Source organism: Erythrolamprus reginae, chromosome 1, assembly GCF_031021105.1.
Source record: "Erythrolamprus reginae isolate rEryReg1 chromosome 1, rEryReg1.hap1, whole genome shotgun sequence".
NCBI lineage: Eukaryota > Metazoa > Chordata > Lepidosauria > Squamata > Dipsadidae > Erythrolamprus > Erythrolamprus reginae.
The window spans coordinates 149,522,745-149,811,102 of record NC_091950.1 but is presented as its reverse complement, the minus strand read 5'-3'; the positions used below and the strand labels follow the sequence as shown (position 1 = coordinate 149,811,102).

The 288,358-nt window shown below is 41.8% G+C and overlaps 5 protein-coding genes across 13 annotated transcripts in view; 3 read left to right on the top strand and 2 right to left on the bottom strand.

Annotated features, from left to right (window-relative positions):
- The window catches only part of LOC139154636 (protein lifeguard 3-like), a 70,902-nt gene extending 22,456 nt beyond the window's left edge, over positions 1-48,446 (bottom strand). The window contains exon 1 of the mRNA XM_070729478.1: positions 48,126-48,446. The gene's annotated coding sequence lies outside the window, so the exon portion shown is untranslated. The remainder of the gene's footprint in view (positions 1-48,125) is intronic.
- Positions 48,447-61,007: 12,561 nt separating this feature from the next.
- Positions 61,008-66,232, top strand: LOC139159453 (CD59B glycoprotein-like). The gene is made up of 4 exons (XM_070736774.1): positions 61,008-61,113; positions 64,023-64,093; positions 64,417-64,527; positions 65,947-66,232. The coding sequence occupies exons 2-4, from the start codon at positions 64,045-64,047 to the stop codon at positions 66,060-66,062; spliced, it is 276 nt and encodes a 91-aa protein (XP_070592875.1). The 5' UTR covers positions 61,008-61,113; positions 64,023-64,044; the 3' UTR covers positions 66,063-66,232.
- A 34,371-nt stretch (positions 66,233-100,603) lies between these two features.
- LOC139154631 (probable hydrolase PNKD) lies at positions 100,604-147,445 on the bottom strand. Its single transcript, XM_070729464.1, has 9 exons — positions 147,221-147,445; positions 124,556-124,671; positions 121,986-122,098; positions 111,528-111,586; positions 110,591-110,683; positions 110,145-110,308; positions 108,113-108,199; positions 107,058-107,173; positions 100,604-104,351 (listed from the first exon to the last, which is right to left on the bottom strand). Exons 1-9 carry the CDS (start codon positions 147,379-147,381, stop codon positions 104,175-104,177), a joined length of 1,086 nt encoding a protein of 361 aa, XP_070585565.1. The 5' UTR covers positions 147,382-147,445; the 3' UTR covers positions 100,604-104,174.
- A 109-nt stretch (positions 147,446-147,554) lies between these two features.
- On the top strand, positions 147,555-191,875 carry CATIP (ciliogenesis associated TTC17 interacting protein). 9 transcript variants are annotated; one of them, XM_070736739.1, is made up of 11 exons: positions 147,555-147,708; positions 161,933-162,052; positions 164,894-165,057; positions 170,318-170,518; positions 172,330-172,385; positions 174,352-174,438; positions 177,815-177,985; positions 180,185-180,309; positions 183,714-183,790; positions 184,053-184,141; positions 191,405-191,875. In XM_070736739.1, exons 3-11 carry the CDS (start codon positions 164,961-164,963, stop codon positions 191,615-191,617), a joined length of 1,116 nt encoding a protein of 371 aa, XP_070592840.1. In that variant the 5' UTR covers positions 147,555-147,708; positions 161,933-162,052; positions 164,894-164,960; the 3' UTR covers positions 191,618-191,875. The 9 variants fall into 9 exon arrangements, with proteins under 9 accessions (XP_070592840.1, XP_070592849.1, XP_070592855.1 ...); XM_070736729.1 differs by lacking the exon at positions 147,555-147,708 and adding an exon at positions 159,916-160,115; XM_070736733.1 differs by lacking the exon at positions 147,555-147,708 and adding an exon at positions 161,152-161,181.
- A 21,238-nt stretch (positions 191,876-213,113) lies between these two features.
- Positions 213,114-284,550, top strand: SLC11A1 (solute carrier family 11 member 1). The gene is made up of 15 exons (XM_070729594.1): positions 213,114-213,216; positions 224,015-224,136; positions 227,126-227,248; positions 228,210-228,329; positions 232,121-232,227; positions 236,036-236,106; positions 238,690-238,757; positions 244,529-244,684; positions 252,137-252,295; positions 254,357-254,455; positions 260,162-260,281; positions 273,092-273,241; positions 277,592-277,665; positions 278,180-278,333; positions 281,806-284,550. The coding sequence occupies exons 1-15, from the start codon at positions 213,198-213,200 to the stop codon at positions 281,884-281,886; spliced, it is 1,623 nt and encodes a 540-aa protein (XP_070585695.1). The 5' UTR covers positions 213,114-213,197; the 3' UTR covers positions 281,887-284,550.
- Positions 284,551-288,358: the final 3,808 nt, after the last annotated feature.

Below are 288,358 nucleotides of genomic sequence, written 5' to 3'. Positions count from 1 at the left end.
AGCAGCATGAGAAAATATTATTTTACTGAAAGAGTAGTAGATGCTTGGAACAAACTTCCAGCAGACGTGGTTGGTAAATCCACAGTAACTGAATTTAAACATGCCTGGGATAAACATAGATCCATCCTAAGATAAAATACAAAAAATAGTATAAGGGCAGACTAGATGGACCATGAGATCTTTTTCTGCTGTCAATCTTCTATGTTTCTATGAGATCATATATATAAGAAGAATTAAGTTTGGAGGTGAATTTGGAGGTGTTTTTTTCTTTCTTTCTAAAATGCGTAATGTAATCGCTGATTATTATGATGATGATGATTAAAATTCATTCATTCATTCATTCATTCATTCATTCATTCATTCATTCATTCATTCATTCATTCATTCATTCTATGGATTTCTAGGCCACCCTTCTCCATAGACTCGGGGTGGCTTACAAAACAAAGGGAAACACAATATAAAACATGTTAGAAACCCAACATTAAAAACTAATCTAAACCCCCTGTTATTAAAGCAATCATCCATATTCATTCATCACAGCTAGACATTTGGCTGGGGCAGATTGCCAGTGCTCAAGAACCCTAAGCCTGCCAGCAAAGGTGAATTTTAAAAAAACTTGCAAAAGGCCGGAAGAGTAGGAGCTGTATGAATCTCTGGAGGGATTTGATTCTGAAGGGCTGGGGCTGCCACAGAGAAGGCTCTACCCCATGTCCCGCCAACCAACATTGTTTAACTGACGGGACCTGGAACAGACCAACTCTGTGAGACCTGACCGGCCACTGGGATACATGAGACAAGAGACAGTCCAGTAAGTAACCTGGTCCTAAGCCATAAGGGCTTTATTGGTTAAGACCAACATTTTAAATTGCTTTGGAGACCAATGCAGCTCTCATAATGTACCACAATATATGTGATGCTCAAGTCCAACAGTTCTGGGTGGTTGCAAATAAAAAAATGTTTCCCAAAAAATGCAATGATAGACAAAATAAAGAGTTAAGGAACATGGAAAACTAAAGGCGGAAAAAGACCCAGTGGTCCATTAAGTCTGCCCTTTCAAGTCTGCCCTTTTTTCTTTTCAATTAATTAACTAATCAATTAATTAGATGGAAATTTAAATAATGGCAAGGAAGACAAAAACAAAACTACAGATAGGGACAGAAAAAATTAACCCACAATCCGAAGAGGGTTTTATTCACCCTCATCAAAGATTCTGCAATATTTAGGGCACTTTTTATGTTCTTCCCTTGATTTATGATCAAAGCTTTCAATTTCATTGACACAGCTGTTAGTTCTTTGTGGCCTTGATAACAGTGTACCCACCAACTGTTGCTGGAATATCTTACTAGGATTTTTTAATTTTCACTAGATGAATGAATATTTGTAAGGTGCAAGGTTTGTTTGTTTGACAGAGGATGCTGCAACACAATTGGTGTGTCTCTTGCTTCTTTTGTGCCTGGATTATTGTAATAATGTCCTACTGTCCGTTGAATGACATTCAAGCTATTCTGGATCATTTCCATTGTTTTCATGTCTCAATGCAGACAATGCAGTGTCTATTTTAAATTGCTGGTATAACTATAATTCGGGCCCTCCACACAATTCTTTAATTTCTTCTGAGTGGTGACCTTTTTAGATGTATTATTTTATTTATATCCAGCCTTTATTATTATTTTTACAAATAACAAGGTGAGCATATCCAATATCTCTTCCTCCTCCTATTTTCCCCACAACGGCAACTCTGTGAGGTAAGTTGGGCTAAGACAAACTGACTGGACCGAGGTCACGCTGGCTTCCATGGCTAAGGCGGAAATTGAACTCACAGCCTTCTGCTTTCTAGATTCGTGCCTTAATCACTAGACCAAACTGGATTCCTTGCTCTAGCATCAGGTTGTCCAGAATCTGAGCTTTAGAGACATGGCCACACAATCTTAGAAGCAATTCCTTTCATATCTGGAAATGTCATTTGGGATTTGAAAAAGGTTAGATACCTTTTTTTAAAATTAATTTGTAAGTGCAGGATCTGGTGGTTGGCTACTCATGTTTGGCTGACAGTATCAAGTTACTATCTGTTTTAAATAATCATAGATATAAATTCTGTTTTAAATTTTAAAATCCTGTTTTAAATTCACTATTGTATTGAATTGGTCACTTGGTGCCAGGCTAACTTTCTTTGATTGATTTGGGGAGGAGGAGGGGGAGGAGGAGGAGGAGGGAGGAAAAGACCAATTTGAATGTAGCTTGGATTGATTACAAGAAGGCAGTTGACTCCCTACTGTAGAATAGAATAGAATTTTTATTGGCCAAGTGTGATTGGACACACAAGGAATTTGTCTTGGTGCATATGCTCTCAGCGTACATAAAATAAAATATACATTTGTCAAGAATCATGTGGTACAACACTTAATGATTGTCATAGGGGTCAAATAAGCAATGAAGAAGCAATATTAATAAAAATCTTAGGATATAAGCAACAAGTTACAGTCATACAGTCAACATGGGAGGAAATGGGTGAAAGGAATGATGAGAAAAACTAGTAGAATAGAAGTGCAGATTTAGTAGAAATTCTGACAGTGTTGAGGGAATTATTTGTTTAGTAGAGTGATGGCGTTTGGATAATTAGGTGCTGAGAAATAAGAGAAGTCAGTAGAAAAAATAGACCTTTGTACAAAGATTAACAGCTCAATGGAAGTCTTTTTTATTTTTAGCCAAACATTCAGCAGTGAGTTTCTAATATAATGGTTTGTGAAATATCTATGCGTTTTAAATCTCTCTTCCCACAAAAAGGAATGCCATCCAGATTGTAAATCATGGCTTTCTAAGTCTAATAACCTGGCATTATCTAATTGGATCCAATCTTTAATCCATGTTAAAACAGATGCATTATACGACTCTTTCCAATCTGGTAGGCCAAGACCACCATCATCTTTTGCTTCTTGTAGATATTTAAGCCGGATTCTGGGTTTTTTATGCTGCCATATAAATTTGCTAACTAGACTGTTCAAATTTATAAAGTGTTCTTGTTTTAATTTTATGGGTATAGTTTCAAATAAGAAATTTTTTTTTAGGTAATATATTTATTTTAATTGTTGTGATTCTTCCCATAAGAGAGAGTTGAGGTTTCCCCCACTTGTCTAAATATTTTTTAATTTTTTAATTTAATTTATCATAATTATCAGTTTTCAATGTTATACACCTTACTCTTAAATTAATCCCTAAATATTTTATTCTATTTCTCAATGGTGATGGATCAGGAGAGGCTAATATCAAGACAAGAATCTCTCAAGGAGATTCATTCCCACAACTACTATTCATTATTGCATTGATTTTTCTGTCAATAATACTGAACAATTCAGGCCATTGCTATCAAACTTCAAAAACATTTGCCAAGCTATCACATTTATTTATTGGATTTATATGCCACCCCTCTCTGAGGACATCTATCTCCTTTTCATCAAACTCAAGACTCGTGGGCCACATCATAAATCTGACCCATGGGCCACCCTGGAAATAGAAAAGGACCAGCTGGCCAATGGAGCCTGGGAGGGTCATGAACTCCATTTTCACTGGTAGAGGGCTGCAGGAAGATCCCTGCACTCCATGCCCGGGCCACCATAGGTGCCTGCAACACAAGTGATGTCGAGCTGGCCACACCCACCCCAGCCATGCCCACCTTGGCCATGCCCACCCCAGCCACCACTATCCCAGCCACCCTGAGATTAGACACAACCCTGATGTGATCCTCAATGAAATTGAGTTTGACACCTATGGCATCGATGTTATGTATGAAAAAAACACAATCCATAATAGAATAGCTGCTCAAATATTGTTGACATATATAGCCAAGATATCACAAAAGGGTTTGGAGTAGAAAAATGTGCCACCCTTACAATTAACAAGGAAAAATAGCAAAAGCCGCCCTGAGTCTTTAGAGGGGCAGCATATAAATCCAATTAAATATATGTATATATATATTGTTGTTGCAAAAACATGTGATACAGATAGATAGATAGATAGATAGATAGATAGATAGATAGATAGATAGATAGATAGATAAAAACTGAAAGAATCAAGATTCCTTATGGAAATACCATCAAGAACCCTGAACAAAATCACCACAAATACTTGGGGCATCCTTCAAAGTGACAGCATCAAGCACACTGAACTTAAGAAGAAGGTTAGAAGTTCAGTTAACACAAAGTGGGCATTTCCAGTCATTAGATGCAGCTGGAACCGTGAACAGGATTCAAGCAGAACTAAAAGTCCTGTGTAAGAAAAGCAGAACAATCATGACAATGAGGAACTGAAACTAGTACATCACGAATGTTGACCTGATTTCTTGAAAACCAAACTGAACTACAAGAAAGATCAAATGACAGTTCCTGACTGTTAGAACAATTAACCAGTGGAACAGCTTGCCTCCCAGAAGTTGTGACTACTCCAATATCAGAAGTTTTTATGATGTTGGATTATTTGTCTAAGTAGTGTAGGGTTTCCTGCTGAAGAAGAGGTTTGGACTAGAAGAACTCCAAGGTCCCTTCCAACTCTGTTGTTGTTGTTGTTGTTGTTGTTGTTGTTGTTGTTGTTGTTGTTGTTGTGGTGATTATTATTATTATTATTATTATTATTATTATTATTATTATTATTATATGAAGCATAGAAAACAGACAAAGCAAAACAAAATATCACCTGGCCAGTACATTTTTAAAAAATAGGCAAACAAATAACAAAACCTAGCAATGAACAAGAGCAAGAAAATTGAAGAAAGCTGGGGACGGGTAACTCTGGCTGCAAAAGGCCAAGCCTTAAGAACAAACATACAAACCCAAAATTTAGAAGAGCAACAGAACAACAAGTGAAGAAGCAATGCACCAGCAGCTAGCTACCCGACGATTGCACAGACTATAAACCACAGCATGGCAAAGTAGCAACAACGATGCTTTGGAATTTATCTGCAAGCAAGAACTGGTAGGGCCACAAAATAGACAAAGTCATTGAAAATGAAGAAGCTCCAAGTAGTCTGGGATTTAGAGTTCAATCCTACAGGCACCTGCCACATAACACCCCTAACTTAACAATTGTTGATTAAAAAAAACAAAATATGGACAGTTGATGTTGCAGTTATTTGGAGACAGCAAAATAGAAGAGAAATAACAGGGGATTAATTTTAAAATACAAAGACCTGCAAAGACTGGTAGAAATACAACAGCTGTGGGAAACTAAAGTAAAAATAATACCAATGGTAATCAGTGCCTTGGGTGCAACTCCAAAGCATCTGGAGCACCATTTGAGCATCATCCGCATTGACAATTATCAGTCAATGGCAAAAGGTAGCTTTACTTGGAACAGGTTACATCTTGCAATGATACCATCAAACAACAATTTGCCTATCCCAGATCCATGATAAGAACTCGATTGACAAAACTGCCAAACATCTAAACATCTGTCTCACTGTGCAACCAACAAAAATAAATAATATGGTAGAAAATTTATAAATCCCTGGGGGGGGGGGGAAAGGAGCAAGGATTAAAGGAAGATACAAGATAGGTTTTTTAAAAAAATGAGGAACGTAGGTGTGGCTGATTTCAGGTGGCTTTCTTCTTGCTTAGTTGAAGGGCTGATTAAGCTAGATTTTTATCATTTTGTTATTGTTCAGACATCATTTTGAATGCCGGGAATGGGTGGAAGTTTATTCTTCCTTAAAGTGAATGTTATTAATGTGTTTATGCATGAACACACAAACACCATACAACCTGACAGAAAAGATGCATTTTGCTTTTATTGTATTATTAAATGCAGAAAACAATCAACATTCCTAAAAAAAGAAAATGTTTTTCTGTAGTCGCAGAAAGGTTCAGGAATGTCCCTTAAATAAATGTTATTTTTCTTTTCATAATTAAACCTTTATCCTAATATTTTGGAAAGTTAAATGAAAACAAAAGGATGTCAGAAAAGCTCATTTTCACTGTTCCTATAGAGGCATCCTAGACTAATACATCTTATTCAATTATTTGAAATATGGCGCCTCTGGAAATAAAAAGACTTCAAGAAGTTATTTTACTGCCACACTGATTTGACCCAACTGGCTACGCAGTGGCAGTTCATCTGAGCAGGGACATTCCACAGGAACAGCAGTAAAAACTGTAATTCCCCATCACCATTGCAACAGACCTAATGTGGCAGTTCCTCTTTTGATTACACACACTTGTGTGATTGGCCAAAACGTTAAACAGTCCTCTTTCAACATGTCTAGGGCAAGGGAGGATTACCTTCACTACCAGTTCGCATTTCAACTTTTTGCACACGTATGAACACTTAATTTGCACATTTATTCATTTATTTATTATTTTATTTATTTATTAAATTTGTGTGCCGCCTCTCTCCGAAAACTCATGCAATTTGGCTTCCGCGCATGCTCGGTAGCTGCAATTGCCCGAAACACTGTTGAGCAGTTGAGCAGCTGTGCTTGGGGTGTAGGAACAAAGGTCAGTTTAAACTCGGAGCTGGTGGGAGGGCCCTTTTTCAAGCAGAACAGGAAAAACCTTCAAAACAGTAAAAAAAAAAAATTGTACTACAGTGATCCCCCGGGTATTGCGATCCCGATCATTGCGAAACGGCTATATGGCGATTTTTGAACCCGGAAGTAAAAACACCATCTGCGCATGCGCGCCCTTTTTTCTATGGGCACGCATGCGTAGATGGCGCCGGGCAGATCAGCTGCTGGGCGGCTTCCCTGGGTCTTCCCCCTCTTGCTGGTGGGAGGGTGAGCGGCGGGCATCAGCGAGGAGTTTCCCCACCGCCCACGCAAACTCCTCGCTGCCGCTCGCCCGCCCTTCGCCTGCCCACGCCGTTCGCTCGCTTCAGGACTCACTCAGCTGGGAAGCGGCGCGAGCGAGCGGTGCGAGCGAACGGCTTGTCCGCCGCCTGCCTGCCCACGCGCCCGCCGCTCGCCCGCCCTTCGCCCGCCCACACCGTTCGCTCGCTTCAGGACTCACTCAGCTGGGAAGCGGCGCGAGCGAGCGGCACGAACGAACGGCTTGTCCGCCGCCTGCCTGCCCGCGCGCCCGCCCTTCGCCCGCCCACGCCGTTCGCTCGCTTCAGGACTCACTCAGCTGGGAAGCGGCGCGAGCGGCGCAAGCAAACGGCTTGTCCGCCGCCTGCCTGCCCGCTCGCCGCTCGCCTGCCCTTCGCCCGCCCACGCCGTTCGCTCGCGCCGCTTCCCAGCTGAGTCCTGAAGCGAGCGAACGGCGTGGGCGGGCGAAGGGTGGGCGAGCGGCAGCGAGGAGTTTGCATGGGCGGTGGGGAAACCCCAATCTTCGGCTCCTCGCTGCTGCGGCGGAAGTAAAAACACCATCTGCGCATGCGCAGATGGTGTTTTTACTTCCACAGCGCTACTTCGCGAAAAACCAATCATTGCGAGGGGTCCTGGAACGGAACCCTCGCAATGATCGGGGGATCACTGTATTTAAAAAAAAAGATGGCGACGCCCACAGACCGGCACCAGCTGATCACCAGCAGGTCACTACCGGTTCGGGAGATCTGGTCTGAACTGGGAGGAACCCACCCCTGGTCTGGGCTGCAACGCAGAAAAAGCAGTCTTCCTCAGAAGATTTGCTATGAGAAATTGCACTGCTACTGTAACACAATTGAGACATTTGTAAGTGGTGGCAGTTAGGAATTCTTATCTAAGGCAGAGGGATAGAAACACGTCACAGTTCCTGGGTGAATTGAGAAAACAGGTAAATTCTTCTTGTCAGCATATCTCATATCTAGCCCTTTGGCAGTCGTTTATCTAAACATATGTCTCATGTTATCCCTGTTCTTTTAAACAAACCTATACAACATAGGTCCAACAGCTATTCATGCCTGGAATAGACGCACATATGTATTTATTTAATGAACTGGGATGCCATCGTTCAGGGAAAGTCCAACAGGCACTCTTCAGTGATCATGGAACATTGTGTGACCAGAGCAAAGAGAAGCCCGGTGACAAATTGTAATGGAATGTATGAAGGACATTGGGAAAAGAGGGGAAGAGTCGCTGCCTGGGAAACAATTGGACCAGAGAGGCAGGAGCTCTGTAATGTAATCATTTAATGGCCAGAGGAAGAAACCTAGGAAAGACCCACACTAAGGGATAAAACCGTTGAAAGTGGAGCCAGGAAATGTGTGCCTTCAGACTTTGTTAAGGTAGCCTTACGATTAAATAGAATTACAGTGGCACTTCTACCTAAGAACGCCTCTACTTAAGAACTTTTCTAGATAAGAACCGGGTGTTCAAGATTTTTTTCCCTCTACTTAAAAACCTGAACCCGGAAAAATTTCACAGGAAATTTGAGAGTGGCATGAAGGCCCGCCCAGTTTCCTGCTATTCCCCTTGGGTTTCTCTCTCTGGCGTAATGTATGGGAGGCAGCCTCTCACCGGATGTATTGGAGGCACATGCTTCTCCTCGCCGCCTCAGAGTCCATCTTTTTTTTTTAAGCCTTAAAGTTTTGGATTTTTTTGATTCTCCTCACCTCACCTTTTTCCTTCGGCAGCGACTGTCCTCCTCCTCTTCTTCTTCCTCCTCCTCCTCCCACCCAAATTCCGAGCTTTTATTTCTTTCCTAATAGGTTTGCACACACATTATTTGCTTTTACATTGATTCCTATGGGAAAAATTGCTTCTTCTTCTACTTAAGATCCAGAGAATATTTCATTCATTCAGATCTAGGATGTGTTCTTTTGAGTGCTCCCTTTATTTTTTTTTTGAGCTGTATATTATCTAGAATGCTGTCATTCCCAAGTTATGTGCAATGGTTTTCCTGGAAACTGAATCACCTCAATTGGACGAAATTTTTAAGCTGAATTGGGGAATGGGGAGAGCTAGTTCTTCTCCTTCTCTCTGCTGCTTCTGGGCAAGAGCATTGGTAAGTTATTCAGTGTCTAAACCACTAACTATTTTTTTTCAGTCTAGTTTTACATTTACATGAATTTAGAACAGTGTTTCCCAACCTTGGCAACTTGACGATATCTGGACTTCAACTCCCAGAATCCCCCAGCCAGCATTCGCTGACTGGGGAATTCTGGGAGTTGAAGTCCAGATATCGTCAAGTTGCCACGGTTGGGAAACACTGATTTAGAGCATATTTATGGACACTTACCCAAAATGTCTGCCACGGGAAGTTCAGTTATCTGCAACAGGCTGATCATGCCCATAAAGCAGCTTCTCCTACTCCTACTTATCTCACTTCTCTCTCTCAACCGATCCTTTTATTTATTTATTTATTTTTCTGGCAGAGGGTAACTTCTTAACAGACCATTTCTAAAGCGTAACTAACGGCATTCTTGTAAATGAAGTGATGCCGGTTATTGGGGCTTTGCCACATTCTCGTGTCCTCCTTTTTAAAATTAAAATAAATTATAAAACAATAAAGTGAGAAGATAGGAGAATGGCAGGTACATATTTGCTTGTAGATATCCTGTGGAACACCCCCAGACTTAAACATACACATAGAAAACATTCACAAGCTCAATTGTTATTTTTAAAAATGTCTTTTCTAAATTGGAAAAATCAACAAACATTTTTCCTCGGAAAAGAAACTCTTGCATTTATGCCTTAAGTTTATGTTAGATTGTTAGAGAAAAACAGTTAATGAGTAAATTTACTGGAGTTACACACTTCACGATTAATAAATTTAGGTATCAGAGATTCAAGAAACAAATACAGTACTAGGCACTGCTTAAAATTCATCTAAGTGGCTATAGCAGCTCCTGCTTCACCTTAGGGGGAAAAACAAAACTCATTTCATCAGTGATACCTTCTTCTTTAACCAGGATATCCCAAATTTATTTATTTTAGTTTATTTATTTATTTATTTTATCCAATACACAATGAGGGTTTTGTGGGTGGGTATATATATATATATATATATATATATATATATATATATATATACACATACACACACACACACACACACACACACACACACATATATATATATATACATACACACACACACACACAGTAAAATACATGATGAAGGTTATAGAGGATATACTCATAGTAAAATATATCTAAGAAAATAGAAGAGAAGATATAGGAATAGAAGAAAGGTATAGGAGAGCAATAGGACAGGGGACGGAAGGCACTCTAGCAGTGTTCCCTCTGATTTTTTTGGGAGGTGGGCGGAAAAGTATAGTGTCTGAGCGGCAGTCCCTTCGGGACTGGGCGGCACAGAAATAATAAACAAACAAACAAACAAACAAACAAATAAAAAACCCACCCTGTTTTGCCTCAGAGAATTTCAAAATAAAATACTGTACTGTGTGTCTATAACAGTGAGCTCATAATAGGGCAACTCTATCAATATCAAAATGCCACTTAAATAGTTGAGCTAGTTTCAAACTAGATTTTGATTTTCTTTCTCTCTTCCTTACTCCCATTCTTTTTCTTTTCCTTCCTCTCTTTTTTCTATCTGTTTCTCTCTCTTCCTCTCTCTCTCCTTCCCTCTCACTCTTTCCCTCTTGGCTTCTGGGCAGGTTTGGAAAACTCTGAGTTGATGATGATTTTTAAGTGAGCGATTGCTCACTGCTCAGCTTAGAGGGAACTATGCACTCTAGTGCACTTGTACTGAACTCTTAGGAATCTGGATAGGTCAACTGTAGATGATCTAAGGGTAAAATGTTGGGGGTTTGGGGATGACACTATGGAGTCCGGTATTGAGTTCCACGCTTCGACAACTCGGTTACTGAAGTCATATTTTTTACAGTCAAGTTTGGAGCGGTTAATATTAAGTTTAAATCTGTTGTGTGCTCTTGTGTTGTTGTGGTTGAAGCTGAAGTAGTCGCCGACAGGCAGGACATTGCAGCATATAATCTTGTGGGCAATACTTAGATCTTGTTTAAGGCGTCTTAGTTCTAAGCTTTATAGGCCCAAGATCTGTAAGCCCCTAGTTCTAAGCTTTCTACATCCCCAAGGTCTGTAAGACCCTTGAGGATGTTAAGACATGAGTTCAGAGAAAGTTTTATTTATTTATTTATTTATTTATTTATTTATTTATTTATTCAATCAATTATAGGATGGTAATTTGTACAAATAAACATTAGATGGTAATGATAAAAATAATGATAGAAGACAATAGAACATTAGGACAGGGATGGTAGGCAGGATGGTGTGCTTATGCACGCCCCTTACAAACCTCTTAGAAAGGGGGAGAGGTCAATTGTAGATAGATAGTCTAAGGTTAAAGGTTTTGGGGTTGGGAGTAGAAACTACAGAGTCAGGTAGAGCATTCCAGGCGTTGGTTACTCTGTTGCTGAAGTCGTATTTTTTGCAATCTAGTTTGGAGCGGTTGACATTTAGTTTGAATCTATTACGTGCTCGTGTGTTGTTGTGGTTGAAGGTCTAAAGATTTTTTTAAATTTTTTATGTCTTTATTAAAAAAACAAATAAAAGTTTCATTATATTGTTTTCACTGTTCATGTGTGTGTTCATTCTGATGTCTGGAATTGAGAATAAGTGTAAAGATTATGCTAAAAGAAAGCATGGTGGCAGAAAGTTTAAGGAACTCTGCTTTAAAACGGAAGCATATCTGAAGAAAGTTGGCATTGCTGAGCCCAGCCAAGAGCACCTTGTAAAGAGGATGTACATTTCTTCAGAGGAAGCAACTACAGGAAAGAGCCTTGATATCTTCCGAGCTACGTCATCCTTCCATAGGCATCAATAGAAGGAAACAAGGTGTGGGGGGGTGTAACACACAGCATGACATCTCAACGTAAACTCTGCCTCTGATTTATTTATTATTATTTATTTATTATTTAGATTTGTATTTGCATATGATGTTGCAACATGAGCATGGGAAAAAAACCCATGCTTGCACTGTGATAAAATGCACTTTGGCATCCTTGTGATTAGGAAGTGACATCTAGCCATCCTTCTTCTCTCTTCTAACAGAAAGGAGAACTTAAGGTCTTCCACTCCAAGCAGGAGATCCTGTATCATTCCAGACAAACAGTTATCCAATCTCTTTTTAAAAACCTCCAACTCACAACCATAGTTCCCTCTAAGCTGAGCAGTGAGCTATGGCTCACTTAAAAATCATCATCAACTCAGAGTTTTTCAAACCTGCCCAGAAGCCGAGAGGGAAAGAGTGAGAGGGAAGGAGAGAGAGAGGAAGAGAGAGAAACAGATAGAAAAAAGAGAGGAAGGAAAAGAGAAAGAAAAAGAATGGGAGTAAGGAAGAGAGAAAGAAAATCAAAATCTAGTTTGAAACTAGCTCAACTATTTAAGTGGCATTTTGATATTGATAGAGTTGCCCTATTATGAGCTCACTGTTATAGACACACAAATTCTCTGAGGCAAAACAGGGTGGGTTTTTTTTTATTTGTTTGTTTGTTTGTTTGTTTATTTATTTATTTATTATTTCTGTGCCGCCCAATCCCGAAGGGACTGCCGCTCAGACACTATTCTTTTCCACCCACCCACCCACCCAAAAAAAATTAGAGGGAACACTGCTCACAACTTCTGGTGGCAAGCCTTTCCAATGATTAATTGTTCTTAGTGTCAAGGAGTTTTATATTGGATCTCCCCTTCCTAAGCTTCCATCTGTTGCTGCACACAGGTGCTTTGGAGACTATGTTGACCCACTTTTCTCTGTGACAGCCCCTCAAATATGGGACGATGGCTACTATGTCACCCGTAATCCTCCTCTTCATTAAACTAGATACCTAGTTCTGTTTCAAGAACATGGGCTTATTGCAAAGGGGAAACAACTAGCAATAGCAATAACATTTAGACTTATATACCGCTTCACAGTGCTTTACAGCCCTCTCTAAGCAGTTTACAGAGAGTAAGCATATTGTCCCCAACAATCTGGGTCCTCATTTTACTGAACCTGGAAGGATAGAAGGCTGAGTTTGAGCCTACTAAGATTTGATCTGCCAAACTGCTGGCAGCTGGTGATCAGCAGAAGTAGCTTGTAGTATTGCACCACCGATGCTCCTAGTATACATGCAAAGTATTTCATAGCTCTTTCCCCCCAACAAACTAGTTAATTGTGAGTAGGGATTTTTGGTCACAAGTTGAACCAAGAGTTACTTCAGATGGAAATATGGATCCAGATAAGGAAAATAATATGGAGAAATCTGGCACAAGCCTTTGTGTGTGTGTGTGTTTGTGTGTGTGTGTGTGTATTTTGTGTGTGTGTATAAAACATAAAGGGGAAAGGCAGAGAATGATAATTGGAAAGTAATAACCAGTAGCATCATAAAATAAACGTTTCCAGTGGAAAGTTTATCAGAATGATTCCAAGGTGAGGCTGCATTGATGCTGCCTTTAACGTCTACCCAGAATTGGTTTATGATTCCAAGGTCAGGCTGCATTGATGCTGCCTTTAACTTCCACCCAGAATTGGATTATATATTTGATTTTCCTCATTTGTGGAAGAGACTTTGGCACCACAAAAGATAATCATTCAGAAAACTAAAGAAAAAAGAACAAGGAAGTCAGACCAGAAAAAGATCACTTATCTATCATTACAGTGAATGAAAAATGGCCTTTTTAGCTTAGCTTATCTATTGTGTAAATAAAGCATAAAGCACCCATGAATACTGCAAGCACATTTGTGGACTGTTTAGCATGACTAAGGGCTGATATTTAAAAAGAGGTAAAAGGTTCTTACATATTGTGTACATATAGGCAGTCACCAACTTACAACTGCAGTTGAGCCCAAAATTTCTGTTGTGAGACATTTATAAGTGTTTCATAAGTGAGACATTTGTTAAGTGAGTTTTGCAAGATTTTACGACCTTTTTTGCCACAGCTGTTAAGTGAATCACTGTAGTTAATAAGTTAGCACCCACAGCTGTTAAGTGAATCTGGCTTCCCCATTGATTTTGCTTGTTAAATGGTTGCAAAAAGTGATCACATGACCTTTGGGAGGCACAGCAATGATCATGCGTATGAACCCGTTGCCTGGCATCTGAATTTTGATCACGTGATCATGGGGATGCTACAAAGGTTGTAACTGTGGAAAATGGTCATCAATCACTTTTTTCAATAACTTTGAAGGTCACTAAATGAACTGTTGTAAGTCAAGAACTATCCGTATTATATAAGTACAGTGGTACCTCTATCTAAGAACGCCTCTACTTACAAACTTTTCTAGGTAAGAACCGGGTGTTCAAGATTTTTTTGCCTCTTGTTAAGAACCATTTTCCACTTACAAACCTGAGCCTCTGAAACTGTAACCGGAAAAGGCAGGGAGAAGCCTCTGTGAGGCCTCTCTAGGAATCTCCTGGGAGGAAGCAGGCTCAGAAAGGGCGGGGAGAAGTCTCTGTGGGGCCTCTCTAGAAATCTCCTGGGAGGAAACAGGGCCGGAAAAGACGAAGAGAAGCCTCCGTGGGGCCTCTGTAGGAATCTCCTGGGAGGAATCAGGGCGGGAAAAGGTGAAGAGAAGCCTCTGTGGGGCCTCTATAGGAATCTCCTGGGAGGAAACAGGGCTGGAAAAGGCGGGGAGAAGCTTCCATGGGGCCTCTCTAGGAATCTCCTGGGAGGAAACAGGGCCTCCACCCTCCCTGTGGTTTCCCCAATCGCATGCATTATTAATTAATTAATTAATTAATTCATTCATTAATTCATTCATTCATTCATTCATACAATTTTTTTTTAATGCCACCCTTCTCCTTAGACTCAGGGTGGCTTACAACATGTTAGCAATAGCACTTTTTAACAGAGCCAGCATATTGCCCCGGCAATCCGGGTCCTCATTTTACTCACCTCGGAAGGATGGAAGACTGAGTCAACCTTGAGCCAGTGATGAGATTTGAACCACTGACCTGCAGATCTAACAGTCAGCTTTAGTGGCCTGCAGAACTGCACTCTACCCATTGTGCCACCTCGGCTACATATTATTTACTTTTACATTGATTCCTATGGGAAAAATTGCTTCTTCTTACAAACTTTTCTACTTAAGAACCTGGTCACAGAACGAATTAAGTTCTTTAGTAGAGGTATATGAAAGTTCTCCCCCCTGAACCTCAGGCTCCGGAGCCCAAGGTAATGTAACTTTCATAATCTGCCTGCTCTTGGAGCTAATGGAAGATAAGACAGAAATGGGTTGCTAGCCAATACGGGCCAAACTCCGTACCAGTAGTGAAAATGGAGCTTTGTATGCGGCTGTATGTCGCCGGCTTGCATGTGCGTCCCAGGAAGCAAAATCTTGTGAGAGGACATTTACATGTGCGATTTTGGGGAATTTTTTTTTTGCTTCCACCCATGCACAAAAGTTAACAATTGCTGAAACCTCATGCACATCCTTAATTGCCATCATAAATCGAGTACTATCTGTATTCATGCTTTGCTACTAATGCTTGGAGCAGAAAGCTAGCAATCTGTAACAGACGAGTAGAATAAAGAAAGAAGCCTTATTGCTACTTGTGTTACTCTCAGAGCAGGCTCGGCTCTCTTTAGCTCCCCGATGTCTTTGATTTGCAGGCAACCAGCTGTTGTGAGAGGCACCCCTGGCAAAGACTCTGGGAAGAAGTAGCCATAAGTAGTAGCAGGTGAGCCTCACTTCACCTCTCCTTTAGAAAGCCTTATCAAAAACACTAGTGGGAAGGAAAGGTTTAATTTAATTTAATTTAATTTATATGCCGCCCAATTCCGTAGGACTCAGGGTGCCTTACAACAATAAAAAATAATACAATACAGTGGCACCTCTACTTAAGAACTTAATTCATTCTGTGACCAGGTTGTTAAGTAGAAACATTCTTAAGTAGAAGCAATTTTTCTCATAGGAATCAATGTAAAAGCAAATAATGCGTGCAAACCCATTAGGAAAGAAATAAAAGCTCAGAATTTGGGTGGGAGGAGGAGGAGGAAAAAGAAGAGGAGGAGGACAGTCGCTGCTGAAGGAAGAAGGTGACGGGAGGGGAATCAAAAAAATCCAAAACTTTAAGGCTTTAAAAAAAAAAGAGGGACACTGAGGCAGCGCCCAGAGAAAGGAAAATGCTCCGTTCACTCTGGGCTGCCAAAGCCTCCTTAAGCGCCACTGAAAGGCTCCTCTGGCAGCCCAGAAAAGCCTAAAATGGCCGGGATTAAAGGGCAAATGGCAGAAAACTGGGCGGGCCTTCATGCCGCTCTCAAATTTCCTGGGAAATTTTTCCGGGCTCGGGTTCTTAAGTAGAAAATGTCTCTTCAGTAGAAGCAAAAAAATCTTGAACACCCGGTTCTTATCTAGAAAAGTTCTTAAGTAGAGGCTTCTTAAGTAGAGGTACCACTGTATTACAATAATAAAAAGAAGTAGATTAAAACCCCATTATAACCCTAACGAACCCCTTATGAAACCCCCCAAAAATCAATCTAACAAGTATACATCCAGCCAAAAATAATTTGGACACGTCTGATGTTAGAGTTCACGGCCCCCAGGCCTGTCGACAAAGCCAGGTCTTAACAGCTTTTCAAAAAGCCAGTAGAGTGGGATGGAGGAGAAATGAATGAGTGGTACAGTATATGCTGCAGAGAATGCTCTGTGTATAAAAATATGCAAGCAGAGTGTGTGGGCTCATACCGACTGTGCAATCGCTCACATGGAAGCATGTGCTATTCTAAGCCATCTATTTCCATCTGTACTGTAATGTCAGTGATTCATAAAACTCGCATGTTCACTGCCTAAGAGAGTTTCGCATTCTGACACACCTTACTTTATCAGTTATAAAAACAGCTTCCTTACCGGTTCACATAGAAACCATGAGTAAAAAAATAAAATAAATCTCTGCGCTAGAGACTTCTGGGAGATGTTTATAGTCCCAGATTCTAAAATGAAAGCAATTAAGTTATTGAGATCTCTGGGACTTTCTCTAAAGATCGTGTTAAAGAAAACTTGGAGAGAAATTTGCTTTCTGTTGGTTTCTGGGAGCTATTCAAAATGTAGCATTTCCCTGAACTAACATTACAGAGAAGAAAGGCGTGGCCTTTAGAACACATTGAGTGCGGGTTAGAATTTTTGAGCATAAATCAGGCAAATTACGAACGTCCAGGCCAGGAAGATATTTATGTCCAATAGTGTGTCTTTCAATGTTTACTTTCTGTCTTTGTCTTTCAGTCTTTGTCAACATAGGAAGTATTACAAAACATGAACAAAACATGAAAATAGGAGGAGGAAGGAATATTAGGTAGGTTAGCCATCTTGAGTAATATAACAAAATAAGAATAAACCAACAAATAAACCCACAAATGGAAAGAAACCCTGTGACTGATGAAAAAGTATGTATTCTGAAGCACGTTTATGTCCTCTCCCAAATACCAGCAACAAAATAGAATTTGGTATAGTTCTTATCTAATAGAGTAGCAAAAATATTCAACCCCTAGAGCAGTGGTTCTCAACCTTGGGGTCGGGACCCCTTTGGGGGTCAAATGACCATTTCACATGAGTTGCCTAAGACCATGGGAAAAGACAAATTTCCAATGGTGTTAGCAACTAAAGCTTCTATTCTGGCATCTTGGAACATATTTTTACAATCCAACCAATCAGGCATTTACAGGGGAGTGTCCCTCTGACCTCTTGCCAATCAGCTTAAAGATCTGTTGGAATAATTGGCGCTAAACTTATAGTTGGGGGTCACCACAAGATGAGGAACTGTATTAAGGGGTTGCGGCATTAGAAAGGTTGAGAACCACTACCCTAGAGTCATAAATCTAGTGTATAATCAGAGCTCAGAATATCAGAGGAAGGGCGACAAGGATGCCAGTTTAACAAAACTGGAAAATTCCTACGTTATATAAGACAAGCTCAAACATTTGTTAAAGGAAAGGGGATGGTAAACTCTATTTACATTTAGAAGTATACCAGAAATTCAGCTTCTATGCCTGCTTAAAAGTTCCCATGATACAGATTTTATTTTTGCAATAATCTATTCTTATGTTGGTGGACCCGTCTGGAGGCTGATAGAGGAGCGGAATCTCAGTTCCTAAGCCCACCAGAAATATGTTTTCCAGTGGTCTTAGGCAACCAATCCCTGTGAAAGGGTCTGGATGCTAAAACATGTGAAGAACAGTTGCAGGAACTGGGTATGTCTAGTTTAATGAAAAGAAGGATCAGGGGAGACATGACAGCAGTGTTCCAATATCTCAGGGGTTGCCACAAAGAAGAGGGAGTCAACCTATCCTCTAAAGCACCTGAGGGTAGAACAAGAAGCAATGGGTGGAAACTAATCAAGGAGAGAAGCAACTTAGAACTAAGGAGAAATTTCCTGACAAGTTAGAACAATTAAACTCCTTAAAACCCACCTCTGCCATCAGGCATGGGGGAATTGAAACATCTCCCCTTTGCCCATGTTGTTTTGGTGTATGATTGATTGTGTGCTTTTTTTATATATATATTGGGGTTGCTTTTATGGACTTCTTAACCTAAAACTGTAATTTAGATTGCTAAATATTAGATTTGTTACTATGTACTGTTTTTGCCATTGTTGTGAGCCGCCCCGAGTCTGCGGAGTGGGGCGCTATATAAATCCAATAAATCTAATCTAATCTAATCAGTGGAACAGCTTGCCTCCAGAAGTTGTGAATGCTCCAAGATGGAAGTTTTTAAGAAGATGTTGGATAACCATTTGTCTGAAGTGGTGTAGGGTTTCCTGCCTACACCACTTCAGGGGGTTGGACTAAAAGACCTCCAAGGTCCCTTCCAACTCTGTTATTCTATATTCTATTCTCCATCATTCAGTCAGAACTGAAGAAGCTTCCTGAATGAGAAGTGAAATGTTTTCAAGGAAAAGAAACCAAGAAAAGTCCAATTGTATTTTGGAAAAGCACCTTTGGTAGAACTTTATTACTAAACTTTACTAAGTTGGTAGTTCTAACTTATGACCATTTCTTTAGCAACCATTCAACGTTACAACAGCATTGGAAAAAAAGTGACTTGTAACCAATCCTTGCAGTTATGACTATAATCACCTCACTCAGAGATAGATGTTCCAGTCCAAATTGTGGTTGTAAATCAAAGTCTACCTATAAAGTATTACCAATCCAGTGGAGTAAAGGAGTGACTGTTTCAAGATTTTGTGAGAGACCAATGGTGATGTGTTGGAGATTGCAGATCTAAAACACAAACTGAATAAAAGGGACAACCCTCAGAATTCCAAGTCTAACCAGGCCTTATAGCAGGGGTCCCCAAACTAGGCAACTTTAAGACTTGTGGACTTAAATTCCCTGGCTGGAGAATTCTGGGAGTTGAAGTCCATAAGTCTTAAAGTTGTCAAGTTTGGATACCTCTGCCTTATAGCAATAACACTTAGACTTATATACTGGTTCACAGTGCTTTACAGCCCTCTCTAAGCAGTTTACAGAGTCAGCATATTGCCCTCAATGATCTGAGTCCTCATTTTACCCACCTCGGAAGGATGGAAAGCTGAGTCAACCTTGAACCTGGTGAGATTTGAACTGCCAAATTGCAGGCAGCTAGCAGTCAGCAGAAGTAGCCTGAAGTACAGTACGGCCCTCTAACCATTGTGTGATGACCCAGGATACGGCACAGAGATAAGACAAACAGCTGGCAGTTCAAACCTGCCCATTTAGTGCTCCATATCTCCCCCAAACAAACTTCAAACAGCCTCTGGTCACAATTAGTCCAGCCCAGCAGTGTCTCCAAGGCAATAAATCCCAAATTTGTCTAGCAAAACAAGAACAAAGCAAGGAGTTCAGGGGGAAAAGATCCAGATAATCAATCCCGAAAGCCACACAGGCATGAAAGGATTCTTGCCAAGTTCAAACGTGGACACACAACACTCCAGAAACTCAGCATATTCCCCCTGACTGCTGGCCTTGCTAATTCCAAATAGCCTTGCCTGGACTGTCTTTCCCCAATTTCCACCAAGGCCAATGGAGCTACCCTCTCACTCATTGTCGGTTCTTGTTCCAGCTCATCTTCTGTCACAGAATCAAACTCCAATGGGGAACATAACACTTTGCACCACTGTGGCTTATTCCATATATTGTGTTTGTTCTTTGAGGTACTACGGTGTTCCCCCCAAAATAAGACCCTGTCTTATATTTTCTTGAATCCTGAAATAAGCACGTACCCTTATTGCTCATGCACTCAAAAGTTCGATCTGGGAGAGGGTTTATACTTGGTTAAATAAAAAAATGTTTAATGAATTATATATTATGCCCTTCATGGCATTGGACCAGAATATCTCCGAGACCGCCTTCTGCCGCACGAATCCCAGCGACCGATTAGGTCCCACAGAGTGGGCCTTCTCCGGGTCCCGTCAACTAAACAATGTCGGTTGGCGGGCCCCAGGGGAAGAGCCTTCTCTGTGGCGGCCCCAACTCTCTGGAACCAACTCCCCCCGGAAATTAGAACTGCCCCTACTCTCCCTGCCTTCCGTAAACTCCTTAAAACTCACCTTTGCCGTCAGGCATGGGGGAACTGAAACACCTCCCTCGGGCATGTACAATTTATGCATGGTATGTTTGTGTGTGTGCTTGTTAGTAAATGGGGTTCTTTTTAAAACTTTTAAAAATATTTTAAATTTATTTGGATTTGTTACGATTGTTATATTTTGCTGTGAGCCGCCCCGAGTCCGCGGAGAGGGGCGGCATACAAATCTAAATAATAAATAAATAAATAAATATTATATATATGTTCAAATTTATTATTAGATTTGTCTACAAACAGAGAAATGTAACAGGTATTTTTTATAATTCTCTGAATTGATCTAAACAACAATAAGTTTTTCCTTTTTGTATTATATATAATATCTCCGGGATCGCCTTCTGTCGCACGAATCCCACGACCAATTAGGTCCCACAGAGTTGGCCTTCTCCGGGTCCCGTCAACTAAACAATGTCGTCTGGCGGGACCCAGGGGAAGAGCCTTCTCTGTGATGGCCCGACCCTCTGGAACCAGCTCCCCCAGGATAATAGGATTGCCCTCACCCTCCTTGCCTTTCGCAAATTTCTTAAAACCCACCTCTGCCGTCAGGCATGGGGGAACCGAGATAGCTTCCCCAGGCCTATATTGTTTATGTATGGTATGTTGTGTGCATGTTTTTTAAATTATGGGGTTTTAGTTTTTAAATATTAGATTTGTATTGTATATTGTTTTGTATTACTACTGTGAACTGCCCCAAGTCTATGGAGAGGGGCGGCATACAAATTTAATAAATAATAATAATAATAATAATAATAATAATAATAATAAAGACTTCTATTTTGAGCAGAGCGATTGTAGCTCTTTTTTATGTTATGTGTTTTGTTTGTGATGTTTGTCTTTTGAATAATAATAAAAATATTTTTTTTAAAAGTCCGATTGGGCTTATTATTGTGGAGGAAACAGGGCAAGAAGTAACACAAAGAGGACCAAGGCAAGATAAGTACCAAAAATATTTTAACAATGAGGTAACTCCCAAGGCAGCATCCAAAGTAAACTTTTTACTTCATTAACAATGAAGCAATAACTACATCTCAACGAAATGATGCCTTCACTTATGACAGAGTTTCCCAACCTTATCCACATGAACAGGTAGATTCAGGGGTCAGAATTGAAATCCACACTTCTTCAATGGCCAATTTGGGGAAACATTGACTTAAAACCTTCTCATTGATCCAGGAATTGAATTTCAACGCCTAAAACAACGAATAGGGAGATGCAATGATGGGTGGATAATCTTCCCAAAATATTTTTACAGAAACCATACTTTTAGGCTGTGTTTTCTTACTCAGCAAGAGCTGGATGATTCCACAATGACTTTTTTACCATCCTGACCTACCCGAAAATATTTAGCAGAGGGAGGAAAATAAATGCTTATTTTTATATCCACTCCCTTGAAAACTGGACAAATAAGGTAAAACAATCATTGCCATAGATCTAAAAGCCCTTAAGAAAAATAAATAAATCTAGAATTCTTTTGAGTTTACTTTGGATGCTGCCTTGGGAGTTACCTCAGAAATGATCTATGAGGAGGGGGGAAATGTTAATGGAAAGCATTCAGTTTCTCTAAAGATTTTTCCCATTCCAAATAAAAATTCACTGTTAATTCTGGGAAATTTGAAATACCACAGATATTTCTGCTGATGTATTCCCGCCCTTTTTATTTGCCATTTCTATATTCTTTGCCTAACAGCACTTGTTGATCATTGCCTTGGAAGAGAGATGATAATTTTTAAAAATAATGTACATGCCATCTTTCAGTAATGAAAGTTTTTTCAGATAGTTTACAATCCTAAAAAATACGTAAGGGCAGATTTGTTCTTGTTATATATTTTTGTCCTGCAAGTAGATATAAGGCAGGGGTGGGTTCTGGATTTTGTTATTTCTGATTTGCTCAGGGATGTGCTGCTCACACGCACGCATACTAAAAAAAGAATTATGTGCATGCGCACAAGCAAAAAATAAGATGGCGGTGCCTAGGGCGTCACCTAGAGAATCACCGAATCCAGCAACCCATGCCGCTGGGTTACTAATGGTTCTATAGGAACCCACCTCTGATACGAGGATTACCGTATTTTTCGGAGTATAAGACGACCAGAATATAAGACACAGCTTAGTTTTGGGGGAGGAAAATAGGGGAAAGAATCTGCTTACCAGGTATTCATCTGGCTAGCATCCTTAGTCTGGTCAGCTTATTTTATCCCCTGGTTAAGGGCCTTAAAAATTTATTCAGAGAGAGTAACAATGAAAGAGCTTGCAAACCAGTAAGAGCTGGGAACATCATTAGCACCTGGAAATAAACAGTCTGAGCAAGTAGAGCAATGGAAAAAACCCTGCAAAGACTTAGGGCTTGGAAAACATTCTTCTTTGCAGAGAGTAACAATGAAAGAGCTTGCAAGAGGGTAAGAGCTGGGAACATCGTTAGCACCTGGTTAGGGCTGGAAAGAAACTTACTCACAGCAAGTTAGAGCAATGAAAAAAAACCTGCAAAGACCTAGGGCTTGGAAAATATTCTTCGCAGAGAGAAACAGTGAAAGAGCCTGCAAGGTAAAAGCTGGGAAGATTGTTAGCAGCTTAGTTAGGGCTGAAAAAAAGCTACATGCAGAGTATAAGACGCACCCTAATTATCAGCCTCTTTTAGGGAGGAAAAAGGTGCATCTCATACACTGAAAAATACGGTATATTTGTGTCCTCACCAAACCTTTTTATTCAATATATAGTTGCAGTCAGTTATAATTAGGAACAAAGCATTCTGGCATTTGAGCCTCTAAGCGTATACTTTGGGATGATTAACTCTGTACCGGATACAACCCAGCACACAATGACATTATTAGTTCCACAGAATGATGGGGGGAGGAGGTTGAGGCCCTAAAACCATTGAGCACATTGCTGCTGCTATGTAGACTGGTTACCAAACGCACTACTGTTGTCTCTTCCTATACAGTTTGTTCTATTCTTGGCTTCCTTACCCAGGGGCCCGCCTCTCTGAGTCAGGCTTAAAGCATTTGGCTGCTTGAACAAAGGGAGTGGCCTCCAACACACAGAGCACAGAGGGAGAAAATGCTCAGATGAGGACAGCAGTAGTAGCAGCAACTATAACGCGGAACACAATGGAGATCATGATGTTCGGAGGCCTTCTTATATCTCCGCAGCTGCTATTTCAGGTAGCTCCAGGTTAACATTCGTTAGCCAGAAGCTCATTAGCCTGCTGAAAACAAACTCTCTTGGCTTCTCTGACGAAAGGACATTTAATTATTTAAATTAATATTTAATTTAAAATATTTACTGACCCCTCGCATCCTGGACACAAACTGTTTCAACTCCTACCCTCAAAATGTCACTACAGAGCACTGCACACCAAGACAACTAGACACAAGAACATTTTTTCCCCGAACGCCATCACTCTACTAAACAAATAATTCCCTCAACACTGTCAGACTTTTTACTAAATCTGCACTTCTATTTCTACTAATTTTTCTCATCATCCTTTTCCTCCCACTTAGGACTGTATGACTGTAACCTGTTGCTTGTAGCCTAAGATTTTTATTAAATTGATTGTTTCTTCATGCTCTTTAATCTTTCCTGCTACAACTTGAGGACTGAAAATGGATGCAAGTTTCTTTTCCAAGCAGTGAATCCATCTTGAAATATATTTAACTCAAATATATTTTCATCCTTCTTTTGGTTCAAGCTCCGAAAGAGGAAAAACAGTCATTTGAGGCAAGTGTGGCAGGGCACTTATTTCCTACCTTTGTATCTTCCCCAGGGAGCTTTTTTTTCCCCAGTGCCAGAACATGGTGTTGTTGTTATTTTAAATAATGTTCTCACATTAAAAAAGCAATGACACACTTTAACAAAGCATATAATGAACATATAGGACTGTGAAGATTCATATGGTTCTAAAAACAAAGATGTACAATTTTTGCTTTGAGAAAACTAGGAAGGAGTTCCTTCCAAGTTGCATTTGAGAAGTAGGAAATTATTACATTATATGCGGAATAATCATATTAATTTATTTTAATTGCTTGTACTTCTACTCTGGAAGAGCGTTCGGAAACTTCAGTTAGTCCAGAACGCAGCCGCATGAGTCATCATGGGTGTACCTAGATACATCCATGTAATTCCAACACTAGGACCAGATAACAGGACCATCTTCTGACTCACACATCCCAACAATCGATCAGATCCTACAGAGAGGGCCTCCTCCGGGTCCCATCAGCCAAACAATCCTGGCTGGCAGGACCATGGGGGAGGGCCTTCTCTGTGGTGGCTCCAGCACTCTGGAACCAGCTCCCTCTGGAGATTTACACCACCCCACTCTCCTGGCCTTCCAAAAGGCCCTAAAAACACGGCTTTGTCAGCAGGCCTGGGAGGGCTGTTGAGCACCAACACCTTTCTCCAGCCTAATTATTGAATGATTGATGGATGAATGTTTTTTATTATGGGGTTTTAACTTTTGTATCTTATTTATTGTTGTTCACTGCCCTGAGTCCGCGAGGAGATGGGCGGCATATAAATGTAAATAGTAAATAAACAAACGAACCAACCAACCAACCAATGAACGAATGAATGAATGAAAATCTATATGTATTTCAATAGGCAATCCACAATCTAAAAGCTAAACTCAGGGATTTGTCTCTGACTTATAATAGTGGCTACTGTTGTCCAGAGTCCCCAAAAGATCCATACTTTTGCTTTAAAAAAACATTTAAAAAGAGAGAGAGAGAATTGCTCAGGTTATCTGTAGATGTAGGAAGAAGAAAATGCTGCATTGAAAATAAAGGCACTGGATTGTAGCACTAAAGAAGTGTTGTCAGCTGTAAAACCATCCACTGTCACGTTCATTGCAAATGATCTTGGCCTACTCAATATTTTATCTCAGAACTGCATACTCATTCTAGCAGTAGCTGTGTTAATCATGTCACAACAGTTCCCCAGGCACATCGTGAAGTTTTGAAAAAGGACCAAACAATTAATAGCTCTCTGTGGCAGAAATAAGGGTGGAGGTGGGGAGGAAGGCCAGGGTGCAACCACATTCCCAAAAGTGAGTGAGTATAGCAACCAAACCTGCCATTCCCACCTTCATGCCTTTCTTTGTACTGCAGCTCTCAGCAATGAGTACGTTAGCTGGGGCATTCTGAGCACTGAAGTCTGCCCCTATGTGTTGTGGTCTGTCAGCTGCCCGCCCTTCCAGAAATTGAACCAGAGGAGGAGGTCTGGGTCAGCATCAAGACAACCTGAGCGCTCCAAGGGGAAGAGGGAATGGGGCTAGAAGAGAGAGGGGGGAGGGAGGGAGGGAGAGAGGTGGAACCTGGCCCTCCACCAGCCCTCATATGTTCTGCCGGGCTCTCTGGTATGAGCCTCCCGAAAATTCAAGGGTACAAATTTCAGACACACACACACTTGAAAGTTCAAAAACAATGTTCTTTATTACAAAATTCAAAAGAAAACAAAGCACCCTTTTTGTATTGCAAAGAGCACTCATCCCAATTGTAGGCTGTACAATTCCCTTAATCAGTCCTTAAGTACTTAGCTAGCAGCTGTGAAGAAACGTCACAGCCCTCCTTCTTCCAACGAAGTCAGACACACACACACTTTGCTCTGCTTTGGTTTCAAAGGCGTCTGGAAAACAGAAAAGCACGGTCCTGAAGAACTGCGATCAGATAATCTTCCACAACGGCCAAACCAACACGCTGCTATTTGTATCAGCAGCTCTAATTACTAGAGCCCCACCCAAACACAGGCGACCTCTCTTATCTCCTGTAATATGTCCCCAATTGATCTCTTCTATGCATAACTCTGCGCCTGCGTGGGTCCAAGACCTCCGCATCCGAATTGACTGAAGATAATGGAGATTGGCTTCCTGGGCTGTGGGCAAAGCCCCCCTCTTCCAAGTCACACCTTCTTCTTCATCCAAGGAAACTGCACTACCTGCCTCTGTCGGCAATAAAATAGGCCTATGATATGTTGATGTTTCCCCTGCATCCACCTCCACATTCCTTGGGGCAGGAGCTGGGCCAGAGCCAACCACAACAAGATGGGGAGTCAACAGCCTCCAGGTCTGGAGGTGGCTGATGAAAAGAAGAGGAATAGCTGGGTCCAGTGCCTGATGTACGGATGCGCAGAAGGCAGAAGAGAGGAGAGTAATGGAAATCTGTGGGAAGGGAGAACCACCACTGCTAGCGAAGGCCCACTCTAACTCTGAGGATAAAAGGCAGGCGGCAGAGATGAATAGATGTGGCAGCTATTCACCTCCTTGCCGGATGGACTTGTTAGCCTGCGCTGAGAGAGAAACCTTATGCCAGGCTGCTGGTGCTCCTAATAAATGAATCTTTGAGTTCACTTCAGAGGGTTTGCCATGTCTGTTGTAGCTGGGTCAGAACACACTGCTCCATCTTACTCTGAATTCCTTTTGTGTAACTTGGTGCATTTCATGTTACTACTTCATGACATTATATTGTTGAAGTCCTAAGTAAACATAGCTGAGACCAGTGAGGCCAAAATGTTTACTGCCACACTGTGGGCGTGGCTTATTTTGTGGGTGTGGCTTAATGGTCATGTGACCGGGCAGGAGTGACTTACTGGGCATGTGACCAGGTGGGAGTGGCTTGACAATCATGTGACCAGGGGGGAGGCTTAAAGGTCATGTGACTGGGTAGGAGTGGCTTACTGACTAAGTTTTCAAGTAGGTGCTTGGACTCTTTTTCAGTTGATTAAGTCACATTATTTGAATAGCCACAAAAAGAACAAATGATAGACAGCCTTATTTGTTGAGGAGCACAGTAACATTTGAAGGTTTTGTACTGAATCCACGAGGTTCAGTAATCATACAATTACTGAACAATTAGGCAAGTAGCTCAATTTTCTTTAATTGCTATAAAAGTTCAGTTCTAGATAATGATTAAAATGATTAAATTGTTTATGGGTAAAAACATACTATTTAATTATTTCCTATTTTAAAAGTAATTAAGGATCATACTAAGGTACTAGAGAAGGAAAGACAATAAAAAAACTATTTATTAAGCATAAACTTACTATGCCCACTGCATGTCCACCCCCCTGTGGGGGCAGCAGCCCATTACTGGCTGTGACCCAATTTGGCACAGTGGTGAAACCAGGGGACTGTGAGTTCTAGTCCTGCCTTAGGCATGAAAGCCAATTAGTTGACTTCGGGTCCCTCCCTTTCTCTCAGGCCAATCCACCTCACAGGCTTGTTGTGCTGAGGAAAATAGGAAGAGAAAGGAGTATTGTGCATTTTCACCATCTTGAGTTATTTATAAAAATTATAACTGTGGGATAACAACCTCCAAAACACTAAGCTTCACTAGGGTTGAGCCCGGTGTGATTCCTTCTGCCTTCCTTTCCTGCAACGCCATCCCTTTCCAAAGCTCAGTTGTACATTACAGGTTAGTCTATTACAAGCCGTCCTTTCTCTTCCTCTTGAGACAACCATTGTTTCCAGAAACAAAGCATGGTTTCAACTCAAAGTCATGCTTCTGGAAGAAAATAACAGAGCACTTGTTAGGGTGAAACAAAGCAAAATGCCACCTCTACATCTCTGTGTAGCATCTCTCTCCTTCTGTACTCCAGACTGCGTTCAAATCACTATTATTTCTGAGGCTCCTAATCAACAATTGTTTACTTTTCAAGAATTATGTCAACAGGCTCTGAATTCAGAGAAAGGTTCTGTTAACACTTTAGCACAAGCGTTACAAAGCTGAAAACCAAAGTGCTTTTAGAGTAACCTCTCCATATGCAACAATCAATCTTTCCAGATCAATCAATGATGCCGTGGAATTATGGCAAATGTCGACCAGCCCATCACGAGAGTATAGTATTGGAGAAGATTGCATTGAATTGCAATGCCTATCATCTCAAATCAATAATCTTGTAGATTTAGTATTTAGTGCAAAACATCTGAAGGGTGCTAATTTTAAGAAGCCTTACTCAGAGCAACTTTAATCTGATGGGCAATATTTACTGGCTCTTCAGCACAGCTGCTCTTTGCTTGTCATAGCTGGATTTTGAAGCCTGTTCTATGTTGATGCCAGTGTAACTAAGAGCCCAGGTGGCGCAGTAGGTAGAGTGCAGTACTGCAGGCTACTAAAGCTGACTGTAGATCTGCAGGTCAGCGGTTCAAATCTCATCACCAGCTCAAGGTTGACTCAGCCTTCCGAGGTGGGTAAAATGAGGACACGGATTGTGGGGGCAATATGCTGGCTCTATTTAAAAAGTGCTATTGCTAACATGTTGTAAGCTGCCCTGAGTCTAAGGAGAAGGGCGGCAATAAATAAATAAATAAATAAACAAACAAACAAACAAATAAATAAATTAAAATAAATTAAAATAAATTAAAATAAAATAAAATAAAATAAAATAAATAACTAAACACCTGCTCTTTGCCCAAATTTTTTTATTCTTTTTAGCTCATGCCTCTTATAATTGTAAAGCTTTTTAAAAATAATAACATTAATATTTTAGCTATGTTGTACACTGCCCAGTTGTTTCTGAGCTGGGGTGAGAGTATAAATGTGATGTTGCACAGAGAATCAGTTCAGAGAAAGCAAAACCAAAAAACCCCAAAACTGTAAATAAATAATGTGCCAAAGATTTTGCTTTGTTTCTCCAGCCACTTCTAGTTTAGAAATACATAACTCTCCCTGAGTCTTAACAACCTGGCAAATTGATTATCCTAACCAACTTACTTTGTTCATGGTAAAAGTTAAATTTTGAACTCCCTGTATTGAGCAAAACAACTTGGCTTAAGTATAGATAGACAATGAGAATATTGCATCCCAGTTCAAAAACAGCATCCCAGAATGCAGGCTGATTATTGTGTTTGTTGAAGCACTCATTACAAAAGCTACTTGTAGCAACAGGAATGACTGAGTCTGGAATGACCAATGACCGTGGGCAATCAGTCACAGCTGAAAGTCCTTGGTTAACCAATAAACTAATTCACCCATTGAGTCCTAGGATGCAGGGAACAGGAAGCTAACAGCTACCTTAATCCTATGCAAATAATTATTGCCAATAGATTCAAGTCAATTGAATTTTAATTAGGTAAAATGCATACTGTACCATCAAACATCTGATTGTGCTATTTGTTGAATATACAGTTGTTTTAAATTATTTATCATGCGTGGCCACATTCTACCACAATAGCTGGTTCATCTGTCCTCCAGTAAATAAAACCATGCTAGTTAAATGTGATGCATGCATGTACATACTACCTACTTACTACTAAATACATGGGGGAGGGGGAGATGAACAGAAACTAAGTCTAGAAACAAAAGTAAAGCAGGAAAAATGTTGATAAGAAACCATTTAGAAAATATTTCTTATAACTCTCCTCTAGTTTCATATGTCAGCTGGTTTCCTTATCAAGATGGAAATAAATTATGTTTCAGGCTATGAAATGGACACAATAACAAAGAAGTTAACTATTGCTAACAGTTGGTGTTGATGCCTAGAAACTGAATAATTCTTAAACAAAGGTGGGGCATTGAACTCAATGAAAGTTGTCATTTTTTCCAAGTCATGGGATTCCATTGCCGATCAGTTTCCGGTCACAATTCAAAGTGTTGGTTATGACCTATAAAGCCCTTCATGGCACAGGACCAGGATATCTGCGAGACCGCCTTCTGCCGCACGAATCCCAGTGGCCGGTTAGGTCCCACAGAGCTGGTCCTGGTCCCGTCAACTAAACAATGTCGGCTGGCGGAACCATCCAAATATAATAAGCCAAGAACAAAAAATAACCTACGAAGTCCTATTAAACACTAAAGGAAGTCTTAAAACTAGAGAAAGACTTAAAGAGGAAGGCATAATAATAGATTGGCTTCCATATTACCAAATTCAAAGCAGATATAAAAGGGACTTGGTAAAATTCGGAATATGTAATAAACAAAATGAAATAGACAAAATATTGACAGGATCTGACAAAAAATTTATAACCAAAATGTATATTTATGTATTAAACTATGAAAACATCGAAGAAATTGTTAAACCTAACATGATATCTTGGATGACTAACTTTGGATATGCAATTCAGCTAGAAGACTGGGAAAAACTATGGTCAGTTAATTATAAGATGACTTTGTCAACACCATATAAAGAAAATCTTTATAAAATGTTCTTCCGATGGCATTATGCGCCAGCGCGCCTAGCCAAAATGAATGTAAACATTAGTAACAAATGTTGGAAGTGTAAAAAAGAAGTGGGAACATACTACCACATATGGTGGCAATGTAATGAAGCAAAAAAAAAATGGATTCAAATTAGGGCATGGATGGAAGAAATATTGGGCTATAAAATTGAAATAAAACCGGAAATGTATTTATTAGGCATAATTAGAGGCAAACATAGCAAAGAAAATTACTACTTAATAAATCACGTACTTACTGCTGCAAGATTAGCATATGCACAAGTCTGGAAACAAGATAAGATTCCAAACAAAGAAACGGTAATTTTAAAAATATTAGACTGCGCCAAATTTAGCAAATTAACATACGAAATTCAAAACCAACAAAATAAGGACTATTACAAAGTGTGGGAAAAAATTTACAACTGGGTGGAAATTTTAAAAAAGGTATAGTAAATAGAATTGTTAAAAAATAAATCTTGTAAATATATCAAGTGTAAATGTTTAATGTTGTATTGTTTGATGTGTAAATGTTTGTAAGTCATATAATATATATATATATATATATATATATATATATATGTTTTTCTTAAGTCGGATCACCCTGGTATAACATATATATATATATATATATATATATATATATATATATATATATATAAAGGATTGCCCCCACCCTCCTTGCCTTTCGTAAACTTCTTAAAACCCACCTCTGCCATCAGGCAACGGGGAACTGAGACATCTCCCCCTTGCCCATGTAGTTTTTGTGTATGATATGATTGTGTGTATGTTTTTATATATTGGGGTTTTTTAGATTTTTTAATGTAAAATTGTTATTTTTAGATTTTAAATATTAGATTTGTTACCTTGTATTGTTTTTTTTTAATCACTGTTGTGAGCCGCCCCGAGTCTACGGAGAGGGGTGGCATATAAATCTAATAAATAATAATAATAATAAAAATAAAAATAATAATAATAATAATAACAACAACAACAATAATAACAACAACAACAATAATAATAATAATAATAAAACCAAATACTATTCCAAAACAAAGGAGAAAAAAAGAATATCTACACAACATTAGTGTCTTTTACAAAGATTTCATGTGCTCAGCATACATGTTTAAGTATTAGTCATTCTCTTATTTACACAATTAAAAAAACAACAGCTACTCATTAGAGCAGGGATGGGCAGTTAATTTTCCCAAGAAACCACATGAGAAACTGGGAGTGTTGTGGAAGGCCACCGACACTGCCTTGCCCCTGCCAACACAGTGCCCCCACCAATGCCCCAAGATCCATGTCGACAATCCACCCATCACTGTGGGCCAGAGAGGGACAGCTGAAGAGCTGGACATGGCCCATGGACTATAAAATGTCCAGGTTTGCCTTAGAAGAATCCCATGGACTGCAGATGGACAGCATTTTAGAAGAGAATTCATCCAATTGTGGTCACCACAATATATATATATTTTTTAAGATGCTAAGGCTCTTTAAAGATGCAGAGAAGAACAAAAAAAATGATAAGGGATCTGAAGGCTAAATTGCATGAAGAAAGGCTGTGGGAACTAGATATGTTTAGCCTAATGAAGAGAAGGGAGTGACCTGAGAAGGGGGAGACCTGAGATCTGTCTTCTAATATTTAAAGGGCTGACACAGAGAAGAGGGCATCAATGTATTCTCCATAGCACCTGAGGGCAGGTTATGAAGTAGTGCAGTGGTTCCCAAACTTGGCAACTTTTAAGACTTGTGGACTTCAACTCCCAGAATTCTCCAGCCAGCTATGCTATGTATAGATATGCTATGCTGGCTGGAGAATTCTGGGAATTGGAGTCCACAAGTCTTTAAGTTGCCAAGTTTGGGAACCACTGAAGTAGTGGATGGAAACTTGTCAGAGGGCATTCCAATCTGGGAATAAGGAGGAATTTCCCGACAGAGAAAATGATTATCAATGCAACAGCTTGCCTCCCAGAATTGCAGCTGTTCCATTGCTCGAAGTTTTCAAGGGAAGATTGGAAGCCATTTATCCTCCAAGGTCCCTTCCAGCCCTATGATTCTATGATTCTAGAGGGAACCCACAAAATAGCCCATTGACAACTTAGCATATAAAGAAGCCACAACATTGATTGCTGTTGATAGACTCCTGAATAACTTCATTCCATACTGCAACCTTTTGTTGCAAGCCCTTCCGTTAATACCACCTTTCTTTTATTACACAATTCTATACACAGGGCCCTTCATGGAACCAGACCAGGATATCTGCGAGACCGCCTTCTGCCGCACAAATCCCAGCGACCGGTTAGGTCCCACAGAGTTGGCCTTCTCCGGGTCCCGTCTACTAAACATTGTCGTCTGGCGGGACCCAGGGGAAGAGCCTTCTCTGTGGCGGCTCCGACTCTCTGGAATCAACTCCCCCCAGAGATTAGGACTGCCCCCACCTTCCTTGCCTTTCGTAAACTCTTTAAAACCCACCACTGTCATCAGGCTTGGGGGAACTGAGACATCCCCCCCCTTGCCTATGTAATTTTGTGCATGATATGACTGGGTGTATGTCTTTTATATATTGGTTTTTTTTCTTTTTAGACTTTTTAATGTAAAGCTGTTATTTTAGATTTTAATTATTAGATTTCTTACTATGTATTGTTTTTATCACTGATGTGAGCTGCCCCGAGTCTACGGAGAGGGGCGGCATACAAATCTAATAAATAATAATAATAATAACAACAACAACAACAACAACAATGATAATAATATACTCAGAAGTAGGCCCTACTGAATCCATTGGGGCTTACTTGAAAGTAGGTGACCCATGGTATTCTCTAGGGCAGTGATAGCGAACCTATGGCACGGGTGGCACACAAAGCCATATCTGCTGGCACGTGAACCCTTGCCCTAGCTTAGCTACAGCGAATGTGTGTGCGCCGGCTAGCTGATTTTTGGCTTGCACAGAGGCTCTGGGAGGGCACTTTTGGCTTCCAAAGAGCCTCTGGGGGTATGGGGGATAGCGTTTTTACCTTCCCCCAGCTCCAGGGAAGTCTTTGGGGCCTGTGGAGGGAGAAAAACGAGCCTACTGGGCCCACCAGAAGTTGGGAAACAGGCTGTTTCCAGCCTCCAAAGGGCCTCCAGGGGGGCGGGGGAAGCTGTTTTTGCCCTTCCCAGGCATTGAATTATGGGTGTGGTCATTCACACATGCATGATAGCATACACCCACACTTTTTCAGCACCTGAGGAAAAAAAGGTTCGCCATCACTGCTCTAGGGCCTAGGCATCTGTACCTGCCCCATTTTATTGGTGTCATTTATTTGTTCAGTCTCCTGAGATTCCTTTTTCTACTGAATATCATAGGTGTATAAGCCAAGTCATCCAACTCACAGGTATCTGAGCTTAAGATAACATGTCCACAAGCAATCATTACATAACAAATCCAGATGTCGCTGAATGAGGTCATTGTTGGCCATTCTGCAGCCACATTTGTTCTACTTCTCTCTATAAAGAGTAAGGTTGCACATTGTGAGAGAGAGCTGTGATATTTCCTTCTGGGTTTTATTTTCCTTTCGCTTTAGCTTTGGCAATAGAAAATGGTCTAAATCCAACCGCTCCTTAATTCCAGTGACCTTTCTCTACCTACCCCCAATTTAGCACCGAATGGTTAGTTTGAATAGATTCTTGTGTATAGGCTTGAGCAATAAATTTTCTTCACTGCAACCCAATGTATGATCTTAATTCTTTGCACCTGACAGTTCCATTGCTAGACTCCAATCACATTTTTAAAAAATGAGAATGCCATTTGAAAACCAATGGTAGAACAGGAACAACAGGATTAGTAACAGGAAAGATCTCTCAATTCTATGTTCCTAACATTCCTAGCAGGGGACTCCAGTGCTATTGCATATCAGTTCCACTATTCAGTCATTACAAATGCTAGTTTGTGAATTGTTCTAGAAGTGATAGAACAATTGAAAATTGAAATTGGAAAAAAAATGCCCACTGAAACAGCAGATAGCAATCTGTAAAATAAGATTCAGCTTGCAAGCCTTTTATAGGCTACATGTCTCATTTTTCCCCATCCATTTTTTAGGTTTAGGAAAGTCTAGATCTATTTCTATTATTTTAGCTTTCTCAGTTTGAGGACATTACAGTGTTCCCTCGATTTTCGCGGGGGATGCGTTCCAAGACCGCCCACGAAAGTCGAATTTCCGCGAAGTAGAGATGCGGAAGTAAATACACTATTTTTGGCTATGAACAGTATCACAAGCCTTCCCTTAACACTTTAAACCCCTAAATTGCAATTTCCCATTCCCTTAGCAACCATTTAGATTATTACTCACCATGTTTATTTATTAAAGTTTATTAAAAAAATATTTATTAAAGGCAGACGAAAGTTTGGCGATGACATATGACATCATCAGGTGGGGAAAACCATGGTATAGGGAAAAAACCCACTAAGTATAATTAATATTTTTGAAAAAACGTGGTATAGACTTTTCGCAAAGTTCGAACCCACAAAAATCGAGGGAATACTGTATATACAACCCGTTTGGGTTCTGTGATCAATAGAGAATCCAGTATAATATTCAATTTTCAAAATGAATGTATTTCTTATAACTATGCTAGACTGATTTTCATTAAAAGTGGTTCCAATAATTATCCAAAGGTTACCTCTAATATTTAAGAATGGAAGGAACCTTATTTGGAGTTACTTATGTAACAAATAGCTCTTTGAACTTTTAAAGAAAGCCAGGAGCACTGGACTACAGTCTCCATCATCCCCAGCCAGTACGGTATAAAATGCTGAGCGTTGTTATCCAATACCCTGCACTTGGAAAGCAACAGACCGTGGAAGAAAAGATCCATGCCAATTCTGTGTCATTTATGAAATAAGGGATATGGCTAAGGAGAAATTAGGCAAAGAATGTTGAACTGCTAAATTAGCTCGACTCAGATTATTTCCACCATGGAAATTGCAGGAAGAGTTGGACTACAATTCCCACTCAAACTAGCTGAGATTGACAGGATTTATCATCATAGAAACATAGAAACATAGAAGTCTGACGGCAGAAAAAGACCTCCTGGTCCATCTAGTCTGCCCTTATACTATTTTCTGTATTTTATCTTAGGATGGATATATGTTTATCCCAGGCATGTTTAAATTCAGTTACAGTACTGTGGATTTATCTACCACATCTGCTGGAAGTTTGTTCCAAGGATCTACTACTCTTTCAGTAAAATATTTTCTCATGTTGCTTTTGATCTTTCCCCCAACTAACTTCAGATTGTATCCCCTTGTTCTTGTGTTCACTTTCCTTTTAAAAACACTTCCCTCCAGGACCTTATTTAACCCTTTAATATATTTAAATGTTTCGATCATGTCCCCCCTTTTCCTTCTGTCCTCCAGACTATACAGATTGAGTTCATTAAGTCTTTCCTGATACGTTTTATGCTTAAGACCTTCCACCATTCTTGTAGCCCGTCTTTGGACCCGTTCAATTTTGTCAATATCTTTTTGTAGGTGAGGTCGTCCATCATATTGTGGATCTTTCCATGGGGGGAAAGTGCCCCAAGCTAAGCTTCACATCTGTATGACCTAAAACAGTGGCTTCCAACCTTTTGGGTACCAGGGACCGGTTCCATGGAGAAAGGTTTTCCAAAGAACAGATGCATATTGCCTGCATCCCACAGATGGGATTTCGGTTGTTTCTTTGGGCCAGTTGCTGGCATGCTGCGGACTGGTGCCAGTCCCCAGACAAGGGGTTGGGACCTAAAAGACAAGATATGAACTGGAATCCCAATTCTTCTTTCCCCAGGCAAACCTCTGTGACTTTTTTTAAGAGATGAAATTCAAGAAGGAAAACTACACAGCATTTTGGAGACATTCTGGCCCAAGAGCTGTGGCACATGATACCAAGATCCCTCCTAGCTCTTGCTATTCTATGTTCTGACTTGTAGGCAGCTACTCAAATTAAATAATTGCAAGGATTGTTGAAATGCATCTACATGTGATGGCCATGTAGCGTTTATTTATCCCAAACAAATCCATGCAAAATTAGGCTGTTTCATAACGGAGAAGATTTTTTTTATCCATCTTTAAGTTTGTGCATAGCGTAAAATTTTTTTTAGCTATGCACTTTTTTGTGCATAGCTAAAAAAATTGATGGATAATCTTCAGCTGTGTTCTGCTGCTCTATCTGGAAGCCACACCATGCAAAATGTTTTTCCCCCAAAGAAGGCCAAACCTTCTTATGTAACTACAAGGAATCTGCAGTTCTTTTGAGTCATATATAAACAACTGAATGTTTACAGACTCAGTGAATGAATCCAATTCATCTGCTTTGAAATAGCCACAAACTGGTTTATAATTGGTAGCTATTTAACCAGCTATTAAAATTCACAAGGTTGTATGTATTCCCCTTAAAACATCTTAAGGTACGATCATCATGTCCAATCAGCTAAAAAAAGAAAAAGGATTCCAAAATGCTGACATAATTTTTTTTAAATGGCTTTCTGCCCTAAGAAATGCTCTTATAAGAATTTGTCCGAAAGAAAAGTCTTTTTACTGAATCTCAACATGGTTTTCTGCTCTGACATGGCATCTTCCCAATAGTGAATGTTATTCACTCCAACCTCCACACGTGTTGTGGCTGAAACAATCGAGCATTCTTAAAATAAAGCTTTGGAGTTGCATATCTTCACGAGTTCCTGTTTCAAGACTCTTATCTGAGAACAGCAGGAGAAGAGAGATGTCTGAAAACAAGGTGTGCTTGCAAATTCGTATTGTACATGATTAGCTATAAAAGTAGCATGCACTTTAAAATGTACCTCATGGAAAACATGAAATAGGTATCAGAAACAGCTAAAAGCTGGGCTCTTATTGATTCATTCCACTCTCACTAAGCCTTGGTCCTTTGAATTTCACTCCTCATTCATTCAGCCACCTGCTTCTTATCATTTTCAAATATGGAGCAACATGTGGTATAACCAAAGGTGGGTTGTGGATCATTTTGGTGCCCGTTTGCTCAGGGTCGTGCCTGTCACACACACACACACCCGCAACAATCAAAAAATAGCTTCTGTGTGTTCTGTTGGGCTCTCTGGTTGACTCCTCCCAACAAGTCACAGGTACAAATTTCAGACACACACGTTTGAAAATTCAAAACAATGTTCACATGAAAATTCACTTAAACCAAGCCATCTTTTGGTATAGCAAAGAGCACTTGTCTCCAAACAAACTGGTAATTTGTACAAGTCCCTTATCAGTTCTGTGATACTTAGCTTGCAGCTGTGAGGCAATTCACAGTCCTTCTTCTTTCACAAAGTGAAACACACTTTGCTCTGGTTTAGTTTCAAAGCGGGGAAAAATCAGCACACAAACGGTCAAAGTCAGTAAAGCAGTCACGAAACACCATGATCAGATAATCCTCCACAATGGCCAAACCCACAGGCTGCTCTTTATAGCAGCCTCACTAATTACCACAGCCCCACCCAACCACAGGTGGCCTCATTTTCTCTGATAATAATCTCTCAGTTGTTGTTGCCTATGCATCGCTCTCCGCATGCGTGGCTGTATCATTAACTCTTGTTCTGAATCCAAGGAGGCGCTAGATAATTGATCTCCTTCTGAGCTGTCTGCCACACTCTCCTCCTCCCTGTCACTCATGTCTTCTTGGTCAGAGGAGCCTTCATCAGCAGATTCCACCAGGGGGTGGGCAAAACAGGCCTGCAGCATGTGGATGTCTCCCGCACATCCACAGTCCTTGGGGCAGGAGCAGGGCCAGAGCTAACCACAACACTGTGCATGCACAGAAGTAAAATCCAGCACAAAGGACAGGCTTGACACAACTGGCTCCATGATGTCATCACCGCTTTACTAATGGTTCTAAAGAACCGGTTAGAACCAGTATGAACCCACCTCTGGGTATAACTATATTCTTTTTAAATAATTAATTTTAAAAACTGTGCGTGACTGAGAGGTAGGGTAGTGGGCCCCTCCACTGTTCCGTCTGAATAGCTTCCTCTCATGTACACCCAAACCAGTGGATGCAAAACCTTATTTAGATGCAGCTCATGGCCTATTATTATATACTTGTGTTCGTATGTTTATTTCCATCTACATTCATTAAATCCATGTGAATTTATAAAATGCTGATTTCCTCTCCCCTTGCTTATTGCTGCTGAAAGTCATGTCTGATCAGCATTGTGTTTAGTCATAAAATTATTATTATTATTATTATTATTATTATTATTATTATTATTATTATTTATTGGATTTGTATGCCGCCTCTCTCCGTAGACTCGGGGCGGCTAACAACAGTGGTAAAACAACATGAACAATCCAATTAATAAAAACAACTAAAAAACCCTTATTATAAAAAACCAAACATACACACAAACATACCATGCATAACTTGTAACAGCCTAGGGGGAAAGGATAACTTAACTCTCCCATGCCTGGCAACAAAGGTGGGTCTTAAGTAATTTGCGAAAGACAAGGAGGGTGGAGGCTGTTCTAATCTCTGGGGGGAGTTGGTTCCAGAGGGCCGGGGCCGCCACAGAGAAGGCTCTTCCCCTGGGGCCCGCCAAACGACATTGTTTGGTCGACGGGACCCGGAGAAGACCAACTCTGTGGGACCTTATCGGCCTCTGGGATTCGTGCGGTAGAAGGCGGTTCCGGATGTACAGTGTTCCCTCGATTTCCGCGGGGGATGCGTTCCGAGACCGCCCACGAAAGTCGAATTTCCGCGAAGTAAATACACCATTTTTGGCTATGGACAGTATCACAAGCCTTCCCTTAACACTTTAAACCCCTAAATTACCATTTCCCATTCCCTTAACAACCATTTACTCTCCATTATTACTGGTACTCACCATTGAATAAGACACTTAGTGATCCTGATATTTATAAACATAATTATTTATTAACAATAATTATATTTTTTGTTATTTATTTGCAAAAATTATTATTTTGGTGATGACATATGACGTCATTGGGTGGGAAAAACCATGATATAGGAAAAAAACCACGAAGTATTTTTTAATTAATATTTTTTGAAAAACCGTGGTATAGGCTATTCGCGAAGTTCGAACCCGTGAAAATCGAGGGAACACTGTATTCTGGCCCAATGCCATGTAGGGCTTTAAAGGTCATTACCAACACTTTGAATTGTGACTGGAAACTGATCGGCAGCCAGTGCAGGCCGCGGAGTGTTGGAGAAACATGGGCGAATCTAGGAAGCCCCACGATGGCTCTCGTGGCCGCATTCTGCACGATCTGAAGTTTGCGAACACTTTTCAAAGGTAGCCCCATGTAGAGAGCGTTGCAGTAATCGAACCTCGAGGTGATGAGGGCATGAGTGACTGTGAGCAGTGACTCCCTGTCCAAATAGGGCCGCAACTGGTGCACCAGGCGAACCTGGGCAATACTTTTAAAATTCTGACTGAACACGTTGCATAAACCAGCTTAGCAGACTAGGACTTTAGCTGACATGTGAAATTGACCAAATGTTCATCTCCCACAGAGAAAGAAACAGAAATGTCAATTCCTCTGCCCTTTAAAACCTTAATAAAAAAAGTAGGGGATGGTTAAATTCTGGCCTTTTTAATAATAATAATCTTGGGACTAGGGTTTCAATTAGGAACAAAATTCTCATTAAAAGGGCCAGCATTTGATCATTCCCTGCCTTTCTTTTTAAATGAAGATTTATAAAAATCAAGCAAGTCAATGCTTGAAGTGGTGAAGGAAAACTTCTGCATAAGGTGTGGCTCCACATTGACTCTTTCAGGAGCAAGAAATAATAACACACCTCCTGCTTTTAAGTGCGGCATGGATATGGCATTCTTCCACAAACAGGGAGAGTTACCGTCATTGTTTCCCATGTTCCCTTCTGAAGATCTTTCCTGAAACAGGAAAGCATTCAGTCCTTCTGCCCTGCTCCATAGCAGAGTTTAATTACAAAGCCCATGGAGGGAAACCAGTATTCTGATTGCCAGGCAAAGTGGAGTAAATCAGAATGGAAAAGTCTGGTCATATTTCCGCCTTTCTTATTTTGCTTCCTTTTTTCTTATTCAGGAGGTGGACAGAGAGATGGGAACACATATAAAGAAGCACCACTTCCATGAAGGCATTCTGGGGTATAGAAATTTCTTATCTCAAAAAGGCTGGTCCAATCTGATCATGTGAAAATATTTAAAATGTGAAAATATTTACAGACCCATCACATCCTGGTCATTCAACTCCTACCCTTAAAATGATGCTACAGAGCACTGCACACCAAGACAACTAGACACAAGAACAGTTTTTTCCGAATGCTATCACTCTGCTAAATAAATAATTCCCTCAACAGTGTCAAACTATTTACTAAGTCTGCACTTCTATTACTGTAACTTTCGGAGTATAAGACACACCTTTTTCCTCCCTAAAAGAGGCTCAAAATTTGGGTGTCTTATACTCTGAATGTAGCTTTTTCCAGCCCTAACATGATGCTAATTGTCTTCCCAACTCTTATCTTACAGGTTCTTTCATTGTTAGTCTGTCTGAAGAATTCCAGCCCTAAGTCTTTGCAGGCTTTTTAAATTTGCTGTATTTGCTCCGAATAAATTTATTTCCAGCCCAAATGAGCTGCTAACTTGCTGACTCTTTCATTGTTACTCTTTCCGAAGAAGGTTTTTTTAAGCCCTAAGCAGGGTATAAAATAATGGGCTGAAGCTGACCAGACTAAGGATGTTAGCCAAATGAATACCCAGTAGGCAGAGCCCCCCCCCTATTTTCCTCTCCAAAAACTAAGGTACGTTTTATACTCTGAAAAATACAGTAATCTTCTCATTGTTCTTATCACCCATCTCCCATTTAGGACTGTATAACTTGTATTCTCACGATTTATACTGATTGTTTCCTAATATGGTTTGATTGCTTATTTGTATCCTATGACAAGTGTTGGACACCCTTCACAAATGTATCTTTTCTTTTATGCACACTGAGAGCATATGCACCAAAGACAAATTCTTTGTGTGTCCAACCACCCTTGGCCAATTAAAAATTCTATTCTGTTCTGTTCTGTTCTATTCCCTCGCAGGCTTCAAAGTGAGAAGGTGGCCAACTGGGCTTTGTATTAAAATCATATCATGTATTTTGCACTGTGTTTTGACTTCTTTCAATGATGTTGTCATAATACATTCACAAAGGAAGATAATTGTCTGGGTCCCTCCCAGTCAGGTTTCAAGTCTGAACACAGACCTGAGCCAGCAGTGATTATGCTTGGGGGTGATTTATTGCAAGATAGCCCACAAGGATGGATTCTATCCTGGCCCTCCTTAATTACTTGGGGACTTTTAAAAATCATCAGTCACAGTATTCTTTTGCTCAGGTGATGGAAACTGAAGGCATGGTGGTGTAGTGATCAATTCCAAGCTCCAGGACTGGTTCCAGTCATATTGGAGGCAGAGAGATGTGGGGTAACACAGGATAGCAATAGCAATATCACTTAAAACTTATATGCCACTTTACAGTGCTTTATAGCCCTTTCTAAGCAGTTTACAGAATCAGCATATATTGCCCCCAACAATCCGGGTCCTCATTTTACCCACCTTGGAAGGATGGAAAACTGAGTCAACCTTGAGCCTGGTGAGACCCAAACTGCCAAACTTCTGGCAGCCAGCAGTCAGCAGAAGTAGCCTGCAGTACCGCACTCTAACCACTGTGCCATCTCAGCTCATGTCTTATGTCTTTGTAAAGTGCTCCAGACTTGCTTTTCCACTTAACATCTGCTTGGAGATGCTGAGTAGAATCAAAGCTGGGTGAGTCATTACAGTACATTCCTGTAGTAGGAGATGCGAGTGCACAAATGATGCTCCCTAACTTAAGCTACAAACATCGTTGTAAGCAAAGGTTGTTTATCTAAATCTCAACTTTTAGGGCAGGAAGCATAGTCTGAAGCTGGTGCTGAATTGCCAATTCCTTATTCAAATTTATAAAAGTGATCTGCACAGGTAGGTGACAGAAAACAAGCTGAGATATGCACAAGTTTGGCAAGCATTGCATATCCTCTCTCTCCATTGGGGAGGGAAAGGGCATTGCAATTTCATTAATGAAAATAGTCTGAAAAAATGAAGGGCTCCAGCTTATTGATAGAGCCTTTTTATTCAAGGGGACTGTTGTCACTCAGTAGAGAAGATGATATGAAGTTAAAGGAGACTTGGTGTCAAGGTTCCAGTAACATCCGAACTAAATCAGAGTCAGTACTCCTCAAAGTTCCAATTCATTTCTGGAGCCATCCTGAAACCTATACAGGGAAACCCGGATATGAGTTTCCCACTCAAACTTGTCACGTTGGCCACTCAGATTGTGCCAGCGTGGCCAATCCTTTCTTCGCTTCTGCCTTGGTGGGTGGGCATAGAATGTCCTCGAACCATTCAAAAGAATGCATCTGTTCCCTCTTGAAAATTACCTCTCCCAAGTTCCCATAAACATCAGGTCTTCTATAGATAGTGTTGCAAGCCGTTAATTTATCACCAACTTCTGCACCAGCTTGACACTTGGAATAACTTGGGATTCTGGGACTTGTAGATAAACTTATCTAGACAATGTTAGATCAGAAAGACTAGAGTAACTCTTAATCTAAAACAGTTGCATCATGCAGGTCGTATTTTTTTAAACCCACTGATTATGAAAGAGCTAAAGCCCACTTACTTTAATTGGCGTTTAGACAAAAATAGTTGGAGCTAAGAAGGGGCACATAAAAAAAGAAATAATCATATGCTTCAGAGATGGGGTGAGCACATTTTCAAATTCTTTTCCCCCCAAAGAGATTTGTTATTTCTGTATTATTTTTTTGGCTATGCCTGCACTTTCAATAGCAATTTTGTTTGCAGACATTAGCAAATGAGACAGGTGTGATCTGAAACTACAATTTGTAATCTGAAGCACTATGGAATTAAAATGCTACTTATCCAGCTACATTTTCTTTCCAGGATATTTTCCCCTCCTCTGCCCCTAATTTTCTGCCATCTGGGAATTTTTTTAGGGCACAGCGTTAGCCACAATCAAGGGATTACGTTGGGAGGGAAGGTCTAGAGCAGTGTTTCCCAACCTTGGCAACTTGAAGATATCTGGACTTCAACTCCCAGAATTCCCCAGCCAGCATTTGCTGGCTGGGGACTTCTGGGAGTTGAAGTCCAAATATCTTCAAGTTGCCAAGGTTGGGAAACACTGGTCTAGAGGTCAAATGGGTATAAATAGTATTAGAAGAAGCCAAATGCTTTATGTAGGGGACTGACCAGGGCATCAATGTTCTCAGTATTGCCAATAACTCTGATAGTTTCTTAAAATCCATGATAAAGCAACTTCAGCCTCAAAACATTATAGGTAGTCCTCAATTTACAACCCACAAATGGGCCTGGGATGTTGTCACTAAGTCCTTGCATTGCCCCTAATTTTATGACTTATTTTTCCCTGCTAAAATTTTGATCATGTGATTGCAGGCACACAGCAACAGTTTTAAGTGGACCCATTGCAAGTCATTTTTCCCCCACTGCCACCATAACTTAGATGTCATTAAACAAAAGTTCTTAAGTTGAGAACTACTTGTAGTTCCATGTTTCCCTAGACATTTTTGGCTGGTTTCATAACTTCCAGCTACGCTGTTGTGTAACACGCTGAAAAAGAAATCCAAAGTTATCAAGTTTAGGACCAGGTTGAATAAGTCAGAAATCTCACTGCTCTTGCTGGTGTGTCACACGATTAAGGATTAGGCAATGCCGGCTAATAAAAGTCAGATAATACCCTGTTTCACCCATTACATCATTCTTGATCACCAACTTTGGGGCAGCTTCCTCTATCACTAATTACTAGTTTCTGAGAAATTCAGGCATCAGCTTAGGCTAGTTTGGAAGCCTCCAAGAGCCATGGTGGTGCAGTGGTTAGAGTGCAGTACTGCAGGCTACTTCTGCTGACTGCCAGCTATTGGGGTTCAGCAGTTCAATTCTCACCAGCTCAAGGTTGATTCAGCTTTCCATCCTTCCAAGGTAAAATGAGGATCCAGATTATTGGGGGCAATACACTGACCCTAAACCACTTAGAAAGAGCTGTAAAGCACTGTGAAGCAGTATATAAGTCTAAGGGCTATTGCTGCTATTGTTTCTTCAGCTTTCCATAGAGGAAATGCCGATTCCTTCTCTCTCCGTTTTCCAATCAACACCTCTTGCTGCATAAAGGAGCCTTCCCTCTGACTGGAAAACCCAAGGATGTTATTATAAGCCAGGGGTCTTCAAACTTGGCAACTTTAAGTCTTGTGGAATTCAATTCCCAGAATCCTGGAAGCTGAAGTCCACATGTCTTAAAGTTGCCAGGTTTGAAGACCTCTGTAAGATTTCCATCATGCCCTCGGGCCACACTGACTCAGGATGAAAGTTCCAGGCTGGAGAAGTCAGGTGCAAGGTGCCCATGTCCCTGACTTGAAGAACTGATACCCGCCTTCGATACATTATTTGGGCAGCTATCAACATTAGAACCTCCACATATAAATACTAATACTAATACTAATAATACTAATAATACTAATAATACTAATAATACTAATAATAATTTATTAGATTTGTATGCCGCCCCTCTCTGAAGACTCGGGGCGGCTCACAACATAACAGCAATACAATATAAATACAAATGTAATGTTTAAAAAAATAAAAAACTAATTTAAAATACATTCTTATAAAAAACTTATCTGCTACACAATCATGCACACTCAGTCCAACTGAACATAAGCATAATAAAGTTCACAAGCTGATTTAAAACATGCAAGTTAAAGAGTAGGAATAACAACAACAACAACAACAACAACAACAATAATAATAATAATAATAACTGGTTGCCGATCAGTTTCCGGTCACAATTCAAAGTGTTGGTTATGACCTCTAAAGCTCTTCATGGCACCGGACCAGGACATCTGCGAGACCACCTTCTGCCGCACGAATCCCAGCGGCCGGTTAGGTCCCACAGAGTTGGTCTTCTCCGGGTCCCGCTTACTAAACAATGTCGTCTGGCGGGACCCAGGGGAAGAGCCTTCTCTGTGGCGGCTCCGACCCTCTGGAATCAACACCCCCAGAGAATAGGATTGCCCCCACCCTCCTTGCCTTTCGTAAACTCCTTAAAACCCACCTCTGTCGTCAGGCTTGGGGGAACTGAGGCATCCCCCCCTTGCCTATGTAGTTTTGTGCATGATATGACTGTGTGTATGTATTTTATCTATTGGGTTTTTTTCTTTTTAGACTTTTTAATGTAAAATTGTTATTTTAGATTTTAATTATTAGATTTGTGACCATGTATTGTTTTTATCACTGTTGTGAGCCGCCCCGAGTCTACGGAGAGGGGCGGCATACAAATCTAATAAATAATAATTAATAATAATAATTAATAATAATAATAATAATAATAATTTATTAGATTTGTATGCCGCCCCTCTCTGAGGATTCGGAGCGGCTCACAACAGCATTAGTAATACAGTAGAATACAAATCCAATATAAAACTATATTAAAAACCCATTATTATTAAAAACTAGCAGTTCTAAAACAGTCACACCAATCTCATATGCCTAAATCAGAAAAGTGGGGGAGAAGTTAATCCCCCCATGTGTTGTTCCAGGTATGCATGTGTCGTCCTACTCTGTTAGTTGCCTTTGGAATTTATACCGAATTTACAAAGCAAGAATAAAAGTCAGGCAATTAGACAATCGAGCCCCTAAGTAGAAACGTTTTCCACTGGGCCCAAGACAATATCGCAATAGGAAGCAGGTGAATTTCCCCAGGGACAGCATTGTGGTTAGAATTTCTGCCTCTCTCCTCCAGCCATACCCTGGATCCTTGTGATTAATGCTGACTGACTAAAGGCCACAGGGAGGCAGGCCTTGATATAGCCACCACACCCATCATAAAGAACGCCAGAGAAAGCCAAATTGAAATAAAGAGAGAAAGCCAAATTAAAATAAAGAAAGAAAACCAAATCAAAATGAAGAGAGAAATTAAAATAAAGCAACTGACCAACATCTCAAACAGACCATGAAACATTTCCATAGCAGCAAAAGCAACCAGGGAACCTCCCATTCCTATTAACAGCTACAGTCTCTTATACCGGAGATCATTGAAGTCATTTAGGCCAGTGGTTCTCAAATTGTGGTCTATGGACTCCTGGGGAGCCCCCATGATGTTGTTATAATATTATGATTTAAATCTTAAAAAGTCCTGATGGTCCTAGGGCCACAAAATGTATTTAAAGTGAGGAAAAGTTTGACAACCCCTGAGCCACGCTTATTCTGGACAAAAGCCTGTGCAAACAAGTCACAGAATCTCATAATTATGTCGACTAAACAGTAACCACCACAGAGTCTCTGAGCATATTCAGAAGGCTTGTCAGCAGAAGTAATCAGGCTCACGCCTTGCTTCCTCATATCAATCTAGTATAGAAGTACAGGTAATCCTCGACTTACAACCATTCAATTAGTGACCATTTCAAATTACAAAGCCTGGGAAAAAAGTGACTGATGGCCATTTTTTTACACTTACAAACTTCATAGCATCCTTCATGATCATGCAATCGATATTTGGACCCTTAGCAATGGGCTTGTAATTATGAGTCGCAGGACCCCTTTTGTGACCTCTTGACCAGCAAAATCAATGGGGAAGTCAAGTTTACTCAACAACTGGGTTCCTAACCACATCAGCTAGAGTGATTCACAGAACGATTTGGCAAGCAAGGTTGCAAAATGGAGCAAAACTCCCCTGAACACATCTGGCTGAACTCCAGAAATTTTGGCCTCCCTGACGGTCATAAATCGAGGACTACCTGATATTGCATTTTAGAAGAGCTCCTACGTAGGATAGTCAACAAAGAGGTTGACCTGTCTCTGTTGTATTTATGTACAGTTTACTTATCTTATCTTTTCTTTTCTTTCTTTTCTTCTTCCTCTCTTTCTTCTTCTTTTCTTTAACTCTTTCCCTTTTCCCTTTTTATTTTATTAATGTGTTGTATTGCTCTCTCCTTTTCATTCAACTACTTATTATGATAGAGGTTTAATGTAAAAACCATATATTTGTATGTTTTTTATGTCCTCCCTGCTCAAATTTCTCTTTTGTGATTTGTACATGTAGACACACACACATATTGTGGTGGTGTTGTTCTTTCTTCAATAAAGAAAATAGAAGAGCTCCTACGTCACATCTGTTGAAATAAGTCTAGATTCCCATCAGACAAGTCAAAGCTCCGGGCTTTGGGCCACCTGCTTAAACGCCAGCTTTATTTTGGTTTTTTGCCCGTGGATTTCGGAACGGAAAGCAAACAAACACCAACGGGCACAAAAAACCCCTTTCCAAAAGAAAAAAACTGGGCTCCTTTTAAGGTTTGTCATCCGGATGAAAGCGAAACGCCCTGGGAAGTTTTCTGCAGGGCGCGACTGAAGCCAGGACGAAAAGAAAAACAAGACCAATAAATCAATCAATCCGAAAGCCCCTAAGACTCGGTCCCAGCGGACTCAACGACCCCGATAAAAAGCCCACCGGCCACTCTAAAGCGTTTTTTTTCCAGACTTACCTCCGCAACCTGCTGGCGGTTTCGCCCTACCGAAGAACTTTCCGCGTCCGCTCCCAGCCCTCCCCGCTCGCGTCGAAGTTCCCGACGGTCTGTGACGGTCCCTAGGAGAAGGAGGCGGACCGAGGAAAAAGGGAGAGGCGGCCCCGGACTACGTCCTCCTCGCCGGCCTGAAGTAACTTACGGAGGACGAGCCGCGCACGGAGGGCTCCCCCAAGAGGCGTGGTCGGGACGGTGCTAGACGGAAAGTTTGTTTGTTTTTAACGGGATGGAGGCGCTGGGAATTGCAACCGGAAGGTCCTTTGGAAGCGGAAGTGTCCGCCCCGACGGCCTGAAACTGGGCAGTGTTTGTGTTATGGCGCAGAAAATGTAAACTAGGGCTGCCGGAGTGGTGGGGGCCTACATTGCCTACCCCTTGGTATACTGGCTGGGGAGGCTGTTAAGCTGTAACCCACCCAGAGAGCACCAGGAAAAGGAGGGGTGTTTTGGTCGCCAAAAATGGTATAGGCATAGGGCTGCGTGAGTATGGGGTTAGATTAGATGTCCAATTTTGTTACTCCTATTCTATTCTATTCTACTCTACTCTGCATGTTGGCATAGCCATAGGATTGCTTGAGGGGGTTGGACTAGATGAGCTACAAGGTACCATCCAACTTTGTTACTCTACTCTACTCTACTCTACACTACACAACTCTACTCTATCTGTTAGTAGAGGCATAGGGTTGCTTGAGTAGGGGGTTGGACTAGGTGACCTACAATGTACCATACGACTTTGTTACTCTACTCTACTCTACACTACACAACTCTACCTGTTGGTATAGGCATAGGATTGCTTGAGTAGGGGGTTGGACTAGATGACCTACAAGGTCCCATCCAACTTTGTTACTCTACTCTACACTACACAACTCTACTCTGTTGATATAGGCATAGGGTTGCCTGACTAGGGGGTTGGACTAGATGACCTACAAGACCCCATCCAATTTTGTTACACTACTCTATCTGGGCAGCAACTTATACTGGAAATAAATTAAGAAGAACTGAACTGAATTGAAGAATTGACGAACTCAACGGGGACCTTAGCGTTGCATTCCTTGTTATTATGTTTCAGAATAAGATATTATGAAGTCTGGCAATGCATAGTTGTATTTTTTTTTTTCAAAAATGTTACTTACACGAGTGTCCATCAGAATTTTGCTTTGAACTGGGGGGAAAACAGTGTAAGATGTGGTTATAAATTGTGCAACTGTGTTACTTTACTCTACTTTGCTACAGCATAGCTGTCTTTTTCCTGGCTTTGAGTAGCAACATATGGAACTGGTTTGTATTGGCTTGGACTGTGTATTACATAGTAACTGACTTGCATCACATTATAACTACTCTACTGGGTTTCAGACCAGAGACTTTCCCAACACTAACTGGAGAGGCTGGGGCCTAAATTAGGAAACCTGCAGGCAAAGCTGATGTTCCACTCCTGAGCTACACCCCTTCACTTTGACATGGGTCTCATTTGCTCACCTTGTGCTTGCCATCACGAATACACCCCATCAATGCTCCATGTCATCTTTAACTTATTCTTAGCCCAACACCAAGGCAGGATCTGTGTTTTTTTGCTCCACTTCAGAAGCTGGGTTCTGGAGGGTTTCCCAGCAGAAGCTGCTACTATCTTGTCTATCTCATAGGTACTCCATAATGACATAAGACGTGGGGGCCTGGCTTTCACCCATTGGCTACCTGAGGTGGGTGCAGAAGCATGCTTTCTTGGTTCCTAGTGGATGTTCAAGGCTCTTTGCATTTTGACAGGAGGAGAAACAAGACTCTCCCACAATGCCAGAAAGCCATCAATTCTACTTCTCTTGCCAACTCCCAGGTGGCAAACAAAATAAGGAGACCAGGATGAGAAGTGAATATTTTGACACCCGTATTTTCCAGCACCAAAATATCCTGAATTCTATACCATAGAAAACAATAGAAAGTTGGTCTCCTATGTCACTTTCTGATGCTATCTTGATGCTAGTAGTGAAGGAGCTGCTCTCCTTCATTTATCTCTTCCTATGTGTTGTGGTTAGCTCTGGCCCAGCTCCTGCCCCAAGGACTGTGGATGTGGGGGAGACATCCATATGCTGCAGGCCTGTTTTGCTCCCGGTGGAATCTGCTGATGAAGGCTCCTCTGACCAAGAAGACATGAGTGACAGGGAGGAGGAGAGTGTGGCAGACAGCTCAGAAGGAGATCAATTATCTAGCTCCTCCTTGGATTCAGAACAAGAGTTAATGATAACAGCCACGCATGTGGAGAGCGATGCATAGGCAACAACAACTGAGAGATTGTTATCAAAGAAAATGAGGCCACCTGTGGTTGGGTGGGGCTGTGGTAATTAGTGAGGCTGCTATAAATAGAAGCCTGTGGGTTTGGCCATTGTGGAGGATTATCTGATCATTGTGTTTCGTGACTGCTTTACTGACTTTGACTTTTTGTGTGCTGATTTTTCCCCGCTTTGAAACTAAACCAGAGCAAAGTGTGTGTCACTTTGTGAAAGAAGAAGGACTGTGAATTGCCTCACAGCTGCAAGCTAGGTATCACAGAACTGATAAGGGATTTGTACAAATTACCAGTTTGTTTGGAGATGAGTGCTCTTGGCTATATCAAAAGAGGGCTTGGTTTAAGTGAATTTTCATTATAAAGAACATTGTTTTGAATTTTCAAACGTGTGTGTGTCTGAAATTTGTACCTGTGAATTTTTGGGAGGATTCTACCAGACAGCCCGACAGAACACTATGAAAAACAGTAAGATGGGGAGAACAGCTCTTTTGGTATGTGTCTTTTTAAAAAAAGAAAATCAAATAAAATTAAATTAATAATAGTATATAATGGTATGTGTCTTTTATTCCAGTCTCAGAGGAATAACCTTTGTAGGAGGGCAGAAAGAAAGGGATATACAGATGGCTCAGTGAACACTATGAGCCATGGTGGCGCAGTGGTTAGAGTGCAGTACTGTAATAATAATAATAATAATTAATAATAATTTAATAATAATTTATTAGATTTGTATGCCGCCCCTCTCTGCAGACTCGGGGCAGTAAACTGCTTCTGCTGACTGCTGGCTGTCGTTCACCAGTTCAAATCTCAGTAGACTCAATGTTGACTCAGCCTTCCATCCTTCCGAGGACCCAGATATGTTGATTCTGTAAGTCACTTAGAGAGGGCTGTAAAGCACTGTGAAGTGGTATATAAATCTAAGTGCTATTGCTATGACTCGCTAGTGCCATGTAACAGAGGGAGCTCCCATTGCTTGTCCCAGCTTCTGCCAACCTAGCAATTTTGCAAGTAGAAAAATATTTATCAAATTTCTAGGCCGTCCTTCTCCCTCTGGTGGGAAGGTAATAACGTTCTGTGCACCTTTGGAGTTTAGTCATGCCAGCCACATGACTACAAGGACATCTTCGGACAGTACTGGCTCCTCGGCTTTTAAACAGAGATGAACACCACCCCTAGAGCCAGGAACAGCATATATGCAAGGGGGACCTTTACCTTTAAGTGATCTCCAGACCCTCTTTTGAATTGTTGATCACTCATTTTTAATCAGATGACCTAACGAAAGTTTTGTACTTCTTGGACAGAGAGTTGGATGAATGGCATTGAAACAAAATGCACCAGAACTTTCTTGATACTGGTAAATAATTTGATATTATAGGGTTCTGTCTGGTATAGTTTGGTTAAGACACCCAGCTAGAAATCAGGAGACTGTGAGCATTGGCGCTTTCTCAACCCTAGGAAAGAAACCGTGATGAACCACTTTGGAAAATGCTACCAAGAAAACTAGAGAATAGTCCATGCAGTTGCCAAGAGTCAATGTTGACTCAAAGCATCAAAAAATGGTTGTCGGAAGAAATGTCCATCTGGGCTCAGTTCCAAGTGGGAGAAAGACACTGGAAACATGGAGGCTGATTGGAAGGATGGTTTTAATGGTGAAGCAGAATCACCAAGCACACGAGGGATTCTGTGTAGGTCCCCCATAGAAGAGAGGGAGATTGATTGATTGATTGATTGATTGATTGATTTTTTATTTATTTATTGGATTTATATACCGCCCCTCTCCAAAGACTCGGGGCGGCTAACAGCAATCATAAAACAGCGCACAATAATAATCCAATACTAAAAACGATTAAAAACCCATTAATATAAAAAACCAAACATACATACAGACATACCATGCATAGAATTGTAAAGGCCTAGGGGGAAAGGGAATCTCAATTCCCCCATGCCTGGCGGCAGAGGTGGGTTTTAAGTAGCTTAAGAAAGGCAAGGAGGGTGGGGGCAATTCTAATCTCTGGGGGGAGTTGGTTCCAGAGGGCCGGGGCCACCACAGAGAAAGCTCTTCCCCTGGGTCCCGCCAAGTGGCATTGTTTAGTTGACAGGACCCAGAGAAGACCCACTCTGTGGGACCTAACTGGTCGTTGGGATTCATGCAGCAGAAGGCGGTCCCTGAGATAATCTGGTCCGGTGCCATGAAGGGCTTTATAGGTCATAACCAACACTTTGAATTGTGACCGGAAACTTATCAGCAACCAATGCAGACTGCAGAGTGTTGGTGTAACATGGGCATATTTGGGAAAGCCCATGATTGCTCTCGCAGCTGCATTCTGCACGATCCCCTCTCTTGGGCTTTGCCCTTATTTGATTGGTTGTCAGACTCCCAGGGGGCTATTCAGCAGGTTCTGATCAGTTCAGGAGAACTGGTAGCAGAAATTTTGAGTAGTTTGGAGAACCGGCAAATACCACCTCTGGCTGGCCCCAGAGTGGGTAGGGAATGGAGATCTTGCAATATTCTTCCCCCCGGGAGTGGGGAGGGAATGGGAATTTTGCAGTATCCTTTCCCTGCCACTCCCATCAAGCCATGCCCACAGAACTGGTAGGGAAAATTGCCGGGGGAACTTTGTAGACTGTCTCGAGTCCCAGCCTTGGTTGAACCTTGCTGGGTGATGCAATCTCCCCAGGTGCCATGTGGTGAGTTGTGCTGCTAGATAGATAAAGATCTACTCCTATTATGTCCCAAGAGTGAAGGTCTTTTCTTTTAGATAAGATGGCCCAGTCTTTTGCCTTGTAGATAGCAAAAATATCACCCGGGAGCTGGGGTTGAGTTTCTGTTTTAAGATTTCTGTTTCCCTTTTTAGGGGAAATATTCTGCCTTTTTAATATTTCCTAGAATTTTTCATTCTTCTAGAAGAGGGGTGGGTGGTAACTTCCTACATCATGTTAAAGTCTGATGTTTTAATTTGAAGAAATATATCTTCCTATTTCATTATTTTAATGCAAAAATAGTCTTTACAAAGCCAGATAGGGCAGGAAATCTGTAATCATGTTACGTAATTCCTATTCTACAAAATTTAGTTGCTGGATCCTGCCAGCTTCTGACATATTTTCACACACCAAGTAAGGTAGTTCCCCAAAACTTCTTTTTATTTTGCCTCATATTGTAGAAAAACTTGAACTAATAGTTTTCTTAAGGTTGCAACTAGCAAAAGGTATTGCCAGAGGGAGCCATTGAGCTAAATGAGAATACTTTCAAAACTTCTACAGGTAAGATCAAACTAATCATTATATATCAGTTCTATAAATAGACCTTCAGCATTTTTTGCTGAAGATTAAAACAGTGAAGAGACATCCGAATTAAAGCAAGGTTATAGATTGGAAGGGATGTAATCTTTTATTTCCTATTCTGTATTCAGTTTGGGGGGGGCAGCGAACATGGCGAGGAGTGGTCGTTAACAGGTAGAGGATGTTATGGTAGATAATCTTATGTGCTAAACTAAGTCAGAATGTACACGGTGTAGTTCAAGGTTATCCAGGCTTGCCGTCTTAATGCACAAGATTATCTACCATTAATGTCCTATGTGTTAACAACTACAGTATTTTAAATTCAACTGCAATAAGGTATAAGGTATAAGGAATTTTATTGTGAGCAGAGGAATTGAGTACTCTTCTTGTCAAATACTGTACCTCTGGACCCTCACTAATGTATCAATGTCCGAAATACAGTGTGGGTTCCAGGCAGGTGAACAGTATTCAAGGATAGATCTGGCAAAGATTTGTATATGCCTTATTCAGCAGTATAGCATTACCAGAGATAAAACTAAAATAAGGTTAACAACTCTTAATGTCTATTTGGCAATGTTGTTATAGTGAGCTCTGAGGCTTAGATCTTTTGAAATGAGTACTCCTAGGTCCTTGACAGAGTATGGGACATCTTTTAGATCATTTCCTCCCAGCTGGTATTTAATGTTCTGATTTTTATTGGCAATGTGTAGGACTGAGCAATTGTTAGCAGAGTTAATTAGAGTTGCCAATTGTTTGACCATTATCTATCATAGATAACCTAGATAGATAATCTAGGTCATTTTGTAGGGTAGTAGAATTGTCTGTGGTGTTAAATAGTTTTACATGGTCAGCAAAGAGGATGTAGCTGCTTATAATATACCATAAAGACCGTTTAGATAAAGCAGAAAGAGTTTTGGTGTTAGAACACTGCCTTGGGGAACACCACTGTTAACTGGTACAGGATTAAATATAGCATTTCCAATTTTGACTATCATGTTTTCTGAAAGTACGACCCTGTCTTATATTTTTTTGGACCCTGAAATAAGTGCTTGGCCTTATTGCCATGCACTCAAAAGCCCGATTGGGCTTATTATCAGAGGATGTCTTATTTTGGGGAAAACAGGGTACTGGTTGCCTGTTTTATAGGAATGCAGCTATCCACTTGTGCAAAGATCCAGAAATGTTGTAAATTCCACCCAACATGCTTTTCTTGTTTTGGCCAGACACAGCTAATGAGTACACTGACGGGAATGAGAGGAGGAATAATAATCAAATCCATTTAGAATATCAAACTACATATTTGACAATGCAGAATTGGAGAAGGTATATTTATTTATTTACAGTTCACAGTTTTGAACCTCACTGTCAAAGAGGGATTCTGGACGGTGCACAATAAATGTTCCAGATGATACAATTGTTTAAAAACTTTTAGAAAGCATAAAAAATTGGGTTTATTATAAAAAGTATTTAACATTATATATAGTTAAAATAAAATCATATAAATAAATAAAATAAGATGCAAAATGAATAGATTGTCTTGTCACTTCAACAACATTCTCTTTGTTCCTGTCACAAGATCCAGTTCTGGTTTGTAGAGGTAAAATAAAGGCTTGGCTTTTTAGCATGGTTTTTATGACCTTAGCTGACGCAGAATTTCTCAACCTAAGCAACATTAAGGTGTTGGAATTCTGGGAGTCGAAATATAAATTTTATAGCATACTACTTCGGCCCAGAAGTGATGATTGTTTTTTATTATTTTATTGGGATTTTAACTGTTGTGTATGTGTGTATATATATATATATCACATGTTTTTTTGCTGAATTTGAAAATTAAGGGAGACTAGGATAGATCTATTTCGGCCTTATTTTGGCCTCATCAGCTAGCCATACCCACTGGGACTTGAACCTGCAACCTTTGCCTTGTAAGGCAGAGAATTATCCTCTAGGCTACAGTATCCAATCCCTTTAGCTCTGCACCAGGGAAGGGTTACATATTTTTGTGTCGAATCACCCTGGTGTATTGAAGGAACATCACAGCTCCTTATTTGCCTCTCGGCCCAACCCAGGGCCATTTCCAAGGCAGTTAATTTTATATATATCAATCATCACTTCTGGGCCAGAATAGTATGCTGTAGTTCAATGGCCCTAGGCCTACTGGCACAGCCATGTTTTTAAGGCCTTCAGGAAGGCCAGGACAGTGGCAGTGGTACAGACCTCAAAGCCCAGGATCTGATTTTATTCCTGCTAAAATCTTTAAAAAAAATAAATTTTATTGAGTTATTTACATTCAAAACAAAACATAAAGAAAATGTGGACCTGCCCAGAAATTAGAAAATGTTGGAATAAAATACAGTACATAATTGGATAGGAGAAATAACCAAAATTCAAATCAACAAAACCCCCGAAATATTTTTATTAGGTATTCTGGATCAAAAGATGGGAAAGAAACAATACTATTCTTGACAGCGGCTAGAATTTCTATTGCACAATATTGGAAGCATAAAGATCTCCCAAATGACTCTTTAATAGTTAAAAAAATCATGGACTGTGCCGAGGTAGACATGATGACGTATAAAATAAATATTTTAGGTTACAAACAGGTGGGTGTGCCGCTACCATTACTACCAATGTACACAGCTTGAGGTTTCTGGCACACGTGCGTCCCAGGAAGAATTGGCTTCTGAACATGCGCAAAATCTCATGAGGGGAAGGAAGTGCACGCACACGAGATTTCAGCAATCTTGGTGTGGCTTGGTGAATGTGGCAAGGGAAGGATACTGCAAAATCCCTATTTCCTCCCAATCAGCTGGGACTCAGGAGGCAAAAAATAGATGGGGCAGGGCCAGTCAGAGGTGATTTACCTGCTTCGGTTATCTGAAGCAGAACAACTATAATTCTGTAATAGCTTTGTACCCTATAGCAGTGTTTCCCAACCTTGGCAACTTGAAGATATTTGGACTTCAACTCCCAGAATTCCCCAGCCAGCAAATGCTGGCTGGGGAATTCTGGGAGTTGAAGTCCAGATATCTTCAAGTTGCCAAGGTTGGGAAACACTGCCCTATAGTATCAACAGTAATGGGCAGCCAAAATTTTTACTGCCATGCTGTGGGTGTGGCTTATTTTGTGGGTGTGGCTTGATGGTCATGTTCCTGGGTAGGAGTGGCTTGCCAGCCATGTGACCAGGTGGGAGTGACTTGAACAATCATCATCGTTCAAGTGAAATGTTAAGTCTCGATTTACAACCTCTCCAGGATCGCTCGCTGGGGTGACAATTTGCTTCCCGCGCTCTCCTTCCTGGGTCCCCACCACCTGCCTCAGGCTGGGTAGCTAGGCAAACAGCTGTTGATCAGTTGTTGAGAAAAGAGAAGGGAGGAAAAGTGCCCCCCCGGCAACTCCTGCCAGTGCTGGTCTCCCTGCCGCTTTCCGAGGAGGAGGAGGAGGATGGGAAGGGGGATTTAAAAATATCAGAAAGCCAAGGGAGAGTTGCAAGGTTATTATTGCCGCACGATGCCTCAGCTGCGGGTGGAGTGAGGGCTTTGCTAGGGGAAAAGACTGCAGCCTAGAACGCTTTGTGCATCTCAGCTCTCCTTTTTCCCTGCTGCTGCTGCTGCGTGCTCCTCACTTTTTTCCTCTTTCCTCCTTCCTGGCCTCGGGAGGTGGTTGCTTGAGGCTGGAGGGGAGCTGGGCAGGAGAGAGGGAAGTTCGTCCGAGGCCAGGAAGGAGGAAAGAGGAAAACAATGAGGAGCGCGGACACAGCAGCATCAGCAGCAGGGGAAAAAGAAGAGCTGAGCCGAGACCAGTAATCCAGGAAGTAACTGCCGCCAGTCAGCTGGAGTTGCACATGCAGCTTCATTTCCACTGGTGGAACTGCGTTCCATCCCATCCTGTTTGCTGCCCACGCTTGAGTATCAACCTTATTGGTTCTCAAGACTCTTTTTTTTTTTTTGCTATGTACTCAAAATAGACTGTGATTAATATATATTCTGTGTTTGTGTGCATGCGTACTTGTCTTTGTGTGTGTATGTATGTTTGTGTATATCATTTATATATAAATATCATATGTATAAGTGTGTGTAAGTATGGGTATACAGTGGTATCTCTACCTAAGAACGCCTGTACTTACGAACTTTTCTAGATAAGAACCGGTTGTTCAAGATTTTTTTGCCTCTTCTCAAGAATCATTTTCCACTTAGTAACCCGAACCTCGGAAACTGTAACCGGAAAAGGCAGGGAGAAGCCTTTGTGGGGCCTCTCTAGGAATCTCCTGGGAGGAAACCCTCCCTGTGGTTTCCCCAATCACACACATCATTTGCTTTTACTTTGGTTCCTATGGGAAAAATTGCTTTTTCTTACAAACTTTTCTACTTAAGAACCTGGTCACGGAACAAATTAAGTTCATAAGTAGAGGTACCACTGTATATGTATTTTCTTTTGAAAGCAGGCATGAGAATTTCGTTTTTAATGTGTACTAGTATCACAGAAAAAAGTGACAATAAAGATTATCTTTACTGTATACTTCTTTAAAAGTATTGTGCTTTGTAAATAGTAAAAGGTTAATCATTTACCATTATCAGATGCAAACATATTTTCTATATGTTTTATGGACTCTAGTCTGTGAAATAACAAATTAGCTTTTAGCTTTGTAAACAAGACCCAGTTTTTCTGCAAAACACCCATTCAGTTGCCCATTGTTGAAACTTAGCCAAGTACAATATTTCTTTTTGCCATTGTTTTAAAAAGTAATAAAATAATACATTTAACAAAAATTCCACATATTTCATGAAGAATAGGTGGATGGTAGGCAATTCTCAAAATTTTGTATAATGCATTTTATTTTTAATTGGAAGAAAAAAGAAAACAATACCAACAAAATATAACTTGAGCCAGAGTTGTGCAAGAATAAACCAAAAATGAAATCCAGACAGTTGTGAGGAAAGGAGAATTATTTTAATCCCCAAAGCAAAGAGGTTTGCCTATCGGAGTAGATACATACAGGTTTAAAATGGGGTACAGAAGGATGGTTTTATGGGGGGGAGCTTGTCCTGGGTGTGGAAGTGTGTGCATAATGATTCTAGGATGGCACTTGAGGCATGGACATATGTATGTGTTCAGCCGGAGAAAAGGTTGATTAAATTAAGTGATTTGGGTTGAGTCTGTTCATTTGAGCTGTGAGCATTAGAATTACATTTACATTGTCTTAATTGAGTTTTATTGTTTGCTTGCATATATTTATAACTTGAAATAAGTGTTTAATTCTTATTTATGTTTGTGTTTAAAGAATTCCAGAGGTTGTTTATATGTTGTCCTGGGTTGGTTAACGTTTTGTTGCTGTTAGTTGCAAAGCTGTGTCCAATGCACCGCGCCCCCATGGACAACATACCTCCAGGCCTTCCTGCCCTCTATCATCTTCTGGAGTCTATTTAAGCTCATGCCTACTGCCTCAGTGACTCCACCCAGCCACCTCATTCTCTGTCATCCCCTTCGTCCTTTGCCTTCAATATTTCCCAGCATTAGGCTCTTCTCCAGTGAGTCCTTCCTTCTCATTAGGTGGCCAAAATATTTGAGTTTCATCTTCAGGATCTGGACTTCTAAAGAGCAGTCAGGGTTGATCTCCTCTAAGACTGACCAATTTGATCTCCTTGCAGTCCAAGGGACTCGCAGGAGTCTTCTCCAGCACCCGAGTTCAAAGGCCTCAATTTTTTGGCGCCCAGCCTTCCTTATGGTCCAACATTCAGAGCCATACTTTGCAACTGGGAAAACCATAACCTTGACTACACACACTTTTGTTGACAGAATAATGTGTCTTCTTTTTATTATGGTATCTAGATTTGCCATAGCTTTCCTCCACAAGAGAAAGTGTCTTTTAATTTTTTGGCTGCAGTCCCCATCTGCGGTGACTTTGGAGCTCTGGAAAATAAAATTTGTCACTACCTACATTTCTTCCCTATCTATTTGCCAGGAATTGAGAGGACCAAGTGCCATGATCTTAGTTTTCTTAATGTTGAGTTTCAGGCCAGGTTTTGCACTCTCCTTCTTTGGTTGCATCAAGCATGTTGTAAGCTGCCCTGAGTCTCAGGAGAAGGGTGGAACAGAAATCAAATAAATTAATGAATTAATTACTTAATTAATTAATAAGCAGCTCTTTCGTTCCTCTTCACTTTCTGCCATTAGAGTGGTATCATCTGCATAAACAAACAATAAATATCTGAGGTTGTTGATACTTCTCCTGGAATTAAATTATCCTGGAATTAAATCTTAATTCCAATTTTTGATTCATGTAGCCCTGCCTTTCTCATTATGTGCTCTGCATATTATTATTATTATTATTATTATTATTATTATTATTATTATTATGTCAATACAACACAGCAAACAAGATCACTATGCTGGATTTCGTATTTCATCACCAGTCAGGCGCTTCCCAAGCACCTAGGACTGCGTGATGTAGCGGCGAATTATGTTTGCCGATCCCAGTAAAGCGGCCTTTTGCAATTGACAGATGGAGATTTTGTCAATTCTGAAGGTTTTCAAATGTCCGCTGAGATCCTTTGGCACTGCGCCCAGTGTGCCAAGTACCACTTTCGTTGCAGCTCGATTTTTAGATCTTCGTATTTCACTAATTTCTCTATTATTATTATTATTATTATTATTATTATTATTATTATTATTGTTGTTGTTGTTGATGATGTTGTTGTTGTTGTAGTAGTAGTTGTGTTGTTGTTGTTGTTGTTATTATTATTATATTTGTATGCCGCCCTTCTCTGAAAACTCAGGGTGGGCTCACAGAATAAATATAGAAACAAAGCGTACAAAACAAATCTAATACTGTACATTTAAAAACTACAGGAAAACCCCCTATATATTACTCAATCAGACAATCTAATCACACCATGCATCACATAAGTTAAATAGTTAATATATGATTCCTTATAGATTTCTACAAATCATACAAATTTATAAATTCTTCCCACAGTATATATTTAACAGGAGAACAAAATATATATTTAACAAGAGAACAAATATTTAGAGTACTTTAGTGGGGCGAATGGAAGACATATTTTCCTTTTGTGCAATCATGGACAAAGTATCAGCAGTGATCTTGCCATGTCAGTTTGTCAGCTTACTCCATAAATAAACAAACAGCGTACACTGTGCTTTCCAAGTCCAGGACATATTGTCTTTCTTACAAAGTTATTTACCCATTGAGTAAGAAATGGATTTCCCTTTCTGTTAAAAACTCCTTATTGCAAAATAAGGGATTTTAGAGTAAGAATTTCCCAAAAATTATCCCAAATTAGAGAAAAAGGGAGGAGAGGAGAAAGCACCTCTCTATATATACTTGCAGTTGTACCATCAGGTATCAAACCATAGCTCGATTTTACCTCAGCGGTATCAAAGGTAAGATTCAGCTTTTCTCACACATATTTTTAATTCATTATGTGCCTATTTATACAATAAATATACAGGGGGAAAAACTTACTTATATATCTTATATTCTAAATTAGTCACTTAAGCTTATTATGCCCAAAACCCCAAGGTTTTAATTGTATTGCTGTGCTGCAACTATTATGATTATTAGTATTATTTTGAATTATTTCACATTCCTTAGCATGAATATATGAGAGAAAAATATTATAGAAAGAATAAGGGAAGGCAGTTGCAATGTTCCGGATGATAGTGGACCACATGTTCCAGCATCTATTAACACTGGCTAGGCTGGAGGCTTACCCTGTTTCCCCGGAAATAAGTCACCCGGGAAAGTAAGACATAGAAGAGGTTTCGTAGAATTGCGTAATATAAGGCATCTCCCGAAAGTAAGACATGGGAGACGTTTCATTTCACAGCATTCCCGAACAGAACATATGTAACATATATTTGAAGAAAGTATAACTGTTGTACATGGAAATAATGGTATGGTAGTAGTAAGAAATTCTTGATAGGATTCACATTTTGTCTGGTTATGCTGGTTTATGATGAAAACTACTGTACAGTATATAATAAATGTTCTTTTTTTTGTTCAGCAATAAATGTGAATTCTTCATTAAAAAATATAAGACATCCCCTGAAAATAAGACATAGCACATCTTTGGGAGCAAAAATTAATAGAAGATGCTGTCTTATTTTTGGAAAAACAGAGTATACTTCCTACCATTCATATATAAAAAAGGATCTTTTTATGAAGAGCATTTCCCATTATAAATATAGAGAATTCTTAACATATAATATAGTATCTGTCATAGAATGCCTTCTTCTCCATTTCTTAAAAGATGTCATGAATAACAACAACGTAATTTTTAAACAGCCAGGCAGGAAAGTTGTGAATGTACAATTCTGATTTCAATCTGTGTTTTCCCCCTCTCCTCGTCAACATATTTGGCACATACACTTGTGTGTATGTATAAATTGCCTCTCTGGCCTCTATGCAAATATTGTGTGACATGTAACCTGGGGTGGGCTACTGCCCGGATGGGAGGGGGGGAAGCAGTGGAGTAGTGAAAATGGAGCTCCACCCCAGAGCACCCAGTTTGCATTGAAACATATTGAAAGAAAATTCAGGGCATCCTGCATAAGCCATGCCCACAATGTGGTAGTAAAAATTTTGGTAGCCCTTCACTGCATGTAACATATTCAGAAGAATGTATAACGAAAGAGAATATAAATTGTGTTTTTTAATTGTGAAATTCCCAAAGAGAAGCTTCATATCTGAAATCTCTAATAGTAATTTTATCAAAATTTATACTTTCAAATAATAATATAATGTCAGAAGGAAACACAACAGATGATCCCATCTTCACATATCCTACCTCACACATTCTATCTATATAGATAGAAACTTTTAAAATTAACTTTTATTTTTATTTGCTTGTTTTGTCAAATATGTACAAGATAGGAGGCATAGATGTAAACATAAACATAAGCAAAGTCAGTAGAGATAAATAAGGACAATAGGACAGTAGGACAGTGGCGGTAGGCAAGATGGTGCCACCATACAGAACTTTTAGATATGGGGTGAGGTCGATAGTAGACAGTCTATGGTTAAAGCTTTTGGGGTTTAGGAGAGAAACTTCAAAGTCAGTTTTCTTCTTTCTTCTGGGTCCGTTGTTCCAAAATATCCTTCAACATATTCAATATTAAAATATTTTACTCAATACTGAAAAAGCAAGTCAAATTTGAGCATTCTTCTCTTTAATTTTAATCTTTAAAATAGAGTGGAATTCTTTATTGGCCAAGTGTGATTAAATACACAAGGAATTTGTCATTAGTGCATATGCTCCCAGTGTACATGAAAGAAAAGATTTGTCAGGAATCGTAAGGTACAACATTTAATGATTGTCATAGGGTACAAATAAGCAATAAGGAAGCAATATAAATATAAATCTTAAGGATACAAGCAACAAAGTTACACTTTATTCTACTTATCCTTACCACCCAATCTTCAAATTCCTAGCCTATCATTTAAAAATCAAAACAATCCAAAGCAAAGGCATTTTCCCACAGGAACAATTCTTACAATTAATTCCAAAATCTTATTTCGAATCAATAATCAAAATCTTATTTCAAATCTCCAGGTTCCTAAGAGGCCAGTAAGGGGCGTACATAAGTGCACTAGTGTGCCTTTCGTCCCCTGTCCAATTGTCTTTCCTTTATCTCATATCTCATATATATTTTCTTCCTTTTTATCTTCTCTTCTATTTTTACATATTATCTTTATATATATTACTTCATGTCTATTCTCTTCCATATGTATTGTGTATTGGACAAATGAATAAATAAAATAAAATAAATAAGTAAATATGGACTTTTATTTCATTTATAAGTTTCCAAATCAAAATTGCAATAATCCTTTTGCTACAGATGTGTGGGCATGCTTAACTCTCCCCCCCCCTTCTTCTTTTGGTGTTTATAACTCCATCTTCCTTTCCCCAAAACTTTTTATTTCCTTTTTAAAAATAATGCTTGCCCAATTCTACCTTCAATTGTCCCTCTCTCCTCAATGTTACCCCCTTCTTTTTTTAATTGTTTCATTTGATGCCAATATTTTCTCCCCATTTTCTTTGTTTATTGTAAAGTCCAGTAAAATCATCATGAACTGCAATATAATTATCAATTTGTTCATTTAAAATTTGCTTTTTTTATCATTAAATCATTCATTCTTTTCTAAGTACCAAACTATTCAATGACCATTTCAATTTTAATAAAGTTCCAAATTCTCAGACCTTGGGCATCAATTCGGTTTCAGCTCTTTTTTCCCCAACCCAAAATATTCTGAACAGCTAGTGACTCTGATTTCCAACTCTTGATTGCAGGCAATCGGTTTCCAGAAAAACAATGAGAAAAATAATCTTGTGCCTTCTTGCTGTAATGCTTTGGTCACAAGGTAAGTTAACAGTCATCATCACTCAACACTGACCATTCTTCTTTCCCAGACCTGGTCCCTTCCTCTTAAAATTCAATAGTCCTAGAGAGGCCTTTCTCTCTCTCTTTCTCTCTCTCTCTCTCCACCTCGTTTTCTCCCCCCCTCTCTGTCTCTCTATTTCTTTCTCTCTCCTTCTTTCTCTCCCTTCCTATATCTTTCTCTCTCCTTTCTCTCTTTCTCTCTCCTCTCCCACTCCTTTCTCTCTCTGTCTGTCTGTCTCTCATTCTGGAACATTCCAAATAATTTTTGGAAATTGAGTTGCTATTTTGCCTCCTCTCTTTCAGCTGTGGATGCTCTGGAATGTTATCATTGTCCCAGGGGAGGAAGATGTTTTAACACAGCTACCTGCACTGGTAATGATGACCAGTGTATGAGCATATTCTTTCCAGCAGTTGGTAAGTATAATAATGTGGAAAAAAATATTATATTTAGTCCTTTAGGGGGTTTTTTTGGGGGGAGGGGGTTCAATGAGTTTTTAAAATGCTATGGAGAATCATTAATGGATGCAATCAGGTTGGGAGAAAATTCCAGGTCTCCAAATTGCACAAACCTTACAAAAGACACAGCTCTATGAAGGATACACTGGAGTGTCTAAATGCCTCTTTCTAAAGCAACCCTATTTAGTAATAGATGGTGGAATACATGTAGACACCTGCTGGATGTTCCCATAGATAGATGAGTCAAATAAATGAACTTCAAACATGGAACATTAGAACCGTTGGCTTGAATTTGAAAATTTACATAACCAGGAAGAATCGGAATTCTATAATATTTGGCAGGTGGTATATATCTGGTGGGATAAAAAAAATGTATAAGGAAGTTGAAATATTAAGTCAAAAAGTTAAATGTACTTGAAACATTAAGTTAGATAGTGATGTTTCATAATAGAAAGTATTTGTTTGATTTGATTTAACTTATATTCAGGATTTTTAAAAAAAGAAAATATATATAGTTCAATATATCATTAGATTTGTTTTCAAATAGCGAATTGTAATAGGTGTTTCTATAATTCTCTGAATTGATCTAAACAATAATATGTTTTTTCTTACATATTATTGTACATTCATTGTACATACGTACAATGGAGACTTATATTTTGAGCAGAGCGAATGTAGCTCCTTTTTATGTTATGTGTTATGTCTGTAATGTCTGTCTTTTGAAAAATAATAAAAATATTTTTTTTTTAAACAAAATTTACATTATTGTCTCCATTATCCAAAAAATCAGAACTAAATATTGCTCAAGAAGAACAACAAGAGACAATTCTTTATCAACATTTTTATGCAGTGTTACTCATTACTTCAAGTTCAGGCTCCTCTACAAGACTTTGACTATGGTGCAAGCAAAATGCTTAATAATGGGATTGCCACTGCATTACCAGGCAGCCTGCTTGGTTTTTTTGGATACCAGGGTTGTTTTCAGGAGAGCAGGTTGGTCACTTTCAGAGCTAACCACCTTGCCCCAATCTTAGTCTTGCTGTTTATGTGAAACATGCTTTTCAAATGAAAAAAAAACCAAGAATTTTGAATAATGTGCCTGGCCCAGCTTCCAAAATGAAGAAAGAGTAATCTACAGCAGTGTTTCCCAACCTTGGCAACTTGAAGATATCTGGACTTCAACTCCCAGAATTCCCCAGCCAGCATTCGCTGGCTGGGGAATTCTGGGAGATGAAGTCCAGATATCTTCAAGTTGCCAAGGTTGGGAAACACTGGTCTACAGTATCTAGGAGCTTCAATTGTTAACAAAGGACAATATTGGTCAAGTGGAAGAATTTTTCCATACTCAACCACAAGGTCTTTTTTTTTCCCCTGTAGGTTTCCAGCCACCAAAGTATGCCAAAAGATGCGGCTCTCTGTATCAGTGTCAAGTTCTGAATTCAGCGGCAGGAGTTCGTGCTGTATGTTGTGGCTATGACAGATGCAACCGTTAGTGTTCACTTTCAACTGAAGACCTTCTCAATGGCATCATTGGACTCCACGAATTGCACTGGAAGGGATTTGTCTAAAATGGAAGAGTGGTTTGTAATGTGCTGCCCAATAATATTCTTAATCCATCCTATATGAATTGGGGGGGAAATAAAACACGACATCTTGCATTGTGTACTGTGAATTGTTTTTGTCTATTTTGTATCTACACCAAATCAGTGTTTTGGGAGTTTCCTCAGGTACTGATAATGTTGCAAAAAAGTTACCACAACTTATGCCAGAACATCACAACACTATGCTAGTTGTCAAAGTCCAGATGTAAAGGAAAAGAAGGGCCTTAACACTATCTCACAGCAATGTACACACGCATATCTTCATTATTTTTCTTAATGTTTGTAGTTTCAAACTTCAACAGTTGTTTAGCAGATTTTTGGGAGGCCCTTAAAGATGATAGAAACATAGAAGACTGACGGCAGAAAAAGACCCCATGGTCCATCTAGTCTGCCCTTATACTATTTTTTGTATTTTATCTTAGGATGGATATATGTTTATCCCAGGCATGTTTAAATTCAGTTGCTGTGGATTTACCAACCACGTCTGCTGGAAGTTTGTTCCAAGGATCTACTACTCTTTCAGTGAAATAATATTTTCTCACGTTGCCTTTGATCTTTCCCCCAACTAACTTCAGATTGTGTCCCCTTGTTCTTGTGTTCAGCTTCCTATTAAAAACATTTCCCTCCTGGACCTTATTTAACCCTTTAACATATTTAAATGTTTTGATCATGTCCCCCCCCTTTCCCTTTTATCCTCCAGACTATACAGATTGAGTTCATTAAGTCTTTCCTGACACGTTTTATGCTTAAGACCTTCCACCATTCTTGTAGCCCGTCTTTGGACCCGTTCAATTTTGTCAATGATATCTTCAAGTGCCAATTCAGTCTACCATAAATTGTCTTTCACCACCCATTTTAGTGAGGATGAGGAGCCAACCTGGCATGTAAAACCAATCACTGGCTGGGCCCAGAAGGGGATGTTCCTTTCTCAAATCTGTTCCCTTCTAGAAACTGAGTTTGGGATAATTTAAATATTCAAAGAAATATTTAAATTGCCCATTGTCATCAGTGAGTCATTGACGGTTCTCAGAGATGTCCCTCCTCAGATAACTGGATATTAAATCCTATATATAAAGTTGTACCTTTAAACATAGGCAACAATTAGCATTATCTCTTGTGTACTGCCTTCCTTGCTGCTCTCCATTATCTGTGGCTGACCTGATAGATTCAGTGACTTAATTTGCAGAGATTTCTAGTTCCTGTTCTGTCTGGATCCCCCCAGACGTCAACACCAACCAAAAAGAGTAGCCAGACACACTAGTAAAAAGCAAAGGCAGTTTATATAATTGAAAGCAAACACAGGTAACAAAAACTGTTCTTACAGACAGGAACACTATGAAGCTTCACAGAGGTTTCACGAAGGCCAGGCAATAAAACAGGATTCTTGCTGGCAAAAACAACGCTGGAGATAATAAACCCCACGCCTCCCACAAGTTTTCCAGACTTCTAGGCCACAAGCCAAGATCAGAGACGCCAAGAATCAAAGCAAGGTCACAGGACTCCCAGTTGATAACTCTCCACAAGACTGTAAGGGCGGACCTGCCTTTTCAACCCTGCTGAGGAGAACCACACCCAAACCCAGCTGTGGCCAATTCAGGGATGGAAATACCTTTCTAATTGGCCCCGTCTTTGAGCTGCACGTCGCTGCCTCATGTCTATTATAGCCTGTGTGTCTTCATCCAATGAATCCAGGCTACTAGCTGGGGAGAGCCCCCCCCCCCGGGGGTCTCAAGCTGCTCTCCCTCCTCCTCTTCCTGACGTTCCTCTCCCCCGTCTGCCTGGTCCTCCCCCTCCTGGTCACTCTCCTCCTCCTCTGGGCATGGATCCGGCAGAGCTCCAGCCGGTCCCTGAGGAGCCTCAGGCTGAATCACAACAGTTCCTGTTCGACAACATTGAATCAAAGGCCAGCTCAGAGATCGATCAACTGTAGACCTATCCCAAATCCCTGAGAACCTAATACATAGCAGGGATCACCTTCTAGATCTGTTTCCCTCCCCCCACATTTGGGGCAGTTACAACATGACTTGGCATTGGAACGTCATCAGTCATTGCTGTGGATTCGCTTGTACACAGTTCGGCAGAGTCCTTTGCTGCGGCCTGGAATACAGCAGCGGCAGGGGCTCTAGACCGGATTGCGCCTTTGCGACCTCTCTGCGGTAGTAGACCCTGGAGGTCTCCTTGGTTGGCTGAGGAACTCCAGGTGATGAAGCGCCAGAAGAGATATCTAGAGAAGCATTGGAAGAAAAGTAAATCTGAATCTGACCGAACATTTGTAAGAGCTCATATTGAGACTTATAAAGTGGCTCTCACTTATACTTTTATATCTATACTTTACACCTAAACTTTTATACTGTATCTTCTTTTCTTTACTTATATTATTACATATTTTTCTCTTCAATGTGTATTATGTATTGGACAAAATAAATAAATAAATAAATAAAAATAAATAAGATGCACGTATAATGTTGCCTTGATTACATCTGCGGAATCCCACCCAGCTGCCCTGTTTAGGGTAACTCGCTCCCTCCTTAATCGGGGTGGGGGGGGGTTGACAAACCTTTGCAGGGTAGTACTCAGGATTTTAATAGGTTTTTCACAGATAAAATCACCCAGATCCATACTGACTTTGACTCCAACTGGAAAGAAGTGTCAGTTGACGAATCAGTTGAGGTGACGGGCTCATCTTAGTCCTGTTGTGTGGGAGTAGTTTGAACTGATAAGAGCCGATGAAGTGGACAAGGCCATGGGAGCTGTGAGCTCCACCATCTGTTTATTGGACCCGTGTCCCTCCTGGCTAGTTTCGGCCAGCAGGGAGGTGACACGGAGCTGGGTTCAGGAGATTGTCAATGCTTCTTTGAGGGAGGGGTCCTTTCTGGCTCTCTACAAGGAGGCAGTTGTGCACCCCTTCATCAAAAAGACTTCCCTAGATCCATCTGTATTTAACTACTATCATCCTGTCTCCAACCTTCTCTTTATAGGGAAGGTTGTTGAGAAGGTGATGTCGCTCCAACTCCAATGGACCTTGGATGAAGCTGATTATCTGGGCCCTCAATAGTCAGGATTCAGGCCCATGGTCAGCTATGAAATCACCATTACCCTGACAGATCTTTTACCGTATTTTATTTATATCATCTACGTTTTGCATAGTTTTATCTTTTACTGTTGTAAGATGCTCTGAGTTACCCTTAGGATAAGATGGATCACCAATAAAGTTTGCAAATTAATAAATACACACATAAGCAAATAAATTGAGTTTTGAATGATTTAAATATTCAGTGGATGGGTGGCCATGGATCTCTTCCAATTCATTGAGATCCTAAGCTGTAGATGGTATTAGAAGATGTTGTGGTTGGCTCTGGCCCAGCTCCTGCCCCAAGGAATGTGAAAGTGGATGCAGGGGAAACCTCAACATGTCATAGGCCTGTTTTATTGCCGACAGAGTCAGGTAGTGAAGTTTCCTCAGAAGAAGAAGGTGGGGGTGACTTGGAAGAGGGGGACATGGCAGACAGCCCAGGAAGCCAATCTTCATTATCTTCGGCAGATTCGGATGATGAATTGCTAGACCCACACATGCGTAGAGTTATGCATAGGAGAGAACAACTGAAGAAATATTACAGGCGATAGAGAATCCACCTGTGGTTGGGTGGGGCTCACGTAATTATAGCAGCTGTTAAATTGGCAGCATGCGGGATTAGCAGCGTGGAGATTATCTGATCGTAGTCGATGGGAGTCACAGAGTTTGAGAAAAGAAATCCTTGTAAGCTTTTGCCACGTCTGGAACCAACAGTATTTGTGCCGAACTTCACAGTACTGGTTTATTGCTGATTTATTGCTTGCCTTGTTACCAGACTGTAATCTATTACTGCCTCGTGTATAGCAGAAATCCCTTTGAAATCTAAAAGGGAGTTTTGCTTCTCTTTTGTTGAGATAAAAAACATTTACTGGACTTCTACTGCATGTGTGTGTCTGTTTTGAACCAGTTTCCTTTTCATTGAAGGCTTGTTCTAGAAGCCAGCAGAACAGAAGACCCATTAAGTTTCTTTACAGGGTTATTTGAACCACATGCTCCTTCATCTTATTACCCGAAACACACACACCAAAAGCAGTGGCCCCATAATCCAGATCTAAGTCTGTCTACAAGCCGTGGTTCTTAAACTACCTCACTGCTAATCTTTGTTTAACCAGGACGGGGAATTAGAAACTGTGCCGTTGCCTTGTACAGCCCTCCAGTTACAGCTTATTGAATAGTTCTTTTTATTATTTTTATCAAGTATGTATAGGTAATATACATCAGTGTTTTTCAACCAGTGTGCCGTGGCACACTAGTGTGCCGCGAGACATGGTCAGGTGTGCCGCGAAGCTCAGAGAGAGAAAGAAAGCAAGAGAGAGAGAAAAAAAGAGAACGAAAGCAAGAGAGGGAGAAAGAAAGCAAGAGAGAGAAAGCAAGCAAGAGAGAGAAAGAGCGAGTGAGCGAGAAAGAGAATAAGAGAGAGAGAAAGAAAGCAAGAGAGAGAGAAAGAGAACAAGAGAAAGAAAGCAAGAGAAAGAAAGAGGGAGGGAAGGAGAGAGAAAAAGACATAGAGGGAGGTAAGGAGGGAGAGAAAGAGCAAAAAAGAGAGGAAGGAAGGAAAAGAAAGAGGGAGAGAGAAAGAGGAAGGAAGGGAGAGAGAGAGAATTTTTTTCTCCAAACTTTTTTTAGCGCCCCCCCCCCCCGGCTCAATGTGCCCCAGGGTTTCGTAAATGTAAAAAATGTGCCGCGGCTCAAAAAAGGTTGAAAATCACTGATATACATAGATATACATAAGATGGGTACTGATAAGAGGAAACATTAGGACAGGGAGGGTAGGCATGCTGGTATGCTTATGCACGCTCCTTACTGACCTCTTAGGAATCGGTTGAGGTCAAATAGATTCCAGTTAAATAAAGCATAGCTTTATCTGCACATGAATGAAATCTAAAGAGAATATTTCAGAGGGGCGGATGGAGGAAATATTTTCATTTTAAGCAATTGGGAAAAAGCGAAGAATCAGCACTAAGAAACTTATCATGTACTTATCTTATTAGCCGAGCTCCATCAATTAGCAAAGCCACTCGGCTGCAGCATGGATATGCTTTGAAGTCCAAAACTTTCCATTGTGATCCATACAAAGTTATTTACCCATTGAATAAGAAATGATTAGAATAAATGGTGGTATTCCCCCACCCCCTTAAAAAAGGGAGGAAGTAAGAAAGCACAAGTATATATCTGCAGCTATTCAAGGGGTTAGCAAATCATAGTTTGGTTTTATCGCAGCAGTACCAAAGGTAAGATTCAGCTTTGCTCGGGTGCAGATTTAATTGGTGATGTGCTTATTTATACCATAAATATACAGAAGAAAATGAGAGAGTAAACTTATATTCTAAATTAGAGGGGGAAATGTAAGCTGTTTTTTTTATGTCATTTCTGTATTATAACTATTTATTTATTTGGTTGGATTTCTATGCTGCCCTTCTCCGCAGACTCAGGGCGGCTTACAACAATAACAATAAAATACTACAATATGACGAGTGAAACCCAACCTAACACTAAAACTAGTAATTAAAACCCCCATAATATAAAAAAGCATTCATTCAACAACAGTCACACAATCATATCTATGGCTGGAGCAAGATGTTAAGCTCAATGGCCCCAGCCTGCCGACAAAGGTAAGTTTTTAAATCCTTACAAAAGGCCTGGAGGGTTATAATTTTTACAATTGTTATTCATTTGAATTGATATTCATTTGCCTGAATATATTAGAGAAAAATACTAGAACAAGAATTTAGAAACATAGAAGACTGACGGCAGAAAAAGACCTCATGATCCATCTAGTCTGCCCTTATACTATTTTTTGTATTTTATCTTAGGATGGATATATGTTTATCCCAGGCATGTTTAAATTCAGTTACTGTGGATTTACCAACCACGTCTGCTGGAAGTTTGTTCCAAGGATCTACTACTCTTTCAGTAAAATAATATTTTCTTATGTTGCTTTTGATCTTTCCCCCAACTAACGTCAGATTGTGTCCCCTTGTTCTTGTGTTCACTTTCCTATTAAAAACACTTCCCTCCTGAACCTTATTTAACCCTTTGACATATTTAAATGTTTCGATCATGTCCCCCCTTTTCCTTCTGTCCTCCAGACTATACAGATTGAGTTCATTAAGTCTTTCCTGATACGTTGTATGCTTAAGACCTTCCACCATTCTTGTAGCCCGTCTTTGGACCTGTTCCATTTTGTCAATATCTTTTTGTAGGTGAGGTCTCCAGAACTGAATTTGGGAGTGCAGTTGCGGTGTTTCCAGATAATAGTGGACCACACGTTCCAGGATCTATGAACACTGGCTTGGCTTAAACTTTCCTACCTTTCATGGGGAAAAAATTGCTTTTTTTAAATGAGGAGCATTTCCCATTATAAATATAGGATATTCTTTAAAAAATAATGTCACAAAGAGTTTAAAGAACCGTTAAGATAATAGTATTGCTAGGGTAGAGGTACATTTCAATTGATCTTAACATATCGAATAACTCGGCATATGAAATAATGTTATGTACTCAGGTGGGTCTTCCAGGTACATCAGACATGGAATCTTTTGTGAAAAATCAAAAGAAAAGATATTCTGAACGGCTAATGACTCTGATTTCCAACTCTTCATTGCAGGCAATCGGTTTCCAGAAAAACAATGAGAAAAATAATCCTGTGCGTTCTTGCTGTATTGCTTTGGTCACAAGGTAAGTTATCAGTCATGATCACTCAACACTGATTATTCTTCTTTGGTCCCTTCCTCTTAAAATTCAGAAGTCCTAGAAAGGTCTTTCTCTCTCTCAACTCTCTCTCTCCACTTCGTTCTTTCTCTCTCCCCCCCACTCTCTGTCTCTCTATTTATTTCTCTCCCTTTCCCTCCTCCTTCTCTCTTTCTCTTCCCCCCTTCTCTCTCTCTGTCTCTTTCTTTCTTTCTTTCTTTCTCTGTCTCTCATATCACTCCCCACTCTTTCTCCCTTCTCTCTCTCTCTCTCTGACATCTCCCCCCCTCTGCCTTTCTCTCTCTTCCCCTATCTTTCTCTCCCCTCCGTTCTCTCTTTCTCTCCTCTTTCATCTCTCTCTCTCATATCTCCTGCCCTTTCTCTTTCTTTATTCTCTCTCACCCCATCTCATTCTTTCCCTCTCTCATCTCTCTTTCTGCCTCTCTCATCTTTCCTTCTCTTTGACCTCTCTCTCTCCCCCTCTATCTTTCTCTCTCTCCTCCTGCTCTCTCATCTTTCTCATTCCCTCCCTCTGTCTTTCTCTCTCATCTTTCTTTCTCTATCACATCTTGCTCTTTCACATCTCTCTCTTTTTCTCTCTCTTCCCTCTATCTTTTTCTGCCCCTCCCTCTGTCTTTCTCTCTCATCTCTTTCTCTCTTTGACATCTCTCTCCCACTCATTTCTCTATCTGTCTGTCTGTCTATCTGTCTGCCTGTCTCTCATTCTGATTCTCTGGCACTCTCTGGGTCTTGCGGGCACTCCTTCGGCATTTGTTGGTGCTGGATGCATCTCAGTCACTTGGGGTGATGCATGACCTGGATGTAGTTGAGGTTGTATTTAAACCTATTTTTAAAAGTTCACTAGGGATAGAAGGAGGGTCGGCTGGTGTTTTTAGACTCGTTGATCCCAAAATTCCAAACAGCTGAAAAGCAGTTAACAAACAACTGCGCTGTAGACCACCAAAATTTCCGTAGACCCCTAGTTGGTTACCTGTGGTTTAAATAATAATAAAAGCAAAAGCATTGTCCTGCAGGAACAATTCTTATCATTAATTTCAACCACTTATTTCAAATCCATGTGGATTTTTATTCCATTTATAAGTTTCTTAATCAAGATTCTAATCATCCTTTTTTCTGTGTATTAATTTTTTTAAAAAAATATTCTTAAACCTGTATTTAAAAGGATAGAAGGAGGCTCTGCTGGTGTTTTTAGACTTGTTGACCCCAAACTTCCAAACAGCTGAAAAGTTTGAGCAAGATGGCTATTTTCTCTCTTCCCATAGTCATAAACCTGCCAGAGAACACTGTTTTGTAGTTCTCTTGTAAGGAGCAATTGTCTGAAGAACTTCTGGGTAATCTAAAGTCCTCTTCTTTTCTGGAGTGAAACTACAAGCAGCCATCCACTCACCGGTTTTTCATTCTGCCAGGATCAACAGTTCCATTTTTAGTGGAGTTGTGTTCCATTTGCCATGTTTCCCAGAGGTCTGAATTCTCAAACCTTATTGAATTTGAAATTGAGCCATAGAACTGGAACTTTCCAAAATCTTTGATGCAAATAATTTTGGGAGATTGAGTTGCTATTTTTCCTCTTCTCTTTCAGCTGTGGATGCTCTGGTATGTTATTATTGTCCCTATGGAGGAGGTTGTACCAGCACAACTACCTGTACTGGAAATGACGACCAATGTATGACCATATTGTTTGAAGGATTTGGTAAGTATAATAGTGTGAAAAAATAATTACCGGTATATTTAGTTCTTTAAGGGATTTTTTTTTGGGGGTGGGGGGGGAGGTTCAATGAGTTTTTAAAATGCTATGGAGAATCAGTTGGGAGAAAATTCCAAGCCTCAATTCAACTCAATCCAATGTCATTTCTGAACATAAATTCAATCTCAAATGTAAACTAATCAATGCAAGAAGTATAATCAACAAGTTGTCTGAATTCCTCCTCCTACTTGACACCAGCATATTTGACATAATCTTTGTTTGTGAAACATGGCTGAATACATCCTATCCTGACTCCATCATCACACTAAGTAACTACCTTGTTTTCCGGTCTGACCGTGAACCCCGCAGAGGAGGTGGTGTAGCTATATTAGATTAGATTAGATTAGATTTATTGGATTTATATGCCGCCCCTCTCCGCAAACTCGGGGCGGCTCACAACAATAATAAAACAATAGTACATAATAAAAATCCAATGCCCACCAATCTAATTACAATTTAAAATTAGTAATTTCCTAAAACAATCCCAATATATATAAAAAAACAGGCACACAGTCAATCAATCAACAACACAACATGGGCAAGGGGGAGGTGTTTCAGTTCCCCCATGCCTGATGGCAGAGGTGGGTCTTAAGGAGTTTACGAAAGGCAGGGAGGGTGGGGGCAATCCTTATCTCAGGGGGGAGCTGGTTCCAGAGGGTCGGGGCCCCCACAGAGAAGGCTCTTCCCCTGGGTCCCGCCAGACGACATTGTTTAGTCAACAGGACCCGAAGAAGGCCGACTCTGTGGGACCTAACCGGTCGCTGGGATTCATGCGGCAGGAGGCGGTCCTATAAAAATTCACTCAATCTAAAAAACATCCAATTTGCACATGATCTTATCCTTCCTGAAACCATTATATGTGATCTTTCCCTCAATACCACACTCCGCTTCCTACTTTGCTACAGAGCTCCAGACTATGACATTACGCATGCAACAAAATTAACCTCCCTACTAACATGGGTAACCTCCTGCCCCTACCCCATTATCTTCCTTGGCAACCTCAACCTACCACACATCAACTGGACCTTAAACGAATGCTCCACAGAACCTATACATACTGCCCTTTACAACGACGTTACCAGCTTGGGACTTGACCAATTAGTATCAAACAATACCAGACTCAACAGCTGTCTTGACCTCATATTCTGTAATAGCAAAAGCGCTATCTATGGACTGCATATAAAAGAACCCTTCTCCAACAGCGATCATAGTATGATTAACTTCAACCTCAATCTACACCATCCTGACACTCACCTGAATAACATGACACCTAAGTACAATTTTAGGAAAGCCAACAATGAACTCATAGATGCCAATCTCTCAATTCTTAACTGGCAACCTTTGCTCTCTAACTGCAACACCATTGATGATCTCTACAACCCGTTCTTACTCCAAATTAAAAGACTTATCGGACTACCTGTACCACTCACTTCATCCAGAGTTAAAAGAAAAAATAACTTACCTGTCTTGATAAAGAAACTGCAAACCAAAACAAGATCTCTCTGGTGTAAAAGCAAAAAAGGCCAAGTAACCAACTTCAAAAGCCGCTACAAAAGCATATGCACTGGAGTTGCTAAACACCTCTTTCTAAGGCAACCTTGGTGGAATACATGTAGTCACCTGCTGGATGTTCCCACAAATAGATGAGTCAAATAAACGACCTTCAAACATGGAACATTAGGACCGTTGGCTTGAATTTGAAATGAACTCAGTATGTTAACCAATTTCACAAATTAAAAAGAAAAAAAAATCATCAATATGATGATTGAATTTTCACCCAGGAGTGGTTGCAGAATACATTGTTTTCTGAGTCCTGATCGTTACTAACTCTAAGACATATCTAAGACATAGCCTTCACCTCAAGAGGCCCAGGAGTCCTGGGATGGATTTTATTTCTCTCTGAACCCAGGTCAGTGATGGTGAACCTTTTTTCCCCTTAAGTGCCAAAAGTGTGTGTGCACACACTATTGCACTTGTGCAAATGCACACACCCATAATTCAATGCCTGGGGAGGGTGAAAATTGTCTCTCCTGCCCACCCGTAGGCCCTCTGAAATGGCTTGTTTCCCAACTTCTGGTGGGCCCGGTAGGCCCATTTTTCACCCTCCCCAGGCTCACCCTCCCTGGAGCCTGGCAAAGGTAAAAATGCTAGGGCAACAGCTTGCGTGCCGACAGATATGGCTCTGCATGCCACCTATGGCACCCGTGCTATAGGTTTGCCATCACTGACCTAGGCAATAGGTTATTATCATTGTTATTGAGGCAGCCATGGCCCAGGGATTGTTTGGACCAGGATGAACTTTTCAGGACTGAAAGAATCCTAGGATATGTACTGTAGTTTCCACTGTTCATCAAAATGTACATTATTGTCTCAAGTATCCAAACAAACAGAACTGGCTAGATTAATCTGGACCCTGGAACAAAGGCAAACCAACCGACATTGTTTCGTTGACAGGACCCGGAGAAGGCCCACTCTGTGGGACCTAACTGGTCGCTGAGATTTGTGCGGCAGAAGGCGGTCCCGTAGATATTCTGGTCCGATGCCATGAAGGGCTTTATAGGTCATAACCAACACTTTGAATTGTGACCAGAAACTGATCGGCAACCAATGCAGACTGCGGAGTGTTGGTGTAACATAGGCATACCTAGGGAAGCCCATGATTGCTCTCGCAGCTGCATTCTGCACAATTTGAAGTTTCCGAACACTCTTCAAAGGTAGCCCCATGTAGAGAGCGTTACAGTAGTCGAGCCTCGAGGTGATGAGGGCATGACTGACTGTGAGCAGTGACTCCCGGTCCAGATAGGGCTGCAACTGGTGCACCAGGCAAACCTGGGCAAACGCCCCCCTCGTCACAGCTGAAAAATGTTTCTCTAATGTGAGCTGTGGATCGAGGAGGATGCCCAAGTTGCGGACCCACTCTGAGGGGGTCAATGACTCCCCCCCCCCAGGGTGATGGACGGACAGATAGAATTGTCCCTGGGAGGCAAAACCCACAGCCACTCTGTCTTATCAGGGTTGAGTTTGAGTCTGTTGACACCCATCCAGACTCCAACAGCCTCCAGGCACCGGCACATCACATCCACTGCTTGGTTGACTGGACAAGGGGTGGAGATGTAAAGCTGGGTATCATCTGTATATTGATGATACCTCACTCCATGCCCTTGGATGATCTCACCCAACGGTTTCATGTAGATATTAAATAGCAGGGGGGAGAGGGCCGACCCCTGAGGCACTCCACAAGGGAGAAACCTAGAGGTCGACTTCTGACCCCCTACTAACACCAACTGCGACCGACCAGAGAGGTAGGAGGAGAACCACTGAAGAACAGTGCCTCCCACTCCCAACCCCTCCAGCCAGCGCAGAAGGATACCATGGTTGATACCTAAATATTGCTGAAGAACAACGAGGGACAATTCTTTATCAACATTTTTATACAGTGTTACTCATTACTTCAAGTTCCGGGTCCTCTACAAGACTTTGATTATGGAGCAAGCAAAATGCTTAAAAATGGGATTGCCATCACATTACCAGACAATCTGCTTGACTTTTTGGATACTAGAGTTGTTTTCAGGGGAGCAGGTTGGTCACTTTCAGATCTCACCACCTTGCCCCAATCTCAGTCTTGCCGTTTATGTGAAACATGTTTTTAACATGAAAAAGAAAAAACAAGAATTTTGAATAATGTGGATGTGCTGCATGCCTGGCCCAGCTTCCAAAATGAAAAAAGGGTAATCTACAGCAGTGTTTCCCAACCTTGGCAACTTGAAGATATTTGGACTTCAACTCCCAGAATTCCCCAGCCAGCATTTGCTGGCTGGGGAATTCTGGGAGTTGAAGTCCAGATATCTTCAAGTTGCCAAGATTGGGAAACACTGATCTACAGTATCTAGGAGCTTCAATTGTTACCAAAGGACAATATTGGTCAAGTGGAAGAATTTTTCCATACTCAACCACAAGGTCTTTTTTTTTCTCCCTGTAGGTTTCCAGCCAGCAAGCTATGCCCAAAGATGCGGCTCTCTGTATCAGTGTGAACTTCTGAATTCAGTGGAAGGAGTTACTGCCGCATGTTGTGACTATGACAGCTGCAACAATTAGTGTTCACTTTCAACTGAGGACTTATCTGTGGCATCATTGGCCTCCACTGATTGCACTGGATATGATTTGTCTGAAATTGAAGATTGATTTGTAATGTGCTACCCAATAATATTCTTAATCCGTCCTATATGAATCAAAAAATAAATAAAACACGATATCTTGCATTATGTACTGTGAATTGTCTCTGTCTATCCCGTGTCTATTCCAAATCAGTGTTTTGGGAGTTTTCTCAGGTACTGATAATGTTGCCAAAAAGTTACCACAAGTGTATATATTTATTTATTTATTCATTCATTCATTTGTCCAATACACAATACATATGGAAGAGAATAAACATGAAGTAATATATATAAAGATAATATGTAAAAATAGAGGAGAAGATATATATGAAGGGAAGAAAATATATATAATATATGAGATAAAGGAAAGACAATTGGACAGGGGACGAAAGGCACACTAGTGCACTTATGTACGCCCCTTACTGGCCTCTTAGGAACCTGGAGAGGTCAATCGTGGAGAGTCTAAAGGAGAAATGTTGGGGGTTAGGGGTTGACACTATTGAGTCCGTTAATGAGTTCCACACTTTGACAACTCGATTGTTAAAGTCATATTTTTTTACAGTCAAGTTTGGAGCGGTTAATATTAATATTATCTGTTGCGTGCCCTTGTGTTGTTGCGGTTGAAGCTGAAGTAGTCATTGACCGGTAGGACGTTGCAGCATATGATCTTGTGGGCAATACTTAAATTGTGTTTTAGGCACCGTAGTTCTAAGCTTTCTAGACCCAGGATTGTGCGTCTGTTTTCGTAGGGTATTTTGTTTCGATATGCCAGAACATCACAACACTATGCCAGTTGTCAACGTCCAGATGTAAAGGAAAAGAAGGGCCTTAACACTATTTCACAGCAATGTACACACGCTTATCTTCATTATTTTTCTTAATGTTTGTTGTTTCAAACTTCAACAGTTAGTTAGCAGATTTTTGGGAGGCCCTTTTAGATGATATCTTCAAGTGCCAATTCAGTCTACCATAAATTGTCTTTCACTTACCATTTTAGTGAGGATGCGGAGCCAACCTGGCGTGTAAAACCAATCACTGGCTGGGCCCAGAAGGGGATGTTCCTTTCTCAAATCTGTTCCCTTCTAGAAACTGAGTTTGGGATAATTTAAATATTCAATGGAATATTTAAATTGCCCATTGTCATCAGTGAGTCATTGATGGTTCTCGGAGACGCCACTCCTCAGATAACTGGATATTAAATCCTATATATAAAGTTGTACCTTTAAACATAGGCAACAATTAGCATTATCTCTTGTGTACTGCCTTCCTTGCTGCTCTCCATTATCTGTGGCTGACCTGATAGATTCCATGACTGTTAATTTATGGAGATTTCTAGTTCTTGTTAGGCAACTTTGAATCAAAGGCCAGCTCAGAGATCGATCAACTATAAACCTATCCATGAAGGGCAGCAAAAAAATTTATTACCACACTGTGGGCGTGGCTTATTTTGTGGCTGTGGCTTGCCGGCCTGTAACTGGATAGGTAGGAGTGGCTTGAAGGTCATGTGACTGAATGGTCATGTGACTGAGTGGGCATTGCCAACTTGACATCAGTTATGCACACTCAGTCACATGACCTCCCATTTTCAACAGTGGTGAAACATTTTGAATCTCTGATGGAAGAGTGGGGGAGAGGGGGAAAACTGTAAAAAATAGATCACCGGAAGATTTAGGCTGTGGAAAAGCCATAAATTTCCCAGAAGGAATTGAATCATTCAACTCCCGCGATTGCTTTGGGAGGGAAAATTGAGGAGCATCTCCCCCTCCCCTCCTTGGGCGACTGGAGCCTTGGAGCAACTTCTGGTCTTTATGAAGTAAAGAAAAACTTGTGAGTGCAAGGCAATTACATTCTTGCACTGATGTGCAGATTTTGGGGAGTTGCTCCAAGGCTGCAATCGCCCAGGGAGGCTGCATTTGTATGGACACACTGGGCAAACCACCACTTTTCCTAGCAGCAACTCCACACCTGATCCCTCTTCCCCTTATCAGTTCTCACTGGCAGCGCCACTCCACAGGGTGCACAATCCACCCCACCCCACCTTCCTATCCCTTCTTGTTCTTCTTCTTTACCAGTCGCTAGCACTAAAAACATTCTGTCTTAAGCAAAACCACCACAACGGAGGGAAGTCACAAGGGTAAGGCTCCCAGCAGCTCTTGGGCAGCTCTTGGGTGAAAAGGCAAAAACAACAACAACAACAACACAGTGTTCCACCACATCCCCCCAGCTGCCCACCCAGATTTCTAGTTCCTGTTCAGCAACATTGAATCAAAGGCCAGTTCAGAGATTGATCACCATATTGTCATCCCCAAACCCCCAACACTTTACCCTTAGATTATCCACGGTTGACCTATCCAGATTCCTAAGAGGTCAGTAAGGGGCGAGTACAAGTGCACTAGAGTGCCTTCTGTCCCCTGTCCTATTGCTCTCCTATATCTCCTATTCCTTTCTTCTATTCCTATATCTCTTCTTCTATTCTTCCATTGATATGTCCTATTACTATATCTTCTCTTCTATTCTTTCTTGGATATATTTTACTATGAGTATCTCCTCTATAACCTTCATCATGTATTTTACTATGTGTATATAGATATATACCCACTGAAACCCTCATTGTGTATTGGAAAAAATAAATAAATAAATGAATGAAATAAATAAATAAATAAATGAACGAACGAACAAATAATAATAATAATAAAATTAGCAGGGATCACCTAGATCTGTTCCCCCCCCACACTTGGGGCACTTACAACATGACTTGGCATTGGAGGAAAGTATCATCAGTTATGGCTATGGATTTGCTTGTCCACAGTTCGGCAGAGTCCTTTGCTGCGGCCTGGAATACGGCAGCGGCCAGGGCTCTAGACCGGATTGCACCTTTGCAACCTCTCTGTGGCAGTAGACCCTGGAGATCTTCTTGGTTCACTGAAGACCTCCAGGGGATGAAACACCAGAAGAGATGTCTAGAGAAGGGTTGGAGGAAAAGTAAATCTGAATCTGACGGAACACTTGTAACAGCTCATATTGAGACTTCTAAATGACGCTCAGGATGACAAGATGCGCGTATCATGTTGCCTTGATTGCATCTGCGGAATCCCGCCCAGCTGGCCTGTATAGGGTGACTTGCTCCCTCCTTAATTGGGGTGGTGGTGATGAGCCCTTGCAGGGTAGTGCTGAGGATTTTAGTAAGTTTTTCACGGATATAATCACCCAGATCCGGAATGATCTTGACTCCAACTGGAACACAGTGTCAGCTGACAACGAGTCAGTCGAGGTGACAGGGGCTCATCTTAGTCCTGTTGTGTGGGAGGAGTTAGACCTGATAATGCCTGATGAAGTGGAGCTGTGAGCTCCGCCACTTGTTTATTGGACCCATGTCCCTCCTGGCTAGTTTCAGCCAGCAGGGAGGTGACATGGAGCTGGGTTCAGGAGATTGTCAATGCTTCTTTGAGGGAGGGGTCCTTTCTGGCTCTCTACAAGGAGGCGCTCCCTCCTCAAAAAGCCTTCCCTGGATCCAGCTGTATTTAACTACTATCATGCTGTCTCCAACCTTCTCTTTGTAGGGAAGGTTGTTGAGAAGGTGGTGTCACTCCAACTCCAACGGTCCTTGGATGAAGCCATTTATCTGGGCCCTCTACAGTCAGGATTCAGGCCCGTTAGTTTTTCTCATTTAGCCAAGAAACTACTAAACCTCCTCCCATTATGCTGCATGGAAGCCATGTTGCCTGCTTTCAATCACCATCCACTAACAACCATGATGCACAACTCTTCTGACTCTGGAGCAAGCTCTCACTGGGTATCTCTCCTCTCTGGTTTCTCAAGTCTCTCTAGCCATCTCTCTGCACTGGGTCCATGACCTATTAGAGTGCAAACGGTGTGACTATTTTGAGACAACCCAGCAGCAAAAAAACGGTAAACAGAGGTTTGTCTTTCAAACACTGGTTTATATACAAGGAATATATACAAAGGCAAAGTCAGGCAATCAGTCATCCACTATTGCATGGAAGCACCCATGGAGAGAGAGATATGCCCTAACAAGGTCTCTCTTATATTACAGCCTCTTAAACTGGTAGCAGTCAAATAAATCTGTTGCCTGGGCATAGCTAGGGAAGCCCATGATTGCTCTCGCAGCTGCATTCTGCACGATCTGAAGTTTCCGAACACTCTTCAAAGGTAGCCCCATGTAGAGAGCATTACAGTAGTCGAACCTCGAGGTGATGAGGGCATGAGTGACTGTGAGCAGTGACTCCCGGTCCAAATAGGGCCGCAACTGGTGCACCAGGCGACCCTGGGCAAACACCCTCCTTGCCACAGCTGAAAGATGGTGCTCTAATGTTAGCTGTGGATCGAGGAGGATGCCCAAGTTGCGGACCCTCTCTGAGGGGGTCAATAATCCCCCCCCCAGGGTAATGGATGGACAGATGGAATTGTCCTTGGGAGGCAAAACCCTGACTGGACAGGGGGTGGAGATGCATAACTGGGTATCATCATGCCCTTGGATGATCTCACCCAGTGGTTTCATGTAGATATTAAATAGTAGGGGGGAGAGGATCGACCCCTGAGGTACCCCACAAGGGAGAGACCTAGAAGTCGACCTCTGACCCACTACTAATACCGACTGCGACCGACTGGAGAGGTAGGAGGAGAACCACTGAAGAACAGTGCCTCTCACTCCCAACCCCTCCAGCCGACGCAGAAGAATACCATGGTCGATGGTATCGAAAGTCGCTGAGAGGTCAAGAAGCACCAGGACAGGGGAGAAGCCCCTGTCCCGGGCCCGCCAGATATCATCCATCAGTGTGACCAAAGAAGTTTCCGTGCTGTAACCAGGCCTGAATCCTGACTGCTGAGGGCCTAGATAATTGGCTTCTTCCAAGGACCACTGGAGCTGGAGCAACACCACCTTCTCAACAACCTTCCCCATAAAGAAAAGGTTGGAGACTGGATGATAGTTATTAAGCACGGCTGGGTCCATGGAAGACTTCTTGAGGAGGGGATGCACAAGTGTCTCCTTGTAGTGAGCTAGGAAGCCCCCCCCCCTCAAAGAAGCATTGACAATCTCCTGGACCCAGCTCCGTGTCACCTCTCTGCTGGCCGAAACCAACCAAGAGGGACACGGATCCAGTAAATAGGTGGCGGAACTCACAGCTCCAATGACCTTGTCCACTTCATCAGGTGTCACCAGGTCAAACTCCTCCCAGACAGATGGACAAAGATGGGCCCCAGTCACCTCGACTGACTTGTTGTCAGCTGACACTGCAGTCCAATCGGAGTCAAGGTCCGCCCGGATCTGAGCGACTTTATCAGCGAAAAACGAGTTAAATTCCTTGTCACTTCTCTGCAAGGGCTCCCCAGCCCCTCCCTGATTAAGAAGGGAACAGGTCACCCTGAACAGAGCGGCTGGGAGGGATTCCACTGATGCAATCAAGGCGGCATGATACTCGCATCTTGCCACCTTGAGCGCCACTTTGTAAGTCTTAATATGAGCTCTTACAAGTGTTCAATCGCTTCTCTAGATGTCTCTTCTGGAGTTTGAACACCCAGAGTTCCTCAGTAAACCAAGGAGCCCTCTGGGGTCTAGTGCCAGAGAGAGGTCGCAACGGCACAATCCGGTCAAGAGTCTCTGTCGCAGCCTTGTTCCAGGCCACGGCAAGAGACTCTGCTGAACTGTGTACGAGAGAATCTGGTAAACCCCCAAGCACCCTCTGAAAGCCCTGTGGGTCTACCAGGCATCTGGGATGGAACCACCTAGTCGGTTCCACCTCCCTGCGGGGAAGGATTGGAGCCTCGTAGTCAAGCCGTATAACATTGTTTATATACATAAGATGGGTACTGATACATTAGGACAGGGATGGTAGGCACGCTGGTGTGGTTATGCACGCCCCTTAGTGACTTCTTAGGAATCAGATGAGGTCAAATAGATCCTAGTTAAATAAAGCACAGCTTTATGTGTTTGCACATGAATTATATCTAAAGAGGAAATGGCCATAGGATATATATTTAACAGGTTGTCAAATATTTAGAATATTTCAGAGGGGCAGATGGAGGAAATAGTTTCATTTTAAGCAACTGGGAACAAGCAAAGAATCAGCAGTAAGGAACTTATCATATACTTATCAGCTGAGCTCCATCAATAAACAAAGCCACTTGGCTGCATCATGGATACGTTTTAAAGTCCAAAGCCTTGCATTGTGATCCATGTAAAGTTATTTACCCTTTGAATAAGAAATGTTTATATCTTTCTATTATCACTCCTACAACAGAATTATTGCAGAATAAGTGGTGGTATTCCCTGCCCCCTTAAAAAAGGGAGGAAGTAAGAAAGCACATATATATATATATATATTCGCAGCTATACAAAGGGCTAGCAAATGATAGCTCGGTTTTATCTCAGCCGTATCAGAGGTAAGATCCAGCTTTTCTCGGGTGTAGCTTTAATTGATGATGTGCTTATTTATATACCATAAATACATAGAAGAAAATTCTTATTGAGAGGGGATCTTATATTCTAAATTAGAGGGGGAAATACAATCTTAGTAAGCCCAAGAAAACAATGTTTTTTATGTTCTTTCTGTATTATAAATATTACAATTGTTATTAATTTGAATTTATATTTATACATTCAAATTAATTAATTAATTAATTAATTCATTCACTCATTAATTCAAATGTATATTTATAATACTGGCTAGGCTTAAACTTTCCTCCCTTTCATGTAGAAAAAGAGGGTCTTTTTATGAGGAGCATTTCCCATTATAAATATAGGGAATTCTTAAAACATAATGTGACAAAGAGTTTAAAGCACTGTTAAGATAGTAGTATTGCTAGGATAGAGATACATTTTAATTGATATTAATATATCAAATATCTCGGCATATGAAATAATGTTATGTACTTAGGTGGGTCTTCCAGGTTCATCGGACATGGGATCTTTTGTGAAAAATCAAAAGAAAAGATATTCTGAATGGCTAATGACTCTGATTTCCAACTCTTCATTGCAGGCAATCGGTTTCCAGAAAAACAATGAGAAAAATAATCTTGTGCGTTCTTGCTGTAATACTTTGGTCACAAGGTAAGTTATCAGTCATGATCACTCAACATTGATTATTCTTCTTTCCCAGACGTGGTCCCTTCCTCTTAAAACTCAGAGGTCCTAGAGGGATCTTTCTCTCTCTCTTTCTCTCATCTCTCCCTCTGGGGAGAGAGGTCTTTCTCTCTCTCCCCCACTCTGTCACTCTATTTCTTTCTCTTCCTCCCTCCATCTTTCTCTCTCCTCTCTTTCTTTCTCTCTCTTCCATCTCTCTCCTCACTCTCCCTCCCTTTCTCTCCCATCTGTTTCTCTCTCTCTGACATCTCTCTCCCCTCTGTCTTTCTCTCTCTCCCCCCTCTCTCATCTCTCTTTCCCATCTCACCCTCCCTTTGCCTCTCTCTCTTTCTCTCATCTTTCTCTTTCTCTGACCTCTTTTTCTCTCTCCTCCCTCTCTCTCATCTCTCTCCCCCTGCCTTTCTCTCTTATCTCTTTCTCTCGATGACATCTCTCTCCCTCCCTTTCTCTTTCTTTTTCTCACCTCTCTCTCCCCCTCTCTCATTCTTTCCCTCTCTCATCTCTCTTTCTGTGTCTCTCTCTCATCTTCCTCTTTGACATCTCTCTTTCTCTCTCCCTCCCCTATATTTTTCTCTCCTTTGTCTCTCTTCTCTGTTTTTTCTCTCATCTCTTTCTGACATCTCTCTCCCACTCCTTTCTCTGTCTGTCTGTCTGTCTCTAATTCTGATTCTTTGGAGCTCTCTAGGTCTTGTGACCACTCCTTCGGCCTTTTTTGGTGCTGGCGCATCTCAGTCACTTGGGGAGATGCATGACCTGGTATCCGTCCCGACACTCACCTGATCCAATGCTTCACATTGTAAAAGGCTCCAAGAGGAGAATGGGATGCCGTCTCCTCCATTGTGAAACAAACTAAATTTAACTGCACTGAAAAGCAGTGGGCAGCCCATCCAGGGGCCAACAGCAGTGACAGAGAGAAACAGCCAGGTCGGGGCAATGTCTCAGGGCTGAAAATAAACCACATGTCTCCCTGAGAGATCAAGGTGCACAGGCCTGGAAGAAATGCCTGTGAGACCCAGCAAGAGATGAAGCTTCACTCCCGCTCTGGAATTTGGAGCAAATCTCCATCTCTCGCCCTTCCCTTCTCAGGCCTGGTGAGGAGTGGGAGGGGAGGGCAAGGGGTGGGCCAGTCCCTGGTGTGTTCAGGAAGTCACAGCAGGGGGAGAAACAAGCCACAGGTTGCTAAGATCTGTTGCTTCGGCCTGCCAGTACCGCCCCCCCAACCCTCTTGCACCATTACTTCCTTCTGGCCAGTGAGGGCTATGCTGCAAAGTTGCAATTTTCACATAGCTCCCTCTAGGGTGGAAATTTCCAACCCCAACGTGAGTTGCCTGGCCAATCCCATATTCTCGAACTCTAGTTGGCAAGCCAAAGTCTCTATCTTGCCATCCTCTAGGCACCTAGCCAAGTTGTTCCTTAAGCACATTTACAGATTACATGGAGTCCCAAGGAGAATCATCTCTGATCGGGGGTGTACAGTTCAGTGCAAAGTTCTAGAGGGAGTTTCTGTGGGCCATTGTATCCACACAGGGACTTAGCTCAGCTTGCCATCCTCGCAGTAATGGAGCAGTAGAGAAAGCCAATGCTACAGTGGAATTGTACCTCAGATACTATGTGTTTATTGGAATGCTGATACTAGTCACAGGACTGGCCATTAGTCATCCCAGAACAGCAACTCCACCTGGATGCGCTGCAGACCACCAAAATTTTCTCAAAGGCCACCAGTGGTCCGTAGACCTCTAGTTGGCTACCTGTGGTTTAAATAACAATAAAAGCAAAAGCATTGTCATGCAGGCACAATTCTTATCATTAATTTCAATCACTTATTTCAAATCCATGTGGATTTTTATTCCATTTATAAGTTTCTTAATCAAAATTCTAATCATCCTTCTTGCTGTGTATTAATAATTTTTTTTTAAAAAAAATTCTTAAACCTGTATTTAAAAGGATAGAAGGAGGCTCGGCTGGTGTTTTTAGACTTGTTGACCCCAAACCTCCAAACAGCTGAAAAGCAGTTAACATGATTTGAAATGGGTGTGTGCAAACCCAGTATTCTAACAGTTTGAGCAAGATGGCTATTTTCTCTTCTCCCATAGTTATAAACTTGCCAGAGAACACTGTTTTGTAGTCTTCTTGTAAGGAGCAATTGTCTGAAGCACGTCTGGGTAATCTAAAGTCCTCTTCTTTTCTGGAATGAAACTACAAGCCATCCACTCACCCGCTATTCATTCTGCTATGGTCAACAGTTCCATATTTAGCGGAGTTGTGTTCCATTTGCTCTGTTTCCCAGAGGTCTGAATTCTCAAATCTTACTGAATTTGAAATTGAGACACAGAGCTGGAACTTTCCAAAATCTTTGATGCAAATAATTTTGGGAGATTGAGTTGCTATTTTGCCTCCTCTCTTTCAGCTGTGGATGCTCTGGTATGTTATCATTGTCCCAAGGGAGGAAGTTGTTCCAGCACAGCAACCTGTGCTGTTAATGACAACCAATGTATGACCGTACTTTTTAAAGGATTTGGTAAGTATAATAGTGTGGAAAAAATAATTATAGGTATTTAGTTCTTTAGGTTTTTTGGGGGGTGTTTTATCGGCGCATGAATGAAAGTCTGCCGTCAGGAGGTGATTTGCAGGAAGGCACTCCTGAGCTATCCGTGTGCATCCCTTTTATTCCCTTACACATTCATTGATCATTATAGATAAGTACACATTCTGCCATTGGCTTCCAGCATGTATGCACTGTACCTGCAAGGAGCGTGATCAGTTTGTGGCATCCTCATGCTTAGACCAGTGTTTCCCAACCTTGGCAACTTGAAGCTATTTGGACTGGCTGGGGAATTCTGGGAATTGAAGTCCAAATAGCTTCAAGTTGCCAAGGCTGGGAAACACTGGCTTAGACAATGGCTGCCTATGTGACTTTGTCAGTAGCCGAATGAACAACTGATAAGGAAGTGTATTAGGAGGAAGTGTTTGTCGGCACATAGCTCAGCCAGCTGCTGAGGTGGAACTTTTGTGTCTACATCTCCTCCTTTCTTTTATTCTTTGTTTTTTAAGTAATTTATAAGCGTACAAAACCTCCTTACGAGGTGGACACCGGTGGGGCTGATACATAGAAACCAAATTGGGCAAGCATTGAATACAGCAACAGATTAAACGAACAATAACAGCAAAAGCTATCGGAACAAGTTGTTTGACACATGACAAGCCTGGGAGTCATGGCCAGAGACATTCCTAAGGAAGAGGCACAGAACTAGAAGTTATTGGATTGTTAGCCACCATTTGTCCAATTGTATGAGTCAAATTTGCTTTGAAATCAGAAATGTAAACACAACAATGCGAATGCAAAAGGCACATGCAAATCCAGCATTCAGTAACATTTAACATCATAGACAAATTTTGAACATCTGTGATCAAGGTGTTTGTACTCCATAGTCCTTGTTCAGTAACAACTAAACAAAATATACATGAAATAGCAACAACTAGACAAAATATACATGAAAATAAGATACGAAACAAAATAGTAAAGGAATTAGCAATTAAACAAGAGAAAGCAGCTAATAAAAAGTTCTCCAGAATTTTCTCCAAGCCCTGTTGTTGAGCCTTCATCTCAAGAGGCCCAGAAGTCCTGGGGTGGGTTTTATTTCTACTTTTCTCTGTACCTAGGCAATAAGTTGTTATCATTGTTATTGAGCCAGTCATTGCCCAGGGATCATTTGGCCCAGGATGCATCTATCAGGACTGAAAGAATCTTAGAGGATGCTTAGCTTCCACTCTCCATCAAAATTTACATTGTTGTCTCAGGTATCCAAACAAAGTCTGCATTGGTTGCCGATCAGTTTCCAGTCAGAATTCAAAGTGTTGGTTATGACCTATAAAGCCCTTCATGGCACCGGACCAGATTATCTCAGGGACCATCTTCTGCTGCACGAATCCCAGCGACCAGTTAGGTCCCACAGAGTGGGTCTTCTCCGGGTCCCGTCAACTAAACAATGTCGCTTGGCGGGACCCAGGGGAAGAGCCTTCTCTGTGGTGGCCCCGGCCCTCTGGAACCAACTCCCCCCAGAGATTAGAATTGCCCCCACCCTCCTTGCCTTTCGTAAGCTTCTTAAAACCCACCTCGGCTGCCAGGCATGGGGGAACTGAGATACTCTTTCCCCCTAGGCCTTTACAATTTTATGCATGGTATGTCTGTATGTATGTTTGGTTTTATAATAAGGGTTTTTAACTGTTTTAATATTGGATTGTTATATGCTGTTTTTATTACTGTTGTTAGCCACCCCGAGTCTACGGAGAGGGGCGGCATACAAATCCAATAAATCAAATCAAATCAAATCAAACAGAACAGACTAGATTAATCTGGACCCTGGAACAAAGGCCCGAGTTGCCCTAAATATTGCTCAAGAAGAACAACGAGAGACAATTCTTTATCAACATTTTTATGCAGTGTTACTCATTACTTCAAGTTCAGGCTCCTCTACAAGACTTTGACTATGGTGCAAGCAAAATGCTTAATAATGGGATTGCCACTGCATTACCAGGCAGCCTGCTTGGTTTTTTTGGATACCAGGGTTGTTTTCAGGAGAGCAGGTTGGTCACTTCCAGAGCTCACCACCTTGCCCCAATCTCAGTCTTGCCGTTCATGTGAAAAAAAATGTTCACATGAAAGAAACAAGAATTTTGAATAATGTGGATGTGCCCCCGAGTCTTCGGAGAGGGGCGGCACACAAATCTAATAAATTGAATTGAATTGAATTGAATTGAATTGCATGCCTGGACCAGCTTCCAAAATGAAAAAAGGGTAATCTATCTAGGAGCTTCCATTGTTTACAAAGGACAATATTGGTCAAGTGGAAAATTAGATTTGTTTTTTTTCCATAAACAACCACAAGGTCTTTTTCCCCCTCCCTGTAGGTTCCCTGCCACCAAGGGTTACCAGAAGATGCGGCTCTGTGTATCAGTGTCAAGTTCTGAATTCAGCGCCAGATTCAAGAATTAGTGCCATATGTTGCGGCTATGACAGATGCAACCGTTAGTGTTCACTTTGAATTGAAGACCTTCTCAGTGGCATCATTGGCCTGCACTGATTGCCCTGGATGGGAATTGCCTGAAATTGAAGAGTGATTTGTAATGTGCTGCCCAATAATATTCTTAACCTGTCCTATATGAATCAATCAATCAATAAAACACGGCATCTTGCATTGCGTACTGTGAATTGCTGTTGTCTATGGAATGGGGCTTTTCGCCTCCTCCTGTTGGCCACACCTGTTTGGTCTCCAGACTTTAGCCTCCGACTATTGGGCGTTGTCTTTTCTCCTTCACTGAAAGGGCCCTAGCTGTTTGGCCCAGCCCTTCCATCACAGCCACTCCCGTCAAAGCCACTTAGTCACAGGCCTTTCTCCAAATGGGCACAACCCCATTCACCCCGGGCTTTTGGATGCAAGGGCCACTTTGCTGCCACCCAGAGAGGAGCAAGCAATGCCTTCCCTTCCTTCCTTCCTTCATTCCTTCCTTCCTTCCTTCCTTCCTTCCTTCCTTCCTTCCTTCCTCCCTCCCTCCCTCCCTCCCTCCCTCCCTCCCTCACTTACTTACTTATTTATTAAATTTGTATGCCGTCCCTCTCCGTAGACTCGGGGAGGCTCACAACAACAATAAAACAATTCAAGACAAATCTAATAATTTGAAAACATTAAAAGAAAAACCCCGTTATTAAAGCAGACATACACACAAACAAACATACCATACATAAATTGTATAGGCCCGGGGGAGATGTCTCAATTCCCCCATGGCTGATGGCAGAGGTGGGTTTTAAGGAGCTTACGAAAGGCAAGGAGGGTGGGGGCAGTTCTAATCTCTGGGGGGAGCTGATTCCAGAGAGTCAGGGCCGCCACAGAGAAGGCTCTTCCCCTGGGACCCGCCAAACAACATAGTTTATGCAACGTTACTCATTTCTTCAAGTTCTGGTTCCTCTACATTACTTTTTTATTTATTTTTTATTTATTTATTTATTTTGTCCAATACACAATGAGGGTTTTAGTGGGTATACACACACACACACACACGTGTGTGTGTGTGTGTGTTTTCGTAGATTTTCACGGGTACAGGTATGACGGTCTTGGTATATTCGGGTTCGCCTTAGAACAAGGACAGAGACACCAGCCTGAAGATGACGAGTGGGACCTCATCGAAACGTTGCCAGAAATTTCCAAATCCTACACGGGAAGAAACCCGAATATACCAAGACCGTCATATATATATATATATATATATATATATATATATATATATATATATATATATATATATATATATATATATATATATACACACATAGTAAAATACATGATGAAGGTTATAGAGGAGATACTCATAGTAAAATATATCTAAGAAAGAATACAAAAGAAGATACAGTGGTCCCCCGATTATCGCGAGGGTTCCGTTCCAGGACCCCTCGCAATGATCTGTTTTTCGCGAAGTAGCGGTGCGGAAGTAAAAACACCATCTGCGCATGCGCAGATGGTGTTTTTACTTCCGCCGCAGCAGCGAGGAGCCGAAGATTGGGGATTCCCCGCTGCCCACGCAAACTCCTCGATGCTGCCGCGCCCGCCGCTTGTCTTGTCCACCCGCCACTTGTCCGCCGCCTGCCTGCCCGCGCGCCCGCCGCTCGCCCGCCCTTCGCCCGCCCACGCCGTTCGCTCGTGCCGCTTCCCAGCTGAGTCCTGAAGCCAGAAGGCAAAGGCGAACTTCCGCGTTTGGCTTCGGGACTCAGCTGGGAAGCGGCGCTGGGGTTTCCCCACCGCCCACACAAACTCCTCGCTGCCGCTCGCCCGCCCTTCGCCCTCCCACGCCGTTCGCTCGCGCCGCTTCCCAGCTGAGTCCTGAAGCCAAACGCGGAAGTTCGCTTCAGGACTCAGCTGGGAAGCGGCGTGAGCGAACGGCGTGGGCGGGCGAAGGGCGGGCGAAGGGCGGGGCGAGCGGCAGCGAGGAGTTTGCGTGGGTGGTGGGGAAACCCCAGCACCGCTTCCCAGCTGAGTCCCGAAGCCAAACGCGGAAGTTCGCCTTTGCCTTCTGGCTTCAGGACTCAGCTGGGAAGCGGCGTGAGCGAACGGCGTGGGCGGGGCGAAGGGCGGGCGAGCGGCGGGCGCACGGGCAGGCAGGCGGCGGACAAGCATCGGGCGGACAAGACAAGCGGCGGGCGCGGCAGCAGCGAGGAGTTTGCGTGGGCGGTGGGGAAACTCCTCGCTGATGCCCGCCGCTTGCCCTCCCGCCAGCAAGAGGGGGAAGACCCAGGGAAGCCACCCAGCAGCTGATCTGCCCGGCGCCATCTACGCATGCGTGGCCATAGAAAAAAGGGCGCGCATGCGCAGATGGTGTTTTGACTTCCGGGTTGAAAAATCGCGATATAGCCTTTCGCAATGATCGGGATCACGAAACGCGGGGGATCACTGTATAGTAATAGAGCATATCAATGAAAGAACAGAAGAAGAGATATAGGAATAGAAGAAAGGTATAGGAGATATAGGAGAGCAATAGGACAGGGGACGGAAGGCACTCTAGTGCACTTGTACTCGCCCCTTACTGATCTCTTAGGAATCTGGATAGGTCAAACATAGATAATCTAAGGGTAAATTGTTGGGGGTTTGGGGATGACACTATGGAGTCCGGTAATGAGTTCCACGCTTCGACAACTCGGTTACTGAAGTCATATTTTTTACAGTCAAGTTTGGAGCGGTTAATATTAAGTTTAAATCTGTTGTGTGCTCTTGTGTTGTTGTGGTTGAAGCTGAAGTAGTCGCCGACAGGCAGGACGTTGCAGCATATGATCTTGTGGGCAATACCTAGATCTTGCTTAAGGCGTCTTCGTTCTAGGCTTGTGGTCCAGAGAGCCGCACTGGTATGAACCTACTGATTTTTGGTGATTTTTTTCCTGGTGTGTCCGTGTCAGAAGAAGCCCCCCCACCCCCATCCTCGTCTTAATGCTGACCTTTATTCTTTGTGCAAAGCACAGCTGAGGGCTTCTTCCACACGGAGACTCTGGGGGAAAAATTGCCAAAAATCAGTGGGTTCATACTTGTGGGACTATTCCAGGCCACACCAGTATGAACCCACCGGAAGTGTGTTTTCCGGTTTGTCCATTGGGGATTTTTTTTGCCTCAGAGAAACTTCCCTGAAGCGTCCAGAGGACGAAACTGCCTTTCCAAAGGTCGAAAATCAGCTGGAGCTAAAACACAGAAAAGTCTTGTGGGCACTCCCATGTGGTTCCGTGTGCCACTTTGGCACATGTGCCATAGGTTTGCCATCATGAGCTTAATCTGTTTGTATGAACTAGAACTAAAGGGGAAGCTGATATTTATGTATTTTAAAAGGAGAGCAAATGTTCAACGTTTAAAACATTTCATCCATCCAAAGCCAATACAGTTCATCCATCCAAGGATTAATGAAAACCATTCATGGGAAGAGAGCCCTAACTTAAGTGAGCAAAATTTTGCCAAGTTGGGACATTAAGGTACGGCTTTATTCTTGAATAATTGCTCTGTGAGCATCTGGTTCCCATAAAAAAATTTAACCACTTCACTGCGGTGGATATTGTGCTTCATACACCCGAACACAGCAACAATATCCCCAGGAAATATTTGTTTAGACCAGCGGTGGGTTGCTCCTGGTTCGGCCTAGTCCTAAGAACCGATAGCGCAGGTGACAGGAGGCTCCGCCCACTCTCCCCAGATGCTGCACAGAAATACCACACACACACACGCGCAAACCAGTAGTAAAGGTTTTATAACCCACTACTGGTTTAGACCCTATGGACCAAAACTTCTAGATGGAACTCAAGGCCTCCCTGAGAATCTGGAGAGGAATTTAGACGAAGTCTTGATCATAGCCTCGATTTGTTATGTGGCATCTTTCTCTGCACACTAATTCTGATATTTACTTTGGTTTAGCAAAGTATACATGTATTTGTTATTCCTGACTCAAACACTTGACTGGACTGTCATGCTCTGATTCCCAGAATTTAATAGACACAGTGATACCTCGTCTTACGAACTTAATTCGTTCCGTGACCAGGTTTGTAAGATGAAAATTTTGTAAGACGAAGCAATTTTCCCCATAGGAATCACTGTAAAAGCAAATAATGCATGCAACCCCCATCCCAACCCCCTTTGCCTTGCGCCGCTGGGAATCCCCGCCTCGGACTTCCGTTGCCAGCCAAAGCGCTGGGATTCCCGAGGCTCCCCTCACTGGGATTCAAAGCAGTGCCGGCAAAAATGAACGAATTAAGGCTGGAATTAGATTTGAATGAAGAATTCTGAAGTCAGCTTTACATAATGTGCTTAGCCCTAGACTATAGGATTAGTAGACTTATATACCGCTTTACAGCCCTCTCTAAGTGGTTTACAGAATTAGCACACTGCCCCCAACAATCTGGGTCCTCATTTCAGCATCTTGAATAGCTCCAGCCAATTGTGGTTTATTGAATAACTCCAATTGAATAAATTGAATAACTTATTGCTTAAGAGTGTTTGTGTGAATCAAATCCAAAGAGGAAGTCCACATATTTAAGATGGTGGTTGGCTATTAATCTTAAATTAGTTCATGACAGTTACAGGGAGTCTTGCCCTTACATTTCAAGGGCATTTATACAGTAAAATGTATAAACTACCTTTTGTGAAACTTTAAAAGCTTGGCATGTACCTGAGTCTTAGAATGTATTAAGAACCCTGGATCTTCCATTTACTGTTAGTTGATTAACTATTCTGGCTGCTGTACAGTACATATTTATTGTGATGATATTTTACTATTTTTAATTGTTTTCACTATTTTATAGTTTTAGAATTGTAAGCAGCTCAGAGTGACCTAACTGTGAAGGTAGCTATAGAAATTGAATAAATAAATGTTATTTCTGGAATTAGCCTGACTTCAATACGGAAACCATTAGGCAATTTGTATTTGCATATATATTTTTTTTGCATAAAATGATGCCTTTATATTAGGGGTCCTTCACCTGGTCCATTTGCTGGAAAAGCAGGACATTTGGTCATGTTTATTTTGTGCCTTTGCAAAATAAATATAGGTTGCTTTTCTGCCCTTGTCTGGTTAATTGAGACAGCCGCTGGGCAATGAACTTTTATCTTTTTGTGACAAAATAGCAATCCATCTGACGCACTAAAGTAAGGAATAACCTTGCTGGTACATCTGGCAATTTCTTATCAGAAGGGTTTTTCCCAAAGATTTGGTCTTCAGCAATAGTGATAATATAATTGTAATTCCAACAAAAGGCCTCTGGTGTAGGTAGTCTGGTGTATGCTATTCTGGTCAGAGTTCTAGGCAATCAAAAATAGCTGCATTGCAGGAAGTCCTTCAGTTTTGTTTTTACTTTTGGTGATTCTAAAAGAACCTTCAGAAGGTTCATTTGTCCACGATAAATTATTCTATCTTTGTGAATTTATAGTCTGTTAAGTCAGATCAAATGGACTATGTATATTTGTGGATTAATACTCCATGATAAATGTTGTGGTTAGCTCTGGCCCAGCTCCTGCCCCAAGGAATGTGCAGGTGGATGTGGGGGAGACATCCACATGCCGCAGGCCTGTTTTGCTCCCGATGGAATCTGCCGATGAAGCCTCCTCTGACCAAGGCAGCATGAGTGACAGGGAAGAGGGGAGTTTGGCAGACAGCCCAGGAGGAGATCAATCATCTGTATCATCTTTGGATTCTGAACAAGAATTAATAACACATCCATGCATGTGTAGAGTGATGCATAGGAGACAACAACTAAAGGATTATTACAAGAAAAAATGAGGCCACCTGTGGTTGGGTGGGGCTTCAGTAATTAGGGCTGCTGCTATAAATAGCAGCGTGTGGGTTTGGCCATTGTGAAAGAGTATCTGATAGCAGTTCTTCAGGAATTGTGTGTTGCTGTTTTCTGGACTTCGTTGATTTTTCCACACCTTTGAAACCAAAGCAGAGCAATACGTGTGTGTGTGTGTGTGTGTGTGTGTGTGTCTCACTTTGTTTGAAGACGAAGGGGTGTGAAGTTTCTTCACAGCTGCTAGCTAAGTACTTAATGACTGTTTAAGGGAAATTTTACAGACTTCCCAGTTGTTTTGGGACAAGTGCTATTTGCAAGACAAAAAGAGTGCTTAGTTTATTTTGAATTTTGTGATAAAGAACATTGTTTTGAATTTTCAAACGTGTGTGTGTGTGTGTGTGTGTGTGTGTGTGTGTCTCTGCAATTTGTACCCTTGAATTTTCGGGAGGCTCCTACCAGAGAGCCCGGCAGAACACTAAATATGTATAATCCATTTTTAAAAATCGCATCCAAATCCTGTGCCTTTGTTTTTTCAGCCTCTTCTTGTTTTCCAAATTCATCACTTGATATTTGTTTACTCTCTATACTTCTCACCTCGTGTGTGATCTACAGTCAATTTGTGCTTGAGAAGATAATTCTTCACTTTTTAAAATATAAATCTTCCATAGAATCTAAATCTTCTTTGATTTATGACCACCATCCCTTTCTATTTATCCTAGCAAAATGGAATCTTTCTTTTATTTTTCTTTCTTTTAAAATATGTCAGAAAGACATAGGTTTTTTTCCCTCAAGCTTCTGACAGGAATTTTTTTCAGGGTAATTATACCTACATGATCAATCTTAGTTTGGTTTTTAAATGGCAATCCAGAACTTGATCTTTTATTATTCTCTCTATAAAATGAATCAATGAATCTCTTGGGACTTTTCTAATCACAGCCTAGCAGAGTTTTATTCTATAAATTTTGTCCATTTTGCCATTTTTCTTTTCTTCCTGACAATTCAGTAGTTGCACCAAACTCAAACCATCTTTATATTTTTCCAGCATCTTCTTGAATAACATGAAACCATAACTGCAATTCGTTTTCTGTTCCTTCAAGGCAAAATTGGATCTTCCATTAGTTAGTTGATTAACTATTCTGGCTGCTGTACAGTACATATTTATTGTGATGATATTTTATTGTTTTTAATTGTTTTCACTATTTTATAGAATTGTAAGCAGCTCAGAGTGACCTGACTGTGAAGGTAGCTATAGAAATTGAATAAATAAATGTTATTTCTGGAATTATCCATATCACCTTCATACTATATATCTCTGTGTCCATTATATGTTCAAGAAAGCCCACTTTCTTATCTGTCAGATTTCTTGCATCATTTGATGTAATCTCTTTACAAAGTTGTTGGGTTATATTTTCCATTTTTGTCTTCACTGCTTGTATTGTTTTAGCTGAATGTTCTTCCAACATAGTTTTCATAAAATTTAATTCACCAGATTTTCGTTGTTCCTGCAGTTTTTCTCTTGCCAGTCTAAGACTTCATTTTTATTAAAGGTAATAGTTTTTATGCCCATTTTTTTTAAAAAAAAGTATTATTTTATATTAACTTGGATTTAAAAAAAATCAGTATTTTGTTTATTTAGTATTCTCCTTTATTTGAACAGTCTGATAGTCTTTGGCTTCCTCCAATAAAAAAATAACAAATCAGTACTATTGCCTTTGGGTCCCTCTTGTGGAAAAACAATAATTCTATTAAATTCACAAACCTTCTATTAAAACTTCTGTTAAAAGTTAATTGCTTTTTCTTGTGGCTAATATTGAAATAATACTTAAATACAATGCAGCAAAGACAAATCAGGTATTTGCTGATAATTACTCAGCTGACAAAAAAGAAAAAAACATAGTACAGCCATAAATTTGTAATTAATCTTGAAAAGGATGTCTAAATGTCCTCATTTATTTATCAAAAAGCATTTTATTGGAATATATGTTGGAATGTATTATGTGCAAGAACTACAATAGTATTCAGCCAATAGATGACAGTGTTTGTAAATTTGCTAGATATAATCTATGGTCCTTTTGTTCTGAGCATTTCAACATAATCCTGCTGTTTATGATTCATCATTACCTTTATTGAAACTACTTTGGATTTTAGGTGCCTTGATTCAATAATTGTTATAAAAATTGTAGACCTTTGGCTAATATTTCTTTACAGATAAAGAAATGTTTAGAGTTTGGAACATTTATTTCATCTAAAGCCAATAAAATTCATCCACCCCAGAAGAAATAAAATGTATTCATGGAAAGAGAGTCGTACTTTAAGTGAGCAAGACTTTGCCAAGATAGGACATTAAGATATTGCTTCATCCTTGGCCCCTTATCATCTGGTCTTCATAAAGAATTTTAACCATTTCATTGCGGTGAATATTAGATTTATACAACTGAACATTGCAACACTATTCCTAGGAAATACGTGTTTATGAAGATCAGAGAGCATAAATAAAATCCACAAGAACCTTACATAAAATAACAAAATGAAGTTGCATTCCATTTTAGCTGCACAAAAGATATTCAGATGTTGTGTAGCGTAAGATTGATGAACAAATTATTTCCCTTTCCATATAACCAGGTATTAACAGTTAATAGTGCTTGGATCAGAAATGCACTTTTATAAATTAGAGCAGTGATGGTGAACGTTGCCCTCCCCCGTACACACACGCCCCACCCACACAGCCAATGTGCATGCGCACTCCCCTGCAGCACACACACACAGGCCTCACAACTGATAAAATAAATAAAATACAGTGGTACCTCTACTTAAGTCCTCAGAGAGGGGAGGCATACAAATCTAATTATTATTATTATTATTATTATTATTATTATTATTATTATTATTATTATTATGTTAATGTGTTCTGTGACCAGGTTAAGTAGAAACATTCTTAATTAGAAGCAATTTTTCCCATAGGAATCAATGTAAAAGCAAATAATGCGTGCAAACCCATTAGGAAAGAAATAAAAGCTCGGAATTTGGGTGGGAGGAGGAGGAGGAAGAAGAGTACGAGGAGGACAGTCGATGTGAAAGGAAGAAGGGGAGGGGAGGGGAATCAAAAAAATCCAAAACTTTTAAGGCTTAAAAAAAAGAGGGACTCTGAGCCGTATTGATCCGGCTGGGGCGAAGCACCCCATTTTGCCTTTCCATGCCCAGAAGCTCCGGGAGGCAACCTTACACCGGGTGTATGGGAGGCAGCGCAAAGGAGTCACCACAGCGAAGTGGTTTATTCCCTCTCCAAGTGCCCAGAGAAAGGAAAATGCTTTGTTCGCTCTGGGCTGCCAAAGCCTCCTTAAGCACCACTGAAAGGCTCCTCTGGCAGCCCAGGAAAAGCTCGAGATGGCCGGGATTAAAGGGGGAATGGCAGGAAACTGGCCGGGCCATCATGCCACTCTCAAATTTCCTGGGAAATTTTTCCGGGTTCAGGTTCTTAAGTAGAAAATGGTTTTTAAGTAGAAGCAAAAAAATCTTGAACACCCGGTTCTTATTTAGAAAATTTCTTAAGTAGAGTTACCACTGTATGTCTTTTCTATTTTTTCCCCATATCCATCTTATTTGACAGGTATTTCCAGTTAGCTCCAACTACTACATGATTCAAGAAACAAGGTCCACATTTATCTTCCAGTAATCAAGACTAGATAATCCCACATCCCCTTTTAATTGAAGATTTGCAACAGTTGGAAAGAAAAAAAATATAATTATAGTTTATAATTAAAGGATACTAAGAGTCTTCCCCACTTGAACATTTTTCCTTGTAAAGGATATTAAATGAGCAAAATTAAATAAGAGGGAATCCAAAATCACCACCGTAATCATTTATTATTGTAAATATAGTGTTTTTATCTTTCAGAAACAATTACTATTCACAATAGTAGTAACTTACAACAGCACAAAAGCAATCACACATATTTTGACTCATTTTGCTAAGTAACACTACTTTCTATTAGGGGAGGAAGAGGAAGACTGGTTTTATTAAAGACTTTCTTTTCAAGCTAGACTTTCTTTCCCCTGCAATGACTTTTTTTTAGGTGGTTTCCCACTGACATTTGCAACAGCAGAAATGCATACATTGCAACTTTATTGACTCAACAGGGCCCTTTAATGGTGTGATCGCTGCTTGTGCTCATCTAGTCTATATGTTAAATTGTCCCAGACAACTATGGCTTCAAAACGGTAATAGCTGAGTTTGCAAATTACATTAAACCAAAACCCAAGGAAACCTATTACTCAACTAAATGCACAATATATGAACTCAGCAAAAATATTGTTCCTCAGCCAGGGAAGGAAGACTAGTACTTGAATTCTCAATTAGTCCATATTATGAAACATATTTACTCGCACTGCGATTTATTTTATTTTCAAAAAATATTAAGAAGCTCATTCTTTAATGACAGAATAAACATAAAAATCAATTTTATACATCAAAATAAATATTCTAGAGCCAAAAAGCAGTGATTATTTAGTGTGGTTCCAGATTTCATTTTTTATAATTTGGTTAAAAAAAAGAATCTTGATAGTCAAATCTACCTGTACATGAGAAAATATCCATTTTAATCAGACTGAACAACTTTCTTCCAATGTTGTGCCTCCCAGACTTAGAAGAGGCACAACATTGGAAGAAAGTTGTTCAGCCCAATTAAAATGGATATTTTCTCATGTACAGGTAGATTTGACTATCAAGATTCTTTTTTTTAAACCAAATTATAAAAAACAGGGGTGTCAAACTCAAGGCCCATGAGCCGGATGTGGCCCATAGGATGCTTAAATCTGCCCCACGGGGCTGGCCTGGAAATATCAAAGGACCAGCCCATGGTGCCTCTGTTGACCAAAATTGGACTATGTGGCCTCTATTCGGCCCATTTTTGGCAGGCAGAGTGCTGCTGGAGGCCAAAAATGAGGAGTGAGGAGTGTGCATGCCCCCCCATGCCCCATTTTGGCTGGCAGGGAACTGTAGGAGCCATCTATCCCATCTCCGTCCCCCCCCCCCAGCCCACAGTGAATTACAATGCTGATCCGGTCCTTGAAGAAATCCAATTTGACACTCCTAGTCTAGAAACAAGATCTGAAGATAACAGTTCATATTTCCATGGCTGCTCTCCAACAGTTGATTTTCTAAAACAAATTGCTTCTGACTCTAAAGATTTATATCAGGGCTGTCAAACCCCCAGCCCGTAAGCTGGATGTGTCACTCGCTGGCCACTCCCACGCCCAATTTACTGAAGGGAGAAAAAGTCCTGATACGTCATGTGACACTGCTGTGATGACTTGAATTTGATATTCTTGATCTACATCATTTGTGACCAGTAGCCATAGATTTGCTTTCACCATCTCTTAGTCACCATCTCTTCTAACAGACACACGTTATGTGTATTTATTATACACAGGGTGAATAGGAAGATTCCCCTTCTGTTCTGGTAATATAAGAGGGTAAACACTGGAGATAAAGCTACTACTGCAAATATGTATGTAGTATGGCAGCCTGAAAGCAACAGTGTAGAGAAGTGACTTTGCCGTGACTTTATTTCCAACATATAACTTCCACAGGTTAATCTTCAGCCCCTCTGACGTTATTTCCTTGTTGACAAAGTTGCGAAGATTCAAATTTCACAATAAGATTGCTTTAAAAATCATTGTTCAATTTTGAAGGACTCTAAAAATACTTTCCCTGAGATTCAGCAGACAAGATACACCATTGTAAATTTCATTTTAGTGGCATCGCAAAATGTCAACATTTGGCAAACATTTCTCAGTAGTACATACAAATCGAAAGTGTCCCAGGATGCAATTTCATAGACTCTGAGAAAGAAGGCCAAACTGAACCATACAGCTGACCAATCTCTTACGCCAAACAAAATAGAATCTCAAATGGGGTAAGATTATTTCCTATTTCATTCAAGATTTTTTTAAAAAAAAAACCAATCTGATAAAGTCTTTGTGCTGTAATTAGTAAGAGACTAAATGGAATTAAATTATACTTGGCTGTGCAAAGCGTTCACAGAAGGTAATCTACAGGTGCAAAAATCGAATGTGTAGATTTAGCTACTTGGCTAAATCTCCACATTCTTGGCTCAAAACAGCTGCACAAACTTGGAAAAAGACGGCATGCTTTGTTGCATGTTACAAAGCATCTCTTTCAAACCCTTTGCTCAGTTTAATTGTAGATAAAAGTCACTATAATAATAACTTACAGTAACACAAGTACTAAGTTCAAGACAATGGTCCTGAGACACTTGAGTTAAATATCACAAAAGTTGCCCTACACAATCTTCTGGAAGGAACTTGCATGGGATCTGTGGGAGGCAGGCTGAAAGACCTCTAGTATCTTCCAAATAAGCTTCTACTTCCATTCTCCTGATCCTCTCTCAAGAATTTAAGCTATTTTTGGCCTGGGGTTTTATGAAGAGTGAGAGCTGACATTAACACTGGCATGCTTGATCTGAGCCTGGACATTTCAAGATATCTGTGCCTGGTGTAGTGACGGATGTTATTCCAATCTTCTCAGTTCTATTGAGAGAGGGGAAAGTGGAACAAAAATATATACAGTGGGACCTCTAGATACGAGCTGCTCCACATGCGAGTATTCCAAGTTACGAGCCGCGACGCGAGCGAAATTTCTGTTCGACACCCGAGCTCAAATTCGGGATACGAGCCGAGCTTCCACTAGGTGGCGCAAGAATCTCCTTGCTTCTAGTTATCTCGGCACGAAAAACAAAGTCTAAAGGCATTCGTTCGAGATACGAGTTGATCGACTTACGAGCTCGGGTCTGGAACGAATTAAACTCGTATGTCGAGGTACCACTGTAGTAACAAACTTCCGTGAACATACACGGTTGCAAGTTGCAAGATCATTTGGTTCTTAAGAAAAGGTTTGGCAGAGGGAGGGAGGTGGAGAGGCCAAACGTCCTTCTCAAGTGCCAGCCAACAATTGGAAGACAAAAAAAATAAATAACCTCAGTTTCCACACGTGGATTAGTCGCTAATGGAAACAAGAGAAGTTGCCCTTGTAGTGAATTCGAAGAGACTTTGCTTAAACTCACAAACACTCTTTCAGCATAACTGAAAGACAGCATGTAGGAATTGGGGGATGCATGTTGGGTTTTCAAAAATAAATAAATAAATCTGCTCTGTCCTCCATGAGTTGAAACTTTTCCTGCGAGGCTGCAATCCCACTTATCTCAGTGAATGGATAAAGGAGCACTGGGATCAAGAGTTTCGGAAGGAAAAGACCAAGTAAAGACAGCCGTTCCCATCCTGTCGTGGTGTAAAAACCAGTAATCCAAGTTGGGACGTTTCTCCATAGGACAAAATCCATTTTGTGCCTGCATTGCTTCAAGTCCGATTCAGCCCTCTGCGCTGCACTGGACTCTCTGCTTAAAGGTTTGCTTTGTAGGCATCCTTTCGTAGTCGCACTCCCTTCAGTACCCGCGCCCGGAAAGTGTCCCAGTCCTCATCTCTTTGACGCTGGAGACCCATGGATTCCTGAATCTCCTGGCAGTGAGTCCGTAAGAAAGGATTATACCGCTTTTCTTCCCCAATGGTAGAAGGACACTGTGGGGGACAGAGAATGAGTGGGTTACTTACCCTGAATTGGGGTGGGGGTGATCAGTAGCAGATACTTTGCAGAAGGTAAGGAAGATAACCATGATAGAAACATGCAAGAATTATTATCTAAACAAAAGGGAATTTTTTAAAAGACATATCTCCATGATTCATTGGAATATAAGAAGGAAAGGGGGGTACAGCAGACCTGGTCATTTTATAGCCGACGGGCCACAATCTCAACTCAAAGGCTGTTCCTGTCTAGTCCATAATTTTGGCGGGGCCTAAGGGAAGAGCCTTCTCTGTGGGGGGCCCAGCCCTCTGGAATCAGCTACCCCTGGAGATTCGCACTGCTCCCACCCTCCCTGCCTTCCGTAAGAGTCTGAAGACTCACCTATGTCACCAGGCCTGGGGCAATTAGGTCTCAGCCCCCAGCCAATGAAATGAGATATATGTTGTATGATTGAACTGGTATTACTATTTTTAAATACTGGATTGTTAGATTGTAATTTTAAATTTAATTAGATTTGCAGTTGTACTGTATTGTTATATTATATGCTGTGAGTCGCCCCGAGTCCTCAGAGAAAGGCGGCATACAAATCTAATACATAAATAAAAAGTGGTGAATAGCAGAACGTCGGCATCCGAACAGTGAAGGGCTGCCTGTTGCCGGCACTCCTGGTGATGGGCACATCCGGTGTGCATGCACTTGCATATCGGCATGAGATTTGGCTTCTACGCATATGCAGGAAGCTAAATCCCGCGTGAGGATGCTCGTGCATGAGATATTTCACTGATTTTAGGCAATTTCTTTGCTTCCCTGCATGCACAGAAGCAGAATCTCGCACGCATGCGCACATGTGCGCACTGAAGTCATGCAGCTGCGTGCGCATCGTGATATTCACTAACACATTATAGTGTGGCCCGTACTGGGTGCAGTTCACTACTCCATCAGAAGCAGTGGCATCAAGGGTGGAAAAGACTTCGCTGCCCATAATGGTCCCCGTTTCCCATGTGGCTCTTTGGAATAATTAATTGCCTGGAGTAACAGCATAACTAGACATGCAACATTCAGCTGATAAAATGGTAAATAATAAATAATAAAACATGACTTTTTCAAAGCTGCTCTGAACTGATGACTGTGTTGCCTCTAATCTATTAAATGGTCCTATTAAGGACTGCTCTGTTTAGTGACCATTCAAAGTTACAAAGCCACTGAAAAGCTTTCTTTCTTTCTTCCTTCCTTCCTTCCTTTTCTATGGCGCCGTTCTCGAAGTGACTCAGGGCAGCGTACAACATTGTAAATACTGCAATATATATGAGAAATCTAATTATTTAAAAACATAGGCAAAATTAGTAAAAATCAAAAAAGACCTTATACAATCATCCACATTCATTCAATTTAGTCATTCATGTTGGCCGGGGACAATCTTGTAACTCATGGTCCCCATGCCCGCTGGCAGAGGTAGGTCTTCAAAGCTTTACGAAAGACCAGGAGGGAGGGGGCAGGATATCTCTGGAGGAAGTTCATTACAGAGGGCTGGGGCCGCCACCGAGAAGGCTCTTCCCCTAGCCCCGCCAGTTGACATTGTCTGGGAAGGCCAACTCTGTGGGACCTAACTGGCCACTGGGCTGCATAAGGCAGAAGATTGATTATTGATTGATGAATTATCATCAATTCTCATGTGTAGGACTACGGTAGTGTCTCCACAGTTACAGGATCAAAGAATTGGACACTTCGCAAACGGTGGGTGTTTCTGACCAACGCATGCCGTGATCATATGAACGCAGTACGATCATATGATTCAGTTTTCAATAAGTAGAGTCAGCCAGCAGTGAAACTGCAAGTGTGGAGTATATGTGTGTCAGATGATGTCTCGCTTAATGACGGTCACCTACTTAACAGTCCAAGTGGGAGTGATGTGATATAAGCCTGTCATGCTGATCTACAGTTTAATGATCTGAGTTGCTTGTCCCAACTGTGTTCTTTAAATGAGGATTATCTGAGTGTACGAATCCCAGCGTCCGGTTAGGTCTCACAGAGTCGCCCTTCTCCAGGTCCCGTCAACTAGACAAGCTCACTTGGTGGGCCCTAGAGGAAGAGCCTTCTCTGTGGGGACCCCGGCCCTCTGGAATCAACTCCCCCCCAGAGATTTGTACTACCCCAACCCTCCTTGCCATTCATAAGAATTTGAAAATGTATTTATGCCACCAGGCTTGGGGTCATTAATCCCCAGTCTCTGGCCAGTGAATGTATAAGATGTTGTAGCGTGTATTTGAATATTTGATTTTTAAATGTTTTAGCTTTTAAAAATATTTTAAATTAATTATTTATGTTAATTGGATTTGGATGTGTTTTATATATTGTGTTTTTTACTGAAATGTTGTGAGCCGCCCCAAGTCCATGGAGAGGGGTGGCAAATGAATGAATGTATTAATGAACGAACGAACGAACGAACGAACGAACTAACTAACTAACTAACTAACTAACTAACTAACTAAGTAACTAACTAACTAACTAACTAACTAACTAACTAACTAAAGGGGGAAAAGGGAAAACATACACACACATGCTGGAAGTTTTTCATTCTTAAAGAAATTATGAACCGCAATGGCTTCCCACCTTCCTCCACCCCAGGTTTTCTTTGGGGTGACGGATGGATTCCCTGCCACAAGAGAAACCACCCCATGCATGCAAATAGAGCCGTTCCTTACCGTGCTTCTCTTTTCAAGACGCTGTTGGTTCACCCACTGGAGCTTCTGTTTCAGACAGGGGTTTTCTGCCTCCAGAAGGCTTGCAAACATTAAGCATTCAAGCGAATACTCATGCCCTAAAGAAAGAGGACGAACAGTCAAATACAGTGTAATCATCCAGGGCCTCCCAACATCTTTGCTACTTCTGTATTTTAAGCTGCTTAATTTCTTGATTCCCAAACAGCGTTTTTTTCTTTGAGAATCACACAGACCGCTAGTAGAATCCTCGGGACAACCTCAAGTGGTCCAATCTCATTTCAGAAACATCACTAGATCAATGATGAAGTGAAATTTCACGCAAGGATGCTTGTGCGCGCAGGTTTTTCCCTATTTTCGGTGGTTTTTTGCTTCTGCGCAAAAAATCTCACCCGATATTTTGCTTGCGGCGCATGTGTAGAAGCTGAATCTTGCACCGATGCGGCACGCCCGCAATGGTCTCGGAGAGTGCACTGAAAGCACCAAAGAGATTTTTTGCGCAGAAGCAAAAAAACACCTAAAGTAGGCAAAACCTCTCGCGCGCAAGTGTCCTTACGCAAGATTTTGCGGAAATCTTGTGTCGCATGCGCAGAAGCAGAATCTCACACAGGGGTGCGCGTGCACACACATCAGGGATGTGAATCTGCGTGCACATCCTGAGTTTTACTACCATACTACTGTGTGGCCCTGTATTGGGTGCAGCCCAACACTGACTCCAAAGGGGATTAAGAAACATAGTAACATAGAAGACTGACGGCAGAAAAAGACCATCTAGCCTGCCCTGATACTATTTCCTGTATTTTTATCTTAGGGTGGATATATGTTTATCCCAGGCATGTTTAAATTCAGTTACTGTGGATTTACCAACCATGTCTGCTGGAAGTTTGTTCCAAGCATCTACTCATGTTGCTTTTGATCTTTCCCCCAACTAATTAAGAATGTAGTTTTTTATTTTAAGTTTAGAAAATGGAAAAAAACAGGAAGGAAGTTGAAACACACACACACACACACACACACACACAAAGTGAGGCATGGTCTACCTGGCCAAAGCAGGGTATCTTCAGCCAACTCAGCTGCTATGTCCAATGAAGCCAGCATTGTTTCTGGTGTGCCTTCAAAAATCCGACCTAGAGAGCACAAGGAACAAATTCATTCAATGAAGGAGTAGATGAGAGCCACTTCGCTGCCTATATTTCCAATGTGCACGGTTGGTTTCCTCTTTAAATACTGTATCTACTGATGCCTTTCCTCCCCTTAAATTTGTTCCCACCTTCAAACAAAGCCGCTACATAACTTCAGATAGGAGAGTCCATTGTTCCATATTTTAGGCATTGAGAAGCTATTGTAGATACTTGCAGAGGTGTCTGCTGCCCTCCAATGGCTTACAGAGGCAATATTCCCACTGGGGAAGCAATGGCAATAGCACTTAGACCAGTGGTCCCCAAACTACGGCCCACGGGCCGCATGCGGCCCACTGAGGACATTTAACCAGCCCACGGGTGAGTGACAGGAGCACAGGTACATACTTTTCTTTTAATTAAATTCTCTCCTTAATGTTCCTTCAAAAAGTACAACACCAATTATATTTCTAACTTATTAATCATTATGCCAAAGTGCTTCCTTCTTTCTTTATACATTTTTCTATAAACCAATCAGATGTTAACAAAAGAAAATTTAAAACCAAACATAAACATATATGAATTTCAGATTTCTTCCCCCCCCCTCTAAATAGTACGTTCCCATTTTGTTTTTTACTTTAAAATAAGGTATGTGCAGTGTGCATAGGGATTTGTTCATAGTTTTTTTTTAATAGTCCGCCCCTACAACAGTTCGAGGGACAATGAACTGGCCCCCTGTGTAAAAAGTTTGGGGACGCCTGACTTAGACTTATCGTATTTTTCAGAGTATAAGATGCACCTTTTTACCCTCCAAAAGAGGGTGAAAACTTGGGTATGTCTTATACACTGAATGAAGCATCACCCAGCCACCCCCACCCTTTGGCCTCTGCCTCCCAGCAATTTACCTCTTTGCAGCAAACACAACAGAGCTTATTAAGCTAAGCAACTCATTATCAGCTTCCGGACTCTCAGCTGATTTGAGGCTGGGCCACCTGCTAAACTGAAAGTGAAACTAGCTGCAAGGAGGCAAATTGCTGGGAGAGAGAGGCAGATTTTTATTTTCTGCTGAACTGGATGCAATGAGGTAAGTCAATAGTTTATAAATGTTTGTAGAATGCTCAAATTATTAGACTTATTTTTAAAGACTGCTTTATTATTGTTTTAGACAACAAAATGAAGATGCTTTTTAAAATAAATGCTTGATCTCAAGAGGCTCAGTCGTATTGTATCTTCTTTTAAATAGCAGAGAATAATTATACTTCCAAAAAGCCGCATCCATTTTAAAGATCTGTAAAGGTATAATCTGAAATGTAACAGTGTCCTGTTTTAGTATTAAGATAAGGCAGCTGAGCTAAACCGTGACTTAGTCATGTTTGGAGTAGATCTATTTAAATAATTGGGACGAGTTAGTATGACTATATTTAAGAAAACATTCTGGCATTAATATAGTGCCATAATATACATTTATCCAATTCTTTGCTATTTCTATGGGCCAGGCACACATTCACAGAAATACACAGCAAATGGTGTATATCATCTGTACTCTTTGCTGTTTGCTGGGAGGCAAATTGCTGGAAGGCAGAGGCAGATTTTTTTCCCCTTGTTTTCCCCAAAACTAAGGTATGTCTTATACTTCGGTGCATATTATACTCCAAAAAATACGGTATATACTGCTTTACAGGGCTTTATAGCCCTCTCTAAGTGATGTCCAGAATCAGCATATTGCCACAAACAATTTGGGTCCTCATTTTACCAACCTTGGAAGGATGAAGGGCTGAGTCAACCTTGAGCCTGGTGAAATTTGAACTGCCAGATTGCAGGCAGTCAGCAGAAATAGCCTGCAGTACTGCACTCTAACCACTGTACCACAACAGCTCATAATTCATGAGGAAAGAATTCATGAGGCTGAGCCTGCAATACGAAGAGGCCAAGTTGGTTTCCTCCTTCAACTTACCACAGCCAGAGAGGAAGAGGAGGTCTCCCGAGAAAAGAGAGCTGGGACCTTCAAATGGCTCCCCATCCAAGACATAGACCATGTGCCCTACAGTGTGACCTGGAGTAAAGAGGGCCTTGAAGTTCAGGCGCCCAATCACTATAGTCTCCTTATCCGTGAGGGGACTGAAAAGGAAAAGCATGTTTATGGTCACAAGCTGAAAGGGACATCGGAGAGCCAATGCCGAGTCATCTTATAATATTTGGATGGACACAAAACAATAAGGTGAGTCGTCTTATAATATTTAGACGAACAGGAGAGGAGGGCCATCATTCTCCATCACTCTATTATCTCTCTAATGCAATCTCCAAAATATTTCTGAGAAGGGGATTTGTCTTCACACTTTAAATCCAACATGTTTCATACCCACCTTCACCAAAGGGGAGCAGAAATCAAAGATCACTTACTCTGTCAGTTCGGGAATGTCATCAAAGCTGCTTCCGAAGACTCTGCAGGAGCCATACCATCGTCGCAGGGTTGTGTTGCCTCCGCTGTGATCCCTAACAGAGCAGACACATTTAACTATGGAAGCACCAAATGCCCATCTTAATACTCACTTCCATCGTGATTGCAATAATAATAATAATAATAATAATAATAATAATAATAATAATAATTATTATTATTATTATTATTATTATTATTTTCTTCTTCTTCTTCTTCTTCTTCTTATTATTATTATTATTATTATTATTATTATTATTATTATCATTATTTATTAGATTTGTATGTCACCCCTCTCCGAGGACTTGGAGCAATGCCACGTCAACAGGCATATTCTCCAATAAAACCTGCTAGACTGCAGGAGTGTCAAACTCAATATTACTGGGGGGTCACATCAAGGTTGTTTGACCTGGGGGGAGGGAGGGAGGGAGGGAGGGAGGGAAGGGGCGTGGCCAGCTTGATGTCATTTGTGCCTGTGGTGGCCCGAGTGCTCTGCTAGCAAAATCGGGTTCCCAATCTCCATTTTCGACTGGGAGGGGCTCTTGCCACCCTCTGCCAATGAAAATGGATCTCGGGAGATGTGTGTGCGGCCCTCCCGAACTCCATTTTTGTGGCAGAGGCATCCCGGGTCATCCTTTGCTGTTCCCATGGTGGCCCTGCGGGTCAGATCTAAGCACCCCGCAGGCCAGATTCGACCCACGGGCCTTGAGCTTGACACCTTGTCTTCCAAGCCAAAGGTTAATTTTTTCACATGCACACATTTGTCCTAATCCCACTTAACTGATAGGCAACAACACTTTTCTGCTAAGATTTTACTCAGTATGCCCACATTTCAAAGGTTTCCCGATATTCCCCCTTGTCTGCAACCCATCAAGAAAAGGGGAAAAAGAAATCCCTTACCAATGTTTGTGAGTACACAGGATAGCTTCCAGTGTCACTTTCTCTTCCCGAATCACTCTCTGTGTGGCAGAAACAAACAACAAAAAAGGAATTCAAGCACTGTTCTGATGCGACTATATACATATATTTTTTCCTGGCTTGAATGTAGATCTAGGTAAAGCATCTAACAAAGCAGGTGCATGGTGGGAGTTTGCTCCAGGGGGACTCCCACATCATCATCTTTTAAAGAAGATGAAGAGGGAAAAAAGGATTGCATTATTTTACAGATGAAATAGCACACCTTTTGCGTTCTTGGGGCCACGCAGTTTCCTTTTATGGACATGGGCCATTGAAGGGTGAGAGATACGCTAACTGCAAGCGACCTTAACAAACATGGTAGGATTTTTCATTGTTAAATGATTTTCTCCATTACAGAAAGTAAATATAATTGTAAAATTACAGGGTTCCAACTAATTCCCATATATTGCCAATACTACTAATAATACTAATACTAAATACTTTTGAAAGGCTTTAAAAACACGGCTTTGCCAGCAGGCGTGGGTCCATTGAGCAACAGCACTCTGCCAGTAGTAACGAATGAGTGATGCCAGTAGTAATGTGTGAGGGATGGATGAATGTTTTTTATTTGCGGTTTAAAATTTTGTATCTCTGTTTTATTTCCATCTCCATCTGGAGAAGGGCAGCCTATAAATTTAAGTAATAAACAAACAAATAAATAATATTCTTCATCATCATCATTTTCTTAGAACAATGATTGGAGAAGGTTTGAGACAAAAAATAAATAAATGGAGAAGTCTTCTATCCATTCTTCTCTGAGGATTATTTTCAGAGTATTTATGTTTTCAGGAGAAAAGGCGGATTAGGAAAAAAAGGGAGAAGGTACAGAGAGAGCTTGATGTCCACATTGACAGGGCAGAACGAAGCTACAAGAAATGATCCCTACGAGAAGGCCACCATAAAGAAGAGACATACGGTGGGATCCTTGGTGCTTGGTCTCCCAGCTTTGTTGTTCTCCTGCAGATAATCCATTGTCCTGAACTGATGTTACTCACTTTAGATAATGAAATATCTGGAAAGAAACATATAAGCACAGAGAGCACCAAAGGACTCCTCATTTCAATTTTAAGCTACAAATATGTTCCTCTATCAGAATAGAGGTCTATCTCTTACCATGTTGCAGGAGAGAATCAGGGCAAACGAGCAACATACAGGGGGGTGGACAACAAAATGGAAACACTTGACATTTTGGCATCGTAATGTTTGAACATGTTCAAATCAATCAAAACTTGACATTTAAAAAAAAATCTGTTATTTGATATGGTTTTTTTAAAACTATCTCTTTTTTTACAGAAATTTAAGGAAATTGGTTATAACCTTCTAGAAATGGCAGACCTCTCAGACTTTCAAAGAGGCCAAATTGTTGGTGCTTGAATGGCAGGCGCTAGTGTAACAGAAAGTGCCCGAATATTTGGCGTTTCAAGAGGTAGTGTCTCAAAAGTAAGGACTGCTTTTGAAAGAGAAGGGAAAACATCCTCAGCCAAGCACAGGTATGGTCGAAAGTCGAAGTTGTCTGAGAGAGACCATCGGACTCTAAAGTGAATTGTTAGAGCGGATCGCAAGACCACAGCTTCTAAAATCACTGCAGAGCTCAATAGACTCGTACAGAACCCAGTTTCCACAAAAACTGTTGGAAGGGAGCTTCACAAATCTGGATTCCACGGAAGAGCTGCAAGGTGTTTCCATTTTCTTGTCCACCTCTGTATATCACAAGGGATCCAGAGTTTTGCTCTCTCTCTCTTTCTCCGCTTCTGCTTTTGTAAAAAAACCAGAGTGACGGAGCTAGAAAGGGGGGGAGTGTTTAGTGGTGCCGGAGAGGTTTTATATTCAAATTGCAGTTCCACAGCTATTTTCAGATCTGTATCCTTCCTCTGACAGTTGATAAAAGTAATGGTGGTGGGGAAGAGGAAGATGTGGTTTTCATCCAAAAGCAGTCAAGAGGAAAAGGTCAAAGCAGCCTTAGGTCCAATGCTTTGTGGTGGATTGTCCATGTTCATGCACGCGCGCACAGCCTATATTTATGTCGGGAAAGGAAAAAGTTGAGAAGTGAACCACTTAAGATTGCCCACATTCTGCTGCGTTGTGTAAAGAGGGCCTAAGGTGGGGGAAGAAGAGAAAGGGGTGGAGGGGGGAAGCAAGAGCCTTTTGGACAGGGATATGGTGGTCAGGACAGTAAATTCATATAAACGCGATTGCTCCACCTGCACAAGATCACACTTGACTGCTGTTTAATTGCCCCTGCCAAATATTACCAGTTGTTGAAGTTTCTGATTTAGCAGGCTAATTTCCTTGCCTACTGGTCCTAGAACAGTGGGAACTGAGACATCTTCCCCAGGCCTATATAGTTTATGTATGGTATGTTGTGTGTGTGTGTCTTTTTAAATTATGTGTTTTTAGATTTTTAAATATTAGATTTGTATTGTACACTGTTTTTTACTATTGTTGTGAGCCGCCCCGAGTCTACGGAGAGGGGCGGCATACAAATTTAATAAATAATAATAAAATAATAATTATTATACTTTTAACATTAATCTCATAAGGAATGTTATTGATTTCTGTGCCAGAAACCATTACAAAAATGCCCTAAGATGACCTTCTGGTTTGATTTAATAGCATTTATTTTTTAACACATAAGAGTAATTAACTGCCCTTATTACACTAGGCAGTTACTTCATCTTCATGTCTGAAAACTATTCACTTTACTTAGATATCGCCTTTCCTTTTTAAAGAACCAGAGCAGTGTAGTAAACACTGCCTCACAGTACAGCAGCTAAACCTTCTAAATATCTGAATGAGCAGATGTTTTTTTTCCTGTTATCTACATGAGAACGACCAGCATTTTAGAGGGAGCGGATTGCATATTGTGCTGTGCTGCTGAGAACACCCTATCACAAATCTACAGACACTGCATCAATTCAGTCATGCAAGTATTATCCTGAGTTCAATAAGCTATGTTCTTTTAGTCTAGGAAAACATGGATTCAAGCTAAAACCTTGACATGATGGGCACCCTTGGGAGTGGGATCGAATAAAGGAAGCTCTTGTGAAATAATAATAGCAACAGAGTTGGAAGGGACCTTGGAGGTCTTCTAGTCCAACCTCCTGCTTAGGCAGGAAACCCTACACTACTTCAGACAGATGGTTATCCAACATCTTCTTAAAAACTTGGAGCATTCACAACTTCTGGAGGCAAGCTGTTCCACTGATTAATTGTTCTAACTGTCAGGAAATTGCTCCTTAGTTCTAAGTTGCTTCTCTCCTTACTCAGCTTCCACCCATTGCTTCTTGTTCTACCCTCAAGTGCTCTGGAGAATAGGTTGACTCCCTCTTTGTGGCAACCCTTGAGATATTGGAACACTGCTATCATGTCTCTTCTGGTCCTTCTTTTCATTAAACTAGCCAATCCCCAGTTCTTGCAACCGTTCTTCATATGTTTTAGCCTCTAATCCCCTAATCATCTTTGTCGCTCTTCTCTGCCCCTTTTCTAAAGTCTCGACATCTTTTTTGCATTGTGAGACCAAAACTAAATGCAGTATTCCAAGTGTGACCTTACCAAGGCATTATATAGTGGTATTAACATTTCACGTACAAATATACAAATATGAACCCACTCTTTCAAAAGGAAGGGATTTCAATTTATTTATTTATTTATTGGATTTGTATGCCGCCCCTCTCCGCAGACTCGGGGCGGCTAACAACAGTAATAAAACAGCATATAATAATAATAATCCAATACTAAAAACAGTTAAAAACCCTTATTATAAAATCAAACATACATACAGGCATACCATGCATAAAATTGTAAAGGTCTAGGGGGAAAGAGTATCTCAGTTCCCCCATGCCTGGCAGCAGAGGTGGGTTTTAAGCAGCTTACGAAAGGCAAGGAGGGTGGGGGCAATTCTAATCTCTGGGGGGAGTTGGTTCCAGAGGGCCGGGGCCGCCACAGAGAAAGCTCTTCCCTTGGGTCCCGCCAAGCAACATTGTTTAGTTGACGGGACCCGGAGAAGACCCACTCTGTGGGACCTAACTGGTCGCTGGGATTCGTGCAGCAGAAGGCGGTCCCTGAGATAATCTGGTCCGGTGCCATGAAGGGCTTTATAGGTTGTCTGGTTCTCATCCAGCAATCAATACTTCCAGGTAGCTGCTCAGCACCTGCTCACTAAGCAAAATCACAACAGCTCTGTCCCCAGATGACCACCACTAAATATACAACCTGGGTAACTCCCAGCCAGCTGGGAGCTCTGATTGGAGATGTCTGCCTGGAACAAGCTGGCTTTGGTAGAACCCCAGGGAGAGGAGAATTCCAAGGGGATTGGAGGCAAAAATCATTTATAGCATCCTCTCACCGTCCCATTCTTGACTCTCGATACCTGATCTTTCTTGCTTAAGCTCTCCCCCTGGCCTCTCATTCAGCTACACTTGGCATTTTATTCCAACCACATCTGAACCAAAATAAAGAGCTGGTCCTTGAGAATAACAGGTGCTTCTGAAGAAGAGAAACCCCAAGCAGGAAGGAAGGGATTTTGATCATATAATCTTGCTGCTGCTCTTACTGCTCTAACTTTGGACTTCTAACTTCAGAGCCATGAGTCCTTTTGCTAATAGGATGGTATCGTCCATGCTAAACAGTGGAGGAAGACAGAAGCCAATTGACTTATGTTCCCCTAAAGATTTTTGCAGATTACAAATTATTATTATTATTATTAATTAGATTTGTATGCTGCCCCTCTCCGAAGACTCGGAGCGGCTCACAACGAGAAACAATACAAATCCAATACATTAAAACAATTAAAAACCCTTAATTTAAAAAACAATCATACATAGATTAGATTTATTGGATTTATATGCCGCCCCTCTCCGCAAACTCGGGGCGGCTCACAACAATGGTAAAAAAAATACATAATAACAAATCCAATACTCACCAATCCAATTACAATTTTAAGCTAAAAAATTCATAATAAACAACCACAGAATATTAAAAAACAAGCACACAATCAATCTAACACCAAAACAACATGGGCAAGGGGGAGATGTTTCAGTTCCCCCATGCCTGACGGCAGAGGTGGGTTTTAAGGAGTTTGCGAAAGGCAAGGAGGGTGGGGGCAATCCTAATCTCAGGGGGGAGCTGGTTCCAGAGGGTCGGAGCCGCCACAGAGAAGGCTCTTCCCCTGGGTCCCGCCAGACGACATTGTTAGTCGACGGGACCCGGAGAAGGCCAACTCTGTGGAACCGAACCGGTTGCTGGGATTCGTGCGGCAGAAGGCGGTCCCGAAGGTATTCTGGTCCGGTGCCATGAAGGGCTTTATAGGTCATAACCAACACTCATACAGATGTCAAAGTCAAAGGAGAATCAAGCAAAAGTGTTTCAGGCATTTGTCTGTTTAATTCTAGGGTTAGAATTCTAGCAAGACAGCCAGTCTAACATGCTTGAGTTGGGCAACTACCGTGCTTACTAAATTAGAAAAGGCCTTCTCTTATTTAGCTTCCAGGCTAGGGATACACTCCTTATAAGGAGATGCATTTGAGTCCTGCTCTCTCACTATTTACAATATTTTTTGGAGGATAAGACACACCTTCCCTCTCCCCCCCAAAGAGGCTGAAAATTTGGGTGTGTCTTATACTCCAAATGTAGGTTTTTCAAAGCTTCCCCCCCCCCAGCCCTAACAAGGTGCTAATGAACTTTTGGCTTGCAGGCTTCTTTCCATTGTTACTCATTGTTAGTTTTTTCCCCAGCCCTGTATCTTTGCAGGATGGTTTTCATTGCTATTCCCACCCAAAAACTTTTTTTCCAGCCCTAACAACATGTTATTGATCATGCCTGCCTGCAGGGTTTTTTTCATTGCTATTCCCTCCGAAAAATGGTTTTTTTTCCAGCCCTAACCAGGGGATAAAATGATGTGCAGAAGCTGAGTAGACTAAGGATGCTAGCTAGATGAATACCTGGTAGATATACGTTCCATCCCTATTTTCCTCCCCAAAAACTAAGGTGTATCTCATACTCCAATAAACACAGTAAGAAAACGCATTTCATTTACCAAACATTTCAGGTAAATTCTTTTAATGACTGCATTTAATTTTGGCTTTGGATTTAGCCAATTTTTAAAAAGTCTTACACTCTTTATATTTCATTGTTGTAAGCGGTTGGGAGTAGATACAAACCTGGGGTATAATAAAGACAGTAAGAATAAATATGTTATCTTCTTCTGATTTCTACAGTGATTTGTAAGGATAATGAACTTAGATCAGGTACTTTCCCCACACTGTGAATTACAGCTGAGAGGCTTGTTTGAGATTGCTTAATGAGACAAAATTTGAATCCAGGAACTTCCTGATTTGTAATTCAATACTATGAAAAGTAAATTGCACCAGGTCTCAGTTTAATGACAGCCTGGCACCTCAATGTTTTATGACTGCCAATTCCCAGAATTTCCATGCTGGCTAAGAATTGCAATCCAAATAAAAAGGAGAGTACCAGGTTTGAGAAGGTTGGAAATACAGTGATACCTCATCTTACGAACCCCTCTGTGCTGTCCCCAGAGACAGAGATAGTTGGACTGTATTTTGGCATGTTTCTTTAAGATATTACATTAGGGGAAATGTAGTGAAATTGTACTCTGGGTAATGTAGTTTTACATGTGACCACATTTGTGTATTCCTATTGGCTCTGACTCAGGATGAGGGGCAATTGGAGAGAACATTCCAGTGGGTCTTTTGTCTTCACTCACCAAGCCAGCCAGCATGTAGATGCTACACCCAGAGCTGGGGTCAATTCAATCTCCTTTTACCTGCACAATGGGAAAAATTATACTGCAGAAGAATCGCATTATAACTGTGAGTTATTGTAAGAATGCCTGTAATAAAATGATCTGTGATACCTCATTGTGGCGAGTTATCTGACTGGGAAATGTTGATTTGTACCAGAACACCCTCTTCATACGAACTTTCCGTGATACGAATCCGGTGCTTAAGATTTTTTTGCCTCTTCTTCCGAACTATTTTCACCTTACAAACCCGAGCCGCCGCCGCTGGGATGCCCTGCCTCCGGACTTCCGTTGCCAGCCGAAGCGCTGGGATTCCCCTGAGGCTCCCCTCGCTGGGATTCAAAGCAGCGTCGGCAAAAATGAAGGGAATCCCTTCATTTTTGCCGGCGCTGTTTTGAATCCCAGCAACGAGAGCCTCAGGGAGATCCCAGCGCTTCGGCTGGCAACGGAAGTCCGGAGGCAGGGAATCCCAGCAGCGCAAGGCAAAAGGGGTGACTTTTGGGATGCAGTTGCAGGCATTATTTGTTTTTACCTTGGTTCCTATGGGGAAAATTGCTTCATCTTACGTACTTTTCATCTTACGAATCTGGTCACGGAATGAATTAAGTTCGTAAGATGAGGTATTACTGTACTTTGAAGAACTGGAATTTGGTGAAATTCCTTATAGTGTAGTAGTTTCTTATAAGTTTCTTTCTTACACTGAGCCTTGGTGGCGCAGTGGTTACAGTGCAGTACTGCAGGTTACTTCTGCTGACTGCCGACTGCCTGTAATTTGGCAGTTTGAATCTCACCAGGCTCAAGGTTGACTCAGGCTTCCATCCAATGGATATGGGTAAAATGATGGCCCACATTGTTGGGAACAATAGGCTGACTCTGTAAACTGCTTACAGAGGGCTGTAAAGCCCTTTGAAGCAGTATGTAAGTCTAAGTGCTATTGATATTGGTATAGCCTTCAAGACCGCCTCTGCCGCACGAATCCCAGCGACTGATTAGGTCCCACAGAGTTGGCCTTCTCCAGGTTCCAACAAAACAATGTCGTTTAGCGGGACCCAGGGGAAGAGCCTTCTCTGTGGCGGCCCCAGCGTTCTGGAACCAACTCCCCCCAGAGATTAGGACCGCCCCTACCCTCCTTGCCTTCCATAAAATACTGAAAACCCACCTATGTCGCCAGGCATGGGAAAACTGATTCCCCCTTTATGGTATGTTGCATTGTGTGATGGTTCTTAATAAGGGTTTCTTAATTGTTCTGTTTTTAACATTGGATTTGTAGACTGTATTGTATTGTTTGCTGGGAGCCGCTCCAACTCCTCGGAGAGGGGCGGCATACAAATCTAATTAATAATAATAATAATAATAATAATAATAATAATAATAGCCCACTATCCTCCTATGACCATAGCTAGAGTTCCCAGGTTCTACATAGATACTGTAGACCTTGCTTCATTCAATAAGCATTTGAAGTTATAACAGTGCTCACAAAAATAAGTTTACAAGCAGTGTCTGTTTTTATGACATTTGCAATGTCCCTCACTGAAGTGACCATCATTACATTCAGTATGTATTGTCCTGTACCAGAGCAGAGTTTTTTATTCGTTTCCCCCTTTCTACTACCAGTCTGTGGGTGTGGCTTGGTGGGCGTGGCAGGGGAAGGATAACCACTCCAGGGAAAGGTTACTGCAAAATCTCAATTTCCTCGATCAACTGGGACTCGGGAGACAGAGAACAAATGGGGGCAGGACCAGTCAGAGGTGTTATTTACAGGTTCTACAAACTACTCAAAATTTCCACTACCGGTTCTCCAGAACTGGTCAGAACCAAAACTTTTCCTTTCCTAGCAATCAGGTTTGGGATCAATTCTTGAGAAATGTTTCCAAAAATATGATAAGACGCTATTTCCTTTTGGCCACTTGCCTAATTCATCCAAGGGACTTTTTTATTTCCCCTTTTTACAATTCATGCTTGATTAATATCTCTATGAACTTATAGCAGGTCATGGCAACTTGTCATTCTCCAGCTGGTTTTGATTAAAAAAAATACAACCTCCAAAAGCCACAGCCAAGGCAGACAATTTCTCAATTGTATGGGCCATTGCCTGGATATTAAATATGTTTGCATCAATGCAAGAGATCAGCCCAACTGATTACCAAGTCCTTCTTCTTAACAAGACAGCTTGCTTCCATTTAAAAACATTGGTAAGAATGGCAATTTCCCTTTCTGGATTTCAAACATCCATATTTAAGATGCTTTACACAGCAGCAGAGGCAAAAACAAAACAGAACGTATTACTAGATTCTGGGGTGATTTGCAATAGATCTGAAAATATCTGATTGCTAATTGCTAAACAGAAATAGTAACAAAATAATTGATGTTCCCACCATGACTGACTTAAGTAACTGAGATGAAAAAAGAAAAACAAAAGCAAATTAAGAACAGCACTGGATATTTATATGATCAGACTTAAGTCAATTCTGACATCCAAACCTATTATTGTATCTCAGCCACATGCACAGAAATATCCTAATCAGGGCTTAGTTCCTACCAGTGTGGGAGCTCCAGTTGCAGCCCATTGATGATGCAATTTAAGTGTGACAGCTCCGTCTTTCCCCGTCCGTGCGCGTGCCAACTTTTTTGCTACTGGTGTGCATGCCCGGAAGTAGAATTGGTACTTTTCCCCTGGTTTGTGTTAGTACAGGGTACATGGTTGTTAGGGATTGCCATTGTAAACTGCATATTGTACACTTGTACCAAACTTGTACTTAAAGAGTTAATGTGCACTCAAAGGGTTAACTTGTACTTTAAGAGTTAATATTCAAGGTTGTTTCGTCACTTCCTCATTGAAGCTATAAAAGCTCATTATTTTGCTCGGTCACTTCCTTTTACTTTTGCCTGAGAGATGGGGGAGTCGTGTTTAAGCTTCGTGCTTGTATAAGCTTTGTGCTTTTATCTAAATTGTATTTTAGCTTCATGCTTATTATCTATATTGTGTTTTGCTTTGTCCTAATCTTGTAATTGCTCAGTGCGTATTATTCTGTATTTGCTTTGTGCTTATTCTGGATTGTTTATATTTTGTTTATATGTAAATAATACTTATTTAACTAAGTCTGTGTCTTGGCCTTATCACACATCCACGCTCTGTTAAAATTCTCTGCTCGGTATTGTCGAAGGTTTCATAGCCTAGCTAACCGAGACAAGCCAACAGTTTGGATGGCTTCTCAGCTGTGTTTTGGCTTGAAATTTACTTCTGCGCATGCGCAGAAGTAGAATCACGCAGTGGGACACAAAACTTCCCGATGGGCACTTGCAGCAAAAGGAAAGTGGAACCTACCGCAGATCCTATTCCGTAATTCTGCTAAGAGTATTTATGCGCTTTAAAACGAGATTTTATACCCAACACCATTTGATTGCTTCTAAAATTCACAACAGGAGTGGGGAACTGGAAGAACTTGGTTATTGCTGAAAATCGGTGTTCTGTAATCCTGAACAATAGGCCCAATTTTGAGGGAAGTAATGGAAGGAAATTTAGCAATTTCTAGGGAGCTCATGAGATCCTGGTTAAGATGGAAAAAGTAGACACCCCACCCCAGTCCTGAAATCTTCCTATCTTCAGTTCTGGAAGAGAGGTATAACATCTGGTTTCTCACCTGCACAGCCAAAGGATCAGAAGGGTCCACAACCACTGCACTGTTGGAGCCAGTGTCAATCACAAGATAGCTGTAATTATCAGACAGGACAGGGATGGGAAGGATCTTCAAACCTGGGAAAACAGACAGAAAGCAAAGGAGGAAGAAAAGCAGGATAATGAATCCTCCATTCAACTTGCAATATCTGTATTGGTACAGTGATCCCTCGATTTTCGCGGTCTCGATTTTCGCGAAATGCTATACCACGGTTTTTCAAAAAATATTAATTAAAAAATACACCACGGTTTTTTTGCTATACCACGGTTTTTCCCACCCGATGACATCATACGTCATCACCAAGAGTCACTTCTCTGTCTCTTTCTCTTTCTTTCCTGTCATTCTCTGCTTCAATCATTTTCTCATTTCTCTTTTTTTCTCCCCTTTTTTCTATCATTTCTCTCTCTCTTCCTTCCACTCTTCTCGCTCTCTTTCTTCCTCTCTCTCACTCTCTTCCTTCCTTTCTCATCTTTCTTTCTCTCTCTCTTGCTTCTTCCTCTCTCACACTCTCTTCCTCCCTCTCTCATCTCTTTCTTTCTTTCCTTCTCTCTCTTTTTCTATCTCTCCCCCTCTTGCTCTCGAGCGGCCGGGCGAAGGGCGGGTGGCCGGGCGAAGGGCGGGTGAAGGGCGGGCGAGCGGCGGGTGGCTGGGCGAGCAGCGAGCAAGCGGCGGGTGGCCGGGCGAGCAGCGAGGGAGCGAACGGGCGAGCGAACGGGTGAGCGGCAAGCGAGCGGCCGGGCGAGCGAACGGGCGAGCGGCAAGAGAGAGAGCGGCCAGGCGAGCGGCGAACGGCGGGTGAGCGGGTGCTGGGGGGGCAGGGGCAGCTGACATTCAAAGCAATCTTTGTCGGCTTCCACACTTTCGTCGCTCCCCGCCTCCACCATCTGCGCATGCGTGGCCATGGAAAAAGGGCGCGCATGCGCAGATGGTGTTTTTACTTCCGCACCACTATATCGCGGATAATCGATTTTCGCGGGAGGTCTTGGAACGTAACCCCCGCGAAAATCGAGGGATCACTGTATTCCGACTTATATTTTGTTGGCCAACTTGAATAATTGTTTAAAACATATTTTTTAAAAAAAAGATGAGACATCCCAATCAAAAGAAACAAGAATTATTTTTAAAAATTGGCCTATGCAGGCCGCATTCGACCCTTGGGGTGCTTAGATCTGGGTCTCAAGACTGCCCTGGAATCAGCCGACCGGCCCATGATGCCTCTGCCAGTAAAAATGGAGCTCAGGAAGGCTGCATGTAGCCGTGTGCACTCCCCAGGCATCAGTTTTCGCTGGCAGAGGGCTGTAGGATTCCGTTGCAGCCAAAAACGGAGTGAGTGATGTCAAGCTGGCCACACCCACCCTGGCCATGCCCCCTTTCCGAGATCAAACACTACTCTGATGAGGCCTCTCAATGAAACTGAGTTTGACACCCTTGTCTCAGAGAGATGTAATTTCCTTGAATATCCTTGTCAAGTTAGCAATAGAGAAAAATGCCCAGTAATTTCAAGCAGGGTGCTGGGAGCACAGAAGTTCAAGTACAGCAATCTTACTGTATTTTCCATCAAATGTGCTGCAATCTCAGCTGATCTCAAAGATCAAATTGTGAAATGGGTCGGCATTCTTTCCAAGTTTTCTGACGAAGTCAGTTTGTAGAAATTTGCACATATATAAAAAGCCTTCTTGGTACAAATTGTTTGCCCAATTCAGGAGCATTAGCATACGAGTACGGTTGAATTGCAAACATATAGACTTAATTTGACTCGTTAATTCACTCTGGGCCATCTCAAGAAGTTAGTTACTTACTTAGTTAAATATTTATTTATTTATTTGTTTGTTTGTTTGTTTGTTTGTTTGTTCATTTATCATTGCCGCCTATTTGCACTTGGTGACTGAAGTCGGCTTACAGAATATAAAATCTCATACAAAAACAATAAAACTAATACAGTGGTACCTCTACTTACAAACTTAATTTGTTCCGACGGGTTCTTAAGTAGAAAAGTTTGTAAGAAGAAGCAATTTTTCCAATAGGAATCAATGTAAAAGCAAATAATGTGTGCGATTGGGGAGACCATAGGGAGGGTGGAGGCCCTGTTTCCTCTCCCAGGAGATTCCTAAAGAGGCCCCACAGAGGCTTCTCCCTGCCTTTCCCGGTTACAGTTTCGGAGGCTCAGGTTTATAAGTGGAAAATGGTTCTTGAGAAGAGGCAAAAAAGTCTTGAACACCCGGTTCTTATCTAGAAAAGTTTGTAAGTAGAGGCGTTCTTAGGTAGAGGTACCACTGTAATAATAATAATAAGAGGGCTGTAAAGCACTGTGAAGTGGTATATAAGTCTAAGTGCTATTGCTATTGCTATTAATAAAATCACCCCCCCAGCCCGGGGTTAGAAAAGTTAGTTTTCATGACGGGATTTCTTCACTATCCAGAATCCAGTTACTGCTTCCCAAAATTCATTGTCCAGAAGTTAAATCAATTTGTTCAATCAAAACAAGGCAGTGGGTACATCTATTCAAAATGCAATGGATATAGCCAAGTTCTCACCATTGAACTCCACAGGCTGGGGAATAGAATGTCCTTGGGGATAACGCTGTCGTGCCTTCTTTACCTGCCGTTTATATAAGAGGTAGCCCAGCCGGGTGTGGGCATAGAGATTATACCTGAGGAACCGGAAAAGCAAATAGAGAGGCAAGTCAGAACAGGTTCACAAACAAAGAGTCTGGTACAATACATTCCTGTGAATGATACTTAACAAAGCAGAGAGAGATTAATAGCCACACCACTAGAGTTACTGAACCATCCAGACAACTGAAAGCTGAGGTACACGTAATTAAAAGTGACACACATATCATCTAGATATAGTATGGTATTCTAGGAATAAATATGCACCCTCTAGCTGTTAAACTACCCAAAGGTGCCAGAAAACTCAAATTATAGAAGTGTACGCCCAACCTATTTTTCTTTCTTTGACTGATGTTTATTTTGTCTTGTAATTAAATTTAAAAAGACTGAGAACTGCAATTAAGTCTTTTACGGTGCTCTAGTAAAAATGCATCTACGAACTGTTAACACAGCTAGTATAAAAGCTGGTTTAAAAGAGTGCCTACTGAACGCATGCTTTTCTGATTTTTTATTTTTTATTATTAAAGTGGAATTGGAAAAAGCTATTAGGTTTTGACCCTTAGACAGAAAATGCTGGGAAAAGAATGTGCAACATCTAAATTCAGAACAAATCAAAAAGGTCTAGAGAGAGTTTTTCAGGCCAATTGCAGCCAAGACATCCCTGCAATTCAATATACCCCTCTAGAGGATTCTTGATGGAGAGATGAACCCTTACTTGTGCCTCGCACATTACTGTATCATCCCAAAATCCCAAACTCTTGGCAACTGATTCATAGAAACATAGAAGACTGACGTCAGAAAAAGACCTCATGGTCCATCTAGTCTGCCCTTATACTATTTCCTGTATTTTATCTTAGGATGGATATATGTTTATCCCAGGCATGTTTAAATTCAGTTACTGTGGATTGATCCACCACGTCTGCTGGAAGTTTGTTCCAAGCATCTACTACTCTTTCAGTAAAATAATATTTTCTCATGTTGCTTTTGATCTTTCCCCCAACTAACTTCAGATTGTGTCCCCTTGTTCTTGTGTTCACTTTCCTATTAAAAACACTTCCCTCCTGAACCTTATTTAACCTTTTAACATATTTAAATGTTTCGATCATGTCCTCCCTTTTCCTTCTGTCCTCCAGACTATACAGATTGAGTTCATTAAGTCTTTCCTGGTAAGTTTTATGCTTAAGACCTTCCACCATTCTTTTAGTCCGTCTTTGGACCCGTTCAATTTTGTCAATATCTTTTTGTAGGTGAGGTCTCCAGAACTGAACACAGTATTCCAAATGTGGTCTCACCAGCACTCTATATTCACATTCTCATTTAATGACAATTCACTGAGTAACTGTCCAAACCTTATGAAGGCACTGACAAATGGTATGACAAGATCAGTTCTTATCACTGTGGTCAATAGAGTGTCCTTTTGTCGTCATGGGATGATAATCCAGGCACTCAATGACAAGCTCACAATTATGACGTTGCAGTTTACTGTGGTCACAACATCACCCATTTGTGACTTTCACTGCTGCTTTCTGATAAGCAAAATCCATGGGGAAGCCAGCAGAATGTCAGAAATACCAAAGATATGACATTTCACTTAATAACGGTGTGGCATTCACTTAACAACAGCAGCCAGAAATGCCAGGACTTCTGTTGCTAGGCACTGTAATCATATGGTTTCGCATTTCACAATTGTTATCACTTACCAACGGAAATGCTACCCTGTTTCCCCGAAAATAAATCACCCCCGAAAGTAAGACATAGGGGAGGTTTTGTAGAATTGCCTAATATAAGGCATCCCCAGAAAGTAAGACATAGGAGATGTTTCGTTTTGGAGCATTCCCGAACAGAACATATATAACACCGCTGTCCATAAATTGCATCCCAAAACGTTGCATCAATCAGATCACATCCAACACGCATTCAACATGCAGCTGCGTGTTTGGATGCATTTTTGCTGCAGCAGGATCGCACCCTACCATATACCATAGTTTTAAATACAGTAGGGGGTCTGCTGCGTCTTTCGGATCAAAAATTGACATCTCAATTCTTAGAACGGATCAGAAAGATGCATACGGTATAAAACACGCATTGGCGACACTGTTCCCTCTAAGCTGCATTTTTTCTTAATTTAAAAAAAAATAAGATATCCCCTTAAAATAAGACGTAGCACATCTTTGGGAGCAAAAATTAATATAAGACATTTATATTAATTTCGGGGAAACAGGGTGGTACTAATGGATGTTGCTACCCAAGGCCCAATTACACGTACGTCTCATTTCTTAAAGCTCCACATCAGTGAAGGACTACTGTCTTCGGCGCTACCGGTGTGCCCTCCAAGGCCGTTGTGGACACACACATTGGCGCGAGATTTGGCTTCTGCACATGCACAGCAAGCAGCAAGCAAAATCTTGCATGAGCAAGATTTCAGAGATTTTCGCTGATATTTTTTGTTTCCACGCATGAGCAGCAGCAGAAAATTGGCGAAAATCACCAAAATCTCATTCACATGAGCATCTTCACACAAAATTTTGCTTGCTGCGCATGAGCAGAAGCCAAATTTTGCACGGGTGCGCATCCCAAAAATCGCTACAGGAACGTAGCACCTTACCATTCCGGTAGCAAGCCATCACTGCTCCTCATCAATCCACAAACCTCTGGAGAAAAAGATGAAATCACCATCAAGCCAAGATTTTATGTTAGCAATTTATGGTGGGAGCTGCCAAAGTTGGGGATTCCAGTGAGAATAGGGGGAAAGAAATAAGCTCAGAGAAGCTCCAGGAGAGAAGACAGGAAATACAGAGGAGAAATGAAAAGTGATCGGGAAACTGTAGCTTGTTGACATGAAAGTAGATCCTGTTTAGAATAAAATTCCACAGCTTGCACAAAGCAGCTATACCAGGCCAATAAACACAGAACCCACAAGCCGCCTGTCAGACCTACATGCATCATTCAGCACAGATCACAAAACACCACACTTAAAATGTTTGTTTGAAAACATTAGTATGTTTTTACTTGAAAAACGTCAATAACAACCATTTAAAAAATGCAAGGGACACCAAGCTAGCCCATGCTCAGTGTGGATGATAGGTTGTAACCCAATTCTTCTAGAGTCTTGCAACACAACAATGGGTCTGCTCATATTAAAAGTGGCTGGGGAGATTTCAAGAAAGTTTGAAAGTGAGCCAGCTTTTATCCCAAGGAGCCATTTCCTGGAAGACTGAGCAGCCTCTTAACTAAATCCACAATAACTTCCTTCAACAGAGCAGCATCTGAGAATCCAGTTTCCCGGTGTTATCAGCTGCATCATACGCCTGGTTGAGCTCCCAGATTAAACTTGCAGTGAAAACTTATCCAGAGGGTTGTTGTTGTTGTTTTAAAGTTTTCCTGGGGCAATAGGCCCACAAAAACTCAGAATGGGACACGTACTTTTTATTTATTTATTACAGACTTATTATTATTACTATTTATTGGATTTGTATGCCGCCCCTCTCCGCAGACTCGGGGCGGCTAACAACAGTAACAAAACAGTATAATCCAATACTAAAAACAGTTAAAACCCATTATATAAAAACCAATCATACATACAGACATACCATGCATAAAATTTTAAAGGCCTAGGAGGAGAGTGTATCTCAGACAAAGCATAAACATTAATATGAATATATAAGAAGTATAAGCATGATTTTGAGTATATGATATTTTTACAAATACAATGGGGACTTTAGGACAGGGACGATAGGCACACTGGTGCACTTATGCACGCCCCTTACAGACCTCTTAGGAATGGGGTGAGGTCAACAGTGGATAGTCTAAGGGTAAGGTTTTGGGAATTTGGGGAAGAAACCACAGAGTCAAGTAATGTATTCCAGGCATTGACCACTCTGTTGCTGAAATCACATTTTTTGCAACCAAGTGTGAAGCGGTTTACATTAAGTTTGTATCTATTACGAGCTCATGTGTTGTTGCGGTTGAAGCTGAAGTAGTCAATCACAGGTAGGACATTGTGGCATTTAATTTTGTGTGCTACACTTAGGTGAGATCGAAGGCAGCGGAGTTCTAAATTTTCTAGGCCCAAAATTTCAAGTCTGGTGGCATAAGGTATTCTGTTGGGAAGGGAGGAGTGTAGTACTCATCTCGTGAAATATCTCTGGACATTCTCAATTATGTTAATGTCTGATATGTACCGTGTGTTCCAGACAGATGAAGTGTATATAGCAAATGCTTTATATGCTCTGGTTAGAATATCTCCGGGACCGCCTTCTGCCGCACGAATCCCAGCGACCAGTTAGGTCCCACAGAGTGGGCCTTCTCCGGGTCCCGTCGACTAAACAATGTCATCTGGCAGGACCCGGGGAAGAGCCTTCTCTGTGGTGGCTCCGACCCTCTGGAACCAGCTCCCCCCAGAGATTAGGATTGCTCCCACCTTCCTTGCCTTTCGGAAACTCCTTAAAACCCACCTCTGCCATCAGGCATGGGGGAATTGAAACATCTCCCGCTTGCCCATGTAGTTTCTGTGTATGATTCGACTGTGTGCTTGTTTTTTTATACATTGGGGTTTATTTTGGATTTTTTAACCTAAAACTGTAATTTAGATTGCTAAATATTAGATTTGTTACTGTGTATTGTTTACCATTGTTGTGAGCCGCCCCGAGTCTACGGAGAGGGGCGGCATATAAATCCAATAAATCTAATCTAATCTAGAATGGACATTGGTTCCTACCTGATATGTTCCGTTTTGGTCCTTGGCAAGAGTAGTCACGTGTGGATTAAGTTCCAGCCAAAATTGATACAAGCTCAGTCTCCAGGCAGATGGACTACTTCTACGTGACTACTCACACGTGACTATTCCTGCCAAGAGTACCGGAAAAGTACAATATTACCAGAGAAGAAGCTATACAAGATAAGCTTAACCACTCTTAATGCCTTCTTAGCAATGCTGTTGGCATTGGGCTCTGGCACTTAGGTCATTAGAGATGAGTACTCCAAGGTCCTTTACTGAGTGAAGATCATTATACAAGAGAACTTCTTCTCCTGCAGGAGTGAAATCATTTTATCTAAAACGTCTGTAGAAGGGCTCAAGTCAAGAGTCTCTGGAGGACAAGATCCACAACCTTGCATTTAGCTATCAGTGCCCGTTCTATCGGGGAATGCTTTAAGCAGGATTTTCACATCCAAGAATAGGGATCCAAGGACCATTGTGAAGTCCTCAAAAGACACAACTGTAGCAATAAAAAAATCCAAATTTTGTTCCAGGGGTATCACAGTCAAATGTCTTTGAAAGACCCATTTTCCATATATTTCTTTTGTTTCTGAGCTTGCAGCCTAATCATTCCGCAGAGATTCTATCATTTTGAAATCTAACTCTATAAATTATCTCAACGGGCAGAACATTTCTGTATCTGATCCTCATATTGTGCATATAGACACAGCCCATGACATCTAGTAAATTTATGGCCAAGGTTTCACAATTCAGCCTTGGAATTATAATACACTTGCATCCAAGATAAGCACCCAATTCAATCCTATCACCATACAGCCAAGCTAGTAGTATAACGAAAGCTTCATATATTATTTATTTATTATTTATTAATCAGATTTGTATGCCGCCCTTCTCCGCAGACTCGGGGCAGCTCACAGCAGTAATAGTACAATGTAAACAAATCTAATATTTAAGTTTAAGTTAATTTAAAACCCCAATTTAAAAACCAATCATACATACTAGCATACCATGCATAAATTTTATAAGCCTAGGGGGAGGGAAAGTATCAATTCCCCCATGCCTGACGACAGAGGTGGGTTTTAAGGAGCTTACGAAAGGCTAGGAGGGTGGGGGCAACTCTGATATCCGGGGGGAGTTGGTTCCAAAGGGTCGGGGCCACCACAGAGAAGGCTCTTCCCCTGGGTCCCACCAAACGACATTGTTTAGTTGACGGGACCCGGAGAAGGCCAACTCTGTGGGACCTAACTGGTTGCTGGGATTCGTGCGGCAGAAGGCGGTCCCAGAGATATCCTGGTCCGGTGCCATGAAGGGATTTACAGGTCATAACCAACACTTTGAATTGTGACCAGAAACTGATCGGCAACCAATGCAGACTGCGGAGTGTTGGTGTGACATGGGCGTATTTAGGAGCGCCCATGATAGCTCTTGCAGCTGCATTCTGCACGATCTGAAGTTTCCGAACCCTTTTCAAAGGTAGCCCCATGTAGAGAGCATTACAGTAGTCGAGCCTCGAGGTGATGAGGGCATGAGTGACTGTGAGCAGTGACTCCCGGTCCAAATAGGGCCGCAACTGGTGCACCAGGCGAACCTGGGCAAATATTATGTAACATACTTTCCAAAATAAATCAATGAATACAAACATCTCCTTTATTTCTGAGAGTTCAATCACAGGGAAGATGTTAAACAAACACTTTGCAATTTCCCCCCCCCTCAAAAACTTATAATTACTCATCTCAGAGCATAAGTGGGTTCCTACTGATTCGGACCAGATCGTCTGAATCGGTAGCGACCCACTGGTGATGTAATTGAACTGGATCAGCCGCTACCGGTCCATGCACGCCGCCATATCTTTTTTTGGAGGCGGTGGGGGTGGGTTTTCCTGTTTGAAAGGTTTCTCCTGTTCAGCTACTTGAAAAAAGGGCCCTCCTGCCTGTGCCCCCCTCCCCAGTTAATGCTGACCTTTATTTATTTGCCCGAAGCACAGCTGATCAGCTCCTCAGCTGTGCTTTGGACCGAGTATGCGTGGAAACCAAATTGCACAAGGGGTTGTAAAATGTCGCAATGCAAACCGGTGGGGAAGGTAAGTAGAATCCATCGCTGTCTCAAAGAGGATTTCTCCTCCTCTGCTAAAAAGCCCAGATGGCTGATTTATGGGATGGATGTGATAGAAGAAAAAGAAGGAAGAAACCAACTGCACTCAGGGGATACATAAAGCAGTGGAAGGAACCAAGTGAACCAGATAGGCAATGGTATGAGAGAGACTGTGGGTAGGAATGGTGAGGAATAAAGCAGTGGATAAGGAGTCCAGAAAATTCAATTTTCAATTCAATTCAATTTATTAGATTTGTATGCCGCCCCTCTCCGAAGACTCAGGGCGGCTCACAACAATAATAAAAACAATATTCCAGCGAAAACAAATCTAATATTAAAAAGCACATAAAACCCTATCATATTTTAAAAAGCAAACAACATATACATACCCAAACATAAATATAAAAAAGAAAAACAGATAAGCAGTGGTTCTCAGCCTTTTATTGCCGCGACTCCTTAATATAGTTCCTCATGTTGTGGTAAACCCCAACCATAAGTCTATCCCCAATTCTCCCAACAGAGCTTTAAGGTGAATGGCAGGAAGGTCAGAGGGACACCCCCACTGTAAACGCCTGATTGGACAGATTGTAAAAATATGTTCCAAGGCTCCAGAATAGAAGCTTTAGTTCCTAACACCATGGGAAATTTGTCTTTTCCCATGGTCTTAGGTGACCCCTGTGAAACAGTCGTTCGACTCCCCCCCCAAGGGGGTCCCGACCCCCAGGTTGAGAACCACTGCAATAAGGTACATGGAAAATATCACATGCATTCAATGGGGGGGAAACATGAAGAAAAAAGGGATGAGATATCTTGCCCATCCTTGCAATAATCCCAAATGGTATCATCCTTTGTTACTTTTTAAACAACAAAAGGGGCTTATACAGGTAGTCCTTGCCTTACAACCGATGGTTTAGTGACCGTTCAAAGTTACATTGGCACTGAAAGTGACTTGACCATTTTTCACATCTACAACCATTGCTGCACCCCCCTTGTCACATGATTTACATTCAGATGCTTGACCACTGGTTCATACAGTGGTACCTCTACCTACAAATGCCTCCACTTACAAATTTTTCTAGATAAGAACAGGGTGTTCGCCTCTTCTCAAGAACTATTTTCCACTTACAAACTGAGCCTCCGAAACTGCAACCGGAAAAGGGAGGGAGGAGCCTCTGTGGGTCCTCTCTAGGAATCTCCTTGGAATTCCTCTAGGACAGGGGTCGGGAACCTATGGCTCGCGAGCCAGATATGGCTCTTTTGATGGCCGTATCTGGCTCGCAGACAGGACTCCTGCCTGTCTATGGGATAATGGGGGGGGGCGGGCCCGGCGCTTCTGCTGCTGAGCCCAGTCTTCTCCCGGTGGCTTTCGACTCCTCCCGCCGAGGAGCTGCAAGGCTGGCCTCGGCTCCCCTTCCCTAAACCCCCGCCAGCCCCCTCCTTCCCTTCCCACCCTGCCCACCTTCCCCGAGGCGTCCCTTGCCCATCATCCCCTGCCGGCCAATGGGGCAGCGGGACTGCTAGATGGGCAGCTCTTCCGGCGAGGGTAGTCCTCCGCCCGCACAGAAAGCATCCTCCCTCACACCCAGCGCCGGCTCCATTCTTCTCGCCTTTTTCCCGCCTTCCGTCTTTGGGGCACAGCAGGACAGCGCCGAAAACCGCGGCATCGAGCAGAAGCCGGGGGACAGCTGCGAGCGGGAGCCCCAGGAGGGAAGTACCGGCAGCGCCCCGCCCAGCTGAAGCTTCACTGGCGTCGGCAAGTGTCCTTTGTGGCCCGGTGGGGGGGGGGGAGCTGCAGCGGCCGTAGGCAGTCATAGGGAGATGGCGGCGGCGAGAGGGAGCTCCAGCTGGGCTGGGGGTTCGGGGGGGCCATGAACGCCGCCCGGAGCCAATGGCTTCTTTTGGGCTTACTTGAATTCCTGCTGCTGGTAAGCGCGCGCGGGTGGCCGGGTGGGAAGGGCGAGGCGCGAGGGGGAGGCAAGTGGAGAAGCGGCGAGAGAGAGAAGTGGACCAAAAGAAAGAAAAGGGAAAGAGAGGGAGGGAAAGAGAAATGGAGAGGAAGGAAGGAGGGAGGGAGGGGAGGGAGGGAGAGAAGGAAGGAAGAGAAAGGAGGGTAGAAAGAGAGGGAGAGAGAGAGGAGAGAGAAAGGAAGAGGAGAGATAGAAAGGAAGAGAGAGAAAGAAAGAGGGATAGAAAGAGAGAGAGAGTGAGAGATGCTCAGTGAGCCTTTCTTTGAAGTTGCCTTTCTTTCTTTCTTTCTCTTTCTCTCTTTCTCTCTTGCTCTTTCATTCTTTTTTCTTTCTCTTGCTTTCTTTCTTTCTCTTTCTTTCTCTCCTTCCTTCTCTCCTTCCATTTCTTTCATTCCCCCTCTCTATTTTTATTTCTCTTTCATTCTTTCTTTCTCTCTTTCTTGCTTTCTTTCTTGCTCTTTTTCTTTCTCTCTTTTACCTTCCCTTCCTCTATTTCTTCTTTTCTTTCTCCTTCCTACCTTCTTCCCTCCCTCCCTTCCTTCAGTCCTTCCTCTCTTACTCTCCCCTTTCATAAGTTTCCTTGCTTCCTTCCTCTGTTCCTGTCCCTTCCCCCTTTCTTTCTTTCTTTCTTTCTTTCTTTCCTTCCTTCCCTCCCTCCATTTCTTGCTTTCCTTCTCCTTCCTCCCTTGTTTCCTTCCTCATTCCCTTCTTTCACTCCTTCTTCTCTTACTCTCCCCTTTCACACCTTTCCTTGCTTTCTTTGCACCCTTCCTCTGTTCCTGTCCCTTCCCTCTTTCCTTCCTTCCTTCCCACCCTCCGTCCATTCATTCACCCATTCCTCTCTTGATCGCCCCTTTTACCATTCCTTCCTTCCTTCCTTCCGATGTGGGCCTGGGCCAGCAGAGTAGTTTGCTTTTGCACCCCGTCTCGAGCTCCCTTGGTGCCAACCCGGCCCTCCCCACTTCAGAGAGAAGGGGGAGAAAGAGAGAGAGAGAAAGAGAAAGAGAGAGATAAAAAGAGAAAGATAGAGGGAGGGAGAGAAAGAGATAGAAAGAGACAAAGAGAGGGGGAGAGAAAGAGAGAGAGAAAGAAAGAGAGAAAGGGAGATACGTACGGCTCTCGCGGAATTATATTTCAAAATATGTGGCGTTTACGGCTCTCTTAGCCAAAAAGGTTCCTGACCCCTGCTCTAGGAGATTCATCTAGGAATCTCCTTGGAGGAAACAGGGCCGGAAATGGCGGGGAAAAGACTCTGTGGGGCCTCTCTAGGAATCTCCTGGGAGGAAACAGGGCCAGAAAAGGTGGGGAGAAGCCTCTGTGGGACCTCTCTAGGAATCTCCTGGGAGGAAACGGCGGTGGAAGAGGCAGGGAGAAGCCTCCGTGGGGCCTCTCTTAGGAATCTCCTGGGAGGAAACAGGGCCTCCACCCTCCCTGTGGTTTCCCCAATTGCACACATTATTTGCTTTTATATTGATTCCTATGGGAAAAATGGCTTCTTCTTACAAACTTTTCCACTTAAGAACCTGGTCACGGAACAATTAAGTTCATTAGTAGAGGTACCACTGTATTTATGACAATTGCGGCATCCTGGGGTCATGTGATCCACTTTTGCGACTTTGTGCCGAACAAAGCCAACAGGAAAGCCAGATTCGCTTAACAACTTACCAACTGCAGTGGTTCTTTTAGCAAATGTGACAAGAAAGGGCATAAAATGGGGCAAAACGTTCTTAACAAATTTCTCACTTAGCAACACACATTTTAGTTGTAAGTCACGGATTAGCTGCATTAAGACAGTCCCCATTTCGAGAACTATCCATGACGAAACTGTAAATGTTCTTTTCCTATGATAAACAAGAGATTTATATGTAGGTAAAGTGGAAGAAATAGATGTAGACTCAATTTTTTAAAAGATAGATTTAGAAAACTCGTAATGAATGTTAAAATAAAAAGAATATTGTAACTTGGAAATAGATTTGGAAATATTTTGAAAAAGCTGTAAAGGTGATTAGTTATTTCTGTGCTTGTTTTTGTTTTATGTATTTTTTGTATATTTGTTTTGTATGTTTTTAATGAAAAAAACCTAATAAAAATTATTTTTTTAAAAAAAAGACAGTCCCCATTCCTCATGCATTTTTGAAGAGAAAAAAAAGCAGATTCCATTTGGTGCTATATCCAGTCCATCATGCAAATCTTATCTTACATAAACATGCAGCAGATTCTTTTCAGTTTTTATTACTAGGCTCCTCTATAGCTGGTTAGAAAAGCTAGGTACATTTAGCGATATTAAATGGATGTATGCTCTGAACATTTTGTTCGAAATGAATATCCTATTTTCTTTGAATGGACAGAAACCTTTAATTGAGTAGAAAGCACAGCTGAATATTATGTCGATAAAGGTACTGCGAGGATCATAACAATGTTAAGAAAAAGGATTTAAGTACAGTGATACCTCGTCTTACAAACGCCTCATGATACAAAGTTTTTAAGATACAAACCCGGGGTTTAAGATTTTTTTGCCTCTTCTTACAAACTATTTTCACCTTAGAAACCCACCGCCGCCGCTGGGATGCCCCACCTCTGGACTTCCATTGCCAGCGAAGCACGCGTTTTTGTGCTGCTGGGATTCCCCTGAGGCTCCCCTCCATGGGAAACCCCACCTCTGGACTGCCGTGTTTTTGTGATGCTGCAGGGGAATCCCAGCAGGGGAATCCCAGCAACGCAAAAATGGGTGCTTCACTGGCAACGGAAGTCCGGAGGTGGGGTTTCTCAGCGAGGGGAGCCTCAGGGGAATCCCAGCATCGCAAAAACACAAAAATCCGGAGATGGGGTTTCGAGGACTTCAGTGTTTTTGCAATGCTGAGATTTCACTGATGCTCCCTTCGCTGGGAAAACCCACCTCTGGACTTCCGTTGCCAGCGAAGCACCCGTTTTTGCGCTGCTGGGATTCCCCTGCAGCATCACAAAAACACAGAAGTCCGGAGGTGGGGTTTCCCATGGAGGGGACCCTCAGGGGAATCCCAGCAGTGCAAAAACGGGTGCTTCAGCTGGCAAAAGGGGTGAATTTTGGGCTTGCACACATTAATCGCTTTTCCATTGATTCCTATGGGAAACATTGTTTCATCTTACAAACTTTTCACCTTAAGAACCTCGTCCTGGAACCAATTAAGTTCGTAAGACAAGGTATCACTGTATTGTATATCGTTCAAAAGGTTACGGAGACACTCTTTCAGATTTTTTTATCTATAAAACGAAGGCTCTCATTTGTACAATGAGCAGCTGATGAAAAATATGTCAGACCAGAGCAGAGGAAAATAAACATGAAGACATGAAGATTCGGATAAGAATAGTTTTTTTTGAATAGGCTTGCATTTATTGACTAATAATACATCTTAACGTTAGTTTTCCTCAACCAGATGAACTTGAGAAGTGCTGAATTGTTATTGTAAACATTCCCAGGGAGAATAGCCAGCATGTGGAGAGATGGGTGTTGCAATACCACATTACTGGAGAGAGAAACTGGATAGGACTAGCCCTCTTAAAACGCCCTTCATGGCAGCAATATACTACAATGCAATCACATGGCTATACAATCAGATTCCATGCACTCTGCAAACAGCCAATATCAAGAGGATGTGAAAAAAAACAACAACCAAATGCTTTTATCCTTTTATTCTAAGCCAAAGGAACATTTGTTCAAATGTACTCAATGAACCAGTAAAGAAATCTGTTCTCTAGAGCAGTGATTTTCAACCTTTTTTGAGCTGCGGCACATTTTTTACATTTACAAAATCCTGGGGGACACCACCAACCAAAATGACACTAACACAGTACAGTACTGGTGTGCCTTTCATCCCCTGTCCAATTGTCTTTCCTTTCTCTCACTTATCATATATATTTTCTTTCTTTCATATATCCTCTCCTCTAAGTTTACTTTACCCTTATATATATTACTACATGTCTATTTTTCTTCCTATGTATTTGTGTATTGGACAAACGAATAAATAAATAAAAATAAAATAAACATTATACATATAGTCTGCGGGGGCCTCTTATAAAAAGAAAAAGGTCCAATATCTATACACACCATCAGGATAGACATAACCAGCTGAGGCTGAGGCTTCATCTAGTGGTGGCAACATTTACCTGCAGTCCTGACCAGGATTAGAAATTGGGACCATGGGGAGGAGTAGCGGCTTCAACTACTCACCGCGGCCATACAATGACAAGTGCGCAGCAGCCCGAATGGGGACCTTCCTGGGTGTGGATGAGAGGCGGCCTGCTATTGGTTAATCGCTAGTGGTCGGGATGAATCCTAGAAGGTGATTGGTCAGTGAGCGTTCCCTGTGCCTCCACTCTTCCTGTCGCTGATAGCTGGAGGGATTGTGAGGGAACTGTTTATGTTCGGATGGAGGCAGCTGGCGGCGGGCCGGATAAATGGCCTCCACGGGCCATATCCAGCACATGGGCTGTAGTTTGGGGACCCATGTTTAATTTCCCCACAGCACACCTGGCCATGTCTTACAGCACACTAGTATGCCGCGGCACACTGGTTGAAAAACACTGCTCTAGAGGAACACAGGAGGAAGTGACTGGCAAACTACTTAGTAAACCAACGCTTATAAAAACTTATATATAAAAACCCCGGTTGATCTGTTCATTATATCATAGCTGCTGCTTTTAAGCTGTGTTTTTGATCCTGGCCCATAGAAACAACTCTGCATCCAAGGCTATGGTCAGATAAACAGGCAACAGACTGACCCGTCAATAGATAAAAGTCCAAAGTACAGATGACCGCTCCTAGGAAGGACACGCCCATTGCAGGATTTTTTATGCAAACGCATAGAAGACAACTCCCTAAATGAGTATAGAACTGGAATACAGGAGGTCCTCAACTTACAACAGTTTCATTCAATGACCAGGTGGTCAGGTGATCAAAATTCAGATGCTTGGCAACTGACTCATATTTACAGGATGTCCAGGGGGAAAGCATTTTGAAATTCCCTGATATTTCCCTGACATTTCCCTATAACTTGCAATCTAGTTAAGGCACGGTTGTAGATGACGTCATACCAAACAGCTAAGCCGCGGGGAAATATTGGTAGCTGACGGAGGAAGCTGTTGCCACATTTATGCTCATTTTTGCTTGGCTTTGCCAAGCAGCACGATCCAGGGGGTTTTTAACATGATTTCCCCCCGACTTTTAAACATTTTAATACAGTTTGATTTTTCCCCAATTAATTCCGTTTTTTTCACAAATTCCCTGATAATTCCCTGATATTTCCCGAACCGCAGATTTCCCTGATAATTCCTCATTTCCCTGTTTTCCAGGTTTGCAGGACACCCTGATTTATGACTGGTTGCAGTGTTCCAGGGTCATGAGATCACGTTCTGCGATTTTCTGACAACCAAAGTCAAAGGAGAAATCCAATTCACTTAACAACTATGCTACTAATTTAATCACTGCAGCAATTTCACTTAACAACCGTGGTAAAATTCACTTAACAAATATATCACTTAGCAACATAAATTTTGGGTTCAATTATGCTTCTAAGTCAAGGACTACCTGGACAGATAATTCAGCTCCAATTGGTTTCCAACAATTATCTACAAAGCAGGCAGACGAGTATAATGCAGAGGTGAGAACTTCCTAAACTGCATGTAGAGACATAGTGGCACAGTTGTTAAAATGCAATATTGCAGGCTAATTAAACTCACTGCCAGCAGTTCGATCCTAACCAGCTCAAGGCTGACTCAGCCTTCCATCCTTCCAAGATATTGTAGGTAAACAGAGAACCCAGATTGTTGGGAGCAATATGCTGACTCTGTAAACCGCTCAGAGAGGGCTGCAAAGCACTGTGAAACGGTATATAGGTCAAAGTGCTATTGCTAATTTAATTTATTGGCTTCCTTCTTCTTTTTCTTCCCTTCTCAATTTATACATATTAAAACAGGAATCTCTGCAAGAAAACAAACCCACCCATGATTCAAGAATACATCTGACGTCTCCCTTTTCATTAAGCCAGAGGATAAAGGATGGAGATTTGACTAAGATTATACTTTAAGTCAAAGCCAGATTCCTAATCTCCTGAAAATTATCCTCAGAATCATAAGCCTGCAAAGAACTATTTTCAAGTTTGAAATCCCCATTTTAGGACACATAAAGGTAAATCTCAATTGATACCACAACTGACCCTGGGATTTTGGGTATAATTTATTGCGGTCATCAATTTGAGTCACCAAATGACCAGATTTCATTTAATGACTTTTTTTTTTCCAATGTCAATCATTAAGCAAATCAAACAGTTGTTAAGCAAATTGCTTGGTCCTAAGTCTGAATCCAGCTGATTGAATGAGTGTTCTTTGCTAAAAAAGCAGCCCAAAAAAAAGGTCACAAAATATGATCATGGGATGCTGCAACAGTGATAATGTCCTCGGAGAGGGGCGGCATACAAATCCAGTAAATAAATAAATAAATAAATAATGCAAGGTGGTTGCCAAGCACCTGAAGTTCCATCACAGGTCCACGGGAGTGGTTCAGCAGTCATGGTTTGTAAGTATATTTTTAAGTCCATCATAACTTTGAATAGTTGTTAAGCAACCAGCCAGAAGTCAAAGACTACCTATACAAGTCTATGAATCGCTTGCCCCATAAGCCCAAAATGTAGAAAGTAAACACGGATTCGTACATTGGTAATTTGGAGATCATCACAGAAATCTGATTTTGCAATGAAAACAAAACTAAAATACCTTTCAGGAAATCATGCTCATTAGATTCCCTGGTAATACTTCCTAGATAGATAGGTAGGTAGGTAGGTAGGTAGGTAGGTAGGTAGATGATAGATAGATAGATATATATAGAGAGAGAGAGAGAGGGAGAGAGAGATAGATAGATAGATAGATAGATAGATAGATAGATAGATAGATAGATAGATAGATAGATAATTCATTCATTCATTCATTCATTCATTTGATTTTTATGCCACCCTTCTCCTTAGACTCAGGGCAGCTTACAACATGTTAGCAACAGCACTTTTTAAAAACAGAGCCAGCACATTGCCCCCACAATCCAGGTCCTCATTTTACCCACCTCGGAGGGATGGGAGGCTGAATCAACCTTGAGCCGGTGATGAGATTTGAACTGCTGACCTACAGATCTACAATCAGCTTCGGTAGCCTGCAGTACAGCACTCTACCTGCTGTGCCACCCCGGCTCTAGATTAAATGCGTTTTACATACATAAATATTTATAAATATTTTCAGCCTTTTGTGCCCCATCATTTTTCGTCTGGGCTTCTCTGTGAAGTCACAGTTTTGCAACTGGTACTAGTCTGGAGAAAAGAATTAAATCCTAAGATTGAAGATACGACGTTGCTTAAACAATAACCCTAACCTGGAACCAACAACTCAGCTATCTTACTGAAGTTGACCAATATCTAGATGCAAAGTCAAGTTGGTAACAGCCCTTGCTGATTAGACTGGTCTTGAAAAAGCTAAACAAATTGATACTTGGATGGGAGACCAACAGGAAATCCTAGGGCTGTCAGAAGTCAACAAATACTGAAAGCAGTGGCAAATCATTCCCATCTTATTGCCAAAATCACTAGGAATCAAGATCGATTCAAGAATTACTTGACCATATTATGGATAAAATGCTACCTGGAAACTTCATATATACTACTCATATTTCAGGAATGTCTATAGAGATTCTCAATCATCGAGGCCTGGTTGTCCCAAAGGTATTTTTTTTCCAAAAGCCAACTGGACTTTTCTTTGAAAACATTTCATTATGGGAATATGAAAAAGCTCACATTCTGGACAAAGAGGACCATGAACTTGAAAGAGGGTCAATGAGGCTATCTATGTTTAAACTGAACAGTCCTCCCTCAATAGAGGGGAAGGCACAACACTACCTATCTTCTGCCTACAACACAGTCCTTTCAGCAGTCCCAAGCAGGTTCCATACCTGCTAACAATTCTGATTTGGGTGATTTGAAGTAAAACATCAAGTGGCCTCAGCTACTCCCAGAGAACTACTGTATTTTTTGGAGTACTGTATAAGACAAACTTTAGTTTGGGGGGAGTAAAATAGGAGGGGGGGAATCTACCTACCAGTTATTCATCTAGCTAGAATCTGGTCAGCTTCAGCACATTATTTTATATCCTGGTTAGGGCTGAAAGAATGAATGAGTAGGAATGAAAACCATCCTGCAAAGACTTAGGGCTAAAAAAACCCTTCAGAGAGAATAGGAAGCCGGGAAGATCATTAGCATCCAGTTAGGGCTAGGGAAAAAAAGCTTCGAAAAAGCTACATTTGGAGTATAAGACGCACTGAAATTTACAACCCTTATACTCCGAAAAATACGGTAACTGCCCATCCTCGGAGTGCTAAGGACCAGATGACTACAAAAGAATATAAATATTATCATTCCCTTCCAGTCAGTTAGAATTGAAACTTTTTCAAAGGAAAAAAACCCAATAAAGTCAAGTTGCCTTTTGGCAAAAGCACCATTGGGACATATTTCGGGAAGGGAAAGGGAAAAAAAAGAAGACAGAATGCCAACATATAAGCAAACTACCCGTACAGTAACATAAATTTCACCGAACTAGAATACAAGAAATTTCTTCTTCCCAAATTTGATTCTGTAAGATCTGCAATCCAATCTCAGAGTGGGGAGTTATGAAAGAAGATGAAAAATGGCTAGAAAAGGTTTGGGAGGTTTTTCCTTCACCGATTCTCAAAAAGATATTGTAGGTTTACTTGCCGATGTTGGAAGAGCCAGGAGATGAGAGAGAATTCTGTGTAAGGAATGTTAAGCGTCTTTCCAAAAATAATTTCTGACTTCCTTCTCTTTGTTTCCAGCAGGATCTGGCACCCTCCCTTAAAAGCGAAAAGCTGTGTTCGTTTTTTAGTGAGTATGTATCTACAACCATCTCCATTCTCAAGTGTCTCTTGCCTTTAGTAATGGATGTGTAAGAAAGCATTTGGGGTGGTATTCCAAGTTCCTGATGGCTCATGTGTCTACTTATTTCATCTATTGGGAAATGTTTATTGTTCCAAGGCCTAATATGTAACATCTACTCAAGGCAATAGCCTTTTTAATCACAAAAGATGGGGGAGGAGAATTTGAAGAACTATTATTAGAAAACATCCCCCTTTTCTCTAGATCACATGCACAATAGATCGGATGCAGCAGAGTTTGCAAGGCTGTCTCCTCTGCAGAGGCCATGGCCCTTTTGTTTTATGTAAGCAAGCATTATGCTCACTAGATACTCCTCGAAATATCAGTCTTATCTTAACAGTTTGTGTTTCTTCACCTTCTCTTCTCCCTCCTTCAAACTTAAATGTATTCCACACACCGCTCTAAATAGAGCATTAAACTTTACTCCCCATTTATTTATTTTTGACATAGAATGAATCCAAAGATCAGAATTCAATGATTCAATAAATGATTAAGTAATAAAACATATCCTGCTTTAGAGATTCAAGTCATTGATGAATCATTTACTATCCCAATGATTAACAGAATGATTTTCTGAGATTTTTAAGCTGATTTCACCAGTTCCACATGGAAGTACCCTGTTTCCCCGAAAATAAGACATGTTCCCATCAGTGTTCCCTCTAATTTTTTTTCAGTGTGGGCGGTAAAGTATGGTGTCTGAGCAGCAGTCCCTTTGGGACTGGGCGGCATGGATAGATTAGATAGATAGATAGATAGATAGATAGATAGATAGATAGATAGATAGATAGATAGATAGATAGATAGAAAGATAGATAGATAGATAGATAGATAGATAGATAGATAGATAGATAGATAGATAGATAGATAGATAGATGATAAATAGGAAAAAAATTCTGGGTATCTCTCCCCCTTTTCTCTCTTATTTGTTTCCCATTTCTCCCTCTTCCTCCCTTTTTCTCTCATTCCTTCCCTCTCTCACTTCTCTCTTTTTCCATCTGTCTCTCTCTCTCTGTCTCTGTGTGAACTCTTGAACCATTTCTAAAAACAGGTGAGGGCTAGGTTCTTTTAATCTGTTATTATTTGGGTGCTTTTTACCATATGCTTTAAATCAAGTCACTTCTCTCTCTCTTTTGTTTCTCTCTCTTTCCTCTCATTCTCTGCCTCAATCATTTTATCATTTCTCTTTTTTCTTCCCTTTTTGATCTCATTTCTCTCTCTCTCTCTTCCTTCCTCTTCTCTCTCTTGCTTTCTTTCTCTCTCCCCACTCTTGCCCCCTTTCTCTCTCCCCCCTCTTCTTACCTGTTTAACGGGAACAAGGAAGGAAGAAAGGAAGGGAGGGAGGGAGGGAGGGAGGGGTGGGCAATTAATTTATAGCTATAATATAATTATAATATATAATTATATAAATATAATCATTGTTGTTAGCTGCCCCGAGTCTGCGGAGAGGGGCGGCATACAAATCCAATAAATAATAATAATAATAATAATAATAATAATAATAATAATAATAATAAAATATATAATTATAATATATAATTATAATATAATTAACTCAGTTCTACCCAATAATATACAGTATTGGGTAGAACTGAGTTAATTATATTAATCCGGCCCTCTAAAGCCATCCCAATTTCTCAGCCGGCCCCATGGCAAAATTAATTGCCCACCCGGGTTCAAAACGCTGCCAGAGGTGTGGGCGTACCTGCCTCTCGCTTTTTACCTCTATCTCTCTCTCAGCAAAGATTGCCAAGCTCAGAAAGAGTGGCTCCCGGCCAAGAGAGTGAGTACAAAAGGAAGCAAGAGGCGGGTGAGCGCACATCGCGTGGGACTAGCTCAGCTCCTCTGGGCTACCTCTGGCAGCGTTTTGAAATGCGCTCCTGCCTGCGAGGAGGTGGCAAGACAGGTCGGGTGCTGGGCTTGAGCATCAGACAGGTACCATCCACCCTGTCCTTGTCACCGCCCCTTTGGCTCTGCCTCCCGCCACTGCCTCCCTCGGTCGCCAACTCTGGCCACTCATCCTCCATATGCCTTTCCCACGTCTTTCAGACATTGGATGCAGGAGAGAGCAGTGCATGGGAATCCTCAATCTTGTGTCCACTGATCCTCCCCCGGCTGCACACTACGTGCAAGAATTCTTTCTCTTCCAAACGGTCAGAAATGAGTCTTTGTGAGAATCATCGCACCTGCACAGCCTCTTGGAGCAAAAGGGGAGAAAGATTTCTTGCGTTCAGCGTGCAGCCAAAAAGTTCCTTCTCCTGGTGCTATGTCTTAAGTGCACTCTTCCCCCCAACGGGCGTGACAGAGGGTCGTTTTTGGAAGAGACAAGGAAGCACATACCCAGCTGCTTTTGCCACCGAGCCCGAAAGTTTGGCTGTCAGCTCGGCTTCCTCAGGCAGCTCGCCAGAGTTTCTTTCCCCTCCCGCTTCACTCAAGGTGCACGAGGATCAGTGGACACAACACCGAGGAATACGACAGCACAAGTCCCATGTAGGATGTACGTCTCATGACCCACCCACCCACCCCCATTCTGCCTGACCTACCACTCCCAAATTCTGCCCCACCACGAGACACGTGTCCCACCCCACACTTGTAGCGTTCCTCAATGTTGTGTCCAAAAAAAAGGGAAACGTATCGCGAGTTCGAAAAGTGTGAACTCACGAGAGGTTTTCTTTTACAATGGGTTTTCTTTCAAAACCAGTTCCTTGCAGGGTTGGGAACAAAAAGAAGTCTGCTGGGACAACGTCAGAACTATAAGAGGGGGTGGGGCGGTGTTGGCACCTGGTGTTTGGCCAGGAACTCGCAAATTCGTAGTGCGTTGTGGCAAGGCGCGTTTTTCATCCATAGAAGAGATCCAATAAGCCGTGACGAAGAAGTCCCCAAAGACGCCTTCCAGAGTGCGTACCGGTCATGGCAGAGTCGCTGGAAAAAATGTGTAGAGGCCCAAGGACAGTACTTTGAAGAATTTTAAGTGTTTGTGCAAATCTGTTCAATAAATTACTTTTTCAAAAATTGCACTACTTTTGGAACGCACCCTGTATCTACTGCCTTACAGGAAGACACCCCAGATTCAAATCTTGGTAAGGGTATGGCTAGATAATGAGTGCAAAATAAGCTTGAAATATGCTAGTCTCCCTTCCTTTTTACTATCAGCAAAAATATGTTACATATATATAGTTGGATAGATGACCTCCTAAGAAGTCAGTAAGGGGCGTACATAAATGCAGCAGAGTGCCTACCGTCTTGTCCTATAGTCTCTCCTATATCTCATATATCTTTTCTTCTATATATTATATCTCTTCTATCTCTTTTATTGCTTATATTTTCTGCTATTCTCTCTAGTTATATTTTACTCCTATATTTCTCTTCTATACTCTCTTTGATATATTCTACTCATATGTATCCTCTATTATTATTGTATATTATTGTGTATTGGACAAAACAAATAAATAATAAAATAAAATATAGATATACTGTATATTTAGATTTATTTATACATGCATACATACAAAGCATATGATCTGCCAAGCTCTTCCCCACCACCCAAGGAAATCCCTGGAAGAGAGGGAAATGGGTTTAAATGCTAAACGGCAAAGAAGCGAGAAGAGGACTGTAATGTTCTTGGTTGTTCTTTCTTTCGAATGACAGGCATTTCCAGAAAACATGCTCGTCACGCTCCGGCTCTTTCAGGAAGAAAAAAGAAAAAGCACCAAAAAGCAACCGCCGTAGGCAAAAAAAAAAAAAAAATTCCCACAAAAGTTGCACCCAGAAGACACTCCGTCCTTTTTCAACCGCTTTCGATACGGGAGGGCAGGGCACAAAACACCGTGTGCCGCCGGCCGCGAGCTACCTGCCCCAAGCCCCCGATTGCGCATACAGAGGCTCGGGATCCCGATGTTCCATCGATTCCCAACCAACTCGGCCCCTGCACTAGCTCGACTCCCGAAAGCACCCACGCCTGCGGTACAAAAGCGCGTCTTTCAGGGCGGCAAAGCCCAAAACGCCGGCAGTTTCTTTAACCCGGCTTCGGGAAATAAAAAATCTATTCGCGGTCGGCCTCGTCTCCGCGGGGTCGCTTTCTGGGTCCCCTTGGACAAAGGTTCCCCCCTCCCCTCAAGCAGCCGCGTCCCCATTGACCTAGCGTTCCTTTCGCCCACTATGCCACAGCCGGCGAAATTCCTCCGTTTTGCAAAAGCCGGTTAACCCCCTCCGCGCGCGCAGGCGCACACAAACTCTCCCCCCCCCCAACCACCACCACAATTAAACAGACCGTCACACACACAAACACACGCGAAACAAATCCTTTAGGATCGAAGCAGACACCCCGCTGAACCCCCAAAGCGCGAAGCCGTGGAACGACGGCTTCAGTCACCTCGTTGTAGCCTGGGGGGGGGGGGGGACAGACCACATTCGACCCGCGTTATCTCGGCTAGTCCTAAACCAGGTTGCAAAATAATTCCGCAGAAAAAACTCTCGGCTGCCATTTAGCGGCCGCCCTGGTTTTTTGCAGATCTGGTTTAGGTCTCCCCGTAGTCTCACTCAAAAGACCTTTCCAGTTGCAGTACACCGGGTACTTGCACCTCGGCAGCCCGAGAATGTGCTAAATCTTAGAGTACATTCCTGTAGTAGACACTGTTAGAATAGAATTCTTTATTGCCCAAGTGTGATTGGACACACAAGGGATTTGTCTTTGGTGCATAGGCTCTCAGTGCACATAAAAGAAAATGTAGGTTTGTCAAGAGTCATGAGGTACAATAATGGTTGTCATTAATGTTAGGACACTGAAAAACATGTACTGTACACTGTTGGCACTGAAAAAAGATAACCGCCCCCCGCTCCCCCCACCATAACTTACCCAATGCGGAACAGCAGGGGACCCGCCAAAGCCATGGACATCGGCGGGGAAGGCTGCCTATTCCCGCAGCGGTAAAAAGCGTAACTCAAGGCCCGGCGACCGGAGACGGCGAGTGCGGTTAGCAGAGTCCCAATCCAGAGCAGCCAAGCCAACCAAGCCATGCTCCGCGGAGGGGGCACGGCGGCGAGCCTCCACAACCCGCCCCGCTTGGTTTTTAAACCGGCCCTCCCATCTCCCGCATGGAACACGCCCCCTCGGATCACCGAGGATTTCGCAGCCGAGGAGCGTTGGGCGCTGCTTCATTTCGCCGCCGCCAGGCGGAGGAGGGCCCGCTCGAACGCCGCGCCGCCCGGGTTATCTGCAGCGGAGGTAGTCCCGCGATCGAGCGGGAGAGAGAGACACGTTCGCTGGCTTGAAAGGCTGCCTCACTCCGGAGTCGGAGCAGCAGCGGGCGATGGGTGTAAAGCTGTAAGCGTGTAAAGAAGCAGGTTGGTTTTGGTCCCGTGAGCCTTTGCCAAACGCCAAAACCCTGATGGGAATTGAAGTCCAGGCTTTCTGAAGGCTTCTCAGACTTCCAGGCCATAAGATCTGGAAAATGCAGATTTTACGCCCTTATAAAAGGCGTTCGTTTCAGCAATTCCGAATTCAGATTCTAGCAGGTGTCTATAGGACCGATTCTTTGTACTGATTCACTAAAGTACATGAAGTAGACCCAGAGACAGGGTTTTGAGCAATCGGTACTTTTATTCAGCTCAGAGAACAAGTGACAGCTCAGCAAGGTAAAGTGACAGTTCAGCGAGTACCGACTGGCTCTGCAGGGAGAAACCGCTTCTTTTATACTTTTGCGGTTCCCGCCAAAGCGAGAGCCGGCCGCGTCTGAGCCAATCAGGAGCGACTTCCTGCTTGGGCTCAGACAGCGCTGGAAAAGAGGAACAAACTATTTACAGCGTTACAAGGTAGCCATTCCAGGATACAACACCCCTCCCCTCATAGTTGGACTCATCCATCAAGAAAGCCACGTGACGAAGTCGTCCAATCGGTGAGGCCTTCGAGGCTCTCGCGCTGACCTGCGCAGTCCATTTTCTCCTTCGCCACTGACTGTGGAGGATGGCTCGCCGCTGCTCTCCCGGTGCGGCGGACTTGGCCTGGCGGGCCCAACGAAGGCCTCGGAGGACGAGGATGGCTCGGCGTCGCTGGATGGTTCCCCCTGGCCCGATAAGTCTCTTTGCGTGTTTCTTAGTTCGGGCAATGTACAAAAGTCTGTTGAAGGGGGAGAGTCCGAGTCAGCGGGTTGTTGCAATTGGTTTTCAGTTCGTTTCCGAATGTGGTCTATGTGTCGTTTCCACAAACGACCATCCTCCAGTTTAACAATATAAGTCTTGGGTGCGTTTTGCTTAACAATAATTCCCTTCATCCAGTTTACATTTCCATCAAAGCATTTTACATATACATTTTGACCCAAATACATTTCTCTTTCTGGTTTCATGCACATTTGGTTATTATTCACACAGAACCTTGGGTTTAACCTGTCTAATGGTGACCTCAACTTTCTCCCCATCAATAACTCTGCAGGGCTTACATGTGTGTGCGAGTTAGGGGTAATGTGCTGGGTTAATAAGAATTGGTCCAAGTTCTGTTGCACATCTCCAGGGCCTGACCTGTGCAATGCCTCCTTTGCCACCCTTACGTAACGTTCTGCCAACCCGTTAGCCCAGGGCGAGTAAGACGAGATGAGGGCATGTCTGACCCCTAGGCCATCTAGGAATAATTCGAATTGCCTGGCTGTTAGTTGTGGTCCATTGTCAGACACTAATAGATCAGGGCAACCATGGGATGCAAACAGTCTGCTCAATACCTTGATAGTGGCACTTGTGGTTATGTTGTTCATTGCTATTATTTCCAACCATTTGGAGAAAGCATCAACCACTATTAGGAAGTACTGAGACCCCACTGGGCCAGCAAAATCAATGTGGATCCTAGACCAAGGGCCAGCAGGCTGTTCCCACTCAGCCGGAGTTGTTTTGGGGGGACTGGGCCTAGACTCTTGGCACGGGTCACACTTTGAAACCCAACTTTCAATATCAGCATCAAGCCCTGGCCACCATAAATGCCCCCTTGCTAGGCTCTTCATCCTGACAATCCCAGGATGGCCCACGTGTAACATTTTGAGTACCTTTTCCCTTAGGCGTTTGGGGATGATCACTCTATCCCCCCACAGCAAACAACCTTTTACATATGATAATTCAAGCCTTTTGTTCTTAAAATCACACAATTCAGGTTTAACAATATCATTTTGCCATCCCTTTAGAACACAGTTCACCACTTGTTTAAGGATTTGGTCTTGCTGCGTGTGTGCAGCTACCTCTTTTGCTGTGGTTAGTGGGTTTTCCTCGAGTTCTATCATTAGCACATCTGTGGCAGGAACAGGGTCTTCTACCAAGTCTGCTATGGGGCATCTGCTGAGGCCGTCTGCATGATTGATTTCCTTCCCCCCCTTGTGGGTGAGCTCATACTGATACCCTGAGAGGAAAAGGGCCCATCTGATTAGTCTTGGAGACATAAAAGGTGGAGTGGGCTTGTTGGGGGCTAGCAGGCCTAGTAGGGGTTTGTGGTCAGTGACTAGCTCAAAGCTTCTCCCAAAAATGTAATTGTGAAACTTCTTTACCCCTGCCACTAATGCTAGAGCCTCCTTGTCTAACTGGCTATAATTCCTCTCTGTGCTGGTCATGGTTCTTGAAAAGAATGCTATTGGGGCCTCTGTCTTATTCGGTAGAACGTGAGCTAAGACTCCTCCTATGCCGTACGGCGAAGCGTCGCACGTGAGCCTAATGGGTAGTGAAGCACTATATTGGACTACTACACTTTTAGAAGTTATTAAATTTTTTATTTGAGAAAAAGCTTCACGTTCAGTTTTCCCCCATGTCCAGCGGGCTTCCTTCTGGAGTAAACGATGGAGAGGCTCTGCTACTGTTGCCTTCTGCTTTAAAAAAACGGAATAAAAATTAAGGAGGCCCAAAAATGCCTGCAACTCATTCTTATCTTGTGGCTCTGGGGCTTCTCTAATTGCTCTCAGCTTCTCTGTTGTGGGGTGGATACCTTCCTTATCTATTTTATACCCAAGGAATTCAACACTGTCAGTTCCCCAGACACATTTATCAGGCTTGATTCGTAACCCTTTGTCCTGTAGCCTCTTAAGTACTTCCCTTATTCTTTTGTTCACTTGCCCCTGGTTTCCCCCTGCAATTAAGATGTCATCAAAATATGGAATTGCCCCATTTACCCCTGACAATAGGCGTTCCATGATGCTCTGGAATATTCCTGGGGCTATGCTTACCCCAAACTGTAACCTCGTGCATTTGAAAGCCCCCCTGTGTGTTACAATCGTTTGGGCGTTTGCTGTTTGTTCATCGACCGGAAGCTGCTGGTAAGCCTGGGCCAGGTCGATCTTTGCGAACCTTTTTCCCTCCCCCAGGGAGTGTAAGAGTTGTTGCACGACCGGGATGGGGTAGGGGTGGTGTTGGAGTGCCTTATTCAAGGTTGATTTGTAATCAGCGCAAACTCTTAAAGAGCCATCTGGCTTCAATGGTGTCACTATGGGAGTTTCCCATGGCCCCTGTTCCACAGGGACCAAAATACCTTGACTAATGAGTTTGTCCAGCTGCATGTCCAGCTTGGGGAGAAGCGGAAGGGGAACCCTGCGAGGTTTCAGTCTGACCGGTGGGACCTTGGGGTCGATAGAGAAAGATATAGGGGGTCCCTTATACAATCCCAAGGTGGGGCTGAACACTTCAGGGAACTCTTTCACAAAGTTAGGCATATTATCACAGTTTACATTACACACACCCGAAATTTCGATCCCCAACGGTTCCATCCACGCTAGACCCAGCAGGGAGTGTTTGGCCCCCGTCACAATAAGCATGGGAAGGGTACATTTCACATTCTTAAAGGCAATAGGTACATTTGCTGTTCCCAGGACCGAGATTACCCCCCCTTGGAAGTCTCTGATCACCAATGAGGTTTGAGTTAAGTCAGCCTTAGACACATTAGGCATGTATAGTTTAAATTTTTCCCAGGGCATGATGGTATATCTCGAGCCCGTATCCAGCTCCATTGAGCAAGGCTGGTTATTTAGTAACAATGAGATAACAATTTTAGCCCCCTTTTTGGTTGCCGTGTTATTCACGGAAAATTTAGAGTTACCTCTATTGTAGTCGCGGTTAGCGCTTGAGTAGTTCCTTTGACCCGAGCTGCGGAACGGTCTCCTTTCTCGCGATTGGGGGGGTTGGTTTTGAGGTCGCTGGTATTGTTGTGTGGCAAACGTTTCTTCTGGTGCCGTTGCTCTGCATGCGATGGCGATGTGGCCTCTCCGGTTGCAACGGTGGCAAGTAGCGTCTCGGAAGGGGCATCGATGGCGCTGGTGATTTCCCCGGCAGCCCGCGCAGGGGGCTGGGTGAGTAGCTCTAGGATGTCTCGGCTGGTCTTGCAGGAGGAGGCAGTTGTCCCCGTTTCTAGTCGGCTGGCTGAGGTCGTCTGTTCCCTCGGCGCTGGGAGACTCGGCGTTGATTTTGGCAATGATTTCTCGCCTTCCGTGCTCCTTTAATTCTCTTGCCGCTGCGTCGGCTGCTTCCGCGGTTTGTGCTAATTTAATTACGGTTTGTAGCGTCGGCTCTTCTTCGGTGAGGAGTTTGTTTCTCACCGAGTTGCTCTTCATGCCGAAAACCAAGGCGTCGGTAAGGCGAGCTTCCGGGTCTTGAAACTTGCATTGAGCAAGTACCGTTCGAAGCCGCGTTGTGAATTGGCTGATTGACTCGGTTTCTCTCTGAGCCATCATGTGAAATTGATGCCGGTAAACCATGGCTGGTCTGGTTGGTTTAAAATGGCTCGCTAGTTTCTGTTGAAGGACGTCCCACGCTGTGGCTCTTGCTTGTTCTGGCTCGGTGAGAGTTTGGGCAAGTCTACGGATCTCTGCGCCGCAGTAGTTGAGAAAAATAGCCCGTCTGCGATCGGCTCCGGCGTCCTGCATTCCCGCCGCCTCGAGGAATATCTCGAAGGTGGCCATGTACTCGTCCCATGTCATTTTCTCGGAATCGAAGAGTTCTGGAGCCTGGCCGATCTGGATTTTGTCCATGTTGCACGCGAAGTTCTTCCGTTCGTTCGTCGCCAGTGAAGTAGACCCAGAGACAGGGTTTTGAGCAATCGGTACTTTTATTCAGCTCAGAGAACAAGTGACAGCTCAGCAAGGTAAAGTGACAGTTCAGCGAGTACCGACTGGCTCTGCAGGGAGAAACCGCTTCTTTTATACTTTTGCGGTTCCCGCCAAAGCGAGAGCCGGCCGCGTCTGAGCCAATCAGGAGCGACTTCCTGCTTGGGCTCAGACAGCGCTGGAAAAGAGGAACAAACTATTTACAGCGTTACAAGGTAGCCATTCCAGGATACAACAGTACACTTGATCTTCCCTTTAGAAATAAGCCCCATAAGCCCACCTCCACATTATTAATATTCATCAATGTTCTGGTTTTCCTGTCCAAGTTATCCAGCTCTGCATCATCATCATCATAATAATAATAATAATAATAATAATAATAATAATAATAATAACAACAATATAGATTTGTATGCTGCTCCTCTCCGAGAACTCGGGGCGGCTCACAACAATAATAACAAAGTACAAATCCAATATCTAAAAACACAATTTAAAAACCCTTATTAATAAAATAATCACACAACCCAATCAAATCATACATAAAACAGTGATTAGGGGAGGTGTCAATTTCCCCATGCTTGGCATTATTGTTGTTGTTGTTGTTATTATTATTATTATTATTATTATTACTATTATTGTTATTTGGATTTGTATGCTGGAGCATTCACTGCCCCCGCTGACCTTAACAGAGAAGACCTGAAGTCTGTGCAAAAAAAAGAAAAGAAAAATAAGCCCCATTTGAGGGATCCTTGGTGCTCTCTGAGCTTGATTGTTTTCTTGGAGATATTACCCAAACTAGGTAACATCATCAGCATTGGCAACCAAGGTCAAGAGATCACCAAGGACCTCAGATCTCAACTCTGAGCTACAAATATTCTTTATTAAGCCTAGGAGTGGGCTACTGCCTGGACCGGGGTGGGGGTGGGGGTGAGACGCAGTGGGGTATCAAAAATGGAGCTCCACCCCAGAGCACCAAATTTGCACTGAAAGATGTTGAAAGAAAATGCAGGCTATCCTGCATAAGCCATACCCATAGTGTGGTAGTAAAAAATTTGGTAGCCCTTCACTGATTAAGCCACACTGAATTCCCCATTAAACGTTTGTCAGAGGCTATTGAGTAGTTTCATCTCCAAATTCCGCTCCAAACTCAACTGCAGAAAATATACCACTTCAGCAATAGAGTGATCAATGCCTGGAATGCACTACCTGACTTTGTGGTTTCTTCCCCAAACCCCAAAAAATGTAACCTTAGATTGTCTACAGTCAACCTCTCCCCCTTTCTAAGAGGTCTACAAGGGGCGTGCATAAGGGCACACTGTGCCTACCATCCTTGTCCTATTGTCCTCTTTTGTCATTACTTTTTACTTACCTTTACACAAACTATTACTATCCTATACATGTTTGACAAATAAAATATAAATACGGTAAATAAAATTTCATTCAGGCAATTTCCATGTTCTTAACTCGCCAACAAGCATGCAAATGCATTCTGCCTCATTGGAGGTACAGTGGTACCTCGGTACTCGAACGCTTTGGTTCTCGTACATTTCGGATAACGAACAAAATTTTCGGCAAAAATTTGCTTTGGTATCTGAACAAAAATTCGGATACCAAACAGCCACAGAAAATTTATTATCCGAAATGTTACCGCCCGGGGCTGCTGCAATCCCAGCAGCTTCAGGGGGCTGAGGAGCTCTATAAGAGCTCCAAGCTGCAGGAAGGGTGGGGGCAGCTGCAATCCCAGCAGCTTCAGGGGGCTTCTTTCCTCATTGCTTCCTCTTATTACCTGTAAGCAGCTGCAAAAACTTTCTCCTTCCTGGCGGCGGCAACGGCGGCGGCTTCCCTTCGAGTAGCAATAGCGCCGGGAACGTCACGTGATGAAGGGAAGCCGCCGGAGCCATCTCAGCAGTTGCCGCCACTCCAGCAGCTTCCCTTCATTACGTGACGTTCCCGGCGCTGTTGCTCCTCGAAGGGAAGCCGCTGCCGTTGCCGCTGCTGGGAAGGAGAAAGTTTTTGCAGCTGCTTACAGGTAATAATATGAAGCATTGAGGAAAGGAGCCCCCCAAAGCTGCCGGGATTGCAGCCGCCCCCACCCTTCCTGCAGCTTGGAGTACCGAATTTATTTATCCCATAGGAAATAAAGAAAATAGATTTAATTGGTTCCCAGCGAGTTAACAGGGGCTGGGAACCAATTAAATCCATTTCCATGATTTCCTATGGGATAAATAAATTCGGTACTCAACCAAATCGGTTCTCGACCACACTTCTGGAACGAATTGTGGTCGAGAACCGAGGCACCACTGTATTTATTTCTGATGAATAGTCCAAGCATCTGACATGCAAAGTCTTGTTTAGGAGCATGTAAAGTGTTTTAAATATATAGAATTTCTTTCAAGGTTGTGCTTTTGGCTAAGTTTAAGTTATTTAAACAACTGGGTTTATTTCTGAAATGTATGTATATATGTATGATCAAGCTGCCATTTCAAAGGCTATTCTGAAACATCATTCGTCCCTCTATCTTCGTCTACTCTTTATCTCAGGGCATTTTACAGTTTTGCTATAGGAAAGCTGTGTTGTGGAACCTATCTGGTGGAAAGGAGAAGTAGGAATATTAAGGAACCCAAAGAAAAGTTATTATTGGATGGTAAAATTGCACTTACACATATGTTAACATTGCCAAATACCTCTAAAGATAGAGCCTGCACTGTAATTTTCCCCACTCGCCTACGTGCTGAGAAGTAAGGCTGTCAAAATTGGACTTATTTCCAAATTGTTTTTAGATTTCTTGTTTAATTATTTTCCCTGCATACTCCTTTATCTCCAAATGCTGATATTCATGTATACCTTTGCCATACTTATACATAAATGTAACATATCTGTTCTATATACATACAGTGAACATAAACGCTCAATATGATCTAGTTCAGGGGTAGGCAAAGTCGGCTCTTCTATGACTTGTGGACTCCAACTCCCAGAATTCCTGAGCTAATCATGCTAACTCAGGAATTCTGGGAATTGAAGTCCACATGTCATAGAAGTGCTAACATTTTGACACTGGTCTTTTCATTATTACTGTATTATTGGTTACCTGATTGCTACTACAGTTCTTTAAACTACAGACCTGGAACTACCTTGGGGTAACAAAGAGCCATGGGAACCATTTCAGCTTTACTTTCTGTTACACTAGCGCCTGCCATTAGAGCACCAACAATTTGGCCTCTTTGAAAGTCTGAGAGGTCTGCCATTTCTAGAAGGTTATAACCAATCTCCTTAAATTTCTGTAAAAAAAAAAGGTAGTTTAAAAAAACATATCAAATACTGTAACAGTATTTTTTTCAAAAAAAACATTAAAATATGTCAAGTTTTGATTGATTTGAACATGTTCAAACATTATGATGCTAAAATGTTTCCATTTTTCTGTCCACCCCCTGTATATTCCCACAGCAAGCCATTGAATTTGGCAGTATCAATAGGTATCTATTGCTAAAGAGGGATCTGTGGTTTGAATTGTTTTTTTAATTTAAATGATTGAGAGTTGGCATGAAAAATATTTTAGCATTAGCTTGGGGAGTTAATTTCTGAGTGATTCTGATACACTTTTTCTTCAGCTCTTTTTAAGCATACAGTACATATTTCTGATCATTGTTCTTCCTCCTTCCCTCCGCCCACCCATACTCAGTAGGGTTCATTGAGATGATGTTCTTCTTCATCCTTTGTATTTATCAGGAAATTCCGCAGACTTTAAGAGAGAACAAATTCCATGCTAATGAGCAAAGCAGGACTGCTCTGCTAACTCTCAGCTTAGTTTCCTTGATGACCACAAAGAAAGTAGTTTTCTGGGTAATGCAGAATTTAATTGCAGGCTAGTGAATCACCCATCCATTCTTCTTCCGCCAGTATCCCACACTAACAGGGTTTATTTTTACTAGGCTTTTAAAAATCTGAGTTTCCAGGCATGTTGCAGATGTCTGGGCTTCCCCTGCTCTATGGCAATCAAGGGCATTCAGACTGTGTTAGCCTCTTCAAAAGACCCATTCAAAACAGAAGTCCATTGAGTTTTGCACATTTCTGTATTTTGTATTTCTCTAGAGGGGGAGGCAAAAACGTCAAGCTTCTGGGCGCTGGAAATTTTCCCAGGTTTTGTATATATCATGCATGTGACACATGTAAAAAAAAAAAAGGTCAGCTTCAATCATATGATTGCAGATACCACTTTCACTTTTTTGATACCCTCCCTGCTGATCTTTCACACTTCCGTCCTTTCTTCCATTTAATTTAATATTTAATTTAATTTAAATAATTTAATTTAATTTAATTTATTAGATTTGTATGCCGCCCCTCACCGTAGACTCGGAGCGGCTCACAACAAAATAACACAGTGTAAACAAATCTAATATTAAAAAACATTTAAAAACCCAACATTAAAATCATGCAACACAATCATTCCATGCATAAATTATATACGCCTAGGGGTATCTTAGTTCCCCCATGCCTGGCGACATAGGTGGGTCTTTAGCAATTTACGAAAGGCAAGGAGGGTGGGGGCGGTTCTAATCTCTGGGGGGAGTTTATTCAAAAAGGCCGGGGCCGCCACAGAGAAGGATCTCCCCCTGGGACCCGCCAACCGACATTGTTTAGTCAACGGGACCTGGAGAAGGCCAACTCTTTGGGACCTAATTGGTCGCTGGGATTCATGCAGCAGAAGACGATTCCGGAGGTATTCTGGTCCGATGCCATGTAGGGCTTTATAGGTCATAACCAACACTTTGAATTGTGACCGGAAACTGATCGGGAGCCAATGCAGGCCGCGGAGTGTTGGAGAGATGTGGGCAAATCTAGGTAGCCCTATGATAGCTCTCGCGGGCACGCTCTACACGATCTGAAGTTTCCGAATACTCTTCAAAGGTAGCCCCCTCTTCCTATTATCCCAGTTATTTTTGCCATCCTTAGATATACAGTACTACAGTGCCCCCAAACCTAGAGAAATGCTAAGGATTCTCATTTACCATTGAAACAGCTAAAAGGAAGAATAGACAACAGGAACAATATTCCCCTTTTAGGTAAAGCCTAAGCAGTTTAAATCACTTTTATTTTAACATTTTACCACATGTGGTGGACTTATTCACATGCAGGGAAATTCTGGCAAAAAGTTAGGGAATGGTTGGAAGAACTGCTTGAATATAAAATTCAAATGAAACCAGAACTGTATTTGTTGGGAATATTGGATTTGAAAATTGAAAAATATAAACAGTAGTTACCATAACTCTTCACATATTAACTGTGGGCAGAATTACCTTTGCATAATACTTGAAGCAGAAAAAGATCCCCCCGGATGGAATGGTGATCAGTAAGATTTTAGAATGTGCCAAAATGGATAGGATGATGATGGAATTAAAAGAAAAAGAGGAATTGAACTATTATAGAATCTGGAATAGATTTTACAATTGGCTAGAAATTAGGAATCAAAGTAAGAAACAGAAAAAAAAACTAAACCCTGATTGATAAAATATTCATGTATATGTGAAACTATAGGTTAAATTACTAATAATAAAAACATGTATAAACTTATGTGGTGAAATGGGGAAGTAGTATATATATATTGACATGAAATACTGTAAAATATATTGTATAATGTTCTTAATGTTTCTATTTGGAGGTATTCTGTATTTGTTCAATTTTATTTTTTATCTTATTAGTTTTTACTTTTATTTATTTTTCTTTGTCTTGTTTTTTTTTAGTATTTGTATTTTGTATTTATGTTTTTTAACATTGGAAAATTAATAGACTATTTAAAAAATAAAACAAAATTCATCTTTATTTCATGGTCTGAAATAACTGAGTCAATTCCCATTTAATTCCTCGTTGAGTCCTTTGTCCAAACCAGTGCTGTCAATGTGTCATGCGCTGGCCACAGCCATGGGCGGTTTAGCAAAGAAGAAAAAACTCAAGATACGTCACGTGATGCCACCGTTACGATGTGAGTTTGACACTCCTGGTCCAAACCAAAGGCATATGAAAGACTTCCTTCTAGAATTATTGTGATGCTCTAAGGTCCCTTCAAGTATCTTTCTATGCGGGGCCACCAACCCCTAGGCTTTTATTGAATTTTCTCTCCTCCCTAGAATCAGTGAACAAAGCATACACTATTTATTTTTAAAGAGTGTTTGAATGCCTTGGCTTATTTGTCTGGCACACTGCTTCATTGAAGTGATTCGGAAATATTTGTTTGTAGCTCCAGGCAGCATAGAACATTAAAAATCCACAATTTAAAAACCCACACTTTAAGCCTCCTCATCTCCCAGCCCTAAAACCCAGACTCCACTGATAGTTTTTCCCCAAAGGCTTGGCGTTTCTAATTTGCTTGCTTGCTTGCTTGCTTGCGTATGTATGAATGTATGTATGTATGTATGTATGTATGTATGTATGTATGTATTAGATTTCAATGCCGCCCTTCTCGAAGCAACTCAGGGCAGTGTACAACATTGTAAATGCACACTATATATATGAGAAATCTAATTACTGTATTTTAAAAGGACATATACAAAATTAATAGAAATCTAAACCCCCTTGTGCAGTTATCCACATTCATCCAATTCAATCATTCATATCAGCTGGGGACAATCCCACGGCTCACGGTCCTCATGCCTGCCAGCAGAGGTAGGTTTTCAGAGCTTTACGAAAGACCAGGAGGGAGGGGGCAGTATGTATCTCCGGAGGGAATTTATTTCAGAGGGCTGGGCCCTCCACAGAGAAGGCTCTTTCCCTAGATCCCACCAGACGACATTGTTTGGCCAATGAGACCTGGAGAAGGCCAACTGTGTGGGATCTAACTGGTCACTGGGATACATGAGGCAGAAGACGGTCCCGTTGGTAGTCTGGTCCTAAGCCATGTAGGTCTTTATATGTCATAACCAGCACTTTGAAGATGCCTCTGACAAAAAAGAAAAAATGCCTTTCTTTCAAACTCACATTCTACTTTCTATAATATTTTGTTCCTTTTAAAAATTATAATAATAATAATAATAGTTACAGTAGTACTGGGGCAGAGATTCTCTATGAGTTGTCCTTCCATTAACGATGGCAACACTAAATATGGTTTGAGTAAATAGAACCCACAGAAGTCTTGAACAACTGAACTAAATTTGAAATGGTAGCCTGTAAGTTGTATATAATAACAGACAACTTCTCATTGGTTGGATCTTCCTCTGTCAATGTTTACTTCCCTAAAGAAACAAGCAGACTGACCACATGGGGTGAAACAACAGTGGGAGTAAAAGCAAATTTCAACTTCCTACTGTTGAGTTTTCTTATGGGAAGAAGACGGAGTGTTGGAAATCATGAAGACATGTCCGCAGCTGACTGCAGAGGTGCTACAGCAGCCACAGTTTGCAAATGGAATATAATTGGGATTAATTGTGAGCACAATTCTGTAGTGGGTTCTAAAACCCGTTGCTACTGGTTTGCATGTGTGCATGCGCAGAAGCATCCCAGGGGTGGGCGGAGCCTCCCGCCTCTGGCACCTACCAGTTTAGAAAACTGGCCCGAACCAGGAGCAACCCACCGCTGGCACAATTGTATTAAATACAATTTATTTAACTGTTCACATAAGTTAATACAGTATCAGGCATTGCTTTTAAAGTAATTGCTCTTGAAAGTTCAGGTTCAAAAGACAAAATAAGCAAGACCTGCGAAGTAAGCATCTTTTTAATTCTATAAATCCTACTAAAATTATTACTTCTTCTGAGGTAATCAATGTGTCTAATTTTTATAATGCTTTACATTTTCCAGATATTGTCTCTCCTTTTTTCTGTACACAAAATCTCAGGAAAGTTTAAATTTAACTTTTTTTAAAGTTGTAATTTTTAAAAAGTTGTAATTTTAACTTTAGGGTGGATTCCTATATTGTTTTAAATAATATTGTAACATTGTATAAATGCATACATTTGAATTTGACTTAGAATATATAGATATAAATTGTATCTCCTAGTAACCTAGTTTATTCAACAAAGCATTATTAAAATAATACCTTGATATAATCAAGACTCAAAGTGCTGATGATTATAAACAACTCTGGAATAAGATGAGAAGAGAAAATATGGCTAAGGTAACATCTCTTAACAGTAGGTTTTGTGTTGCACTTAAAATTGTGAATTCAACCAATGGTAGCTTTATAAACTACAATTAAACCATGGTTCACCGTAGTTTGTGGACCAGTCTATTAGCTGCATCCATGCCAACTCTATTTCATGCATGTGTCATATCCATCGGCCCCCCGCTTTAGTAATTTTGAGCTTACAGGACAAATAAGTCTTTTAAAAATATTATTTGGCTTTGATAGCATTTTGTTTCAAACATAAAACAATGTCAGCCAGATTTTTTTTGGTTTGCATCCAAGCTGCTGTTCTTTTTTATTTTATTGTTTCTAAATTAGATCTCTTGAAAATTAAACAAGGAACCACTTGCAGAGACATGTCTTGATTGTTTGTGCTCAAAGTTATAGGAAAGTAAGAAAAATTAAAATACACTTAGTAGTGTGCTTGCCAAAATGTTTATTCCTATTCTCAGAGATTTACTGTAGCTTTATTTACCCTTTTATGAAAAGATATGGTCAATACAGTATTGTCAACTCTTAACAAGGTCTGTTTCTTTAAGAGAAGGTGGGGGGGAGAGAGAGAGGAAGAGAGGAGTGTTGCTATAGAAACCAGTACATGCATTGCAACCTCTTTGTAAAAAGAAAAGAAAACGCAGAGGAGAAAAGGTGATTTGCTTGGGGGTGTAGTTTGTCCTCATTTCTTTCAAGGCTTATTCCCTTTGGGGGGGAAGAGATATAATGGGTGTTGTAAATAATTTATTTACTTTTGTATTTAAAAGATTTGTGTGATCTCCCATCGCACGGGAGATCACACTGTTGTTGAGTGTAATAGAATAGAAAATAATTCTTTATTGGCCAAGTGTGATTGGACACACAAGGAATTTGTCTTGGTGCATATGCTCTCAGAGTACATAAAAGAAAACATAGATTTCTCAAGAATCATGTGGTACAACACTTAATGATTGTCATAGGGGTCAAATAAGCAATGAAGAAACAATCAATATTAATAAAAAGTCTTAGGATACAAGCAACAACTTACAGTCATACAGTCCTAAGAGGGAGGAAAAGGATGATAGGAATGATGAGAAAAACTAGTAGAAATAGAAGTGCAGACTTAGTAAAAAGTTTGACAGTGTTGAGGGAATTATTTGTATAGTAGAGTGATGGCGTTCAGAGGGGAAAACTGTTCTTGTGTCTAGTTGTCTTGGTGTGCAGTGCTCTTTAGCAACGTTTTGAGGGTAGGAGTTGAAACAGTTTATGTAACAGGTGAGAACAAGAACTGTGAGGACAGGAAACATCTGAATTTTGGAGCCATCCTTTCTGGGCTCCTGAATTCATGTTCATTATTAAACCTATCAAGGTCTGTGTATCGTCAAACAATTTCTGATTGATGGTAACCTTTTCCATCTCTATTTAGGACACAAGGAGATTGTCCACCAGGAACTACCAGTTCCACCAGTTTTAAAGTAATCACAGCTTCTTAATTCTTCTCCCTGGATTCATTTCACTCCTAGAATTATCTCTGGATTTGACCCAGGTTTGGCCTATTTTCTATGCAGGTTAATGGGATGGGATGCTTGATTAATGGGCACGTTCTTTGCCTTTATGTCATTTTGACTTATTTCTACCATAAAATATTTTAGACTTTATTATTCTTGTAACTTTTTTAAGCCTTGGCTACGAGCCCATTTCTCAGCTGGCCTGTCTTGTTTTGTTTTGTTCTGCATTGTTTTGTGGCTTCTTGTATGAATTTAAGTGTTGTGTTTCTTGAGAGTCAGGTCTCTTTCCATTTTTCCAGAATCTCAATTATGTGTAGAGGAAGTCATCTATTGCCATATTTTCTCCAGAGTTGTTGTTCCTGTTGTTGTTGTAGTTGTTGTTATTATTATTATTATTATTATTATTATTATTATTATTATTATTACTACCACTACTACTACTACTACTACTACTACTATTACTACTGCTACTACTACTACCGCCAGGCATGGGGGAGTTGAGATAGCTCTTCCCCCTAGGCCATTACAAGTTATGCATGGTATGTTTGTGTGTATGTTTGGTTTTATAATAGGGGTTTTCAGTTGTTTTTTATTATTGGATTGTACATGTTGTGTTTATTATTGTTGTTAGCCGCCCCGAGTCTGCGGAGAGGGGCAGCATACAAATCCAATAAATTATTATTAATTTATTATTATTATTATTATTATTATTATTATTATTATTGATTGGATTTCTATGCCGCCCCTCTCCGAGGACTCCGAGTTCTTCATGATGTAATCTTGTGTCCACGAAATGGAGGAAAAAAGTAGGTGATATTAAGGGACCAAAATAGAAAGCCACCTGGGGTTTTAGGCTGGTTTAACTGCCAGATTATTATTTTTTCCCCAAATAATCCCGAGAATAGTAGTTTTTTGAAAATTTTGGAAGAAAGTTTCCATTTTCAGAATTCCCTATGGAGAGGCAGTGGCTTTCTAAATTTCTAAAGTGGATATATTGAGGGTTCTTAAATGTTCATGGCGGAATCTGCCAAACTCTTATAGGAAGGCCCCAAAAAGTACAATCTTAATTCCTTATATAACATGATTAAAATTGTGTGAGTCGTGTTTTCTGAACTTCTGGATTTACTCCATCTAGATTGGAGATCCAGTGTGACGAAGTCATTAAGCTGACAGGCTAGATACCAGGAGGTTGGGAGTTCTAGTCCTTCCTTGGGCGTGAAAGACATCTGGGTGACCTTAGACTAGTCACTCTCTCACTCCAAGGAAGAAGGCAAGGTCAACCTACTTCTGAAAATAATGCCAAGAACACTGTAGGGATTAATCCAGGCAGTCAACAGGAGCCAAAAATCTTCAAAGGCTTTCTTTTACACATACACACACAATTTAGATTTTCGTAACTATTAGATGGGGAGAAGTAAGCACAAAGGGAAAATATGTGTATTCTGCCCTGTGTTTTTCTATTGTTTTGTTAGCACTGTACACCACTAATGCCAAATCTCAACTGTCTGTCTCTCTCCCTATTTATCTAATCTGCCTACCTAACCACCTGCTAAGTAACTAACTTTTCTGGTTATTTTTTTCTGGTATTCATTTTATTTAATTGGTGACTGTGACTCCAGGGCAGTGATGGCAAACCTATGGCATGGGTGCCACAGGTGGCATGTGGAGCCATATCTGCTGGCACACGAGCCATTGCCCTAGCTCAGCTCCAATGTGCATGCGTTTGCCAGCCAGCTGATTTTTGGCTTCCAGAGGGCCTCCAGGGGTATGGGGGATGGTGTTTTTACCCTCCTCCGTCTCCAGGGAAGCCTTTTAAGCCCAGGGAGGGGGCGAAAGACGAGCCTACTGGGCCCACTAGAAGTTGGGAAATAGGCCGCTTCCGGCCTCCAGAGGGCATCCAGGGGGGAGGGGAAGCTGTTTTCACCCTCCGCAGGCATCAAGTCATGGGTGTGGGCACTTGCACATCCGCGATAGCGCACACACATGCTCTTTTGGCACCTGAGGAAAAAAAGGTTTACCATCACTGGGCTAGGGTTTCTGTCTATGCATATGTATGGGAGAATACACAGGGAATTGGGTCGGTTCTCATTTACCTTGCTGCTGGTTCGCTTTCTCCCATGGTGCGTGGCTGTGCCCCGCACCTTGCATGTGCAGTGATGGGGGAGGAGCCAAAACCAAGATGGCGATGCGTGCGCAGTGCTGGAAATTCAGCTTCTGCACATGCTCAAAAGAAAAAAAACTGGACAATTGTGGAGAAAAATAAAAAAAACCTATTTTTTAAAAAGGAATCTTATTACAGTGATACCCCTACCTAAGAACACCTCTACTTAAGAACTTTTCTAGATAAGAACCAGGTGATCAAGAATTTTTTGATTCTTCATAAGAACCATTTTCTACTTAAGAATCCGAGCCCGAAAAAATTTCCAGGAAATTTGAAAGCAGCACGAAGGCCCAGCCAGTTTCCTGCCATTCCCCCTGGGTTTCTCTCTCTGGTGCAGTGTATGGGAGGCAGCCTCATGACAGGTGTACGGGAGGCACGTGCTCCTCCTCGCCACCTCAGAGTCCCTCTTTTTTTTTTTAAGCCTTAAAGTTTTGGATTTTTTTGATTCCCCTCCCCTCACCTTCTTCCTTCAGAAGCGGCTGTCTTCCTCCTCCTCCCACCCAAATTCTGGGCTTTTATTTCTTTCCTAATGGGTTTGCATGCATTATTTGCTTTTACATTGATTCCTATGGGAAAAATTGCTTCTACTTACAAACTTCTCTACTTAAGAACCTGGTCACGGAACGAATGAAGTTCTTAAGTAGAGGTACCACTGTACTTGGATAAAGAGCATTATTACAATTTGCCACTACTAACCAAACCCACCTCATCTTTTCAGACCATCGCCCTTACTGAAAAGTGCATCCTTCCATCAGTCCCAGGTCTAAAGCTCTCCTCTCTCCAGCATGCAAAAAAAGCCATCAGAAGTGACAAGAGAACCTGAAGTAACAGAAAAAATCCCTGCTGCCAGCAAGGAAGCAGTGAGTTTCCTTTCACTCATTGGTGAGTGGCCTTTCAATGTATGACATACACAGATAGTCCTCGACTTAATAACAGTCCGTTTAGTGACTGTCCAAAGTTATGACGACACTGAAAAAGGATAATTTTTCAAACTTAAGAGACCGTTCTGACATCCTTGCAGTCACATGAGCAAAAGTCAGAGGGTTGGCATCTGACTCACATTTATGACAGTTGCGGTGTTCTGAGGTTATGTGATCCCCTTTGGCGACGTTCTAACAAGCAAAGTCAGGTTCAATTCACAAATGTGTAGCTCTGTAGTGGGCTACTACTGGTTCGGACCAGTTCACACAAACTGGTGGCGGAAATTTTGGTGTGGTTGCTGAACTGGTAGTGAACACTGGCTTGCCACAACACTGAACCGGTTCCCTGGTCACCGCTGCTTGAAAGCGGCTGGCAAATGACCCTCTGCGCATGCGCAAAGGCTTCTAGGCATGTGCAGAGAGTCAATACCCGGAGGTGATGTGCATGAGCGTAGTATGCACAAACTGCGCACTTCCAATGCAACGTACACACTTCCGAACCCATAGGGAAACTAAGAGAAACTCACCCTTTGTGTGGCTAACTGAACGACTGCAGGATTCACGTATCAAATTGTGGCAAGAAAGGGCATAAAACGGGACAAAATTTAACTTTAAAATGTCTCACTTAACAGCAACATTTTGAGCTCAGTTGTGGTTGTAAGTCAAGGACTACCTGTACTCTTGTTTTATTTATTTCAGAATTGTCTTTTAAGCAGAAGCTATGGTTGACATGAATATTTTGCTATGCTGAACTTTACAATGTATCTTGGAGAAATGTAGGTAGGGTGCTTAAACCGGGTGTGTACATACTGGACAGGACTGGTGCAACTATAATTTTTATAATTCATAGCTATGATGAGAATATATTGGCCTGTATGTTCTAGTACAGTGTTTCCCAACCTTTTTTGAGCCGCGGCACATTATTCATATTTTCAAAATCCTGGGGAACACTGAAAGGGGGGGGGGGCTAAAGAAAAGTTTGGACAAAAAAACCCTCTCTCTTCCTCCCTTTCGCTCTATTTCTCCCTCTTTCTCTCTTTTCCTTCCTTCCCTTCTTTCTCTCTCTCCATCCCTCTTTCTTTCTTTCTTCCTCTCTTTTTTGCTCTCTTTCTCTCTCCCTCCTTCCCTTCCTCTATGTCTTTCTCTCTCCCTTGCTCTCTCTCTCTCTGTCTCTCTTGCTATCTCTTTCTTGCTTTTTTCTCTCTCTCTTGCTCTCTCTCTCTCTTTCACTGTCTTGCTATATGTCTCTTTCTTTCTCTTTGCCTCTCTTGCTATCTCTCTTTCTTACTCTCTCTCTCTTTCTCTCTCTCTGTCTCTCTTGCTATGTCTCTCTTTCTTTCTCTTTCTCTCTCTCTCTGTGCCTCTCTTGCTAAGTCTCTCTTTTTCTCTTGCTATGTCTCTCTTTCTTTCTTTCTTTCTCTCTCTGCCTCTCTTGCTATGTCTCTCTTTCTCTCTCTCTTTCTCTCTCTCTCTTTCTCTGCCTCTCTTGCTGTCTCTCTTTCTTGCTCTGTCTCTCTTTCTCTGCCTCTCTTCCTATGTCTCTTTCTCTCTCTCTCTGCCTCTCTTATATGTCTCTCTTTCTTTCTCTTTCTCTCTCAGCTGACTGCAAGCGGGAGCCCTGACGGCGGCAGCTGGACGTGGTGCTGGACACCGTATATGCCAGGCACGCAGCACCAGCATGTACGACGTCCAGCAGCACGTCCAACCGCCACCGTCAGGGCTCTCGTTTGCAGTCAGCTGAGAGAGAGCGAGAGAGCGATCCCTCTCGCCGCCGCCATCTCCCCGTGACTGCCTGCGGCCGCTGCGGCCGCCCCCCCCCCGCTCCCATCGGACACTTGCCGTCGACGCCAGAGAAGCTCCAGCTGGGCGGGGCACTGCCGGTACTTCCGTCCTGGGGCTCCCGCTAGCAGATGTCCCCCGCCTCCTGCTCAATGCCGTGGTTTTCGGCGCTCTCCTGCTGGGCCCCAAAGAAGGAAGGCGGGAAAAAGGTGCAAAGAATGGAGCTCTCCTTCTTCCTGCCTTCCTTCTTTGGGGCCCAGCAGGAGAGCGCCGAAAACCGCGGCATCGAGCAGGAGGCGGGGGACAGCTGCGAGCGGGACCCCAGGACGGAAGTACCGGCAGCGCCCCACCCAGCTGAAGCTTGGCGGCACACCTGGCCATGTCTCGCGGCACACCAGTGTGCCGCGGCACACCGGTTGGGAAACGCTGTTCTAGTACAATGATGGCGAACCTATGGCATGGGTACCATATCTGCTGGCACACGAGCTGTTGCCCTAGCTCAGCTCCAACGTGCAAGTGTGTGCTGGCCAGCTGATTTTTGGCTCGCACAGAGGCTTTGGGAGGTCATTTTTGGCTTCCAGAGAGCCTCCGGAGGGATGGGGGAGGACGCTTTTACCCTTCCCCAGCTCCCGGGAAGCCTTTGGAGCCTGGGGATGGTGAAACCCAAGCCTACTGGGCCCACCAGAAGTTGGGAAACAGACTGTTTTCTTCCTCCAGGAGGCGGGAGAAGCTGTTTTCGCCTTCCCCAGGCATTAAATTATGGGTGTGGGAACTCATACTTGCATGATAGCGCATTCCCATGCTCTTTCAGCACCTGAGGAAAAAAGGTTCGCCATCACTGTTCTAATGCTAACCCAGCTGAAAGAGGTTATGCTCGAGAAGGATGCCCAGAATGCAGTATTACGAAACCTGGCTTTTCAAAGTCATAACAGATGCAGCAAAGCGAGAGATTTATTATACCAAGGACCAAAATATACAAGAAGGAGAAGTATTTACCTTCTCTTCTCCAACCTTCTCTTCTCCAACACTACAGGAGGGAATTCTTTCACCAAAAAACCTATTGAGACATGAGATCTTTTGAAACCAGGCTAGTCTAATTTGGCCTTTCATTCAAAGCAGCTAAGGAATGTTTTCGCTCAGCACGGAGCATGAATTTACCAAAGTTAACATTCCAGTCTCCAACTGGCAATCCACATTCATTTGTTAATTTCATATAGAACATTAATATAGCTAGCCATCTTAAAACCAAGCTTTGAGAGGCTTACACTCAACGAGAAAAGCCACCTATACAATTATAATAACAATAAAAGCCAAAAAGAAAAAAAAGCCATAAAAATCTGGTGCCGCAACCCCATAATAATAATTAATAATAATTTATTGGATTTGTATGCCGCCCCTCTCCATAGACTTGGGGCAGCTAACAACAATGATAAAAACAGCATGTGACAATCCAATAATAAGACAACTAAAAACCCTTATTATAAAACCAGACATACACACAAACATACCATGCATAACTTGTAATGGGCTAAGGGGAAGGAATATCTCAACTCCCCCATGCCTGGCAGTATAAATGAGTCTTGAGTAGTTTACAAAAGACAGGGAGGGTGGGGGCAATTCTAATCTCCGGGGGGAGTTGGTTCCAGAGGGCCGGGGCCGCCACAGAGAAGGCTCTTCCCCTGGGGCCCGCCAAACGACATTGTTTAGTCGACGGGACCCAGAGAAGGCCAACTCTGTGGGACCTTATCGGTCGCTGGGATTCGTGCGGTAGCAGTCGGTTCCAGAAGTAGTCTGGTCCAAAGCCATGTAGTGCTTTAAAGGTCATGACCAACACTTTGAATTGTGACCGGAAACTGATCGGCAGCCAATGCAAGTCACAGAGCGTTGAAGAAACATGGGCGAATCTTGGAAGCCCCACAATGGCTCTTGCGGCTGCATTGTGCACGATCTGAAGTTTCTGAACACCCATCTTCTTCCTATGATCTCAGCCATCACAGTACCAGTGGCAGGGGGGTCAAACTGGTGGCCCGTGGCCTGGATGCATCACTCACAGGCCATGTCCACCCCAGATTCGTGAAGGGAGAAAGCATCATGATACATCACCTGACGGTGATGTGACACGGCCGAGTCTGACCCCATGGCCTATGGTAACTCCCCAGAAGATTAAAAAGGGGGGAGAATTATCAGATTTCCAGAGAGAAGGAGTTTCATAAGGCAAGAGCTGCCAAGGGAAAAGGCAGGCTTCCAAGAACCCATAATGCTTATGGGAAGGGACCTAGAGTGTGCCTAGTCTACCTCTTCTGGTGGGAGAGACAGAGGATGTCCTACAGGTGGCATGTCACTGCAATTTGGGAGTCAAAAATCCAAAATCACTCCATCTTACCAAGGTTGAGTTGGTCCTTCCCAGCCAGATACCAGGCATATTCAAGTTCCTCTTCTCAGCCCAGATTGTTGATACTGGTTTTCCAAACTTGTGTTTTGGCATCAATCAATGCTTTACGTAACAATTCCTGTTTTTCATTGGCTCCTTGAGACAACTCTTTGAACAGAAAAGTTTTGTTGAAAATATACTCTCCTGAATAAGAGGTTTTGTGAGCCCTTTGTGGCCCAAATACTCGTTGAAAGACAAGAGACTTAAATTACTTACGTAACTTACATAACTAAGAGTTGTTCAGTTTCATAAAAGATGGCCAGATGTTTGACTGTGTTTCCATGACACTAAGCAGACTTACTGCCTTAAGCACAATTTTTACACATAGCTGTTATTGTGTAATTCAATTCCCCGAGTTCTGAGAAGAGAGGATTATTTGAAGTTAAATCTTCATCTGATCTATAGACAAAGAGGAAGGAAGCAAAAAGTGCCTTGCATTCTCTCCCTGCCCCCAATTTGCTTTAACACAGGGATATCCTACATGGGTAAATTGAGGAAGAAACCAGAATAAGAAAGTGGTAAAGAGAGGTTCTAATCCAACTGGGCCATCCTACCATGTTTCCCCGAAAATAAGACAGCGTCTTATATTAATTTTTGCTCTCAAGGATGTGCTACGTCTTATTTTCAGGAGATGTCTTATTTTTTCCCCAGTGAATTGTATCCTGTAGCAAAAACTTGTATCATGCAGCAAAAACGCATCCAAACACGCAGCCACATGTTGGATGCGTGTTGGATGTGTTTTGAATCTGATTGATGCAGTGTTTAGGGATGCAATTTATGGACAGCAGTGTTATATATGCTCTCTTCGGGAATGCTGTGAAATGAAACGTCTCCTACGTCTTAATTTCGGGGGATGCCTTATATTAGGCAATTCTACTAAATCTCTCCTATGTCTTACTTTCGGGGGTGACTTATTTTGGGGGAAACAGGGTATCTGTTGTCCATCTGAGAGAGAGTAAAAAAATTTCTTCCTGTCTTCCTGAGGATGAAATTGCTACATCTTGTTTCTCAGAAATAAAAGAAATTCAGCCCTGCCTTTTTGAAGAATCACTGGTGGCTATTTCAGAGACTGGTGAAACTATAGGGACATTTTCCGTCTCGGTGAAGTGGGCCTACTATTCGTTGGACGGATGGCTAGAGGAAGACTGTTTCCTGGTCTGTGCAAACAGCAAAGGGACCATCGACGGGGTATCTTGCAAAATCTCCCTTACAGGTAAATTCAGTGCACCAATTCAACAGAAAGCCAGGTTGGGTAAGCACCAAATTAGGAATTAAAAAAAGTCTGAGCCAGCTAGGTGACCTCGAGCCAGTCACTCTTTCCGGGCCCTAGGAAGGATGCAGTGACAAACCACTTCTGAAATCTTGCCAATGCTGACTTGAAGCCACACACATAAGCATAAATTAACATAATGGGGATTATAGAGAGAAGAGAAAGACTAGACACATTGCTTTGCCTAAATACAGGCTTCCAAACAGAGAGATAATGATGGTAGTTAGAATTATTCAGTCTGATGCTCTTCTCCCATACTCTGATCCCAATACTTGATCTAAGATTGCATAGAACCCTATACATCTGGAATGTAGGCCTTCTGCAGTAAGCAGAAAGTTTGATCTATTGCACTACTTACACATTTACTGTAATATTTCACTAGTCCAATTAAAACATTTTAATTTTTGTTCTAGTTGGCTGGATCCTATCCCATTTATTTAGAAATAAATCACATTAAATTTTCTTCTCTGCTTTTTGGTACTAATTGCTTTATCATGGAATATAAATGCTACATAATAGGAATAAAAACTACGTAAATATCTGTACCGTAGATATGAGAAGCTGCTAATTTTCATGGGACTTACAGATGTAGTTTTTAAAAAGTTAAGTTTAGAATTGCATTTGTTAGTGGTCTATACATTTTGTGCGATGTGTTACTCCTTGCAGCTATCATCTGTTTCATTATTTCCTATTCCTTTCCGATTAGCAGAATGTGGTTATACTATTTTTTATTTTTGCATTTCTAAATCACTTTTTTAAAAAACCCAAAATATTATTTGGACAGTCGCGAATACAGTACATCCATATCTGAATAGACTTCATCAGCCATTCTTTGCTGATGTCCCATCTTGCATTTAGGCAATCATAGAAACAATAGTTTTAACAATGTTGATAAAAGCAAATGTGTAAAGCTAGCATTTTGAGACTCTTCTTTTCCCCAGGTACCTCAATTTAGCTGCTTTTCTTATTGGAGAGTCAGTATGACAGAACAAGGAAAGTTTTAAACTAAGTTTCATTCCTGCACAAACACACAAATAAGACTTTGTCAGGCAGGGTTTTATTAAAGTTTGTTGCAAAATCAAAACCAGAAGCACACACAGATGACTGATTGAGCTGGATTCAATAACTTCTTTATAAACATAATAATATATATACTGTATTTGCAATAGCACAAGTAGAATTCTTCTTCAGTCAGTTACTGGTAAACACAAGCAGGAGAGTTAGTTTCATTTCAGCAGAGCAGACAAGCACCAAGAGTACAGAATGGAACCAGAGTAGAGTGGGGACTGGAGCTATGCCCAGCCTTAAGCTTAAATTCCAGTTTTGATTCTCTGCACAGACTCAGAAATAGGTAGCTCCCATTGGCTGACGTAGTTGCTTTGCCTATTCATTGGCTAACTATGTTAACATGGCTGTCCCAATTCATGAATATCAGGTTTGTAAATCTGATATTCCAAGCAGTTCACATCAGAACAGAAGATTACAGACAGATTCATAACCCGCTGGTGAAAGATAAAACATTTCCAAGAATCATCATTTCCATGTAGCACCAACATGCCAAGATATCCCAGAACAGTTTTCTCTAACCTAATATTCTACAGACTAAAATTCCCATTATCTGGACTAATGCGGCCATTAAGTGTCATAATTGAATACATCAGAAGGGGGATTAAATTGGGGAAAGCTGGCCAAATTGAAATAAAACAGCTGTGTCATTGCCTTGATTTCATACAAATGCCCCTTTTTTCTCTCAGGATATGTATCGAAGAAACTGGAGATTTTGGAGCAGCGTATTCAGGAAAGTGTGAGGGTGAGTATTTTACATATTTTGTTTTCCCCTCACTGCTGGCTTCATTATCCAGCAGGGATTTGGCTGGAATGATGGAACATCTGTAGCCTCCCCCCCACCAAAGTGCTAAAATGTGCAAACAAAACCCACAAGCCGCAACCCTTTAAAAACTCAGAAACTCAGATACTTCACCAGAAGAGCCCTTCACTCCTCCACTTGAAACAAAATACCCTACGAGACTAGACTCTCAATCCTGGGCCTAAAAAGCCTAGAACTAAGACGCCTTAAACAAGATCTAAGTATTGCCCACAAGATCATATGCTGCAACGTCCTGCCTGTCGGCGACTACTTCAGTTTCAACCACAACAACACAAGAGCACACAACAGATTTAAACTTAATATTAACTGCTCCAAACTGGACTGTAAAAAATATGACTTCAGATATCTTCAAGTGGCCAAGGTTGGGAAACACTGCTGTATTGTATTGAAGTACAAGGGACAAGAAGTGGGCCACTGGATCTGGGTTGCAAAATTCCGAATAACCATTTAGATCAGTGTTTCCCAACCTTGGCCACTTGAAGATATCTGGACTTCAACTCCCAGAATTCCCCAGCCAGCATTCGCTAGCTGGGGAATTCTGGGAGTTGAAGTCCAAATATCTTCAAGTGGCCAAGGTTGGGAAACACTGATTTAGATGGCAGTAAAAAATTAGGAGTTTTGAAATGGCCATTCCCTTAGAATTGTTTTAGAGTGTCAGCAGGCACATGGCTAGAGATAACTCAATCAACACTTTAAAAAAAAGCTTTTCACAAATGTTTCTCATAATTTCATGAATAAGCAGCAAAATCGTGGAAAAAGATGGCTTGTCCTGTATGGTTTTCTAACTAGTTAAAAAAAACATAACTAACAATTAAAAGGGTAGTTTATTAACAAGAACATAGTGTATCCACAGAGGATGAAATTTTATATAAAATATTGTCTTGCAGGGAGAGGGATAGGTTAACGCTAGAACTGAAAGGAAAAAATGAAACCAAATATTTTGAAAACTGGAATAAATTTTACTGTTGGTGAGGAATAAGGAAAAACAGGATTTTAAAGTATGGGAACCCGGAGGATATGTTGAAATATATAAATGTATCTCTATCTCTATCTCTATCTCTATCTCTATCTATCTATCTATCTATCTATCTATCTATCTATCTATCTATCTATCTATCTATCTATCTACCGGTATCTATCTATCTATCTATCTATCTATCTATCTACCTACCTACCTACCTACCTACCTACACACACACACACACATATATATAGAAGGTCTTGGCATATTCAGGTTTCTTCCCATGTAAGTTTCAGAGATTTCTGGCGACGTTTCGACGAGGTCCCACTTGTCATGTTCAAGCTAGTGCTTTGTCCTTGTGCTCGCCCTAGCACAAGGACAAAAGCATTAGCCTGAAGATGACGAGTGGGACCTCGTCGAAACGTCGCCAGAAATCTCTGAAACTTACATGGGAAGAAACCCAAATATGCCAAGACCTTCATACCTATACCCTTGAAAATCTACGAAAACTGTATATGTAGAGAGACAAATACACAACGGATCGAGTATACACAATTGAAATCCCTTAATTGTTGCATCAATATTTGCCTTGAAATTCAAATAGCAAAATCATATATGCAACAATTAAGGGGTTTCAACTGTGCATACTCGATCCGTTGTGTATTTGTCTCTATGTTTTATGTATGTATTGTCTTTTTTATCTGTTTTATAAATAAAAAACTTTTTAAAAATAAAAAAAATGGAAGGAGTGCTCTGCTGTTTCACTGAGCTCCCAGAGGTAAGGCAGGATATAACAAGTAGGAAAGGCTTTCGGGAAGCTCACATAGGGGAAAATTAACTCAAGCCTCAACTAGTTGTGATGCTTCCACCTTTCAGGAAAGCAAGTGCCACCATTTCCTGTTCCTGTTTTTTTGGCTTTTCCTACAGTTTAGAGATCATCCAGTGGAAACCAGGACCAAAGTGATGCAGCGGCACGGACAGCTTTATGTGACCAAAGTTATAGTGGAAAAAGATGTGAGTAAAATGAGCTGTGCCTAAAGAACCTGGAATACTAGCCCAATTCCCCTCTCCTCACAGTTCGTATGAGTTAGTTGATTGCAATATCCGTAGCTTTACCTAGGTCTCAAGACAGGGACTGATACATTTTCCTTCAGCTTTGCACCCTTCAGTCACATCAAGATCCCCACTCCCATCCAGCCAGGCGGAAAACTCCAAATCTCTGTGAGAGTTTCACCGGCTTATAAAACCTGCCTAACTTGTTGCTCTGAATCCTGTTAAATCGAAACGAATTAACCACAATAAGACAGAATAGGGAAAACTGCTCTAGTTGATCTTGTTATTTAATTGCCTTATGGAAGCTAATGTGGTGGCACAGGTGGAGAAACCTTGGTGCATCAGGTGTGCGCTCTAACTTACCTCACTGCTGGTTCACTTCCTCCCGCACCACGTGGGAATAATAATAATAATAATAACAACAACAATAACAACTTCAGATTGACCGAATTCTGAAGCATAACACACCAGACATCTTGATTGTGGAGAAAAACAAAGTATGGATCATCGACATCGCAATCCCAGGAGACAGCAGAATTGAGGAGAAGCAGCTAGAGAAATTAGTGAAATATGAAGATCTAAAAATCGAGCTGCAACGACTCTGGCATAAGCCAGTGAAAGTGGTCCACGCTGGGCGCAGTGCCAAAGGATCTCAGCAGACATTTGAAAACCATTGGAATTGACAAAATCTCCATCTGTCAATTGCAAAAGGCCGCTTTACTGGGATCGGCAAACATAATTTGCCGCTACATCACGCAGTACAGTACTAGGTGCTTGGGAAGCGCCCGACTGGTGATGAAATACGAAATCCAGCATAGTGATCTCGTTTGCTGTGTTGTACTGACATAATAATAATAATAATAATAATAATAATAATAATAATAACAACAACAACAACAACAACAACAACACAACAACACAACATTATTATTATTATTATTATTATTATTATTATTATTATTATTATTATTATTATTTATTAGATTTGTATGCCGTCCCTCTCCAGAGACTCAGAGCGGCTGCGCAGTGCCGAAAATCCTCTATTTTTTTTTTAAAGGCCAAAAACAAGATGGTGGCACATACGCAGTGCCGGAAACTCAGCTTCTGCACATGCTCAGAAGAGGGGGAGAAAGATTCACCTCCCCCCCAAAAGATGGCGGTGTCCAGGGACTGGCACTGACAGTGTCAGCCTTACTGAGTTTCTTCCTATCTTCAACTGCGCTTTGGCTGTCATAAGAAACGGGGGGGGGGGGGATGGAGGGAGGTGTTTAGGATTTGTGGGGGGGGAAGTCTGCTGGAGGAGCCCAGGGAAGTTTCATTTCTCATGAGAAGGGGTGAAGAAGGGGGCAGCTGCCAGCTGGCACAATTACGCAGAGCAGGCCCGCTTACCAATAAGGCAAGGTTAAGTACATTCCAAAAGCGTGACACGCCAGCGAAGATGCACCCACCTGACGAAGATGGACAATGGGGATTGGATGAACTGCCAAGGGGGGTGTTGAGGTTACTTTATAATAGGCATCTCTCGTGCCTTTTTCCTCAGACATTGATTTTCTTTTGATGCATTCACTTCTGATTTAGTAAAGGTGACCTTTGAAGTTCAAAATGGACTCTGAGTTTTACTTTCCTAAATTCTGAGCGAAGCAGACCTGATAGACGGAATCAATTCCATGACGTCACAAATGGTTTGCTACCAGTTTGGGAGAACCGGTCCAAATCGGAAAGAACTCACCTCTGTTGGTGCTGTAGACTAGAAAAACACTTTGCCTCCAGGGCAGAGTGACAAATAGTATTATTACCCTTTTGTATCTGTGCTTCACCTTTGCTTCCATCTTCTTGTACATAGTGAACTCCTGAAGTGTTGGACTATATAATTTCCTTCCAATTCTCCTCAGAGGCAACAGTCTTTCGCAAGCTCCTTAAAACCCACCTCTGTCGTCAGGCATGGGGGAATTGAAATTTCCCTTCCCCCTAGGCTTATAGAATTTATACATGGTATGCTTGTATGGATGAGTGGTTCTTTAAATTGGGGTTTTTTAGATTGCTTTTAATATTAGATTTGTTTACATTGTCTTTTTATATTGTTGTTAGCCGCCCCGAGTCTTCAGAGAGGGGCGGCATACAAATCTAATGAATGAATGAATGAATGAATGAATGAATGAATGAATGAATGAATGAATGAATGGTATTCCCAGCCAGGCTATTTTCATCAGGTGTAGGAGATGACCAGGCTGAGCCTGAGGGAGGGTTCAAAGGGGTCATCAGTCATGAGTCCTTGAGTGCCCACAAGAGATTTAAGTCCAACCCACCTTGAATTCCTTTCTATTCTTAACCCCGCTAATTTGCCTCGACTGTTAGTAGTTCAGATTCTCGTAGAGAGTTTAAGCATGTAATAAATCTTTATACTCCTTTGAACTGCCTGGATCTCTTGATTTCCCTGTGACTATCCCCAATAGTGCCAAATTTGCTAAAGGCTCTTCAGAACACATTCTCATTAAGCATCTCTCTAGCGCTTACTCTCAGAAGAGCCTTGGGCAAATATATGCCTATTCACACCTTTCTTGGGGCTTGCTGCCCTATTTTTTATTTTTGTATTTATTTATTTGTCAAAATGTACAGGAAAGTAGTTTGTGTAAACATAACATAAGTAAAAAGTAATGATAAGAGAGGACAGTAGGACAGGGACGGTAGGCACAATGGTGCATTTATGCACGCCCCTTACAGACCTCTTAGAAACTGGGAGAGGTCAGCCTATCCCATTTCATTTTTAAAGGCTCCTTTTCATTAAAAAGAAATGCATGGGAAGCTCATATGGCATAAATCAAATACTGCTATTCTTGGTTCTTTTTTGAATTTCTGAGATAAACATCCAGTCGGGGGGAAAAAGAAATGGCATGTGGGCGGGAAGTCCTCCTTGGACATCATTCCTTCCACTGTCCTCTTGGCCAGCTGAAGGGAATATTGTCTTATATGGCATTTCTTCTTTTCTGAGGCCTGGGAGAGAATGGCTACAAGCCAACTTGAAACTAATTCTGAAGGTTTGGGGGACATAAATAGGGATGTGCTTTGAAGGGAGCATGTAAATTTAACGTGAGATCATAAACAGATTGCTTTTATCAGGAATGAGAACACTAAAACTCCTAGTCTTAATCAGTTTGGGTGAAGAGGGAAGGAGAATTATGACCTCGTATTCCTCTTCCTCTATCGTGTCCCCAAATGGTGGCTTTGTCTTGGGGTGCCTTCTATAAACCCCAAATGTTTTTCTTCAAGGCAGCCTGCTGTTCTGGTTGTTGGCTGAGTCTTTGTTAAGGATGTCTAGCTTTTTTCTTTCCTCCCTTAGGAAGAGATCAATGCCAGCACATTCTCTTACAAATGTGCACAACTTGAGGGCTTCATCTCAGAATCTGCCAACTTCTTGATACTACGGGTGATGGCCAGGAGGCAATCCTTACCACAGAATGCTATTTTCCTCTCATTTGACTCTGATCAACACATCTGTACCTCTACCTATGTAAGCTCAAGTTGTGGGTATATTATAATGGAACTGCTGGGTATCCAGAAATATAGTCGGAATTTTGTCTTGGAAAAGAACTGTAGATGAGTAGTAGAGTGTTAAATCTCAGTAGGTTCAGAAAGAGACAAAGAGTATCGCAGGAGTGAAAAATTCCAACTTTATTGGTGAAAAATCCAGAACCAAAAGAAACCAAAGGAACTAAAAGAAGCAACTTATCCTAACTTATCCTACCTAAGCCTAAACGCATACTAGCTTATACTAACTAAGCCTAACTTATACTAAACTTATTTCACACAGCACTCTTTTTATAATAATCTGTTCTCTATGACCTAATGTAACTAATACACATGCGCAATTTTACATGATGCTGTAATTCATGAGCCTGCCAATATCATAGATAAGGCTGCAGGTATAGCGATAGAAGTTTACAGGAAACTTGTGAGAAGCTAGGTAAAATAATGGTGCCAGCCAATGCTCTCATCTTTTCTCATGATCTCATTTAATACTGTCTGTTCCTAAGAACATGAACTTTCTCTGAACTTTCCAGGCCTACCCAGAAGTCCGTAACTGCAAAGCCTGAATGAAATACATGCTAACTTATATTAACAGCAGAATGAGAATTAATAAGTATCCCACGTGCGGTTTCTGGCATATCTGGGCATGCCCATCCATATGACCTTTGACCTACACAAGGAATACTACGGTAGAGCACATGTTTCTCCCATGAAAGGTGCCAATGTTAGTCCTCTGGATAAAAATTGGGAAAATCTGCCTGAATCTTGTTATATGGAAAGTTATATGGACTTACAGTGTCCCTCATTATAATGCAGTTTCTTGTAGCTCTCTTGCTCTACTTTGATTTATCCTTTTCTTATTATATATTTATAACTGGTAACATCAACAAAAAAAGAAGTACAGGAAGTCCTTAATCTACAATCATAGTTAAACCCAAAATTTATGTTGCTAAGTGAGACATTTGTTAAGTGAGTTTTGCCCCATTATATGACCTTTCTTGCCACAGTTGTTAAGTGAATCATTGCAGTTGTTAGATTAGTGCCACGGTTGTTAAGGGAGCCCAGTTTACCCATTGGCTTTGCTTGTCAAAGGATCAGAAAAGATGATCGCATGATCCCAGGATACGGTAACTGTCATAAATAGGATTCAGTGGCTAAGAATCTGAATTTTGATCATGTGACCAAGGGATGGATGCTGAAATGGTGGTAAGTGTGAAAAATGGTCAAAATAGTCAAGGACTATCTGTATATGTTGAGGCAGGGGATAAAAGGGCAGGGAATAAGGATGTAGCCTATGTTGATTTTTGTGGATAAAAATGAAGTCCAGATACCTCCAGCGAGAGTTTCTGTTTACCTAATGTCTCTAGTATGAAGTTTCTGAAAGATGCCCTAATTAATTCATGCGCCACGAGCCAAACATCAAGAAAAATAGAGCGATTTATTAGGAGCAACATTTTGGCAATACTCCGATGCAGTCGGAACTAAGATCACATAGATTACGTGCCCTCATGACCCTGTTTCCTCCTCTCCCCAGTGGATATGTCATAAATCACATTCTTCAATGAACTTGCAAAGCTTTCAAGTTGCCATCCAGAATATTTAAGCCAGGGAAGAAAGATGACCAGTTGTCAGAGGAAAGTGCAATATATGGATGAAATGTTGAAATCAACTACCGTATTTTTCAGAGTATAAGATGCACCTTTCCCCTCCCACCCCACCCAAAGAGGGTGGAAATGTTGGTGCCTCTTATACACCGAAATAGCCATTTTTGCCTTCCTGAAGCCCCAACCCCCCAAAAATGGGGTACGCTGAGAGTTTGGGAGTCATGGCTGGCTGGCTGGCTGGATAGATTAGATTAGATTAGATTAGATTAGATAGATAGATAGATAGATAGATAGATAGATAGATAGATAGATAGATAGATAGATAGATAGATAGATAGATAGATAGATAGATAGATGGATGGATGATAGGCTGAAAAACCCGGGATGCGCAAAAGGTTTGGGAAGCTTGCAGAGTGCTCCTGGGGGCCAGAGAGGACAATACTTACCTCTTTGAAATCTTGGTGGGTCTTATAGTCTGAAAAATATGATGCTTATTCACTTGAGCAACTAAGATGTGGTCTGAACATCCATCCTTATGCATCTCTCTCACTTTGCCATTTCTGCCAATCTCTTTCTAGAATAGCCTCGGCTTCCAGAAGCAGAAAGTGAAAAAAGAGGAAGTGGATGTGTTTGTGATTGAAAGGACTGTACACTCCATTGAAGCGCCCCCACTGAATTGGCAGTTCTACTTCCTACCAGATGGGTAAGAAAGCTCTGGTTATATGGGTAGTCCCTTACTTAATAACCGTTCATTTAATGGCTGTTCAAAATTACAACAGCGCTTGGAAATAAAAAGTGACTTATGACCAGTTTTCACACTTACGACCATTTGCAGCACCCCCCCCCATGGTTATGTGACCAAAGTTGGGGTGCTTGACAATTGGCATGTGTTTCCGATTGTTGCAGGCTCCTGGGCTTTTTCAATTGTCATTTGCAACCTTCTTAGGAAACGTCTGTTGAGAAAAGTCAATGGGGTATGCCAGAGTCTCTTAACAAATGCATGTTTCACTTAACAGCTGTGATTCGCTTAACAACCATGGCAAAAAATGATCACAAAATGGGACGCAGCTGACTTTCTTAGCAATGGAAATTTTGGGCTCAATTGTGGTCATAAGTCGAGGACTACCTGTAGCCATTCCTGTTCAGACTTTTGCTGCATTCAGTGTGGTCATCAGACTTTTCCTTCGTATATTCAGTATATTCACCCTTTGCTATTGTCACTTAACATATTTTCCAGTGTATAAAATGCACCTTAGATTTGGGGGAGGAAAATAGGGAGGGGGAATCTACATACCAGGTATTCATCTGGCTAGCATCCTTAGTCTGTTCACTTTCAACACATTATTTTATCCCCTGGTTAGGACTGGGGGAAAAAATCCTCGGAGGGAGTAACAATGAAAACAAGCCTGCAAAGACTCAGGGCTGGAAAAATACTTATTTGGAGCAGCAATGAAAAAATCCTGCAAGCTAGGAAATCATTAGCACCTTTCTTGTTAGGGCTGGAAAAAAAAGCTTTGAAAAAGCTACATTTGGAGTACATGATGCACCCAAATTTTCAGCCTCTTTTGGGGGTGGGGGGAGAGAAGGTGCATCTTATATTCTGAAAAAATATGGTAGTTGGTAAGGCCCATGATGCCTCCTGCTATTGAAGCTTGGTTTTCTTTAAAGCATTGACAATTTTTCAGATACCATCAATGAACTCAAATTACTTTCCCCCCCAATAAAATTGGCTTGAATTAATGCATAGTAATCTCTTATTTACTATATATACAGTATGTTTTATACTATCTGCATCGAAGTAACTCTTAAGGAGTTGACAAAGATAAAAATCAGACCAGTTGGGCATCAAAATTGGGCATGTAGATAGTCAACCAAATATTTGGCTGTTCAGTTATCAAATAATCCTACAGTGTCAATTTCACAAGTGTCATTTCCAACATGTCTTAACTACCTTACAGAATAGATTGCTAATAGGTAGCATCCCACTTTTACTTCCAAAGGCAAGGTGTTCCAAAGCATTTTCTGACACCCACACTTGAGTCTCTCCTTCTTCTCCTTTTGCCATTCTTAGAAGTATTTAAAGAATATTTCTCTAAATACTCCAAAGATAACATATTGCCCTCTAGATTTTTCTACATTCAGTCAGTCTCTGCTTGCATAGTCAATGATTGGGCAGAATAGAATTACAATCTGATAACATCCAGATAATTCACATTTTGTCTACTTTTCTATCCTATCCTATCCATTCCTATTCCTATCCTATTCTTTTGCAGTTTGGGATGTTTTTTTTCAATCCAAAGGATGATTTTGAATACTATGTATCTGCCCTAAATCTTCTATAATTCTTTGCTTGAGCAACAAAGCCTGAGGCTTGGGTTGACAGCTTTCAGCAAGCAGCAGCAATTCTGGGAGTTGAAGTCCACAAGTCTTAGAGTCGTCAAGTTTGAGGACCCCGCTCTAGTACATTGTGTGATCTTGGTCTAACAAATTGCCAGGCTCTGATCCACTTCTTCCCATTTTCTTAACAAGCACTTTCAGTGTTTGACTCTCCCCTAGTAGGATGTATGGGGCTAGACTTTTTGTATTTGTATCACACATTTCTGGTAAATAGCCGCTCGGAGTCCTCGGAGAGGGACGGCATATACAGTAAATCCAATCAATAAATAAATAATATTGTAAACGGCATTCCTTTATGCCTTTCAAGGTATATATGTTTGAAGGCATTCAAGGGAAGAAAATTAAGCTACATCTATCCTTTGGGCTTTTGTCTTGTTGGAGATGGAAGCATCCTGTCTGTGTATGAAAGAAAAACAGCATCCCTGGGAATGGGAATCCGATATGAATAATGATGTTGAACAGGTATAATAACCATTGTATTATAGGAAGAAGATTTTTTTTACCAGAAATATGTGACAGGAATGGACAAAGTTTAGCTCCCTGTATCTTACTGGAGGAGAGCCACACACTATAAGTTCTTGGGAAGAAGAGGATCAGAAATGACCCTGAGAAAACCCTTAACACTCTATACCCCACTGCCCTCTTGTGGTCAGTAAGTCATAAAGTGTCGAAGAGTCAGTGCCATTGAGTTCATACCTCCCACAAAGCAAACTGTCCATTCCTGTGTTTTAGGGTCAGAAAGCAGTAATTTTCGTAAACTGAGGAAATGTTTTCCAGGAATATAGCAAGAAACTCACTAGCTACCTATTTTCTTTCTTTTTTTCTTTCTTTCTTTCTTTCTTTCTTCCTTCCTTCCTTTCTTCCTTCCTTCTTTCCCTCCTGCCTGCCTTCTTCCTTCCTTCCTCCTTCCTTCCTTTCTTCCTTCCTTCCTGCCTTCCTTCCTTCCTCCTTCCATCTTTCCTTCCTTCCTGCCTTCCTTCCTTCCTTTCTTTCTTTCTTTCTTTCTTTCTTTCTTTCTTTCTTTCTTTTCCTTTCTGAACACATGATGGGGATTGTTTTATGGCACACCAACAGCTGAACACAGTCATTTATACCACACATCTGGGAGTTTATTCACTCCACTGTCATAAACAGTCTCGGTTTGGCTTACCATGTTTGCTAAAACCTGTCAGCTTCATAAGCAGGTCCTGGGTTAGTCCTTGCTTGGTAATTTAAAATCTCGGCAACCTGGATAAAAGAAATCAAAGGGAAGCTATGGAATTTTTGTACCGAAAAACATGTCAGTGGATCAATTACTAGAGCCCAAATTTAATTTGATTTATGATTTCACCTGAATTCACTATATTTAAAGCCGAAGGAAATTGGCAAGTATGCATGCCAATAATAAACCATCTACATTTCACAGTGAACCTATGGAAGTCATATATTGTTTTAGTCCTATCCCGGGACATTTCATCTTTCATTATAACCCCAAGCTTTATCCTTTCCGGTGGTGTTATAGGTTAGAACATATAGTAAGTTCTTTTATTATTTCTGATGCTGATAATTGGGATTCATAAATTACTTTGATCTGCTGCAATTCAGTACATCACAAGTTGGTTCTTAGCCCAGCTCTGCCACTGGGTACCACCTCTCTCTCTCTCTCGCAGTCCCACAAACAAATGCACACACTCCCATTAATTTGTTTCCTTTCCTTCTTCCTCTATCCAGGCATTTATCTCGCCGTGTACAAGTTGGATCTCCAGCCATCATGCTGATCCTGCAGATGCCCATTTTGATTGACACAGGTAATATCCTCACAGGCATTCTTCCCGTGTTGCAAATAGAAATTGTTGCAAGCCTTCAACTGCGATTGCATCTGGATGAGGTGTTCTTTTTGTCTGGACAACTGTTGATCATCTGTCTCAGGAAAACAACAGGAACACCTTCTCTTTAAAAACAAGAGCATTTCAAATTTCTTCTGCAATGTGTTCTGCTGCACACAGTCTGTACATCCCACATTTCTCTATATCCTGGATAATTCTCATCCATTTTCCATTCTTTTTCCAGATGAACCAGATCCTCGTCCTGTCTTTGAAAAAGTCCTCTTAGACTGGGAAGAGGATGCTGAATTATATTCCAAGTTCTTAGACAGAAAGGTGAATTGTTTGGGGATTAAGGGCAGAGTATCGTGTTTCCCCCAAAATAAGACCTACTGGAAAATAAACCCTAGCATGATTTTTCAGGGTGCTCATAATATAAGCCCTACCCCCAAAATAAGCCCCAGTTACGATTATTATTATTATTACAGTGTTCCCTCGATTTTCGCGGGTTCGAACTTCGCGAATAGCCTATACCACGTTTTTTCAAAAAATATTAATTAAAAAATACTTCGTGGTTTTTTTCCTATATCATGGTTTTTCCCACCCAATGACATCATATGTCATCACCAAAATAATAATTTTTGCAAATAAATAACAAAAAATATAATTATTGTTAATAAATAATTATGTTTATAAATATCAGGATCACTAAGTGTCTTATTCAATGGTGAGTACCAGTAATAATGGTGAGTAAATGGTTGTTAAGGGAATGGGAAATGGTAATTTAGGGGTTTAAAGTGTTACAGGAAGGCTTGTGATACTGTCCATAGCCAAAAATGGTGTATTTACTTCCGCATCTCTACTTCGCGGAAATTCGACTTTCGCGGGCGGTCTCGGAACGCATCCCCCACGGAAATCGAGGGAACACTGTATTATTATTATTATTATTATTATTATTATTATTAATTAGATTTGTATGCCGCCCCTCTCTGTAGACTCGGGGCGGCTCACAACAGTGATAAAAACAATACATAATGACAAATCTAATAATTAGAATCTAAAATAATAATGGTACATTTAAAAAGTCTAAAAAGCAAGGAACCCCAATATAAAAAACATAGATACAGTCATATCATGCACAAAAACTACATAGGCAGGGGGAGATATCTCAGTTCCCCCACGCCTGGCGACAGAGGTGGGTCTTAAGGAGTTTATGAATGTCAATTAGATGGACGCATTTAACAATAGCAATGGCATTTAGACTTATATACTGCTCCATGGTGCGGTTTACAGAATCAGCATATAAATCAAACAAACAAACAAATAAATATTGCTCCCAATGGAAGGCTGAGTCAATCTTGAGCCGATGGTGAGATTTGAACTGAACTACAGCAAGTAGTTAGCTGAGGTAGCCTGCAGTGCTGCATTCTAACCACTGCGCCACTCCTGGCTCATAACGCACCATATTTCCCCAAAAATAAGGCCTAAGTGTGGCTTTTGGAGCAAAAATGAATATAAGATCAAGTCTTTTATTGGGGGAAATAACGGTAACATCCAGAGTATAGCTCATATTATGGCAGACCTCTAAGCTCACATGATAATTAATTCACTTTACTTCCGCATAATCTACAGGTAGTCCTCAATTTGTGGCCAAATTTCCGTTGCTGAGCAAAACAGTTTAGTGAGCTTGGCCCCATTTCGCAATCTTTCTTGCCACGCTTGTTAAATGAATTGCTGCAGATTTCGTCAAGTAACACGGTTGTTAAGTGAATTTGGCTTCCCCGTTGACTTTGCTTGACAGAAGATTGCAAAAGGTGATCCTTATGACCCCTGGGACAACTGCAACCCTCATAAACATGAAGCAGTTGCCATCTTCATTTGGATCACGTGACTATGAGAATGCTACAAACAGTCAGAAGTACGAAAAGCAGCCTAAAGTCACTTTTTTCAGGGTCGTCGAAACTTTGTGGTCGCTAAATGGATGGTGGTAAGTTGAGGACTACCTGTAATAACATAAAACCTCTGTGCAGTGTCTGGTCATTGATTTCTTGGCACCCTCAAAGCTTGTTTCCCTTCCTGCAGAAATTTCATGAGTGTTACTATGAAAGTCAACTGGGTCATTTTGGTCCAGTCATTCTCTCTTAGCCCAACTCACTTCGTTTGTTTGTTTGTTTGTTTGTTTATTTGTATTTATCTGCCGCCCAACTCCAGTTGGACTCTGGGCGACTTACAGTCATGAGACTGTAAAACAATAGGAATAAATATACTGCTCAAAAAAATAAAGGGAACACTCAAAGAACACATCCTAGATCTGAATGGATGAAATATTCTCATTGAATACTTTGTTCTGTACAAAGTTGGATGTGCACAACAGCATGTGAAATTGATTGTCAATCAGTGTTGCTTCCTAAGTGGACAGTTTGATTTCACAGAAGTTTGATTTACTTGGAGTTGTATTGTGTTGTTTAAGTGTTCCTTTTATTTTTTTTGAGCAGTGTACAATAAAACAATATAAAATACATTGTACCCCTAAAAAGCCATACATACTCTCACTCATTCATGATCCCAAGCGTGCCAGAAAAGCCAGGTCTTAATGGCTTTTCAGAAGACCAGTAGCGTGGGAATAACACAGATCTCTGGAGGCAGTTGGTTCCAAAGCAACAGTGCTGCCACAGAGAAGGCACTTCCCTGAGGTCCTGCCAACCAAAATTGTTTGGCGGACGGAACCTGGAGAAGGCCAACTCTGTGGGCCCTTGGTTGTATGCATGGAGTTTATGTTTTGGGAAATATAAGGAGGAGGGAAAGAGTATGATGTATGTTTACAGCCTTGAATTAACTCATAAAAAGTAATGAAGAAAGGATTTTTTAAAAAACTGATAATGTCTATTAATAATCAATTTGTGAGACTGCTATGTCTCTAAGAATTCTCTTCTATTTTTTACATCTGGCTTACAAGTCAATAGTTCGCCAATTTAATTTCTGGTTGAATTTGTCAGCCTGTTGTGAAATTAAGGAGTTTTTATCATGTCTGTGAATGCATTCCTTGGGTTTTCTTCCTCTTTGCCCCGCATAGTATTTTTTCACAGACCGTCGTTATATGCTTGAAATGATTCCAATTATGTATTTGGCTATTGGTGTCTATTGGTGTCTATTGTGAAGTATCATAAAACAACAGTCAAGTTCACCGAATGATCCCCGCAACCATCCAATGGCACAGAAAAGAAGTTGGGCAAGAATTGCTAGAGGTGTGAATTCCAAAAACCTGAAATAGATTTATCTTTACATGTCTTTAGGCCAGATGAAGAGTAATGGATGGAAATTGATCAGGGAGAGACTCAAGCTAGAAACAAGGATAAATTTACTGACAGTGAGAACAACCAACCAGTAGAACAAGGTGCCTTCAGAGGTTGTGGGAGCTTCATCCCTGGAGACTTTCAAGAAGAGACTAAACAATCTCTGGACATCTGTCAGAAATAGTATAGGGCAGGGGTGTCAAACTTGTGTTGTCATGGCGATGTCATATAACATATGATTTTTCCCCCTTTCATTAAACTGGACGTGAGTGTGGCCAGTGCATGACGTATTGCCCCTCAGGCCATGAGTTTGACAGCCCTGGTATAGGGTCTTCTGCTTGGCAAGCAGGTTGGACTAGAGACTTAGAAGGTCCTCTCCAACTTTGCTATTCTATTCTATTCCATGTTACTATGCAGTGGGTATATAATTCAGTTCCATGTTACAAGACAATGAATGAGCCACAGTAGCACAGTAGTACAGTACTGCAGGTGCCTGCAATTTGGCAGTTCAAATCTCACCAGGCTCAAAGTTGACTCACACTTCCGAGGTGGGTAAAATTGGACCCAGATGGTTGGGGGGCAATATGCTGACTCATTACAACCCTTAGAAAGGGCTGTAAAGCATTGTAAAGTGGTATATAAGTCTAAATGTTATTACTGTTGCTAAGCAACTTCACCCAAAAATGTCTAATCATACAACCAACAATTACACAAGCTGCACAACCTATTAATAGGATAACTACTACATGTCAAAAACCTCCCTGAAACGATCAGTAAACTGCTACAATCGCTAGGCATCATGGCAGTACATATACCAACAAGATACAGCCAATGTATCCTAAGCAAAACCAACAGTCATTGAATACAAAGCAGGAATCATTTACAACATATGGCAGAAAGACTGTAGAAAACACAATTGCAATTGTAAAAGTGCAGATATACTAAACCAAACTTGTTCCAAAAATGCAAGAGTATTCCTAGGGCCATGGCTGATGAATCATCCATTAACAGACACATTGAGATAAGCACTGTCTGCAAATCATTCAAGAAAGGAAGCAACCAAAGGTCAAAAAACCCCTCAAATACACATCCTCCTATCACATGCCTAACAAGAAAGAGCAGTCAAGGAAGAAACAATGCCCCAAGACAATTTATCATATAAACAACTTGCAAACTGTACTCCTACATGAACTGATGATGTTTCTAGCCTGGTCACAAAAGTCTGCAAGAGCCAAAGAAAGTTCAGAAAAACACCAAGAACCCAACAATTCAAACCTGAAGTGCTTATATTCCCCACTGTGGCAGGATGCAATCACTTCTAAATTTTACAACATTTTTACTTAAAAACAAATGATGTAGAGCAGTGATGGTGAACCTATGGCACAGGGGCCACAGGTAGCACGCGGAGCCATATCTGCTGGCACGTGAGCCGTTGCCCTAGCTCAGCTCCAACATGCACATCTGTGCCAGCCAGCAGATTTTTGGCTCACACAGAGGCTCTGGGAGGGCATTTTTGGCTTCCATAGAGCCTCTGGGGGGATAGGGGAGGGCATTTTTACCTTCCCCTGGCTCCAGGGAAGCCTTTGGAGCCTGGGGAGGGCAAAACATGAGCCTATTGGGTCCATCAGAAGTTGGGAAACAGGCTGTTTCTGGCCTCCAGAGGGCCTCCAGGGGGTGGGGGAAGATGTTTTTGCCCTCCCCAGACATTGAATTATGGGTGTAGGCACTTGCTCATGATGTGATAGCGTGCATGCACATTCTTTTGGGAGCCAAGGAAAAAAAGGTTCGCCGTCACTGATAAAGAGATAAGAATAACCAGAGAGAGAAAGAGAAAAATTTTTTCCCTATCATACTTCCTGATTTTTGCCCAACATTGAAGGCGTCAAGGTTTATAGATAACTGTTTCACAATTTACTTATTTAGTAAATGAAAGTCTGACTAGTTTGGAACTTGTAGTGAATAAAAATGTTAGGCTACCTTGATCTGGAGGTAATGCTAAAGATCTACAGTAGCTGAATGTAGAATTAATTCATTATTATTATTATTATTATTATTATTATTATTATTATTATTATTATTATTATTTATTAGACTTGTATGCCGCCCCTCTCCGAAGACTCAAAGCAGAGTCTTATACTTTTTTTAGAATTATACTTCATTCTAACGAAATCATTGGGACTTTCATAACTAACAAATGACATTGATTTTAAATGAATTTACTTTGGCACCCAGTATCACAAGCCACCAATTAATATATAATCTAGTCCTGGAGAAAAGCCGTAGCGAGCATCGTAGGGCTGACAAGGGTGTGGCTGTATGACCAAAATGTCAGTGGGATAAAAACACAAGAAACAGGCAAGAGCATCTTTGTTCATAACTATCTTGAAGATTGTAACAAGCAACCTGAAATGTGTTTTTTTTTCCCCAAAAGGCAATGGGACTTTCTGGTTTTTCTTTGAAGAAGTTTCACTTCTCATTCAAGAAGCTTCTTCAGCTCTGGGTGGTGATTTATATTACTTGCAGAGAGCTGGTCATTTGTATCATTTTAGGGAGTTATTAAGACCACTTGGAGATTTACCTGTCAGCAAGATCACCTGAGTGGAGCAAATGGGTGTGGCGTCTTCTTGGAACTGTTGAAAGACTACAACAGTGTACAACACAGTCTTTTCAACGGTTCCAAGAAGGCGCCCCACCCATTGGCACCACTCAGGTGACCCTAATGATACAGATAAATCTCCAGGTGATCTTAACAACTTCCTGAAAGAATGCAAATGGCCAGCTGTCTGCAAGGAGTATAAATCCTTCCATTCTCCACTATCCAGTCAGAGCTGAAAACGCTGCTTGGATGAGAAGTGAAATGTCTTCAAAGAAAAACCAGAAATAGCAATAGCATTCATTCATTCATTCATTCATTCATTCATTCATTCATTCATTTATTATTTGATTTCTAAGCCACCCCTCTCCAAAAGACTTGGGGTGGCTTACAACATATACAAATGACAGTGGCAAATCCAATTAACTAAATAGCTGACTTAAAATCCCTAATATTTTAAAAATCAATCATACACTTTCAGAACTGAGCAATACATAACATTCATTGGCCAAGGGCCCTAAGGTCTAATTGCCCCAAGCCTGGTGACATAAATACATTTTAAGACTCTTATGAAGAGGGTAGGGGCAGGGCGAATCTCTGGGGGGAGCTGATTCCAGAGGGCCGCCCCCCCCAAAGAAGGCTCTTCCCCTTGGCCCCGCCAAGCGGCATTGTCTGGTTGACGGGACCTGGAGAAGGCCAACTCTGTGGGACCTAACTGGTCACTGAGATTCATTGGCGGTCCTGCAAGTAATGTGGCCTGATGCCATGTAGGGGTTTATAGGTCATTACCAACACTGTGTCCGGAAACCAATCGGCAACCAATGCAGTCTGCGGGGTGTTGACGAGACATGGGCATATCTGGGAAGGCCCATGGCCACTCGTGCGGCTCCATTTTGCACGATTTGAAGTTTCCTAACACTTTTCAATGGTAGCCCCATGTAGAGAGCATTGCAGTAGTCAAATCTCGAGGTGATGAGGGCATGAGTGACTGTGAGCAGTGACTCCCGGTCCAAATAGGGCCGCAACTGGTGCACCAGGCGAACCTGGGGAAACGTCCCTCGCCACAGCCAAAAGATGATGGTCCAAAGTCAGCTGTGGATCAAGGAGGATGTCCAAGTTGTGGACCTTCTCTGAGGGGGTCCAAAGTTGCCCCTCTCCCCCGGGTAATGGGTGGACAGGTAGAAGTGTCCTTGGGAGGCAGAACCCACAGCCACTTCTATATACGGCTTCACAGTGCTTTGCAGCCCTCTCTAAGCAGTTTACAGAGAGTAAGCATATTGCCCGCAACAATTTGAGTTTTTACCGATCTTGGAAGGATGGAAGGCTGAGTCAATCTTGAGCCTACTGAGATTCGATCTGCCAAATTGCTGGCAGCCAGTGATCAGCAGAAGTAGCTTGCAGTACTGCACTCTAACTACTGCGCCACCCTAGCTCTTGTAGTTGCACCTTTGGGACAACCATGACCTGAATATCTGAGAATCTCTATAGATATTAAGCAACCTGAGATATTTTGAATGCAATTGCATAGCGAATAATTGGAGTTTATGCCTCATCCAAAAACCTATAGCTGATGAAGCTATACATTCCTTAGGACAGGAGTGGTTTTTTTAAAATGGCAGTGCAGGGGTAGTGAGCAAATGAACATCTTAGTTTGATCTTCATTGACTGCCATTGATGAGCTAAAGAGAGAATGGGTTGGGTTGCTTTCCACAGGAAGAGCTACAAGCAAGCCATGCCACCTACGTGCGCCGCCATCCAGAACTCAACACCTTGCTAGCAGATTTTTTGCAACTGCTTCTCCTTCGCAAGCCTGATGACGTGGTCACCTTTGCCGCTGAATTCTTCTCTCCCTTTTCTTCACAACAAGCGCCATGTAGATCATTTCGGTCATCTGACAAGCCCAGCCCCTTTCGCAGCCATGTCTAAAAGGACTCTGATAAAAAATTAAATATCCAGGAAATAACTTTGGACTGGAAGCTGTTGGAATGCCTTGTCTAAAGAGTTGCATGGCTCCCCTTTTACCATGAATACTCGAGACTTCATTTTGATCATCCCTTTTCTCAAATGATATTTTGGAATGACTGCCATTAAACACCGATGAATTATAGAAAGTGCATATGGGGAGATGGAGATTAAAGTATTGTACTGTATTGCTGTTTAATAAAAAAACAATGAATAGCTAAATACTATAGTCTTTTTGTTGTTAAAGACAGGATTACCTCCGGAACCGCTTGCTACCGCACGAATCCCAGCGACCGATAAGGTCCCACAGAGTTGGCCTTCTCCGGGTCCCGTCGACTAAACAATGTCATTTGGCGGGCCCCAGGGGAAGAGCCTTCTCTGTGGCGGCCCCAGCCCTCTGGAACCAACTCGCCCTGGAGATTAGAACTGCCCCCACCCTCCCTGTCTTTCGTAAACTACTCAAGACTCACTTATGCCTCCAGGCATGGGGGAGTTAAGATATTCCTTCCCCCTAGGCCATTACAAGTTATGCATGGTATGTTTGTGTGTATGTTTGGTTTTATTATAAGGGTTTTTAGTTGTTTTATTAATTGGATTGTTACATGTTGTTTTTTATCATTGTTTTTAGCCACCCAGAGTATACGGAGAAGGGCAGCATACAAATCCAATAAATAATAATAATAATAATAATAACCACCTAAAAACAACCCAAATCAGTTCCCACAAATGACTCCCAAAGGACAGATCCAAATAAAAAATACCCATGATTTAAAAATTCAGCAAACTCAGTTATTGGATGTGGGAAAGGTAGTCACTGATTCCAGTTATAATGATAAACTATAGTTGGAACTAGAGCTGTGGTTTGTACAAACTGCAGTCCAAAATGTCTTTTATGAGACATATGTTCCCCATTCTGCATAGTGCTGGGTTTTTTTAAAAAAAAAAACTGCAACCTGTTCATTAAAAATGGGAACATATTCTGAACTTCCCTTCCTGTCAATATTTAAGGATGTCAGATGTATTATTTTGACTACTTAGAAGTAGCACGATATTTAAAAATATTAACACATTAAAGGACATTAGACACATTAAAGTGACTTGGGTGGTGTAATAAAATATAAAAAATACAAAACATCTAAAGCAGTGGTTCTCAACCTGGGGGTCGGGACCCCTTGGGGGGTTGAACGACCGTTTCACAGGGGTCACATCAGAACAGGGGTAAAGACAAATTTCCCATGGTGTTAGGAACTAAAACTTCTATTCTGGTGCCTTGGAACATATTTTTACAATCCGACCAATCATGCATTTACAGTGGGGGTGTCCCTCTGACCTTCCTGCCAATCAGCTTAAAGCTCTGTTGGGAGAATTGGCGCTAGACCTATGGTTGGGGGTCACCACAACATGAGGAACTGTATTAAGGGATCACGGCACTAGAAAAGTTGAGAACCACTGATCTAAAACCATTATATCATTATTAAAAGAGCATTAAGAATGTAAAAGCAGACTTAAAACAGGAAAAGAGAGTAATAGATGGAGGGATGCAATAATACTGGAGCCGGCTCACGAGCTCACCTGTCTTCAGCAATCTTGCTGAAAGAATCTGGTCTTGAAGGACCTTTGTAAGTTCAGGATTGATGAGGCTGACTTCATCTCTGGGGAGTGGTAGATCTGCAGTGTGAGCACCACAGCAGAAAAGACCCATCATCATTGTCTTTATCACACTCAGTAATACACAGTCTAAACAGAAAAGACCCATCATCAACAGGCTGCCTAACCTAGTTCACTAGATCAGGGGTCTCCAACCTTGACAATTTTAAGACTTATGGACTTCAACTCCCAGAGTTCCTCTGCTAGCTTTGCTGGCTGAAGAATTCTGGGAGTTGAACTCCACAAGTCAAGGTTGGAGACCCCTGCCCAAGACAATGGAACATGTAGGATACCTATTTCTGTTGGATCTGTTACGATGGGCAGATGACACCAGGAAGAGGTAGGCCCTGAAATGAACCAGTCCTGCGTCATGTAGGGCTTTAAAGGTCAAGGCTGCCACCTTGAATTGGACCCTAAAGCCAGTGTAACTAAGATGGCTCGTGCAGCATATATGTGATCTACCAGAAACAAATGCTTGGACCATGGCATTTGCACAACCTGAAGTTTTCATATACTCTTTTAAGGGCAGCTCCTTGCAGAGTGCATTGCAATAGTCCAATCAGGAGGTGATTATAAGTAGGGCCCTTTGATCCAGGAACTGGCGCATTGGGGTGCACAATGCAAAGTCCCCCCTAGCCACAACCGTCACCTGTTCTTCATGCAGGAAGAACATATAACAAGCAGGAAGAGGGAGATTGTGATCCCCTTATATAGAGCGCTGGTGAGACCACATTTGGAATACTGTGTTCAGTTCTGGAGACCTCACCTACAAAAAGATATTGACAAAATTGAACGGGTCCAAAGACGGACTACAAGAATGGTGGAAGATCTTAAGCATAAAACGTATCAGGAAAGACTTAATGAACTCAATCTGTATAGTCTGGAGGACAGAAGGAAAAGGGGGGACATGATCAAAACATTTAAATATGTTAAAGGGTTAAATAAGGTCCAGGAGGGAAGTGTTTTTAATAGGAAAGTGAACACAAGAACAAGGGGACACAATCAGAGGTTAGTTGGGGGAAAGATCAGAAGCAACGTGAGAAAATATTATTTTACTGAAAGAGTAGTAGATCCTTGGAACAAACTTCCAGCACACGTGGTTGGTAAATCCACAGTAACTGAATTTAAACATGCCTGGGATAAACATAGATCCATCCTAAGATAAAATACAGGAAATAGTATAAGGGCAGACTAGATGGACCATGAGGTCTTTTTCTGCCCTCAGTCTTCTATGTTTCTATGCAGGAGTCCAGATTGCAGCATAACAGAAAATTGTATCAAAACAATAGATACTGGAAGTAAATGTGTCCTTTCTGAAACTTCCTTCTGCCCCAGGGTGAAAAAAATATGTGTCTCGGGATCATGTGACTTTGATTCATAAATCTCAGTTCTAATGTTTTGCATTAGACATTCCTGCCACTGGCTGTGTGGGACTTCAAGTGTGTATTTGCTTGAGGAGGAGGGGGTTGTTCTGCCCATTCCAAAGTTTTACTGGTTAATAAAATCCCGATGCAGTGTTGAGAGAGGAAGCAAAGGGGTTGGAAATCCCTTCTTTGTAAGGGAAGACAAAAAGGATTCTATGTCTTTTAGTTGGATTTCTAATTTTACAGACAAAACGGTCTAAATTTCTCAACCAGGTGGCTTGAGGTGAACTGAATGAGGAAGTGATGCTCCTCCAATAATGTACAGGGGCTCAAAAGAATAGAACGGAATAGAAAAGAATTCTTTATTGGCCAAATGTCATTGGACATGCAAGGAATTTGTCTTTGGTGCATGTGCTCTCAGTGTACATAAAAGAAAAGATACATTTGTCAAGAATCATGATGAATCTTCATTTAATAACTGCTGGGATCCCTTCTATCGCTGGTTAGAAAAAAAAGAACAACCTGCCCAATAAATGTTAAGAACCTTATATATTTAAATAGATATATATCTATTAAAATATTAGATATAAGGGAATGAGCTACTGAGAATATTTCTAGTTCATAATTCCAATACAGATCTATCGTACACCCGCCCACCTTTCTTTTGTTCTCTTCTTTTTTTCTTTTTCTTTTTCTTTCTCTTTCTGTTTGTCTGTATGTTTTGTCTGCTTGTTTGTTTTGTCTGTTTCTGTTTACTGTTAAATGCATATTGTCTCTAGACCATAATTTGACATATAACTTTTGTTTTTAATCTTCCAATTACCCAATTCTCTTTTTTTCCCTTGTATCTCGACATGTCTACACTGTTATTTGTAATTAAATGTGTTTATTGTATTTATCCCTGTAAATAAAAACTTTATTAAAAAAAGAATCATGAGATACAATACTTAATGATTGTCATAGGGGTCAAATAAGCAATCAGGAAACAATCATTAATATAAATCATAAGGATACAGCAGGAAACAATACTAATATAAATCATAAGGATACAAGCAACAAGTTACAGTCACACAGTCCTAGGTAGGAGGAGATGGGTGATAGGAATGATATAAAAGCTGATAGTAATAGTAATGCTGCCTTGGTGAATAGTTCGACAGTGGTGAGGGAATTATTTGTTTAGCAGAGCGATGGCGTTCAGGAAAAACTGTTCTTGTGTCTAGTTGTCTTGGTGTGTAGACGTGGAGGCATGTTCAGGCTGGGAGCTTTACATATACCTGATGAAAGTGTTAAATGGGCAAGAATGGACTGGAAAAAACCCACTTTGTGGCTTGTACAAAAGAACAGGAAGATGCCTTTTATAGGCAAAGCCGCTTTCTCTCCCACATAGGGGCCCCAGGATCAAGCCGATCAGCTTTGTCACTAATAGAGCTGACACAGCTAGTTTTCCTCACTGGAGATTAGAGAATAGCATTTCAAAAAATAAGGATTCGTGAAAGAGGTAAATTCCTAATAGATCTGCCCTCTCCTATCTTTTTATGTGGCTGGGAATAGATTGACAGTGAAAAGACCTCCACGGATTGTTGTTTCCCAATTACATTATGTTCGATTAAATTATGATTGATGCTCCTGGGTGGGTGGGAAGGAAGTTAACCAAATTATGAGGGGGAAGAAGGAAGTAGGATGAGAAAAAACAGTGGGATTTTTCTGGGGAACTCTGGTTTTTCTTAAAGCGAGCAGAAATCAATTCAGGAAGGATAAAAAGAAACTCCCAGGATAATCACAGTAGTTAATGGAATTAATTGCTATCCTGTTGTCTAGTTTAGGTCCCTTTAACAGGGATTGGCTTATTCATGATCAATGTTTATTGCAAGCTGTTTAATCAGAAGTATGACAAAAATGTGTAATCGTAGCCTAATTTTGAGATAACAAATGTACTGTACTGTATTGTTGTGATAAGAAGCCTTTTCTTCCATCATGCTTGTTTTAAGTGTTTTGGGTATACAGTATTTGTGTGGGGACTGTATGCAAGGAGAGAGATGGGTGTGTTCCCCATCCTACCAGTCATTTATAATCAAAATAGAACTAACATTTTGTACTGCATCTGTGCTTGGTTTTAAGTTTGATGCTCTGAAGGTGATTTGGTAAAATTAGATAAGGATAAGACTGCATTATTGTGAGGCCAGGCTTTGATATACAACACAAACACAAAGGAATGACCAAAATTTTGCAATCAAGGACTTTTCTTCCATTGCCAAAACTGCTATAAAATAGGTTCCCTAAATAATTACTCTCAACTTCAATTGAAATTTTCTTAAGTAATGAACTTTATTCTACCCTTTGGGCACTGTACAAAATTATGTGAATTAAGACTCATATTTGCATGAATATTAGGCTTAAAAAAACTTCAGTAGTCCCCATCATATACAACATCTGAAGCACAATTCAGATGAATGCTTTTTAATGCATTTTTAGCATAACATTCAGTCTCTGATACATCTCTCTCCCTCCCTCTCTCTTGCTTTCTCTCTCTCTCTGTCTCTCCCTCACTTCCTCCCTCCCTCTCTCTCTAGCTCTCTCTTTCCCTCTCTCTCTCTCCCTCTCCCTCTCTTTTTTCTCTCTCTCTCCCTCCCTCTCTCTCCTTCTCTCTCTCAACCACAGAGACTTTCTGACTTTTTTAAGGCTTTCACTGCTGAATCAGACCAAAGATTTATCTTAGATATCCTATTTCTCATAATAAATAACAAGAAAATGAAGGAAAGATTATGAGCAGACAGGGACATTTCATGCACAGCATTAATTATAATTAATAGTTGTTGACAGCTTAATTTTCCAAGAACATGCCCTATTACAGCCATCTAACTTGTGAATTCTGTGATCTTACATGAGAAGGAGTTTTCTTTTGCCTGAATCTTCCATTACTTAGTTTGATATTGGGTTCTGTGTCTATTTCCTTATTGAACCAGAATTATCAGGATAACTTTTCTATACATTACATACACACATCCTTCTTTTTAAGGATATGCATGTGTAATGTATTGAAAAGTTAAGTAATACAGTATACTGAAAAACCTTGAAAAGGTTATGTATCGAAAAGCTTTATGCATTTGACAGAAGCCATTTTTATAACACTAACCAAACTAAAGAACATTCTGTTAGAATCTGAATGTGGTAATTCCAGAATGCCAATAATTAACTATTAAAAGTCCCTTATTGCTTAACAGCTTATTTATTTTTGTAAATCTTAACCAAAATGCAGAATTCTGTTTGGAGGAACACCCTGAGCTTTCTGAGGAGCACAGTACTCTTCAAGAATGACCATGGAATCTTAGTTCTTCAAGGAATATGGGTTTCTTCCTCAAAGGGTAGAAAATACCTTTCAGAAGGAAGCTTAATTCCTAAGTATACTCAGAAGTATCATTTTTGTTTGTATTTTTCATAACAACAACAACAATAACAACAGAGTTGGAAGGGACCTTGGAAGTCATCTAGTCCAACCCCCTGCTTAGGCAGAAAACCCTACACTACTTCAGACAGATGGTTATGCAACATCTGCTTTAAAACTTCCAGTGTTGGGACATTCACAACTTCTGGAGGCAAGCTGTTCCACTGACCAACCGTTCTGACTGTCATGAAATTTCATGTCCTCCCTGGTCTTTCTTTTCATTAAACTTCTATGCCGCCCTGAGTCCTTCAGGATTGGGCAGCATAGAAGTCAAATGAATGAATGAATGAATGAATGAATGAATGAATGAATGAATAAATAAATAAATAAATAAATAAATAAATAAATAAATAAATAAACTAGCCATGCCCAGTTCCTGCAACTGTTCTTCATATGTTTTAGCTTCCAGTCCCCTAATCATCTTTGTTGCTCTTCTCTGCACTTTTTCTAGAATCTCAATATCCTTCTTGCATCCTGGCGACCAAAACTGAATGCAGTATTCCAAGTGTGGCCTTACCAAGGCCTTATAAAGTGGTATTAACAGTTCACATGATCTTGATTCTATCCCTCTGTTAATGCAGCTTAGAACTATGTTGGCTTTTTGGGCAGCTGCTGCACACTGCTGGTTCATATTTAAATGGTTGTCCACTAGGACTCCAAGATCCCTCTCACAATTACTACTATTGAGCAGTGTACTACATATATTGTACTTAGGCATTTTGTTTTTCTTGCCTGAATGTAGAACCTTACTTTTTTTCACCATTGAATTTCATTTTATTAGGTAGCACCCAATGTTCAAGTCTGCCAAGATCCTTCTGTATTTTGCACCTATCTTCTGGAATGTTGGCTATTCCTGCCAGTTTGGTGTCATCTGCCAATTTGATGAGTTCCCCATTTATCCCCTCATCCAAATCACTGGTGAAGATGTTGAAGAGTACTGGGCCTAAATCAGAGCCTTGGGGTATCCACTGCATACAGTGGCACCTCTACCTAAGAACTCCTTTACTTACAAAATTTTCTAGATAAGAACCAGGTGTACAAGATTTTTTTGCCTCTTCTCAAGAAGCACTTTCCACTTACCAACCCGAGCCTCCAAAACTGTAACCGGAAAAGGCAGGGAGAAGCCTCTGTGGGGCCTCTCTAGGAATCTCCTAGGAGGAAACAGGCCCGGAAAAGGCAGGGAGAAGCCTCTGTGGGGTCTCTCTAGGAATCTCCTAGGAGGAAACAGGCCCGGAAAAGGCAGGGAGAAGCCTCTGTGGGGCCTCTCTAGGAATCTCCTAGGAGGAAACAGGCCCGGAAAAGGCAGGGAGAAGCCTCTGTGGGGTCTCTCTAGGAATCTCCATCCTCCCTGTGGTTTTCCCAATCGCACACATTATTTGCTTTTACATTGATTCCTATGGGGAAAATTGTTTCTTACAAACTTTTCTACTTAAGACCCCGGTCATGGAACGGATTAAGTTCATAAGTAGAGATACCACTGTACTTCGCTCCATGTAGATATAGATGTAGATGTAAATGTAGATGTAGCTGATGATCATTATCATCATCGTCATTATCATTATTAAAAATAATAGAGCAACTTGTTTTGTGAGAATAATCATGGGAGACAGGAATAAACCCATAGGCAATGGTCTGCAAAGAGAACTCTGTATCTGAAGCAGGAATGGGGTTGGAGACTCCATCTCAAACATGACTGACTCTCTCTAATTCTCCGGCATGTAAAGGCAGGGGAGGTGGAAGCCGCGGGATTTTGTTACTCTGACCTTACAATAAAGGTAGTAACAGTATTCTTGGCTTTGGTTTCCTAATCTGGATTGTGTAGAAAGTTTGACAACATTGCATTCATTCTTCTTTCTGTTTTAAGAAATGCATAGTTTTGATACAAGGTTGTGATGGAAACTATGCCTCAACCGTTTAGCACACAGTGCTTTTCCCTGTATCCTTATTTAGCTCTCTGTGTACGGGCCTTATCAACAGCTCATGACTGATGGAAATTCCAAATCGGCTGTGGGAGTCAAATGTTGAGGCACAAAGTTCAAGGAACTTAATTTGCTGATTCATTCCTTACCCATGCAGCCGATTTAGAATAAGGAGAAAGCATACGGTTTCCAGTTCTATGAATCCATAAATGTTATCCATGATAAAGCACTTTGATCATTGTTAATGATTTATTTTCAAGAGCGGTTTTTGTATTTCACAGGGGGTCCAGCAAACCTGGAAAACAGGGAAATCAGGGAATTATCAGGGAAATCGGTGGTTCGGGAAATATCAGGGATTTGTTTGTTTGTTTGTTTGTTTGTTTGTTTATTTACTTACTTACTTGCTTGCTTGCTTGCTTGCTTGCTTGCTTGCTTGCTTGCTTGCTTGCTTATTTATTTATTTATTTATTTATTTATTTATTTGATTTGATTTGTACGCCGCCCCTCTCCGTAGACTCAGGGCGGCTAACAACAGTAATAAAAAACATCATATAAATCCAATATTAAAACAACTAAAAAACCCTTATTGTAAAACCAAACATCCCTACAAACAAACATAACATGCATAAATTGTAAAGGCCTTGGGGGAAAAGAATATCTCAATTCCCCCATGCCTGACAGCAGAGGTAGGTTTTAAGGAGCTTACGAAAGGCAAGGAGGGTGGGGGAAATTCTAATCTCCGGGGGAAGTTGGTTCCAGAGGGCCAGGGCTGCCACAGAGAAGGCTTTTCCCCTGGGCCCCGCCAAACAAAATTGTTTTGTTGACGGGACCCGGAGAAGGCCCACTCTGTGGGACCTAACCGGTTGCTGGGATTCATGCGGCAGAAGGCGGTCTCGTAGATACCCTGGTCCGGTGCCATGAAGGGCTTTATAGGTGATGACCAACACTTTGAATTGTGCCCGGAAACTGATCAGCAACCAATGCAGACTGCGGAGTGTTGGTGTTACATGGGCATTTTTGGGAAAGCCAAAAATTATCAGGATATTCGTGAAAAAGACAGAATAAATCAGAGGGTAAAAAACCAAACTGTATTAAAATGTTTAAAAGTCAGGGGAAAATCATGTTTTTTTTAAAAAAAAAACAGATCGCGCTGCTTGGCAGAGTCAAGCAAAAATGAGCATAACTGTGGCAACAAGTTGCTTCCTCAGCTGCTGATATTTCTCCACGGCTTAGCTGTTTGGTTGTGACGTCATCTACGACTGCACCTTAACTAGATTGCAGGTTACAGGGAAATATCAGGGAATTTCAAAATGCTTTCCCCCTGGACACCCTGATTTCAGCTGTTTTTGAAACAATGCAAATCAATAGTACTTTGCCTTTGGATTAGCATTAATAAGACATACACCCTCTCTTATTAATAAGACATAGCCACCCTGAGTTCACAAGGAGAAGGGCAGCCTATGAATGAATGAATGAATGAAAGAAAGAAAGAATGAAAGAAAGAATGAAAAGAAAGAAAGAAAGAATGAATGAATGAATGAATGAATGAATGAATGAATCTGGATATTGTCATAGTTGAATCTTAACAATCCCACTTCTGTTAACCAAAATGACCATTACAAAAATATTAAATGTTAAGATAACTCCGTTTCTGTTATGTACTGCCGTATGGAGTATATATTTGCATAGCCGTCGTTGATTCTAGAGGCAGGAGAAATGAACTGTTGTCATTGGCCAGCAGGCTTCAGGGAAGCCCTTAAAAGCAGCTTTCCTGCAGCCTGCCGGTGTTCACATTGCACTCAGCTTAGGAGAAATAAAGGTGCTCAACTGTTCCTACGTCTCGCTCTTCATTCTCGCATGAATCTAACAATTCCTGTTCCTACAACTTGTCCATTAGGTAGATCAAATATCTTGTTGTAATCAATGAGATTTAAAATTGTGGAGGGTTTGAGATGCATATGACTACTGTTCTCTTAAGAACCTTTATATATAAATATTGTAAGATTACCCTACTATACTGTATCAGAATTCATTGTACATGGTTAACTTGTCTGTTGCAATCTCAATTCCAGGTTTGCATATAGCCTGATAAGAGTTTTCAGACCAGGCTGAGAAAGAAAATTAGATAGTGGATCTCTGTCAAAGAGAAAGTTAAAACTATATTATTAAGTTATTCTCATTCAAAGTGTGTATTTGTCAGCCCCATGACATAGATCAGACCAAGAAACAAATTCCATGGAAGTCTGAAACTGTTTTTATTAACATGACTGTTGTAACCGAATTTTACAATTTTGATTATTCTTCATTTCCCCTTTTATGATTATCCAAAACAGGGGATTGCGGATGAGGGAGATGGTGGTTAAAAAAATTGATATTTAAATAAGCAAATAAAGAAAGAAAATTTGAAATACTGAAGGATATTTTTGAAAAATTGAATCAAATCTAAAAATCCAATATGTCAACAGCGATAATGGCTTCTATGAATAGACTGTGCCCAAAAGATATTTTGGAAAAGATGGCAGAAAAGAAACAAGTTTTATCTGTTAAATCACAGACAGAATTGTTGCAGAAAGTGGATGTAAAAATGATTGGGAAGAAGAATAACATAGGAAAAAATGTTTTGTTGGACATACAAAAAGAAACCAGTTGATGCTTTAAAAATGAAAACGGAATTACAAATAATACACAAGGGAGTGACCAAGATAATTCTTTTGTATAGAATGTATAAAAAGGGTTTGCGAAAGTTTGGATCAATCTTGTGAGGAGGGGTGAAACAGAAATGAAAAGAAGTCACTTGAATGGATGAATGATTAAGACTAAAATGAAGGAGTATGACATTTGTTTATCTGAACAATAGGCTGGTATTTCTGGCATAGGTATTTCTGGCATAGGTTATTTCTGAATAGGTATTTGTTATTTCTGGAATCCTTAAAGAATTTGCTTAGATCAGGACTGAAATGACAATGCTTTGTCATTTGTTTACAGAGAAGAGATGACATAAGGCATGAAAAGATCTTTAGTTGTAAATTTAGAAGTGAAAAGTTACTAAAACTGTTTATACTTGTGATGAAAGTTAAAAATCACACACACACACACACATACACATACACACACACACGGTATATATCTTTTTTTCTTTATTTTTTTTTTACTTTTCCTTCTTTTTTCTTTTCTCAAAATTTCTTTCTTTGCATTCTTTTTTTTTAGTTTGCATTTGTTTTTACTACTGCAGTTATAGTCTTCAATAAAATATATTTTAATATTACATAATGCGAGAATACTTTTAACCAGTGGTGAAATCTACCTACCTTCTGTTCTGCCTGGCTATTGCAATTAGCAACCCAATACTGGTGCCAATGTCAGGTCTGATTTTTGACCCTCTGCACATGCGCAGAAGGCTTTATGCATGTGCAGAGGTTAAAAACCAGGAAGTGATGACGTCAGGGCAGGTTGGCAGAGCCTTGTGCTGCCATTGCTTACCCGTTCTCCGAACCACCCACCACCGCTATCGGTTCACCCAAACCGGAGTGAACCGACAGCATTTCACCACTGCCTTTAATACTAGATAGGTGAATAAAAATGCCAAATCCAGTCTGAACATCTTGCTGACTGAACAAGGAACTGAAATAATATACATGTACAGTTTCTAGCTGAGGTTTCCAACAATTCTAAATAAACCAGACTCATGTGAGTCAGATGGAGTTACCACAATAGTGAAGAAAGGTTTTCTAACTAAACTAACTACACTGCTCAAAAAGATTTATTGATTTATTGATTTATTGATTTATTGATTTATTGATTTATTGATTTATTGATTTATTGATTTGTTTGTTTGTTTGTTTGTTTGTTTATTAGATTTATATGCCACCCCTCTCCAAAGACTCGGAGCTGCTCACAACAAGAAACAATACAACTCCAATGATTAAAACAAATTTAAAACCCTTAATATAAAAAACAATCCTACAGACCATACATAAAGTGGAAATGGTCCAAGGGAATCAGTTTCCCCATGCCTGACAACAGAAGTGGGTTTTGAGGAGTTTACGAAAGGCAAGGAGGGCGGGGGCAGTCCTAATCTCCGGGGGAAGTTGATTCCAGAGGGTCAGGGCCACCACAGAGAAGGCTCTTCCCCTGGGTCCTGCCAGATGACATTGTTTCGTCAAAGCGACCCGAGAAGGCCAACTCTATGGGACCTAACCGGTCGCTGGGATTCGTGCGGCAGAAGGCGGTCCTGGAGATATTCTGGTCCGATGCCATGAAGGGCTTTATAGGTCATAACCAACACTTTGAATTGTGACTGGAAACTGATCGGCAACCAATGCAGACTGCGGAGTGTTGGTGTGACATGGGCAGACGTGGGGAAGTCCATGATTGCTCTCGCAGCTGCATTCTGCACAATCTGAAGTTTCCAAACACTCTTCAAAGGTAGCCCCATGTAGAGAGCATTATAGTAGTTGAGCCTCGAGGTGATGAGGTCATGAGTGACTCTGAGCAGTGAGTCCCGGTCCAAGTAGGGCCGCAACTGGTGCACCAGGCAAACCTGGGCCAACGCCCCCCTCACCACAGCTGAAAGATGGTTCTCTAATGTAAGCTGTGGATCGAGGAGGACGCCCAAGTTGCAGACCCTCTCTGAGGGCGTCAATAACCCCCCCCCCGGGTAATGGATGGACAGATGGAATTGACCTTGGGAGGCAAGACCCACAGCCACTCTGTCTTATCAGGGTTGAGTTTGATAAAGGGGACACTCAAAGAACACATTGTATATCTGAATGAATGAGATATTCTCATTGAATACTTTGTTCTGTACAAAGTTGAATGTGCACAACAGCATGTGAAATTGATTGTCAATCAGTGTTGCTTCCCAAGTGGACAGTTTGATTTCACAGAAGTTTGATTTACTTGGAGTTATATTGTGTTGTTTAAGTGTTCCTTTTATTTTTTTGAGCAGTATAAATGTTGCATTGTCTGCTTAGAGCTCATGATCAACCAAGAATACTTACCTGATACTGTATATCATCCTTTGACTCTAAATCGGCTTCTGGTGATTCCATGTAGTTAGAGGTTGGAAGGGACCTTACAGGTCATCTAGTCCAGCGTTTCCCAACCGTAGCAACTTGAAGACATTTGGACTTCAACTCCCAGAATTCCCCAGCCAGCATTTGCTGGCTGCGGAATTCTGGGAGTTGAAGTCCAAATATCTTCAAGTTGCCACGGTTGGGAAACACTGATCTAGTCCAACCCCCACCCCACAAACATACACTCAAACAGGAGTCCCTACACCATTTCAGGCAGATGGCAGTCCAATTTCCTCTTGTAAGTCTCAAGGGGCGGAGTTCCCACAACTTCCGCAGGCAAGCTGTTCCACTAGTTGATCGCCCTCACTGTCAGAAAGTTCCTCCTTATTTCCAGACTGAATCTCTCCTTGGTCAGTTTCCATCCATTATTCTTTGTCTGGCCTTCCGGTGCCTTGGAAAACAGCCCGACTCCCTCTTCTTTGTGGAAGCCCCTCAAATATTGGAACATTGTTATCATGTCTCCCCTGGTCCTTTTCTTCGCCAGACTAGCCATGCCCAGTTCCTGCAACCACTCTTCATATGTTTCAGTTTCCAGTCCCCTAATCATCCGGGTTGCTCTCCTCTGCACTTTCTCCAGAGTTTCAATGTCCTTTTTGTAGTGTGGTGACCAAAACTGGATGCAGTACTCTAGGCGTGGTCTAACTAAGGCTTTATTTAGGTTTTTGAGATCAATCAGAAAGCTACTGTCCCATATCAGAGCAAGTTAGGAGGCTGACTGCACCAAAGAGCAGAGTAACTCTAAACTTCTGTATGGGGTACACGCTGCCCAATTATTTATTTATTTATTTATTTATTTATTTATTTATTTTGTCCAATGCACAATGAGGGTTTTAGTGGGTACATATCTATATACACATAGTAGAATACATGATGAAGGTTATAGAGGAGATACTCATAGTAAATATATATCTAAGAAAGAATAGAAAAGAAGATATAGTAATAGAACATATCAATGAAAGAATAGAAGAAGAAATATAGGAATAGAAGAAAGGTATAGGAGATATAGGAGAGCAATAGGACAGGGGACAGAAGGCACTCTAGTGCACTTGTACTCGCCCCTTACTGACTTTTTAGGAATCTGGATAGGTCAACCATAGATAATCTAAGGGTAAAGTGTTGGGGATTTGGGGATGACACTATGGAGTCCGGTAATGAGTTCCATGCTTCGACAATTCGGTTACTGAAGTCATATTTTTTACAGTCAAGTTTGCAGCGGTTAATATTAAATTTAAATCTGTTGTGTGCTCTTGTGTTGTTGTGGTTGAAGCTGAAGTAGTCGCCAACAGGCAGGACGTTGCAGCATATGATCTTGTGGGCAATAGTTAGATCTTGTTTAAGGCATCTTAATGCTAAGCTTTCTAGGCCCAGGATTGAAAGTCTAGTCTCGTAGGACATTCTATTTTGAGTGGAGGAGTGAAGGGCTCTTCTGGTGAAGTATCTTTGGACATTTTCAAGGGTGTTAATGTCTGAGATGCGATATGGGTTCCAAACAGATGAGCTGTATTCAAGGATGGATCTGGCAAAAGTTTTGTAAGCTCTGGTAAGTAGTGTGAGATTGCCAGAGCAGAAGCTACGTAGGATTAGGTTTACAACTCTTGAAGCCTTCTTGGCTATATTGTTGCAGTGGGCTTTGGCACTTAAATCTTTTGTTATTAGTATACCGAGGTCTTTAACCGAGTGGGGATTATCTGTGATAATTTGATTATTCAGTTCGTATTTGGAGTTCAGATTCTTCTTCCCAATGTGTAGGACAGAGCATTTGCTAGTTGAGATTTGGAGTTGCCATGTGTTAGACCACTCAGAAACAGCGTCAAGGTCTTTTTGGAGAGTAGTTGCGTTATCGGTGGTGTTGAAGAGTTTTACATCATCGGCGAAGAGGACACAGTTGCTTGTGATGTAATCACAAAGGTCATTGATGTAGGGAATGAAGAGCGTTGGTCCCAATACACTACCTTGGGGAACACCTCTTTTAACTGGGACGGGGGTGGATATGGTGCTTCCTATTTTGACCACTTGTTGTCTGTTTGACAGGAATGCTGTAATCCAGCTATGGAGGGATCCTGAGATGCCATAGGATTTAAGTTTTAGGAGTAGTTTGTTGTGGACCACTGAATCAAAGGCTTTGCAGAAGTCAATATAAATTGCATCTGTAGATTTCCCTTGATCTAGATGAGTTGTCCATATATTTTTGCAGTGGAGGAGCTACAGGTTGCAGGATAGTTTTTTTCCGAAACCAAATTGTTTGTTAGAGAGCAAATTATTAGTTTCTAGATGGAGAGTAATTGATTTGTTTATAATTGATTCCATGACTTTGCATGGGACGCAGCATAGTGAAATTGGTCTGTAGTTATGGACAAGAGAGGGGTATACTTTTTTGAAGATGGGGATGACCATTGCTTTCGAACATAGTTTAGGAAGTGTGCTGGTTCTGAAGGATTTTTCAAAAATTATGCTTAGTGGTTCAGCTATGGCAGAAGAGAGCTTTTTTAGGAAGTAAGCACATAGACCATCTGGTCCGACTGATAGAGAAGGTTTAAGGTCACATAATGCTTTTTCAACTTGGTCTTCAGTGAAGTCTACTTGGGTTAAGTCGTTGAGGGAGTTTGAGGTGCAATTAGCTGAAATAAATCCCGTATTTAGGCAGCAGTAAGGTTTTTCAGAGGCCGCCCTGTTTGTATTTCTTGTAAACACTTCCTCTAACAACAGACCCTTGCTGGCTCCAGTGAATGTTATGGTGTGTTTTTCCATCATGTTCAGGTCCAATCTATGTTAATGCAGAAAAGTTGCTCTAGTTCATTTCTGCCTGTAGGGAATACTTGCCTAATCACTACAGTTCCAGTCCAAGATAACAAGAACCAAAAGCAGAAACTGAAAGTATACCAGGATGTTCAAGAGAAAAACAGTAATGCAACAAATGGGACAAAGGGGAAACTTTTTCTTTCTCTTCTCCCACTTCCTCAAAGGCTCTAGAACTGTTTAATATCCCTTGCTTCTCTGGAAGCTCTCTCGTTTATTTATTTTATTTATTTTATTTATTTTATTTATTTTATTTATTTTATTTATTTTATTTATTTTATTTATTTTATTTATTTTATTTATTTTATTTATTTTATTTATTTTATTTATTTTATTTATTTTATTTATTTTATTTATTTTATTTATTTTATTTATTTTATTTATTTTATTTATTTTATTTATTTTATTTATTTTATTTATTTTATTTATTTTATTTATTTTATTTATTTTATTTATTTTATTTATTTTATTTTATTTATTTATTTACTTACTTACTTACTTACTTACTTACTTACTTACTTACTTACTTATTGGATTTGTATGCCGCCCCTCTCTGCAGACTCATGTTCTGCTAGTAAAACATCTAGTCACAGCTGAATCAAAATTTGCTTGGTATGTATGTGTATATGATTGTTTAGTTTGACTAGCGGTTTTTTATTATTAGTTTAATACTGTTACTGGGGTTACTGCTTTTATTATTTAACATTTGACTTATTGTAATATTGTGTTGTATTATTTATTGTTGTAAGCCGCCCTGTCCCACGGGATTGGGCGGCATATAAATCAATTAAATTAAATTAAAATTATGTTGCTAAGTGTTGACATTTCTTAACTTTTTTCCATTGTACGACTTTTCTTGCCACAGGCATTAAGTGAATTGTTGCAGTCACCGTTCCCCGTATGCTGCACGCGTGCACGCCCCAAAATACCCCGCGCGCACCCTTTTCCATGGGCGCGCGCTCCCCATCCCCCTGCCAGCCCGCAAGGGGGGGCGGGGGCAGGGAGGTGCAGCAGGAGGAGGAAAGGGAGCCGCGGCCACCCCTGCCTCCCCACGGTGCCTCCGGCCAAATGCGCCCCTGGCTTCTCAGTCCTGCCCCCCGCCCGCCCAATCCGCCCCCTCTCCTCCTCCACCACCTCCTGCCTTGGGGCGCAACTTCTCTCACGGCGGTGGCGGCTGGGGGACGAAAGCACTGCCAGCCAAGGGGCTACGAGAGAGGGCTTTCTCCACGGGCTTCGGGAATGCCCGCCCCGCCCCTCTCGCAGCTCCTTCGGTGGGAGCACTGTCATCCCAGACTTCCAGCAAGGGGGCTAGTAGAGGCAGGGGAGGCGTTCCCGAAGCGCTCGGAGAAAGCGCTCTCGCATCCCCCTCGCCATCGGTGCCTCCGTTCCGGAGCTCCACCTCACAGTTGATCACCCTGCCGCCGGCTACTGCCCAATGCCGCTGCTAAGAGAGAGAGAGAAAGGGGGGGGAGAGAGATAGCAAGAGAGAGAAGAGAAAGAAAGCAATAGAGAGAGAGAAAGAAAACAAGAGAGAAAGAGAGAGAGAGATGAAAGGGGGGAGAGAGAGCTAGCAAGGGAGAGAAGAGAAAGAAAGCAATAGAGATAGAAAGAAAGAGTGAGAAAGAAAGCAATAGAGAGAGAGAAAGAGAGAGAGAGAGAGAAAAAAAGAGAGAGAGCAAGAGGGGGAAAGAGAAAGAGAGAGAAATTACTCTTGATTTAAAACATATGGTAAAAAGCACCCAAATAATAACAGAGAAAAAAAACCCCAGCCGTTTGTGTGTGTGTGTGTGTGTGTGTGAACTCTTGAACCATTTCCAATAGTTCACCTCTAATTGGAAATGGTTCAAGAGTTCACACACACACACACACACACACACACACACACGGGGAGAGGAGACAGGGATGGAAAAAGAGAAGATAATAATAGTAATAGATTTTGGTTTTGTTTTATTATTAATTTCTTTTAATAAAAAAAGAAGGGAATTTTTTTCTTATTTTTTTATGTATTTATTTATTTATTTTTCTATGCCGACCAGTCCCAAAGGGACTGTCACTCAGACACTATACTTTTCCGCCCACACCGGAAAAAAATTAGAGGGAACATTGGTTGCAGTCATTGTTAAATAAGTCACTAGTAAGGTGGCTCCCCATTGACTTGGCTTGTCAGAATGTCGTAAAATAGTGGTTCTCCACCCTGGTGTCTCCTGATCCCTTTGGGGGTCGAACGGCCATTTCACAGGGGTCGCCTGAGCTAGAGCTAGGGAATTTGATGGTGTTATCCAATAAGGAAATTTCCAGTATATAGACAGATAGATATTGAAATATTAGTTTCTGACTTTTATTAATGTTTTTCATACTAAGTTAGTTTAAATAATGGGAAATTGAGGATAAGATTATTTAAATGGAAAATGAAATTTAGGATGTTCCTTAAAATGTTTTATACTATATGAGAAGGAAATGGTATGTATTGTGATTCCTAGGCATTGATGCTGTGTTTTTTTATTTATGTATGTTGTATTGTATGGTGGAGGGGGGGAAATTATACCCCCACCCCACCAGAAAAGAATGACCGTTTCACAGGGGTCACCTAAGACCATGGGAAAATACAAATTTCCCATGGTGTTAGGAACAAAAGCTTCTATTCTGGCGCCTTGGAACATATTTTTACAATCCGACCAATCAGGCGTTTACAGTGGGTGTGTCCCTCTGACCTACCTGCCAACCAGCTTAAAGCTCTGTTGGGAGAATTGGTGCTAGACTTATGGTTGGGGGTCACCACAACATGAGGAACTGTATTAAGGGGTCGTGGCATTAGAAAGGTTGAGAACCACTGTACGTAAAAGGTGATCAAATGACCCTGGGACACTGCAACTGTCATAAATATGAACCCATGGCCAAGCATTTGAATTCTGATGATGAGACCCATGGGGAAACTGCAATAGTTGTGAGGGAAATGGTCATGTCACTTTTTTTCCACTTTTTTTTTCTTTTGAAAGATCACTAAATGAATGATATAGTCTGGAGGACAGACTACAAAGTCTGGAAGACAGAAGGGAAAGGGGGGACATGATCAAAACATTTAAATACGTTAAAGGGTTAAATAAGGTTCAGGAGAGAAGTGTTTTTAATAGGAAAGTGAATACAAAAACAAGGGGGCACAATCTGAGGTTAGTTGGAGGAAAGATTAGAAGTAACGTGAGAAAATATTATTTTACTGAAAGAGTAGTAGATGCTTGGAACAAACTTCCAGCAGACGAGGTTGGTAAATCCATAGTGACTGAATTTAAACATGCCTGGGATAAACATATATCCATCCTAAGATAAAATACAGGAAATAGTATAAGGGCAGACTAGATGGACCATGAGGTCTTTTTCCGCCGTCAGTCTTCTATGTTTCTATGATTGTAAGTCAAGCACTATCTATATGCTAGGAAAAGTGGTAAATAATTCTGGGTTTGATCTCTTATCACCGGAGGACAGAAAAGCCAAGGAAATGCCTTGAATGTTTCTTCTTTCTTGCAGATACCCTGAGCATGACTGAACTGGCCTGATCTGTTGGTTTCTTCAGAAATCTTGGACGGGTTCCTTGGAACAGGACGCTATCCTTTTACTGTGAGCTTCCCCACAAGACTCTCTGAAGCTATTCAGTAAGCCCCTGCCAAGACAAACCACAAAGTGCCTAGCAGATCTTTAGGCAAACCTAGGTTAACCAAGATCACCTCCTTACCAAAGGTGAAGGAGTTATTGCAGCTCTTTTGGCAATTCCATTGTTTTGTTTCCCAGTCGTTGTTCTGTTGAGAATAAACAATGGTGGAAAATAAAACCCCAAATTGGCTGTCATATGTAAAGAATAGAAACTACCTTTGAAGTGTGTTCGGAAACTTCAAATAGTGCAAAATGCAGTCGCGCGAGCGGTTATGGGCCTTCCAAGGCATGCCCATATCTCATCTTCACTCCACGAACTGCATTGGCTGTCGATTGGTTTCCGGACACAATTCAAAGTGTTGGTTGTTATTATTATTATTATCATTATTATTATTATTATTATTATTATTATTATTATTATTATTTATTACATTTGTATGCCGCCCCTCTCCGTAGACCTATAAAGCCCTACATGGCATAGGACCAGATTATCTCCGAGACCACCTTCTGCCGCATGAATCCCAGCGTCCAGTGAGGTCCCACAGAGTTGGTCTCCTCAGTGTCCCATCGGCCAAATAATGCCGATGGACCTAGTGGAAGAGCCTTCTCTATGGGGGGCCCGGCCCTCTGGAATCAGCTCCCCCCCAGAGATTCGCACTGCCCCCACTCTCCTTGCCTTCTGAAAGAGTTTAAAACTCATCTTTGTCCCCAGGCCTGGGGTCATTAGATCTTCTCCCTGACCAACGAGTGTTTTTAGTGCAATTTTATTGGGTGAATGTTAATGAATGTTTTTAAAGTGTTTTAGGATTTTTAAATATTTTTTAGCTGTATTAATTGGATCTATTGTATTGTTATGTCTTATATATGCTGTGAGCTGCCCCGAGTCAGACAGCAAAGGCTCTACTTTTTAAAACCCAGAATTAATTTATTCTATTTATTGTACACAGAGCAGGTCTCTTCCAATGGTGAAATTTTTTTTACCACCAGTTCTGTGGCTGTGGTTTGGTGGGCATGGCAGGGGAAGGATACTGAAAAATCTCCATTCCCACCCCACTCTGTGGCCAACCAGAGGTGGTATTTGCTAATTCTCCAAAATACTCAAAATTTCTGCTACCGGTTCTCCAGAACCTGTCGAAACCTGCTGGGTTTCACCCCTGGTCTCCTCTGAACAAATAGAATGAAGTGCGTGCAGGGATCTTTTTTGCTAGTTGATCCCCAAGCTTGACCAAGTTTTATCTTTCTCTAAATGCAGCTTGAGGCACGGGCGTGTTATTTTAGCACCTGACGTATAAAATTACAAAGGTACCTTTTTAAATACCAGAGACCAAAACTGTCCCTAAAGTAAAACAAAACAAGATAGATTGCAATTTGATCATGATGCTCAAGTTTTTCTACTGAGACAATGCTTCTCCATGCCAAACACTGTGTGTAAAAGAAAAAATCACACTGTTGCTTTCCTTTTGGACCCACTTCTCCTTTTACGTTATTGTGAAATTCAGGAGTGACCAAAATGAGTTCATAGTTAAACGCCTTCCTCTCCACCATTTGTTACTGAATTCTAGGGCGTGGGATGACTCCTCTTCAGCTTTTTTTCATTTGTGAATATCTTGCACTGCTTTTGATCCGAAGATAACTTTTGGCAGGACAAAATTTTAAATGGGATCACAGGATGCAGGTAGATTTCACCAAATTGTACTCTTTTTTTTTTTCAATGATAAAAAACGTTCCTCTTTTACTTTAAAAAAAAAAGATATTTATTTCTTCCATAGACATGTATTTGATTTGTTTATTTATTCAGAAGAAGGAATATGTAAGCCAGTGCAGCATTAGCATGATTTCTAGAAAACAGCTTACATTTTAAAATGCTTCATCTATTGTACTTTTTTGATTTATATCAAGTAACGTTACAGGTTGTAATCTTTGTACGATTGCTGTGAATAAGCCTTATTTAATTCAGTGGGACTTAATTCTGGGATGTAGGATTTATTTTATTGGGATCACTCAGCTCTGCAAAAACCCATTTTTAGTGTAATTCTATAGCTTTTAAATGTCTGCCTATAGCTGTAAAAATCACCAAAGCATGCTAAGAAAACGAACAAAAAAGAAATGTAACAATAGGACTGTGAAAGATTTTCTGCCTAACATATAATACAGATTTGTAAAGCTCCCATAACTTTAAGCTATGCTATAATTATGCATTTTTCAATACAGTAATCACACGAGTTGCAGAAACAGAACTGAAATTCTTGAGAGGTGATTACATTCTGAAATCTTGAAGACATTCAATGCCTTTAATCAGCAGCCGTAACCGATTGCTGGTTAATACAGCTTGTTTTGGATATAGTACCAATGTTGATATTTAAAGGATACTTACAGAAGAGGAGGCAACCAGGATGTCTGAAAGCCAATTATTTTTACCCTTTTTTTGGATTCCATTCCAGTGTGTTTCCTTTGTTTCCTAACAGAAGAAAAAAGGACCGTACACTCAAAACTTCCTTTGCTGAATTACAGGCTGAAGGAGTTAAATTGTCCCGTTTTCCTTCTATCAAAATACCATGCTTCACCCTAGAGAGATGGGACATTGTACCACTCGAAACGTTGTTTTAAGAGTTACAATTCAGTTAATCCAAGTCAGCGCCTCCAAATCTTATGGCCGGTGACTACAGTGGAACCCCGACATAAGAGCTGCTCTACTTAAGAGCAACTCGAGATAAGAGCTGGGAGGGGAGAGATATTTTTGTTCTACTTACAAGCCCAAATTCGAGATACAAGCGCCAAGGAGCTGTATCCTGAAGCCAAACGCTAACTTCCGCGTTCGGCTTCAGGAGACAGCTGCGAAGCGGCGCGCGTGTTTTAAAAGGTTGCAGCCGGCCTGGGGGGCTCGGGGGGGTGCTTGCAGCTTTCTTTCTTGCTCTTTTTCTTTCTCTCTTTTACCTTCCCTTCCTCTATTTCTTCTTTTCTTTCTCCTTCCCACCTTCTTCCCTCCCTCCCTCCCTCCGCTCATTCCTCTCTTACTCTCCCCTTTCATAAGTTTCCTTGCTTCCTTCCTCTGTTCCTGTCCCTTCCCCCTTTCTTTCTTTCTTTCTTTCTTTCTTTCTTTCTTTCTTGCTCTTTTTCTTTCTCTCTTTTACCTTCCCTTCCTCTATTTCTTCTTTTCTTTCTCCTTCCCACCTTCTTCCCTCCCTCCCTCCCTTCACTCATTCCTCTCTTACTCTCCCCTTTCATAAGTTTCCTTGCTTCCTTCCTCTGTTCCTGTCCCTTCCCTCTTTCCTTCCTTCCTTCCCACCCTCCGTCCATTCATTCACCCATTCCTCTCTTGATCGCTTAAAGCCGGTCCCTGGTGCAAAAAGGGTTGGGGACCTCTGTCCTACAGGATTGGGTGGCAGAGAAGTTGAACATATGTAAATTTAAAAGTTTAAGAAAGTTTACAAGTTAAGTGAAAGAAACTTCATTATTCATTTATATGTACATGTACATTTCTTCATTAAAAACATGTCTTTCTGCATAATTTAGACTAACTTTGTGAGTTTTTTGAGGGCTGGAACCAATTAAAATTATTTACATTAATTCCTATGGGGAAAAGTCGTTCGAGATAAGAGCTGCTCGACTTAAGAGCCCAGGTCCGGAACGAATTAAACTCGTATCTCGAGGTACCACTGTACATTTACCCATCATATTAACTCACACTTGGTTAACACAATAGATTTCCATGATGTGTGCTTTCATGCTGAAACCAGCAGGTGGCAGTAGAAGGACTTCTCTTTTTAATCTCTGAAGTTTGTTTATTTATTTATTTATTTATTTATTTATTTATTTATTTTGTCCAATATACAATGAGACTTTAGTGAATATATATCAATATACACATAGTAAAATACATGATGAAGGTTATAGAGGAGATACTCATAGTAAAATATATCTAAGAAATAATAGAAAAGAAGATATAGGAATAGAATATATCAATGAAAGAATAGAAGAAGAGATATAGGAGATATAGGAGAGTAATAGGACAGGGGACGGAAGGCACTCTAGTGCACTTGTACTCGCCCCTTACTGACCTCTTAGGAATCTGGATAGGTCAACCGTAGATAATCTAAGGGTAAAGTGTTGGGGGTTTGGAGATGACACTATGGAGTCCGATAATGAGTTCCACGCTTCGGCAACTCGGTTACTGAAGTCATATTTTTTACAGTCCAAGCCAAGCAACCAAATTGAAACCATTAATGTGTTGCTCAGAACTTCTCACCGCAGCAGTGATTTCAAAATCCAAAACATTAGATTCAGTACTGGGTAGCTACCCGGTATGCGCCACACTGCGCACCAGTAGCAGAAATGGAGGTGTGCACGCAGCTCTGCGTTTCTGGCGTGCGCATGTGTCCCAGCAAGATTTTGCTTCTGTGCAAACACAGGGAGCAAAATCTTGTGAGGGAATGCGCGCATGAGATGTTGGCAATTTTTTGCTTCTGCGCATGGGCAGGAACAAAAAAAAATCACCAAAATCTCGCACACGTGTGCATCCTCTCGCGAGATTTTGCTTCCTATGCATGCCGGCGACCCAAAGCTGTGCGTGCATCGCGTTGGTAGCGGCAGTAAGTAACAACACCCCACCCGCCCGATTATATCCAACAATTTCACTGAAAAGTGTAGTGGTGAGCTCAGATAAATATGAAAATAAGTCCATGGTCTCAGATCTCAGAGGCACAACATTGAGTTGCAGTCAGCTAGCTCTCATCGTTCCCTTGAAGAGGACCAAAGGTTCCAGTTCTAATTCACTGGCAGAGGCACCGCAGGCTGGTCCTTCGCTGTTTCCAGGGCAGGCCTGTGGGGCAGATCTAAGCTGGATCCGACCCCCAGGCTTTGGAGTTTGCCACCCCTGCTCTAGAGCAGTGATTTTCAACCTTTTTTGAGCTGCGGCACATTTTTTACATATACAAAATCATGGGACACATTGAGCGGGGGGGAGGGAGGAGTGGGGGGGCTAAAAAAGTTTGGACAAAAAAATTATCTCTCTCTTCCTCCCTTTCACTCTATTTCTCTCCCTCTTTCTCTCTCTTCCTTCCTTCCTCTCTCTCTCCATCCCTTTCTTTCTCCCTTCCTTCCTCTCTTTTTTGCTCTTTCTATCTCTCCCTCCTTCCCTGCCTTTCTTTCTCTCTCTCTCTCTTTTTCTCTCTCTCTGTTGTTTTCTTTCTCTCTCTCTCTCTCTCTTGCTTTCTTTCTCTCTCTCTTTCTCTCTCTTGCTGAGCTTCGCGGCACACCTGACCATGTCTCGCGGCACACTAGTGTGCCCCGGCACACTGGTTGAAAAACACTGCTCTAGAGCATGGTTGTCTAATCTGGGCCACATGGAGTAAAGAGGGATTGTCTTGGACCGCATAAAAACTATGTACAGTGGAGCCTCTACCTAAGAAGGCCTCTACTTAAGAACTTTTCTAGATAAGAACCGGGAGTTCAAGATTTTTTTGCCTCTTCTTTTTTTTTCCCCAAATCTTTTTAATGTTTTATAGATACATATATCACAATTTGTTTATACAGTTTACAGGTCTTATCCAACTTTTTTACCGGTTACAGTTGTTATATAGATAATATTAACTTAATACTATGCAATGCAAAACATGGTAAAAACATTCAAATGGTATTTTCATTTTTTTTAAGGTTTGTACTGCTATTTTGTATAGAATTATACAAATCTTTTCCTTTGAATCCACTCGTGCCAATTGTTCCACATGCTTTTAGTTTCATTGATTCTGTTTCCCTTAAGTAGGTTTGTCATCTCATCCATTTCTGCACATGTATATATCTTGTCTATTATTAAATTTACATGGGAAGTCTGTTCGTTCTTCCATGTTTGCGCTATTGCAATTCTTGTAGCTGTGTTTTTTGCCTCTTCTTAAGAATCATTTTCTACTTAAGTACCTGAGCCTGGAAAAATTTCCCAGGAAATTTGAGAGTGGCACAAAGGCCCGGACAGTTTTCTGCCATTCGCCCTGGGTTTCTCTCTCTGGCGCAGTGTATGGAAGGCAGCCTTGCGCCGGGTGTATGGGAGGCACATGTTTCCTCCTCGTTGCCTCAGAGTCGCTCTTTTTTTTTTTTTAAGCCTTAAAGTTTTGGATTTTTTTTATTCCCCTCACCTTCTTCCTTCAGCAGCGGCTGTCTTCCTCCTCCTCTTCTTCCTCCTCCTCCTCCCACCCAAATTCCGAGCTTTTATTTCTTTCCTAATGGGTTTGCAGGCATTATTTGCTTTTACATTGATTCTACTTACAAAGTTTTCTACTTAAGAACCTGGTCACAGAACGAATTAAGTTCTTAAGAAGAGGTACCACTGTAGTATAGTTAATAATGTAATAATAGTTAATAATGTAATAATGTTAAAAGTTTACGAACTTGTGGGCCCATATTATTAGTTCTCCATGGCCTCAAGGGGCTCGTGGGCGATGGGTTGGACATGCCTGCTCTAGAGCAACCTGAGTGTAACTTGATTTTTATTTCCCACCAAGCAAATCTGCCTTCTCCCAGAACAAAACTCCGTAGTCCACTCCAGCACCCAGGTATATCATTCTACCTGCTGATACGACTAATAAGAAGCATCCCAAGCATTCATATTATTATTTTCTAGATTGACATTCTGTCTTCTTCGGGGTCTTGAGGATATATACATATTACATTCATTCCATCAATTTTCACCATAGCAATCTTGAGAGGGAAGTTGAGTTGTTGTTGTTGTTGTTATTATTATTATTATTATTATTATTATTATTATTATTATTATTAATTGGATTTGACCTGTTGACCAGGAAAAAAATTATTTGGGTTTCCCTAGTGAGTTTCTACAGCTGAAGTTGGACTTCAACCCAACCACTGTATCACAATGCCTGTGTAACATCTTCCAACAATTACAGATATTGAAGCCCCACCCAATGTGGAACACTATAGATGGGCTTCTTTAAATAAGATAGCCACTAGGGAAGCTGTTATATTCTCAGACTGAAGCACATAGGCTTCAGTCAGGTCCTCCATTCTGGAGGGAAAATACTGACTGTTGATTGGCTAGACCGTCTGGCAGCTCCCTATAAAAGGGCTGGGTGTCAGAAGAGCCTTTGCTGGATTGTAAATAGTTGCCAAGTGTAGAACTGTCGTTTTGAAGCCACTTCTGACTGCCTCTTCCATTCACCCTATTTAACAGAAACAGACTACTTACATGACTATGTACTACTTACATATGTTCTGAAAGATGCTGAATCTCACCAAAAATGAAAACTTTCCAGCATGGTTTTTAAGTGTAGCGGACAGTTTGGGATGCAAAGAATACCAGCCAATCAGTGCTCTTTCTTCCTGCTCCAAACCAATTAATTATTCAAGGTACCACGCACAGCCAGTTTGCGAAATATTCCTCCCATTCATCCTGGATGTGTGTGAATTCATGCATGTGCACCCACACAGAAAGGAAGCTTGGTTGTTAAAAACCACTAGTCTTTGAAGTGAGAAGCCTGGGAAATTACAGTACAGTAGTACCTCTAGATACGAGCTGCTCTACATGCAAGTATTTCCAGATACGAGCTAGGAGGGGAGAGACATTTCTGTTCTACTCCCGAGCTCAAATTCGGGATACGAGCCGAGCATCCACTAGGTGGCGCAAGAATCCTTGCTTTTGGTTAGAATCCTTGCTTTTGGTTATCTCGGAGGGGAAAAAAGTTATTTGTTCCAGAATACGAGTTGCCTCGAGATACAAGCTCCCTTATAGAACGAATTATGCTCGTATCTAGGGGTACTACTGTACCAGATTAGTATAGCAAATGTAGAACAGCAGATACCAGGAAGAACTTTGTGCAGAGAGAGAGTATGGCATACTTGGCCATGTTTTATCTGCTCTACAGTTCTGCACCTCTCTTGGTCTAATTATTTGTTATATTGCTTAACAGTTCATGAGTAACAGTCTCATTTTTAATTGAGTTCACCTTGAGCTTTATGCTAAAAAACCTGTTTAATATAATGATTCCCTTAAAGGAAATCTGGCACAAAGAATATGCATTTGTGTCCTTCTCATACTTCCTACCATTATTTTTATTTGGTAGACTACATTAATACAGAGCTATACGAATCTAAGAATTCACACTTTGTGCTTCACAAGTCAAGTGCATAAGAGTGCGTTGCTATTTATTTTTGGCATCAGATGGTTTTCTTTAGGTAAATGAAAATATACGTTTATTCATTTCCAAAATATACATGTTTCTAATATCCAAAAGTGTATGTAACAAAAGAAATGTATATATATATATGTGTGTGTGTTTGTATATGTGTGTGTTACATATTTTGTCTGATATATATATATATTATTGTTGTTGCTATTATTATTATTATTATTATTATTATTATTATTATTATTATTTATTAGATTTGTATGCCGCCCTTCTCTGAAGACTCAGAGCGGCTCACAACAGTGATAAACAATGTGACAATTCCAATACTTAAAAACAACATCTAAAAGCATCTATATCATTAAAAACCATACAATTCAATCATACCATAAATAAGTAAATCACATTAGCCTAGGGATACCTCAAGTAATTCATGCCTGGCGGCATAGGTGGGTCTTCAGTAACTTACGTATGTGTGTATAAATACACACACACACACACACACACACACTGCTCAAAATAATAAAGGGAACACTTAAACAACAGAATATAACTCAAAGTAAATCAAACTTACATGAAATCAAACTGTCCACTTAAGAAGCAACACTGATTGACAATCAATTTCACATGCTGTTGTGCACATTCAACTTTGTACAGAACATAGTGATCCAATGAGAATACTTTCATTCATTCAGATCTAGGATGTGTTCTTTGAGTGTTCTCTTTATTTTTAATACACACACACACACGAAAACCGCTCACCCATTAAACACGAAAATCTCCATAAACATAAAGCCTACAAACTTGAAATTTGCCACCTATGTTCCTCTTGCCTTCTAGTTGTTCAATAAGAAAGGATTTTTCAAAATGACCATTGGAGCATGAGTATTTCTTATATTATTATTAACAAGCCCTGATGCTAAAGAATTCTACTCCCCCCTCCCCACCTGAAAAGAAATCTGATCCAAATGCAAAATACAAGCAGAGGCGTTTCAGTTTAGCTTTTGCTTTCACAGCAGCAAGCAGCTTTACTGCAGAACAGTTGAGCTAAGCCACACATCCATTCCTTCCTGTCTTTTTCTTGCTCATACAGCAAATACTGTTTGAGTTTCCAAACACCCCTCAACTCTCTCACGCACTAACAAGATGCTAGCCAGATGAATATCGATGGATGCAGAGACAGATTTTACCCCCCTTATTTTCCTCCTCAGTTCAAATGAATCTGTTCCTTCTACTGTAACAACAGTTAAAGGGAAAAGAGGCAAAAAAAAACACAGGAAAAGATTTACAGATAAGATTAGGAAAACACAAGTAAGGGTATCTGCCTGTTTCTTCCATGGCCAGTTCTATGTGGCATGCTCCAGAATCAGTTCACCTGATAGCCTGGTCATCCTCCAGCCAGGGAGCAAAACCAGGAATGTGGTTTTACAGGGAGGTCCTGGGCAATTTATCTGAGGGATGAATTGAAAGTCTATGCTATGCAAAGAATGCCTTAATCTGTAACAGAAACTTAGCTTACCATCTCTAACGAAGTAATACAGTCCCTTTACTGCTTGTTAATTTTTAAGCTTTGTCAATTTATCAAGCCCTGTCATAAAGTTCCGTAGCGAACGTAAATGTCCAGTCAACGAAGCAGTGGAAGTGATGTGCCGGTGTCTGGAGGCTGTTGGGGCCTGGATGGGTGTCAACGGACTCAAACTCAACCCAGATAAGACGGAGTGGCTGTGGGTTCTGCCTCCCAAGGACAATCCCATCTGTCCGTCCATCACCCTGGGGGGGGAATTATTGAACCCGCACCTTGGGCGTCCTCGATCCACAGCTCACATTAGAGAACCATCTTTCAGCTGTGGCGAGGGGGGCGTTTGCCCAAGTTCGCCTGGTGTACCAGTTGCGGCCCTATCTGGACCGGGACTCATTGCTCACAGTCACTCATGCCCTCATCACCTCGAGGTTCGACTACTGTAATGCTCTCTACATGGGGCTACCTTTGAAAAGTGTTCGGAAACTTCAGATCGTGCAGAATGCAGCTGCGAGAGCAGTCATGGGCTTACCTAGGTATGCCCATGTTTCACCATCACTCCGCAGTCTGCATTGGCTGCCAATCAATTTCCGGTCACAATTCAAAGTGTTGGTTATGACCTTTAAAGCCCTTCATGGCACTGGACCAGAATATCTCCGAGACCGCCTTCTGCTGCACGAATCCCAGTGACCGATTAGGTCCCACAGAGTGGGCCTTCTCCGGGTCCCGTCAACTAAACAATGTCGGTTGGCGGGCCCCAGGGGAAGAGCCTTCTCTGTGGCGGCCCCGACTCTCTGGAACCAACTCCCCCCAGAGATTAGAACTGCCCCTACTCTCCCTGCCTTTCGTAAACTCCTTAAAACCCACCTTTGTCGTCAGGCATGGGGGAACTGAATCACCTCCCCCGGGCATGTACAATTTATGCATGGCATGTTTGTGTGTATGTTTGTTTAGTAAATGGGTTTTTTAAAATATTTTAAATTCTATTTAGATTTGTCATGAATTGTTGTATCCTGCTGTGAGCCGCCCCGAGTCTGCGGAGAGGGGCGGCATACAAATCTAAATAATAAATAAAATAAAATAAATTGTTATTTAGCTTGCCTTTATGAGGAAAAGTACAATGAATAGATAGGATGCTGGAAAATATATTCTGTGATTTTGAAACAAAAAAAAATTACATGCCCAAGTTTTCTTGAGAATAATTGGCTTGTATCTGCATTATTACATCCTTTGAAATGCAGAAGATCCCACCTAGTTATTTTAAACATGTCTCTTGATCACTGGCTCAGTACATCTGTAACGGAACACAGATATTCAGCTTTGGGGTTTTTCATCAACCCCTTCGTGGTCAGAATATTTTCAGATCTTGCAATGAAATGCTGATGTCTATCCCCAGCTGAGTATGCAAATGAGATTTTACTGGCTGGGAGGTATCAGCATGTACTTACCAAGCGGGTTTTTCTAGACTGAGACTCATCAAAAAGACATTTTGCTTATAAATCAGATGGTTGTTAAAGTTACTTGGACTGACACTGTGCGTGAGCTAAGTGGGAAGAGACATGCAGAAACAGGGTAAAGTATGGCTATGCTTTCTTTAATAGGCTCGGAACTGATGTAAAGAGGCATTTGCCTTTGTTGAACATATTTCACCATTCCTCTCAAGATGAAATATGCATTGACAAAATATTTCTCATTTTTCCTGCAAGCCATTCTATAGCTGCCTAGAGGCAGGCTTTTTGCTATGTGGTTTGTTTCCTTTTTCAAATTCTACAAAGTTTAGGAAAATAGGTTGGTGTACCTTTGTTTTGATCCAGGGAGTGTTTGTTTAATAACACGTGAATTTCCTCATTCCTTCCATCACTGGCTGATGCTGTTGAGATTTCGAATAGTTGTATGGTATTGATGTAGCATCTTGTATCAAAAGTGTTCCCGTAGAAGAGCTCAAAACTGGGGACGGAAGGACTGTTCGTACCTCGAGCAAACTCTGGAGTGCAGCAGAAATTATGATGATATTGCTTCAGTCATTATTCCAAATTACAGTCAGAACTGAGGAAGCATCTTGGATGAGAGGCGAAAAACATCTTCAAGGAGAAACAAAGTCTAGGTGCTGTTTGTAAAGAAGCAACTTTGGTGCAAGCGTTCCCTAGATCAGTGTTTTTCAACCAGTGTGCCATGGCACACTAGTGTGCCGTGAGACATGGTCAAGTGTGCCGTGAAGCTCAGAGAGAGAAAGAAAATAAGAGAGAGAGAGAGAAAGAAAGAGAGAGAGAGAGAAAGAAAGAGAGAGAGAGAGAAAGAAAGAGAGAGAGAGAGAAAGAAAGAGAGAGAGAAAGAGCAAGAGAGAAAGAAAACAAGAGAGAGAGAGAGAAAACAGAGAGAGAGAGAGAAAGAAAGAAAGAGAGAAAGAGAGAAAAAGAAAGAACGAGAGAGAGAGAGAGAGAAAGAGAGAGAAAGAGAGCAAGAGAGAAAGAAAGCAAGGGAGAGAGCAAGAGAGAGAAAAAGAAAGAAAGAGAGAGAGAAAGAGGGATGGAGAGAGAGAGAAAAGAGAAAGACAGAGAAAGAGGGAGGGAGAGAGAAATAGAGCGAAAGGGAGGAAGAGAGAGAGAGAGAATTTTTTCTCCAACTTTTTTTTAGCCACCCCTCCCCCTCCCCACTCAATGTGCCCCATGGTTTTGTAAATGTAAAAAATGTGCCATGGCTCAAAAAAGGTTGAAAATCACTGCCCTAGATATCTGAGGATCTCCATAGGCTTCAGTCGTTACAGGACAGAATATTTTTTTGCTTCTTTCTATTGATCTCTCCTTGCTTTTGTACTTTCCCAGGGAACAAAATTAGAAGGAAAACTCAGTATGGTGCTACCGAGTCAGCAAAGCCACTTGATCCCCAGGAGAACCAGGATCAAACCTACTTGGACGAAAGAATCGTGATTCCAGATGTTGGTGGGGTAAGTCTGTGGCTACGAGTTTGCACACTGTTTGCCATCTGGGAGTTTTACTCTTGACTGAAAAGTCCTTTTGGAACGATCGGCTGCACATCATAATTGGGCTCACACAGCATGTGAATGAGTACTGTGGGGATGCTTTGACAGTTATAAAGGGCAAGAACCAGCCATAAGTCACTTTTTCAGGGATGTTTATTTATTTTATTTATTTATTTATTTTGTCCAATACACAATGAGGGTTTTAGTGGGTATATATCTATATACAGTGTTCCCTCGATTTTCGCGGGTTCGAACTTCGCGAAATGTCTATACCATGGTTTTTCAAAAATATTAATTAAAAAAATACTTTGCAGGTTTTTTCCCTATACCACAGTTTTTCCCACCCGATGACGTCATATGTCATTGCCAAACTTTCGTCTGCCTTTAATAAATATTTTTTTTAATAAACTTTAATAAATAAACATGGCGAGTAATAATCTAAATGGTTGCTAAGGGAATGGGAAATTGTAATTTAGGGGTTTAAAGTGTTAAGGGAAGGCTTGTGATACTGTTCATAGCCAAAAATAGTGTATTTACTTCCGCATCTCTGCTTCACGGAAATTCGACTTTTGCGGGCGGTCTTAGAACGCATCCCCCGCGAAAATCGAGGGAGCACTGTACACATAGTAAAATACATGATGAAGGTTATAGAGGAGATACTCATAGTAAAATATATCTAAGAAATACGGTAATAGAAAAGAAGATATAGTAATAGAACATATCAATGAAAGAATAGAAGAAGAGATATAGGAATAGAAGAAAGGTACAGGAGATATAGGAGAGCAATAGGACAGGGGACGGAAGGCACTCTAGTGCACTCGTACTCGCCCCTTACTGACCTCTTAGGAATCTGGATAGGTCAAACATAGATAATCTAAGAGTAAAGTGTTGGGGGTTTGGGGATGACACTATGGAGTCCGGTAATGAGTTCCACGCTTTGACAACTCGGTTACTGAAGTCATATTTTAACTTCAGATGATTGCTAAACAAAGGACTGCAATGTTTTAAGCAATAGAACAGCTTGCTTCCCAGAGTTTTGGGTGCTCTATTGCTGGAGGCTTTCAATAGAAGGCTGGACAATCATTTGTCTAAAACAATACTCGTGTCTTTGGCAGGAGGTTAGAATAGATCTCCAGTCTACTTCCAGTCCTATGACTCTTTGAAAAGCCATGTCAAATTCCTTCCGTACTATTGTTAAGAAAACCCTGTGGATATGTGCACAGTCCCCAGGAATGGAGCTTAACTGAAACTGATTTTTTTTTAACATAGAATTAACAAAATAGCTGGCAAGGAAAGAGAGAGCTTATTGGAAAGCCTGGGAGGTGTAAACAGATCATGGCATAGAGGGCCAAGGCCATTTTCATTTGCAAGGATTGAACCAATCCAAGATCAAGGCTGTGTCTCTGAGTTGTTGGTCTTTGCAGGTGGAGCCAATTAATTTCTGGATCCGATGCTGCTTTAGAAAAAAGAAAACAAATGCTGCAGGGATAGTTTGGCAGGGTGGGCAGCTGCTCCCTGGAGGGAATAGATCCCTGCCTTACCCCTTCTGCCAATTTCTGAGTCTGCTGTCACCATGGAAGCATCTGGCTGGCAGGAGCCACGCAATTTCCTTACCCGCCAGCCTGTTGATTATACTGGCCAGCACAAGATGTTGACGCTTCGTGGGCCGTGCTGTTGTAGCCAAGATCATGTACAGCTTCCAAACCACAGCTGCCCACCCTTGGTCCCCCAAAAGGCTAGAAGCAATTTAGAAGCAGGATACATACAGATAGACAGATGGATATATACCAGTGATGGCGAACCTATGGCACGGGTGCCACAGGTGTCATGCGGAGCCATAGCTGCTGGCACGCAAACTGTTGCCCTCGCTCAGCTCCAACATGCATGTGTATGATGGACAGTTCATTTTTATTTCACACAGAGGCTCTGGGAGGGCATTTTTGGCTTCCAGAGAGCCTCCAGGGGGATGGGGGAGGGTGTTTTTACCCTCCACCGGCTCCAGAGGGATGGAGGAGGGTGAAACACAAGCCTACTGGGCCCACCAGAAATTGGGAAGCAGGATGTTTCCGGCCTCCAGAGGGCCTCTGGGGCAGGGCAGGAGATGTTTTTGCACTCCCTAGGCATTGAGTCAGGGCTGGACAGCAGGCAGGATAGGGTGGAACGGAGTTCCACTGGTGGAAATGAAGCTGTGTGCCCAGCTCCAGCTGACTACCCCCCCCCCGTCCCATCCTCCTCCTCGGAAAGTGGCAGGGAGACCAACACCGGCAGGAGTTGCAGGGGGCCCTTTTCCTCCCCACTCTTTTCTCAACAGCTGATTGGCACCCGTTCGCCTAGCTACCCAGCCTGAGGCAGGGGGCGACCCAGGAAGGAGAGTGCGTGAAATGCGAAGCAAATTGTCGCCTCAGAGAGCGACACTGGTGATGTTGTAAGTCGAGGACTTAACAGTTCCCTTGAATGATGATGATCGTTCAAGCCACTCCCACCTGGTCACATGGCCGGCAAGCCATTCCTACCCAGTCACATGATCATCAAGCCACACCCACAAAATAAGCCACACCCACAGTGCGGCAGTAAAAATTTGGGCTGCCCATTACTTCATTCAGTTATGGATGTGGACACTCGTGCATGTGTGATAGTACATGCACACAGTCTTTCGGCACCCAAGAGGAAAAAAATCACCATCACTGATATATATACAGACCATCTCTCTCTCACACACACACACACAAACACACACAAACAAATAGCATTGATCTGCATGAGAGAGAGCAGTAATTGGGATCAAAGTGGTATGTCCTATGTCAGGTTTTTCTAAGGGATACACTTGTTGGTTGACAAGAAGAGTGGTCTTGTCAGCCCGATTCAGCAGAATAAGCTATCCAAGAATGATAGTGTTACCACGACTTTTCTTCTCTGGCTTTTTGGTTAAATCTTCCGTATCTTTGTTCTCCAGTATGGTTTCAGTTTCAGAAAACTTTGGGCTTTCACCGGGCCGGGATTCCTCATGAGTATTGCCTACCTGGATCCAGGAAATATTGAGTCAGACTTACAATGCGGTGCTGTCGCTGGCTTCCAAGTGAGTATGTGAAGAAAGGGAGGAGAGGCCAACCAAACAAATATCCCGCAGTGACTTACTTTTAAATTAATTCAAATATACCTCCTTATTCATCTTTTCCAATTATTAAAACCCATCCCAAGGCTGGAAACAGAAGAATACCTGCATACTTCCAGTTTTCATTGCTCAGCCTCTACATAGACCATCTACTGCCTTATGTATCCCAGTGGCCGGTTAGGTCCCACAGAGTTGGCCTTCTCCAGGTCCCATCAGCCAGACAATGTCATCTGGCGGCGCCTAGGGGAAGAGCCTTCTCTGTGGTGACCCCGGTCCTCTGGAATCAACACCCCCCCTCAGAGATTCATACCACCCCCGCCCTCCTAGTCTTTCGTAAGGCATTGAAAATGCATCTCTGCCAACAGGCCTGGGGTCATTGAAAATTTAACATCTACCCTGGCCTATGAGTGAAGAATCATAGGATGAATGTGGATGGTTGTTTTTAGAATTTAGATTGCTATGTGTTTTAGTATAGAGATTTGTAGAGTATTTTGATATTAGATTTCTTCATGTTTTATACTTGTTTACTCTGAGCTGCCCAGAGTCCCAGGTGAAGGGCAGCATAGAAATCTTAATAATGAATGGATGAATGAATGAATGAACGAACGAACGAACGAACGAACGAACAGGCAAACAAACAAACAAATAAATTTACAGGGACTTTACAAAGTTGTCCCCATTCATTGTATTTTCTATAATTGACCCTCCATCCTGTATATATATATATATATAATTGTTTATCATATTTGTACAACTGTGCATCTCGTCAAAAGTTGCTCTGGGTAGACTCAGGATGGACATGTGTTTCTGAGATTCTCTCCCAATATCCTAGAGCTATAATCCTTTCAGTCCTCTTTAATTATTGTTGTAATGATACAGAATCTCCTATGTGTTCAGTGATCATGTGCCTTTGCTCCCTACACAGCTGCTCTGGGTCCTGCTTTGGAGCACAATTTTGGGTTTGCTCTGCCAAAGGCTGGCTATCCGGCTCGGGGTAGTTACAGGCAAGGATTTAGGAGAGATATGTCATCACTACTATCCCAGGGTGAGTATGAATGTGTAGTAGTCAATAAGGCAACATTGGCTCCAAATTCTGGTTTATTCAGTGACTGCAGTGGCAGAATGGTAATTGCAAATGGAACTAAATTGACCTCCATCTGCCTTTCTTTCTCTGGCTTTGCACTTGGTGCCTAGCTACAATGTAGTTCAATCAATTGTATGATCCAAACAATTGTGATTTACACAAGAAACCAGGGTAAAACAAAGCATGATTCGATTTCATGTGTTTGCAAGACGGTGGTCGGTGGCCATGGCTTATTGTTTGTTTTATGCAACATGTTAATATATAAAATCATGGTTTTGCAAACAACATCAGTTTTTAAATCTACTTGATTTATATATTGCCTTTTTGTTTGAAACCATGCTCAGTAAAAACATATTCTAAAGAAGATTCACATTTAAAGAAAAGTAACCAAATCATTCACTGTTAATCTTGTAAAGATTTTATTTTATTTTATTTATTTATTTATTTTGTCCAATACACAATACATATTGAAGAGGATAGACATGAAGTATTATATATAAAGAAAAGATATAAAAGTAGAGGAGAAGATATATGAAAGGAAGAAAAGATATATGAGATATGAGATAAGGAGAGACAATTGGACAGGGGATGAAAGGCAGGCTAGTGCACTTATGTACGCCCCTTTTCTAAAAGCAGAGGAAGTGGGATTCAAATTCAATTTCCAAGGAAACGCAAGTCATAGTTGGGAATGATGGGTGGGGGAAATCGTTTGACATTGAGAACAGGAGCATTTTCAGAAGGGTCTTTCCTTTTGTAAAAAAAGTTTTCTTTATTTCAATATAAACATACATAAATAGACATTTAAAAACATTGGACAATGTGTGACAGTCCTGTTTTTTATTTCCTATTGTGATATTTCTATATTACCATTATTACTATTATTAAATATGTATTAAATACATAATATTATACATCAATCTTACATGAGGTGGACAAAAAAATGGAAACACCTTGCAGCTCTTCCGTGGAATCCAGATTTGTGAAGCTACCTTTTAACAGTTTTTGTGGAAACTGGGTTCTGTACGTGTCTATTAAGCTCTGCAGTGATTTTAGGAGCTGTGGTCTTGCGATCCGCTCTAACAATTCCAACATTAATAATATTCTGACTCATCTTTATTTTTTATCTCCATTGTTAATTTATCCATTTCTGCACTATTATATTTTCTATTAAGTCTTCGTTAGATGGTATGCTTTCGCTTTTCCATTGTTGTGCAAAGATAATTCTCGACGCTGTTATTAGTATATATAAAATTAAATAAAATTGACACTTTTCATAATTTTTATGTGTTATTCCCAATAAGAAAAAAATCTGGGTTTTTTTTTTCAATTTTACTTTCCAGTATTTTTTTCCAACCACTTTTGGACTATATCACAATATTTCTTTGCTTTATCACAATGTCACCACATATGATAATAAGAACCATTCTCTTTCCTGCACTTCCAACATTAGGTGAATGTTTCTTATTTATCTTCATTAATTGTGTTGGTGTTATATGTCACCTATAAAACATTTTATACCAGTTCTCTTTGTACACTGTAGCTAATGTCAATTTTTTTGCACTTAGAAAATAACTGGTAATTGCTCATATCTTTGTCCATTAGCATCCTGTGATCCCTGTTGTTGTTGTTTTTTTGTTGTTGTTGTGCTGTGTTTTGTATCAGGCTACCTGCTTTTTTGTTGTTGTGTTGTTGTTGCACTAATTGTCAGTTCCAGACATTTTTACTTTTTTTCCAAAAAATAGTGTAATTGCTAAGAAGCAATGTGACTAAGTTCTGGGCAACTGTTGCCAGATCTGAGTTTCTTAGGCATGATGACAGATGACAAACTAATCCTATGACTCTTCCTTTATTGCTGCAATAGTGTGGATTCCTCCTGGCTTTGAGTTGACCAAGAAAGATGCCAGATTCATTGGCACTGCTCCCACAACCTAGCTGTTTTATGCGTCATTAAGAAGCTCAATGAATAGAGCTGTTCTTTCCAGCTTTAACATGTAATAATTTAAGGGCAGCAATTGGTGGGTTCCTTTGCTGCATTTCCCCCACCTGCCCACCCTCAGCTGCATCAGCAGCCCAAAGAAAAGCAACCACAGTCTCTTTCATGGGCAGTGGGTAATTGGAGAAGATTTAGGTCACCTCCTCATGGTCATTGTGCATCTTTATATTGGCCCAAGTAATAGGATGCTTTACACACAAGAAAATGGAGAGGAGAGGAGAGAATGAAGAATAGAATAGAATGGAATGGAATGGAATGTGATAGGATGGGATGGGATGTAATAGGAGAGGAGAGGAGAGGAGAGAGTGAAGAACAGAATAGAATAGGATAGGATAACCATATAATAGAATAGAATGGAATAGAATAGGAGAGGCGAGAACAGAATGAAGAATAGAATAGGATAGGATAGGATAACCATATAATAGAATAGAATGGAATAGAATAGGAGAGGAGAGGAGAGAATGAAGAATAGAATAGAATGGAATGGAATGGAATAGAATAATGGAATAGAATGATAGAATAGAACAGAACAGAATAGAATAACCATATAATAGAATAGAATGGAATAGAATAGGAGAGAAGAGAATGAAGAATAGAATAGAATAGAATGGAATGGAATGGAATAATGGAATAGAATGATAGAATAGAACAGAACAGAATAGAATAACCATATAATATAATAGAATGGAATAGAATAGGAGAGAAGAGAATGAAGAATAGAATAGAATAGAATGGAATGGAATGGAATAATGGAATAGAATGATAGAATAGAACAGAACAGAATAGAATAACCATATAATATAATAGAATGGAATAGAATAGGAGAGAAGAGAATGAAGAATAGAATAGAATGGAATGGAATAGAATAATGGAACAGAATGATACAATAGAACAGAACAGAATAGAATAACCATATAATATAATAGAATGGAATAAAATAGAATAGGAGAGGTGAGAAGAGAATGAAGAATATAATAGAACAGAAGAGAACAGAATAGTTGGAAGGGACTTTGGATATCTTCTAGCCCAATTACTCTCAGGCTATTTCTGAGCATGTATCTAGTGATCTTCTGGAAGTAAGTTAAACATGTGTCTGAGAATAGTATGGCATTTTCTCTGATTTTAGGGTAGGATGGGAGTTTTCCAATCCTTGGAAAGCTTCCCACTTCAACTTTAACACACAACACACACAAGTAAAGTTTTAAAAAATGAGCCAAAAGTATTTGGCCACAAACTTTCAAGTAATGCCTAGTTTTCACAATGGGCCTCCTACAGGTCTGAAGGTCAGGTGATCAATATGAAAGAGGTTCATAAGACTGAAGACATTTAATTCTTTATTTACAAAGGAAAATCCAAGAACAAAATTAAGAAAAAATGTTACGAAACCACCTTTTAATAAGAATCAATTACATCAAACCGTATGTGTAAATTCAGTTTTCCATATTTTTCACATGGATGTGAAATACTTTTGTGTTAGCTGGTACTGATTGTATACTAAAGGTTATATGACCAAAATGAAGAGTAGAAGTGAGTTTTTTAAAAGAATAAATCAAAAGGACTGAAATAAAGGACTGTTCTTTATAATAGACATGGTCACCGCAACTATGTCCCATCCCTACACTAGTGTCATGGGTGAATGATGATCACTGAGCTCCTAATATGTTGTAGCCAAAATTAGGAAGAGACGTAGAGACATCCTAGAGTATGAATTTTTCCGCTGAATCTTCTAACAGCCCGACTGTTGTCCTTTCCACACTAGGTCCCACGTGTGCTGCTCTGGATTATGATCGAAATTGCTATCATTGGCTCTGATATGCAGGAGGTGATTGGAACGGCAATTGCTTTCAACCTCCTTTCAGCTGGGCGGTAAGTTCCCTGATTTTATTTTTTTTAAAAAAATGTTTTATTCTAGTTTTTTCTTACATGTAAATTTTTATTTTATTTTATTTTATTTTATTTTTTTATTTTTTATTATTTATTCATTCATTCATTCATTCATTCATTCATTCATTCATTCATTCATTCATTCATTCATTCATTTATTTATTTATTTATTTATTTATTTATTTATTTATTTATTTATTAGATTTGTATGCCGCCCCTCTCCGAAGACTCGGGGCGGCTAACAACAATATAAAAAGACAATGTAAACAAATCTAATATTAAAAACAATCTAAAAAACCCCAATTTAAAAAACCACTCATACATACAAGCATACCATGTATAAATTCTATAAGCCTAGGGGGAAGGGAAAATTTCAATTCCCCCATGCCTGACGACAGAGGTGGGTTTTAAGGAGCTTGCAAAAGGCAAGGAGGGTGGGGGCAACTCTGATATCTGGGGGGAGCTGGTTCCTAGAATCAGGGCTGCCACAGAGAAGGCTCTTCTCCTGGGTCCCACCAAACGACATTGCTTAGTCGACGGGACTGTAAATATAAATCTATTTACAGATCAATACCCGTTTTTGGTATACATTCTTAGCAATTTTATAGCACATAGACAAAAGCAATTAATGGAAAAAACAGGGAGCTAACATCCATCTCAGTTGATATGTGTTAATAATAAAGAAAGGAAAAAGATTTTCTATAGGCACAAGACAAAGCAATGGGCAGGTTTGAGAGCATTCAAGTGATGGGAATGCTATGGAACTACCAGACACTGGACTGTACCATTGGGTCTCTACCTAGGTCTATCTAGAGTCAGCAAAAATTGAAGTGAATATAAGGTGAAACCAAGGCTACCATTTCTCTGCTCTGCACTTCAGGCATAATTCCTCCCCATTTTAAATATCCTCCTGTAGAATACAGTGGTACCTCTACCTAAGAACGCCTGTACTTAAGAACTTTTCTAGAGAAGAACCGGGTATTCAAGATTTTTTTGCCTCTTCTCAAGAACCATTTTCCACTTACAAACCCGAGCTTCCAAAACTGTAACCGGAAAAGGCGAGGAGAAGCCTCTGTGGGGCCTTTCTAGGAATCTCCTGGGAGGAAACAGAACTGGAAAAGGCAGGGAGAAGCCTCCATGGGGCCTCTCTAGGAATCTCCTGGGAGGAAACAGGGCCTCCACTCTCCCTGTGGTTTCCTCAATCACACGCATTATTTGCTTTTACATTGATTCCTATGGATTTAGATTTAGATTTAATTAGATTTGTATGCCGCCCCTCTCCGAGGAAACATTGCTTCTTCTTACAAACTTTTCTACTTAAGAACCTGGTCAAGGAATGAATTATAGAAACATAGAAAAAGACCTCATGGTCCATCTAGTCTGCCCTTATACTATTTTCTGTATTTTATCTTAGGATGGATATTTTTATTATTTGGATTTGTATGCCGCCCCTCTCCGAAGACTCGGGGCGGCTCACAACAAGTGAAAAACAATCCAATACAATCCAATTAATTAAAATAGTATAAGTTTAAGAAAATCCCCTGTACTAACATACACACATACAGACATACCATATATAACTTCAACGTGCCCAGGGGAAGATGTTTAGTTTCCCCATGCCTGACGGCAAAGGTGGGTTTTGAGGAGTTTACGGAAGGCAGGAAGAGTAGGGGCAGTTCTGATCTCCGGGGGGAGTTGGTTCCATGTTTATCCCAGGCATGTTTAAATTCAGTTACTGTGGATTTATCTACCACGTCTGCTGGAAGTTTGTTCCAAGGATCTACTACTCTTTCAGTAAAATAATATTTTCTCATGTTGCTTTTGATCTTTCCCCCAACTAAATTCAGATTGTGTCCCCTTGTTCTTGTGTTCACTTTCCTATTAAAAATACCGTACTTCCCTCCTGAACCTTATTTAACCCTTTAACATATTTAAATGTTTCGATCATGTACCCCCTTTTCCTTCTGTCCTCCAGACTATACAGATTGAGTTCATTAAGTCTTTCCTGATACGTTTTATGCTTAAGACCTTCCACCATTCTTGTAGCCCGTCTTTGGACCCGTTCAATTTTGTCAATATCTTTTTGTAGGTGAATTAAGTTTGTAAGTAGAGATACCACTGGGCTGAGGAATTGTCACTGCAATGTTTGTCATATATTGCCTGATCGTGTATTTCAGGCTGCCCAAAAGACACAATTATGGAAGCAAAGAATGTTGCACTTCAAAGTTGCAGGATATAGAACAGCCTTCTCCAATTTGATGGTCATCAGAGGTTAATGCAAAGTACTGTAAAGGATCATTGCGGGTGGAGAAGAGCTAAAATCCAGCGGCACAGCACAGCTCCAGGTTCTAAGCTCTCTAGAACTAGATAGTACTGGAAAAGTTTCCCATCTAAAACTCGAAGAGGTTCTGACAACCTCTGATTGCATTCCCAATTTCTCAAAAGCTAGCAGAGTCCAATTTGCACTTCATTTTCACCCATTTTGAGATGTTAGGGCCTCCTGGTCTGTAAAGCAAAGATCAGGAGAGAAAGATATTGGTGGTGAGTGCTGAGAGGACAATGGGAAGCATCTATGGGAAAATGCATTTTCAAGTTTTAAAAAGTAAAATAAACCCAGCTTTGTTCCAAAAGCAGATAAGCGTGACTGAGCCAGCAGTGCATGGACACAATTCTTAGATACAGCGGTGCCGATTACAAACCAGAAAAAAAAAACCAGTGGAAAGTCAAAGGAGAAACTCTGACTTGGCCTAACAGAATCATTCTTTGAATTAATAATTTCTATCATTCTTTGAATTAAAGACACTGGCAAATTTAAGGCGCTTGAAGAGATGTTTTGTTGTCACAAAATCTATCCCTTAGCTACCCTCTATGAACAGTACCAGCAGAAAAATCCTACGAGACTAAAGTGTTTCAGTTCAACTTGGCATAGAAAGCACCAACCCTCCTGGATTTTGTGCGTGCTTCCATTTCAGTCAGACTCCAACTTATGATAGCAGAACACTGTGTCTTCATAGTACTCCGAGAAATAGTCAGATTTGTGTATCTTCCCCTAGTATCTTCCCCTAACCCCCAACATTTTATTATTAACCGTTCCAAACTTGACTGTAAAAAATACAACTTTAGTAATCGAGTTGTCGAAGCGTAGAATTCACTACCGGACTCTGTACTATCATCCCCTAACCCCCAACACTTTACCCTTAGACTATCCACGGTTGACCTCATCAAGTTCCTAAGAGGTCAGTAAGGGGCGTGCAAAAGTGCACCAGAGTGCCTACTGTCTCCTCTCCTATTGTCTCTCCTATATCTCCTATATCTACTCTTCTATCCCAATATCTTTTCCTGCTATTCTCTCATAGTTATATTTCACTCCTTTATTTTCTCCTCTATTCCCCCTTTAATACATTCTACCTGATTATATCCTCTATAACCCTCATTGTGTATTATTGTGTATTGGACAAAACAAATAAATAAATAAAATAAATAAATTTTACCGTTAGACTATCCGCAGTTGACCTCTCCAGATTCCTAAGAGGTCAGTAAGGGGCGTGCATAAGTGTACTACGTGCCTCCCATCCCCTGTCCTATTGTCTCTCCTATAGCTCATATATCGTATCTACTATTCTTCTATTCTATTCTTCTTATAATATTCTTATATTTTCATTTCTATTCTTTCTCTAATATATTTTACTTGAGTATATCCTGTATAACCTTCATTGTGTATTATTGTGCATTGGACAAAAAAAACCCCAATTCTATCTGAATGATACATTTTTACTTTTCTTTTTTGCAGCATTCCTTTGTGGGGTGGAGTCTTGATCACAATTGTGGACACCTTCTTCTTCCTCTTCTTAGATAAATACGGTAAATACTAGGCCAGAGAAAAGGAAGGTATACATGGTTGAGTCATCTAGTGAAAAGTTCAAGTTTATGAGAGCTTGATTACTGTGTTAATAATGATATACTCATATGTTGCAATGGCCAAAACCAATATCGCTACCATGCATATATTAGAGGATTTGTAGCTATCGTGTTATGGTTGCTATAGAATTCTTTGCTATGTATTTGTCAGCAGGTATAATAAGCATGTATGTAAGTCGGAGTATACATCACCCATACAAAGTGTTAGGTTATCAAGGTTGATTTATGCTTCTAACCCAACAGTACAGTACCAGAATGAAATTGTCTCTGAAGGCACAAGAATCAGTTCTCAATATAGAACATAGTCCCCCGCCTGCAAAATAGATGGTGCTCATGTGACCCAGATAAGGCAGTAGCTCCAAATAGTAGTAGTAGTAGTAGTAGTAGTAGTAGTAGTAGTAATAATAATAATAATAATAATAATAATAATAATTTTATTGTCATTGTTAAAACAACGAATTGTCATTGGCAACGAAAGTCATGTGACACCCAGAGACCAGTCCCACCATACATAAAATCAGAATAGGTAAATTTAAAAATAGAATAAAAAATAGAATAAAATGTCCCACCCACTACAAATTCCCTACCCTGAACCACTCAACCATCTACATGACAAACCGAGTAATATTGTCCAATAGTTCACTGATGGTGACCCTTTAGTTCGTTGTTAAGTGCGAGTATAGCTCTGGGATAAAAACTATTCAGGAAACATGTGGTCCGAGTTCTAGTTATTCTGTATCTTCTGCCAGAAGGCAACAGTTCAAAAAGATTGTAAGGAGGATGAGAAGAGTCTTTGATAATGGTATGCACCTTCCTAGAACAGCAAGATGTGAAGATGTCATCCAGAGCGGGTAGCTGGAGCCCAATGATGTTCTGGGCAGTTTTAATAATTCTCTGTAGAGCTTTTTTGTTCACTACAGAGCTTCTCCCATACCAATGCCGTATGTCAGGACACTCTCAATGGTGCTGCAATAGTAGGACAACAGTAGATGCTGAGATAAATTTATCTTCCTGAGCATTCTCAGGAAGTACAGCCTCTTTTGTGCCTTCTTCACAAGCATGTTAGCATTCATAATCCATGAGAGGTCCTCTGAGATATAAGTGCCCAGAAATTTGAAACTACCAACCCTCTCCACCTCCTCGCCATTTATGTGCAATGGCGAGGAGGTGCAAAAGAGAGTCAAGCCAGCATTGGCCAAATCAAGACTGTCCAATCTTTGATAGAAAGTTGTATTGGTTGTGTTTTGCATCACAAAACAAGGCACTCTGATGGTGGCCATTCCACTTTGATTCTTTTGGAATTCAAGCTTCACCTGACTAGCCAACTTTGAGTTGGTCGGTAGGTAGACATCAGTGTGTGTGTGTGTGTGTAAGTGTGTGCAAATGAAGATATTTTTTTCAGAAAGTACCGTATTTTTGGAGTATAAGACGCAGTGGAATATAAGACCCAACTTAGTTTTGTCGGAGGAAAACGGGGGGGTGGGGGAGGAAATCTGCCTACAAGGTATTTATCTGGCTAGCATCCTTAGTCTGGTCAGCTTCAGCACATTATTTTATCCCCCGGTTAAGGGCTTTAAAAAAACCTTCTTCGGAGGGAGTAGCAATGAAAGAGCCTGCAAGCCAGGAAGAGCCAGGAAGATCGTTAGCGTCTCTTTAGGTTGATAAAAAAGCTTTGAAAAAGCTACATTTGGAATATAAGGCACATCCAAACTTTCAGCCTCTTTTAGGGGGTGGGAAGGTGTATCTTATAATCCAAAGATTACGGGTAAATCTGTATTGTAAACCTGCATATTTCTGTGTGCCCAGAAACAGAAAGGAGCACTCAAAGTATTATAAATATACTGTAAATATACAGAGTGATTTCATGAAAATAACACCATATTGCCATCATAAAGAGCACCAAGTAAAATGTTAAATATTGTTTAAAATGCAGAGTTTCCTGCTGGAAGCTCTCAGAATTTTGCTCAAAGTACTTCTGGAGGGCATCAGATTGAGCATATCTGCGAGACCGCCTTCTGCCACACGAATCCCAGCGGCCGGGTAGGTCCCACAGAGTTGGTCTTCTCCGGGTCCCGTCGACTAAACAATGTTGTCTGGCGGGACCCAGGGGAAGAGCCTTCTCTGTGGTGGCTCCGACCCTCTGGAATCAGCTCCCTCCAGAGATCAGAACTGCCCCCACCCTCCTTGCCTTTCGTAAACTCCTTAAAACCCACCTCTGTCGTCAGGCGTGGGGGAACTGAGACATCTCCCCCTGCCTATGTAGTTTTTATGCATGATATGACTGTATGTATGTTTTTTATATTGGGGTTCCTTGCTTTTTAGATTTTTTAAATGTACTATTGTTATTTTAGATTCTAATTATTAGATTTGTCATTATGTATTGTTTTTATCACTGTTGTGAGCTGCCCCGAGTCTACGGAGAGGGGTGGCATACAAATCTAATAAATAATAATAATAATAATTTAATTGAGAATCTTAAGGCCTCCCATGGAGAATAAACCTTTCTCTTTTGTCTTCCCCTGACAGGTCTCAGGAAGTTAGAAGCCTTTTTCGGCCTCCTCATTATTATCATGGCAGTAACGTTTGGCTATGAGGTAAAACATGCTCCCTCCTCCCACGCATGAGAACCTCAACCACTCTTCCCTTGACTGGCTAGCAGTCTGAAGATTAGAACCTAAAACCCACCTCCCACCCACTCAAGAATCCAGCAGAGTGGTCTTCTCCAACCTGATATATCCTACACGTATTGTTGTAAAATAATCCCCAGCAACGGAATCTGGGGTTGAGAAGTATTAGGTGGGAATATCTGATCAAACTATACTGCTCAAAAAAAATAAAAATAAAGGGAACACTCAAATAACACATCCTAGATCTGAATGAATGAAATATTCTCATTGAAGACTTTGTTCTGTACAAAGTTGAATGTGCACAACAGCATGTGAAATTGATTGTCAGTCAGTGTTGCTTCCTAAGTGGACAGTTTGATTTCACAGAAATTTGATTTACTTGGAGTTATATTGTGTTTCTTACGTGTTCCCTTTATTTATTTATTTTTGAGCAGTGTATTTTAGCTCAATCTTCAGTGGCTGACAGTGGCAACCAGGTGCTGTCCAGAAATTCATAACAAAAATGTGTGTCCTGTTTCTTTCTTCTTAATTGTACCCATTGAGTGATTTTTGACGATAGTCTGATGCTCTTTATTTGGAGGAGGAAGTTCCAAGTAGCCTGAAATAACCTGAAATAGCTCTATGTATTTGTCTAATATTTAAAAACATGCAGTGAGAAGCCCATGCTCACATCTGGTGACAATGAATGCCAGAAGGAAATTGAATGCGGGAGAAAAGATTTCTGTGTATTCTGGCATCAAAGCAATAGTCAATCAATGGAGCTAAGTTGGCGGAACATAATTGCTTGTGGTTTGTTCCATATATTAAGAATTTCTGACTTCAAATACAGCTTTGCCACCAGGACTCACAAATGCATTAGGTTGCAACACGTTCTCACATCTTTCAAACATATCAAGATAAGCAGATATACTCACATTTTAAGTATGGTACAGCAGCATTGGGGGGCTCTCGTCTTTTCTCTTTTTGGTTGCACATCCCTTCGCTAGCCTCTGGCAAACATCTAATCTGTTTTCCCAACTCTAATTCCTCTGTCTTCCAAGCAGTAGTGGGTGGTAAATCCTGTCGCTATTGATTTGCTTCTGTGAGCCTGCACCCGTGCAATGCCCTTGTGCATGTGCGGAAGCATCCCGGGTGGGTGAGGAGAGCCTCCTGTTGCCGCCACTGCTACCAATTTGCCGATCCAGGCTGAACTACGAGGGTTATCTGGAAAGTGATGTTACAAGGTAGCTCTTGTGGGGAATGTTTGTGGGGGAAGTTGGTATTATTATCGTGTAGCACAGACCTGGGCAAAGGGCGGCCCAAGGGCTGGATGCGGCCTGCCCGCTGTCTGTGACCGGCCCGCGGAGGTTGGAAGGAAGGAAGGAAGGAAGGAAGGAGAAATGGAGGGAGGGAGGAAGGAGAAATGAAGGGTGGGAGGGAGGGAGGGAGGAAGGAAGGAGAAATGGAGGGAGGGAGGAAGGAAGGAATTATCTAGGTCCCCAGCAGTCGGGTTTCAGGCCCGGTTACAGCACGGAAACTGCTTTGGTCGCGTTGATGGATGATCTCTGGCGGGCCCGGGACAGGGGTTTATCCTCTGTCCTGGTGCTTCTTGACCTCTCAGCGGCTTTCGATACCATCGACCATGGTATCCTTCTGCACCGGCTGGAGGGGTTGGGGGTGGGAGGCACTGTTCTCCAGTGGTTCTCCTCCTACCTCTCCGGTCGGTCACAGTCGGTGTTAGTGGGGGGTCAGAGGTCGACTCCGAGGTTTCTCCCTTGTGGGGTGCCTCAGGGGTCGGTCCTCTCCCCCCTGCTATTTAATATCTACATGAAACCGCTGGGTGAGATCATCCAAGGGCATGGGGTGAGGTATCATCAGTACGCTGATGATACCCAGCTTTACATCTCCACCCCATGTCCAGTCAACGAAGCAGTGGAAGTGATGTGCCAGTGTCTGGAGGCTGTTGGGGCCTGGATGGGTGTCAACAGACTCAAACTCAACCCGGATAAGACGGAGTGGCTGTGGGTTTTGCCTCCCAAGGACAATTCCATCTGTCCGTCCATTACCCTGGGGGGGGAATCCTTGACCCCCTCGGAGAGGGTCCGCAACTTGGGCGTCCTCCTCGATCCACAGCTCACATTAGAGAACCATCTTTCAGCTGTGGCGAGGGGGGCGTTTGCCCAGGTTCGCCTGGTGCACCAGTTGCGGCCCTATCTGGACCGGGACTCATTGCTCACAGTCACTCATGCCCTCATCACCTCGAGGTTCGACTACTGTAATGCTCTCTACATGGGGCTACCTTTGAAAAGTGTTCGGAAACTTCAGATCGTGCAGAATGCAGCTGCGAGAGCAGTCATGGGCCTACCTAGGTATGCCCATGTTTCAACATCACTCCGCAGCTTGCATTGGCTGCCGATCAATTTCCGGTCACAATTCAAAGTGTTGGTCATGACCTTTAAAGCCCTTTATGGCACTGGACCAGAATATCTCCGAGACCGCCTTCTACCGCACGAATCCCAGCGACCAATTAGGTCCCACAGAGTGGGCCTTCTCCGGGTCCCGTCAACTAAACAATGTCGGTTGGCGGGCCCCAGGGGAAGAGCCTTCTCTGTGGCGGCCCCGACTCTCTGGAACCAACTCCCCCCAGAGATTAGAACTGCCCCTACTCTCCCTGCCTTCCGTAAACTTCTTAAAACCCACCTCTGTCGTCAGGCATGGGGGAACTGAAACACCTCCCCCGGGCATGCACATTTTATGTATGGGATGTTTGAGTGTATGCTTGTTAACAAAATGGGGTTCTTTTAAATGTTTTAAATTATATTTGGATTTGTTACAAACTGTTATGTTATGCTGTGAGCCGCCCCGAGTCTGCGGAGAGGGGCGGCATACAAATCTAAATAAATAAATAAATAAATAAATAAATAAGGAAGGAGAAATGGAGGGAGGAAGGAGAAATGGAGGGAGGGAGGAAGGAAGGAAGGAGAAATGGAGGGAGGAAGGAAGGAGAAATGAAGGGTGGGAGGGAGGGAGGGAGGAAGGAGAAATGGAGGGAGGAAGGAAGGAAGGAGAAATGGAGGGAGGAAGGAAGGAGAAATGAAGGGTGGGAGGGAGGGAGGGAGGGAGGAAGGAGAAATGGAGGGAGGGAGGAAGGAAGGAAGGAGAAATGGAGGGAGGGAGGAGAAATGGAGGGAGGGAGGAAGGAAGGAAGGAGAAATGGAGGGAGGGAGGAAGGAGAAATGAAGGGTGGGAGGGAGGGAGGAAGGAAGGAAGGAGAAATGGAGGGAGGAAGGAAGGAAGGAAGGAAGGAAGGAGAAATGGAGGGAGGAAGGAAGGAGAAATGGAGGGAGAAAGGAAGGAAGGAGAAATGGAGGGAGGAAGGGAGGAGAAATGGAGGGAGGAAGGAAGGAAGGAGAAATGGAGGGAGGAAGGAAGGAGAAATGAAGGGTGGGAGGGAGGGAGGGAGGGAGGAGAAATGGAGGGAGGGAGGAAGGAAGGAAGGAGAAATGGAGGGTGGGAGGGAGGGAGGGAGGGAGGAGAAATGGAGGGAGGGAGGAAGGAAGGAAGGAGAAATGAAGGGTGGGAGGGAGGGAGGGAGGGAGGAGAAATGGAGGGAGGGAGGAAGGAAGGAAGGAGAAATGGAGGGAGGGAGGAGAAATGGAGGGAGGGAGGAAGGAAGGAAGGAGAAATGGAGGGAGGGAGGAAGGAGAAATGAAGGGTGGGAGGGAGGGAGGAAGGAAGGAGAAATGGAGGGAGGAAGGAAGGAAGGAAGGAAGGAAGGAGAAATGGAGGGAGGAAGGAAGGAGAAATGGAGGGAGAAAGGAAGGAAGGAGAAATGGAGGGAGGAAGGGAGGAGAAATGGAGGGAGGGAGGAAGGAAGGAAGGAAGGAGAAATGGAGGGAGGAAGGAAGGGAGGAAGGAGAAATGGAGGGAGGGAGGAAGGAGAAATGGAGGGAGGGAGGGAGGGAGGAGAAATGGAGGGAGGAAGGAAGGAGAAATGAAGGGTGGGAGGGAGGGAGGAAGGAAGGAAGGAGAAATGGAGGGAGGGAGGAAGGAAGGAAGGAAGGAAGGAAGTAGAAATGGAGGGAGGGAGGAAGGAGAAATGGAGGGAGGAAGGAGAAATGGAGGGAGGAAGGAAGGAAGGAAGGAGAAATGGAGGGAGGGAGGAAGGAGAAATGAAGGGAGGAAGGAAGGAAGGAAGGAGAAATGGAGGGAGGGAGGAAGGAGAAATGAAGGGTGGGAGGGAGGGAGGGAGGGAGGAGAAATGGAGGGAGGAAGGAAGGAAGGAGAAATGGAGGGAGGAAGGAAGGAAGGAGAAATGGAGGGAGGGAGGAAGGAGAAATGAAGGGTGGGAGGGAGGGAGGGAGGGAGGAGAAATGGAGGGAGGAAGGAAGGAAGGAGAAATGGAGGGAGGAAGGAAGGAAGGAGAAATGGAGGGAGGGAGGAAGGAGAAATGAAGGGTGGGAGGGAGGGAGGAAGGAAGGAGAAATGGAGGGAGGGAGGAAGGAGAAATGGAGGGAGGGGGGAAGGAGAAATGGAGGGAGGAAGGAAGGAAGGAGAAATGGAGGGAGGGAGGGAGGAGAAATTCTCTTTCCATGCCCTTTTGCAAAAGTCCAATAAGTGCTCATTTTTTAATTGTTCATTGGTTTCATTGGCCTTTCCAAGAAATTTAAAGCAACCCCCCCCTACCTCTCAGGGGGGGGGGAGGAGGAGGAGGAGGAGGAGGAGAAAGGAGAAGAGGAATCCAAAGATACTTTTAGGCAAAGCCTCCATTATGTTTTCTCAACTGACAATGTAGGTCAGTTGAAGAGAGGCAGCTGAAAGGAATATTTTGAAAGAGAAGTAAAGAACTGCCCAAAAGCAGAAATAAAAGGCAGTGTCTTGTAACCTTACTTTCCGGATAACCCTCGTAGTAGCAACCCACTGCTGCTTCCAAAGTTTCTTGCGAGTCCATCTTCTTTTTAATATTGCCCGGCATTCAGAAGCTGCATATTCGATAGAGGAAATGTGGGAGGCGATATGATTCCATTCCAAAAGAAAGCAATAGGTGCCTTGCCTTTCTCTGCTTGCCTAATCTTCCCTTCTTTTTTTTGTTTTAAATTTTTTACATAGATAATAAACCAAACAACAAATAAACAAAAAAAAACCAATACAATAAATATAACGTAACAGTAAATAAAATACAAAACATATAAATACAGCATTTGGGAAACAAAAGTTTCCCCACTTCTTTTTTGAGTGTTCGATCAGAGAATTTTCCCTTGTCGCTAAATATTTATTTTATTTATTTATTCATTTGTCCAATACACAAATACATAGGAAGAAAAATAGACATGTAGTAATATATATAAGGGTAAAAGTGAACTTAGAGGAGAGGATATATGAAAGAAAGAAAATATATGTGATAAGTGAGAGAAAGGAAAGACAATTGGACAGGGGACGAAAGGCACACCAGTGCACCTATGTACGTCCCTTCTTTTATTTGACGTATTGCTTTGCTTGAATTTTAATTATTTCTCCATTGTTCTTTTCTTTAACCAATCATAAAAAATTCCCCATATCTTGTAATGATCTGAGTCCTCTTTTCCCTCTAATTTTTTAGACATCCTTTCCATCTCTGCACAATCTAGCATTTTTTGGATTATTGTAATTTTCTTCTGGTGTTTTATTTGTTTTCCATTGCTGGGCATATGCTATCCTAGCAGCTGTTAGTATGTGAATGGCTAAATATCTTACCTAATCTTCCCTTCTTCTTTCTGCAGTATGTGGTTGTAAAACCTGACCAAAAAGAGGTGCTGAAAGGGATATTTATTCCTTACTGCAAGAACTGTGGACACGAGCAGCTTCTGCAGGCTGTGGGCTTGGTTGGAGCCATCATTATGCCCCATAACATCTATTTACATTCTTCCCTTGTCAAGGTCAGTGTATAACGGATAGGTACTTTATTTTGGGGCATAGATCAACAGTTTCCTGATAACAAGAAGATGTCATCCGTGTCTTCAAAGTTATTCATACATGTTATCTGATGGTTTATGACAGGGTGATGCACTGCTAAAGGCAAAGATACGGTAATACAATGTATTCCCCATTGTCAATATATATTATCCGGTAGTAAAAGATTGTTGCAATTTATATTATATTTGTTGGTGGGTAGGGGACTGCGTTTTGCAAAGCAAACCAGGATAGCAACCTGCTGGCCAGATCTCAGCCACGTGTCTTGCATAGACACAGTATCTTCTCTATATGTAAAAATTCCTTGTTTTTAGCACCTCTGACCTCATACATGTGATATAGGATATGCATATTTTGCAGTGTTTCAAGATTTAAGATGATATAACTAGTCCTGGTTTAGGAACTGCCTTGTCTAACAACCATTTTTATCTATCTATCTATCTATCTATCTATCTATCTATCTATCTAATCTATCCAATCTACCTACCTACCTACCTACCTACCTATCTATCTATCTATCTATCTATCTAATTATCTAATTATCTATCTATCTATCTATCTATCTATCTATCTATCTATCTATCTAATCTATCCAATCTATCTATCTATCTATCTACCTACGTATCTATCTACCTATCTACCTATCTACCTATCTACCTATCTGCCTATCTGCCTATCTACCTATCTACCTACCTACCTATCTATCTATCTTATCTATCTATCTATCCATCAATCTATCATCTATCTATCTTTCTCTATCTATCTTTCTCTATCTATCTTTATCTATCTATCTTTATCTATCTATCTATCTATCATCTATCTATCTATCTATCTATCTATCTATCTATCATCTATCTATCTATCTATCTATCTATCTATCTATCTCTCTATCCATCTATCTATCCATCTATCTGATTTATATGCCGTCCCTCTCTGAGGACTCGGAGCAGCTTACAACATATAATAAGAACAATTAAATGCAATGGCTAAATCCAATTACAGTGATCCCCCGATCATTGCGAGGGTTCCGTTCCAGGACCCCCCGCAACGAGCGGGTTTTCGCGAAGTAGCGCTGCGGAAGTAAAAACACCATCTGCGCATGCGCAGATGGTGTTTTTACTTCCCAGCAGCGAGGAGCCAAAGATTGGGGTTTCCCCGTCGCCCACGCCCACGTTCGCCTTTGACTTCGGGACTCAGTTGGTAAACCGCGCGGCTGTTTTAAAACGTCGCCGCCGGCATGTCCCGAAGCCAAACGAACCCGGGTGGCCGGGCGAGCAGCGAGGCGAACGGCGGGTGGCCGGGCGAAGGGCGGGCTCGCTGCTCGCCCGGCCACCCGGGTTCGTTTGGCTTCGGGACATGCCGGCGGCGACGTTTTAAAACAGCCGCACGGCTTCCCAACTGAGTCCCGAAGTTCGCCTTTGACTTCGGGACTCAGTTGGTAAACCGCGCGGCTGTTTTAAAACGTCGCCACCGGCATGTCCCGAAGCCAAACGAACCCGGGTGGCCGGGTGAGCAGCGAGCGAACGGCGGGTGGCCGGGCGAAGGGCGGTGCGAGCGGCAGGCGAGCCGGGCGAACGGCGGGCGAACGGCGGGTGGCCGGGCGAACGGCGGGCGAACGGCGGGTGGCCGGGCAAACGGCGGGCGAGCCGGGGCGAACGGCGGTGCGAACGGCGGGTGGCCGGGCGAAGGCGGGTGAGCGGCGAACGGGGGAAGACCCAGGGAAGCCGCCCAGCAGCTGATCTGCCCGGCGCCATCTACGCATGCGTGCCCATAGAAAAAAAGGGCGCGCATGCGCAGATGGTGTTTTTACTTCCGGGTTCAAAAATCGCCATATAGCCGTTTCGCAATCATCGGGAGCGCAATACCCGGGGGATCACTGTAATTAAAACCAGCTAACTAACATAAAATCCCCAATATATTAAAATCGATCATACTCATTCAGATCTCAACCATACATAACATTCATCAGCCCCAAGCCTGGCGATATAACTGAGTCTTAAGACTCTTGCGGAAGGCAGGGAGAGTGGGGGCAGTGCGATTCTCTGGGGGGAGCTGATTCCTGAGGGCTGGGGCCCCCACAGAGAAGGCTCTTCCCCTTGGCCCAACCTAGCGACATTGTCTGGTTGACGGGACCTGGAGAAGGCCAACTCTGTGGGACCTAACCAGTTGCTGGGACTCATATGGCAGATATGACAATCATGAAAAAGTAACTTTGCAACCTGGCCCCATATGAATGGCCCTCACAGGTCTGTAAAAGCGAAGGAAAGCTAAAGTAAGTTCAAAAGCAAAGTTATGGTTTCACTTAGCAACCACCTTACTTAAGGACCAAGTTGCCATTTCCAATTATGATTGCTAAATGAGGACTATCCATAAGAGTTGTGAATTAACAGAGAACCAAAGATATACTTTTTTTCTGCAGAGATAGAATAAAACAGAATTTTTCTTATTGGCCAAGTGTGATTGGTCACACAAGGAATTGGTCTTGGTGCATATGCTCTCAGTGTACATAAAAGAAAGGATATATTCATCAAGAATCATAAGGTACAACATTTAATGATAGTCTGGGTACAAATAAGCAATCAAATCATATTAGGAACCAGTCAATATAAATCCTAAGGATACAAGCCACAAGGTTACAGTCATAGGGTCATTTGTGGGAGGAGGTGGGTGATGGGAACAATGATAAGGTTAATAATAGTGCAGACTTAATAAATAGTTCTACAGTGGTGAGGGAATTATTTGTTTAGCAGAGTGATGGCGTTCAGGAAAAAACTCTTCTTGTGTCTAGTTGTCTTGGTGTGCAGTGCTCTGTAGCGACAGTTTGAGGGAAGGGGTTGAAACAGTTTATGTCCAAGATGCGAGGAGTCAGTAAATATTTGCACGGTCCTCTTTTTGACTCGTGCAGTATACAGGTCCTCAATGCAAGGCAGGTTGGTAGCAATTGTTTTTTCTGCGGTCATGTGATCAAAATTCAGATGCTTGGCAACTTATGGATATTTATGACTGTTGCAGTGTCTCGGGGTCACTGTGATCCTCCTTTTGCAACCTTCTGACCAACAATGTCAATGGGCAAGCCAGATTCACTTAACAAACGGGTTACTAATTTAACAACCGCAGTGATTCGCATACTGTATTTTTCTGAGTATGAGAGGCACCTTTTGCCCCCCTAAAAGAGGCTGAAAATTTGGGTGCATCTTTTACTCTGAATGTAGCTTTTACTGGGCTTTTTTCAAGCCCTAATGCAGCTGTCCCCAAATTATGGCCCGCGGGCCACATGCGGCCCACTGAGGCCATTTATCCGGCCCGCCAGTGAGTGACAAGAGCACAGGGAAAAGAAAGAGAGAAAGAAAGAAAAGGGAAAGAGAGGGAGGGAAGGAGAATTGGAGAGGAATGAAGGAGGGAAGGAAGGAAGGAAAGAAGGAAGGAAGGAGAAATGGAGGGAACAAGGAAGAAAGGAAGGAAGAAAGAATGAAATGAATGGAGGGACAGAGGAAGGAAGGACTGTTTTGGGGGGGGGATTTTTAAAAAAAATTTCTCTCAACATACATTCAAACAACACAGTGTACCATCTAATTTTCCATGAATAAAATGTGGTATTTTGTTAGTAACAAATATCAATCATCAAAAATGTTGCAAAAGGTTTTTTTTCTAATTTTGTCATCCAGTTACATTCATTTTCTTTTAATTAAATTCCCTCCTTAATGTTCCTTCAAAAAGTGCAACACCAATTATATTTCTAACTTATTAATCATTATGCCTAAGTGCTTCCTTCTTTCTTTATACATTTTTCTACAAACCAAGAAAACCTTGTATAGCCAATCAGATGTTAACAAAAGAAAATTAAAAACAAAACATAAACATATATGAATTTCAGACTTCTTTCCCCCTCTAAATAGTACGTTCCCATTTTGTCTTTTACTTTAAAACAAGGTATGTGCAGTGTGCATAGGGATTTGTTCATAGGGGGTTTTTTTAGTCCGGCCCTCCAACAGTCCAAGGACAGTGAACTGGCCCCCTGTGTAAAAAGTTTGGGGACGCCTGCCCTAATGTGTTGCTAATGAGTGAAGCGATATTTCCTGCTTTGATAGCCAAGAGATCTTCCCTTTGCCTGCTTCTTTCACTGCTGCTCTGTCCGACAATCATCAGCTGGACCTCTGGGCTTTAGAAGCCTTTTTTCAGCCCCAACAAAGTGAAGCAATCTTCCACCTTTTAAAAACTCTAATGAGGTGCTAATTTTAGCCCTAATGAAGTGCTAATTTTTTTTAAAAAAATTAAATTAAATTAATTTTTAAAATTAGCTAATGATGCGCTAATTTTAGCCCTAATGAGGCACTAATTTTAGCCCTAATGAGGTGCTAAAGCTATCCTCCAGTGCCTTGCTGAATTTTTTCTCTAAGTCATGAAGAGTGACTTTGAATTTTTATTTATTTTATTTATTTATTTTGTCCAATACCCAATGAGGGTTTTAGTGGGTATATATCTATATACACATAGCAAAATATATGATGAAGGTTATAAAGGAGATACTCATAGTAAAATATATCTAAGAAAGAATAGAAAAGAAGATATAGTAATAGAACATATCAATGAAAGAGTAGAAGAAGAGATACAGTATAGGAATAGAAGAAAGGTATAGGAGATATAGGAGAGCAATAGGACAGGGGACGGAAGGCATTTTAGTGCACTTGTACACTACTTACTAAATTGGACATTTATTTTAAATAAATAGATAAAAGTTGAAATTTGTATTAGCAGGGAATGCTTAACGAGTAGATAGAGCATTCTTTTGCATTTTTTATCTATCGAAATGAACAATGTTGCTCAAAGTTTATCAGGACTAATATCTGGAGGAGGAGTAACTCAGCAGTTAAATATTATGCATAATACAGCGCTAAACTATAAAACTTAATTATGATTAGATGGCACTTTAATTTGATTTGATTAGCAAGTATACATTTGAACGAACAACCATTTCTGATCGTGCCATGTCATATTATATCATTTTAATCTGAGCACTACTATTCCTTTACACATAACAAAATTGGATTCTTAATTATTAAGTAATGGGTCTTTAATTAATTGGACCAAAGTTAATTATATGTACGGGAATACAAAATTACTTTCAAGTTACTATTCAGGTTGAAAATGGAAGGATGACATGAAAACTTATTAGAAAGCATTTATATGGGAAGCAAATTATACAGTAAGTAACAGTACTTTTACAAAATATTATTATGTGAATAAGTCAATCCAGACAATTCTGAAACCATTAACTAAATCATTAGTAAACACCTACATTATTAAATTAATTGAGAAACATGCAGAATATCTTAATTAAACAATAATAGAAACTGAAGACTAAAGTCTCTCATCAAATGCATGGCCTTATTACATATTAATCTGGATTTGAACACGAGGTCAGGCATGACTACATAAGTGCTAATCAACAGAGTATTAGGTGGAATAAGAATATTCAAAATTTTAACATTAAAAAAAAGGAAGTATCATATAATAAACCTATTTGCAGATGACATAATTACTTTTTTGGTGAATTCTGACCAAAATATTCTCTAATTAAAACTTTAATACATTTCCCACAGTGACATAGAAATAAAGTTTCATAAATCATTTCTGTGCTAATTGATGTTGATTAAGGTGTTGCAAAAAATGCCTTTGGAAATCCACTTAGGATGGATTTAGATATTTAGCAGCAGTGATTAGAAAATGTTGATACCAGTTTTAAAATTATAATGTTTTTGTGATAAATTGAAATAGAAGTTTTCTTGTTAGAATAGCCACCATTAAACTAGCACTTCCAAAATGTTATTCCTGTTTCAAACGTTTCCCTTTTCCTGGCTTACTACGTTGAAAAACCTGTCCTACTGCAGTTATAATTACAATTATAATTACTAACAAAACTATAATGAAAAGTAATATAGTAAATCTGACATACCACTGCAGTGTTTTCAGTTAAAATAACTATCTATGCAAACTCAAAAGTCTAATTATCACTATACTCTTTATCACTAAAACAATACGTACCTCCCAGATATTAAGAAATAATAAGTATGTGTGAAAGCGGTCTGTGTAATGCTTAGCCAATATTATTTCAAAGCATGTTTTATTCAAGAAGCCTTAATGGTTGCACATAGCCCAAAGCCATTTATATGTCACGCTGGATGAAAAAAAGCATGTGATAGCTCCATGGAAGGTACCAGGACTGAAGCTGACAAGGCAGGAAATAAGAAGCCTGAGAATACACCAGCAGATGATTGTGTAAACACAGTGCGGTGCCATTAACATTGAAGCCTGAAAATACAGGCTGCAAAATGTCTTTGATGAGGGCAGGAGAAAGGAATCCAGGGTTTAAACCCTGAGGCTGCACGCATAAATATATAACAAGATTCTTAAACTCAATATATTTTTGGCAGTCCTAGAATGACTTACTTGGAATAAAAACCTCATCCTTGACTTCTCACCTTTTGGGATAGTGAGTTGGGGCTTCTAAACAGAGGTTATTGTGAAGCATGAACCCATCTCTAGACTTGTCTTATAGATGACCTCACCCACACTGTCACTGGATCGATTTCAGTTGTCTTCCTATGTATTGTCAAGTTTGGGGCACTTTTTATCCCTCACAGATGCCTTTCTAATGCCGTGACCCCTTAATATAGTTCCTCATGTTGTGGTGACCCCCAACCATAAGTCTAGCACCAATTCTCCCAACAGAGCTTTAAGCTGATTGGCAGGAAGTTCAGAGGGACACTCCCACTGCAAATGCCTGATTGGTTGGATTGTAAATATTGCTCCAAGGCACCAGAATGGAAGCTTTCGTTCCTAACACCTTAGGAAATTTGTCTTTTCCCATGTTTGGGTCACAGCTGTCACCACCTAGGCACCTTCAACTGGAAAACAAACAAATAAATTTAATTTAATTTAAAGAAAGAAAGAAAGAAAGAAAGAAAGAAAGAAAGAAAGAAAGAAAGTTACAACAGACTTTTCCCAAACCAAGGGGCATGCATAAGCACACCACTCTGCCTATCGACCCTGTCCTGCAGTCTTATTGTCCTCTTTTATCATTACTTACTACTTACATTATGCTTATACAAACTACAATCCTATGCTTTATTTATTTATTAGATTTGTATGCCACCCCTCTCTGAGAACTCGGGGTGGCTTGTTCGACAAAATAAATGATGAAGTGAAATAAAATGAAACAAAACAAAACAAAATAAAACAAAACAGAATTTTTACAATGGGATATTTGGGGAAACCAGGCCCAAAGACCACCCATGTTGGCAATACAGCAATCCTCTGTGCCCCAACATCCTGTGTCCTATGGGGAGGGGGCAAGACCACTGGAGCACCCCTGTGGCATACATAAAGGTAGAAACTATTGCATTGTTTTCCCCCGACAGACCCGAGAAGTGGATCGCGCCAACCAGAAAGCAGTGAAAGAAGCTAATATGTACTTTCTGATCGAATCCACCATCGCACTCTTTGTTTCCTTCCTCATCAATCTCTTCGTCATGTCCGTGTTTGGCCAGGCTTTTTTCCAACACACCAATCAGGAAGCGGTAAGTCGGGAGCCCGCAAGGCAACTCTGACATCAACATCTACAGTTCTTTTTTCCCCTTGCATGTATGTAGCCTTTTATTCTTTTGACCATAGAAAATGATAGAAACGGACTAGGCGCAGGGGTAGGCAAAGTTGGCTCTTCTATGACATGTGGACTTCAACTCCTAGAATTCCAGAGCTGGCATGATTGGCTCAGGAATTCTGGGAGTTGAAGTCCACAAGTCACAGAAGAGCCAACTTTGCCTACCTCTGGACTAGGGGATCCTGTCTGTCCATTAGCCTAAGAGCTCTCCCAAAAAGGAAACAAAGAGGGTCAAATTGGGAGGGAGAAGCGAAATATAGATAGACATGAATCAATCAACCAATTAGGACAGAGTCAGATTAAGCTGGGGGATATAGAGATTTTTTTTCAAAAAGCAGGAAAGAAAATCACCCAGTGCATTCTCATGGGAGAAGCACTTAGACAGTGGCTTAGGATGTGGCTAACCCATCTATTTTAAGTGCTCTCTCTCTCTCTCACACACACACACAAACTCTCATACATATTCTCTCTGTCTCTTCACACACACACACACACACACATACTGTCTCTCACACACATACTCTCTCCCTTTCTTTCTCTCTCTCTCTCTCACACACACACACTCAAACACACACACTCTTCTCTCACATACACAAACTCTCTCTCACACACACACACACACATTCTTGCACACACACTCTTCTCTTACACTCTCACACTCTCACACACACAAACACACTCTAACGCACACTCTCACTCACTCACTCACTCACACTCTTTCACACACACTCTCTCCCACACACACATTCTCACACACACACATTCTCACACACACACTATCTCTCACTCACTCACACTCTTTCACACACATTCTCTCTCAACACACACACACACACAGTTTCTCACACACACACTATCTCCTTTTCTCAGTCTCACCCCCTCACATACACACTCTTCTCTCACATACACAAACTCTCTCACACACATACTCTCTCACATACATTCTCGCACACACACTGTTCTCTTACACACTCTCACACACACACACACACTCCCTCACACACACATACTGTCTCTCACATACATACTCTCTCCCTTTCTCTCTCTTTGTGTGTGTGTCTCTCTCACACACACACACACAAACACACTTTCTCTTCCCTTCGAGTCATGTGACCCAGAACAGAGTTATTCCAAAAATAATCCCAGAGACCTTGTTCTGTATGCTTTTTTCTGTCTTGTTTCCTCTATTTCCCTAAAAAGATTTTTTTGGGGGATGGGGGTGGGAAGAGAGTGAGTTATTCCTTCAGCCAAATAGGAATTGGCCATCCTCTTCCTATTTACTTATCTTAGCCCATCTGGTAGAATGTTCTACAGCAGTGTTTCCCAACCTTGGCAACTTGAAGATATTTGGACTTCAACTCCCAGAGTTGAAGGCTGGGGAATGCTGGCTGGGGAATGCTGGGAGTTGAAGTCCAAATATCTTCAAGTTGCCAAGGTTGGGAAACACTGTTCTATAGTATGCAAGTGATATTTCAATGACTGGGAATTAAAGAAACAGGAACTCATTCATGCAAACCAATGGAGTCAAAGCTTCCCTTTACCAGTTGTGAAAAGGAAGAAAACCGAGGCAGATTTTTACCTCATTGCCATGTAAGAGAAGTGTCCCTACCACTAAATACAGGAAGCTTGCCAATATAGACAGTGAAGGCTAGAAAAAAAGAGGGGTGCAAGTGATGGGAAGGTGCATAAGGACAGACCTGCAGAGCCCACCTATTTGTGTGAGAGTTGCAATTTGTTCTAGAGATTTTACACACAGATACAAAAGGGGATGACAAGGAATATTGGAAGAAATGAATAGCTCTGAAGAGATTTAAGGTAAAGTTATCCTACAATTTCTCAAACAGCAGGCTGGTCATTTTATGGCCCAGCAAAGAGTGCAGGAATTTGCTGCTCCCAAATGCCTGTAATAGACCTGTTTCTGATTTCTAATAAAACAATTTTGGGGTGTTATTTTTTCCTTTTGTCTTATATAATCCAGCATGATGTCTGCGCCAATCAGAGCTTATTCGTGAATCAGAGCATTTTCCCCAACTTTCCCCCCAAAAATGATTCTGTGACTGTGGATATTTTCCAAGGGGTAAGTATCCAGCAAAATGGTGGCAATGATCCACATTGGTGGTGATACAAAACAAATGAACAGCGTAGAACAGTGATGGTGAACCTGTAGCATGTCTGCCCCCCATGTCACGCGAAGCCATATCTGAGGGAATGCGAGAAGTTGGCCTATGTCAGTTCCAGCAGTGTGTGCCCATTGGCCAGCTGATTTTTGGCCTTCCAGAGGGTGGGGGAGGATATTTTGCCCTCCCCAGGCTTCAGGAAAGTGTCCGGAGTTTGTGGGTGGCAAAAAATGGCACAATGGGCCTACTGGAAGTTTGGAGGCATCAGTGAGGCCTGCGCGCATGTGTGGGGGGGGGGGGAGAGAGTGCAGGGGGCGGTTTTGTGTGCGCATGCATGAGGAGAAAGGCATTGCGAGTCCTTGGAGAGGGGTGGCATAAAAATAAAAATAATAAAATAAAATAAAATAATATAAAATAAAATAAAATAAAATAATAAAATAAAATAAATTGAAATGAAATGAAATGAAATAAATAAAATAAAATAAAATTAAATTAAATTAAATTAAAAAAAATGGGTGTGGGCAAGCATGCATGCGCTATCGCTCATGTGCGCGCCTTTTTGGCACCTGAACAAAAAACAGTTTGCCATCACCATCGTAGAATCTTCAGATTGGGGATGTCAAAGCTTGATTTCATTGAGAGCCACATCAGGGCTGTGTTTGACCTCAAGGGGGCCTAGGGGGCATGGCCAGGATGAGCGGGGCCAACTCAACATCACTTGTGTTGAAGACACCAGTAGTGGCCCAAGCGCTCTGCCAGCGAAAGCGCAACCCTCCCGAGCTCTGTTTTTGCTGACGTAAAGTAGCCAGAGGCTGTTGCAGCTGTAAATGGAGCTCAGGTGGGCTGCATGTGGCTCTCCCGAGACCCCATGGGCAGGTCCTTCGCTCTTCCCAGGGTGGTCGCCTGGGCCAGTTCTAAACACCCCGTGAGCCAGATGTGGCTCGTGGGCATTGAGTTTGATACTTGTTAGTATTATGTACAAAACAATTGGGTTGGCAATATATAAACAAGTTAACAATGGATAATTGTATGTATTGAACTATAGCTTTAAGAGGTAGTGTTGCAAATTGCCATAAGAGGGAGCCAGAAAGCATGATTCTCTCTCTCTCTGTTCTTTCTGCTGATTCACTGAGACTGATGTAGTAAACTCTGTGTTAGTTTGATGGGCTTGTAAGCTGTAATGTATGTCTGATATGTAAGACAAAGAAAAGCTTGTAATATTATTATTATTATTATTATTATTATTATTATTATTATTATTATTATTATTATTATTATTGTGTTGACTGTGCTATTTCTAAAGTAAGCACTATTTTATACACTTTAATCCAGTGTTTCCCAATCTTGGCAACTTGAAGATATCTGGACTTCAACTCCCAGAATTCCCCAGCCAGCGAATGCTGGCTAGGGAATTCTGGGAATTGAAGTTCAAATATCTTCAAGTTGTCAAGGTTGGGAAACACTGCTTTAATCTATATGATTGAATAATTACTCATCTCACCTGGATATATATCTATCCCACGTTTTCCTCTGTGTGTGTCCTTGACAACCCAAGGGTTGTTCTGCACACTTCTTAACACACCCCTGCCCCAGATGACCACTCATCTGCTTCTGTTCTCCGAAGGACTTGCACTGACAAGCAACTCACAGGCAATGCAGTTGCCATAATAATGTTTTATGGGCAAACCTAGGGACGTCCATAATTACTTTGTCACCACATGCTGAGCCAGCCGAAGCTTCCAACTGGTGTGCAAGGGTTGATTGGCATTGTAGTAGTCCAGACAAGCGTGGACAAAGACATGAGCAATCATTAACAAAGCTTCCTTTTTCCAGAAATGGTTTTAACTGGCATATAAGATGTAAAGAGCTTTCTAGCCATGGCCTCCCCACCTGCAATTCAGAAGTGCCTCCAGATTTTGAGCCAACTTTTTCTTAGGGACTGTTCTGCCCCTAGTTATGAACGTATCAGAAACATACTGTTTGAGTGAACTTAGTTTAATCAATGAACCACTGCTAATAATAGGCTGAGCAGTGAAGGCACAAACACAGGTCAGAAACCAATCACGTCTTGCAGAAAGTCAGCTGCTACTTAATCTTCATTAGCAGCTGCAGTAAATTCAGACAGTCTTAACCCAAAACAATGCAATTAGTTCTTGTTATGTAATTAGTCCTCTCCCAATTCCTAAAAGGTCAGTAAGGGGCGTACATTAGTGCACCAGCATGCCTTCTGTCCCCTGTCCTAATGTTTCATCAATATGAATATTATTATATCTTTGTATACCACCAATTTGTACTTGACAAAATGAACGAACAAACAAATAAATAAATAAAACTCACGTAATGTCCAAGGATTTGGCAAAATGCCCAGGAGTCTTCCTTGATAAGAAATCCGAAGCAGAGAAACAGATTCACAAGACAATTCACAACACATACCCGAGTTTAAACTGTTGTTTCCTGCAGCCTTTCAGCTGCCTCTACTGTTCTTTCGTAGACTAGGGGAGTAGCCAATTAGCTCCTTGTCTTACTCCCGAGGAGACCTCCTCTAGAGTAACCGCTCCTGCCTTTTGGCAGCTCTGTGTGTTTGTGCATCAAGAAGGGGAGAAGCCTCTTCTTCTTCCTCATCACTGCTATGAGGTGCTGGAGATTCCAAAGGCCCTGGCTGAACTTCTGCCTCTGCACCGAGTCCTCGCCATCCTCCCCACTATCCGACTCATGTGCCAGCTGTACAGGATGCTGGCGCATCACCAAGTTGGTCATCTCTTGAACCGGATCTGCTTATCATCTGCACGAGCCACTGGTGGGCCACAACAGGGACTACAGCCCCATCTAGAGTTACAGAGGTTCAGCTGTTTTTAGAATCAGTTGGCTTTCAATTCTGATTCTGCAACTCACTCCATCTTGCTGGGCTTGAATCCAAGTCTGTACCTCCCCACCTTCCAAATATATCAAATTCTACTACATCAGAGATGGTGAACCTATGGCATGGGTGCCACAGGTGGCAGGTGGAGCCATATATGAGGGCATGTCAGGCTTTGCCCTATGTCAACTCCAGCTTGCTTATGCATGCTGGCCAGCTGATTTCTGGCCTTCTGGAGAGCTGGGGGAGGCCGTTTTCTCCCGTTGGGCTGTTTTTCACCTTCCTCGGGCTTCACGAAAGCCTTCATAGCCGGTGGATAGTGAAAAATGGCCTAAGAGGCCAACCAGAATTTCAGAAACATGGGGGCAGTGCAGGGGGGCGAGGCACCATCGTGCCATCACATTGTGTGCACCCTTTTGGCACCCAAGCAAAAAAAAGTTTCACCATCACTGTACTACATTGCCTTTCTAACCAGAGATATGCATTTAAATAGATGGCCTCTCCTAGCAGATTCATCAAGATACTAAGCAGTAGGGAGAGGAGGACGTCTGAGACCCATGGTTGTCACTCTATTGCTTTTTAAATTTCCTTGTGGTTGATTTAAAATTCCCTCTCCTCCACTCCGTCATTTTCACTTTAATTGGAGTTACCTAATTACTTTCTAATTTTAGTTCTTTAGGTCAGTGATTTTCAACCTTTTTTGAGCCGCGGCACATTTTTTACATTTACAAAATCCTGGGGCACACCACCAACCAAAATGACACAAAATGACACTCTAAGACAGTGTTTCCCAACCTTTTTTGAGCCGCGGCACATTATTCATGTTTTCAAAATTCTGGGGAACACTGAAGGGGAGGGCGGGGGGGCTAAAGAAAAGTTTGGACAAAAAAAATATCTCTTCCTCCATTTCACTCTATTTCTCCCTCCCTCTTTCTCTCTCTTCCTTCCTTCCCTTCTTTCTCTCCATCCCTCTTTCTTTCTTTCTTCCTCTCTTTTTTGCTCTCTTTCTCTCTCCCTCCTTCCCTCCCTCTATGTCTTTCCCTCTCCCTCCTTCCCCCCTTTCTTTCTCTCTCTCTCTTGCTTTCTTTCCCTCTCTTTCTCTTGCTTTCTTTCTCTCATTCTCTCTCCCCTCCTTTTTCTCTCTCTCTCTTTCTCTCTCGTTCACCACGCCAGCAACAGAGAGAAAAAGAAAGAGCGAGAGAGAGCCGGAGAGAGAGTGGAGTGCGCAGCAGCCATCAGCCTCCTCGCCCTCCCAGACGTCCCCAGCGCCCGGCCTCACGCCGCCTCCCGTTAGCCCAGCCGAAAGCCACACAGTCCCGGACTCCCGGATCGCTTGCTTCTCCGGCCAGCGCGGCGCTTTCCTGGGCAGATGGCTTTGCTGACCGGAGAAGCGAGCGATCCGGGAGTCCGGGACTGTGTGGCTTTGCGCCATGAAGAGAAAACGGCAGCAGGGAAAAGTCGGCCGTTTTCTCTTCATGGCGCAAAGCCACACAGTCCCGGACTCCCGGATCGCTCGCTTCTCCGGTCAGCAAAGCCATCTGCCCAGGAAAGCGCCGCGCTGGCCGGAGAAGCGAGCGATCCGGGAGTCCGGGACTGTGTGGCTTTGCGCCATGAAGAGAAAACGGCCGACTTTTCCCTGCTGCCGTTTTCTCTTCATGGCGCAAAGCCACACAGTCCCGGACTCCCGGATCGCTCGCTTCTCCGGCCAGTGCGGCGCTTTCCTGGGCAGATGGCTTTGCTGACCGGAGAAGCGAGCGATCCGGGAGTCTGGGACTGTGTGGCTTTGCGCCATGAAGAGAAAACAGCAGCAGGGAAAAGTCGGCCGTTTTCTCTTCATGGCGCAAAGCCACACAGTCCCGGACTCCCGGATTGCTCGCCCCAAGGCAGGAGGCGGCGGCGGAGGAGAGTGGGCGGATTGAGCGGGCAATGGGGCAGGGCGGAGAAGCCAGGGGCGCGTTTGGCCGGAGGCACCGTGGGGAGGCAGGGGCAGGGAGGTGCGGCAGTAGGTGCCTCCGGCCAAACGCGCCCCTGGCTTCTCCGCCCTGCCCCATTGCCCGCCCGATCCGCCCACTCTCCTCCGCCGCCTCTCGACGCGGCACACCTGACGATGTCTCGCGGCACACTAGTGTGCCGCGGCACACCGGTTGGGAAACGCTGCTCTAAGACACTCTCCTCTCTTTTTCCATCCCTGTCTCCTCCCCTCCTTGTGTGTGTGTGTGTTTGTGTATACACTCTTGAACCATTTCCAAAACCAAGTGAGGGCTGGGTTTTTTCTCTCTCTTATTCTTTGGGTGCTTTTTATCATATGCTTTAAATCAAGAGTCATTTCTCTCTCTGTTTTGTTTCTCTCTCTTTCCTCTCATTCTCTGCCTCAATCATTTTCTCGTTTCTCTTTTTTCCTCCCCTCTTTGCTCATTTCTCTCTCTCTTCCCCTTCCTCTCCTTTTCTCTCTCTCTCTTGCTTTCTTTCTCTTGCACTCTTTCTTTCTTTCTCTCTCTCTTTCTCTCTCTCTCTCTCTCTCTTGCTCTTTCTCTCTCTCTCTTGCTCTCAGCAAAAAGTTGCGAAACTGGAACCTGAGCTTCCTTCTTCAGGGCACACCTGACCATGTCTCAGCACACTGGTTGAAAAACACTGCTTTAGGTTCTTGCTATCCTCGCTGTAATGTTAGGCTTGGACAAGTGGGGTGGTGAGCAGCTGTGTGGACCTTTGCAGGATGAAGTCAAAATGATTTAATGCATTTTTATATAGTACAATGAAGATGTGTGTTGTGGAATGCAAGCCATGAATGTTTGTCATTTGTTCTACACAGGGAATTATCCTGGGGTGCTACTTTGGGCCCATTGCTCTCTACATCTGGGCTGTTGGAATCCTTGCAGCAGGTCAAAGTTCAACCATGACAGGAACCTATGCGGGGCAGTTTGTTATGGAGGTGAGAAAATACCTGAAGATGTGTGTATTAAATTGGGGAATGGGGAGCTGGGAGGACTGACATTCAACCCTGGCAGAGGTTGAGATAATGGTGTCTGCCTGCCCCTAAAATAGATATAAAAGCCTTGTTAAATATAAGGCAATGTAACTATAGTTTTCTTTGCTTTTAAATTACAAAATGCAAACGAAGAAATCTCAACATTCTAGACTTTGTCTTTCTTTGCTTTCATATATGCCCCGCGCTAGTATCACTATGTCTTGATGTGCCTTTGTCAAAATAAGTGTGAAAACCAGATGTTTCCTGATTCATATATAATTTCTGATTGCTATTTTTTCAATGTTCCCATTTCTCTTATCATCTTTCCTGACGTCTCCTCAACTCCCTCCTCTCATATTTTCTCCCATTTTCTCTATATGTCTTTTAAAGTCTAGACTAATTTTATCCTCTTAAAATATCTTTTTCCCATGGCACAGTTCATATGCTATTATTAAGGTGAAAACTATTGGTCTGGGATTTGCTTTCCACACTACCACTGTTTCTTTTCTTTTTTTTGCCCCAATGCACTCTACTCTGTCTTGCTACTTAAAGTGGTGTCCTGCTCTGTCTTGCTACTCGAACTGGGTGAATTTAAGTCCTGCTGAATCTATTGAAGCTGATTCTGATTAAGAATATCTAGGACTGCATTGTTCCTCTTTAATTACTTAATTCTTCTCTTCTAATTCTAAAATACGGCCAAAGAGACTTAAATAGAGAAAAATTCTCAAACTTGTATTTTTTATTCCTATATCTTCTCTTCTATTCTTTCTTTTATATATTTTTCTATGAGTATATCCTCTATAACCCTCATTGTGTAATGGACAAAATCAATAAAATAAAATAAAGTAAAATACTTAAAGTAGTGTCCTGAATTTAGGGTTTGCTTGACACATCAACCAAAATTTGTTAAGATATTCATGAACTGGGAGAGCCATGTTAACAAGGTCAGCCAATGAATAGGCATAGCAACTAAGTCAGCCAATAGGAGTTAAACACTTCTGAGTCTATGCAGAGAATTGAAACTGGAAGTTAAGCTTAAGGCTAGGTGTGGCTCCAGTCCCCACTCTCTGCTCTCTGTCCACTCTGTGCTTGTCTGCTCTGCTGAAATGAAACTAACTCTCCTGTTTGTGTAACTACTCTGTTTCCCCCAAAATAAGACATCCCCTGATAATAAGCTTTTGAGCGCATGGCAATAAAGCCAAGTACTTATTTCAGGACTCAAAAAAATATAATGCCCAACACTGGAAATTTTTAAGCAGATGTTGGACAACAATCTGTCTGAAATAGTGTAAGGTTTCCTGCCTAAGCAGGAGGTTGGACTAGAAGATCTCCAGGGTCCCTTCCAACTCTGTTGTTATTAGTTATTATTATTATTAGTATAAGACAGGGTCTTATTTTTGGAGAAACCTGATAAATTGAAGAACTCTGCTAATGATATTGTAAATTCATCTATTACTATGTTTATAAAGAAATTAATGAATCCAGCTGAACCAGTTATCTGTGTGTACTTCTGGAATTGATCCTCATGCAACAAACTTTAATAAAACTATTAATTAAGACCTATAGCTTTCTTTCACTTTCCCCTTTCAGGATATCACCAGCCAGTGTGAAATAATCTACCATCAATGCTACTTTAGCAGTTATTTGGATGACTAATCCAATGCTCTGCTTTGACTAGTCAAGTCAGACCATAGTGCTTTCATGAGCATAGATGGAGGAGTTTTGACAGGTGGATATACAGAACTGATGCTGGGGATTTGAAACTCACTAGACTCCGATCTAGTAAGGAGAACCCCCTCCTCCACCTACGATCCCAATGAAATTATTTTAACATGGCCATGGGTAATAGCCCTCCAGCTATTCCCGCATAACTTGCCTAACTATCATTTTAATTTCCCACAATGCTCCACAACAAAGCTACATTATAAGTATTGGAGACAATTAACATTGCAGGGGTAGATTGAGTGCACAATGCCAAAAAATTATTGAGTGGAAGTTCAGTATGATTGACAGCACAGCAGCAGACCAAGACTACTGCTGGGCCCATATTTAAAGGCTTAACATGAGCCAGGTCTCCTCTGAATTCCATTTCAGAGCCGTTTAATGATGTTATATTTTCATGCAGGTAGATACAACAAAACAGAGTCTCTTGCACAGGCACAGGAGGTGTTTTCCTAGTTACAGTATGTCTCTCTTTGCTTTTTTTTTCTTTCTACTGTTAGTCAAAGATATTTTTTGGAGGTGAAGTTAGACCACAGCTTGTACATAATAATAATAATAATAATAATAATAATAATAATAATAATAATAATAATAATAATAATAACAACAACAACAACAACAACAACAACGATAACAAAAACAAAACAGAGTTGGAAAGGATCTTGAAGGTCTTCTAGTCCAACCCCCTGCTTTAGGCAGGAAACCCTACACTATTTCAGACAAATGATTGTCCAACATCTGCTTAAAAACTTCCAGTGTTGGAGCATTCACAACTTCTGGAGGCAACCTGTTCCACTGATTAATTGTTCCAACTGTCAGGAAATTTCTCCTTAGTTCTAAATTACTTCTCTCCTTGTTTAGTTTCCACCCATTGCTTCTTGTTCTATCCTCAGGTGCTTTGAATAATAGTTTGATTCGTTCTTCTTTGTAGCAACCCCTGAGATATTGGAATACTGCTATCATGTCTCCCCTGGTCCTTCTTTTCATTAAACTAGCCATGCCCAGTTCTTGCGACCATTCTTCATATGTTTTAGCCTCTAATCCCTAATACTTGGTCAGATAAGTTTTGTTATAGGTGTTAGGGTTTTATTGTTCTTGTTTTAGATGGCGTCTGTTGCATCAAACTTCAAAAAAAAAAAAATCCAGAAAAGCAGTGGAAATATATCTATAAATCATTAAAGGCAATTGGTTAAAATGTGCCTTTTTCAAGACAGGATAACTAAAGCTTAATAGAGTCCCTAGGGCAGTGTTTCCCAACCTTGGCAACTTGGAGATATCTGGACTTCAACTCCCAAAATTCCCCAGCCAGCATTCGCTGGCTGGGAAATTCTGGGAGTTGAAGTCCAAATATCTTCAAGTTGCCAAGGTTGGGAAACACTGCCCTAGGCAGTTGGGCGGCATAAAAATTGAATTAAATAAATAAATTAGCCTCCAGGATATAATCCCATATAAAGCTAGCTGAAGACATTTAATGGGACTTGGGCCAAACCAGGACTTCAAGAAATTACAATGCTGCCATCTATGGTCTAATGATGGCAGCATTGCTGCCATCTATGGTCTAATGATTTGCTAATCTGCTATTCAGAAATGACCAGACAAATCAAAGCAACTTTGTGAACCCCCGCAGTCTACTAAATGTCTCCAGAAACCTTGTAAATGGAGGAGGAATGCAATAGTCTTCCACTTGATTCCATAACAACCAGCATTGAGAAGCATATATTCTCTATAAGCGTTATCATGATTAACACTGGATAAGTTTCCTCTGGATAATATCTTTAAAATGGGCTCCCTCCCAAAATCATTTTTACGCTGTACTACACCCACACAAACATACAGTTTGTGCACACTTATCTGATTTCCCCTAATTTGATTCACATGCTGTCCCAGGCTACCGGATGCTCTGGGCCTAATTTTAAGATGGTCTTCCCCAATCTGTACTTCAATTATGCTGGGCCCCAGGGCTTTCATCCCCAGCCAGGATGGCCTGAGAATGCAAGCGCGGGAATGCAGACCCCAACCCAATTTCAGAAATAGAGTAGCCAAAGACCACTGAGAAAGAGATCTTTATTGGTTAGATTTGCACAGATAGCCCTGGAAAAAAACCCCTACTACATTCAGTTTTGATCACCACATTACAAAAAAGACATTGAAACTCTAGAGAAAGTGCAGAAGAGAGCAACCAGGATAATTAGGGGCTGGAAACTAAAACAAAGGAAGAGAGGTTGCAGGAATTGGGCATGGATAGTCTAGCAAAGAGGAGGTCCAGAGGGGACATGATAGCAGTTTACAATATTTGAGGGGCTGCCACATAGAGGAGGGGGTCGGGCTGTTTTCCAAAGCACTAGGGGGCGCAAACAAGGAATAAGAGATGGAAGCTGATCAAAGAGAGATTCAACCTGAAAATAAGGAGGAACTTTCTGACGGTGAGAGCGATCAGCCAGTGGAGCGAGCAGCTTGGCTGCAGAGGTTGTGAGCACTCCAACACTTGAAACTTTCAAGGGGAGATTGGACTGCCGTTTGTCTGGGTTGGTGTAGGATCTCCTGCTCAAGCAGTGGGTTGAACTAGATCATCTACAAGGTCCCTTCCAACTCTAATAGATAGATAGATAGATAGATAGATAGATAGATAGATAGATAGATAGATAGATAGATAGATGGATGGATGGATGGATGGATGGATGGATGGATGGATGGATGGATGGATGGATGGATGGGATAGATGGATGGATGGATAGATGAGAGATAGATAGGTAGGTAGGTAGGTAGGTAGATAGATAGATAGATAGATAGATAGATAGATAGATAGATAGATAGATAGATAGACACAACTGAGCCCAAAATTTCTGTTGCTATGTAAGACATTTGTTAAACAAGTTTTGCCCCATTTTCTGACCTGACCTATCATTCATTCATTCATTCGCTCGTTCATTCGTTCATTTTTATTTATTTATTTGTCAAATATATACAAGGTAATAGGTATTGGTATAAAGATAAACCTTAGCAAAATTGGTGCAGGTAAATTAGGCAATGGGACAGTAGGACAAGGACGATAGACACAGTGGTGCGCTTATGCACGCCCATTACATACCTCTTAGGAATGGGGTGAGGTTGAGTCAGGTAGTGCATTCCAGGCATTGACTGCTCTGTTGCTGTTTGCCCATTTGGGCATTTTTTTTTTCACCTGCCAGGCTTCAGAAAGTCCTGTTGTGCATGCATGGGGGCAGCACGGATAGGGGGGGGTTGTGCATGCATGGGGGGAGGGACGGGGTGTGGGCATGTGCACACATGCCAGCACACTCACACACACCCCTTTTGGAATGCAAACCAAAAATGGTTCGCCATCACTGGTATAGGATAATAAAGCAAGGACAAATAGCCTGAGAAACACCTTCTATCCCAGAGCAGTAACCATGTTGAATTCTACTGTATAGTGCAATATTAATGCAATATCGGGTTTTCAATTCAATTGTATAGAATGCAATGGATGTGTGTGTTTTATTTTATAATGTACACTGAAGATGGCATTTAATTTTGTTGTGCGAATAAAGTAGACTAACTAAAACAAACTAACTAATTAGCAGTGTTTCTGCACAGGGTGAACCCCTTTAGTGATGGCCATTGGAGCAAACTCATTGGGGTGACCCCATAACTGATGGCCATTGGAGTCAACAGCTGCAATTTAAGCAAAGTTTTAGTTCACATTTCAATACTGCATAGATTTCAATGCATTTATAGCAGGCAGATCCTCTTTAGGCAGAAGAATGGTATGTGGAAAAGTGTGGTTTCAAGTGAAAGTTATGTACAAATGAGGACAGAGAATGGCTCCAAGGATTCTTGTGACTATTAAAAGCATCAAGAACCAAAAATAAGCTTCTTGTTTAGTCTCCCCCATTGTTCTGATTTTTCTTTCCGCCTCCAGCCAGTGGTGCTTTTCCAGTGTTATACTCTGAGCCTATTCTTCCATGGGGGCGTGTGTATGATTCAACAGGCTATCCATCTCTCTCCATCTCTCTCTCTCTTTCTCTCTCTCTCTCCTTCCCTCCCTCCCTCTCCCTCTTCTATCTATGAGGAGGCCGACCTGGCATGTATTACTGAAACCTGGCTGGGCCCGGAGGGAGGTGTTCCTCTCTCTGAAATTTGCCCAGCCGGGTTTCAGATATGGCATCAACCGCGACCCCAGGGGAGGGGGGGAGGAGTGGCTATTGTAGCCAGGGAGAGCCTTTGCCTGCGTAGACTCATTGCTCCGGAAATAGCGGGTTGCGAGTCTCTCTTGATGAAGTTGGACTTAGGAGTTCAGGTGGGCTTATTTCTCACGTACCTGCCTCCCAGCTGCGTGTCAAAAGCCCTGCCTGTGCTACTCGAGGAGGTAGCCGGGTTGGCGGTAGAGTTCCCCAGACTTATTGTCTTGGGGGACTTCAATCTGCCGTCACTCGGCGAAACCTCTGGGTTGGCACAGGAGTTCATGGCCACCATGACAGCCGTGGACCTGACTCAAGTAGTTCAGGGTCCGACTCACGAGGGAGGGCACGCACCTGACATGGTATTCCTTTCCGAGCAATTGAGTAATGGTCTGAGACTAAGGGGCTTAGAAGTGTTGCCTTTGTCATGGTCAGACCATTTTCTACTACGGCTTGACTTCCTGGCTCCAATCCTCCCCCGCAGGGAGGCGGAACCAATGAAGATGTTCCGCCCCAGGCGCCTGATGGACCCAGAGGGCTTTCAGACGGCGCTTCGGGTTATTCCAGAGGCACTCGTCCACAGTTCGGCGGAGTCTCTCGCGGAGGCCTGGAACAGGGCTGCAGCGGGGGCTCTTGACCGGATTGCGCCTTTGCGACCTCTTCATGGCGCTAGACCCCGTAGAGCCCCATGGTTCAACGAGGAGCTCCGGGAGTTGAAACGCCAAAAGAGACGTCTAGAGAAGCGATGGAGGAAGAGTAGGTCTGAATCCGATCGAACACTTGTAAGAGCTTTTATTAAGACTTACAAAGTGGCGCTCAAGGCGGCAAGATGCGCGTACCATGCCGCCTTGATTGCATCAGCGGAATCCCGCCCGGCCGCTCTGTTTAGGGTGACCCGCTCCCTTCTCAACCAGGGGGGAGTTGGGGAGCCCTTACAGAGTAGTGCCGAGGATTTTAACACGTTTTTCGCTGATAAAGTCGCTCGGATCCGGGCCGATCTCGACTCCAATTGTGTAACAGAGTCGACTGACAACGAGTCAGTCGAGGTGACTGGGGCACGTACTTGTCCACCGGTCTGGGAAGAGTTTGATCTGGTGACACCTGATGAAGTGGACAAGGCCATCGGAGCTGTGAGTTCCGCCACCTGTTTACTGGATCCGTGTCCCTCCTGGTTGGTTTCGGCCAGCAGGGAGGTGACACGGAGCTGGGCCCAGGAGATTACCAACGCTTCCTTGGGGAGGGGAGTTTTTCCATCACTCTATAAAGAAGCGCTTGTGCGCCCCCTCCTCAAGAAGCCCTCTCTGGACCCAGCCGTACTTAACAACTATCGTCCAGTCTCCAACCTTCCCTTTATGGGGAAGGTTGTCGAGAAGGTGGTGGCACTCCAGCTCCAGCGGTCCTTGGAAGAAGCCGATTATCTAGGTCCCCAGCAGTCGGGTTTCAGGGCCGGTTACAGCACGGAAACCGCTTTGGTTGCGTTGATGGATGATCTCTGGCGGGCCCGGGACAGGGGTTTATCCTCTGTCCTGGTGCTCCTTGACCTCTCAGCGGCTTTCGATACCATCGACCATGGTATCCTTCTGCACCGGCTGGAGGGGTTGGGAGTGGGAGGCACTGTCCTTCAGTGGTTCTCCTCCTACCTCTCTGGCCGGTCGCAGTCAGTGTTAGTGGGGGGCCAGAGGTCGACTCCTAGGTTTCTCCCTTGTGGGGTGCCTCAGGGGTCGGTCCTCTCCCCCCTGCTATTCAACATCTACATGAAACCGCTGGGCGAGATCATCCAAGGACATGGGGTGAGGTATCATCAATATGCGGATGATACCCAGCTTTACATCTCCACCCCATGCCCAGTCAACGAAGCGGTGGAAGTGATGTGCCGGTGCCTGGAGGCTGTTGGGGCCTGGATGGGTGTCAACAGACTCAAGCTCAACCCGGATAAGACGGAGTGGCTGTGGGTTCTGCCTCCCAAGGACAATCCCATCTGTCCGTCCATCACCCTGGGGGGGAATTATTGACCCCCTCAGAGAGGGTCCGCAACTTGGGCGTCCTCCTCGATCCACAGCTCACATTAGAACAACATCTTTCAGCTGTGGCGAGGGGGGCGTTTGCCCAGGTTCGCCTGGTGCACCAGTTGCGGCCCTATCTGGACCGGGACTCATTGCTCACAGTCACTCATGCCCTCATCACCTCGAGATTCGACTACTGTAATGCTCTCTACATGGGACTACCTTTGAAAAGTGTTCGGAAACTTCAGATCGTGCAAAATGCAGCTGCGAGAGCAGTCATGGGCCTACCTAGGTATGCCCATGTTTCACCATCACTCCGCAGTCTGCATTGGTTGCCGATCAATTTCCGGTCACAATTCAAAGTGTTGGTTATGACCTTTAAAGCCCTTCATGGCATCGGACCAGAATATCTCCGAGACCGCCTCCTGCCGCACGAATCCCAGCGACCGATTAGGTCCCACAGAGTGGGCCTTCTCCGGGTCCCGTCAACTAAACAATGTCGGTTGGCGGGCCCCAGGGGAAGAGCCTTCTCTGTGGCGGCCCCGGCCCTCTGGAACCAACTCCCCCCGGAGATTAGAACTGCCCCTACTCTTCCTGCCTTCCGTAAACTCCTTAAAACCCACCTTTGCCGCCAGGCATGGGGGAACTGAAACATCTCCCCCGGGCACGTTTAATTTATGCATGGTATGTCTGTGTGTGTGACTGTTAGCATATGGGGTTTTTTAAATATTTAAATATTTTAAATCTGTCTGATTGCTTATGATTTGTTTTTTACATGTTGTGAGCCGCCCCGAGTCTTCGGAGAGGGGCGGCATACAAATCTAAGTAATAAATAATAAATAAATAAATATCTATCTATCTCCATCTCTCTCTCTCTCTCTCTCTCCCTCCCTCTCCCTCTTCTATCTATCTATCTATCTATCTATCTATCTATCTATCTATCTATCTACCTCACCTACAAAAAGATATTGACAAAATTGAACGGGTCCAAAGACGGGCTACAAGAATGGTGGAAGGTCTTAAGCATAAAACGTATCAGGAAAGACTTAATGAACTCAATCTGTATAGTCTGGAGGACAGAAGGAAAAGGGGGGACATGATCGAAACATTTAAATATATTAAAGGGTTAAATAAGGTCCAGGAGGGAAGTGTTTTTAATAGGAAAGTGAACACAAGAACAAGGGGACACAATCTGAAGTTAGTTGGGGGAAAGATCAAAAGCAACATGAGAAAATATTATTTTACTGAAAGAGTAGTAGATCCTTGGAACAAACTTCCAGCAGACATGGTAGATAAATCCACAGTAACTGAATTTAAACATGCCTGGGATAAACATATATCCATCCTAAGATAAAATACAGAAAATAGTATAAGGGCAGACTAGATGGACCATGAGGTCTTTTTCTGCCGTCAGACTTCTATGTTTCTATGTTTCTATGTTTCTATCTCTCTCTCTCTCTCTAATCTATCTATCTATCTACAGTATCTATCTATCTATCTATCTATCTATCTATCTATCTATCTATCTATCAAAGAATCATCTTGTGAAATATCCATCTTTTCTGCTTCATAGGTGAAGTAGACCCAGAGACAGGGTTTGAGCAATCGGTACTTTTATTCAGCTCAGAGAATAAGTGACAGCTCAGCAAGGTAAAGTGACGATTCAGCGAGTACCGACTGGCTCTGCAGGGAGAAGCCGCTTCTTTTATACTTTTGCGGTTCCCGCCAAAGCGAGAGCCGGCCGCGTCTGAGCCAATCAGGAGCGACTTCCTGCTTGGGCTCAGACAGCGCTGGAAAAGAGGAACAAACTATTTACAGCGTTACAAGGTAGCCATTTCAGGATACAACACCCCTCCCCTCATAGTTGGACCCATCCATCAAGAAAGCCACGTGACGAAGTCGTCCAATCGGTGAGGCCTTCGAGACTCTCGCGCTGACCTGCGCAGTCCATTTTCTCCTTCGCCACTGACTGTGGAGGATGGCTCGCCGCTGTTCTCCCGGTGCGGCGGACTAGGCCTGGCGGGCCCAACGAAGGCCTCGGAGGACGAGGATGGCTCGGCGTCGCTGGATGGTTCCCCCTGGCCCGATAAGTCTCTCTGCGTGTTTCTTAGTTCGGGCAATGTATAAAAGTCTGTTGAGGGGGGAGAGTCCGAGTCAGCGGGTTGTTGTAATTGGTTTTCAGTTCGTTTCCGAATGTGGTCTATGTGTCGTTTCCACAAACGACCATCCTCCAGTTTAACAATATAAGTCTTGGGTGCATTTTGCTTAACAATAATTCCCTTCATCCAGTTTACATTACACACACCCGAAATTTCAATCCCCAACGGTTCCATCCATGCTAGCCCTAGCAGGGAGTGTTTGGCCCCCGTCACAATAAGCATGGGAAGGGTACATTTGACATTCTTAAATACAATAGGTACATTTGCAGTTCCCAGGACCGAGATTACCCCCCCTTGGAAGTCTCTGATCACCAAAGAGGTTTGAATTAGGTCAGCCTCAGACACATTAGGCATATATAGCTTAAATTTTTCCCAGGGCATGATGGTATATCTCGAACCCGTATCTAGCTCCATTGAGCAAGGCTGGTTATTTAGCAACAACGAGATAACAATTTTAGCCCCCTTTTTGGTTGCCGTGTTATTCACGGAATATTGAGAGTTACCTCTATTGTAGTCTCGGTTAGCGGTGGGGTAATTCCTTTGACCCGAGTTGCGGAACGGTCTCCTTTCTCGCGATTGGGGGGGGTGGTTTTGGGGTCGCTGGTATTGTTGTGTGGCAAAAGTTTCTTCTGGTGCCGTTGCCCTGCATGCGATGGCGATGTGGCCTCTCCGGTTGCAACGGCGGCAAGTGGTGTCGCGGAACGGGCATCGATGGCGCTGGTGACTTCCCCGGCAGCCCGCGCAGGGGGCTGGATGAGTAGCTCTAGGGTGTCTCGGTTGGTCTTGCAGGAGGAGGCAGTCGTCCCCGTTGCTAGTTAGCTGGCCGCGGACGTCTGTTCCCATGGCGCTGGGAGACTCGGCGTCGATTTTGGCAATGGTTTCTCGCCTTCCGTGCTCTTTTAATTCTCTTGCCGCTGCGTCGGCTGCTTCCGCGGTTTGCGCTAATTTGATTACGGTTTGTAGAGTCGGCTCATCTTCGGTGAGGAGTTTACTTCTCACCGTGTGGTTCTTCATGCCGAAAATCAAGGCGTCGGTGAGGCGAGCTTCCGGATCTTGAAACTTGCATTGAGCGAGTACCGTTCGAAGCCGCGTTGTGAATTGGCTTATCGACTCGGTTTCTCTCTGAGCCATCATGTGAAATTGATGCCGGTAAACCACGGCTGGTCTGGTTGGTTTAAAATGGCTCGCTAGTTTCTGTTGAAGGACGTCCCACGCTGTGGCTCTTGCTTGTTCTGGTTCGGTGAGAGTTTGGGCAAGTCTACGGATCTCTGCGCCGCAGTAGTTTAGAAAAATAGCCCGTCTGCGATCGGCTCCGGCGTCCTGCATTCCCGCCGCCTCGAGGAATATCTCGAAGGTGGCCATGTACTCGTCCCAAGTCATTTTCTCGGCATCGAAAAGTTCTGGAGCCTGGCCGATCTGGATTTTGTCCATGTTACACGCGAAGTTCTTCCGTTCGTTCGTCGCCAGTGAAGTAGACCCAGAGACAGGGTTTGAGCAATCGGTACTTTTATTCAGCTCAGAGAATAAGTGACAGCTCAGCAAGGTAAAGTGACGATTCAGCGAGTACCGACTGGCTCTGCAGGGAGAAGCCGCTTCTTTTATACTTTTGCGGTTCCCGCCAAAGCGAGAGCCGGCCGCGTCTGAGCCAATCAGGAGCGACTTCCTGCTTGGGCTCAGACAGCGCTGGAAAAGAGGAACAAACTATTTACAGCGTTACAAGGTAGCCATTTCAGGATACAACAATAGGCAACTAGCAAATTGCTTGTTTTTCAGAGCACCAATTTGATCTCTTGAGAAATGCTCTGTCACTAGCAATGGCAACTACAGTAGAATAACCCTTGCATACTCTCTACATTCCAAATATAGTCAAATAGTTCAACATTTTTCTTTTTTTAAAAAACCAACCAATTTGTTTGGGCAATAATTTAAATTGACCACTAGGTTGCAATCTTTTGTCAAAATAGTTGCCGTTTGGTCAGAGATGAACTGTGCTTGAAGTTGCTGTTCCTTCTACAGGCCTTCACCTACTCACTCATAATCATGATTTTTTTTTAAAAAATGCCCAGGCAGTATCATTTTTCTGTTTGGCACTTGTTATGCTGCCTTTCATCTCAGCCCCAGCCCTTAGCTGACATTGATTTAAGTAGTCCTTAACTATATCTGTGACCTAAAGGAATGTTTTCTTTCTTATTCTGACACCATTCCCAGGAGAGGCCTCAAGTTATGCAAAAGAGGTTAAACTTGGATTTATTTATTTTTTAAGATGACTAAGGGAGACAGGAGGCATTTCTTTTTATTGTCTTGTATTTTATACTGATGTAAGCCTCCCTGAGTCCTTCAGGATTGGGCAGCATAGAAGTTGAATAAATAAATGAATGAATGAATGAATGAACGAACAAACAAACAAACAAATAAATAAATAAGCATTTAGACATATACCAATTCACAGTGCTTTACAGCCCTCTCTAAGCAGTTTATAGAGAGTAAGCTTATTGCCCCCAACAATCTGGATCCGCATTTTATCGACTTGGAACGATGGAAGGCTGAGTCAACCTTGAACCTACTGAGATTCAATCTGCCAAACTGCTGGCAGCCGGTGATCAGCAGAAGTAGCCTCTAACCACTGCACCCCTGAGGCTCTTACTGATAAATATAGAAGGCCTACCGATGTGCAGCTTGATCTTTATAAAACTCTCTTTTTATTTCCTGCAGGGTTTCTTGCAAATGCGCTGGTCGCGCTTTGCCCGTGTGCTCTTCACTCGATCCTTCGCCATTCTTCCCACTGTCTTTGTCGCTGCCTTTAGGAACGTAGAAGACTTAACAGGCCTCAACGACCTTCTCAACGTACTCCAGAGCATCTTGGTGAGTTTCTAATCCAGTAGCATCCCTCTCTCAAGATACGGTGCAGATAGTCCTCGACTTTCAACCATCCATTTAGCAACACTTATTAACGATTTAGCACTGAACAAAACGATTTAGGCAGTAAAAGGCAGCCAAAAATTTTATTGCCACACTGTGGGTGTGGCTTATTTTGTGGGTGTGGCTTAATGGTCATGTAACTGGGTAGGAGTGGCTTGCTGGCCATGTGCTCACATGGGAATGGCTTGAACGATCATCATCGTTCAAGTGAACTGTTAAGTCCTCAACTTAAACCTTACCAGTGTCACTCGCTGGGGTGACAATTTGCTTCGCGTTTCTCGTGTTCTCCTTCCTGGGTCTCCCCACCACCTCAGACTGGGTAGCTAGGCAAACGGGTGCTGCCAGGAGCATAAATGCTGCCAGCGTCACTTCCACTCACGCCTTCTGCTTGCACTTCAGGTGGGAGGTGGCCACATGAGGCTGTAGGAGAGCCGGGCAGGAGAAAGGGAAGCTTGTCCGAAGCCAGTAGGAAGGAAAGAGGAAAAAAGCAAGGAGCGCAGAGGTAGCAGCAGCAGCAGGGAAAAAACGGAGAGCCTAGATGAGACCAGTAATCCAGGAAGTGGCAGCTGCCGATCAGCTGAAGCTGTGCACATATCTTCATCGGACCAGAATACCTTCAGGACGGCCTTCTGCCGCACGAATCCCAGCGACCGATTAGGTCCCACAGAATTGGCCTTCTCCGGGTCCCGTCGACAAAAAAATGCCGTCTGGCAGGACCCAGGGGAAGAGCCTTCTCTGTGGCAGCCCCGACCCTCTGGAATCAACTCCCCCTGGAGATTAGGACTGCCCCCACCCTCCTTGCCTTTCGTAAACTTCTAAAAACCCATCTTTGCCGCCAGGCATGAGGAAATTGATTCCCCTCGGCTGCTCCGTTTTATGTATGGTTTGTTTGGGTTGTATGAGTGTTTTTAAATCAAGGGTTTTCCTGTTTTAATCATTGGATTTGTATTTTGTATTCTTGTTGTGAGCCGCTCTGAGTCTTCGGAGAGGGGCAGCATACAAATCTAATAAATGAATAAATAAATAAAAATCATGTGACCATGTGCAACGGTCATAAGTGTAAAAAATAGTCATAAGTCACTTTTTTGAGTGCCGTTGTAACTTCAAATTGTCACTGAATTGTTGTAAGTTGAGGAGCACCACTGCAAACATTGCTGATCTGTTTGCAATAAACTAGTTTATTTAACCACATTTGCAAAAAACAACCCCAATAAAATAGCGACAACAACCTTTATCTGATAGGGACATGAAAGAAAAGATTTCAAAAAAAAAGATTCTACTAGAACTTTCAAGAAATGCCTAAAGTTGCTGTGAACCCTAAGGGGCATCCCACTACCAGCAAATGTTGTTGAATTACAATTCCCAGCATTCCATTCCACTGGCATGCACACCAGGGCTGCTGGAAGATGGTCCAACATCTGGAAAGCACATTTTTTTCACTCCTGAATATAAAGCAAAAATGTTTTCCCCCATATTCTGTAGGTCAAGGCTGGAGCTCATGTTACAGTAAAAACACAGTCAGGGGCTTTTCAGTCTGAAGCCTGGCACTAACAGTATCTGCTAGCTTTGGATATTTTTTGTCAGATGAATGGACTGCAAACCAGCATCATGATTACATGGCCCTATAAGAATTCTAAATAACCCAAATGCCTTTTAGATTAAATTAAAACAACATTAACGTTGGTTAGTGATTATACAAGCTGCTCTAATGTACAGTGGTACCTCTACCTCAGAACGCCTCTACTTATGAACTTTTCTAGATATGAATTGGGTGTTTTGCCTCTTCTCAAGAACCATTTCCACTTACAAACCCAAGCCTCCGAAACTCTAACTGGAAAAGGCAGGGAGAAGCCTCTGTGGGGCCTCTCTAGGAATCTCCTAGGAGGAAACAGGGCCGGAAAAGGCGGGAAGAAGCCTCCGTGGGGCCTCTCTAGGAATCTCCTGGGAGGAAACAGGGCCAGAAAAGGCAGGGAGAAGCCTCCGTGGGGCCTCTCTAGGAATCTCCTGGGAGGAAACAGGGCCGGAAAAGGCAGGGAGAAGCCTCTGTGGGGCCCCTCTAGGAATCTCCTGGGAGGAAACAGGGCCAGGAAAGGCAGGGAGAAGCCTCCGTGGGGCCTCTCTAGGAATCTCCTGGGAGGAAGCAGAGCCGGAAAAGGCAGGGGGAAGCCTCCGTGGGGCCACTCTAGGAATCTTCTGGGAGGAAACAGGGCCTCCATCCTCCCTGTGGTTTCCCCAATCGCATGCATTATTTGCTTTTACATTGATTCCTATGGGAAAAATTACTTCTTCTTACAAACTTTTCCACTAAGAACCTGGTCACCGAATGAATTAAGTTCGTAAGTAGAGGTACCACTGTATCTGGAAAGCACATTATCTTCTATTGCTATGATGTAATGCTAGTTTGCCAAAGATCCTCTAAGACAATGATGGTGAACCTTTTTTGGTTCGCAGGCCAAAAGGGGTGTGTGTGGGTGTGCTAGCATGTGTGCACATACGCACACCCCTTCCCTCCCCCCCCCACGCATGCACACTCCCCCACACTGCACCCCACGCATGCGCACAGGTCTTTCTGAAACTTGGTAAATGAAAAAGATGCCCAAATGGGCAAACCAGAGGTTTTGGGAAATGTACTTCCGGTTTGCCGTTGTGCTGTTTTTTGCACTCTGGGAATTCAGGAAACTTCTCTGGACCCCCCGGAGTACAAAAAACAGCACAACAGCAAACCAGAAGTGTGTTTTTCCGAACTTCTGATTTGTCCATTGGGGGATTTTTTTTCCTCCTGAAGCATCCATAGGATTTAGCAGCCTTTCCCAAAACTGAAAATAAGCTGGCCAGTGCAGGCATGTGCACTGGAACTGAAACATGCCAAAATCTCACGTATCCTTCGATATGTCTCCACGTGCCACCTGTAGCACACATCATAATAATAATAATAATAATAATAATAATAATAATTATTATTATTATTATAAATAATAATAATTATTATTTTATTGTTATTGTTATTATTATTATTATTTATTAGATTTGTATGCTGCCCCTCTCTGAGGACTCAGATAGGTTCGCCATCACAGCTCTAAGACTATCAAGAAACTATGGTATCATGAGTTTGTGAACACTGGGAAGTCAGAGGCGGGTTCTTCCTGGTTCGGACCGGTTCTTTAGAAGTACAGTAGTACCTCTAGATATGAGCTGCTCTACATGCGAGTATTTCCAGATACGAGCTAGGAGGGGAGAGACATTTCTGTTCTACTCCCGAGCTCAAATTCGGGATAGGAGCCGAGCGTCCACTAGGTGTCGGAAGAATCCTTGCTTTTGGTTAGAATGCTTGCTTTTGGTTATCTCGGAGGGGGGGAAAGTTATTTGTTCCAGAATACGAGTTGCCTTGAGATACAAGCTCCCTTATGGAACAAATTATGCTCGTATCTAGGGGTACTACTGTAGTAGTGGGAACTTCCCCCCGCTTGCCAAACGTGGAGTGATGGCTGGCTAGCCATGCCCCCAAACTGACTCTCTTGGTAGTGCTATGGCAGGACCATCTTGTTTTTAGCTTTTGTACATGCACAGCTGGTTTTTGCTCTTGTGCATGTGTGCACATGAAGCATGTTTGTGCCTTTGCAGTGCACAACACATCTGCCCCCACACAGTACAAGGAGAAGTGAAACAGCAACGAGAACTCACCCCTAAAAGTGATACAGAATTGCTTCCAGGTGCAATTCAAGGTATTGGTTTTCTGGGTATCCTTCTCCTTTCCTCTCCATTTTTAAATTGTAAATTATTACTATTACTAATAGAAATAGCATTTAGACTTATATACCGCTTCCTAGTGCTTTTACAGGCTTCTCTAAGTGTTTTATAGAGTCAGCCTATTGCCCCCAACAATCTGGGTCCCCATTTTACCTCCCTCGGAAGGATGAGTCAACCTTGAGCCGGTGGTGAGATTTGAACTGCTGAACTACAGCTAGCGGTTAGCTGAAGTAGCCTGCAGTGCTGCACTCTAACCACTGTGCCACCCTGGCTCTTTTAAGACCATTTATTGTGTCCATGGTTTATTGGCCTTTCATGTTTGTAAGCTTCCCAAAATTCCTGTAAGAGAAATGGGAGGCAAACAAATTTAATTAATAAATAAAGTAATCAATGGTCAGTAGTCCCTTAAAATATATGTTCATAATCCCTAAAAAAAATCACCCATATAAAAAATTATGAGAAGGGATACCGAAAGAAAACAGTGCTCACTTTTAAAACCAACCTGCATGCTCAACTTGTTTTTTTTATCCCTCTACCTAATTCTAGCTACCTTTTGCGGTCCTACCTGTCCTCACCTTCACCAGTATGGAACCTCTCATGAAGGATTTTGTCAACGGGATGTAAGTAGCTCAATTTGGATGGGGACTTTTTGGTGTCTCTTAAATTTGTCGAATCTTTCACAGAACCACACTACCCAGACCTCGATCTTCCATCAAGGTTCAATTCAGCCAGGCTTTCTTGCTCTTCCATATAAAAGAGCTTTTTCATTAGGTTGTTCCATAAATAGAAGATGCTCAGGAGGTGCCCCTATCATGTCAAGTTTAACCTTTTGTGACCATGTGGATTCATCTATCCTTTTTTGGACAATACACGTAGGCCTTATTTATCCTAATTATAGTATTTAGAGGATTGTGTGGTTTGCTTTTTTTTTAAAAGACAAAAATGAAAGAAATCAAGGTATGAAGTGTTCTAAGAAGAGGGAAAATCTTCTACTCCCACAGAGATTAATCTTTTTCACACTAGGTGATTCAGCAGATATAACTCTAAAAACGTGGTTGATGTGGAATTGTTTAAATAACCTCGATCCATGTTATTTCCACCCCCTTGCTTTTCTCTCTCCTCTTGTTTTCTTAGCATTGGGAAACTTGTAATGATCCTGATCACTGGATTAATCTGTGCAATCAATTTATACTTCGTGGTGACAAGCATCATAAGTTTGAACTATCTGGCCTACTACATTGCCATATCCTTCGTCCTCCTCGCTTACGTGGCCTTCGTCTGCTACCTGGTAGGAAGCTTGCATGCAAATTGGGCATTATCCATATCGGTTGTTTATCCCCAAATTGGATTTAAACGGTTCTGGGGATTACCTATTCAAACAGATAAGATTGTGGAATCTGTTGCATTAAGCTGTTCCTAATGCAAAAGCTCCAGAGAAGATAATCAGTGACCCGAGTCGTCATGATGAAATAATGGATGCCAGTTTATCCCGAATATTCAGTCAGCTCAGCTCTTTCTCTTACCCCATTCCATATTTGTTTGTTTGTTTGTTTGTTTATTTATTTATCCAATACACAAATACATAGGAAGAAAATAGACATGAAGTAATACAGTGGTACCTCGGTTCTCGAACGCTTTGGTTTTTGTACATTTCGGATACCGAACAAAATTTTCTGCAAAAATTTGCTTCAGTATCCGAACAAAAATTCGGATACTGAACAGAAAATTTTGTTTACTATCCGAAATGTAAGAGGGGACAAGGTGAGAGGGAATGGGTGCCGGAATCCCGACACGCCCCTCCTGGCCGCCCTCTTAACAGTCTCCCAGTCTCTACCTTGTAACTGCTCCAAGCTGCAGGAAGGGTAGGGCTGGCTGCAATACCGGTAGCTTCAGGGGGCTCCTTTCCTTAGTGGTTCAGTTGATTACTGTTGTGTCCTGAGGACAATCAGGGTTTGTAACTACCCATAATTGGGGTGTGGAACAATACTGCAAGCTGATTGGCTAGTTGAGCTAGATGGGGCTGGGTTACATGTATATAAGCAGTCAGTCAGACCAGCCTGTTGCTCTTTCTTCTGATGATGTCTGTTACCTGTTTTTAACTACAATAAAGAACTGACAACTGCTCCAGGCTGGGTTTTATCTATATGCGGATCTAACATTTGGCGACGAAGGTGGGATGCCTCAACCTTTTCTTTCCCGGTGGCGGTGGCGGCTCCGGCAGCTTCCCTTCGAGGAGCAGCAGCAGCGTCAGGAACGTCACATGTTGAAGGGAAGCCGCCGGAGCCGCTGCTGAGAAAGAAAAGGTTGAGGCAGCTGCCTGGAGGTAATGAACTGCTGAGGAAAGGAGCCCTACCCTTCCTGCAGCTTGGAGCAGTTACAAGGTAGAGACTGGGCGGCTCGAGGAGCAGCAGCAGCGCCGGGAACATCACGCAGTTCAGTTGGTTGCCTCCAAGCAGCTGCACGAACTTTTTCTTTCCTGGTGGCGGCTTCCCTTCATCACGTGACGTTCCCGGCCACCAGGAAAGAAAAAATTCGTGCAGCTGCTTGGAGGCAATCAACTGAACCGCTGAGGAAAGGAGCCCCCTGAAGCTGCCGGTATTGCAACCAGCCCTACCCTTCCTGCAGCTTGGAGCAGTTACAAGGTAGAGACTGGGAGGCTGTTAAGGGGGCAGCCAGGAGGGGCGTGTCGGGATTCCAACTCCCCTTCCCTCTCACCCCATCCCCTCAGATCTTTATCCCATAGGAAATAGAGGAAATAGTGTAGATTTAATTGGTTCCCAGCAAGTCAATGGGCTGGGAACCAATTAAATCCATTTCCATTATTTCCTATGGGATAAATTAATTCGGTTCTCGACCAAATCGGTTCTCAACCACACTTCTGGAACGGATTGTGGTTGAGAACCGAGGTACCACTGTATATATAGGGTAAAAGTGAATATAGAGGAGAAGATATATGAAAGGAAGAAAATATATATGATATATGAGATAAAGGAAAGACAATTGGACAGGGGACGAAAGGCACACTAGTGCACTTATGTACGCCCCTTACTGGCCTCTTAGGAACCTGGAGAGGTCAATCGTGGATAGTCTAAGGGAGAAATCTAAAAATGATGTTATATAAAGATAGGAGTTTATGAAGCAATGGAATGACATTTCTGGAGAGGACACAGAAATGGCCTGAAATGGTATAACTTGCTAAGCTATATATATATATATATATATTGTTTGACTTTAGCATAGCATGTTATGCCAGATTCAATATGCCACTTTTAAGCAAATTGCAGCTTATACAACTTCTGGAACAGAATCTACCGGTCCCAGGGAAACTGTGTACCTCCTTAAATAAGTACCTTGTGAAAGAAAAGGAGTTCACACATATCTCCTGGGCAAACATGTTGGCTGAAAATTCTGAGAATGGCCACTACAACATATCTGAAGGGCAAAAGCTTGAAGATCAACTGATGAATGTAAGAGAATTGTTAATGGGGGGAAACAGATTAAGTCACCCAGGGGCCCAGAAGCTTGCTTACTATTGCAAGAAGATGAGGGACATAAGGAAGGTTCTTTGGCTTAATGGTCAAAACTCTCCCTCATTTATTTATTTAATATACATATGAGGGTCACCCAGAAAGTAATGCACCATATTTTTTTTCTTCAACAATTATTTGGAGAGGGGCGGCATACAAGTCTAATAAATTATTATTATTATTATTATTATTATTATTATTATTATTATTATTATTATTATGTCAATACAACACAGCAAACAAGATCACTATGCTGGATTTCGTATTTCATCACCAGTCTAGCGCTTCCCAAGCACCTAGGACTGGGTGATGTAGCGGCGAATTATGTTTGCCGATCCTAGTAAAGCGGCCTTTTGCAATTGACAGATGGAGATTTTGTCAATTCCGATGGTTTTCAAATGTCCGCTGAGATCCTTTGGCACTGTGCCCAGCATGCCAAGTACCACTGGGACAACTTTCACTGGTTTAATAATATTAATTAATAATAATAATAATAATAATTATAATTATAATTATAATATTATTATAATTATAATTATTATAATTATTATAATTATTATTATTATATAATTATTATAATTATATAATTATTATAAATAATTATTATATAATTATTATTATTATTATTATTATTATTATTATTTATTGAGCACAATTAAACTTACACACAAGAAAGAATGATGTTTCTTCTACACTCCCTATTTTTCCACGTAAACTTCGTCCCCTTCTGTGGCCTTCCTCCAGTGAGACACAAGGACGTGTATGCCCTGTCGGTACCACTCTTTGTTCTGGTCACGAAGCCATTTCTGCACTGTAATGGCCTCACCCTCTGTGCCCAGTGACTAACTATACTTTTGCTGACTGCAGATTCTCCATAAACTGTACACAAACATTTGTGAATGTTCCCAACAGTTTCTTTCTCCGCAGTGAGAAATTCAGTGATGACATACTGCTTGTAACATACATCACTTAAGGATGCCATTTCGAAACACTGCTGCAGCTAAGCTATCTGTCTGAAGAAACGCAAAATTTACACACGCACTCCTGACAATTCAAATAATGTATATTATCTAAAGTTTCACATTCGTACCATTACTGTAGGCTGAGAAAAAAAAGTGGTGCATTACTTTCTGAGCGACCCTCGTATATGGCCACTCGTCTAGTTTACATGGCTATTCTGTACAAATACATGTAACTTGTTCTTGGATCTTGTCTTATCTCTCACCCTTCCAGATTTGGACCTGTCTCATTTCACATGGAGCTGCCTTCCTAGCTCGTGGGCCCCATACTCGGTTCAGTTATGGACTGCAGTGATAATACATCCCACTCATCGCCACTGGAAGCTGATGAATCATCACTATGTCTCCCCAACAAAACAGGAAGCAGCTGCTCTTGGGAACCTGCCAGGAAGCAAAGGTGTCAGAAGCAGAGTTTCTGTTGGCAAAGGATGGACTCCAGCATCAGTAATGATCACTCAGCAGAAGCACGGTGCCTGCTTTGCAGGCCAAAAGTTCCAGGGACAATTTTTGGCATTCCTAAAGAAACCTCAGACTTGGAATGGCTGTGATATAACTTCCAAGAGGGTTCGAGACTTGATGCACTCTTGTTTTTTTAATCCTGATGATATGCAGAAAGTTAGGTGGGAAAAGAAAGAACTATAAAGTCTTCTAGATAGCAATAGCAATAGCATTTAGACTTATACACTTCACAGTGCTTTACAGCCTTCTCTAAGCAATTTACAGAAAGTAAGCATATTTCCCCCAACAATCTGGGTCCTCATTGTACTGACCTTGGAAGGATGGAAGGATGGGTCAACCTTGAGCCTGGTGAGATTCAATCTGCCAAACTGCTGGCAGCTGGTGATCAGCAGAAGTAGCTTGCATTACTGCACTATAACCACTGTACCACCAAAGCTCTTCTTTGGTCTACTCGTGACCAAATGTGCACACCTTCTACCAGCTTCAGACCTACATCGGCTTTGTGTGGAACATCAAGGCATCCATTTTAGTAACGTGTGGGGGGCAGTCCTTTTTTTTTTGGTGGGTTTAGGAGCTTAAGGAAAAGGGATAAAGATAGGAATGTTTGGTTGCATCATTGGTGAGGCCACAAAGGAATGGTGGAAGAATCCAAACATCCCTTAAATTTCTGAGCCGCAGTAGTTTAGTAAAATAGCTCTCTTTCGACCGCTGTCGGCGTTTTTCATACCTGCTGCTTCAAGGAAGACCTCGAATTTCCCCATGTAGTCGTCCCAGGAAGACTTCTCGGGGTCAAAATGGTCGGGAGCTTTTCCTACAGACAGGTTATCCATTCTGGAAGTATGTAGGTAAGACCTCCTTCGTCGCCAATGAAAAATACTGACACTGGAGTCAGTTCAAAGCAAAGTTTATTCACCACATAGCAGAAACAGAGTTGCTATACAGAATGTATTCAGGCGCGAACTGCAACAGTAATGGCTTTCCCGGCTTTTTATACATTGTTTCTTCCTGCTCAAAATAACTGACGCGCATTTGAATTTCCCGGGCATTTTAAACCAATCACCATTCAACAGTCTGTGACTCAACTATTTACATAAGCTAATGAGTATTCAACACCTTTGGTTCTGCTTTTGCACCATTGCTTTAGACTTCGTTCTTCAAATTGCATACTCTGACCTGGGACACTCTGTGGGGAATCCCTCAAAGTAATATGCACCTAACATTTACACTGCAGGATCTGGCAGCTACTCCTTCTTTGCCGCCATTTTAATCTAAAGGCTGCTATCAGAGCCCCTAACTGACAATTCCACACACCCACATTCTAGTCAAGGATCCTCTGTAGATCGACCATCTCACCTCACCTTCTCTATGCTATTTCTGCTTGGCTTCTGCCAATGGGAATGACAGCTGGAGTAATAAATCATCTTAATTAGAACAAGGGGGCCCTTTCAATGTGTGAATACATGGGTTATGCTAAGCCATCACTTAAAATTTAACTATGGCTTATTAACTAATATGACATGGGTTTTTTGACGTAACGTTATGTGCAAAGGTGGGTTTCTCCCAGTTCAGACCAGATTGCCTTAACCATTAGCAACCCACTGGTGATGTAAATTTGATGTCACAGATCCGATTCTGCCTGTGCCAGTCCATGCACTCCGCCATCTTTTTTTGCAGCATTTTTTCTGTGTTTGGATGGCTTCTTCTCTCCCGCTGCTTGAAAAAGGGCCCTCCCTCCTACCCCCAGGTTATTACCGACCTTTATTTCTTTGCCTGAAGCACAGCTGAGCAGCTCTTCAGATGTGTTTTGCCTTCTAGAACCATGGAGTTCTAGAGGGCAAATCCCTTGTCACTTTGGAGAAATGGACCTCAAGTCTGGTAGAAACTGGGAGGCTAAGAATGCTGGCATTTGTTTGCCTTCTCACCAAATTTGAAGCTCATTCCTCCAGTACATGAAGATTTCTCCTCCCTGCATGGAAGGAAGGTAAAATCCCATAGTGTGCCAGAGAAAAGAACTACAAATCCATTATTCTCTACTTGCATCCTTCTCAGTTGCTTCCCCATTGGCTTTATTGAGAACCCAACAAAGAAGATTGTAAAGGATGACCAGACCACATGATTACACTTACCCTGTTTCCTCCACAATGACATCCCATGATAATAAGCCCAATCAGGCTTTTGAGTGCATGGCAAGAAGGCCAAGTGCTTATTTCGGGGTTCAACCCCCCCCCCAACAACAGGGTTTTATTTTTGGGGAAACATGTTAGTGACAGTCATAAATTGGAACAGTGAAACACCCAAAATGTTATCATGTGACCTTGGAGATGCCAAGACAATGTTTTATCATGTCCGAAAGTACTTTATAAGCTGTAAAGCATTCTTTCCAAGTCTTATCATGATTGGAAACACTTATTAAATGATCGGTTGTAAGTCTATTTGTAGATGGAGTGACTTAGAAGGCATAGAAACTGAAAATTAAATATGAATTTCATTTTTCACAAAAGATGTGTAGTCTGTGTATCATGAACTCCTGTCCTGTAAGAAGTATTAGATGTAAAAAAAAAAGGGGAGGGGGTAAAATTCCCATATCTTAAATCTGGGTTTGGCAATGAAATGAAGACAAAGCCCTTGGATATCTCCCCAAGAGAGTTGTAGCTTTGCAACATTCTCATCTTCATATATTCCCCCAGTTGGGTTTTGACTCAAGGAAAAGAAAATGAAATGTGGGCCAATTAGCCCCAAAGTGATGCTTGCGTTGTTTTTTTTTTAAATATTCTTGGTTTATGCTTAAAGGACCAGGAGAATGATCAGAGAGAGGACAGGAAGGAGTTCAAAAAATTCCAGAGGAGAAACAAAAGCGTCTGTAAAAGCTGGAGTGCAGAAATCAGAAGAGGATATCCAGAGAAGAAGAAGGAAAAACCCACATACTTCTACATACAAACAGGGAACCTTTATATACAGAAAAGCTAGCCCAACATTTTGTGGCTGGCCCTGCCTTTCTTGCTGCCAATCTGTGGTAGCACAGTACCCAGCCAGCTTCTTCAATTTTCCAAATATGTTCAAGATCTCCCAGAATCTGAAGACCTATGCCCTTGATACCAGTAGTTAAATAAAAAGGAGCATTTCCTGCTGCACTTTTTAATAAAACTGCAGGCCTAGCAAAGCTATAGGAGTCCAGTCCAGGCTTTCTTGATATATGGTCATGTTTATCTGAGAATATGGTTGTCTGTTTTAATAGTTGTATCCAGGGGTGGATTCCTCCCGGTTCAGGCTGGTTTGCCTCAACCGGTAGCAACTCATTGCTGATGTCATGATGATGTCACCAATCCAGTTCAGTTGGTGACGGTCCATGGGGCTGCCATCTTTAAAAAAAATTATTCTGAGCATGTGCAGAAGCCAAGTTTCCAGCACTATGCATGTGGTCACCATCAGTGTTCCCTCTAATTTTTTTTTGGGGTGGGCGGAAAAGTATAGTGTCTGAGCGGCAGTCCCTTCCGGACTGGGCGGCACTCTTTCCCTCTCACTCTTTCCCTCTCGGCTTCTGGGCAGGTTTGAAAAACTCTGAGTTGATGATGATTTTTAAGTGAGCCATTGCTCAATGCTCAGCTTAGAGGGAACTATGGTCACCATCTTGTTTTTGGCTTTAAAAAAAAAAAATTGGTACTGCGCATATCTCCCCTAGTCCTTCTTTTCATTAAACTAGACATACCCAGTCTTGGAAGCATCAACAAACAACCTCCACTTATTTGAATAATAGTCTATGTTGATGGCCAACATTAAACCACAGATGTTATTACAAACAGCAATACCACCTCCCTGGTCAAAGAATGGAAAAATATATTTTTGACAATCATGGTATAGAGATATGGCAGTAAAATTTTGGCTGCCCATTACTGACATGCTGGCCACCCAGAGCTGTGCGTACATCAGCACCGGTAGTGGCAGGAAGTTGGAACCACCACCTGACCAGGACTATGCAACATGGAACCTGTTTGTTCGCCCAACTGTTCTACTCTACAAACTATGGTTAGAATAAACATGATTTAACACAGTATGCAAACCCACTGCTACCTTACAGCAATCAAATCCTCAGAACCGAGCAGAGATTTGGGCCTGGTACATCTCCTATCCAACTAAAACATGCCATCTACTGTGCCACAATCAATGATCAGCATTTTAGTCAGCACCAATAATTATCATATTTTTCAGAGTATAAGATGCACCTTTTTCCTCCCTAAAAGAGGCTGATAATTTGGGTGTGTCTAATACTCTGAATGTAGCTTTTTTTTCCCCCAGCCCTAACTAGGTGCTAACGATCTTCCCAGCTCTTACCTTGCAGGCTCTTTCATTGTTTCTCTCTGAGAAGAATGTTTTCCAACCTCTAAGTCTTTGCAGGGTTTTTTTCATTGCTCTAACTTGCTCCAAATAAGTTTCTTTCCAGCCCTTACCAGGTGCTAACGATATTCCCAGCTCTTATGTGCTTGCAAGTTCTTTCATTGTTACTCTCTGTGAAGAATGTTTTCCAAACCCTGTCTTTGTAGCATTTTTTTTCATTCTCTACTTGTTCCGAATGTTTCTTTCCAGGTGCTAATGATGTTCCCAGCTTTTACTGGCTTGCAAGCTCTTTCATTGTTACTCTCTGTGAAGAATGTTTTCCAAACCCTGTCTTTGTAGAGTCTTTTTTCATTCTCTACGTGCTCCAAATGTTTCTTTCCAGGTGCTAATGATGTTCCCAGCTTTTACTGGCTTGCAAGCTCTTTCATTGTTACTCTCTGTGAAGAATGTTTTCCAAACCCTGTCTTTGTAGCATTTTTTTTCATTCTCTACTTGTTCTGAATGTTTGTTTCCAACCCTAACCAAGTGCTAATGATGTTCCCAGCTTTTACGTGCTTGCAAGCTCTTTCATTGTTACTCTCTGTGAAGAATGTTTTCCAAACCCTGTCTTTGTAGAGTCTTTTTTCATTCTCTACTTGCTCCAAATGTTTCTTTCCAGGTGCTAATGATGTTCTCAGCTCTTACTGGCTTGCAAGCTCTTTCATTGTTACTCTCTCTGAATAAAGTTTTTTTAAAAGCCTTAACCAGGGATAAAATAATATGATAGTTAAGGACGCTAGCCAGATGAATATCTGGTAAGCAGATTCTTTTCCCTCTAAGTCTTTGCAGGGTTTTTTTATTGCTCTAACTTGCTCTGCATAAGTTTCTTTCCAGCCCTTACCAGGTGCTAATTATGTTCCCCCAAAATTAAGGTGCGTCTTATATTCCTGTGTGTCTTATACTCTGAAAAATACGGTACTAAGGTTATGCAAAATCAAGGATTCTTCTTTACAGACAATTCAAGTAAGCAACTCTGCCAACTACCTCCTGTATTGCTTGAATATCTTACTTTCATTACATTACATTCCCCTGACCAATGTTCCACCCTGTGTCATTAAGTCATTCCCCATCAGCCCCATTTGGCAATGGCTAGTGATAAAGAAAGATGAGAACTTCTAGTCCAAAGTCATTCGAGAGTGCACATATAGCTTTCCCACTCTGATCCATCATGGGTGGTCTGGTTCCCAGGAGGGTCCTTCAACTGAGATGTTCTTTCACATGCTCTGGCGTGCAAGCTAAAATCCTTCATGTTTCCTACAGCCCTTCCAGCACCCTCCTACATGAATTAGGAGCCCCTAGAGCAGTGTTTCCCAACCTTGTCAACTTGAAGATATTTGGACTTCAACTCCCAGAATTCCCCAGCCAGCAAATGCTGGCTGGGGAATTCTGGGAGTTGAAGTCCAAATGTCTTCAAGTTGACAAGGTTGGGAAACACTGCCCTAGAGATGCTCCTATCCAATTAGTGCCTTCTGCAGGGACTAAGCTTTCTACTCTGAGCACCAGACCCGTGGGCCTTTTCTACTTGTAGCCAATGTGGCTCCAAATTACCACTTCCGCCTTATAGATCTGCAACTTCTGGAGGAATAAGTAGCGGCAACCGAGCCTCCTTCCCCCACACAATTGGGGGGTTGGCCTGTGATCAGTGGATGGCTGCAAAAAAAATTACTACTGCACTGTTGGTATGCCTTATTATGTGGGTGTGGCTTGATGATCATGTGACCGGGTAGGAGTGGCTTTCCAGCCATGTGACCAGGTGGGAGTGGCTTGAAAATAATGTGACCAGGGGGGCTTAAAGGTCATGTGACTGGGTGGGAGTGGCTTACCAACCAAGATACATTTTCAAATAGGAGCTTGAACTCTTTTTCAGTTGATTAAGTCACATTATTTGAATAGCCACAAAAGGGACAAATCATAGACAGCAGTTTGGTTTGGTTTTT

Bases quoted from the DNA above. Each gene is read 5' to 3' on its own strand.
- LOC139159453 (XM_070736774.1), top strand. From the start codon at position 64,045: ATGAGAAAAATAATCTTGTGCCTTCTTGCTGTAATGCTTTGGTCACAA. The intron at 64,094-64,416 runs GTAAGTTAACAG...CCTCTCTTTCAG, and splicing joins TGTAATGCTTTGGTCACAAG to CTGTGGATGCTCTGGAATGT. The intron at 64,528-65,946 runs GTAAGTATAATA...TTTCCCCTGTAG, and splicing joins CATATTCTTTCCAGCAGTTG to GTTTCCAGCCACCAAAGTAT.
- LOC139154631 (XM_070729464.1), bottom strand. From the start codon at position 147,381: ATGGCTTGGTTGGCTTGGCTGCTCTGGATTGGGACTCTGCTAACCGCA. The intron at 124,672-147,220 runs GTAAGTTATGGT...CCGGTTCCTCAG, and splicing joins CCCCTGCTGTTCCGCATTGG to GTATAATCTCTATGCCCACA. The intron at 108,200-110,144 runs GTAAGTTGAAGG...TGTGCTCTCTAG, and splicing joins CCTCTTCCTCTCTGGCTGTG to GTCGGATTTTTGAAGGCACA.
- CATIP (XM_070736748.1), top strand. From the start codon at position 164,961: ATGCAAAAAAAGCCATCAGAAGTGACAAGAGAACCTGAAGTAACAGAA. The intron at 170,519-172,329 runs GTAAATTCAGTG...TTTTTCTCTCAG, and splicing joins TTGCAAAATCTCCCTTACAG to GATATGTATCGAAGAAACTG. The intron at 177,986-180,184 runs GTAAGCTCAAGT...ATCTCTTTCTAG, and splicing joins ACATCTGTACCTCTACCTAT to AATAGCCTCGGCTTCCAGAA.
- SLC11A1 (XM_070729594.1), top strand. The intron at 227,249-228,209 runs GTGAGTATGTGA...CTCCCTACACAG, and splicing joins GTGCTGTCGCTGGCTTCCAA to CTGCTCTGGGTCCTGCTTTG. The intron at 277,666-278,179 runs GTAAGTAGCTCA...TTGTTTTCTTAG, and splicing joins AAGGATTTTGTCAACGGGAT to CATTGGGAAACTTGTAATGA.